Genomic DNA, 204,995 nt, shown 5'->3' on the forward strand with positions numbered 1-204,995 from the left:
CTGATTTATAACCAAGGAGCTCTGCTTAAGAAAGCAGGGGAGTGATCCTGTCAGAAGGCGCATCGTCCAAGCTGGAATGATGAGAAACTTCATTCCTGATGCCGAATGACATCAGGACGTGTGCTGTTTGTGGAGTGTCATGCCCAGCTAAGGCCACCCTACCCCCAAGATGAGATGCTCTTATCTTACAAACAGGCACCAGCATTGCTAGGCCAAGGAGATGATTCAAAAGGGGTTCTCAAGTTTGATTTCTCTGAAAGCATTCCCGCACGCGCCGTGTTATCGCTGACCTTTTTTCTGTTTCTCTTCCATTTCTTCCCATTCCAATCGAATTACCCAGAATAGCATGAGCTTGTGTCTGTTTATTCTCTTCCGTCTAAATCCCATCTTCTAACCCTGTACATCCCTGCTCTCAACAGCACAGCTTAGTCTGATTAGGGATCAAGAGAAAATTTATAATGACTTGTGAAACCCAGATCGGACTCAGTTCTCTATATTACCCACCATCAAAGCCACTAGGAATCTCTGCTTTAAAGTCTCACTGCGTAGTGTCTATAAAAGTTCTCCCAATTATGTTTTTTTCCTGGAAGAAACACGTGAGCTCTTGATTTGAAAAGGGGACAAGTTCTGTGAGCATGATTTTTTCCTTAACGTGTTACCCTGGAGGAAATGGCAGTGTCTGCCTCCAACCAGAGGACAAGAGCCGTACTTAGCTGGTAGGGAGAGAGTTGGCGACTGTTGACCAAGGCCACGGCTGCCAGAACTCTCTTTCTTTCTTCCCCTGTCTCTCTCCCACCCTCTCCTTCTCCCCTCTTTTTCTCTCAGAAAAACCAATGCCTGTGATAGAAGAAAGTTCTACCAGGGTCCTAGAAAGAGTAATTGATGCTAATTAAGGATTTCTTTAGCCATGTATTTCTTTACACTTTTCAGAGATGATCTGATTTTTGTCCTTTTGAGAATGACCCTCATATACACAATTTGGGTGGACTCTAGGATGTGGTCCTCCTCCACGGTTGTGATTTTGAATTTCCCTGGGGAGCCCAAGTGGACCCTGCTCCACATACTGATTGGGTCAGAATCTCTGGGAGTAGAACTTGGACATCAAGTGTTTCAAAAACCACTGCTTCGTGGTGGTGCAAATCAGAGCTCGCGACTGTTTGGGGATCCCACTATGTAGTACCCTAGAATACAGCAGAGCTCTCCTGCAACCAGCAGGGTGTGCAGGGACCAAGGATGCGTGGCCGTGTAAGTCCACCCAGGAGCTGGCGAACACCTCCACCACCAGGCGGCCTTCCTCGGAGAGGAGAGCGCTGTGTGGGGAGGCAGGAGGCCAGGAGGGTGGCCAAAGGCAGGAGAGCCTGGATGGCGTCTCCTGCAGGCTCCCGTAACCTGGCACTCGGTTCCCTGGCTCAGGGTCCATTCTCCAAGGTCAGTGCTGGAGCATTCCAGCAGGGGATGGAGAGGCAAGCTATAGGCTCTCTCAGAGAGCACAGGGAGCAGAGAGAGGGGAAAGAGCCATTTGTCCCACAGCCAGACAAGAAGGGGGTTCCCCAGCTGCCCCCAACACCTGCTCCTCCCTCACTGGCCCTGGATGAGCAGGTCTTCCTGGGACCAAGTTCTCAAATGCACAGCTAGACGGCAAGTCTTTATTTTCAATTTCCTCTCTTCAAGTAACTGCTGTGGTTTATGGCTCTTAGGGACACTGATGCTGAGGGTAACGGGCATGGTTTAGGAGAGAGGGGTGCTGGGTGCAGGCCCAGCCCCCATGGATGGCCAGCAGGACACCCTGTTGGACTCACATGTGTGGCTGAGGGCTGCACCTCCAGCAGCAGGTGTCTTCCCACGGCCAGGAGTGTGTCTTTCCCCCACTAGGAGAACCAACGCTGGGAGTCTGGGCCTGTTCCATTTGTGGACATTGGGAGGGAAAGGGGGCAATCTTGGACTTTCTGATCTGGAAAAAAACTAGAGGCAAGTTTGCTGTGTTAGAATCACAGCTGGTTTCCAAAAGCAATGGTTAAGGAGAGGCCTTGAATAGCTCACCAACGGGCTCCAGGGGTGCAGGAGCAGACTCTCTGGCTAACGTGGACTACTATAGTTTAAATATGATTTGTCTCCTTTGAAAACTCGAGCTGAAGTGTAATCCCTTTGTGAAGTTTTAGGAAGGTAGAAACTGAACCTGACTCTGGTATTTTGAGGTGGTGCCCTTGGGAGGTGACGGGGATTGGAGGAGGTCCTCATGGCCGGGCTCTCCTGCTTGAATCCTGGCAATTTGTAAGAAGATGGAGAGACCAGGGCACACATACATTCTTCCTGTGATGCAGCATCCCTGGGCCACCCGGTGAGCCTTCTCACCTCTGTTGGCTTCTTCCACTCCAGAGATCCTGCAGAATTTCATTTCCATGTATGGTAAACTGGCAGTTTCAAAGAGAACTGCTGTACACTTGAAGGAGTTGGTATTTATCCAGCATCTCACTAGTGACAGGTCCCCAGGGCCCCTGAGAAGTGCCCTCCCCTCTTCATCAGAGAGGATTAGGTGTGAAGAAAGCCTGATGCCTGCCAGGGAAGCATGGGGCCACTGAGCAGGCCGTGAGCATGTGCCAAGCTATCCTAGTAACCTGAGACTGTGCTTGAATGTGCTGAACTGGATACTGGAATGTAAGCACGCGGGGCCTGGGAAGACTGCCAGAATCCAGGGGCCGGCAGTGTGGGCTTGGCATGCCGGCACCTAGATGCCTGTGCTGTGACTTTCTGTAACATGCACGTGCCCGTGGCTTCCTGAGAGCCTGTCACCAGACTGAAGATCAGCTGTGCGGTGGAATGGGCTCTGTGTGTCCTGCTTTAGGAGAAAGGACTCCCCAGAGAAGAAAATGGGCAAACAGGCCTTGCCCCAGGGAGCATGGCTTCCAAAGGAGGGTCTTTCCGTCAACAACGGGAGGTCTGGGAACACGAGTCTGAAGGGGTGGCAGCAGCCCTCTGGATGACTGTGATCCAGGATGTGCCTACTGGGAACAGAGGACATGTGCAGAGGGATGAGGCAGGAGGGTTTTCCCTTTCTATCTGCTGTGGCAGTGGACAGCCCAAGGAATGCGACCCACTGTGGAGTCGACTACACTCATACAGATATGGCACGTGCTGAGTGCCAGCTTCATCTGGTGACATGTTGGGACACAGAGATACCAGAGCCGATGGTTGTTATTGCTCAAGAGCAGTGTCCCTGGCCCAGTTCCTGCCTCCAGCTGAGCTCTGGCTGTCTGCCTTTAGCCTGGGTCCGTGGCAACTACCTACCCTCTACACAGTAAAGGGACTGGAGCAGTTTCCAGAAAAAGGCAATGAGATACATGAGCCTGTTCCTTATCGGTGTTAAAATCCTGGTGGACACAGTCCAGTGTGTGGACTATGAGGGCTACGTTGGCATGTGTGGGCAGAGGGCCAGCACATGCTGGGCAAGAGGCCAAATGCACCCACCTGGAGAAAGGGAAATAGGCTTGCAGCGGACTGCTCACGGACCCTTGCTAGTGGCCTGGTTCCACCATCTCAGAGGTCCTTAGGGGCAAACACTCAATCCCAATAGGACTTGAGTCTAACTTGCTCCCTTGAACTTTTGTTTGAGGTTCTCATGCATAATAAGTGTCAGGAGGAACTGGGGACACTTTTGATCTGGGAATAAATCCTCCGTGGGAAGTACATGTATATGCGTACACGGTTTCCAAGGAACATACAAGGGCCACGCGAAGCCATATGTCAATGCTGGCCTCTCCCTGTCTGCAGAACCTCCGCAGCCTCCCAAAAGAGCCTCCATCCTCATGAGCAGAGATGAGTCATAGGAGGGGTTCTTGGAGGGAGGGAACAGCTGGATCTTACTTTCTCTTCTCCTTTCAGTAATAGAGAGCTCAAACCTGCACTGTGGTGAGCCCCAGGTGGCCTCCTCTGGCACTGCCCAGACTCAGCTCTAACCAACAGGGATAAGTGCACTAAATTTGTGTGTTAACTTTGTCTCCTATTTTGTATGTTCTGATGCTTTGACGTGTGGGGCATGACTAAGCCCTGAGGAACTACCCCTCCCTGGGGTGGCCAATTCCTAGAGGTCGTAAACCGCTTTCTCTCAAACCAAGCTTGCTTTTCAAATGCCGACTAACCAATCCAGAACCACAGTCCAGCCATTTTCTCTAATTTTTAAAAATTATTTTATTTTATTTGTTCTAATTAGTTGTACATGACAGTAGAATGCAGTTATACATTTTGATAGCTCATACATAAATGGAGTGTGATCTCTCATCTTTCTGACTATACATATTGCAGGATCACATAGGTCATGCAGTCATATGAAGTGCTCTACCCTGGGCCATTCTCTATCTTCCCTAATCACTCCAGGGCCACTTACCCTCATTAACGAGGGACAGCCCATGTCCAGGACCTGCTGAAATGATCCATACTAGCCAAGCCCAAGCCTTCTTACTTGGCCTCACCTGTCCTTTCTGGCTCTTGCCTATGATTGTCCCCTCTCCCTCTGCTTCCTGACCAACTCTGGTGCTGCCTTGTTGGCCCCTGTGGCATGATATGACCCCTCTTCTTGGGAACTGTGAGAAACAAATTATCTTTTCATTGGCTGTTGTCTCCTGACCTGTTGGCCTTAACATACCTCAACTATCCTATTGATATATTTTAAAACAATTTTCAGAGACATGCCGTTCTTGTGGTCCTGATGGACAAATACAGACCAAATGCCAAGTAGACACAAGGTGAATTATAAGACTATTTGCCTAGTTTGTCCAGTGGATAGACAGCATCCTTGGGAGAAAGTCAGTGGAGTCACGCAGTTCTTCAGCCCCTCGTCAAGGACTTGGTTGGAGCTGATGGCAGACTGAATAATGCTGATATTAGAAAGCAGAATCCAAATTCAAAAGATGTGAATAGGCTGCAGTCATGAATTGAAGCTCAGATGAAATATAGTGGGGGATAAATATAGAGTATCTCACCCAGAGTCCAAAAGTCAATTGCACTGGAGCAAGATGGGAAACCACATCTGGTTTTCTCGTAGCCTGTGTGTAAAGGTGGTATGGGTCATCAGGCTCTGTGGGACTCAGCAGTGTAGACTAGCAGTTGAGAAGTGCCATCTAGTCCCAGGCTGCAAAGGAGAAAAATTACACTCAGAAAAAGAAGACAATTGTCTCAAGTGCCATATAGCTGCAGACCTGGCTTCAATGTTGGACTCCATTTCAACAGGCTTTTTGAAAGAGAATATCCAGAGGAGGCTGGCCAGCATGCTGAAGGCTCTAGATGCAGAATGATAAAATAAACAGACTAAAAACGATTGTGGACATTAATGAATTGGGATAAAATTATCCCAAGCAAATGATTTTTAAAATAAAATAAAATGAACAAAACTTCTGGTTAAATACAACAGATTAAATATGAACATATATATGTATTTTTATATATAAATATATATATGAAAGTCAACAGAAGACAAATTCAAGGAAATGTCCCTCAAAGTAGAATAACTTCCAAGAAGGATAAAAAGATGGAAACTGGGAGAGAAAATCAAGAAAAACTGGAGAACTTGTCCAGGAACATCAATATTTAAATAACAAAAAGGGGAAGAGAAAAACAAAGGGAAGAAACTCAATAAAGAAATAATTGAATAAAACTTCCCTGAAAGAAAGAACTTGAGGTTTCAGATTGTAAGTTCATTCTAAATGTCTGGAATAAGGGATGAGAAAAAGCTCACACCAAGACTTATCTTTTATTTCAAAATACTGGTCACAAAGAAGATCCTAAAAAGACAAAAGGTAATGTGAGAAGGGTCAAAAACCAGGATGTCTTAGGGTTTTGTCGGAAGTTTCCAACAATGTAAGAATGCCATCAAAATTTGGAGTGGGAAAAAATTCAACCCAGAATTTTATATCCAGATGAACTATCACTCAAGGTCAAGGATTAAAAATTAAGATATTTTCAGGTATTTAAGATATCTATGTATTTATTCCCTCATAAATGTGCTTCACCAAAACAAGGAAATAAATTGAGGTAGAGAAAGGCAGGCTATTAAGAACGCTGAGTCTCCAATCAAGATAGACTCAAAGAGAAGCTCCAAGGTTGAGGTAAAAGCAATTCTTTGTGTAATAACCATGAACTAGTGTTGAGAGCTATTGGTCCAGTATCAAGTAAATCAGAAAGTTTCAGGACACATTGATAGAATGATAAAATAAGAGAATATCTGGCGTACCTGACTGTATCGAGAGGACACTGATACAAATGCCAGGGAAATAAAACATTTAACATTTCGCTCTAGAAAACATTGTGCATGGATTGGGCTGTGAACAACACTTATATGGTAACAATAAAAAAAACTGAAAAACAATCTAGACGAAAGTATGATACACTGTCCTAAGAGGATGGGGAAGTGTAGGGTGGAAGGTATAGTAAGAAAGAGCTCTTTCCCCCATAGTGGGAATGAATGGTGCATAAAATTGAAAAAACAAAACCAATAGCATAACCGTGTTATTTAGAAATGTGGAAATAAACACAAAATGTAACCATTGCAGGGTTGGAAATGAGTGGCCATGGGAAACAAGACATGGATGTAAGAGGTTAGGGAGCTGTTGCTTTCATAAAAAGCCTTGTACAACTATTTATTTAAAAGCATCTTTTAAAAAAACATGCATGTATATCTTTGAAAATTATATGGCCTAAACTACATTTTGTACTAGCCAATGTGAGTTGTGCTCCAAGAAGGGAGGGAAAGAAAACACTTGCATCACTTTATGTTCTGAGTCCTCCCTCTGCTGCCATCTCCTCTCCCCCCATGCCACCTCCTTTTCCATTCATCTGCCTTATTTTTCTCCCTTTTATCTCCATTGTTCTTTCTCAGCTTCCTTTTCTGCTTTTCTCTCTCCCTAGCTGAAATATTTTTGTTGTTCTTACTTATTATGGTCATTGGCTATAATATTTCCTGTTCTTAGTTCTTCCTATTAAAAGCATTCATGGAATGTTCTTTCTCTGCCCCAACCAAAGCAAGTTAGGCAATAGAATCGGTTCTAAGTTGCTTCCTACCATGGCGGAAGAAGTTTCTTGCAAGGGCCTGCTCAGGCTTGGGAGAGACATCGGAGGTCACTGGGTTGAGCAGGTCAGTCACCCAGTGTGAGAGACTCCCATGAGGTGCTTCTTCCACTGTGGAGTCCCAGGTTCTGGTAAATGATGTCAGTGGGGGGAGTTCCTCAATCATCACCCAGGTCTAGAGACTCGGAGGTGACCAGAGCTTCTGCCTCTTCTTCCATCATGGTTCAGAGGACACCTAACACCTTCACATGCCTGCAAACCCAGATCACAGTTGGGTTGAGTGATTTCTTCTCAGGACTGAATACAGCCCTTTCCTGCCCATTTCTAGACCTTTCATCACCCTAGTCAACCTCTGACTTTTGACTAAAGCCTCTGATCAGCCGCACCTAGAACTGAACACTCTACATCAAGTGTAATATCATCAAAGCAGAGTTCAGGGGATTCATAACCTCCATTTTTCAGCTCATCATGCTTCTATGAATGCAACCTAAGTGTTAAAATTGTTGTCTCCTCAACTCTTGCTGACTTACATCAACCTCAAAGTCATCAAACATGTGAGCCTTTTTCTTGTGTGTCCCTGAGAAGCCTAGTGGCCTACGTCTCGTATATGGGAAGATGCATTGTTCCAACATTGGTGTCTGTTTTACATTTATCCCACTAAATATCTTCTTAAGAGTTTTGGCCCAAAGTTTCACCCTGTTTTGAGAAGTTCCTTATGATTCACTTGAATGAACTTGTTTGGCTACCAACTACAAATTGCTCACTTTAAAATCATTTCATCATCTAATTTCCAAGCAAAATTTAGAGCAACTCAGCTCCAAGATAGATCTCCTCCGAGGGTACCCTGGTCATTGAGCTTGACGATATAAGGAGCTCTGGGTAGGGTAGGCCCTGCTCTTGGGTCTCTGGCCCATGCACATGTCAGGCAGGCGGCTTGACTGTTTTACTGCCTACAACCCTGAGCCAGCGTCAGAAATCCTGTGCTGTCTCGTATAATTCATCATCCCCACACCTTCTGGGAAATGAATTAAAATGAGCCGAGCCCAGGGAGATGGAGCAGATGGTTGGGCAGATTCCACAAGGGGTGAGGAGCAGGGAACTCCACAAGGCGGAGGCTCTTGCTCCCCCTCTTGGACTCAGCGCCAGCTGTCAGCAGCTGGACCCTGGAGAGACCTACATAGCGATTAGCATCCTATTTGTCAGGGCTGTCAACTCTGAAAAGTAACAGCGATGGCTGAAGAGCATTAGTGCTTCAAAACTCCTCTCCCCTGGAAGCATCCTTGAGGTGGGAAGGCCAGGAAGGAGGGACCTGGTTTCACAGAGAAGGAAACTCAGGTTCAGGGAGGTCCGGTGACTTCCCATGTCCACTGAGCTGGGGGAAGATGGCACTGGGAGTCAGGAGTGGGCTTCCTGGCTTGGAATCTGGGCTTCTTCCCACAAGCACCTCTGAGGACCACTGTCCATGCACTCAACTAGCAAGTGTTGGTTTACCATGTGCTCTGGGGCCCTTGCAGGGCCGGGGTGGGAGGTGGTGGGGTGCACTCGAGGGCGGCATAAATTCAAAGAAAGCAGGAAGCAGCTGAGTACTTGTGCTATGCTCTGACGTGGTCCCTGTGCTCCCGGGTCCCACGTGGGTCACAGGACAGATGCAGGCAGTGTGGAGAGCTCTTGCTTATGCAAAGCACGGTCCCCCGTGCTGAGCGCTCAGATTTGGTTACCTGCATTTTCACGGATACGGCTCCTTTGGCAGTCTAGTCACCCCTCCATCAACGCAGCCACAGCTCCCTAACACCTTCTGGGGGAAACGTCTAGGACAGAGGCTGTGTGTGATCCAAAGGAAGCAAGCCACCTTTCAGACCATCTGACTTTAGGGGTCAGGGTGGCATGGTATGAGCTGAGAGCCACCCAAAGGCCTCTCACCCGCTAGGAAACCTGCCCTCCGAGCTGCACTGTCCTGCACCGTCAAATGTCCCCTTTCTGTTTGAGTCACTTCTTTCGTGATAGACAAAGACTGGAAACAGCCCCGATGCCCATCGACAGGAGAGGGGATGAACAAAGTGTGGCGTTTGCATATAAAGGTACACTAATACTCTGCCAAAGAAAGAAATAAAGGAGGAACTAGTCATAAGCATCAATATGGACAGATCTTATCCTTATGAGGAGTGAAATGAAACTAGAGCAAGGAAGGGAAAGGTGTTCCACAGCCACTGGATTTAAAGTACGAGCATCACCCTCGTGCAGTGCAGTTCAGTGACTCTATGCCTACTTCTGGATTTTGGGCAGAAAACTAGACTGTTTCTCATCTGATCATCAATTACTGATGGTGACCGAGGTTCAGCAGATAGCTTGGGCTGTGTTGGGGTCTCATCCTCTTCTCTTCATCTTCATCCTTCCCCTTCCCTGACTAGCGAAGGGCACACCAGTGTAGGCTTGTGGGAAAATGATCTGTTTTAGGTAAAGTGAGTTTTGAGCAGGGTCTCTCTAAGTTTCTTAGTTCATTTGTGCTACAAAACAGAAATGCCTGAGACTGTGTAACACAGAGACTTACTACTACCCAGTTTGGAGCTGGAAAGTCCACTATCGAGGCACCAGCATCTGGCGTGTTGCTCTTCCTGCGTGCTGACTGGCAGGTGGCAGAAGAGAGAACCACTGGCACTAGCCCCTTCTATGGTGGCGTCTTCTATGGCAACTCTTAGCTCATATCTTACTACCTCTGGTGAGGCCCCGTCTCCCAGCACTGCTGGTTTGGGGACTAAGTTTCCAACACATGAATTAAGGGGGACTACTTCAAGCCACAGCAGTAAGTCAGTGCTTTTTTCTATTGCCTGCATGTCTGCAGTGAGGAGCTCTGGGAATCACATTCTGAGCACACTTCTGGCTGTTTTTAAGATTCCTTTCATTCCTTGGAATGTTGGAATGACAGAAGCATTCTTTTTGAGAGAGGTGGTACAGGGGGCAGTATGTGCTCTACAAACTGCCCAGGGCTTGGTTTTAGCTCTGTCACTTACAGGCTGTGTGAGCTGGGACAAGGCACTTGGTCTGTCTGTGTAAAAGGCTCACAACAGTAGCACCTACCTCACTGGACTGTGGTGCAGCTGTCCTTCCAACCACACCCAGGGAGTCAACCATCTGAAGATCAGAAGTATTTTTTTTAGAAGTCCTGTGTCTCTACTGAACATGTACAGCCTTTTTCTTGCCATGTTCCATAAACAGTACAGTATAACAACCAGTCACCTAGCATTTACGTGGTATTAGGTATTATAGTAATATAGATATGATTTAAAGTTTAAGGGAGAGTGCACATGAGTTCTCTGCAAATACTAAGCCATATTATACAGAGGACTTGAGAATGGAGGATTTTGGTATATGTAGTGATAGCGGGTCCTGGAACCAACTCTGGTGGCTATTAAGGGACAACTGCAGAGGTTAAATGAGCTGACATATCAAAAGCAATTGGAATTGCCGGGCTCATAATGTAGACTATGAAGTGTTTCCTCCTCCTGCTCTCCTTCCTCCCCCTTTCTCCTCCTCCTCTTATTGTTATTGACTCAGCCTGGGTTGCAGCTGCTCTCTGGGTGGAGCTGAGCCTTGGCAAACCCTCCTCATGTTCAAAGGCTGACCCTGAAGCATGGAGGCTGAATTTTTTTGGTGTGTGTGGGGGGTGGTACTTGGGTATTTAACCCAGGGGAGCTCAACCCCTGAGCCACATCCCCAGTCCTTTTTATTTTTTATTTTGAGACAGGGTCTCATTAAATTGCTCAGGACCTCTCTAAGTTGCTGAGGCTGGCCTTGAACTTGCTATCCTCCTGCCTCAGCCTCCTGAGTCACTGAGATTACAGGTGTGAGCCACTGCACCTAGTTCGAGGCTGCATTTTTAGCCAATGAACAGGAAATAATTTAAGAAAATTACCTTCTGTGTGCTATCCTCTGAAGTCCACCCATGGAACTGACCATGCCACTGTGGCTCACTGTTTTGGGGACTTCTCTGATGTCTTTTCCACTTCCACCACCTCTTCTAAATGTTACTGCTCCTGTAGCATCTGCTGAATCCCCTTTTGTACCTCTAATTGCTCATGCTAAGGCTCATAGTTTTTTGTGCCCAATTCCATATCCCAAACTAGATTTCAACCCCTTTCCAACAGCCAGGGTACTCATGGGATCCTGTATTCTCTAGTCCTGGTGCAGCTGATGCTGTATGAACACTGATCTTGTTGCTGAATAGTGTTGAGCTTGATTTTGGGAAGTTGCTTCCGAGTCCCTGAGGCATTCTTCTGAACAATCCAGAGTGGCCAATCTGTGTCCTTTGGGGGTGGGTGTGACTTCAGAAAAATATATAAAACAATTCTATGCCAAATTTGTTGAATGAATTGAGCAATGCCAACTCGATCCTATAAATAAATTTGCAAGACTAGTTTTCCTGTGTGGCTCGTAAACCAGGTCTAGCTGCAATCCTTCTAGAAGCTGTCCAAAAAGTATTTTGAGAGGTTTCTTTTGGCGCTGGAGTCCCAAGGCCAAAGCTGACTTTGCAGCTCGCGCAGCCTGTGCGGGACTGTAATGCTGGGAGTGGCCACAAGAGGGGGGGCGTGTTCCACATCCCGCTAGCCGAGCCTCCGCAGTTGCAAGAACTTTTATAAAGACCGGCGGCTGAAGCAGCTGCAGTTCCCATTCGGTCAGTACCTAGCCGAGCTGCCCGTGCCTCCTCAGAACAGCTCCGGATTGCTGCCCAGGCTGGCAGAGGCGAAGCACCAAGACAGGGAGCCCCAGGTGCAGACCTCCTCTCCGCCACCAGGTCGAGTCTTGCCTTCTGACCTGGTGGTCCTACAGAAGTGACCCTGTGGCGCTTGCCCTGAGACAAGTCACAGAAGTGACCCGGTGGCCTTGCAGCCTCTTTCTATGACTCCATCTGGATTTGGCTGGCTGTGGAGACAAGCTCAGAGGGGCTGCCTGGGTCTCAGTGGGGCATCAGTCAGCTCTCTGACCACCATGGTGAACGCCAGGAACTGAGGAGACAGGCTCTCCACCTCAGCAGGGGCTCAGGTGAGTCTGGACACTAACCTTGACCTGGCGCCTGCCAGACCATGGTGTCCTGAAGGTAGCTGGAGGACAGCAGGGTCTCTCCAGATGAGCTGGATGGAGCAGAGCACTGTGTGTGGAAGTCTTTGGGAGGCAAAGCTGGGATGTGTCTGCTCCAGGTGGGAGGGTCCCAACCAAGAAACCTGCGGCCACCCGCTGGGCCCTTTTCTAGCAACCTGGGCTGGAGAGTAAGGGCCCACGCTGGGGTGTCAGAGGGAAGCTGTTGCCTTAGTAGCAACTCTGCCTGGCTCACGTCCCACTGTGGATCCTATTCAGGGAGCAGATGGGTCAGAGGATAGCCCCTCTCCGTGTGCTCTGTGTTTGTGTGCACGCTTGCCCCTTAATAGGACATATGATACGACAGGTTATTTATAAAACATCTGCACCTATCCAGCTGTGGGTTGTGCTTGGGGTCAAGTGAATACAGTTAAAGGAAGAAAGGGTTTTAAACTTATGTAGCAATTCTTTCTCTGGGGCCACATTCGGGGTGTTTTTTACTTGCTTTTGATGAGTTTAAAGTGAGACAATCCAAAGAAAAGCTGTGGGCCCTGCAGAGTCAGAGGTGGAAGCCACAGAAACTGTCTTCAGAACAACCAGCGAAGCTCCTGCCACCCCTCTTCCTGAACTTAGCAGGAAGAGTTCATTCCGTCCTTCTGATGCCCAAAGAAGGGCTGCGAGAGCCAGGGTCCCATCTCAGTCCCCTGCTATGTTCCTGGCTGGAGGGTGTCGGTTCTCACCCGACTCTGCCACCAACTGCCCTGTGTGACCTCATTCAAGAGCATCATCTCCCAACAGGCTCACAGTTTCCCTGAGTGGCAGCAGGACAGACCTCCCATGTCAGAGGTGATGCATCTGGGATCTGGGGCTGGATGAGGTCAAGTTCTCCAACTAATAGATGAGAAGACTAGCCAGGAGAGGATCCTCTGAACTCCCCTCCCACCCCCGCCCTTTGCCTGCACAGAGGGGTGCAGGTGGCTGAGGGCTTTCTCAGTTCTCAGATGCAGTTTGGAAGCAAACCCTTGGCCTCTAACCTGTGCTTTTAAGTGCCTTGGGTAAAACTGCCTGGAAGTGAATCATCCCCTCCCTATTTACAGGGTGACCTCACTCTGACTTGAAATGCTGAATTTCAGGCTCTGCGGGGTGTTGTTCACAGTCCTTGTGGCTTCTGCATCCTGCACGGGTGTCCTCCTCCCGCTCTGAGTCTCTCTTCTGCGCTGGCCTCCACCTCCTGGGGTGCACCGGCTGATTCTCTGTAACCCCTTTCACTGCCTGGTCTGGTACCCTGAAGGCAGGCGCCATGGATTCCGGACACAGCAACCCTGTGGCTGAACCAGTGCCTTGTGTGGGAAGCCCCTGTCCGTCTAGCCTCTCTTCTACTCTGATACACATTAGTTCTTCCCTCTCTGGTCTTGGTTGGCTTATCTTTAAAATGGGAATGATGGGATTAAAAAGGCATAGTGCTCCCAGGAGGAACTCACAGGGAGACCCTGGAGGGCCAGCGCCCCGCACCCAGTGGGGCGTGTTCTTGCACTAGCAGTTTGAACTATCTCACCTCACCAGTCAATCACCTCCTGCCTGAGAGCACGAACAGCCCAAGGGTGATAAGACTCAAGATCTGAGGGTCCAAATGACCTTCACCCCCCAAGGAAGAAAAAACAACCCCAAAGAAAACTGGGGTGAGCAGACCGGGCATGTTTCATTTCTAAGTAAGGAACAGCTGAGCGTTTCCAAACGCATCTCACTCACATCTGGCCCCAGCCCCTCTCCCAGAAGGATCCCCTGGGCTGCTGTGCTGACCAGCTGAGGGGTGGAGAGGAGGCAGGGAGGGGCCACCCTGCAGATACGGTCCAGATAACGGGCCTGCACTGGCCCAGGAGAGGACCAGGAGAGGAGGACAGTGGAATGAAGCTGGGGCTCTGCACCCCATCTGCAGGGGCAGTATCCTGTCCACTCTGGCTGCGGATGCTGTTGCCTTTGGCAGAACGAGGGTTAGCGAGGCAGAGAAGATGCTGGCTCGACTTGCAGCTTCCCAGGAGCGAGGCCAGAGGGAGGGGTGCCGCACACTGAGCTCGTGAAACAAGGGAGGGTCCCTGTAGCTGAGCAGTGACAGAGCACCCTGGCCCCACCTAGAGGCCTCATTGGGTGGAGTCCTTGGACCGAGGGCCGGGTATTAGGAGGCTAGCAGACTGGACGCCCCCAGGGAAGGCACCGAGAAGCTGGGTGGGAGCTGGCTGGGCAGGAGAGATCCTGGTGGACGACGGACCACCCCCTCTTCTGTCCCTCCCACAGGCTGGAGGGAAGGCTGCAGAGACTGGGCGCGTGTGATTTTGTGTGTGCCTGGGTGTGCACGTGTGTGTGTGCGCCAGTGAGCTTGTGTGCCGGGTGGTGGAGCCTCATTACTTAAGAGATCAGAGCAGAAGCCCCATCCCTCCTGGGTCACCCCAAGGATAGTTGAGCAGTAAGTGGCCAGTTCTGGCCTCTTCACCTCAAAGCCAGAGGTCCCTGGAGACCAAGTTCAAGGGGTGCAAACAGGGCATTGGTGTTTTGCTTGAGGCCTGCGTCCCCCTCGTTATCCCTGATGATGGAGCAATGACAATGCCTCCTTGGCCGCTGCCTCTGAAGAGGAGCCGCCCAGGCTGTGAGCAGTGGGCCTTGCTCCCGCTAGCCCCCGCCAGGCACCTGCGCTGGCCCATAGACTCTGCTCAGCTCCTCTGGCCTCTGGGTTGTTCCTTCCTGGACCTGGGACCTCATGCTCCTTGGGGCTTTCACCTTCTAAAGAATTCGCTTTACAAGACGGGCTGTTTTGTATATTAAATATCTAGAAGTCAAAACGCATCAGCAACGAAGGTCAACATAAACTTATGACTGGCTAAAACTGTGAAGAGAATGAAGAATAATGTGTAAGATCGCTGAGCCTGTATTTGAGAAAAAGAATATGAAGTATTTTATGTAAATAAATACTTTGTAAATTGGCTTTTAAAAAGGATTTTTCCCACAAAGAATGTAAATGCATCGTATAGAAAACTCCGAAAATCTACAAGCAAAAGGAAGTACAAAATCTCCCCAGTCCCTCCCAAAGTCCTGCCCTGCCTGCCTGTTACATTACAAAGTGTACACACTGTTATGCAGATCGACTTGTTCACCACCATTGACACAGGCTTTCCCAAGTCAGTAAGGACATCCCTGAAACACTACAGGATAGACCCAAGCACCAGAGGGTCAGCCTCAGAGACATCAGGGCAGAAGCCCTGGCCTGGCCTTAGGCTGCTCCATTTCTATGCCTCTGGGACCTCCGTTGAGACTGCCTGCCCCCCCAGGCTCCCTGGAAGATGAATCCCTGCTGGGGTTTCCATGGGATTTGGAGTAGTTCTTGCCTTCTCAGTTGTGTTAGCTGCTAGTCTTATACCCTCGATACCCCTGTGTGAGCCCAGGTCTCTCTGACACACCCTGGGTTCCAGAGGTCTCAGAGGCTGCTCACTGGCCACCTTTTGGATAGCTGGGTCAGTTCCCTCAGGCCCCACCCAGCGTGGCCAAGCTTCCCCAGTCCAGGGCTCCAGCCCCACCAAGAGCTGTTGAAAAAGGAAGGGACAGATTCCACGGTCAGAAAGATCCAGCACCTTGGTGTTCCCAAGCACTGAGCATTGAGGGAGTGAGGACCTGGAGGAAGGCACCTGGCTCCTATTGTTAAGGAGAAAGTCCCAGGGTTCTGGTCCAGGCACCTGGGTTTGTCCCTGTTTCTGTTTCCACCTGTGGTTAACTATGTCTCTCTCCCCTGCCCCACCCTGCTCCACCTGTCACCTCTGCTGCAGGACGCGATGGAGAACAAAGCCATGTATCTGCACACCGTGAGTGACAGGGACACTGGCTCCATCTTCGAGGAGCCCTTCGACGGCAGGAGCCTGTCCAAGCTGAACTTGTGTGAGGATGGTAAGTGCTCCTAGCGTCAGCTTGGGGTTGGGGAAGGAGCATAGGGCTGGACACTACAGGTGTCCAATAAATGCTCACTGCATGGCGAATGCATCCCCACTGCAGCATGTGCGGGGGGGAGAGTACGCTTCCAAGAGAATGGAGTGCAGCTGGAGGAGACTTGTGGACGGCCAGCCAGAGCCACCCTTCATGCATGGAGTCCTCCTGAGCCCCCAAGACCGCGCCTTGCTTTGTACGACTGTGACACCTGCCTTTATCCTGGAATTACTCAAAGAAGTGACTCCTCTTCCTCCAATGCCCTCTTTCCTCCCGTGAGGTGCTGATGCAAGAGGGAAGTGGGGTGGCTCAGAGAGGCAGGGGTGGGGACAGTCCCAGCAGGAAGAGAGGACAAGGACACTGGGGCTTCTGACCTGCCACTCTCTCAGCCTGCCCTTGTGAATCGTCCACTCTTGCACAGAGCTTTTCCTCTGGAATGCAGTCCACATATTGTGAGGACCTTCAATGTGTCAGGTGATGTGCTAGGTACCAGGGATGCTCCAAAGAGAAATCAGCTTGTTGCCTGGGCTGGACCAGAACAAAGGTGTTGCTGGATCCGCCTCTGTCCCCACTGCACATCAGGACAGAGGTCTGGTTTAGCCAAAAGGAACTAAGGTGCAGCACTGTGGGGTGATTGGAAGCAATGATCAGCACCAAACTGTGTGCCTGGGGGCCACAGCAGTGGGAGAGACCTGGGGTGGGGATAGTGGGGATATGTCACCAGGACCATCATATCCTCTCCTCCTTACCTCATCCCACCCTTGGCTTTTCTGAAGCCCAGATCAAAAAAGTGTATTTGGACCAGAAGGGCTAAAATGCAACAGGAACCCCAGCTATTGTGCTGGCCAGGCCCCACCCGCTCTGCGCCCTCCTCCGTGCCCTCCTCCTGGGCACCCCTTTCTGTCCCACCCCACGCCATCTACCACACGGCTTTCCCTGCCTCCCTCTTTCCCCTCTTCCTTGGTCTATTCCCTTCTAACACAGAAAGCAGTTTTCGTGTTTTATGTTGACTGTGTGTCCTCTGTTCCGCTGGCAAGAGTGAGGGCTGGGCAGGGGATGTCTGGGGTGTCCCTGCCCAGCAGGCAGCGATGCCCTCTCTGTCTGTCGGAGGCCTGAACTACTGAGCGTGTGGAAGGGGAAATGCACCAACAGGGGTCCTGGAAATCTAAAAGTGGCAGAGCACTCTCCAAACCTGATTTCCAGATTCTCTGGGTCTTTTGCAATCTCTGTCCTTGGCTGGCAGGTGCCAGGTGGTGGGTGGTGGTGTGAGAGGCCAGACAGAGCCGTGTTGGGATTAAACCAGCTCTGAAAACTCCCGGGATTCTGGCTGACTCCTCCCTTTCAGTTCTCAAAGGAAAATGGAGGCCTTGACTTGGGGAAATTCAAGGAGATCTGACTTGTTTCTGAAGAATTTCATTGCTTCTGGATCAACTCTGGAAAGCAGAACAGAGAGGGAGAGGAAGGGGTGGGACCAGGTCAGGGAGAAAAAGGAAGGTGGAAGGAAGGTGGGAGAAGGAAGTGAGGCCTGGGCCAGGGCCATCCCCATGGGCCTTCGGTAAATTAAAACGGTGTCTTTGAGAGGGAGGAGGAGGAGGAGGAGGAGGAGGAGTGGGCACGTTCTTCCTCCTGGTGGAGGCTGGCTTGGCACGGAGGAAGAAGGTTCTCAAAGTGTGGACCCCCCTGTTAGGTGTGACTTAGACAGACTTCGAGGCAGGCAGGACCTTCAAGATGACCGGGTGTAAGTACATCCTGTCGGTAGAGGTTGCTCCTTGGCTTCCTCTCTGACCAACTAGGTTTCCGGGCTCTATCTTGGCCCCTTGGTTCCCGGGACCACTCCCCACACCTCCAACATGTCACCTTCAACATGAATCCACAGGGTCTGTCTGTCCTCCTTGCTCTGGCTCTTTTTGCCATCCTCCTGGGGATGTTTCCCCACCCCATTTTCTACTTGTCAGAACCCACAGTCTCCCACTTCCAGGCCACACCCCACAGATCACAGCCCCCACGCATGTCCCTGCTCAGAACCTCAGAGTTCTAACATCTAAAATGTCTGAAACGCTCTGCTTTCCTGCTGGCAGGTGGGCTTCCCTACTCCAGTGTGGTCCTACTGTAGGGTGGTTAGTTGTTCACCCTCGATAGACTCTGAGGTCCTTGAATCCAGGGGAGGGGATTGACTCTCCTCTGCATTCTCTGCATCCGGAGATCTTCATGACTAACTACATGACTTGTCCAAGGTCACCCAAAAAGTTAATGGCAGGGCTAAAACCTGACTTGGGCTCTTCTTACCTGTAACTCCAGGTTCCTTCCTGGAAGAGGAATTCAAAGGTGTTGGGTTGATGGTCCTGAGGGGTAACTCCCCTCACTGCTGGATTCAGAACCAATGGAGGGGCAGACTTGGAGCCAGGTGGGAATTAAAACACTATCTGCCTCATCCAGTGGCTAAGTTCAGGGGTGCGGTTGGGATCTGCAGCTGGCTAGCACCCCTCTGTCCCCATGAAGTCCTGGGCAGGAGCTCTCTAGAGGACACATTCCCAGCCAGGACCAGCCAGACCCACTGACTCTTACCTGGTCACCCCCTCCTAAAGGGGTACCAGGTGGCTCCCAAGGGAGGAGGCAGCACTTCCTGGAGGGCAGCAGGGCTGAGAAGGTCCTATTTCAGGAGCTTGGGCAGAAACCCAGAGAGAGAGAGAGTGAAAGAAGTTCCCCCAAGCAACCTGGAGTGGGGCAGGAAGCAGGAGAGAAGAGGTGGGGGGCTGCTCCTGCTGAAGGCGGGGCTGGCTTCCTCAGTGCTTGGGAAGGGCCCGCCCCACAGAGTGGCTCCTGCTCCTTCGAGGCTGCAGGCCTCCTCCTCCCCGCTCCTCTCCCCTCCTCTCCCCTCTCCTCCTTTTCCTCCTCTGCTCCCCCTCCCCCTGCCCCTTCCCCTCTTCTCCTCTCTTCTCCCTCCCAGCCTTTACTCCCTCCCTTTTCTTCACTTACCAAGTGAGAAGGGAAGCGGGGTGTTGTGACCTGTCATGGGATGACCTCCATGAGGCCACTATGCCCAGCTCTGGCTCCTCCTTGGAGCCCACTGCTCATGGAAAGGCCTAACGGTCAGGGACAGTCCCTCTTACCTGACAGCTCCCAGGCAACGCCAGAGGGCCACCTGTGATGCCAGCACCACTTGGCAGGGCCAGTCGCAGAGGCTATCTGGAAGGTTCTTCAGCCACAGCATCTCCGAGTGGAGCTGGCTACCTCTCCCTCTGACCCGAAATCTGTCGGTCGTGGGGGCCACAGGCATGGGCGGCAGCGTGGCCTGCTTCCTCTTCCCTCTCTTCCTGCTGCTTCCTCTCCCTCCCCCCACCTTCCCATTCCTGTCCCCCCACCCTGCCCTGTAACACTGGGGACTGGGGACCTCTCGGGTCTGGTGCCAAGAAGCAGAGGAAGCCGAGGCCTGCGAGTGGGTGGTGCCTGGCTGGGCCTGGCTTCTCCCAGGCACTTTCCAAGGGCCAGAGAGAGGTGTTAGTGTCAGAAAAATATTGCAGTCCTGCTCGCCATGGCCTCTGCCCCTCCTCCACCCCTGTGGCGTCATCTGCGGCCGCAGATGGGAAACCGGCGGAGGTAATGAGTTGCACATGCTCCTGGCAGCGGCTGGACGGCTGCAGCCGGGCTGCTTGCTGGGCCCAGGGGCTCCCCGTTCCTGTGTTCCTTCCCCATAAAATTAAACTATTCTCCTAGGGAACCCAGCATCCACCTCCCCATCCATCACATCTCCCTGCCTCATTTGGCATGGCCAAAGGCTGGGGGCTGAGGCACGGGTGGGAGTGGATTTCCGGGGAGGGTCTGCCTGGGGCCTTGAGGGGCCACCGCCCTCAGCAGGTTGGAGAATTGGGCCGTGAAGAAGAGTGGGGTGTTAACTTGCTCGGCACTGCGGCACACTCAGTGGTGCGTTTTGCTAGACATGAGCTGAGAACCAGTCACCCGCAGACGAGGCTGCAGGCGCTGGGCGGCGGGTGGCCAGGGACTTCCTAGCCACCGGTGGGCCCTGCCTCCTGGACAGGAGCAGCTTGGTGAGGAGAGAGGAGCCTGGGCTTCACATGGGGCTCAGTGGCTCAGGAAATTAAGCACGACTTTTGTCCTTTTTCCAATAAACACTAGTGTTTTAGTCAGCTTTTGTGTCACTGTGACCCAAATACTGGACAACAACTTAAAGGAGGCAAAGTTACTGGGGTTCACATTTCAGAGGTCCAGTCCATAGACAGCTGAATCTGTTGTTCTGGGCTGTAGGGAGGCAGAACATCATGGCAGAGGCCCCGTGGAAGAAATCTGCTCCTCTCATGGCAGCCAGGAAACAGAGTGGGTGGCAGGGGTCACAGGGAAGAGGCAGCCTTTCAGGGCACTCCCCCAGTGACCCACTTCTTCCAGCCATGATCCACCTGCCTACAGTTATCACCATACCAGTCCATTCAAACCAGGATGGACTAATTGGTTTGAACTCTCATAATCTAATCATTCGACCTCTGAATATTCTAACATTAGCAGTAGCCTTTGGGGGACACCTCATATCTGAACCATAACAATGAGGTTCTGTAAGAAATACTCTGGGTCACAAGGCCTCCAGTTTCCATGGTGTGGGTATGTCTTTTCTCTGATTGGAGGTCATTTGCTCCCAGAGTCCTTCTTAAGGGATGTACCCTGAAAGTCTGAGGGTTGGATTTCATCTTCCCAAGTGGAAGCTGGGGTCTCCCAGAGGTATCAGGGAAGAGCAGAGGACCCCAAATCTGCCAAGGGCTTCTTCCCACAGATGAATGCAGACAGGAGCCTCCCCTCTCTGCCTCTGTCTGGACATCTAGCCCCTGAACTATGCTGTCTCCTACGTGGTGTTGCTGGGTAGTGAGGGTGGCGGGGCTGGTCTGAGAGGATGCACGGGCTGCCCATTAGCTTGGTGTACCCCGGGGGGCAGCCTTGGAGGAGACCTTAAGTGAGGAAGCGCCCTGGGCCATAGGTGGGCTTCAGGAGATGCCTGTGAAGAGAGGAGGTGGTTTGGGGGCACAATTATTCTTCAGCACATCACCCACTTCTCCCTGAGTCTTGCTCTCATGCTTTCTGGCCTCTATTCCCTTGCTGGTTCATTCATTCATTTCTCCATCTTCATTTTTTTCAATAGAATGTTCCAGGGCCCCTGTCAGTGCCCCACACTGGCTATGTAGTGAGGGATGCAAAGTGGCCCAAGGCAGGCTCCTGATGTCTATCATTTTACCATGTCCTGCTGCAGACCTGCACAAAGTCGGCTTAAGTGCAAGGCTACTGAAAGGTGATCAAATGAGAAGGATTTCAGTGTGGCGCCATGTCCTTGGTGCAAACCCACAGGCAGCCTCACTGGCCTTAGGTGCCTGAATGCTATCAGTCTTGCTGTCTCCATTGCACGGTGATATTGCATGGTGGCAAAAAGCACAGTCCTTGGATTAGGCTAGGCTCTGGCAAGCTGTGAAATTTTGATGATGCTCCCAGCCTCAGCATCCCCTCTTTTATATAGCAGGCTATTAATGCACCAACTCAGGCTTATTGTGAGGACAACATGAATAATTCCACAGTAAGTCTTCCAATCTGGAATACATGCACTGTATCCATGGTAGGTTTTCTCTTCAGCCCATCTCCTTTCACTCCAGGGCCTGCTCTTGGGGCTCTTGATCCTCCACAGTCTCTGTTCTTAGTTCCCAGAACAGTGAGTTTTGTTCCTACCTCACTCCTAGGTTTGTGCTGACCCCAGATTTCAGAAAATAAGCAGCATGATTGATTCCCTCCAAGGCTAAAGCCCTGGCTTCTCGCTGCCTCCTTCCTGAGCCTGTGGCCTCCCCCATCCCATAATACCCCATATTCACAGTTTGCCACCACATGTGCACCTCAGCTCCCCTCTGACTCCTTGATGGCAAATACTGGCTGCCTTTGATTCATCTGAATGTCCCCAAGATCTAGCACTGTGGCCCACTCATGGCAGGCACCTTAGCTTCTTGTGGATGAACACATTTGCCAAATCCATAAGGACCCAGAGGAAGGAAGGTTGAGAGAGGAGAGTTTAAGAGGAAGAAACTCTTAAGATTGGTTCATCCCACACATGGGGTGTCAAGTGCTGCTGGGAGGCAGAAAATAAAGGTTTTGCTTCCCACCCTCAGGGGGCTTTGCCAACAATACAGGCACGGACACTGGCTTGCCATCTGACACATACTCTAATGGAAGTACTGCACGTACAGAGTGCCATTGGAGGGGAACACAAAGCCAAGTGTCTGTCTGGGGATGGGGAAAGGCCTCCAGTGGGGATAGATAGTGGAAGGAAGAAGGAAGGACCAGCAGGAGTGTGCTGGTGCAGGAAAGGGCAGGGCAGGCTTTCCAGGCTTCCAAATGAAGTGGCACAGAGCTCAGGCTGAGGAGGAGCCTCTCCTCCTTGATTCTGTATGCTCAGTCAAGTAGGACACTGAGGGAAGGGGGAGGCACCCGTGTGAAGCAGTGTCCCGGAGAGGGAGAGCGAGAGGGAACAGCTGTGAGGATCCTATTGGGTATGGCATTTAAGTCAGTCCAGTTGGTATGGCGGTATGTTTTCCTGTTTTCCAGCTACTCTCAGTGTCTTAGTCCTTTTTCTTTTGCTATAACATTATACCCAAAACTGGGTAAAGAAGTTCTGGAGGTTGGGAAGTCCAAGGGTATGGAAGCCCAAGGATAGCATCTAGCAAGGGCTTTCATGCTGCATCAGAGCAGGGTGAAAGGTGAAAAAGCAAGTGGGCATATGGGGAATAGAGACAAAGCCTGAGGGGGACTTGCTGTCGTGGGAAAGGACCCATCCCCATGACAAAGGTATTAGCCCTCTTAAAGACCTAATCACCTCCTGCACTCCCACCCCTTCCCAATGGCTGTCAGATTGGCAATTGGTTTTCAACATGAGTTCGGAAGGGGACAAACTGCATTTGAACCATAGCTCTCAGGTATATGAACAGAAGGGCAGAGTTGTGGAGTGTTAGGCCTCACAAGGGCTGTCATACACTGTCATCTGTGGGCGTGAGGAAGTGAGAGGGGCAGGGAAAGTCAGAGCAGGTGGGGAGAGGTCGCAGTGAGTCAGGGAATGGAGGAGTGAGGACCTGGGGGCGTGGGTTGGTGAAGAGGCAGTAAGTAGGACCATGGTTTGTGGGTCCCGGTGAGCTTAGGAAATACCTGAGGGAGCACCAGCAGGACAGGAGAGGGTGCTTGTGAAGAGTGGCATTTGAAACCAGGATTGAGAAGGGTTTCCATGGGGGTCAGAAGCTGCCCTAGAACAGTGGTCTCCAGTAGACACAGTGTGCACCAAGGTGCCATTTTCATTTTCAAGCAGCCCCCTGGAAAGTTCAAAGGCACAAATATAAGTAATGGAAATACAGCAATACATTTTATTTAATTCAGTATCCCCCAAATATTGTCATTTTCATATGGAATGGCTGTAACATTGTTGTGGGGGCATCTTTTGCATTTCGAGCCCAGGTCTCTGGGGCCAGCCTATTTCCAATGCTTGCCGTGAATGGCTAAGGCGTGGGGAGGGGGAAATTGCCAAGAGAGGAAATGAGAAGAGTTTAACTGGAGACTGAGAGAGCCAAGGTGGTGACGGTGACCCCGAGAGGGAGGGATGAGCAGGTCACTCTTAGCAGTGAGAAATGTCCAGTCTTGTGACAAGGAAGTCCAAGCTGGGAGTTTTGGAGAAGAGGGAAAGAGAAAGTTCCAGAAGTAGTGACAAAGTGAAGAGAAATTCCTACTGTGCTCGGCCTGGTTATATGTGAAGGTCAGGAAGGAAAAGTCCTCACCTGGTAGTGGTGGAGGCAAGGGGAACACAGAGGAGAGTAGGGTTCAGAAAAAGGGAGAACAAGAAAGCTCAGAGCAGAGACTGAGGAAATGCGCGATTTCATGGATGCCTGACTGGGAAGTCCAGGAGCCACAGGGGTAAGGTTTCAGAAGCTGGGGCCACAGGAAGATAAACAAAGCTGCTTAGTGATGATAGCGGGTGAGGGGCTTCTGGGAGTCGTGGGGTTTCTGTGTGCGCAATGGAGTCAACGTCTGTGTCCCCCCAAAGTTCACTCATTGAAATCCTATTGGCAAAGTGAAGGTGAGGAGGCGGGGCCTCTGGGAGGTGATGAGGTCATGAGGGTGGAGCCCTGAGAGTGGATCAGAGCCCCAGCGAGCCCCCTTGCTCTCTTTCCACCCTGTGAGGACCCAGTGAGAGGCTGCAGTCTGCAGCCTGGAGGAGGCTCTCCAGAACCTCACCCTGATCTCCAACTTCCAGCCTCCATTGTTTCTGAGTCACCTGCTCTGCACAGGTCATTACAGCAGCCCCGGACTAAGACAGTGGGGCTGAGGACTCAGTGAGCGTGGTGGTCCTGCTGGTTGATCTCAGGGCAGAAACTGAGAGTGGGGTTGGGAGGTCTGCAGGGGAGGAGTCTGGCCAGGACCGCGCAAAGTCCTGAGGCGCCCCTCCCCTGCCCTGCCACAGTGGTGTGTGGGGCAGGGTAAGGGCAGCCTTGTCCTGGAGCCCCAGGAGATGAGCTCATTTTGACTCTGGGGGAGGTGAAGAGGCCACGGAGGCTGTGGGAGGCCAGGAGAGGCTGAAGAAGACTGAGGGAAGGGTGGCTGGGGTCCATTAGAATTGATAGCACAATGGTCCCCTCGACTGAGCAGGCAGGTGCTGTGCTCAGGGTTTTCAATAAACTGCCTCCACTAAACCTCCATATATATTATTATTCTGTTGATGAGAGACGGAGTCTCAGGTAAGGAGGATTGCCGATGGTAGAGCCTGAATCCAGCTCCATGACTGCAGGCTCCCTAAAGCCCAGCCCCCATCCTGGGCCCACTCTGTCTCCTCGGCTCCAGGCCTGGCACAGTCGAAGGGTGAGAGGGCGGAGAGAGGCTGTGGGAGCTGGAGAGGCTCGGTGGTGGTCAGAGAGCAGATTCCTGCTATTGGGTGTCAGAGGTAGAGCCCTTCTGGACCAGGACAAGGCCGGGGTGGGGCCTTGGGAATAAAGGGAGGGCAGGGAGCAGAGGGGCTGAATTATCCCCAGAGGGGCTGCTCAGGGAAAGAGAGAGAAAGGCAAGTGGTTCTTGGCGAACACAGGAGAGGGTCCTGGGAGGCTTCTGAGGAAAGCCCAGGACACTGACTTCAGGTGGGAGGATGCTCTCCCCTCCCACCCCTCCCTCATCTCCAGGGTCTTCTGGATAATTCCACTGAAGGTCTTCGAGATAGAAACACATCTGTGAAGGTGGGCTGGCAGTGTGGGGCTGTCTCCTGCAGATGGGTGGCACCACGCCCAGCCCCAGAGCTGCCTGGGGCCCGTGGTTCCTCAGGACCTTAGTGCCTCATGACCATGGTACCTCTGGACACTGCTGTCCTGAGGCTTGCAGCCACTGCAGCTCCCCCGTGCACCTGCCTTCCTTTCCTGCGCTCAGGCTTGAGATTCAGTTCAAGTCAAGATCACCCAGCGGGTCGCAGTGGGCAAAGCCTTGCTTATACAGTGTGAGGAGAGAAGGGGCTTGTTCCTGGCCTCTCTTCCTGACTCTGTATCCACCCAGGGTGGCCTTGGCCAGCGTGGGGAATATCTGCAAAGGTAGGACATACCAGAGTCCAGAAGAGGGCAAATGGCCACACTCAGCTGGGGAGGGAGGTGAAGAGAACCAATGGGGGAAGGGGGAAACTGAGGACCAGCTTGCCCGATAACTGTCAGACCTCCCGACATGCAGGCAACATCTAGGTTCACACCTGCTCTCCCTGCCTGTTGATTGACAGTAAAATTCTCTGTTTGAAAGGGATGTTGGAATTGGTCCTCAAGTAAAAGTGAGCTTGACCTTGTCCCCTGGCGAGTGGATTTTTTCCTGGCATCTTGCTGTCCCAGTCCTGTTGGAGTCTCAGTATGCTCTGCCAAATGTAGGGGAAAATACCATAGTCCCACCAAAGTTACCAGGATTCCCTGGGCCAGATCTAAAGGTGTGTGCTGAAATGTAAATGTGGCGTCGTAAGTATTTTAAGCATTTCCAGGGCAGCCAGGGTGAGCCCAGAAGGCAGTTGATGGGCAGAAGGCCAGAGAGTCCTTGTCCTGTCCGCCAGTGGACATGAGCAGCGCGCCTGCTGCCCTCCTGGAAGCCGGTGGAGTCTCTGGAGGCTGGCTTTCTGCCCGTGCCCTTTCCCTGCCCTTCTCCACTGTCTCTAGTAAGGGAGGTGTGCTTTGTGGTCAGGAGTAGAAAAACAGCTGTGCATGCTGCTCTGTATCTAGATAAGTTTTCTGAGCTCCCAAGTCTTATTTGAGCTGATGTAGGTCCTCTTTTGGGGACCGGAAATCTCTAGCCCCAAAGGAAACTCAGAAACAGAACAGCCCCTGGAAACAGAGGGAAATAAGTGACGGAGACGGGGAACATTTCTAACTTCTTGACCCCTGTCTTGGGGTGACCGGTAGAGAGCAAACCGGCAACCATGGGGGCCTGCCTCAGGGGTCTCCAAAGTAGCATTCCCTCCAGAACTGAGGAATCCATGGGCTTGGGACTGGTGGCCTGAAGGACAGAGAGCTGCTGTGTCAGGGCTGATCTGGGCAGAAGAGGTGGAGTCTGGGGGCCAGGTAACCACTGCCCCATACCCAAGAAAACTCAAGAAATGGGCGCTGCAAGAATGAACCAACTGTTCTTGCCAGGTTCCTTGCCCCAACTCCTACTGCCACACCATTGTCCTTTCTCTGGGGGTCACATGTCCTCCTTTCTTCAGGGCTAACCCCTCCCCCCTCAGCTCTGCCGCTTGCTGTGGGCAAGTCACCTAACCTCTGAGCTCAGTTTGTTATCTGCAGAAGCAGAGCAATAACACCCTCTCTGCAACTGTCATTGTGTTTAGAACGAAAGTATCTAATGTTTGACCCAGAGTCGGTGGTGGGGAAGTGGCAGCTGTTACCCTGTGCGTCACCCCATCGCAGGCTCCAAAGCTGTTGTGAAATGCAGGGTTTATTGTTATTCCAATATGGTGAGCCCAACAGAGCAGGAGATGACTGCCACTGACAAGATAATGTGTCACTAATAGTTCACGCCACACCATAGAGGTCACATAGGGCAGTACCAGGGCCGGAGGCCGGGAGCCTTTGCAGTGGTTTCTGTGGACTGGAGGAGGCAGTCAGTCAGCTCAGCGCTGGATGGTGAGAATGGTCCCAGGGGGCTTGGGAACACAGAGGCCCTTGCTGTATAGCACCTGGCCCTTCAGTGATGGCGGCAGGTGGATAGTGGCCTGGAAGGTGTGACCTCAGCCATGAAGTGGATGAGGCTGGGCTCTGCATCGCTTGGTTTGCATCTGAAAGGTCTGCTCCTGGGTGAGCCCTTATTATTTCTAACAACTCTCTCTCCAGGTCAGCAAGGCCCCAGATGTCAAAGCATCTAATCCAGAAGCTAGGAAACTTGATTATTACCTATTACAAAAGTCAAAACAGGCTCCCACAGATTAATGCAATGGCTCGTGGACACTAAATTTGTGTCTAGCATATTAGTCTCATTGACTAAGTCAAGAGATGTTGACTGAGCACTTGCTGTATACCAGGACCTATGGAATGATAGAGATCAACCAAACACAGACTTTGCCCTCTTGGAGTGGACCCTTGGAAATCTCCATGTTTGTTAATTGATTAGTGAGTGTTTACCTACACCACCATCGGCTGGATTTCCCAGCAGAAGCTATGAGCTAGTGGCTGGCTCCAGGACTCACCCCGTGAGGGAGGCCCACCTTGTCCACCCACACCTGCTAAGCTCCCCCGTGTGTTTTTTGTGCAGAGGTGGCAGAGCTGCAGGCTTCAGAGACCTGGCTTACTCAGTCCCATGCCGATGGCCTGGGCCAAGATCTCAGCTTTCCGGTCTTGAAAACTGGACACTCACAAGATCCTTCCAACGTCTTTGGTGGTGGGAGTGGGAGAGTGAGATAGATATCCCTTCCTGCCCAAAGAGGAGAGCTGTTCATCAGACCAGCAGAGGAGGAGGTGGGACGAAGGGTACGTGCGCAGTTAGCATCCTAGAAAGAGCAGCAGCGACTTAAACATGGAAGTGCAGAGCCCGACTTCGCCTTGCAGATGTCTTCTGACGAAATTACTGCCTTTGACAAGGGGCCAGTGGAGGAGCTGGGGATCTTTTAGACCAGGGTCCAGGGCCTCTCTGCAGGGGGAGGGACTTACTTACCATCTGAAGTTGGGCAGAGCCTGAACATGCTGCCTTTTGCGTCTCTCTGTGTGGGGAGAATGTTTCTTCTAATCAGTGCACTGCTCGTTTTGAGAAGAACAGTGGCATCTTCCACCAGTCCTACAACCTGCTCGTTCTTCCTGGAGGCACTCCCTGGCTCTCTCCCTTCTGCCCAAGTCTCGGTGACCAGCCAGCTCACCTTGCCTGCCCTCCCCTCCCCTTCCACCTGGCTTTTCTTTCCATCCCTCAGCCTCAGCTGCAAAAGAAAATGCATACCAGCCAGTGGCCCTTCCTCCCTGTGCTCGTTTCCTGTGTAAAATAAGCACAGTCCCTTGGTTGTGTTCAAGAATTTTTATGCAGTTACTTGGGAAATAGGAGTTGGGAAAAATAAACTTTACGGGCAAGTGACAAAATTATAAGACATCCCTGGAAGCACTAGGAGGAACTGTCCTAAGTCATCATGAAATCTGCATGGAATTAGCTTTGACTGTCCCTCCTTCCACCCACTCTCCCTTTCTTAGAAATGGATGGGAAAGACTCACTTGGCCATGCGGAACCACTTCTTCCCCTGTACCTTCTCTGAACTTTCTGCCCTGAGGTCTGGGGTCCAACAGGCCGGAGGTGGTTAGTGCTCGCTACATCCCAGTTGTTGTTCTGGAGGAGGAAAAAAAGTTAAGTCCCATTTATTTTGCATTCTCTCACTTGACAACCAACATAGAATATGTTCCCCCAGGTTGCCAAAATGTGTGGGGATTTCTCCCCGTCAATAACCAACCTGGCAGCTGAGTCCCCAGTGGATGCCTCTAATGCACTGCAGTTCTGACCCTGCCTAGCTGGAGGTGGCATCAGATCCCGCAGGTTGAGGGCTCCATCCCTCAAGACTGCCCCCACTGTGGACATCAATTGTAAGTCCCACCTTGCAGCCCGCACTGACCTATTGGCTGTAACTCAGGGTTCCCACACCCCCTCCTTGGGTTCATTAATTTGTTGGAGTGGCTCATAGAGCTCAGGAAGCACTTCACTTACATTTGCCTGTTTATTATAAAGAATATTAACAAAGCCTACTGATGAAGAGCCAGATGGAAGGGATGCATAGGGCATGGGAGAAGGGGGGAGCTTCTGTGCCCTCTGCTGGAGATGGCTCACCATCTCCAGAAACCTCCACGTGTTCAGCTATCTGCAAGTCCTCTGAACCCAATCCCTTTGGGGTTTCGTGGAAGCTTCATTGTGCAGCCATGATTGAGTAAAGCCCTGGCCACTGGTGATCAACTCAACCTCAGCGGCTCTCCCCTTCCCAGAGGTTGAGGCTGGGCTCCAAGTGCCCACCCTGTGATCATGCCTTGATCTTTCCAGTGACCTCCTTATCCAGGTGCCTTGGGCCACCAGCTGTCTCATTAGCATACAACCCCCACCCATCGTTCCCAGCATTTTTCCCTGACTTTGTAGGGGCATGGGGAGCTTTTCTGCCAGGATACGGGATGAAGACCAAATATGTACATCACACCAGTTGTTCAAGGCCCTCCCAGGCTCGGGTGAGGCTGGTTACCTGGGTCTGCTCTTACTTCTGGTGCTGGCTTTCCTTGGCAGTGTTCCTGTCTCACATCTTTCTTCTTCCCTCTTCTGAGGGAGGCCAGTGGAGGTCCCCATGGAAGCCAGCAAGTGGTGGCAGCTTCATAGAGAGAGGTCATTTGGGGCTGCCTCCTACAAGGGAGACTGTCCAAGGAAACAGTGTGTGAGTAAGCAGCGGGGTGATCAGGCTGCTCCTAGTGAGGTCAGACTTGGGTGGGTTGCATTCTCCTTGGATGGACTGAGCTCTGAGGTCCCTCCCAACAATAAAACCCTGTCTCCACCTGCCATTTATGAACTGCAGGACCAAAGAGAAGGAAAAGAAAACGACAGAGTGTTTTTTGTTAAAACTTAAGTAGGTGATTATTAAATCATTGTCATCCCCCCCCCCGCCTTTTTTTTAATGTTGTTTAGACCTAGTTTCTGTGGAAATAGAGAAACACCCACTTTTATCAGGTCCAATCTGTGAGTATTTTTGAAAATGGAGGAAAACAAATTAAACAGATAACTCCCCTAATGCTCTATGATTATGATGAAGAAATTGAATATTATTTTTCAAGAACTTGAAAGTCATGTTTTGGAGGAATGGTTATGTTGCCAAGGGGGCAGAGCAGAGTGCTTTCTCACAGTCCCCCAGTCACTAGGTGCCAGGGCAGGCCTGGAGTCTGCCTCCGTGGACTGCCAAGCCCACGTCTGCCCCTAGGGGTGCCCTGCAGGGCGGCCTTGACCCTGGGGACCTCTCTCTACTCAACTCGCTGGGACTGAGTGGTTTTTATAGAAAATTTCTTTCATTTCCTTTAATCCCCATTACCAAACACCTCACCAGCCTCAGCCTACAGTATTTTAGCAAAACTCTTTGGGCGTATTCTGGTTCCCATTATTTTGAGGAACCGTTCACAGTTCTAACCTCTGGGAATAATAAAGTAGCTTGATACAATCTCACTTTGAATGTGTCCCATTAAAAAAGAAATCAAGATTTTTTTTCCAATAAATTGAGCTCTTATAACAGTAAGACTTTTCATTCACTTTCCAAGAATGTGTCTTCACATCTCTTTTGATATGACAAATCTTTTATTCCTGAACCAAGGGCCTCTGTGCCCTGGATCAGAGATGTCATCGCTGAGTCAGAATGGGAACGTCTGGGGCTGGGGCTCGGGCCTCAGAATGCCTAAGAAGCTCCACATACGATTTCAATACTCAGCCACAGTGAGGTGTCGCTTCAGTTCCAAGGAACTGTTCATACAGCTTACCTAGGTGGACCCTTAGTGGCAACTAGAAGTCCTGGCTTTGCAAGCTTTGGATTATCTTTTTACAACAAAATTTTGCTTAAAATATTGTTTTTATAGCCAACTAGAATTTGTCAAATTATTTGCATAAGGTGAATGTTAAGAGATGATCTTTGTAGCAATAATACATGTTGTGCACATTTGTTCTTGCAAAGAACTGTATTAGGCTCTGCTATTTGTTGGGCACGGTCCTGGGTGATGGGGAGGCACGGTGCCTCAGAAGACCTTACAGACAGTGGGACGACAGAAATGCATGTGGACAATCACGTCTGAGGAAGATGGTGCTAGAGAAGTGTGCAAGGTTCTGACATGGGATTTTCAGTGATAGTGAACAATCCCTAAGGCACTACCTTTCAGAACAGTCTTAATCTTCAATGTCTAAAAAGTTTGGTTTTGCTTCTTTGTAATTGAGAACTCTGTAGTGTGCATCAACTTTCTTCTTACAACTTGTCATTGAACTGTGGCTTACTTTTACAGAAGTCACCCTTTCCCAGAATGTGACAATAGACACGACCCAGAGGTTATCAAGACAACTTTGAGCCGCATGCTGGTGTGAACATGCTACACTGATCATTAAGTTTTTATCTTAATATAGAATAGTAAGATGTTAGCTTTCCACTTGTAATGAGGAGATCAAGTTTCCTTTTGAAATTAATTTAACTTAAACAACAACAACATTGGGGTGATGTCAAGAAAACAATAGCCCAAGGATGCCCCGCTGTGAGCAGGTGGGACTGGTCTATGCAGCGAGATGCCTGGAGATGGAGGCCATCACTGTCTGCCAGTGCCACAGGCATCGGGAAGCCACACGCTCCACACCAGGATAAACAGCATCTCCAGCCAGGCAATCTGGGCTCGCTCTTCAAGTTGCTTAGCACTTACGTTTTATTTTCTATTTGTTCGCTCAGAATTGCTTGCCTTGCCCTCTCCAGGTCTCTCTCTCTCTTTCTTTCTCTCTCTCTGTCTCTCATTTAGTACTGTAGATGGAACCCAGGGCTTTGTTAGGCAAGTGTTCTCCCCTTCCCCAACCCTCTAGGGAACCCTTCCCTTGGACCCCTAATCTCCAACAGGCCACCCTCACTTCCAGAGGCCACAGTAAGATGGGGAAACCTCTCCCCAGATCCTCCTAGAGCTTGGGAGTATTGTGTTCCGTGGTAGTGGAGGCGTTTCCCGGCCTTCTCCATGGATCTGGTCTGCAGCATGCTGGCGCCTGTGGACAACAATGTTTAATAGCTAGCAGCTCTGCAGAATCTCCCCCAGAACCGTTCTCACATGGAGGAACAAAGTTTTCATTTTAAAGCTACAGTTCGAAAATTTCTAATAACTGTCCATGGGATGATAAGGCGGAAGACAGAAAGGGAGGACTTTAGTCTCCCAAAGGCCGGTCCCTCAATCCTCCTGGCTTGTGGCCTCCTCCGCATGGACCCTGAGCTCCCCCCACAGACCCAAATGCCCATCTCTGCACGTGGTACTTGCTCTACCCGTCTCTGCTGCTTCTTCCCTGGCCACAGGCCTTCCTCCCCTCCCGTGGGAGTTTCCGGAGGACAGCAACCATAGCTGAACCTCTCTTCAGCAAACGCTCGCTGAGTGGCTGCAAGGTGCCAGGCTCTGGCCTAGGAACCGGGAAGGTGGGGTGAAGGACTCTGCTCCTTCAAGAAACCTATTGCCTTCCCCAGTCTGTCCTAAGTGCCTTTCATCTGCTGCCACATAACAAATTACCCCCAAACTAAGCATAAAACAGAAACTTACTCCTCATGCATTTTCTGCAGAATTCATGGGTACACAAGGAAAGGCAAAATCTAGTTGATTTTTTTTTTTCAGGTAAAGTTTTTGCTCAGAATATGCACAGGTATGACACAATCTGAGAGGAAACTCAGAGCAGTGTGGCTGGGTTGTTCCAGCTCAGGGTCTCTCATGAGGTTGAGCCAGGGCACAGTCACATGAAGCCAGCTGGGCTGGAGAATCTGCATCCAAGCTACCAGCGTGGCTGTTGGCTGAAGGCCTCAGTTTCCATCACATGGGCCTCTCCATGGAGTGTTTGTGACATGGCAGCTGGCCTCCCCCCAAATGCATGTCCCAAGAGAGAGAAGAGTGAGCAAGAAGGAAACAGCAGTCTCTTCTGTCTATCTTGAAAGGGGACACATCATCTCATGTGCCTGGAGTCACACAGGGGCAGGGGTTGTGGGGGCCCATCTTGAGGTCTGACTGCCACTGTAGGGCAAGTGATAGCGGACACCGAGTAAATGTCCTGTTTTTACTCTACAATGCTAAGTCAAAGCCTCTACTTTTTAAATAGACCTTAATTTTTATTTGTTATAATTAGTTATACATGACAGAAGAATGCATTTTGACATATCATACATAAATGGAGTATAACTTCTCATTCATCTGCTTGTACATGATGTGGAGTTACACAGTTTATGTAATCATATTTGCATATAGGGTAATAGAGTTCGATTCATTCTACTATCATTCCTGCCCCTGTACCCCTTCCCCCCCTTCACTCCCCTCTGTCTAGTCCAAAGTACCTGCATTCTCCCCCTTCCCCTTACTGTGAATTAGCATCCGCAGATCAGAGAAGACATTTGGCCTTTGGTTCTTTGGGCTTGGCTTATTTTGCTTAGAATAATATTCTCCAGTTCCATCTATTTACTGGAAAATAATTTTATTCTTCTTTAAGGCCGAGTAATAATCCATTATGTATATATACCACAATTTTTTTTTTATCTATTCATCTGTTGAAGGGCACCTAGGTTGGGCCCATAGTTTAGCTATTGTGAGTAGACCTTTTTTTTAGCAGACTTTTATTTTAGGTTTACAGAAAAAAATACATGGAAAGTGAAGTAAATTCCCATATATCCACTACCTGTTCCCCATGTACAGTCTCCCCCATTGCCAACTCCCCCACCAGAGTGGCATATTTGTTATAATTTAAAAACCCCACCAACATATTGGTATCACCCAATATTCCTAGTTTACATTGGGGTTCACTGTTGGTGGTGGACATTCTGTAGGTTTCAAGGGATGTATGATAACATGCTTTAAAGTTGTACATAGACATAATTTATATGTCAATGTGGAGAGGCCGATGCCATTGAAAGAAGAATCCACTCAGAAGGACACACACCAAGGACCATGTGCAGGCACAGAGGAAAAGCCAGGTTTGGGTAGGGGAGATGTGAAGGCAGAGGCCAGTGGCTATGTTGGGGTGTCCTGGGAATGCCAGCAGGGCAGAGTGAACACGTCAGGGTGGGCTAGTGTGAATGGTTCAGGCTAGCTCTGGGCTGTTGTGCTATTCTGGGCAAGCTGACACCTGAGCCTGGGTGATTTAGGGCAGGAGAATATTGGCTTGGTGTGTGGGAGTCTGATGCTCGGATGAGTGGGGATGTAGTTCTTGGACAGGTCTCTAGCCAGTAGTTTGGCCCTGTGATTTCTGGATGCTAAACAGACACTTGGAATCTAGGAAAACATACTAAGAACATGTACAACCCACCGTGACATTGTCACACAGAGGAGTTTCGCTGCCCTGCAAATTCCCGAGGTCTGCCTACTCATCGCCTGTCCCAGCCACTGTACCTGCCAATCTTCCATCATCTCCACACAAAAGCTGTCTAGTTGGAATTACAGAGTGCACAACTTTTTCAGATTGACTTCTTTTACTTAGTAATATGCATTTAAATTTCCTCTGTGTATTCTCATGGCTTATAGCTCATTCATTTTGCTTTTGTTTTAAACAAACAAATAAACAAAAAGCCAGGGCATAATTTTTATTCTGGCTTTGCTGATTGTATCAGTTTTGTGTTTTTAATCCTCCACTAAGCTTAAATAATTTGAATGGTTTACCCAGCTAATATTTTTGCTGGGAAAAAAAAAAAAGGAAAAGAACTCCATAGTGTTTGGGTAAGAATATGATTCGTCTTGCTCTTAATTTCTGTCTTTTCCCCCTTCAATTAGATTCTCTAAGCTTCTTGCCAGAACATGCATGTGAAAAATCACTCTCTGAAACCCTTATTATATTCCACTTAAAATAGATTTTGTTTAACGTACAAAATAATCAAGTCTTGCTGAAGGAACCAAGTTTTCTTGAAGGAAGGTCTGTGTTCTCTGTGTTGGTTGACAAAGGGACCTGTCCCAGGAGGCGGCTCAATATTAATTAGAGACCTCAGGTAGAAGGCAAGGAAACTATTCTCTTTTCATGGGGACAAATAGAGCAAGATCATTGCAATGTGACCCTCTCCTGCAAATGACAAAGTTAGCAATGTCGATGGCTGTATGACTTTCCTCTCTCACCCAAATGGGACTTTGAGGAGAGCTAGAACTACCATTGCAATAATGGTAGTTCTTTCTTTCTCTGATAAGATGGCTAGTGGCTTTCACCCAAAACAAAACACACAAGCAAAAACCATGAATGCTAGCGCCCATGTATTTAGGTGAAAACCAGTCATAGACCCCTGTGTATGGAAAGGCATAGAAAGCCCTAGGAAAGGAGATTTGGAATGAGTTAGAAAGATGTGCTTTGTTCAAGTCTGAGTAGATAATCAAGGGGACTCTTTAAAATCGGTTAGCATTTAAGGATGATGATAATGATATTTGAATTTGTATCTATTGACTGATGTTTTGTGTCTATGTGATGTAATCATTCTGCTTAGCTGTTTTAACAGCAGTATTTGTAAGAAAATGGAGTAAACGAGTGGGAAAATGTTCTTCAAGCAGCAATACCTTTGAAAGTAGAGAGCTGTTTGGATCTTGAGGCATTGTGTTAGCCAGTTTTTCCAAATACCTGAGATAATCCACTTAGAAAGAGAAAAGGTTTATTTTGGTTCACGATATTGAAAGTTCCAACCCAATCGATTGGAGCCTGTGGTGAGGCAGCATGTCATGGCAGGAAGCGTGAGGCAGAGCAAAACAACCCACCTCACCACCAGGGAGCAAAAGGTGGGGAGGAGGCTGGGAAGGAGTCCCACAATTCCCTTCACCTAATGACCTCTCACTAGGTCCCAGCCCTTAAAGGATCCACTTCTTCCTAATAGCACTAACTTGGGGACTGAGCCTTAAGTGCATGGGCCTCTGGGGACATTTAAGATCCCTATGACAGCAAACATCAATAGTCACCACCCTCTCCCTCATGGCAACAAAACCTCCTGAGGCCAAAGGTGTAATACTGATACCTAAAGGGTAAAACAGTTCTTGAAGGACCTCCTTAAAAATAGAACCCTACCAAGGGATTGCAAATATCCTGCCATCTTTCAAGACTCTTCTTTTCTTTCCTTCCTTCCTTCCTTCTGATCTTTTTTCTCTTTCTTTCTTTCCTTTTAACTGGGGTCTTGATACATTGCCCACGCTGGCCTCTTACTTGCAATCCTCTGCCTCAGCCTCCTGAGTAGCTGGGGTATAGGCATGCACTGCTGTGCTTTGCTAAAGATAATACCTCATAATCTGAATTGTATTGATGCTGGGGATCCAGCTCTTTTCTTCCCCCCTAAGAAAGAAGGTCTCACTATATTGCCCAGGCTAGCCCTGATTGCCTGGGCTCAAGCAGTCCACCTGCTTCAGCCCCCCAAGTAGCTGGACTTACAGGCATATATCACCACCTGACTTAAGACATTTTCTAAATATCAACCATTTCTATTCCCACACCTTCCTCACATGCAATGCACCTTGGTTAGCAGCATTCCCAGAGTGGGGACAGTCCTCCACAGGAGTAGGATGGAGAAAGCGCGTGTCCAGTGATTCTTACGAGCACTGTGGGACTCAGGATGGGAGAGCATCCCTTCCTTTCCAGTTTCAGGTGACTTGGCAGGTAGAAGTGAGTCAGTTTCCTGGCTTCTGCATGGGCCATCTGAGAAGCTCACATTGAAGGACAAATACATCTGAAAGATCGCCTGGATCCTAATGAGGGTTTGCCAGTAATTAACAGTTGACATTCTTTTTTAAAATATTTTATTTAGAGACAGGGTCTCACTAAGTTGCTTATGGCCTCGCTAAGTTGCTGAGGTTGACTTTGAACTTGTGATCCTCCTGCCTCAGCCTCTTGAATCTATAGTTGACATACTGTATCTGTAAGTCAAAGACAGGGGTTGGACCCACAGTCCATAGGGTCCACTACAGCAATGATATTCCACTGTTCCATTTGGGGAAGCAGGTGAGTCCTGTGTAATTGTATAGGGTGAGGTTCCTGTGCTTTCCATACAGTAAATCAAATCCAGTGTTGCCAGTTGGTGGTGGTCACATCTGACTTGTCAATGTTATTTAACTCCCCAGTGTTATTGGCTTTTTAAATTAGTTGCCAATAGATGTCTCCTATTTGTTTCTTGCTCATCTTGGAAATTCTGGATCTGGCAACACACAAGTCCTCTTTCCTGTGCAACAACCTTTCCCAGTGTGGGCATGCTTGTTCACAACCCCACCTGGCCTGTTTTTGTCATTCCCATCCCTTCCTGGCCACCGTGGAAGTTTGAGTTTCGAGTCCTGTTTTAATCCTCTCCATATTCCTTGGACCACTCGAGACAGTGATGCTTGATAAAGGGCACATAGTCAAGCCTTTTTCCATGTGTTTCTGCTGCTTGGAATGCTCAAGGGAGGTGTGCTTTGTGAGCACGTGGGCTGTGGACATGCCTGCCTGGTTTGTTCCTGACCGCAGAGGTTGGAGGAGAGCTAGAAGCTGAACATCTTGTGATGGTTCCAGAAAGCTCCCCATTCAGGTGGCTGCAATACAGAGGGGCAGAAAGGGTAGAAGGGATGCTAAATAAACATCTGTGTGCATCGGTGAGAGATGAGATCCACAGAGAAAAACACTTACAGGGTTTTCATGTGCCTTTTCCCCTTCCTTCTCTTACCCTACCGTCCAGGTCCATGCCACAAACGGCGGACGGGTGGCTGCTGTACCCAGCTGGGCTCTCTGTCAGCCCTGAAGCACGCTGTCCTGGGGCTCTACCTGCTGGTCTTCCTGATCCTCGTGGGCATCTTCATCTTAGCAGGTAAGAGCAGCTCTTTTCAATCCTGGACTTCAGGATGAGAGAGACCTGGAGCCTCTGCTCTTCATCCCCACTGTGATGAACCCAGATGAGGTCCTTATCACCCTGGATACAACAGAGGAAGAAACTGGCTGGTCTTTCCATCTGGGTAGGGCCCTTCCATAACATTGCTTGCTTCATGCGAGAGTAACTGGCAGGTGTTACATGAGCTGGGGAACCTGAGTCCGGCAGTGGGGGTCTAGCGGCTCAGTGTGGCTTCTGATGCTTCCTACTTCCTCCAGAGACCCTGCTGTACCCTGGGCCCTCCTAGGCCTCGGAAGTGTGGTTTGCACTGAGGAGGCTGAGCGTCGTCTTAGCTCCTCATCCTGGAATGCCATGGAAATAGTCACGAGCCCCTTGGCTGTTGAGGCTAATCAGGGTCTTGGTACACACGTGTTCTTTGCAATTACTGGGGGTGGGCTGAGTTGGTCCCAATTCAGCCAGGCTCTCCTCCTCAATTTCTATTTGCAAGATGGGCAGGTGATGGGCTGGGGTTTGGAGCCATTCTCTAGCCAGGGAGAAGCAGGGCTCATGGACTTAGGAAGGGATCAAATGGTGGTGGTCGTGGTGGTGGTGGTGAGGGTCTGTTGATCTTGTGCTTTGAGCGCCAGGTTCATCACCTACAGGATGTCCCACCATGATGGAGATAGTAAAGCAGAGGCTGCGGTGGTCTCCTTTGTTTCCCTTCCGGAGAAGGGCATTTCAATTCCCATCTTTCTCACTGGAGAAGCTTGATGAAGTGGAGCCAGTTTGTTTCAATCCAGCGTGTCTCAATGGCTGAGCCAGGCTCTGTGCTAGGATTGGGATATAACTAAATAAGACCCAGGGGCTTCTCTCAAGGAACTTCAAATCTGGAGGCCGAGGCAGGGGCAGATAGAGCCCTCTCTCAAGGTGGAACACAACAAGCCCTTTAGGGCACAAATAGTCTCATGGTGAAGCCCAGGAGGCATGCATTCTGGGAGGGAGGCTGTTGCATGGAGGAGGGCGGGGTTGGTCTGAGTGAGGCTGCTGGCCAGGAAGAGCTGACTTGCAGGGCCGAGGGTGGGGTCCTTGAGTTAACTCTAGGGCAGGAATCTGGAGGTCCAACCCTTCTAGGTCTCTGTTTTCTGGAAAACCAAGGTAAATGCCCAGGATCTCTCTGGTCTTGACGCACTCCCCATCAAGTGGGACTACTCGCTTGGGCACGATAATGGGATGCCCAGTGCTACCTGGGCCTTCAGGTCTCCATACTCAGGGTATCAGGAGTGATGTCTGTCCCACCAGCCAGTGACCTGGGGGGCAGCCAACAGCAACAAGAGAAATTCATGACTCATCCCAGGGACCAAAGAATGGTGTCCAGCAAGATCTATCATAGGCCAAGCCAGCCAGTGGTTGATTTGAACATGTTCTTGGGCTGCTCAGTAAGAGTTTGCAATCTGGGTTTTGTGGGTTTGGCTGCCAGGACCATAACAAATTTCTGGAATGTTTGGAGAGCATTTCAACCTAGCAGGAAAGCCAGACTGTGGTATTAGAACTTCCCTGTGGACCAGGAACTTTAGGTGACATAAGAGGGTCTAGAGGAAAGGCATGATGCTGGTGGGGCCTGGGATGGGTGTCTGGAGGCCTGGAGGGCCCACAGGGAATCTTCTCCTGGGGGAAAAACACTTGTAGGCGTATTGAAGTCCTGCCATGTGGAAAGGGTGGACATGTTCTGTATGACCCAAGGGAAGAACTAGGACCAGTGGGTGGGTATCATGATCAGGCAGATTTCCATTCACAATAGAGGAGAGTTTGCTAATTGGTTGTGCTGTCCAGCTTGACGCAGGAAGGCTTTTCCCTGGCTTGGAGGTCGAATGGGATTTATGATGACATCTCGAAAGCTTTGGAAAGGAGGGTGGAACAGGACCTCACAACCCCATGAAAATGTTGCCACGCTTCCTTGTTATTCCAGGTGGAAACCTGGGAGGATTTTATGATCGTTATAATCACCTTTAAACCTGAAGATTGGGGCTCCACATTGCCTGTGTGGAATGAGAATGCTGAGTGGATTGGAGCTGATCTGAGGAGATAGTGTCATACTTTATCTCTTGGCTCTGGGAGAGGGCCACTGTTACCTTCCCAGGTTCCTGTCTGAAAAATCATGTTGACCTCTGAGAGAGACTTGGTGAAGGTGCCAACAAAGAGTGGAATCCATGGCTGCCTCTGCCAGGGGAAGGGAACGCGGTGGACAAGTCAGTGTTCCTTTGGGAGGCTCTGCCTGATCTAGGGAGGTTTCTTCACATACCCCACTGAAGGCCTTCCGTTATACACCCTTTCCAGCAAATGCTAATATGGCAGAGGGAGATCCATGGGTCAATGTGAACCAGAGCTTGCTTGGTCTCCTGTTGGGTTCCTGCTATGGGAGCTTCCACTTCTTGGAGAGGTCCTTGCCCAGGACATCTGTTTGAACCACTCTTAAACTTCAAAACCTCCTTATCAACATGAATCTCATACCCTCCAACTGGATGACAGAATTAGCCCCTGTCACAAGTGCCATGTTGGAATACCTAGCTGGCAATATCTCACTGGAGTGCAAATACTTTCTATTTCCAGTATTACAAAACCATAATCTCATTATGCCAAAATATTACCCTTATAAACTCCTCATGGACTTCTCACAAGTCATGGCCTTGCCCAAATATTCAAAATAAAAGGCAAATACTGTAACTTGTGTTTATGCAACAGAGAGATTAATCCGTTCAGAACCTTATTATTCTCCCAGTTGGATCTTGGGCTTTGTATCCAACAACCCACTCCTGAGCAGCAACTCCCCTCCGATATTCCCAGGAGCTATACCCTCTGATATTCCCGGGTTCCATTACCTCAACTCACAGCCTTCCAGGATCTCTGAGGATGCTACTGTAGTTGATTTCTTCTACCTCCAAATTCCTTTTTTTGTTTTTTTTTTAAACTCTTTGCAACACATTTTGTCAAACACCTGGGCTGGTAGTTTCCAGTTGTGTTATTGTTGTGTTGCACAGTCACTGTAGACAATGCAGACCATTGGGTTTAAGTTCATCAACAAGAGAATTAAGATCAGCCAATCAGGTGGTCAGGAGGTTCCCAATCAGCACTTCAGGCAAGATATTCTCAGTGATAGAGTTAAGGAGTTAGGAGATTCCATCTCACCCGCAACCATTCTGGGACACCTCTGGGGTGACTAACTCTGGTCATCTGGAGTCACCACTTCCTCCTCTTTACTGTGACAACTCCATTGACAAATCTGAGAAGCAGAAAGGAAGGTGCAAACACCTGGGGAGCTGATGTGGGGGGTGTTACAGCATCACAGCAGCAGAGAGAGACTGGGCCAGGGAGAGCTCTGGTGAGCAGGGCTCCTCACCCCAGAAGCTGACTTTCCTAACAGCAAGAGCCAGTCACGTTATCTTCCTTTGTAAATGCTTGACTTCTGCCTGTGTCCTTGGTGGGTAAAGGGCCGAGGGACAAGCCCTGGGAATAATAAGTCATGAGATATGATAGATGTGCTGGGTGGGTTTAAAGTGATAAACACACACACACACTCAATATGATGTTGCTTGTGCTATGTGCTAAATTATGTCAAGGAGAGCCTGATTCCTGAGGATTGGTGGGTGGGGAAGGCCTCAGCCTGGGGAAGACCTGTCCAGATATTTGAACTAAGCGACCTGCTTCTTTCAAGCAGGTGGGTCCCTGGATTCCACAGACCGAGAACCGTGTGCTCTGAGCCCATGTTATTTATATGGTAGATTCTGACTCTAACATGCATCTTAGGAATAAGAGCATGGTGCCACCAGCCTATTGGGACACTCTGATCAGAAACAACCCCATGGGAGTTCACCCTTTCTTATCCTAAGGATGCCGCTGGGGAATGTTGTTCATGACATCCCAGAATGTTGACTTTGGAGGACCCACGAGGAATTATTTTGTCTCAGTTGCAGAAGGAGGAATGCATTCTTTGAGCAATTAGGTTGTTTTCACCTTGAGGAGGCTGCAACTCTGAGGTCATTAAAATCACTTCCAAGGGGGCAATTAACACAAAGGAGGCAGCTGCCATCTCATCGTAACATGGGGATTCAAAGATAGTTAACGCGATAACCAGCAGGCAGATGGGAGGTCCACCCTAGCAAGCTCACTGGACTTAGGGAATGCATTTTTGAGAAAGGCTCATTCCTGGCTCTGTCAGTGTTTCGCTGCTTGTCCCCCCTTGTCCTCATCTGCTTCTGCCTTAGTGTATCTTATGCATCCTTATGAGCTGCCGTGATCCCCTTTGGAACAATGAAGGCTGTAGTACAGTTTTGTCTTATTAAAAAAATCCTCCCTGTTCTATTTGATTGCTCAAGTGCATGGTGTTTTTAAATATGTGAATGGATGAATAAACGAGTGACAGAGAGAAGGAAGCTTGGGAAAATACCTGTGATTATTTCAATTTAACTCAGCATCTGAAGGACATGAACATTGTGTCACCACGCTAGGACTTTAGGTTAGGAGAAGTAGATGTGCCATTAATTTAATGAACACACTTACCATAGCGTACGCCAGTCTGGCTCCAAAACTCAGATGTGTAACAGTGGAAAGTACTTCTTGGTCCTCCCTGTCTCCATGTTCCTTCTGAGTGCTGTGGTGGCATTGAATCCTGGCTCCTCTGTTACCAGCTGTGTGATCTTGGTCAAGTTACCCGACCTTTCTGAACCTGAGTTCCCCCATCTGAAGATGGAAGGAACAGGTTCCTCTCTGCCTCACTGGGTTGTTCTGAGGGTTAAAAAGTTAGTATGTCTAAAGCAACTAGGGCAGAGGCTGCACACAGGAGCGCGGAGGAAGCCGGAGTGAGTGAGTTCTGTCACTACTGCGGCTGTGCTTCGTGTTGGTATGGATGCTCTTTCTTTTTCTTGGTTTTCTCTGCAGCCAGTTAAACCTGATAACCTAAACTGACATTCAATCCCAGTTCATCTGCTAATACTTTGTAATCTTGGGAACACCACTTTCCCATCTAATTCATTCATAAAATAAGCAGGGTGACCTTGATCTAGACACATTGTATATCTCAACCAGTACACACATGGAATCAAAACCCAGATAATACTTACAAGTGTGAGGACCACTGATGGTTTTCTATGCTATTCTATTTTTTTAAGATGGTCCCAACCCATCCATTTATTTCCTAATCCAAAATGGATCAAAATCGTAGTCTGCAAAACAATAGGCTAAATGATAGTTCTACTTTTCTCTGTGTCTTTCAAAAATTCTATGAGAATAGCTTTATACTCTTCAGATTGTGGCTTTGAGGTCAAACATACTGGTTCAAACCCAGGCTGTGTTTCAGAAGTCTCCGTCATTTTGGGGCAAGTGAGGTAGCCTCTAAGACCCCGGTTTCCTCCTCTAGAACATGGATGAACTCCAGAGCATTGCAGCGAAGACTAAATTGATTAAACACGAAGACTCTAAGTCCTTGGCACACAAAAAGAGTTCAACAAGTATTAGTTATTGTTATTAACACATTCAGAGGGCTTTTGCTTCCAGAACAGCAGAGGAGTAGGAAACACAACTGGACACCACTCCTGGTGCAGTCTGACCAAGGCAGAGGGCAGAGGGCAGAGAGGGCTGTGGCCAAGTGGGACCTGGTCTCTGTCTGTCGCTGCAGCCTAGATTTGCCCGAGCCCTTCCAGAGATGACACACAGTACCACAGGTCACCACATCCATATTCTGCTGGAATCCTATGCAGCCCTTAAAGGTCATGTCCGCTCCCCTCCTGCCCCAGCCCCAGGTCTCTTTCCGAGGACACCGTGCCCAGTGGGCTGCCCATTCCAGGCCAGTGCAGCCGGCTTTGCTGGTTTTGTTGTTGCTTCAACTTAAACGCAGATGCTGTCAGTACTCCCAGGGAAATGTCATCACGCTGCTTCCTGCCAAGTGTTGCAGGCTCTTGGATCAGTTTGACTCTGGAGGCTGACATCTGTCATTTAGTTTTCCCTTTCAGCCTGGTGCCATCAGTCAGAGCCCCAACCCAATCCCCGTTCCTCGTCCGCTGCCACGTGTCCAGGTCCCAGGAGGACGTGACCAAGGGCTCACTAGTGCATGCTGCACTTGACCCCTGAGAGGACAAAGTCCTATGAGGCAAGGTGGGGCCACCTCTAGGATCCCTACAACCTTTTCCTCAAACTGAGACTCCCTTGCCTGCATCCCCCTGGCTCTGTGGGCTCCCTCCGCTGCCAGAGCTTCTAGCAGAAGGTACCCCAGTCTCACCTTAGGCCCTGGGGTGTGGAGGAGAAGGGCCAGGAGGACTTCGCTACCTTGGCTTTCCCACAAAAGATTCCTCCACCGGGTTGATGCCCCTGACCTCCCTCATGGTGAGAAAAGCAGAAGGCAGAGGCAGCCGACACTGCTGTGACTGTGGCCATCGAGCCCTCCTGTCTGCAGCCAAATCGGTACTTACAGTCACTAGAGAGGAGAGGGCAAGGGACATCCTGCTAGACAAAGGGCAACTCTGACCACCAGGTTTATAAATAAAGTTTTATTTGAACCCAGCCACACTCATTGAATTACATAGTGTCTACAGCTGCTTTCATGCCACTGTGTTTCTTAGTCATGACAGAGACAACGAGGCCCGCAGAGCCTACGATAGCTACTACCTGGTCCTTTCTAGAAAAAGGTGGCCAACCCTGTGCTAGGCTCAGCCAATCACTGGTTTTGAGCTTCAGAGTTTTCAAAGACTTTTACATACATTCTGTCTTTACTGCTTATACTAATCTAAGAAATTCAGAAAATTGTTCATTTTCTAGAGGAGGAAACAGACTCCGAGGAGCTGCTGACTCATGCCGGGCTCCCACAACTGTGGTTCGGGCTTGGAATCACACGAATGTGGGTCTTCTCTTACCCGAGTCTCCAGGTCAGAGGCAGAACCTATGACCCAGAGTTGAAGTGCGTGGGCGCCAGCGTCAGACTACCAGGGTACACACCTTGACTTTGTCACTGACTGTGTGACCTCAGGCAAATTGTTCTAGCTATCTGATCCTTAACGTCCTTATCTACAAAGTGGAAGGGATTGCTTACCCACTCACAGGGTCAGGCAGGATGTCACTGACACCCATATAAATTACCTGGAATATGCTTGGCGTACATTGGTGTCTATCAGGTGAGGACAGCCAGGGACAATCCAGCCCTCACTTCACCTTGCTCCACAGGAAGTGTCCAGGGAGATTTGTCAGGTACTCTGATTTCTGTCCCAGGAGCCATGACAGGAGGACACTTCAGAGGCCCTGCACAGCATACAGGCCTGGAGAGAACAAGGAACCCTCCTATCTGAGCAAAAGGAAAAGGGCAGGACCTGGAGGAGCCCCTTTCTCCTTTCCCCAGCTTTGCCCTCTTTCTTCACGGCTCAGCTTCTGCACTTCTAACACCCCTTTCCTTCTACTGTCTTCTGCTGAGCATGCCCAGGGCTGTGAGCAGATTTTGCCCACAACTGGTGGTTCTGAGATAGAAGCAGAGCAACTCACATGTCCTTGTTTTCCACCCTTTTGGAGAGAAGGAGTAATAAAGTCCTGGAATTTCTGTGACAATCCTGCAGGCATCAGGCCTTGGCTGACTCCACCCAAGGGCACGGAGCCCTCTCCCATCAAATTCAAAACATTACTGACAGAGCGCCAATGATGTGCTTGGCGCTATGTGAGACACAAGGAGGTCTGAAGAGGAATAAGGAGAGGCTCTAGCCATAGAGAGCAGGCCAACTGGTAGAGCAGATAGGCATGGAATAAACAAGAACAGCACGGAACGCACATTTAGAACCAGGAAAACCCGAGTTCAGATCTCAGCTCAGTCGTCTGTGAGCTGTGATCTGGGGAAATTTAAGACTGTTAAAATGGGCTAAGCATAATCTCTTAGCAGTACTGAGATTCAGTGAGATGACAGAAGGCGCCTTCGCACGCCACCCACTTTCAACAAAGGGTTAATAAATGCTTCCCTGTAAACCTCAAATCCGAGGTCCTCAGGCCTCCTGAGAAGTTCCCACCTGACTCACTGGGTGGTCTTGGTTGCGCCGCCCATCTCACCTGATGTCTCAGAGTGAGCAGGAGCTCACCTTGTGCTGTGCCCTCTGCTCCGTCTCCAGCTGGTCTCTTCCCACTGAGCATCATCAAGTACCATCAGATTCCTTCCGTCTTCCCCTCCAAACTTTGCCCTGGATCCCAAACAAACATGTTCTGCTACCTCCTGTGACATCCCCACTTGGTTATTAAATGAGATCTCAAACTCAGCAGAACTGTTGATTTTCCCTCCCAAACCTGTTTCTCCTCCATCTCTGTGAGGTCAACCCAGTTGTACGAGCCTTAAACCAAGCCAGGCTCCTGGATTTACCTCACCTTCTTCCATGTTCACTGCACCAGCAAGCCTGATGGCCCTTGTTATCTCTTGCCTGGGATCCTTTAGTCTTCTCCCATGTAGGCTCCCCAGAATTAGCCAAAAAAGATATAGGATACCCGGTTTCATGAATTTCAGGTAAACAAATAATAACTTTTTAGTATAAATATTTGTCTGGAATATTTGGTGGGAGGACCCAAGAAAGAGGAGAGGGAGGCCAAGGGTTTCTCACATAACCCACAGTCTCAGACCTGAAGGGCTGCTTTTGTTATTGGTGTTGGTGATGATGGTGGTGGTGGTGGCAGTGCTGGCATTGTTGTTGAAAAAAGTGGTATCATGGTGGTGGTGATGGTGTTTTTGTTGTTGGTGGCAGTGATGTTTGTGGTGTTGGATTGGTGTTGGTGATATTGGTAGTGTTGGTGTTTTTGTTGGTGGTGGTAGTGATGTTTGTGGTGTTGGCTTGGTGTTGGTGATATTGGTAGAGTTGGTGATGATGATGGTGGTGGTGGCGGTGATGTTTGTGGTGTTGGCTTGGTGTTGGTGATATTGGTAGAGTTGGTGATGATGGTGGTGGTGGTGGCAGTGATGTTTGTGGTGTTGGATTGGTGTTGGTGACATTGGTAGTGTTGGTGATGATGGTGGTGGTGGTGGTGATGTTTGTGGTGTTGGCTTGGTGTTGGTGATATTGGTAGTGTTGGTGATGATGGTGATGGTGGCGGTGATGTTTGTGGTGTTGGATTGGTATTGGTGATATTGGTAGAGTTGGTGATGATGGTGGTGGTGGTGGCAGTGATGTCTGTGGTGTTGGATTGGTGTTGGTGATATTGGTAGTGTTGGTGATGATGGTGGTGGTGGTGGTGATGTTTGTGGTGTTGGATTGGTGTTGGTGATATTGGTAGTGGTGGTGATGATGGTAGTGGCGGTGGCAGTGATGTTTGTGGTGTTGGATTGGTGTTGGTGATATTGGTAGTGTTGGTGATGATGGTGGTGGTGGTGGCGGTGATGTTTGTGGTGTTGGATTGGTGTTGGTGTTGGTGTTGGTAGAGTGGATGATGGTGTTGTTGCTTGTGATGTTGGTGTTGTTAATGGCATTGTTGTCAATGGTAATGTTGGTGATGCTGGTATTGAAGTGGGTGCTAATTGTGGTGGTGGTATTTGTGTGGATGTTGGTGGTAGTGGTGGTGGTGTTTGTGTTGGTGGTAGTGGTAATGTTGTTATTGTTTGTAGTGGTGATGACCTTGTTGTTGGTAGTGGATGGTGGTGGTAGTATTGGTGGTGATGGTGACTTTGGTAGTAGTAGTGGGCAGTAACCCTTCCTAGTCTCTCTCTGGTTCCAGAAGAGACTGGTGGCCCATAGCTGTGGCCTCCAGGCAAATGGCATGTTTGGTTTTATAAGGACAATGTCCAGATTCATCCTATACCTTCCATCTCTGAGAAGCCCTTGAGACAGGAAGCCTAAATCTTCCTTTGCCCCAGCTGCTCTTCCAGTGGGCCGGCCAGCAGGGCCTTTCTCTTCACTTCTTTAGGAGAGCCCACAATCCCTGAGATCCTCTTGGGAGCAATCTGAGGGATGAGGGAAGCGGGGCTAGGGTGGCCCTTGCCACACTGCCATCTCGCCTTGCTGGTGTGGCCCACTTCCACAGGCCTCTCCTCAGGAAACCTAGGAAGAGAGCCAGGCCCAGGCTCCCCTCCAGCTCTGAGGGGAGGACACGGGAGGCCCGCTTCAGCAGCCTCTTGCCTGTTTCTCCTCCTGTGAAAGCGCCACTCCAGACTGCACAGTCACCTAGCGGGGCCACCAGGAGCACTTCCCCCGTGACAGGGATCCCCACATTGAGAGGGGTCTTCGGAGCCCCCCTAGCCACTGGATGAAGATGGGGGCATTGAGGAAGGGGTCCAAAGTGGGTTCCAGGAGGCGAGGGTGCCGCCTCTGGGGCGGAGGGCGATGTGGGGCGTCCTGCTGGGAAGTGCTGTTTTCCTGCCTGCTGTTGTCAAAAACAGTGAGATCTGGCAAAACCTCTGCGAAACCTTTCCAGCATAGTGTCTGCCAGAGTTTTTTAAAAACTGCATCTTTCCTGGAGGGCTTGAGGAAAAGCATTCTTACATACCCATCAGCACCTGCCCCTGACCACCCGCCATGGCTGGTGAGCGAGGACCCACAGGAGGTTTCCTGTGGGAAGTCAGTGTGCTTTCAGGATCCATGAAAGCAGTTTATTCCTTTGCTCTGAAATCCCAGTCTACTTGTCTCAGGAAACGATGGCAAAGAAGGCCAATGGCATATGTACAGAGCTCTTTGGAACATTATTTATAATCACCGAAAACTGGAAAAACCCTAAATGTTCAGCCTTTGGGGATTTTAAAAACGAAATTATGGTAACTTAATACAAAGGAATATTACACAGCCCTTTCAAATGATTAGTAGAAGCTTCACGGGAGAGTATTTACGAGTTCGAGTTAAGGGCAAGAGAGACCCCTTGTGAATACACACCACGAAGCCATTATGCAGATACAAAAGGCCCAAGTGTGGAAGAGAACTCAGAGACGAGAAAACAACTGCAGCCAGCTGGGTGGGAGGCTTCTGGGATACATTTTTCTCTTTCAGTTTCCTCTAATGTTGTCGGTGCTGTTAATAAAACTGCCCTTTTAAAAAGCCACAGGATTCCTTCTCTAACCCAGAGGAGCTTCCACCGCCTGGGGGAGGGAGCCTGGCAGCCTCCACATTGGCAGGAGGGTCTCTTCTAGCCCCTGTCCAGGTGCTGCCCCGACCTGGCTAAAGGTCTTTGCCGGCAGAGGCTCCTGGGAAGAGCCACAGCCTGCTCGCAGGCAAGGGAGAGGCCGAAGTATAAACAGAATCTGAGCTGGGAGTTAAAGTTAGTCCTGGCCTCAACTTTATACGCGGGACGGAGGCCAGGGTGGAGAAGCATCCTGCCTGGGACGGCAGCGTGGGGCTGGCTCCAGGCTCCAGGAACCCAGCAGCTCGCCTCTTCCTCGGGAGTCCCAGCTGTCACATAAACCCAGACACAGGCTTCCTGGGGCCTCCCTGGATGCTCAAAGTCTATTGCTCTGCTAATTTTTAAAAAATAACTTCTGTCTTCTTTGGAAGTAGGAGCATGATTCAAGGTTCCACATCTCCCCCTCCTCCCATGAGCCCCCAACCTCCTCCCACCGAGAGGCATGCCTCAGTGATTCCGTCTTGGAGGGTCCCAACATGAACCTGCTGCCACGCCCAGCCACCTCCTGCATCTTCTGACCTCTTTCTGTGCAGGTAGCACCTTCTAAAGAGCTCCTTGTGAAGGCTCAGGGGCTTCCTGTTCACCGGGCCCCAGCCTAGACTCACTGCCCCATCCTGCCTCCTTCGCTCCTCATCTCCACTAAGGGCACAGCCATCTACAATCGACTAAATTTCTATTGTTGGGCTCTAAGTTTTCCAACTCAGCACCTGAGGGACAGGATAGAGCCCGGGGTCAATGAATGCAGTTCTCCAGCTGACCCAGCCCAGGAGGGAGGCGGGGTGCCCTCCAGCCAAGGCTTCCGGGCAGGGAAGAGCAAAGGGCTCCTGTCACATGCCCGCTGTACCTCTGAGCTCTGGACTCTGGAGACCCCATGCAAGGCAGCCATTCTTGACTCCTGGGGAGCCTCCCTGCTGCTGCTGGCCCCCAAGTACCTTTCCTTTCCCACCCTGCCTCTTCCTCTTAGCCTTTGGCCCCCGACGTCAGCCTTGAGCCATCTAGTCACCCTGGATTCCACTGTTGAGAGACAATGAGGTGAAGAAGATCACCTCATTGCTAGGTTCTGCTTCGGGGTCAGGCATCTAAGTACATCCAACTTAGTCCTGCAAATGTGACCTGCTGCAACCTGACTGAGACGTGTATCTAAGCTCCTGTGCACTACTTATGCTACTGCGTTAAAAGGGTCCCTGTCCCCTTTCTTTCTGTTTATGGCTTATTACAGGATCCCCATCTGTTATTTTAGCCTGGCCTGCATCTCGTTCCAAAAGAAGTCAGTGTGTGTCATGCCTGAAAAAGGGTGAAGGGAGAGGAAAAAAAACATTCTACTCTTCAGTGTTTTGCTGCATAAATAATGCACAAAAATCGTTGCTCGTGTGGTCAGTTATTTCCTTAGAATAGATTCCTAATGGTGACATTGCTGGGTCCAAGTGGACTTGTGTGTTTAAGGTTTTATGGAAAGCTTGTGCCAGTTTACGTGGAACAGCAGAGTTTTTTTATTTTGTCTGAACAGGTGCAAATGGTTTGTTACTCTTGGGCCCATAAGAAAGGTCTTGTTCTCCGTGGGATGTAGGGTGGGTAGCTCTGTTTCTCAGGGGCATGGGAAAGATGCTTCTTGTGGCTGCAACGCATGTCCTTAGGCGGTGGCAGCAAAAGCCAAGAGGGCACCGTCCACTACCTTTGCAAGGACTCGACCCACAGAGCTCCTCTCTCTACCCAACACTGTGCTCCAAATGAGAGCTGATCAGGAAATGACTCCCCAGGCACGTCGGCACCCCAGGGCTGTTATGATAGTGTCCTGGACTGGGTGCTTTAACAAAAATTCATTTTCTCACGGCTCCAAGGCCAAAAGTTCAAGACCAAGGTGCTGGCAAGGCCTCCTTCCCTCCGGAGGCTCCGGGAAGAATCTTTTGCATCTTCCAGTTTCAGGTGGGACTAACTGTCCCTGGCACGTCTTGACTTAGCAGCCTTGTCATCGTCTCGGCTTGCATCTTCCTGTGGCCCTCCCCCCTCGTCTGTGTCTCTGTGTCCCCTTGCCCTCTTCCTGTAAGGACACTGGCATATTGGATTTAGGGTCTGCCCTGATGCAGGATGATCTCATCTTAACTTGATCACATCCACAAAGACCCTATTTGCAAGTAAGGTCATAGCATTCATGGTTCTGGGTGGACATGGCTCCTTACCATGTGGATGTGGTCAAATTCATGACTGCACCAAGGGGGACAGGTCTCCAGGCTCTGTCCCTGGGCCCCAGCGCTGCCACTGGCCGTGCAATGTTGGGCAGGAGGCCTTTGCCCTGAGAACCTCAGAGACCTGCCTGTTAGACACGTGAGTGGTCACTAGCAGTCGGTCAGCAAGAGAACTTGTTTCCACTTTGGGGCTCCTTAGAGGTTCTATCAGGGACTCCAGCTAGAGAGATTTTTGTCAGGCCTTCAAAGTCTCATTGGCTCTGAAATATTCGAGGTCCTTGGAAGGAACCACGCTCATTTTCCCACAGTGTTCCCCCTGCGGACATTCGGTACCTCTTGTCCTGCACTGTTTGGAGGCCAGTTGTTCTACAACTGACCCCATAAGCTGGAACTCCATGAAGGTCTCTGTACCCGCCACGTGAGGTCTGGGAGTTACGCGGATGTGGCTTCTGATCCCCTTCTTCTATTTTACTGTGACTTTGGGCAAATGACTGAACCTCTTTGAGCTTCAGTTTCCTCATCCATAAAGTGGGGATCCTAATGCCGACCTTCGAGTCATGTGGCAATCCCTGAGTGAGACGATGTATTCAAGTGCCGGCCATCCCTCTCGGGAAGGAGTGAGTCCCAATATAGTAATTGGTGATTACTGGCAAGGTGTTCATAAAAAACTGCTTACTTCGTAGTAATCTATTTTATTTTCTCATAGAGCTGAGCACCCAATAGACATTTTATCATGTCTTATTTGGATTGACTGAATGGGCACAGACAAAGTCTGTTAACACATATTCAAGGGGAAACATGGTCACTGGGTCCTGGGCATTGCTGAGAATGGACAAGGTCAGCATTACTCCTGAGACCAAGCATCTGGCCTAGAGTCCCTGCCCCGGTCCCCAGCACATTAGAGGGCCCTCTCTGGTTTTTATCTGGCCAAAGCCCAACCCACCAGGTGAGGAGTTTCTGGGCTAGACCATGCCTGCCTGGAGCCCAGGTCCCGTCCTTCTACGCACGCACCAGGGACCTGGGACTGTGCACTTTCCTCCCCTGGAGGTCAGCTTCCTTTCAGGGCTTCTGGTCTGCTGAGAGTGGACTACATTGCTGGCTAAGGGTGGTGAGGGGGAGGCTTCTTGGTGTTGGGGGCATAGAATTTGGGTGTGCAGGCTGGGGTGTCCCCAGGCATGAGTGCAGGCCCCCTGTGTGGCAGGTCTGCACAGGGGTGGGGCAGGTTCTCCTCGCAAGGCAGGGCCTGGACCGGTTTCTGAGTAGAAGTCCATGTTCCTGGCCCCTAGGAGGTCTGGCTCTCCTGCAAGCCCAGACTCGGTGATTCGATGGCAATGACTACGTTGGTGTCATTGCCTCAGACCCTGGGGCTGTTCTCCAGTTGGCAGTGAGAATGTGCTAAGCCCTTTCCTCTCCTTGGTGGCTTTGGACCTCCGCTGGCCGCAGACTCTTCTCCACAGTGGCGGGTGAGTGACGCTTGCTGCCCTGGCTGCATCGGGTCTGTCGGCTCAGTCCCCACCAGGAGGAATTATGATGTTTCCAGCACATTTACCAGCGCGCAGTGTCTCTGCTCAGGGCCTGCGGAACCTGCCAAAGACCAGCCTGCCCTCTCCTGTGGGTGCCTCCTACGCCCCTCCTCCTACAGCCCCCAGGTCCTCTTCAGGAGCCAGACTCAGTCCCCACTGCTTTCCACATGCAGACAGTCTGTAGGGGGACCCAAACCCAAAACATCGTCAGGGTTCTTCAGCCTGGCTCCAGTTGCCATGGTCATAAGAGTTTCCACTGGGAAAATCCTTTCCTCGACACGGGGTTATGGTGGAAGGTGGTCAGGTGGAGGTGAAGGACGTGCTACTGCTAATCCCTACTCCTCTTGCCGTCCTTAATGAAGCTGTTTGGCAACAATGGCCTGATTTCCAAGCTGCCCAATTTATAGCACCACAGACACCCCGACCTTCCACATATGACCGCTGCCAACCAACACCAACACTACTGCTATGTTACCGTAGTAACTCTGTTTCACATCAAATAAGTCATTTGGCCCTCCCAATACCATGAGCTCAATGTCATTATCCCCATTTACAGATGAAAACACTGAGGTCCAATGAGGTTACTAGTTCTCATAGGACAAAATATGTAGGTGCTTATTAAATTTAAATGGTAGTTAGGACTGGGGCTCACTGTTTTCCTAGTCAAGGGCTTGTCCCACAAACCTTTGCCCCACATGATTTCTACCTGCCCCTGGAGACGGAATGCAGGTCAACTGAACGTGGAGCCTGGGCCAGGCACACGGTCCCAAGGGGCCAGGGCCTCTGGTCTTCCAGCTTTCACTGTGCTGCCCACTGCCCACTGGTTTCTTGGCAGGAAGTAGATAGGGAAACTGAGGCACCCAGAAGTGAGGGACACAGAGGGTGATTTTCTACGTGGAAGGTCAGTCCCAAGCCAATTCATAGTTCGGCCCTTGTGGGTTCGGCCGACTGGGTTTTTATGAGGTCTGCTTTCACGGCAGGGGCTGCATGCACAGATGTGTAAAAAAGGCTGAGGTACCACAGCACAGATTACAGAGCGAAATGCATGAACTCTGAAGGACGGATTTTTTAAATTTCCTTGATAAAACGGATTTATGGAAAAGTTCCCATTCCCTCCTGTAGCCCATTGCTTTCAATTTAACTGGGCTTTTGGGGCTGGAATAATTTTTTCCCCCTTTCGGTCTTGGAATGCATCCCACAGCTGGAGCCGCCTGCTCTCAGCTGTTTGTTTTTCTTCCTCGGAGAGGGACTTGGGAATGTACCCACCAGGCCCCATGGGAATGGCCAGTCTGGGGCGCTCTCAGATCCCCAGCCACACAGACCCCTAACGTGTGGGGCCCAGGCTGTGCCCTTCGTCCCCGTGGGCAGAGGCCGCCCCCAGCCCAGACCTGCCCACAGAGCAGGTCCCCTCCACCTTTTTATTTAACGGAAAGGAAGATGAGGGGAAGGAGAAGGAAGACTCCCCCCGCGGGCCCTAGTCCAGGTCCCGAGACTTCGATTGTGAAAGCTGAGCTGGGGTTCCTCCGGTCCCTCCCATTGGAGCGGCCATCATGGAGACCTGGGTGGGACTGGGCTGTCTGAGTAATTGCCTGCCTGGAGGCTCCTGGCTTGCTTGGATCCAGACAGACCCTCCCCTAAGTCGCCACCATCCCCCCTGGGGTGAAGCTGGAGACCCAGCCCAGGCTTAGTCCATCTTCCCACCCTCACCCCACCCACACTGTTCCTCTCTTAAATTGCCCTTTGGAATGGTTTTATTGTGTTAAAATGCACAACATAAAATTTACCACTTAAACCATTGTTAGCTTACAGTTCGGTAGCACTGAGCGCATTCACATACTCCTGTGACCCTTGTCGTCCCCAAGGTGAAACTCATACCCCTTAAGCACGAATTCCCCATTTCCCCCTTCTTCAGCCCCTGGCAACCCCCTTTCAACTTTCTGTCTCTTTGAGAAATTTGACTATTTTAGGTCCCTGACATAAGTGGGGTCACACCGTTTTTGTGCTTTTGCAATTGGTTGATTTCATTTGGAATTACATCTTCAAGGTCTGTCAATGTTGTAGCATGTGCGGGAATGTCCATCCCTTTATAGACCACATTCTGCAAGTTGACACATCATCGGTGGACACTTGGGTTGCATCTGCCTCCTGGTCATTGTGAGTAATGAATACCGCTGTGAACATGGTGGAACAATTATCTGTTCGAGTTTCTGCTAATAATTCTTCCTGGCATATTCCTAAAAGTGGAATTGCTACTCCTGTGGATTTTCAAAGTAGTTTGCCCTTGAAAGTCCAATAGGACTTTTTGGCCACTAGCACCTTTGTCCGCTGGGATAGACAGAAGAGGTTGAAGGAGGATAGAGAAGAAAACCAAGAGCTATGAGGATAATGAACTTCAATCATCCTACGGGATCTCAGCCCAGCTTGGCCACCAAATGGGGCAGGAAGGGTTGTTAATAGAAATGCAGATTCCACCCCATTCCTGAGTCAGAAAGTTGGACATTCTACTCACGGGCTGAAGATGACAAAAAGGGGTCTTAATCAGCATCTCTCTGGCCTTCTGCACACATGGGGGTATCAATAATGACCATTAGCCACCATGCCCATTCTTCTGGTTGGACCCTTACATACATAAGGCAGTTAGCCACACCTGACTGGCTTGTCTGTGATGGTCTGTATTAGTGCGTGAGAGCTGCTACAACAGACTGGGTGGTTTAAACAACATTTATATCTCACCGTTCTGGAGGCTGGAAGTCCAAGATCAAGGTGTCGCCAGGGTTGACATCTTCTGAGGTCTCTCTCCTTGGCCTACAGATGACCACCTTCTCCCTGGTTGTCCCTCCCTACACATAGGCCCAGGTTCCTGGTGTTTCTTCCTCTTCTTATAAAGACATGAGTCAGATTGGATTAGGGCACACTCTCACGGCCTCATTTTACTTTAGTCGCTCTTTAAAGATCTTCTCTCCAAATATGTTTGCACTTTGAGGTGTCGGGTTGGGGATTTCAACATATGAATTTTAGGGAGGCACCATGAAGCCCGTGACATGCTCCTGTTCTCCTTCAGTCAATGAGTGATTATTTCAGATTTTTTATATTGCCCAAACAGAACAATGTCATCAGAAAACTGAGGATTTAAATTGTTTCTTATAATTCCACTGCTCTTAGGGCAGTTACTTTCAATAATGCCAGTTTTCTTTGAGTCCTTATGTTTGTGCGTGCGCGCATTTGCTTCCTATTAAAGCATACGCATTTCCTGTGTTGTTACATAACAGGCCTCGTGGTTGTCATTTTGAGGTCTTCAGCAAGTCCATCCAATCGATATGCCATGATTTAATTGCTCATTCATGACTTCCCCAGGTTTTCATGCTACAAATAAGAGCGAAACGAATTTCTTTTCGCTATAGCATTTCCTTTCTTTTGAATTATTCCTTAGGATAAATTCCCAGGAGTGGGATTATTTTACAGAGGATGCAAGCATTGTTATGGTTCTTGATACATTCTGCCAGAGTGCTTTCCAAAAGAATTTTGCGCAGTCATCAGCAATGCATAAACACACTAATTTCCCCCGTAGTCTCTCCAGCATGATGTAGCATTGTCCCAGGATTTTTCAAGGGAATTCCTTTCTTTTTTCTTTCCTTTCTTTTAAAAAATTTTTTGGCATTTTTTTTTTTTTTTGATAGCTGATGATCTCACAGAATTTTTCATCCATTTGATTATTAATTGCCTTATCTCATAAGGGGACTCGCTGGTGAAGCCTTTTGCTTCTGTACTGTGGAAGGTCCCAGCAGATATCTGTTAAGCGTCTACTACATGTTTACCACCATGGGGTGCTGTGGGACGAACAGGAGGCCTAGGGACTCGTTCTTATCCTGCGGAAAGCTCTCATCAACACTCACGTCGTGTTTATTTGTTGCTGATCCCTTTGTACCCGATCCGCTGTTTTGCACGTGGTGTGTGCTGAAGGAATTTTTGTTCTGTGTCGTTCAATCCCTGATGGCATGTTTATCTTCTCTGCGGTTCACAGGGATCTGCATAGAATTCAAAGGAATGCAGAATCAAAATCCAATCTGAGCCTGAAACCCAGAGAGAGGTCAGATCCAGCAATTTGATAGGACGAGCATGAGTAGTGCATGACAGTGATGCAGAAGACGAGGCTCTCCTACCGCTTCATTTTTAATTTTTAGTTTGTGCACGATAATTGGACATTTTTATGGGGTACGGTGTGAAATTTCACTTCGTGTTTGACAACTATTAAAGCAAGGTTTGGGATTTGAGGTTGGCCCTATGCTGCATATGAGTAAATGTGGTGTGAGTAAATGGCTGCCTTCCAAAAACCATAGCAACCAGAGTTACATCCATAGTGATGTAGTGTGTAGACTAAGGGAGCCGATGGTCCTGTTTGGCTTCATGAGGGCTAGACAACTTCTTAGTGTTTGACTTTTTTGTTTTCTTTTCAATTTTTTTAAATTTGAAAAATATTTGAACCTATACAGAAGGTTGGAAACTCTGATGAGCCCCCATATACCCTTTACTTAGGTCCATCAGCTGGGAACATTTTGCTACGTTTGTGCTCTTTCTCCTCTCTCTCTTTTTCTCTCTCTCCTGATTGTTCTAACTTTTTTTTTTTTTTTTTTTAATTTTTGTGAACTCATTTGAGAAAAAGGCACAAACCTCACTCCTAAATACTTTGATATGTATTTATAGGAACAGAGATGTTCCTTATAGTCCTACTATACAACTACTGAATTTAGGAAATTTAACATCCATACAATATGAGTATAAACATATAGTCCATATTTAACTGTCTCCATGTGCTCCAATAATGGCCTTTAGAGTGTTATTTTTACCCTGATACAGGATTCAGCCCAGAATCACACATACCATCTTCTCCTCCCCTTCCTCTCCCTCCTCCCCCTCCCCCTCCCCTTCCTCCTCCTTCTTCTATTTGTCATTTTATTTCTGCTTTCGTTGGCACATTATAGTTAAACAGAATAATTCGGGTCATTTTGACATAATCATACTCTTTGGTTTTCTTTTTTCTAGAATGGTTCCTAGCCTTTCTCTGCATTTCATGACACTGATATTTTTAAGAATACAGGCCATTCAGTTGGTATACTGTCCATCAAATTGAGTTTGAGTGATTGTTTCCCCATGACTGATTGATGTAGGTTACACATTCTTGGCAGTAACTATAAGTCCTGCTTAAGAAGTAAAATCATGTCAATTTGTTTCTTTATTGCTGATGGTAAATGGCATTCTCCAGATTTATCTACTGAGAGGCATCTTTTATTCTCTTCATAGTTTAGAAGTGATCTGTGGGAAACACTCTGATTCTGCACAGCTGAACTTCTTCCCAACAATCCTTCACTCAGTGAGTTTAGCATCTACAGATAATTCTTGCCTTAATTAGTTACAGCTTGAGTAACCAAAATGCTTAGGATCAGAGGTATTTTAGATTTCAGATTTTCCTGAATTTTGGAATATTTGCCTACACATAATCAGATATCTTGGGGATGACACCCAAGTCTAAATACAAAATTCATTTGCTTCAAATACTCCTTATACACACAGTCCGAAGGTAATTTCATGCAGTATTTACACTGCACCTGTGCTTTGACTGTGACCTGTCACGTGATGTTGGGGGTCAAACTTTCCACTTGTAGCTTCAGATTGGTGCTCAGAAACCTTCAGATTTGGAAGCATTTTGGAACGCAGTGGGTGCAGGTTACCTAGGGAAGAAAGGGGAAGCTTCTCACTCTGATCTGCACAGAAACAGAATGGATGCAGAGATGCCACCAGATGCAGAGGAGATGGAGTTCTTGATAAATGACTTTTATATTCTTGGTAAGGCAGGTATGGAGTTGCTTAGCAGAATGAGACAGTGAGGCAGGCTTGGGCATTAGGGAGCATGAAGGTTTGGATAGCTGTGATATTCCAAGTGAGCTGGTCCTGCCTTTCTAATCTAACTATGTCTAAGGATCCATCTAATTCTATGGAATTCTATAATCCATTTCCTCTATATAGCCTTGGGCACTTCACAGAAAGCTGCCAGTTTTTGAAAAATTGTAAAGAAGAGATGTAGTGTTTTTTTATTACAAGATGTTAAATGTTGTCATCAAAATTCTTCTCTTTTGTAGAAAAGACTCTGGATCCATCTAATGCCATATTGTGATTGATGATTATCACTGGAACAATTTCAGATGACTCTTTTGCAATACTAAATGTTTTTATAATACTGAAGATATCCAACCAACTTAATAATGCAAAATACTCTGGGGACCAATCAATCCTTCACAGTAACTCTTACTCTTAGCATTAATAAGTTTTTAATTGAAAAAACTCTGCCTGTTTGGGGAGAAATGCCTTTGCATTATTGTCAGAGATGATTCACATGGATGGATGGATGGATGTGTGGATGGATGGGAGGGTGGATGGGTGTGTGGATGAGTGGATGGATGGTTGGGTGGGGCGATGGATGAGTGGGTGGATACCCAATTCTGGTTTCCTAAACAGCAGTGAGGTATAGTAGAAAGAATATAAACTAGGTTTCAAGAAATACGAGTACTAGCCCCAGTTCTGCCACCAATGATATAGTGACCTGGGACATTTTATCATTTTTTCCAGTCTGCTTCCTCATCTAAAAGTGAGAAGTAAGTGATTACCGAGGTCACTTTCAGCTCCAGTGTCTATGATCTTCCTGTTCTGTGACACTTCTCTTTGGAGAACAGTGATAGGAGAAATTTGAGGCTCCAAACCCCATGTTCTGAGAGAAGAGACCCAATAAATGCCTAGAGTCTGGCCCAGATTCCTTACATGCTTATTCGTGAGAATAATTTCCAACCTCCTTAAAATACTTTATGACAGGCTCAATGAGTAGAGGAAGACAGATCTGAGAAAATCAGCCAACGTGCTCCAACCAAAGGCCGCGTGGAGCCCCTGGGGGAGCAACGTTGTGCTGTTTGAAAACAAGCACTTATGGAACAAATTGTCCAGAAAGATAGAAACAGAAACACGCTGGCCGCCCTCACTGATTTCAGATTCCAGCCTCATGGGACTGCGGCCAGGAGGCAGCCTGGAGAAACACAGGAGGGGCCTCTACCCGCCTCGGTGGGCTCCTGTGAGAGGGTGAGATTGTGCTGGGGGGAGCAGAATTGAGACACAGAATCTGGGCTTAAATTTTACATTTGACATTCACAAGGGGTGTTATCTTGAATGAGCCCCTGGATCTCTCTGAGCTTCACGCGTGACCTGGGTATGTGAACAATGATCTCAGAGGATCACATGAGATAAAAGACTTGCAGCCCCACCTACCGCCTGGAACCAGGCAGACATCATTCATACGATCTTCTTTTCTTCTTCTGTTCAGTCAGGTGGATGAACTGTTGGATTCTTGTCCCATTAGTACCTCTACTGTGCTGCCTGACCTGGACCAAGAGGGTTCTTCTGTCCAGGACTCCATGTTCTTACCTGTGAAATAGGGAGGGACATCCAGGTGGTCACAGGGGCTCCTCAGGCCTGGCATTGCCATTACATGGCCCGATTCCTGTGAGCCCAGCAGGGTGCAGTTGTGAGTTGAATGGGCGGCGTGTCGGTCAGCTTTTTCATCACCATGACCAAAAGACCCAATAAGAACAGTGTTAGAGGAGGAAAAGCTTATTTGGTGCGCATGGTTTCAGAGGTCTCAGTCCATAGATGGCTGACTCCATTCCTCTGTGCATCAGGTGAGGCAGAACATCAGGGCAGAAGGGTGTGATGAAGGAAAGCAGCTCGGGACATGGGATGAGGAAGTAGAGAGAGACTCCCCTCACCACTTACGAGATGTAAACCCCAAAGGCATGGCCGTGTTGCCCACCTCCTCTAGTCACACCCTACCTGCCTAGAGTTACTACCCAGTTAATCCCTATCAGGGCATTAATGTGTTAACTAGGTTAAGGGTCTCACAACCAATCATTTCACCTTGGAACTTCCTTGCATTGTCTCATGCATGAGCTCTTGGGACACCTCATATCTAAACCATAACAGGCAGGGACAGAGGCCCTGTTGGGAGACATGGGAACACATTTGTTGGCCTGGGATTGAAAGCATGATGCTGAATGGAGAGAAGAGCTATTCATGACACAGATCCCAGCTCTGACATGGTCACCTGCATGAGGGTCCCTAGGGCCATGTGGATCTTCTCCCCTATGTCTGGTCTCACCTGTCCTTTTGAGGGGCAGGGAGAAGGGATAGGGTATCTGAGGCAATGAAGCACAAAAAGTCTTTGTTCCACCACATGTAATTTAATTTTCCCAATGATTTGGATATCTTATCTGCACATCCCAAATGCTAGGCTTCCCACAACATCTATCTCTAAGAATGCTATAAAAATTAATAGAGCTGAGTGTGTCCAATATTCCATATACTTTAAAGCATCCAGCATGGTGCCTGGCAATCAGTAAGTGCTGAAGTAACGAAAGTGTTCCCTCCAGTAATTATTCCAAACCCAATCATCACATAAACAGAAAGAATATCTCTGCAGTAAGTGTTGAAACAATCCCATGGTTTTTTTCTTAACAAGGTTTAAAGTACTTGTTTGTGTCCTAAAAACATGTGCTTGGTCAATTTGCTAGGTCAGTGATGAAATGAGATTCCAGAAAAGAGTAACTGTTTCATGATGGGCAAGTGCTCCATGTATGTAAAAGGCTGTGTATTAAGAAAGTCCAGCAAGTTAGGTTGTGTTTTTGTTTTTGTTTTTGTTTTTCTTTCCTTTTCCTTTTCAAATAGAATGAAAACTTCTGGAGATAATATCAGCTCCGCGCTCTAATAGAGCAACACTCACACCCATTTTTCTTGACATTAATTCATCACAGGTGGAGGCTTTATTTTATTGCTATCAGTGTGGATCTTGCTTAAATGCAAAGTTGAGTGTCTGGGAAAATCCTTGGGCTGCTGCTGCAGGTCAAGTTCCTCTTCTCCGGTGGGACTCTACTTTCCATGTGGGCTTGAGAGCACTCTCGATGTGCTAGGAGAGGTTTGCATTTCTTTATGGTTTTAGTGCTCAGTGAGAAGGTCGTTGAGGGTCTCTTTCTAGAAACAGCTTCAAGAAAGCACCAATAGCTCCCAAGACGGTGTGAAGAAGAGATTAAAAACATTTGTGGAGAAAGACGCTGTGAGATTCACCTTCTTAAACATTTTATGTGGACAGCTCATTTGTGTTAAGTATATTCACACTGTTGTGGCCCACTAGAAGATCTTAAGTTTCTAGACTGTGAATAATCAGATTTCTGCGAGCATTGTCCATGGCAGCCCCGCCCCGTGATTTGAAGACATGCTTGGTCCTGGAAGCACCACATGGTCTGGCTCCATGGGATTCAGAATGGTCACTTCCTAGGCTCTGGTGAGTTGGCTGGGTCCATTGGCCTGATGGCTTGCAAACTGGCACACACCTTTACTGTGCACCCCAACATTTTTCCAGTCTAGTATGAGTCATCCTTAACCACTTATTTGGGGCAGAATTTTGTCTCCCCAAAATTTATATGTTGAACTCCTAATTCCCAGTTGCATGGTCTCACCAGAACCATGATCTAGTCACCCATTTCTCCTCTTCAAGTTCTTGTTCCTTTCCAGCACATTATTCACACTACTGAAAGAAGCATCTATGAAAATGCAGAAAGAACCCCCGTCCTTGCTGCGTACCATGAACGTCTACTAATTGTGCTAATAGTATTCAACTTCTTTATATCATCTCAATGTTGGATTTTGCTTTTGCCCAATGAACATTTTGAAACAAAATAATGGGTAGGTTCTTTCTTTGGTGCAAATTCCCCCCAAAAACTACACTGATGAGAGAGTTTGTGTCTTGAACTTCTCCATATTCACCACCTGCCAGACCCAGACCTCACATACACGGATCAAATGACTTAGTGCATGCAAGTGATACCGCCGTTTACCGATGACAAGTTCTGCTCCTTCTAATGTTGAAGATTGAACACTAGAGAAGCACGCCAAGGCAAGCATATTAAGCAGGTTTTATTTAAAGGTAATAATACAGACTTCTCCCGGCCGGAAGAAGGGGGCCATGGCTGATGTTCTAAAGTCCCAAGAAGTGAGTGCACCCCACATCTTTTATAGGTTAAAGTCTCTTTTGTTCTCCAGTTCTTTCCCCCCTTATCTCTCCTTCCTGCCTACGTGACTAGGCCTGGTTTTGCATAAAGTGCGAAGCCATGGGCAGGGGGAGGGCCAAGGGGATTCAGGCAGATAAGGGCCCAGGGGGCATTAATTAGCAGCTCCTGGCTTGCAGTCCTTGATAAAGGCAGGTGAATTTGGTAATCAATGGGCTCTGGAGATCCTTGCCATTCCATTCTTCCAGGAACAATCTCCAACTTCCAGAGGCAGATGGCTTCATGGCTTCATTTCCTCGATTTGACCCGATCCCCTATTTCTACACTAACTACCTGTCCTTAATTCTGGCTTCACAAGGACTAATGAATATCCCAAGTTCATACTATCTGTGGTCTCTTGGGACAATGGGGACTCAAGATGTGAAGAAGCCAAGAGTAAAAAGGAAGATAGATAACACCGACCAGTTTCTGTAGTGAGAGGTAGGGCTGCCTCTTGTCTCAGCCTGGGGTGTCTGTGCAAATCAGAACTGGGACCAGGGGTGATGGTCGTAGGTAGCTGTGGTAGGTGCCTGAGCCAGGTAGCTGAGTGTGAAAAGAGATGGTGAGGAGCAGGATGGAGGGATCCTGGGACTGAAATTGGGAAGGAGGGAAGGCAAGGACATGCCCTTGAGTTGGTCTCCGCTGGGCAACTGGGGCTCCATCCCCTGCCAGCAAGGGAACCATTGCAAGAGCCTCCATCTGTCTTCCTGGGAGAGGCTGTCCTCCAGCTTCTGCCTCCATTGGTCAGGGTTTCCCTAAGGGTGAAGGTCACATATGTGTGAGTCTCAAGTCATTCCTGTGACTCACGTGCAGAAAGTAAGAGATGGCAGTGTGGCTGAGCTGATGCTGCCAGGTTACTCCTACTAGGATGTGGTCACTACAGCCACAGATGGAGCAAGGGGTGGCTGAGAGGACCCCAGGCACAGCCCAAGACCTGCCAACACATCTCCAGTCCATCCGTCCCTTTCTAGGAGGAGACGAGGGTCCTGCTGAGATCCGTGACACTCTGCATTTTCACTCACTTATGTGTTTGACAATTCTTTACTGAGACCCGAGGTTGTGTGTCAGGCACTAGTTAGTCTAAACAGAGAGCTCTGAATTGCATTCGGGAACTCACAGAGAATCAGTTGCTTTCGATCGGATGCATGCATCTTCTGAAATCCTGGGTTTCCGGCGTTGTTGGTCGTGGTGTGAGACCCTAGAGCTGCCCTAAAGGGATAACTCGGGGATAACCCTAAAGGGATAACTTCCCTGGGGATAACTCAGATCCCATTTTCACAGTAATCAGCAGTAGGTTATCAGAGACTCTGTGTGCTTAGACCACCAGTGGGGGACCTCAGTGCCAAGTCACAGAGTGTCCAGCCCCACCCCAGGAACAGTAATAAACACACTGGTTGAGTTTTCTTCCTTTGAAGTCTGACAGGCCATCCTCACACGGGTATCTGTGACTGCCAGCATGTGTGTCGTGCCTTCTCCAGTTCATAGCTCATGTTCACCATTGTGCCAGGGACAGCGTCTATTTGTAGATGTTGGCTGTCTGGTATGTGGCCAACCCACCAATTGGGAATCTTCCAGTGGGAAAGGTGCCCTCCTTCTTTGCTCATTTGTTGAACCTGAACTTGGCCATCTTTGCTTGCTCACTTGGAGTCCCACCAGTCTCTGAGTGGACAGAGGCCAGCACAGGCAGGACATTGTGCCTACACAGACTACCTGTGGTCATCCAGCCACCCCTGCATCAAAATGCATGGGCCAGCTGTGCAAAGACAGAGCCTGTCTGGCCTCTTTGCCAAAGAGGCTGCTGAGGCTCTGAGCTGTAGCAGAAGCTCCACACTCCATCCTACTTCCTGCTGGCTGGTGGGGCCCAGGCAGGAAGAAGAATTTTAGTCTCTAGCTTGTAAATATTTACCCTGCGTATCCTGCTGAGCAAGAAACAGGGCTTGTGGTACTTCAAATAACAATAATAGGCTCACCCCCAAATTACTGATCTGCTGCCTTCCTCCCTGGGTCCTAATGATGGCAGAGCTACTGCTGAGCACAGACCACCCACTGAGACCCTCATTCTCTTCTCCTAGAAAGCCCCTTGGTAGTCATTTCTCCATCACCACAGAGCAGTCAGGTTTGGGGTGCTGTGACTTCTTCTCCTTTAATGACACCAGCCTCCTGCCCAGGCCTGCTTCTGATGCCAAGGAAATGTCTAAGTCCTAGACTCTGTATTGGATCCCTAGGGGGTTGTACACACTCCCGTGGTTCACATATTCTGCCTGATCAAAAGATGGCTTTCCAAGGTGCAGACAGACTGGCAGAAGGGTCGGCCCCACCCTGCGGGCAGGAGACCTCCATGAGGTGCCCCCTGGGCCCTGTCCAGCTTCATCAGGGCTTGCAGAGCAGCCATGGGGAGGTCTCTGCAGCTCTAGTGAACCGGACACGTCTCCATTTTACACAAGGACAGGTTGACTGAGGCCGGGAGGGTGTACGTGGCCCTCCTCAGGCTCCTGGCCCCAGTGGTTCACACCTCTGCTCCCCTCCGGAAGTTGAACTAAAGAGTTGTCACTGCAAGGCACGCTTCCAGGGAAAGTGAATGCATGACCCCACCACAGCCAGGTGACCACAGGAGTCGCGTGCTGGAGAAGTCATCTGGGGCCAGGATTCCGTTCTCAAATCAGTGTGTCCACACCATGTCCACCCACACGGGACACGTGTTGTGGCAGGGTGGGTGGAGAACAGAAAGCCTGCTCTCCTCTGTCAGTCTCTGCGCAGGACGCCCGGGGCACAGGGACACAGGGCAGCATGTCACGAGTAGGAAGGAGGTACTGGGTTGTGCACATGCTGGTTCTGAGCTGGGATTGGGAGTGGCCAAGAGAAGCAGAGCCAGCTCCCTGGTAGAAACCACGGGACTGGTCGGGTTGAAGACCGCCTTTGCCCAGAGAACAGGCCATGAGGTGGGCAACTCCCTTCCCTCCTGCTGTGTCCCCAGCCCCCTCCGGCCCCTTCCTCCTCCTGCAGGTCCACCTGGTCCTCTGAGCCTTGGAGGCCCCAGGCCCTGCCCAGCTGCCAGCTCCTCTCAGCACCTGCAGCCCTGGGTCCTCCTCCCTGTCAGCAGCCTGCACTGAGTCTGTCCATAGGGGCACAGCTGACAATCGGCTCCCCCTGCCCCGAGAGCTCATGTGGGTCCTTCATTGTTCTTGAACCCACACAACCGATGTTCCCATGAACTCAATGAAAGAAAGGAAACTCCTTCCACAATCCCACAACCTCCAACAGAGCAAGCCGGTTCTCCTTTCATTTCTTTCTCTAGCTCCATCCATCATGTGGCCAGTCTCTGCAGTTTGATTCTGGGGTTTTCCCCACCTGATGTTATCATTAGTTCACAAGCATTTCCCCCTGCTGCCTGCCTTTTGTATCATCATGATTTTGATGGCTGCATAAGAGTTTCTCAAGGGAACTCTGAGAAAAGTTTTTCCTCAACTTCACTCAGCAATCAATAGAGCAGACTCATGTGACCACGATGCTGTTGGGCCCTCCACACACATACCACACGGCTGTCAGTTCTGCAGTGGACAGCAGTGATGTGTCCTCTAGTTCAAGTCTACACCATCGCCTGGAGCTCGAGTCAGACCTCGCAGGTGGAGGGCTCAGGAGTCCTCCGGACTGCCCCTGCATCCTTTGTCAGCCGCAGGGTCCCCGTTGGTTTCACCTGTTTCTGACTAATCAGCCCTAAGTCAGGGTTCCCACGAACCCCCTCCTTGGATGCAAAGAATTTGCTGGAGTTAGTCACAGAACTAGAGAAACACGTAAGTTTACTGATTTATTATGCAGAGTATTACCAAATATGGAGAGGGAGGATGCATGGGGTGAAGCAGGTGGCAGGTGGCTCAGAGCTCACCTCTAGGGTCCTCCACATGCTCACCTCTGCAGAGGTACTCCGAATCTGGTCTTTCAGGGTTCTAATGGAGGCTTCATTATGCAGGTATGATCAATAAGTCATTGACTTATTGCCAATCAATTTAACCTCCAGTTGATCACCAAGGGGGAGTTTGGGAGCTGGAGCTAAAAGTCCCAAACCTCTAATCCTGTCTTGGTCTTTCCAGTGTCCAAGCCCTGCTCCTGAAGCAGTCCAGGGCCTGCCAGCACCAGTTCTCTCATTAGCATACAAGAAGTTTATCACCTTGGAGACTGCAAGGATTTCACAGTTAAATGCCAGGAAACCGAGGGAAGATCAAATATATATTTCACAACACCACAAGGACACATTGTAATTTGCCCATTCTTTTGCTGGTGAATCTCTTTTTCAGTCACGGTAAATAAATGCACGAAGATTTCCCCATCTTTTGAAAATTTTCCCTAACCATAAATTCCCAGAAGTTGGATTAGTAGGTCAAAAGGTGTGGACATTTTTATGACTCTTAAAAATTCCAGCAAAATGTTTCCCCAAAGTTATACTAATTTATATTTACATTATGGACTTTAAAATGTTCCCCACACTCAGGAATCTGCCCTGTTCTGACCGCATCTCACTGCCTACCATCTTGGAAGAATGGAGTGCATCTGCTGGTGGAATGATCATTCTCTGTACCCTGAGAGGACAGCAGAAACCCATGCCCCTGTGGGTCTGGCTAACTGGGGATGTCAAGGACTCTGTTATGACTCAAAGTTTGTGCCCCTACCCAGTCGAATTCAAATGTTGAAGCTCTAACCCTCAACTTGATATATTTGGAGTCAGAACCTTTAAGGAGATATTTAAGGTTAAATGATATAATAAGGGTGGGCCTGGACTCATAGGACCAGTGTCCTTTTAAAAAGTGGAAGAGACACCAAGAGAAAGGCCATGTGGGGGCACAGCAAGACAATGTCCTTCTGCAAGAGGAGAGGCCTCGGAGAAACCAACCCTGGCGGCACCCTTGATCTTAGACGTCCAGACACCAGTTTAGACTGCCCATTCTGGAGTCTTCTGTTACACAGCCAGAGCTGACTTCTACGGTCCCATGGGATTCTCCTAGTCACAGTGCAGTCTGGGCTCCGGAGTGACAGTGACTAGTTTTCCAACTTCATAATTTGCAAGGCTCATTGCACAACAAAAATGCAGGGTCCTTTCCCAAAAAGCAAGAAAAAGCTGCCCTTGTGTTGCCATGCTCTCTCGACGGTCACGGGGTTTTATTTGCTGTTCCTCTTGTACTCCCACAGACACAGCAGACGTGTGGGCTAGTGCAGAGTCTCGTGGGACCTGGGGCCGGCCTGTGACTTCTCATGTGACTGTCTCAGTGGAGGCAGAGTCAAGGGGGCAGGTGGAGGTGGGAAGAAGAGACCCCATCCTGAGGGTGAGAGGTCAGAGGTCTGCACAGGAGCTGAGGTTCCATTATCCCCCCGGGAAAACACAAAGATCAATTTATGACAAGTTCCAGGAAGGGGGCTGCAGAGGGCTGAACCGCAGGCTTGGGCCCTACCACCATGCTGGACACTCACTAGGAGTGCTGGCCTGGGTTTTCTCCTACCTCTTGGGTCAGGAGGGTCTTAATTGAAATGTTCATCACTTTAGGTGCTAAAGTTCTATTGATAACTTCTTTGTTACGAAGTCTGAAAGAATAGCATGTTCTGCTTTTAAGCGAATTTTCCATTCAGGTCTCACGGATCCAGGCCTCAGGTAATTCAACCCAGTTTCGCAGATCACCTGAAAGCAGGCCCCTGTGGTTCCTTGACCCTCCTGTTGATGGGCTGGCTTTGCAGCTGCATTTTGGCCCATCTTGTCCTTAGTATGATGCTCTATGAATTCTGCTACCCACCTTACTTCCTTCTGTGTCACTGGCCTGAAGATGAAGTAGGATTGGCCCCGAGGCCTTGGAAGAAGTGTGGGCTCAGAGCCACTTCCTACTGGTGGGATGGCCTTGGACTGGTGACTCAATTGCCCAAGTGTGGGTCATTGTCTGTAAAATGGTGACACTCTCTGCCCAGGGTTGGGAGGCCCACTGGAGGATCACAGGGTGTCTGGCAGGTGCACTTGAGCAGCGTTACCCGAGAGAAAGGGGCGGTCTGGCTACTGCTGTGAGCAAGGGAGGAAAGCCGGCCGCAAGGCCATTGGAGCCCAGCAGCTGAGCTCCCCACGCTTTGCTGCCTTCTGGAGCTGCTTCCTCTGCAAAGGGGTGTGATGATTTCTACTTCCTGAGGTTGCTAGGCAGGATAGAGGAAGTAACTTCTTTTAAGAGACTAGAACTCAGTTTGGCATATGGTAGGTGTTTAATAGCATCTCCTTTCCCACTTCCCCTGCTGGAGTTCAGCGTGCATGTGACTGACTACCCCAGCTGCAGGTTTGAAGGATAGAGCATAGCATATGGGACAGATGGCCTGAATCCATCCTTACTTTACACTCTAGGCAACCTCTTGATGTTTTGGGCCTCCATTTTCTTGTCCTTAAATGAGATTGATTCCTCTCCCTCTCTCCCTTCCAAAGGTAGTTAGGTTGAAAATTTAATGAAGCAATGAATGTGGAGTTCTATACAACGATCCAGGGTTATTAACATCAATGCCCAAGGTTAAGTGACTAAACATCAAAGAGAACGCCTGGCCTCTTTCCTCCCCACCACACACAGATGTGCCTAGCTGGAATGATAAGTGTACCTGGTGTGCTTGGGGAAAACGGCTGACTGGTCAGCTCACATCTGGAGCAGCCCCACGGTCTGCAGATGACTGCTTTTCATGAGCACAAAGGACAATTGTGAAGGGGTGGGGGACAGCAGACTGGGGGCTGGGGCAGGGACGGGAAGGCGAGGCAAGCCAGCAGGAAGGCTGCAGGAGACATGCACGCTCAGTCCACCTAGCCCAGGCCCCAGCCTGAGGTGGGCATGAATGCACTGATCACACATCGTTGGATTCCAGCAATCAATACAGATCCAGAATCTGAAATTGAATCTCTGTGTGATTCCCACTGAGCAGCCAGAGTCCAGCCTGGCGGACAATGGGGGAGCTCACCACCTTCAAAACATATTCCACATTTGTGTCTCTGACCGTTACCAAGTTTCTCTAGCCAAGTACCGAAAAGTCATTCAGGCTGGAGGACTGAACTTCCAGGGCCCTAAGTCAGCCTCCCCTGTCTCTCCTGGCCATGGCTTAGTGAGTTACTTAAGCTCTGCATGCTTCAACGTCCTGGCTGGGAATAGAGGATGCTAAATATACTCAGAAGGTTCATACTTATCTCATAGGGTTGTTGGGCGATGTGGTGTGTTAACGTAGAAAGCCCTGAGAACAGTGCTTGGCACACAGTAAATGATCCAGAAATGCCAGCTAGTATTATAGTCTATGATTTATTTTCCTATTTGTGAAAGTATAAAAGTTGAAGAATAATTAAAGCACATTAAAACTAGATACTCCAGGCACAGAGATAAATGAACTGTTTGCATAAACATGAATTAAAAGAGTCACACTCAAGTAAGAATTGTTCTCTGTTGAGGACAGCAAACATCTGGAAGGAATTACGGGGGGAAGAGGGTGGGTGGTGGTGGAGTGTGAGCAGAGAACACTCGGTGACTGTTGGAAGGAGATAATTCACTCCGGAGTGCGCCGATGATCCCAAAGGAAGGAGGCCACGCCAGGCTTAGACAGCGTGAGCGGATGCCCAAAGGATATTTACCTCCTAGATGCCGTTCCCACTAGCCAGCATCATTACTAGGAGTGAAGGCATCGCCTGGAAGAGTCCGCTCTAAAGTGCAACTGTGCTTACCTACATGTATGATTAACAAACGGTGTGACTCTACTTCATGTACAACCGAGAAATAAAAAGTTGTACCCCATTTGTGTATGATGAATCACAAAATAAAAAAGGGGAAAAATAAAAATAAAATGCAATTGTACTAAAAACAGGTACCACTTTATATCTATAAAATGAACAACTTGAAAATTGTAATATACCATGCCGTGAGGTTGACACACTTAAAAATCTAAAATGTACATATAAATTAGTATAATTTGGGGGAAGTAATTTGGCTGTGATTTTTTAAGAGTCATAAAAATGACCATGTCTTTTGACCTACTAATCCAACTTCTGGGAATTTATTGCTAGGAAAATTTTTTTTAAAAAAGGGGAAACATTTCAGCATTTATTTATCATGATTGAAAAAAAGATTCCACAGAAAGAAAATGGGCAAATTATAGTGTGTTCCCTTTAGGGACTCTTATGCAGCCATCAAAATCATGATGATACAGAAGGCAGGCAGCAGGGGGAAAATGCTTGTGAACTAATGATAACATTAGGTGGGAAAAACCCCAGAATCAAACTGCAGAGACTGGCCACATGATGGATGGAGCTAGAGAAAGAAATGAAAGGAGAACCGGCTTGCTCTGTTGGAGGTTGTGGGATTGTGGAAGGAGTTTCCTTTCTTTCATTGAGTTCATGGGAACATCGGTTGTGTGGGTTCAAGAACAATGAAGGACCCACATGAGCTCTCGGGGCAGGGGGAGCCGATTGTCAGCTGTGCCCCTATGGACAGACTCAGTGCAGGCTGCTGACAGGGAGGAGGACCCAGGGCTGCAGGTGCTGAGAGGAGCTGGCAGCTGGGCAGGGCCTGGGGCCTCCAAGGCTCAGAGGACCAGGTGGACCTGCAGGAGGAGGAAGGGGCCGGAGGGGGCTGGGGACACAGCAGGAGGGAAGGGAGTTGCCCACCTCATGGCCTGTTCTCTGGGCAAAGGCGGCCTTCAACCCGACCAGTCCCGTGGTTTCTACCAGGGAGCTGGCTCTGCTTCTCTTGGCCACTCCCATTCCCAGCTCAGAACCAGCATGTGCACAACCCAGCACCTCCTTCCTACTCGTGACATGCTGCCCTGTGTCCCTGTGCCCCGGGCGTCCTGCGCAGAGACTGACAGAGGAGAGCAGGCTTTCTGTTCTCCACCCACCCTGCCACAACACGTGTCCCGTGTGGATGGACACGGTGTGGACACACTGATTTGAGAACGGAATCCTGGCCCCAGATGATTTCTCCAGCACGCGACTCCTGTGGTCACCTGGCTGTGGTGGGGTCATGCATTCACTTTCCCTGGAAGCGTGCCTTGCAGTGACAACTCTTTAGTTCAACTTCCGGAGGGGAGCAGAGGTGCGAACCACTGGGGCCAGGAGCCTGAGGAGGGCCACGTACACCCTCCCGGCCTCAGTCAACCTGTCCTTGTGTAAAATGGAGATGTGTCCGGTTCACTAGAGCTGTGCCCTGATGAGGCTGGACAGGGCCCAGGGGGCACCTCATGGAGGTCTCCTGCCCGCAGGGTGGGGCCGACCCTTCTGCCGGTCTGCCTGCACCTTGAAAAACCACCTTTTGATCAGGCAGCACCTTCCACGGGATGTCAACAAACTGAAGTGTGTATAGAAGGGGTGGCCAAGATGTTCAGCGGCTAGAACCTAGACTTGAGAGAATACATGAGGGAACTGCAGACTTTTAACCAGAAAAGTTATCATATAGCAAGGATACAAGTGTCTTTGAAATTCTGAAGAGCTGTTTACAATTTTTTTTCCCTAGCTCTATAGTCCACCAAGGGGCAGGATCAGTGGATGGAAACACTAGGGAAGCAAATTTCAAGTCTGGACAAAATGCAAAATGTTCCAACAGAACTCGCTGAAAGTGAGCGATGAGCACAAGCAAAGGCTGGATGATCGCTTGACTGTGTGACCTCTTTGGGTTGAAGGGCTGGGCTGGGAGGAAGTTGAGATGGACTCCAACTCCTCCAGCTTTCTGTGCCTCCAAACTTACTCTGAAGTGATGTACCTCCTCCAGTGTGGCCACCACAAATGTCATGTGCTTCCAGAAGCATCGCTGAAGGATTGCTGCAGCAGCCTTCCCATGGCCCAAGAATCCTCATGCATATTTCCCCCTTCCCAGCGTGAAGTTCTGGAAGTGAATGTACTTGTCTGAATTTTTCATTGTTTGAACAAGCCTCGTACCAAGTTCAGGGTTCTCTTGTTTCCAAGATTTACAAGGCGGGGTTCTCCTTGCGCCTCATCTTCTCCCACCTCCTCCTGGGTCTGTCCCCTGCTACTGCTCTTCTTTCCTCCTGTGCAGAGCAGAGTGGGAAACGATCATCTCTAGACACCCAGCACCAGGGCAGCAGCACACCTGGCTCAGTGTAGCCCATGAAATCCCAGGAAACACAGAGACGCCGGGGTCTAGCCATAAGGCCCTTCTTTCAGTATCACCAAAGAGCCGTCTATAACCAAGAAAAGGGACCCCAAGGAAAGGATGAAGAGTCCCTGGGATGGCTCGTTTGCTAAGGAGGGAAAGGGGAGACCTAGAAGAAGGACAGGAGGAGGCAGAGGAGGGAGGGCATAGAGATCTAAGAGCAGTTTTCACTGGCCCAGAGGGTCCCTTGCTACAGCAAGGGACCTTGAACTAAGGAGGCCATAAAATAAACACTGTCCCTGTTGTCAGATGGTGTTCCTTTAGGCAGTGCTGGAGGCGACTTGCGGGGAAAGCTCAGGCTCCAGAGAGGACCCTCTGGGTTAGGGTTTGCTTTGCTTCCATGGGCAGCCTCCGCAGGTCTCACTGTGAAAGAGAGAACAAGGGCACTGGCTCGGTCCACTTGGGCTGCCGTAATAAATAGCCTTAGACTAGGTAATTTATAAACAACAGAAATGTGTTGCTCACCTTCTGGAGCCTGGGAAGTACAAGATTAAGGCACCAATAGATTCAGGGACACCAGGTGAGGGCCTGTTTCACCAGGTGTCCTACGTGATCCCTCCCATGTGTCCTACATGGCAGAAGGGACAAACCATTCCCTTGCACCTCTTTTACAAGGTCATAATCTCTTTCCCAGGGCTCGAGTTGCCTTTTCAATACTATCACCTCTTAATATCGCTCTTAATACTATCACTTGGCAATTAAGAACTCCCAAATGATTTTTGCAGGTTTTTGCCCCCTAAAATTGAGGGGATCACAACACCCAATATATTAAATCAAACTGCACGAATCTACTCATACGCACCGCTCTTCAATGTACAAGGGCAGTTTCATGTGGATCGACCTGAGGCAGGATGTTTAATTTAGCTCAGGGTGGCAGTTCGCCTGCGTCTTCAGGATCTTTTAAGTTGCAGCACCCAGGTCACATCCCAGGCCAATTAAACCGCAATTTCTGCAACTGGAACACCTACCTAGGTGATTCTACAGTGAGAACTGGTTTGGGGACCACTGGGCTTAGTGAGCACAGTGCTCTGCTTTTCATTCCCCTCTTAATGAGCACACACTGCATGCCCAGCTTGCTTCTTGATACCGGGACCTTCCTCTCCGGCAGCTCACCTCTCCTCTCCTCTCCTCTCCTCCGCAGTGTCCAGGCCCCGCAGCTCCCCAGACGACCTGAAGGCGCTGACTCGGAATGTGAACCGGCTGAATGAGAGCTTCCGGGACTTGCAGCTGCGGCTGCTGCAGGCTCCGTTGCAGGCGGACTTGACAGAGCAGGTGTGGAAGGTGCAGGACGCGCTGCAGAACCAGTCGGACTCGCTGCTGGCGCTGGCGGGGGCGGTGCAGCGGCTGGAGGGCGCGCTGTGGGGCCTGCACGCGCAGGCGGCGCAGACCGAGCAGGCGGTGGCCCTGCTGCGCGACCGCACGGGCCAGCAGAGCGACGCTGCTCAGCTGGAGCTGTACCAGCTGCAGGTGGAGAGCAACCGCAGCCAGCTGCTGCTGCGGCGCCACGCGGGCCTGCTGGACGGGCTGGCCCGCAGGGTGGGCGTCCTGGGAGAAGAGCTGGCCGACGTGGGCGGCGCGCTGCGTGGCCTCAACCACAGCCTGTCCTACGATGTGGCCCTCCACCGCACGCGGCTGCAGGACCTGCAGGTGCTGGTGAGCAATGCCAGCGAGGACACGCGCCGCATGCGGCTGGTGCACATGGACCTGGAGCTGCAGCTCAAACAGGAGCTGGCCACCCTCAACACGGTGACCGAGGACCTGCGCCTCAAGGACTGGGAGCACTCCATCGCGCTAAGAAACATCTCCCTCGCCAAAGGTACCCTCCAACCCCATCCCAGTCCCCAGAGCCTCCTGGGGCCCCCTCCTCTCAGGCCTCCCTCCCGCATGCCCCTCCCCAAGGGCCCCAAGTGCACTTGTCAGTCCAAGCTGTTAAGTCTTGCCCTACAGGACTCTGGAATTTTCCCTGGGAATGATCTATCTATGCCCACTTCCAAGGCCTGCCCAGGTCTTGCTCCTGGGTAAACCTCCCTAGGACAGAATGAACTCAACTTCCACATCTGTAGGCAGGAGAATGGCCAAGAGGGGACTCATCGGGGTCTGGGTAGCTGGAGCTTGGATGTGCTGGCTGTAGCTGCAGGTCTTGGGGCTGCCGGAGAAGGGGATCTGGCTACAACCTCCTGGGGAGGGGAGAAGGCACCTCCAGGTTCAAGTGTGGTAATGGTGAAGCTCCAAAGAGTGGAGAATTCCAAAACTGAGCCTAACTTTCTAGGCTTAGGAAGGTGTGTTCATACAGGTAAAAGAACATTTCATTTAACCATTAGTCAGTTCCATTTGTAACTCAAATGCAATAGCAAACATGTGTGGGAGCTCCGTGGTCCTCCTGCTCTGGGACCCAGAGCCCAGAGACCCAACTTCTGGCAAAGCAGCCTTTCCTTGACCCTCCCCTCTCCAGTTCCTTCCTGAAGCACATGCTGTCAGAGGTGCCCTTCAGGCCGCGTTGCCCAGTGCTCACATCCCACAGCTCCCCAAGAGCTGTCAGAGTCATTAAACTACCCTTAGCCTGCCAGTCAGCACCTGCAATGCCTTACTGACTACCTGCTGTAGGTTGGGTACTGAGCCAAGTGCACCTCATTGGGCATCTTTCAAAATCAGCACCTGTCTGAAGAAGCAGTGTGGTCCCCACTGGATTGCTGAGGCAGCTCACACGGCTTGTCTGGGTTACAGGGCAGGGAAGGGATGGAGAGGGATTTGGACCGGGCCTTCTGACTCTGGCACCAGTGTGCTCTCTGTCACGTCCCCCTCTGTCCTGCCTGCCTTCCACCTCCGTACGGGGAGCACAAACAGCCATCTGCAGGCATCCAGGCATCTCACTTGAACCCACCTCCTCCAAGACCTGCTCGTGAGCTCTCCAGCGCACTGAAACCCCCTCCTTTGAGCTTCCACACTCATAACAGCGAGATTTTGTCCTGGTGCCTTCCATTTGTATAGTCCTTTGCTCTGATGTGCATGTTTTAGTTTCAAAATGGTTCCTTGGGACAAGACGAGCTGTGAAGTTGATTTAAGGTGGGTGTCTTGATTGAAGGAGGGGGAAGATTTGGGCTGAAAACAACTGAGGCTCAGGGAGAAGTGGCTGATTACTCAGGGCCATGTGGCTGGTAGTGATACAGCCCCAGATTTTTTTTTCAGTTCAGCAACTTTAAGATATTATTTACATGCCACAGAATTCAGTTCTTGTAAGTAACTGTGCAATTCAATGACCAGATCAAGGGTTTTAATCCCAGCACCCAGAATTCATTCTACTGCCCTCAGTCCCTGGTCTGCCTCTGTGTCACCAGCCCTAACAGTGCATACGCAGAAGTGGGACTCAGTGAACACTGTGGAACAGCTGTTGGATCTCGCTCGATACCCGGCAGTCAGAGGCTTCCCCTGCTCAATTTGTTATCTGTTCCTGGTCACTTTGAGCTCAGGGGTCAAAGGAGGGTGAGTCATAGACTTTCCTCTTTCAAACTCATGCCCTGCCTTTCTGATCTTCTCTTTTTCTTGACCTCCCTTGTCTGTAGAAGTCCTCGTAGGCACTTCCTAATAAGAATAGCCACACCACCTCTGACCTGTGATGAGCGGGGCACTTCACAGACATTCATTCCCCTAATAGATGCTCAAGACCCCTAAGCCTCACATCCTGCAAGAAGTCTTATCTTTCACGCTTTGTAGATGAGAAACCCAAGTAACATTCCCATTGATTCTTATGCAGTTGGCAAGTGGCAAAGCCAAGGTCTAAACGTGGTTCTTCCAGGCTCAGAAACAAGATGGTCACTGACATCCTCTCCACAGCTGCAAGCAACAATGGTGGTGGGAGCTGAGGCTGCTCTCTGGGGCCTTTTACAAGGGCACTAATGTCACTCAGAGAGACTCCACCTCATGACCCAGTCTCTCCTGAGGCCACCACCTTGGTGATTAGGGTTCAGCACATGGATTGGGGACCACAGCCCTGGAACGCCTGACTCTTTACCCCTGGACACCCCTGGGCCCCTCCAGCTCTCCGGGTCACCCTTCATTGGCTCTCTCCTCCCTCTCTCACATCCCTCTCTCACTATTGCCAGGTACCCGGTTGCTATTTGGTATATCTGCATGTAACAACCTTTCAACTTTTCTGAGATAGAATTCTACTCTGGCTTTTGGATGGTGAATGTTGTACCACCCAAGTTTCTGGACATTTCCATACTCCAGTCTGGAGTGACCTCAGTTCCTCCCTAAACACACATACAAACACTCACATGCACATGTGCACACAAACCTGACACATGCACCTACACACAGGTACATACATGGACACAAGTGCATGCCTATAGACGTACACACAGTAACATGCATGTGCATGCACACCCTACATATTCCTACCTTTCGCCCTTCTCTGGCTCAGATTCCACAAACGACTCAACTGTGTATTTTTTTCACATATGAGCTTATTTACATTATTCTTGAGTTTGGCCCAAATGTTTTTCATCCTGTCTCTTGGTGATGCAGTTTTCTATGAGTTTGGTCTGCAGTTTGTCTTTTGTGGACATTCACAGTGGGGCTTTATGTTTTCTGCTTTGCTTTTGCAGCATGATCAGGTCTGTTGAAATCTGTGTGTGGATTTCAAAGGATCGGAGAATTTAAGATTATCAGAGAGAGGAGGCATCAAGGAGGAAGAAAGATAACCAGATGGGGAGACCTGCTGGGAGGGGAGGGCTGGGCACAGCCCGGAGGCAGGCTTCCCAGTCACATTCAGATGGTTTACTAGAATGACAGTTTTTAAAATCACAGTACTTCCCAGTGGAAACAGACTTCAGAAATCATCTAGTCCTGTTTTGCTATTGAGGACTCTGAGGCCCCTTGAGGAAAAATGATTTGCCCAAGTCAAATGCCAAGCCTGTGGCCTAGCCTGGGCTAAAAATGACATCTCTTGATTCACAAAAACAAGTTTTCCAAGCAGATTTATCTGGGAGCCTTCTTTTTCAAGAACAAGCACTATCTAGGAGAGTACCCCATTCTTAAGGGGATGTGCAATGGAACCGAGGCTCTGACGCTGGGACGTGGGCTTCTAGTGAATAGGGATCTGTTGGAGGTGTTGGCATCTCTGTGAATGGAGCCACATGCGAAATAGTGGTGCCACTCTTTGGAGGCTGGGGACGTGTGGACCAGGAAGACACCCTGAGCAGGGTGTGTGGCCCTGAATCCTCTCACCTGCTACATCTGACTCTGCTGCCATGGGGGCGGGGCGCACTGTGGAAATGACAGTTGCACCCAGCTGGGCCCTACCTCCTTTGCCCTTGAGACTCAGAAGACCACGGCCAGGGCTGTCTCTGCACCTTTTGGAGCTCAAGTCTCCCTGGCTCTGAAATAGGACTGACAGACCCTGTGCTACTCCCTTCTCAGGGGTGTGGAGAGAAGCCCTGGAGCTGGAAATAGAGCAATCAGTGGAAAGGCTCCACCCCCCATCGGGGTGGGTTCAGTGAGGTTCTGGGGTCTGGTGTCCATCACTGTACTGCTGGCTTCAGCCCAGGTGGTCAGCTGGCCCCATCATTTGTTCTGGGCAGGTCCCAGGTCCAGCATTCACAGGTCCCCCCACCCCGTCCCTCATTCCAAGATCCAGGAAGTAGAGAAGGGTTTGCTTCCTCCTCCATTGCCTGGCCCCCAGGACAACTCTGGTGTGGCTCCCAAAGGCTCAGTCACTGGCCCTCATCTGGTGGGAAGATGTGCCCATGTAGCATCTCCCACCAGCTGAGCAGGGGCAGGACTGGTGGAAAGAACCTGAGCGGGACCAAGATCGCTCCTCCTGCCCCAGCCCCCTCCTCACTGCAGCCTGCCTGGCTGAAGGAGGAGACAAGACATGGACGTGTGAGCAGTTGAGAAGTGACAAAGCTCACGTAGGCCCCCCTGGGAGCAACTGGTCCACCAGGGCTTCCTAGCGCCCGGAAGTACGGTCATTCTTAGAATCTCAGCCAGGGCTGTGTGAGGTGCGCAGCCACAGGAGGGGGCCCTGGCCTACACATAGCCTGTCCATGTTGGGGACCACAGTCTGAGGTGGGTGATGCTGCCAGGGTCTCAGGGACACTCCAACAAGGGCACCACACAGCCCTTTCCTAAGTGTCTCCCTGCCCACAGGGCCTTGGGAGTCAGAGCAGTAGGCATGACCTCAGGGCTCAAGGGGACTGAACTCTAAGGAAGGAGAGGATTTAGCCAATTTCTAGGGACATTATGAGGAGCAGGGTTTGCTGAGGAGGAGGAGAGTGTGTGTTTGAAACATTACCTGCCAGCCTGCCCAGAAGACTCAAACGCCAGCCACGTGCCAGCTCTCCAGCCACGTGCCAGCTCTCCAGCCACATGCGGGATCTCCCACGGGGCTGCAGCCAGGTCCTGCCAGGGGCTCCCACGGCCTCTGAGTTCACTTGTCTGTTTTCGTGATTTGGAGAAATTAATCAGACAGCCATGCTCGCAGCAGCTGGAGAGAGAGAACAGAGACCGGGGAGTCTTTAAAAAGGCGGGAGAGAGGCTGAGAGGACGAATGAAGGAGTACAATCGTAGGGACGGGACTGTCCTCCAGGACAGGCCTTGAATGACAGGGCTCTGGCCTCCTGTGGGCTCTTCTGAGTTGGCCCGGCCAGTGTAACCCAAGGATATGACCAAAGTTTGGAAACGAGTGCCAGCCTTCACTGTCCCCCAGCTTCTTAGAGTTCACCTCTGCCAAGGCCCCCACTAGTCCTACCTGAGTTTCCATCTGTGTCCATCTACATTCCTGTTGGGCACTTTGGGATCTACCTCCCCCTGGATGAGCTGCCCAAGGTTGTCAGGGTGATTTCAGGTGCACTTCAGAATGGCCCCGTGCAGTGATCTTACCATGGAAGCATCACGAAGGGTCAGGTGTGGATGGTCAGGGCCAGCCTTGCCCTTCAAGCTTATGAAGCCTTCAACATCCATGGTGTCATTGAATCCTCACTCCCTGCCACATCTGCATGAGAAAGAGATTCTAGCCCTCCTTTAATAGAACTGGGACCTGGGCCCAGGATGCTCTGTTTCCATATTCAACTCCCCTTTTCCTAATTACCTCCACCCCTGGTGTCAACCCTCTGGGTTGTTTTACTGGGCAGTATCCTTTCTCCCTTAGCCAGGGACAGTCCTGGAAAAATCCATGCCCTGTGTCTATGTTAGTCAGCTTTCTGTCACTGTGACAAAATGCCTGAAATAATCAGTTTATAAAGAGAAAAGGGTTTCTGTTTACAGCTTTGGAGCTTTCAGTCTATGGTCAATTGGCCCAGTTGGTTTTGGGTGGGTGCAGGAATGCACAGGAGAGGAAGCCACTCACCTCATGGCAGCCAGGAAGCCAAGAGAGAGAAGAAGGCCAGGGTCCCAGTATCTCCTTCAAGCCATACTCCCATGACACCACTTCCTCCAATTAGGCCCCATGTCTTAAAGGATCCACCTCCCAATAATGTCTTAGGCTGGGGACCAAGCCTTTAACACATGGGCCTCCAGGCCACATTTTAGACCAAACTATAGCAAGGTCACACCTGCACCAGCTCAATTCCTGAAGTCCTGGGTTCCTGATGGGAAGAGTGGAGGAGCAGAGAAGACTGAGAGGGGGTGAGGTGTATGGGGTCTGGTCCAACCTCAGAGATCCAGCAGGTTTCCTTCTCTCAGTTCCCTCTGCCTCAACCTGAGGGGAGATTGCCACATGGAGTCCAGAGCTCATTTGCCTCTTAACTTTTCCCTTCTTTGGCTGTCTGATCTTAAACCTGCTCCAGATTGATTCTGCAGCTCTATCCTGTGCTCTTGAAACTGGAATCGATATGGTCAGTATTAAGAGGATGGTGGCTCAAACCCCAGCCTTCCTCAGACGCTTTGTGCAACTCATGATTTAAAAAAAAAAAAAAATGTTGATTCCTTTTTCCCCTGTGCGTGTGCCATTGAACTATCAAACAGCTGTCGACTTTGGTTAGGGTCTGAGGACAGTGCCAACTTTTGGAATGTATCAGTACATCTCGATCTTGGCGGCCTGGTTGTTTTGTATGTATTAACACTCTCTGATCTCATATACTCATTAATTCATCAGATGTTTGTTGTGCAAGAATGACCACCACACTGCAAGGGTACGTGCTGTGGTTTCCTAGGGCTGCCGTAACGCCCTGCAACTGGGTGCCTTAGAATAACAGAAGCTTATTCTCTTACAGCTCTGGAGGCTGGGCTGTACCCCCTCTGAGCGCTCTAAGGGTGGGTCCCCCCTGCCTCTTCCAATGTCCTGGCAGTGGGGGATCCTGGTTCCTTGACCGGCAGACATATTCCTCCAGTCCTGCTTCTTATCACATGGTGTTCTCATGTCTCTGTGTCTGTTTCCTTCTCTTATGAGGACACTAGCAATTGGATTAGGTCCCATTCCCCTTCAGTCTGACCTCATCTAGCTAATCATGTCTGCAAAGCCCCTATTTCCCGACAAGATTAAAGAAGTTTGGGGTGGACATGGATTTGGAGGGGCATTATTCAACCCAGTTCAATAGGGCCTGGGAGTTTTTCTTGAGAGCCTGCAGGCTGGGCTTTCCCAGCAGGGGTGAGGACGTGAAGGATGGAGTCCTGCCTCAGGGGGCTGGACTGTGCCCACAGGACAAGGCCATGTGAGGAACGTGTCAAATGGCACCAGGTGCTGCTCCACTTCCGGCAGGAATGATGAGTGAGAGATAGCTTCACCAGGAAGGTGGCAGCAAGCAGCCTCCTGGGCTGGTGGCTCTCGGAGGTCAATAAGCTGGCCTGGAAATGGCAGGTGCAGCCGGGGGTGGTAGGAAGGTTCTGGGAAGGAGAGGCGTCTGGCCCCGTGGGTGTGGCAGAATGGACGGTTGCCCTACAGACCTGGATTGAAAGCATAGCTCCTTCACTGGCCAGCTGGCTGTGTGGCCTCAGACAAGCAACTTCAACATGAAGCAAGTTGTGGGGACCAAAGCCAATCACGTAGGCCAGGATCCCTGCCATGCTGGAGCCCCGCCCGGGAGGCAGCCCACTCTGGAGTGTTTAGAAGCCCAGCTTCCACCTGAGTGCCCAGCCAGAAACCTGAGCCTGCCTGCCGCCCTCCCGCCCCAGTACCTGCACCAGCCAGGGTCTGTCTACCTTCTAAACAGGGTCCCTCTGATGCCACTTCCCTGACCCAGGCTCCAGCCCACCAGGGTGGATTGCAGCCTTTGCATCCGCCTCCCTCCCATCCCTCCCCACGACAGCCTGAACCTTCCTCCTGTGCAGATCTGGTAGGGCTCTGCTCTCAGGCCCCTCCTGGGACTTGTGGTACAACCCGTCAGAATCAAGTCCGCGCTTAGGTCTGACCTCCGAGAAACCCATTTTCCCACCCTGCTGTGTCCCCAGCTGCTCATCCCCCTGTGGCTTACCTGGCACTGTCTTCCCCACCCCCAAAGTCCCAAGCTTTCAATTCTGTGAGTAGTTCAACAAAATTGGCACAGATGCATTAACATAGGTTAGAAATTATAACCAAGAGCTTATACAGCTTTTCTTATCATTAAGAACAAAAATAGATTGTCTTATAAATAGGACATTAGGACAAAATCGTATCTTTTACATGTATGAGCTATAAATAGGTCATATATAGGTCAGTGACCTATAAATAGGTCATTGGGTGAAAATGACGTCTGGGACCCCGGGACAAAATGGGTTAACGCCTACAGGGACGGCCCCCTCTGCCCGGACCTCTCCCTCTGCAGCCGTTAGTCACCCCAGGCCACCGTCACAACACACCACAGACTGGGGGCTCAGACCACAGGCATTGCTTTCTCACAGCTGAGGCTGGCAGTGGGGTGAGGGTGCCAGGGTGGCTGTGTCCAGGGGAGGGCTGTCCTCCTGGTTTGCGGACAGCCTCCTGCTTATTGTAGTCTCCCGGGTGGAGAGAGCGCTTGTCCACCCTGCAGGCCGGGGAGGGTGGGAAGCCTGCTGTGTGCTAGTGAGGGCACTCTCCAGTGTCTCTTCTTATAAAGCCACTAATCTTGTTGTGAGGGCCCCACCCTCATAACCTCACAACCTCGTCTGACCCTAATACCCTCCTAGAGGCCCCTCCTCCTAAAACCACCCCACTGTCAGGAGGACTTCAATGTACAGATCTGCAGGGACCCACCCCTTCGCTGGCTCCTGTGAGATGTCACTGTGGGTGCTGCTTCTTCCAGGGAGCCTTCCCTGATGCCCCCAAGACGGAGATAGGTGGCATGCTGTGTGCTTCCAACATGCAAGGCTGACCTTCTCAGCCTCAGAGGTCCTCACTTCCTCTGCAGACATCCTGGCCCTGTTCCCCTCTGACCTAGGTGCTATTTTCACCTTTCAGGGCCACCTGGACCCAAAGGTGACCAGGGGGATGAAGGAAAGGAAGGCAAGCCTGGCAGCCCCGGACTACCTGGACTCCGAGGTAATGGGGTTGTCTTGGGGGTGCCCACGAGTCCATCCTGCCCTCTCCTCTCTCATTGATGTAGATGTTGAGGCTCCCTGGAAGGGTGCTCTGGGGCTTGGCTTCTAGTGCTCTGTTCTGTCAAGAGATGAGGAGGCTGTTGGTGTAGTCAGAGGATGAAGCGAACCCTCTTCTTAGGAAGTGCCAGGATCTGGAGGGAAAGAGGAGAGGAGAGGCCCATGGCTCCACCCAGGAGTCAGAGGCCATGTGGCCAGGCCTCCAGACCAGGCCTCCCAGTATGCTGCTCCCCCTCCATGTTCCCATCAGGTGCTAGATGCCTCTGCCCCTCCTCACTTCCTGCTGGACCTGCCCAGGTTCTTGGATGAGTCATGAACACCTGCCCTGCCACCTTGCTGAACACAGTGACTGCCCTGCAGACCCCAATATGATGGGGAGGGGACTTTGAGTCCTTCCAGGAAGACTCTTCTTCTTAGATTCATCTTCTCAAAAGTCTAAGAAGTTACTTACTTTCTCCAACTCTGCGTTGGTCAATTCTTGTCCGTATACCACACATTTTTCCAGGAGAGTATAAAGACTTCAAAATGATGGAAGAAAAGGAGATATAGGGGGCAGGGGTCTGGTTATTTATTTTAGGAATTATACCTCTTAAATCTCCAAGTACATTGCCAATGCAGCAGAGGCAGGGTTGGAAGGAGGAAGCCCCAGCCTGGCCTCCATGCTGGCCTCCCCTCTCCGCAGAGCTCTGGAAACAGAACCGAGGGCACCCGGGCTGTCCAGGCTATGCAGGCCACCTTTTCTGCCTAATGAATCATAGGGCGGAGAGCTTCGGGCACATCCTGCACTTAGACTCAGCATTCTGTGGCCATGAGACTCTGGGAACAGAACCGTCGTGTTAGGAGGGGAAAGAAGGAAATTCCATCAGCCCTCTCTGTGGTCCTCCCAGCCCCTGGAGGCCACCCGTCCTCTCCAGCCACTTGACACTAGAGCTGGAGGAGTGATTACTGGGAGACGGCTTTCTTGTGAAACCAGCTAGCTTTCCAGGCCGGGAAGAACAATTAGTCAGTTAATTAAGGGTGCTCTGCTTTGCAGAGATTACTGCAGGCTTAGGTCAGGCCTCGTGGGGGCCCTGGGCTCTCACTTGGTGAGAGCGTTTGTTGATTCTGGCTCTCCATGGTGCAATCAGTGCAGGCAGAGGCCGTAGGGCCTTGTGGCCGGGAGCCCAAGGCCTGACTGGGCAGCAGGCCGTGCATCCCATTCATTGACCTTGCTGATCTCCATCCTTGGCTCCAATGCCTTTCCTATGCCTCCTGTGTTTATGGAAAGGAAGGGATCTTCTGTTCTTTCTTTAAATAGGATGGGGCACGGCTTCATCTTCCTCCTAAAGGCCAACTCCACACCCTCCCTAAAGACCAGTAAGCCCCTTTGATCCAGCATGAGGTGAGGCTCAGCAACCAGGCGCTTTAGATTCAGGAAGAGCAGAGCTCAGATCCTGCCTCCAGCACCCTCTATTTAAAGTCCTTGGGTAGGTAGGTCACTTAATCTGTCAGCGCGTTTTCTCATTTGTAGTACAGGTGAAATAATACCTCCCAATTCGATGTGAGGATTAAATGGGATACTTCATGCCTGACACACAGAAAGTGTTCCAAAACAGTGTTTGCTGCCTCTAAGCCTCCTGCATGCCTACGGTAACAAGGCCTGCTAACCGGGGCTGGCACCGCCAGCACTCACAGCAGAACTGGCCCTTCAGGCGGGAGGACCTCGTGCCTAACTGATAGGAGGGCTCGTGGGGAAGGTCCATGCTAACCTGTTAGACGCTGCTTTTGCAACATCTTTAAGACTCAGGAAATGTCAGCTGTTGAGGATTATGGTTGCATTAGTCTGTTGAACCAGACAGTGACCTCTAAGGGACTTCCAGTTCAGAGTCTGAAGCTTTGCCATTGTCTCTTCTCTCCCCAGGTCTTCCAGGGGAGAGAGGTACCCCAGGACTGCCTGGTCCCAAGGGCGATGATGGGAAGCTGGGGGCCACAGGCCCAATGGGCATGCGTGGGTTCAAAGGTAATAACAAATCTCAGTGTACCCTGGAGCCTCTTTCTCCCCCAGGCCCCAGCCAGCATGGGCAGTTGGAGTGGGTGGACCTGGGGTCTCATCCTGCCTCTGCCCAGCTGAGCACCCTCAGGCAAGTGTCTAGATCTCATTAAGCCTCAGTTTTCATCTGAAAACCAGAAATTCTCATGCGGCCATATCTGTAGGGCATGTGAGCATGGGTGGAAAGGCCGTGACACTTGAAGTCCCTGTGGTGTTGTGAGGGGGCCTTACTGTGGTGCAGCCCAGACATGTGACCAGAGGAGGCCAGCGGGGGCTGCAGGACAGACACAGGCCACAGAGCCGTGGCAGTCCCTCCTGGCCAGTGCTGCCGGCTTCCTCACATTTTGCATGGCTCTGTGTTTCCCAGTATTTTCAACTTAATTCCCTTCTTAGGTTTACATGGCCAGCAGTGTTTCCTCTGCCCAGCCCCCTTGTTCATTTTTAGGGGAACCTGCTTTAGAGTCAGCCCATATCTTTCCATTTCCCTTTAAGATTGTCAGACCTCTTGTCATGGCTGCAAAGATGAGGATGTCCCTTGCTCTCTTCCCAGGCTTTCTGCTCATCACGCATTGCAATAACTCAGGGAAAAGTATTAGGAATCCTGCCCACCCCCTGTCTGGGATGGTCTCTTCATCTCGGAACACTGGAAAGTCTTCTTCCACTCTCTAGCTTGTGGTGAACCGGGATGAGAGATTTCCTATTTTGTGTAATGCTCAGTTAAAAATTAATTTTAAAACAGATTACAAGAGCAGTATATCCTTGATGGAAAAAAATAGACAAGACAGATGTGCATGAAGGACAAAGTGTGAGAACTGCCCCCTTCCCCGGGGTTCAGCTCTTACTCTTTAGAATGACCACCATGAACTCTTGGGAACACATCCTGCCAGACCTTTCTCTGAGCACTTACACATATATGGTTGCCTTTTTTTTTTTTTTTTTTTACCAAACTTGAACTTTGACTTGCTCTTTTAATCCACAGTATGCTGTGCACTTTGATTGGCAGATATCTTTCTGGAGAGCCTTTGGAATAGGATTCCCTGGGTATTTTCATGCCCTTTGAGTTGTGCCAAGATCTTTCAGCTTCTCTGTAGAGCGAGATGCTAACTGGGAAAAGAACTCTGCTCTTTTAACCATATCCTGGGAAGGGAATTTCAAAATTCCCTGGCAACTCTTCTCATGTTTTAATCTCCCACACCAGAAAATTTGCCTGACACACGAACCGTCTCTGTGTATCTGAAGCCCACCTCTCTATGCGCATAAGAAAAGTTTAGATATGAATGTCTGAACCCTTGGCTGTTGCCCGGGAGTATCTGCTTGGTCTTCTCCCGTGGAGTACAGTGTGTCTTTGAGTTTGTGTGGTGGATGCTGATCTTCTGTGCTGTATCTAGGAGGGAATGAGACACCTCAGCTGGACTCCCTCTTTCCTGGGGCGACCAGAGCAGGCGGCCTAATCAGGGAGCTCCTATCTTCCCTGATGTGCCCTTCTATTGCTGGTGGCTCCTGCCTGAGGGTTTCTCCAGTACTGAGTTAATAACTCTGCAGATAATGTTTTCTTAACAATTAGGATTTGTTTTCATTCCTAATATCAGTCTTCCTCCCATTTCAGGAGACCGAGGCCCGAAAGGAGAGAAAGGAGAGCGAGGAGACCGAGCTGGAGATGCCAGTAAGCAAGTCCTGCGAGGTCACTGGGTGCTGTGCCCACAGGGGTGGAGCCTTGCCCATCCTCGTGAGACTGGGGTCCAGGGACTAGAACCATGTGCTGGGGTGGAGTGTCAAAGAGGCTCCCTCCCTTTGGGGGTGCTCTGCTGGTCCAGCAAGAGATGTTGACAGACTCCAGGGGCACAGGCTGTTTCTGGAGGTGGTAACAACCTGTGCTTGTGTGGATGAATCTGGAGGCTCCCTCCCAGTGGCCTCAGGAGCTGGCTGTGTATAATCTCAGGACCTCAGTATTCTTATCTATAGAATGGGGACAAGAAGAGTCCTCGCCTCCAGGATTGGGGTGAGAGGAGTGGATGCATGTGAAGTGCTTTGCCTGGTTGGACTCAGGATGTGCCATTATCAGCATTCCATTCAATGCACCAGTTCAGACCTCCTTCCTGAAATCATCAACCGTGCCTGCAAAAACTCAGTTACTGACCCTAGGAAAAAGGGGGTGTTGCATAGAAAAGAACACAGAAGCCAGGTAGAGTCTCCTGTTTTCCTCCTTTGCCACTGAGAGGGTGGTGAGGGTGGAGATGCTGCCCTCTGGCAGACCACCCCGTGTGGGAACCGCGTGGAGATGCTCAGGTCTCAATGCAACGGGCACAGGGCGCGACTTATCTGGCTGTGCCGCCCTCTTCCAGGGTGTGCATGTAGGATCTTGGGAAGATTGCCAGAGCAGAGTGAATAGAGTCCCCTAGCCAAGTTTTAAACACAAACAAAACAACCAGCACGTTGTTCTGCTGGCTCCGAAGCACGGCCGCCCCGTGTGAGGGCGTGAGCCCATTATCGCCTCCTTGGGCATCATGTTCCGGGCTTGGCCCTGGGAGGCCTTGGCCTGGGAAGGATGCCCGCATTCTCCGTTCCGTGGACCTAGGGACGAAAACCACTGCAGAGTCACAGGCTGACCCTGACTGAGAGCCTCCCTAAAGGGCTGGGCCCTGAACACTGTCTTGGGGTGCCGGTTTCTCCTGCCCTGTTGGCCAACTGTTTCTGACAGAACATTGCCAAGGTAGCTGAGGAGATCGTGGCATTTAGCTCTGAGAAATAAACAACTCCCGACAGCTTGGGCAGGAAGGGAGGGACTGTGTGGAAAGATGACCTTTGAGAGGGAGATCAGAAATGCTCTCACATTCTGGAGGGGTCTTGTCAGGACCTCTCTGGCAGCTATTTTCAGCTAACTTGAGAGGAGATGGGAGGTCAGAGCCAGCCCAGGCACTGTGGGTGTGAAGGATGCTCTGGTCACTGTCTACCTGGCTTCTGTGGGCCAAGGTGGCTGGACTCAAGGCAGGGCACAGAGTGGAGATATTGTTTTCTGGCATCCCTGGAGCTCTCTGGAGATGGGTGGGAGGCCTGGGGACGGGTCCTGTTCACTTGGCCCTGGGGCCTGCTGACCGCACAGCCAGAGGCTGACGTCAGATCTGGACGCCCCTCTCCAGGGACTGAGGCTTTTTTCCTGCCTTGAAGAGACTACACCCTGACTGGACCCCAGAGCTCAGACACAAAACTCAGAGCCCAGAGCTTGCACCAAGCTCCAAGATTTCCCTTCTAAGTCCCCCAAATGGTCTCTCTTGGGAGGGTAACAGGAAGGTGAGGGCCTCAACAGAGGCAGGTCATTGACAAGAAGCCGTTCACAACACCAGGAGGAACATGGAGACCCACAGGAGTCACTGACAACGAGACTGAAGGCCATCACCTGTCTTCTCCTTGTCAGAGGCTCAGAAAGCAGGCCTGAGTTCCCACATCAGTAGGCAGGGGCAGCTGAGAACTGAACGTTTGGGCTCCAACTTCCTGATTCAGGGATGAGAACATAGGCTGTGGTCCTGGTCAGCTGGGTCCTGGACAGCAGGGTCTTGGAGAGTGGGGGTGAGCTCCAGAAAATTCCTAGTGACTCCCTCCCTCACTACAAGGTCCAGGTGCCCGCAGAAGGACCTCAGGCTGAGGGGAATATTGCCGTGGTAGGTTCAGGCTGAGGCCTGTTCCTGTCCCCTGGCGGGGCTGCCTTCCCACGGCCTCCGCCGCCTACCCTGCCTCAGGCCACGTCAAAGCCAAGCTATATTCAGACTCCTGCTGTTTCCGAGGCGCTCTGGTCCTGTCCCAGCGGCGTTAACTATATCCCTGAGAGCTGGGCTCTAAGGAGAAGCCCAAGGCTCATCTTTCAGAGAAGCGCGGAAATTCTGACACACACGGTGCCCACTTCGGAAGCTCGCTGAGTCATTCCGCGGGCCCTGGGCAGCGGGAAGGATGCTGTGTGCAGTAGACAGACACCTCCTCCAAAAGCCAGCACTGTACAGGAGCCGCCAACCCGGCTGCCTCTGGAGACCCAGCCGAGGCTGGGGAACCTTCAGGGACGCCTCCAGTGACACCTTTAGCGTAAAAACTTTAAGCTCCAGCAGGTGGGGATGTTACTGCACTAAAGGTACAGAAACAGGATGGACACCCCCATGGCCGTGGCCCTTTGAGGAGGACATTACAGAGAAAATCTCTAGGGACCTGTGTTTTGAGTCAATACTGTAATATTTTTCAGAACATAAGTCTTGCCGTTGTTTACCCGTGTTTTGATCTGGAGTCATGGGATTTTAGGGTTTGGATGAGCTTCAGATCGGTTCCTTTCCCTCCAACAGCCCCACCCCTCCAGTTCACTGAACAGAGACCAAGAACAGAGAGGTGGAGGGACACAAGGTCACCACCAAATCAAGTCTAGAATCCAGATTTCTCGAGGCTGCTTGATGATTTTTGTTGTTGTGTTCTGGTTTTTTGTTGTTGTTGTTGTTTGTTTTATCAGGCAAGGGTGATACTTCAGTCATTGCATTAGATGTTTGGCTTTTGGAAGTTTGGCCAGGGGAAAAAAGTTCCACATTTGCATCTCAAGAGAGAAGGACATTTGTTTTATTCTCGTATATGGTCTGTTGGAAGGAAAAATAAACAGTGTTTTCGTAGCGAAGGAGTCGGTAAAAGATTCAATTTTGTTTAAGTCCCAGGGCATGAATTTAAAGCAGGATATAAGTTCAGGTTGTTTAAAAAACTTTTCTCCATTTGAGTTCACATGGAAAAAAATAGGCAGCATGACACGGGGTGAATTCTAAGCCAGTGTTTGTTGACAGTTATCACTGGAAGCTCAGAAAATCTTAAAGATGTTGTATACTTTCCATATTTAGGAAAATTTGGAGGCAGGATCCCAGTGGCAACCAGCATGCAGTGTCATTCAAAATACATGATCAGGGGAGGGGTTTCTGAACAGTTTCCCCTTAGCTGTTGTTTCTATCTCTGTTTTAGAATATAAGAGACAAAGAGAGTCTTGGAGTCTAGGAACTCCCTTCCTCCCATCTCCATGTCCTGGGGGAGTCCTTTAGGATGATGTCTCTGTGACAGTTGGCCTTATCAAAGGCCTGGAGAGACGGAGCTATTGCATCCTTTATGAAAAAGTAATATTTCTTTATTAAACACACATACAATCTTTTTTTGATTTTTTTTTTTTTTTTTTTTTTTAGTTGTTGATGGACCTTTATTTTCTTTCTTTCTTTATATGCGGTGCTGAGAATCGAACCCAGTGCCTCACACATGCTAGGCAAGCGCTCTACCACTGAGCCACAACCCCAGCCCACACATATCCTATCTTCATTTCTTATATAACATGAACATCCAAGCAGCAATATGATTTAAGAGTAAATCAGTCTTTTAAGAAAACTGAACTGCAGCTGGGCATGGTGGCTCATGTCTATAATCCCAGTGACTCAGGAGGCTGAGGCAGGAGAATCACAAGTTCAAGGCCAGCCTCTGCAATTTAGCAAGGCCCTAAGCAACTTAGTGAGACCCTGTCTCAAAAGTGGGGGAAGGCAGTTGGCACTGGGGATGCGGCTCAATGGTTAAGTGCCCCTGGGTTCAATCCCTGGTACCAAAAAGAAAAAAAAGAAAAAAGAAACATAAACCTGCTCCCATACTACTCATATGTGTGTGCCTTGTCGGGTGAGAAGCAGGTTCTGCACACTTTAGATCACTTAGCTCTCAGGGATATAATCCTCAGGAGGCATGTTATGCGCACCATAGGGAGAAAAGGCTGAGGGTAGAGAGGATAAGGGATCTTCTGGGGGTCCCCAGAGTTCACACGGGACAGAGCTAGGACACCAGTCGAGTCTGTCTGGCCTGGAATCCACACGCTTACCCCTCTGCTACCCTCTTTACTTACCTTTTGTTCAGCCAGGGGTCCTCATGGGTCTCTCTGTCTGTCCCGAGTGGTTTAGAATGAAGGTGCTAATTTCCCCTTAGCTGTTCTCTTACTTTACTTTCCAGGTTGTCTTCTCTGTGTTGAGTTTGCTCTTCTTTAGTCTCGGCCGCCCTGCCCTGTGGCTCTGAGCTGGCCCAAGCAGACTCCTACAGAGTGGGCTCTGCCTCTGCCAGCAAAGCCTTCCACCCCATCAGCCTTTCACTAGCTTCCTGGTTGTGTAGCAATGGATGATGAGGCACCTGCGCATAGCTGGCAGTGTGTATTTGCTGGTGCCTTTGTTCAGTTTTATCATTCATTCATTCATTCCCCTTGTCCTTATAGTATCTGGTAAATGCTCAGTAGATGCACAAAAGTACACATGGAAATGTGAAAGGGTTTTTCAAATGATTCCTTCCCAAAGTTTATGTCTGTCTAGTAACTGAAAATGGGAAGGGACAAAAAATTCACCCAGGAAAATTGTCCTGAGGCAAAAACTGAAACAGAATGGGAGACACCAGAGAGAAAAAGAAGCACAAGGAAGCGGCCAATGTGGGATTGCCCGAAATGAGATGAAACTGGGGAAAGCAGGGGCAGAGCTAGTGGTGGAAAGGAGCAGAGGTCGGAGAGATTGCATGGGGTGCCCTCTTACTTCTGTCATAAAGATGGATGTGTGGATGAAAGCAGGAATCTGGGGAAGAGAGCCTTGGTTCATTCATTTCTTTGGCAAACTTTTGTGAGCAGATGCTATGTACCAGGGCCTCGCTAAGGGCTGGGCAACTCAAGTCTAGCCGTGAGAAAGACTCTTTGCAATTGCAGTGCAGGGTGGGGAGGGTGATGGTAGAGGAAGCGACAGTCAGGGAGGGGTCTTTGGCTCAAGGCCTGAGGAGAAGGTTTGTGTCCAATAGGCTGCTGGAAGGTAAAGGCATCCCAGGTGCAGAGACTGTGAGGGAAACAGGAAGTGTTCTCTGAGAGGCCCGCATGGTTTGGAATGGCAGGAGTTTGGAATGTAAGAACAAGACCTGGGGCGAAAGGCATGAGTGAATCCCTGTGGGCCTGACAGGGGTCAGGGGGCTGAGCATGGCCTTGTGGGTCCTGGGAGGCCACCAGCAGGCTGAACACAGGCAGGTGGCTGTGAGGACCTTACAAGCACCTCGTCATCCCTGGTGGCCCTCCATACCCACCAAGGCCTGGCACGGTAGGCAGGCCCTTCCTCCTGGGGACAGCCCCTACTCCAGTCCAGGTTGCTCTTCTGCTCCAGCTCCTCCTCCCGCTTCAGCAAGTTCTGTTTGTCAGAACCATATCTCCAGAAAACGAGAGGCAACTCCACGGGGCTCTGCAGGAGCCGCTTGCCCCGTGGAGTCGCTCGGGGGAAAATGCCCAAGCTCCTTCACGCGGTGCTCTGCCTGCGGTTCTTCCCACCGCCACTCTGCGCCCGTGGGAAGTCCTGTGATTCAGTTCCACTCTGTCTACCTGGAGTTAGCACAGATCCTGTGGGTTGGGTGCTCAACCCCACAGGGCTGCCTCCACTTGCCAGTCCAAGCCTCCAGAACCACTGGCCAGCCAGCTGCAAATTAGGGGTTCCCACAATCCCCTCCTTGGGTACCATCACTTGCTAGAATGGCTCACAGAGCTCAGGGACAGAGAGAGGTTTACTGGGTTCTTACAAGGGCTGCAACTCAGGAGGAGCCGCAGGGAAGCAGCATATAGGATGAGGTGAGGTGGGTCACCACCAGTCCCGCTCCCCCACGCGTCGGGCCACCCGGAAGCTCTGAGAACCCTGACCGTTGGGCTTTTATGGAGGCTTCGTTACACCGGCAAGACTGATTACATCACCTTCTCCCCTTCCTGGAGGTTAGGGGACAGGGCAGGGCAGAGGAGTGGCTGGAAGTGCCAACCTGCTCATTGGTCGGTTCCACTGGCAAGCAGCACCCCCACTTCCTTAGGAGCTTTCCAGAGTCACCTCATCAACAGCACAGATGTGGTTGAAAGGGGCTTTTATGAATACCAGAGATGCCCCCGTGCTGTTCCAGGAGCCAGGGACAAAAGACAAATACCACGAAAGGCGTTTCTGTCTCACCACTGACACCTCAGTTTTAGGGGCATTTCTCATGATCACAATAGGACAGTAGCAAGCTGAGCTCCAAGTCCTTTTCTGACCCACTGGCGGGTGTCCCTGAGGCCAGTCCCTTAACCTCTCTGACCACAGTTTCATCCCCCCGCCTTATTCTGTGCTGTGGTGGGACCTGGCCTTTCAGATCTTCTAGATTACCAGGATCCTATCTTAACCCTCCCCAAACTAATTCAGTTGCTCTTCCTGAAAGCTTCTGGTCACCCCTTCCAGGAGAGCTTCCGATTGCTGTGCGCAGAAAACAGTTCCGTTCCGATGAATCCCTGGTGTTCTTTGATTTGGTGGCTTCCTGTGAACTCAGGAGGGCTTGGAAGCATTGAAGGTCTAACTCTGTTAAGAGGCCAGGTGGACAAATGAGGGAGTGTGGGAGAAGCTTCCCAAGAGGCAGAAATTGCTGAACTAGTCAAATTACTCTCCTTTTTTCCCCTCCCAGTACTAGGGATTGAACTCACGCATGCTCGGCGAGCCCTCTACCCCGGAGCTACAGCCCCAGTCCTCCATTCATCTCTTACAAATGATATGTTCAGCATCTCTGGCCAGAGGAAGAGAGACCAGGGCTGGGGCCTGTGCCCAGGGGAGGGACCAGTGCTAAAGCCAGGAGGAATGAAGCCCTGCTTGGGAACGAGCAGTGTCCAGAGGTCATTAACCCATCCACTAATATTTGTCTTCTAAATATATGCTAAGTGAAAACAGGAACCAAAGGCCGAAGTCAAGAAGAATTGCTAGTTGGAAAATAAATAAATAAACAAGCCTGTGTTTGGAGCCTATGTTCCCAGTTCGCTGCCAGGTGTAGACGGGGGACCTGGGAGGGTTCGCATGGAGACTTTGTGCTTGCTACTCTCTCCAGCCCCTGTTCTTTCTAGGGGGGTGAGCAAGACCAGCCTGCCCACACTCTGCTCTTCTCTGCAGCCCTTCCTTCCATTGGGGCCCTGCAGGCAGCTCCCCAGGTTGGGCCTGCCCACTTCCTCAGCAAACAGGCAGTGGTTTCTGGGGCCTGCCCCCCAGAAAACTCTATTAGTAATACAAACTTCCAGCCGAAGGTGAGCACAGAATTTTCTATAAAAACAGTGCCTTGAAACCCCCAAAGAACTGAGCTTTGGGTCTTTCATGTGGGTTTTATACCAAGTGAGAGTTAAGTTGAAACAAAGTTGAGACATACATTAAAACTAGGAATGGTTGAGCTGTTTATTTGGAAAACATTTCAAATAAACTTGGGAGTTGTTCTGTTTGCCCACCACCCTGAGCTTTCTCCCGTGGTGATGTTGGGAGGTAAGGCATGTGTGGGCTGCCAATGAACCTGTGTGTCCCTTAACTTCACAGCCTCATGTCCCTGCCTGTCCTTAGACACAGAAAACACCCTTGGAGGGTATTTGGGACCAACTTTAGTGGACTTCCCTACCCCAGAGCTGGATTTCAGTCTGTTTTCTTCAGGGAGCTGTTTGTAGAATTTAGATGGAAGAAAGAGAAGTGAGAGAGAGGAAGCCATAGCCTCCTGGGGAGGTCTCGCGGGCGCTGTGGTAGGAGAGCTGGGAGGGATTCGCGGCTTCCTCGCTGACTCAGGAGCTGGGAGGGTCGCTTGCCGCAATGCCCCAAACCCACCACAGGCCTCCCTCAGGATCGCATGGAGCTCAACGTGGCCAAGACCCAACCGTCAGTCACTGAGCAACTCTTGGTCTCGTGTCATGTCTCCTGTGACAGAGCAGGAAGCCACTGAGAGGTTAGATCCGGCCCAGGGTCATGGAGTTGGAAAGCTCCCAGCCTGGCTCTCCCTTGGTCTCTGCCTTTGAAACTCGGCAGTATGGGCTGGGGAGCATCCTAACAGGGGGGTCCTGGAACCCAGAGAGTAGAACTGAGACGGGCAGGTCAGTGGGAGCCAGAGCAGAGGAAAGTAAGAGCCCTCCCAGGAGAGGCCACTAGGCCTGGGCGTGGGGCCTGGAGGTTGGAGCAGCGTGCCCATGAAGTCTTCGCCAGGGAGCAGGGAGGCCTCCCGGTTGCCAGCTAGGACAGTTCCAGGCCTGCATAGGGAAGTGGGGCATCACTTCTCTCTGGGCTCTCCGGCGTTTCTTTTCAGTCCTAAATGCCTGTTGACTCTCTGACTCCTCACTGCCCTTTGAGAGGCGCAGTAAGAAAGGTAAGAGAAGGGCTCGCCAGTCTGCCCAGGCCCCTGCAGAAAATTCCTGCAAATCCAGCTCCCAGCTGGCCTTCTGGGCCTGTGTTCCCCTCCCACTGCCATGGGGGTGCCAGTCCTGGGCTGGCAGGGAAATCTACTCATTCATTCTGAGCACCTGCTATCAGAGAGCCACGCTCCCAGTCTCCAGAGAGCACGCCCCAGAGCTGGGAGATGGGCAGGAGGCAACAGAGGTGCCTGAGGAGATATCTCTGTTGCTCCTACCCAGCCAAGTCCCGAGCACCCCGTGTGACTCCAGAGACACAGCACGGTGGAGAGCCAGGTGTGGTCACATTATCATGTGACTTGGAGAAAGTCAATTACCTTCTCTGAGCCTCAGCTTCCGCTGCTGTACAATAGGACAGTGGCAACAGACCACTATGGAGGAAGGCTGCACAAATCTGTTGAGACTTCCGATAAAGACAGTCTGAAGGGCCGCCAGTCCCACGTTAAGTTCCGAGCAGATTACTCTGGAGGAACAGCGTTTTCTAAAGCACACCCACAGGCCAGGACACAGTTGGAAAGCCATGCCCTCCGGGAGAGCAGACAGGATGAGCTGTGCCTTCTTTTGCTTTGGGGATGGCTCCTGTCCTCCCATATGGATCACATTTCCTGTTGAGAAGTGTCACCCCAGCCTGGGGAAGGTGGGGCTGCAGGCCCTCCTGCTGCAGGCCTGCTGGGGGCATGGGGAGTTCTTCCTTTACCAAGGAATGAAAGTTCAGCTTCCTTAATGGGCAGATGGTCCCGATTATCCCTGGAGCCCTGCTCTGCAGCTGCAGAGACGCAGGGCCTCTTTTCCCAGCCCCATGTTTATTTCTGTTCTCCACAAACTCCCTTCTTTCCTCTTGTTTTGCTTTGGCAGGGGACTGCAAGGCAGGAAAAGCAAACATCCAGGGGCCTGGCTAGTCCACGCAAGTTGGGCTACTCCTCCTCTCCTTCCTCTAGATGCCCAGTTCCCTGGGCTCCGGGGCCCTCCTCATGCGCAGCCAGGCAGGTTCTGGGGCCTTTCGTGAACCTTACGTCTTAGAGTCCTGCAGGGCAGGGCGGTGTGTGACCCACTACATAGCAGTGTAATATTCCTACAGGCAGGGAGCACAGGCAAGGAAAGCTGTCCCAGAGCAGGTGACACCTACGTGCCTTACAGGACCAGACAACTAGTGAGCTGTGTAGCCCCAGCTCAACCCCAGATTTACCCTCTCTGACAGTGCCCTGGCTGTGCACAAAGTCTGCCCACAAAACACATCCCAAACTGTTCAAAGCTGTCTGCTGCACTTCCCAGGTGAACCCTATGTGCAGTCAGGCTGAGAACCACACCTCCAAGACTCACTCCCTTAAGCCCAACGACAGGAAATGCTTCACACCCCACAGGGCTTTTGAGAGACAGATATAAAGTGCTTTGCATTTGCTGAGGGTTCTTTCAATATTTGCCTGAAGTGTTCAGCTGAGAGTTGGCCTCTGCTCTTCAGTCTGACTCTACCCTGTAGCAGCTGTGTGACCCAGAGCAAATCACTTGACTCTTCTGGGCCTGTTTCCTCTTTGGTTAAAAGAGAGCTCTAATAACTTATTAATAAGTTATTATTTGAGAAGCTGTTGAGAAGACTAGTGAGAAAACGCACGTGTGGAGCTCTCCACAGGGCCTGCCATGCCGGGGAATGGCAGGCAGACATCAGTTCCCTTCACCCTTCAAGCTTGACTTGCAGCCTCTCCCGAGAGTGTTTGCCACCTGGCTTTACTGTACTTGGCCTCGGGGGTGACTCTGAGCCAGGTGTGGACAGGTTCTGCGGACAGCAGGGCGTTCCAAGGCTACCCTGACCGGGTCCGAGAGATGTTAGTCCCGAATCTGCTGAGGGGCTCAGCAGAGAGGCCGCTTGCTCGGTTGTCCTAGAAGAGGAAGATATCTTACATCTCGCTCCGCAATCACAACTGCAAAACCCAAAGCATGGAGTGTCAATAAGGTGAGAAATAATCGGATAAAAAACCCCAGACACATCCAGAGATGCCAGTGCCCAGTAAATGAAACCAGATGCTCAGTTTAAATATCCTGGAATGAATCCCCCAGAGATACCACGAGTCGCCTTCCATTCCCAGCGCAGGATGAGCAGCTGTGCCGGGCACACAGGGAGGGAGGCCCCCTGTTGGAAGTGGGGGGGAGGCTCAAGGTCAACCCCAGACGGCTTCGCTCTGGCTCAGGGATTCGGAGCAGGGAGTCTGGAGTGAGACCCAGCCTCCTTTGTTTGGACCCCCACTTTTCTGCTTTTCCTATGCACGTATTTCACAAAGCAGCGAGAGCAAAGAAGCATTTGCCTGGGAGGAGAGTCCGCACACATCAAGAGATTTATAAGATCTGTGCCGGGAGCCCAAGAGTGGCCTCGGCCCGCGTGTGGAATTCGGGGACCGTTCCAGAGCTGCCTTGCTTAACGAATTGCATCCAGTTTGCATTAGTGTGCAGAAAGTTGCTGACAGCAGGAGCCAGGCTTCTGCTGGATGCCCTTGTCCCCCTTCCCAAGGACGCTAAGAAGCCAGGAGCTGTGTGCCTTGGGGAGCAGAGAGGAAGTGAGGCGGAGACTAATCCAATCCAGGAATGGGCCCCTGGTTCCTGTTCCTAATGGGGCACAGTCGCTCCTGTCCAGATCTGATCCCTATCCCTCCTCCGGCCGTGTCCAGGCTGTCCTGGGCCGTGTGGGGAGACTGCTCACCGCTAACCCGTGCGCTGCTGGGTGGACAGCTGGAGCCGGGGTGGGAGCTCGCAGTGACAGGGCCCACCATGTGCAAGACTCAGAGCGCGTGTTCCTGCCACCTCTCCACACTTGCCGAGAGGTTTGGTGTCCAGAGATGGCTTTGGCCAGGTGGAGCTGGTATTCCAGCCCTCCTAAGCCCAGAAGCAGCCTCCCTCCACCTGCCCAGGGTTTCTCCCCACAGGGGTCACCGCCACTGTCAGACTCCATGAACTCACTGACCCCCGGGCCGCAGAGGCAGCCTGCCAGTCAGCCCTTGGGTGTGTGGCATTCATGGGTGCTCTCTGCGGGCTGTTCTAATAGCAAGGACTGGGTGTCTTCAAGAATAGGGCCTGGGAGGACTCGGGAGCCCGGATCCATCATACAGGTGGGCCTTGCTGAGCCTGGAATGAGATGGTCCTTCAGAATCCAAGGTCATCTGAGCAGCCACCACCCTGGGAGATCAGCCTGTCACTCCAGGGTCTCATCTCAGACATAGCCTGTGGACTCTGCATCCCTGCCCATTAGCATTTAATCAGCAGCAACAATTGCTGAAGGGAAAAGAATCCAGTGCGAACTGACCTCTACCTCAGTTTACACAGAGGTGATGACAAACCAGGGAGACCAGTAGAGTGGGAAGTGAAAAGTGACAAAAACAGCAAGGGGATCGTCCCACAGGAAGCCACCTGGTGTGGCTACTGGCGTTTCCCTAGCTGTGGTCCTGCCGTCCACAGAGCCTGGGACTGGGGCCTTGGGCTCGCACGCTGACTGGAAACAACAGTAGGTCTTCGGGCAGCCTTGACCTCTCGGGCAGGCACTGTAAGTGGGCTGGGATGATCCTAAGATGGGCCTTTTTTTTTTTTTTTTAATTTATTTTTTTGCGGTACTGGGGATCGAACTCAGGGTCTTGTGCTTGTGAAGCAAGCACTCTACCAGCTGAGCTATCTCTCCAGCCCTCTAAGATGGGCCTTGAACTGTTAGGGAAAGGTCAGTGTCTCGCTCAAGTCTTTATAGACCCAGGCTGAGGCCCAGGTGAGAGGAGGACGTGGAGCTGACTGGATTGGGGCCAGGAGAGAATTTTGTCATTGATTCCTCGAGTCATGGCAGCGAAGGAATGAGGACGAGACAGCGTCTCCATGTCTCCAGGACTCCAAAGAACGTGCTAGACCGACCCTGTCCCTCTCCCTCCTGGGCTCTCTGCTCTCCTCACCACCCCACTCTACGGGCCTGCAGGGCTTCCCAGGGTAGTCTGGGATTCCCCCAGCATTTTGTGTTCAAGGGAAAGACAGGGTCATAGGCCCTGTGTTCCTTTCAGTCAGGCGCTGAAAGTTAAGCAGAACCAGGGAGGGAATCGGGGATGCCTGAGTCAGCTCTTGAAATTGCCTTGTGTGCTCGGCTCTTGTGCTCTTGTGTGAAAGGATTTCGAGCAAGACACGAGACTTAGGATAGCAAAGCTTATTAGAAGAGGAAAAGGACGCTCTCAAGGGAGAGAGTAGATCCTCTCAGAGAGGAGAGGGACAACTCGCTTCTTTGAGTTCCAGCTTTCATTGGGGGCAGAAGTGAGATAGTCAGAAACTTCCACCAAGTGTCCCATCTCAGCTCTGGATTGACAGACTGCATGAGCCAACAACCTGAAGACAACTCTTGGTCTTCTTGGCCTGGCTGACAGCTCCTGATTGGAACTGATTTTGCAGAATTTATGGTCGGAGGGCTCCGGTCTTATCCATCCTGCTTTCAGATCTGGGAATCTCTGGTTCCATGTATAGAATCTTGTAGTCAGCCTGTTCTCCACTATGACTAAAAGACCTGACAATAACAATTTTCAGGAGGAAAAGTTTATTTGGGGGCTCACGGTTTCAGAGGTCTTGGTCCGTAAACAGCTGGCTCCATTCCTTGGAGTTCCAGGTAAGGTGGAACATCATGGCAGAGAGTGTGGTAGAGAGAAGCAGCTCACATGATGATCAAGAAGCAGAGAGAGAGAGACTCCACTCACCAGATACAAAATATCTACCCCACTGGCACACCCCCAACACCCACCTCCTCCAGCCACACCCTATCCACCTTCAGTTACCACCCAGTTAATCCCATCAGGGGGATAATTCACTGATTGGGTTAAGACTCTCACAACCCAATCGCTTCTCTTCTGAACCTTCTTGGCATTGTCTCACAGTGAGCTTTTGGGGGACACCTCACATCCAGACCATAACAGATCTTGCTTAAGATGTCTTCACAGTGAGGTCCTTCGAGCAAACATACCCTCGCCCTTTTGGTTCTTACCCTGAATTTATCTACCTTCCTCCTGTTGTAGGAGGAATGGTTATAGGGTTAAGATCAGGCAAGGGTCCTGAAATAGCCATCTTGTCAGACCTTGCGGCACCACTGCAGCAGGGCTGCTGAGGAACTGGTTTGCTCTCCACTAAGTACTTTCTTAAACTCCTGACCCACTACTCATGTCTAACCGCTCCCTCGCCCAGAGGCATCCGGAGGGCATTCCAATGGAGCCCGTTAACAAAGGCTGACGTCCATCCGCCCAGCTGCCCCATCCCACCTCATCATCAAACACGCTCTGAGTGCTTTCAACTAACCAGGTGTCTTGCCAAGCACTGAGGGCTGTGGACAAGGAAGACATGACCTCCCTTCCCAAGGGAAGACCAGCTATGCGTGTGGACCCCAGCAGGTGCACAGCGTCCCTGGGCCTCCCTCCAACAGAGCCCTCTCCACTCCTGGCCTCTTGGGGGAACCACACACCCGCTTCTCTTGGCATGATGGCTTCGGCTGAGAGTGGCTGGCATCAAAGGAGTCAGTGGTCTGGGAAGGGAGGGCTCTGGCCTCCCGGTAACAGCTGGTCACTTTCTGTCTCTCAACCTTCATTTCTTCTCTAAATGAGACGTTTGGCCTGGAAGTCCTTGAATTCTCTGGCAGTTTTGACATTTTGTGGTCATCTCCTTCTGTGAGTCCAGGAAAAAGATAATACTGATTTGTCCTTATGTCCTTAGTGCCCAGTGCAACCCTGGATGGTGGTAGGGAGTCTGAAAGTGCATCTGCATGGGTAAAAACATGAACAATGGGAAAAAACAAACAAACAAGCATCTACTTCAATAAACTGTAGATAAAAGGGTTAGATAGATGAGGTACCGTTAGTGCCTAATCTGTGTATAGGAATAGAATCACCCTGGGCTTTCTTCAAAAGCCAAGCCTGCTTTATCCTTCCCCAATCTGGAATTATCAACGTGTTCATATTGAAATGCAAACTCAGAGGTAACCATGCTTCCCTGTCACCACGGTCCGCCCGTGAGACTCAGGAGGAGCCATGGGTTTTTATGAATTTTGCACAGAAGCATTACTGCTCCAGGGTTGAAAAATCGTTTTTCATGTAACTTCTCCACCAGAGCTGTAAATCAAATCAAAGTCATGAATCTCAGTCGAAGTTGAGAAGCAAATGAGTGACCCCTGCTCAGAGATCCCAGGAAGGGTGAAGGACTGTGGGAGAGAAGGGAGGGTATGGATGGAGAACTGGCCCAAGGGTCAAGGGTCAAATTCAGGCCCCAACTCTTCTACTCACTGTGGGGTGACCTTGGGTAAGACTTGTCACCTCTGGGTTGCCTTGTGTGTCACAGGAAGACTTCAGACTACGTCATCTCCAAGCCTCTGCCAGTTGGCAAATTCTATGCTTCTTCGTCATCTGTGATGATTGGAAAAGCCCAAAGATTGTGTCACAATTAACTAAAATAGCTCCACACACTCCGCAATGGGACAGCTGTAGCCTACAACTAAGTTAATGCAAGTCGTTTCCAGAGGTGTCCTCAGAAGGCAAGACCCTCCTGGTTCTTCTCCATGACTTGCCTCCGTGTGTCTCATCCTCACCCTCTTTGCTGGATAACCAAGTCAGGATGTGGGAAACCGGGGCCCTGTGGCAGGAAGGTGGATGTAGGCCGTGGGGCTGGCCCCAGGAGAAGCCTGGGTAATGGCAGGGTTGGTTCAGCAGGCTGAGGATAGGAGGCCAGTTTCATGGGCTGGGGCTGCAGCCAGGCAGAAAGCCTCAAGCGGAGGTTAGAACCACTGATACCCTAAGAACACGTGGGGCAGGGATTGATGACTCCTTTGATTCTCAGAGACAGGAGCCTGCGCCCTGTCCTGGGGTCCCCTCATCAGTTTCCTCCTCTGGGTCACACAGCAAGACCAAGCAATGATGATTCTGGGCTGAGCCTGGGACTGACAGCACTTTTCTCTGATGTGGGGCCTATGGTCCCCAACCCCCCAGGGCAGTAGAGACAAGAGGAACAGAGACCCAGCCCTGTGGACATCCGTTTCTCTGCCAAGGATAGGGCCCGGGGCAGGATGGATATTACTAGGGAAAGATCTTTTTGACTTGTGTGCTGGGGTTGGGGCAAACTGTCAAGTTGAAACAGCCTCCGTTGTCCTCCATGTTTTGGGTAAGGAATAGTTACTCGTATTTCCTCAATGCTTGGGTTTTCCAGTCCAGAGATGGAACGCTGATGATACCATTCCTGCACAGAGCTGGGCAGGGACCAGCCTTGTGGTCAGTACTTGCAAGCTGCAGACACATGGACAGGCAGGCCCCAGTCTGGGGTAAGGACCCAGATCAAAAGGAATCCTGTTATGTTCTGATTTGGATTCATGGCCCTCAGATACCCACATGGAATGGTGGAACAGGGCTGTCCTTGGGGTTGCTGATTCTTATTTTGTTCAGGAAGGACTTTCTAGGGCTCACCTAGGTGGGATGCAAAGGAGGCAGGTATTAAGAAAGGAGACTGTCATCTCCAAACCTGGGATTCCGTTGCTCATCATGGACACTCTTTCTCTTTGCCCTCTAACTAGATCATTCCTTCCTGCTATGGGCCTAGAAGTGCCTGAGTTTCCCACAGTTGTGAATCCCTGCCTTCTGTTCTTATCCACTGTCATGTGCAAACACAGGAATCTCCCTGACCCCAAGTAGCCCACCTGCCCTGCAGGGACGAGGGTTGGGCATCTGAGGTGAGGAAGATACTCCCTGGACTAACAAGTGTCCTGGGAGGGTCACAACCAGGCTAAGGCCCTCTCAGGCACCATGTCTGAGTGAGTAGGAGTTGACGCATCAAGTTGACACATCAAATGCGAGGGCATTTCCGGGCAGTGTTTGGTTGCTCAGTGGGAAAGCTTTGCCCTGGGGCAGAAACTGCTGGGAAAAGGCGAGTAGAAACCTTCTGCCCACAGACACCCAAACCTCTTAGCAAGTCATGACACACTCCTCAGGCTAGTGCTGGGGTCCCTGTTGGAGTGTGCTTGGTGACTCCCCAAGGGCACTGCTGGGAGGTGGCCTCACTGCTCAGGCCTCGGAAAGGTGCCACCTGCCTGCAGGCTGCCTCCCTGCAAGGCTGTCCTTATTCAAGGACCAGCCCCTTGGACTGTCCAAGTCCTTGAATTGGGGCAGTCTGGGTTATAAACAAATCAAATAGCAGCCTATAGTTTCCCAGGGAGGTAGTGACAGAGCTGAGATTCTGTTAGAGGAAGAAAGACACAAAAAACTGAATATTCTATAAGATAAAGCCAGAACAAAATTTGCCATCTGGTTTGGATGAGTCCAGGGGAGGAGATGCACCCTTCTGGGGCATGAAGCGTTTGTTGACCCAATGGGCAGGTGGTAGTGGAGTCTGGGGACCTGGGGTTAAGCCATGAGGAACAGGCTCCAAGACTTTCTGAAGAGACACTGGGGTCTGGGTGCTCTATAGTGTACCCCCATGGGCACTCTTCCTCTCTCAGTCCCCGAGGTCATGTGATGCTAGTTAGGAGAGGTTTACCTACTAGGGACCCTAACTTTTCTTGGTGCATGAGGAGCATGGGCCTGGGGCCAGAGGCATCCTTGACTGTTCTGTGCATTCCGTAATTATGGTTACCACATGTTTCCAATTTTTTGAAGTTTTCCTATTTCCAAATGTTCGTTTGCCCCTTCCATATACATTGAAACCTCCAGGGAATTTCAATATTTCACCCTTCAAATGACATTTTCCAGGCTTCCTCCACCAGCCATGAAAGCATTTGAGAGATCACATCCCTGTTTCCTCATTTGGAATGGACAGTGATGGTACCAGTGCCTGAGCTCTGGACCCAGAACCTGGAATCCTCTCATGAAAAGCAGCCAGTGAGGGCACAGAAGGGGCTGTGCTGTGAGAGGGTGTTGGAGCTGTGAGGTGCTCTCAGGGTGGACTCCCATCGAAGCTGTAGATTCTGGGGAGCTGTGTCCATTAGATGGCGCCTCCCCACCTGGGTTGTGTTATCGAGAGAATTCATCCATTCCTGCATGTCTCCATTTTACACAGATTGGCATCCTGTGCACTGGGCACTGTGTCAGGCCACGTGATCCTTGGGATGATCCCAGTGACCTAAGAGAGTAAAAGGCAATTTCAGTATAAAGGAATATTATAGCCAGAGAAGGGGCCCTGGCCAGGCGTGGTGATGAGGGAAGGCTCTCTGGGAGAAGGAACATCTGACCTGAGATCTAAAGGAGAAGAAAAATTCAGACCAGACAGTGCAGAGGGGGTTTTCTGAGGTGAGGGTGTCCGAGTCCCTCCTCCCCTCCCCTCACTCTCCACTGCCTTCCTCGTTCACACTTCCACGATGGTGCCTCCCTCTCTCCCTGCCTTTCTGTGCCCATCTGTCACTACTTGTGAACTAGTGATTTTACTAGTCTCCCACACTGGAGCATCAGCTCCATGAGGTGGGTCCTTTCTCATGGATATACCCCCTGCTGTCTAACAGACGCTTCATCCCTTATTTGTCTAAGAGAGGAAGGGAATGGAGTGAGATCAGGCTGGCCAGGCCAGAGAGGCTGTCAGGGACATCTAAATGTCAGCCCTCCTACCTGTGTCACGTTAAGCCTCTTCCTGTTACCGTGACTCTGACCTGACACCCCGAATACTGCCTGACCTGTGCCAGGATTCCCGCACACTGACCTCCCCCTGAGTGGCACGGCACCCTGCCACGTGACATGCTGCTGACAGAAGTGAGGCGGGTCTGTTAGAAATGAGGACAAGCACCTCCCCTGAGCCTACCCCGGGTCAAGCCCCCTAGAAGGGCCAGCCCCTTGGCTGCTGCTGGCTCCCAGTTAGCCTCATTACCGCCTCTGGGGAGTTTGGTCAGACCTGGCCTCTGGATCCGAGTTCCCCTCTGCGTTTCCTTCTCCAGGATTCCTGTGTTCCCTGCTGCTCCTCGACCTCCCCTTTGCCAGCCTGCAGAGCTGTTTTCCATAACTGCCAGGATAGATCTTCACCCAGCAGGGATGAAGGTTGCCTAGCAAGTGTGCTGAGGGAAGCTTTGCAAAGTGACCCACTGTGGCCTGCTGGCATCCTGGGGCGCTGTGGCTCCTGTGGTGTCCTTTGCTCCCTGTGTGGAGGATTCTGGATTTCCCCAGTTCAGGCAGCGCATAACAGCACCTGGGCGGTCTGAGTCCTCTCCGTCTCTTGTGGCGCACGGGAGATTCGTCAATTCCGCTCCCTCCTTCAGGGGCCGCTGAAGGTCTTTGCCAAGTCTCAGGCATTAGAACAGGGGATGTCGTTAGCCCCCTGGCTGAAAGGGGGAAAGGAGAAAGCAGCTCAGGGGAGCAGCACCTGCCAGGAGCAGTACTTGATCAGGGTGACTGTGTTCTCCAGCAGTTCATGTGAGTCTTTGCCTTGTGTCCCCCACTGGTCACTGTGTCACAGTCCCCCCGCCACACACACACATTCCATGAGGCTTTGACCTGTAAATCATGCATGTTGAAGGAACCTTTCCCACCATCTAATCCTGTCCCCCTTGAATGCTAGTACACAAATGATGGGTACCTCGGAACACGGGGACACGTGGGAACAATACCGATCCCTGACCTCTGCCACCAAGCTTCTGATTAGCGGGCCTGAATTGACTCAGGAACCTGCATTTTAACAGATATTCCTAATGATTTTGATGTGCAGCCAGACTCAACTCGCTGACCACCCCGATATCTTATCAAGCGAAGAAGTTCAGGTCCTCATGAAGAGCAGGCCAAGCAGCAGGAAGTTGGGAGACACGTCAGGAGACCTGAGCTGTGATCCCAGCTCTGGCACTAACCGTGGTCACCCTGAGACTCTGACCTCTGGCTAAGCAGTAGCTGCGAGATGATGGGAAGGCTTCTTCTGGTTGCTGATATGTTCTTTAAGTCTCCAAAATACCCCCTTTGGAGAACTAATGCAAGGCTTTGTAATGTAGAAAAATGGATCTCGACTGGTTCTGCCATTCAGCAAACACTGACCACTCATCTCCCCCAGCCGGGCTCTCTGCTGAACAGTGACTCTAGAGAGGAAGGTGATGGTCAAACCGAGGAGCAAACCAGCCTGTAAAGCCTGCCCCACGCAGGCACTCTGCCTGGCTGACACCATTTCAGTCCTCTGCACAACACTCCTGAGAAGCAGGTGTTGTCCCCTCTCACAGTGCGAGGAAATGTCCTCCGAGAGGCTTGAGACTTCTGTAAGGTCACAGGGTAGAAAAAAGGGAGCAGCCACAGTGAATCAGGCACCATTCTGAGCTCTTTGTGCATCTCATCTTATTCCACTGATTCCGTGACACACATTTTAGCATCTCCGAAGTCGGGAAGCATCCAGCAATTGATGTCATTTGCCACTGTAACTGACAGACGTTCCCTTCTTAGTGGCATTTTAAGTAGGGATGTGCTTCATAATAAGGGACATCTTAGATTTAGCAGACCACTCGCTGTCTCTCACAGAGCATAAGGGACAGAGTCAGAATCGACATCCAGGTCTCTCTGGCTTCGAGCACTTTCATGCCTACAGACTTAACTGTCCCTGGGTTTCCTCTGTTCCTCCTACATCCCCCTCCCTGACAAGTGTGGCAGCTGGTCACCAGGCCTCAAAAGGTGGAGAGGAATCCAGCAGTCTCACTCCTTGGTATTTACCCAAATGAGTTTAAAATTCACGTTGACCCACGCATGGAGGTTTATAGCAGCTTCATTCATAGACACCCAGACAGAAACGCCAAGACCCCCTTTTGTGGGTGAAAGGGTAAACAAATTGCAGCATATCCAAACAACATCATCCCAAACTGAAAAGAACAGAACTAGCAAGCTGTGAGAAGACACGAAGGAAAAAATATGCCTCGCTCAGGGAAAGAAGCTGATCTGAAAAGGCCGCCCGCTGTGCCATTCCAGCTGGAATCGAGAACCCAGAGGCAACCACGGAGGCGGGAGAAGCTCAGGGGCTGCAGGGTGGAGGGTCTCAGGCAGCGGGTGAGTGTGGTGACAGTGGGTACACATTATACGTTTGTTCAAACCCGTAGAACGCGCAAAACTAAGAGTGAACCCAAGGGAAGTTCTGGACTTTGGGTAATGACAGGTGTCAGTCAATGAGGGTTTATCGTTTGTCCCACTCTGGTGGGGGATGTTGCTCTCTTTACCCTCCAGTCAACAGTGCACCTGAAAGTCTTTTTTAAAAAAATGGAAGAAATGGAAGCTGGGAAACAGGCTGATGACGGGGAGCAGTGACACCCGGATTCTGTGGCTGCAGCCCCAGCCTGCTCTTCCCTCCCGCCTGGAGGGAGGGGCGTCAGGAGGTGCAGCAGGGGGTCCAGGCCCAGGGGTGACACGCGGCTTCCTTCTGGCAGGTGGTGTGGATGTCACGATGATCCGCCTGGTGAACGGCTCGGGCCTGCACGAGGGCCGTGTGGAGGTGTACCACGACCGGCGCTGGGGCACCGTGTGTGATGACGGCTGGGACAAGAAGGATGGGGACGTGGTGTGCCGCATGCTGGGCTTCCGCGGTGCCGAGGAGGTGTACCGGACGGCTCGCTTTGGGCAAGGTGAGGCCCGCAGAGGTAAAAGACTGGGAGGGGGCCCGCCGGTCCTAGCCCTGGCCTCCTGTCCCCTCTCTGAAACCCGGCCCCCTGGACTGCCATTCTGCCATCCCCCGCACGCAGTCAACACGTGGGCTTGTCTCCTAGGTCCCCTCCGGGCCCTGTTCTCCATCCTGTGTCTCAGGCGCACTGGACAGTCCCTCGGATCTTTGCAGCTTGCTCTCTTACCTCTGCCACACTCTTGTGCTTACTTGACACCTATATGTCCCTCACGGGTGGTGTTCTAAACACGTTACAGCTGTTCACTCACTGAGTCCTTACAGCACTATGGAGTAGTTGTAGATTTCACCCCCCTTTCCAAATGGGAAACTGAGGCACAGATAGGGCGGGTAACTTGCCCAAGGTCACACGGCTAGCAAATGGCAGAACCTGTCATCAGACCCAGGCAGGGATCTCAGGAGTCCATGCCCACACCCTCTCTGCTGGGCTGTCTCTGTCTCTCTGATCCTTTTCTTCTCCAGATGAGCGCCCCAGATGTTCCATCTTGCCCACATATGACAAGATTTAGAAAGCCTTTGCCATTCCAGTTGCTTCCCTTTGGACTTGCTCGAGCACATTGCCTCCCCACAGATGGGACAAGAGGCTTGGGGGGAAGGGCCCAGACCCTAACCCTGGGCAGTGGTGTTGACCCTCGCCTCCTGTTGGCTGCACCCCAGCTCTAGTCTCCAGCCACCCCACCATGCCTGTCTCTGACTCTGCACTTTTCTGCCAGGGCAGCTGTGGCAAACACCATAGCCTGGGTGGTTTGAGCATTGAGAATTTACTTCCTCACAATTCTGGAGGGGAAGTCCAAGATCAAGGTGTTGGCAGGGTGGGTTCCCTTCCTTCTGGAGCCTCTTTCTCCGCCTGAGGATGGCGTCTTCTCTTGGTGTCGTTATGTAGGCTTCCTTCTGCACATATCTGTGTCCTAATCTCTTCTTCTAGGGACACCTATCAGATTAGGGCCCATTATAATGACCTCATTTTACTTAATTATTTTCAATGTCTTCTCCAAATGCAGTCACATTCTGCATAAGGTGTCAGTACTTGGTCGTGTGAATTTTGGAGGGAGACAAATCAGCTGAAAGCCCTCAGCGTGCTTACTACAGCCACCGTCTTAATCCATTTGGGCTGCCATAGCAAAATATCAGAAACTGAGTAGCTCATAAATAACAGAAATCTGCTGGGCAGGGTGGTGCATGCCTGTAATCTCAGCACCTTGGGAAGCTAAGACTGGAGGATTCCAAGTTCAAGGCTAGCCTGGGCAAGTTAGCAATCCCGTTTCAAGTACAATGGAAAGAGCTGGGAACATAGCATAGTGGTAGAGCACCCCTGGGCTCAATCCTCAGTGCACAAAACAAAACAAACAACCCAGCAGTTTATCTCTCCCAGTTCTGGAGTCTGCAAAGCCCAGGATCAAGGGGCCAGTAGATCCAGTCTCTGGTGATGAGCCTCTTCCTGGCTCACAGACAGCTCTTGCTTTGTCCCCAGTGATGGAAGGAGCAAGGAGTCTTTTTGAGGACACTAATCCCATCCATCAGGACTCCACCCTCATGACCTAATCTCCTCCCAAAGCCCCCATAATACCCTCATCTAAGCCCCCTCACCTTGAGACTTAGATTTTTAATATGTGAATTTGGTGGGGACACAAGCATTCAATCTGCTGCGACCACCACCCACTCTGATGTGGAGATCTACACATGGATGACACCCGCCAATGCCCACAGCACCCACCTCCACCCACATCCCTACGCACACATTCACACTCATGTGCGCTCTCTTCTGCCAGACCTTGAACGTGGAGGAACCTGGGTTGACTCGAAACCAAAGTCACGGTTCCAAGGAAGCCTGCGCTCCCCACTCCTGTTTAATAGTGAGCTGACCCTTGCTGTGTGGTCTTGGGCCTGCTGTTTCTGCACTCTGGGTCTTGGTGTTCTTGTCTTTAAGTAAAGGGCTTGCTGGCTCTGTGATGAGCTGTCCATCCTGGGCCCTGGGTGCTCGGACCCTGCTGCTCACCCCTTAGGAGCATCAGCGCTCTGCTGAGGGGTAGTATTTGGCCTGGTCTTCCCACACTCAGATGCCAGGTCCTCTGGAGATCTGTGGATAGCAGTGACCCCCCATGGCAGCTCTTGGTCAGTGGAGTTGAGCTGAACATGTGTGTTATCTTTCCCAAGGCAGCAGCTGTCCAGCATCACCCCAACCCCATGCTAAATGGCTACAGGGACTCTGTTCCGCATGAGGGAGAGGGTGGCCTGTCTTCTCTAGATGGGGAATGGAGTCTGGCCCTGGAAACCTCCATCCTCAACCCCATGATGCAATTCTTGTTTGGAAGCTCATGTTTGGATGCCATGTTCATCAGCTGAACTTGGGGATACCTGCTGAGACAGCTGGCAGGAAACATCTGGGCAACTGCACACGTCCTGGCCTCTCCACCTAAGGGCCAGGGCACATGGGGACTTCAAAGGCTTACAGTGCCATGAAGGGTAGCCCACAGAGACAGCACCTTCCTCCCCACACAGCTTTGGGCTGAATCCCCAAAGGGGAGTTCTTCAAGGAAAACTGCCACGTCATTTCCCTGAGGAAGAAGAGGGAGAGTCCATCCAGTGAGGACTCCTTCCTAATAAGTGGAAGCAAAGCCTTTTTGTAAAAGAAAACCATAACCTCTTTTCAAAAAGCCCAAATAGGCACTCTGAAGGTTGTGGCAGTCTTGGCGTTACAGCAGGTGGGTGTGAAGGTAGCCCAGCCCCAGCACATGGCTCCCAGCCTGGCCAGCCATCCTGTGGACTGTGGCCTCCTCTCCTGATTTTTGTGTGACACAACACCTAGGAGGAAGCCCTAAGCTCTCAGCCCATGCCTTTGAGCAGCCCAAGGAGTCCCTGGGTGCACCAGCTCTGGACCACCGCTCCCCACCAGTCCGCTCTCTTGTCTCTCGTGCTACTCAGGCCCTGGGAAAGTAGGTGGCCAGTGCCACTAAAGGGCACACAGAGGGAAATGGAAGCCTGAGAAGGGAAGGGGCTTGCCTTGGATTCTGCACGCTGTCTCTGGGGGCCATTCCCATGCCTGGGGTCAGCATCAACCCCCAGACGCCCACACGTACCTCCAAGACACCTGCTGTAACGTCAAGCATTTCCTTCCTGCCAACTCCTCCGCTCTCTCATTGGCCCCAGCACCGCCTTCTCAGTCAGGCCCATCCAAGACAGAAACCCGGGCGCCTCCTCCCTGTCTCCTACTCCCTATCTGCTCAGTCCCCGACTCCTGCAGATTCAGCCACTGTCCACCCTTCTGGTCTCTCTTGAATCTGTCCTCCCTGCCCTCCCCTTAGGACCTCAGGCAGGGTAGAGCTCTGATGAGGAGCTCCCACTCTGGAGCCAAACCCCCAAATTGGAATCCTGTCTCTGCTACGTTCTAGGTGGCGACCTTGAGCAGATTGCTTAACCTCTGGGCTTCAGTTCTCCTTTTTAAGGGTGATAGCAGATGTTAAATGCGATCATGTGCCATCAGGCAGTTAAAGTGGTGTCACATCATCGCACAGGTCTCTCTGCTGTGCGATAAGTGGAGGGGGCTGTCAGTCAACCAGGCTTTGGTAGCAGCTCCAATCCTCCATGGGCTATGACCCCACGGCTGCGTCGCCACCAGCTGCAGCTGGCTCCTGGTGCCTACCTCCTTGTGGCTGCCTGAGACCGTTCTTAAAGGAGCACCTGCACATGTCAACTCTTTCCTGGATCCTCAGTGGGTCTTACTGGTCTTGGGGTCAGCTGGGTTTCCTTCGCTTAGCACCCAAAACTCTCCTTTACCTGCCCCTGCCCACCGCTGTCCTCTCCTGGCAGGTGTCCGCTTGTGCTCTCAGAGCCATTGCATGCCACCCTGTCTTCTCACTTGCTGTTCCTCTGCGAGGCCTTTCCCTCCTTCCTCAGTTTGGAAGTCAGCTCAGTTATCGCCTCCTGAGAGAAGCTCTTCTGGCTCCTTCCATCCTTCATCTCAAGATGAAGACATGCCTGTCCAAGTCCTGTGGCAATTTTGTGCATGTCTCTATTGCTGCCTCACACTCCCCTGGCCTTGGAGAGACAGGGGAACATCTTGACGGCTTCACCTTTATAGTTCAAAACCCAGAATCAGGACATACTAGGTACTGGATGAATGTAGGAGGGAAGAAAGGAGAGAGGGGAGGAGGGAGAAGGGAAGAAAGGAAAGATGGAAGGAAGGAAGCCATTGAGGGAGGGAGGGAGGGAGGGAGGGAGGGAGGAAGGAAGGAAGGAGAGAGGGAGGGAGGAAGGAGGGAGACAGGCAGGGAGGGAGGTCTTTCAGCGGCCTAACTGAGCCCTCCCCAGTGACACGCAACACCTCCAGTCCCTGGCAGGTCTCCCTGTGGTCCGGCCCATTCATTTTTTCCTGGATAGGGTTTGGTAATCAAATTATCTGTTTCCCGGGAGAAGAGCAAGGAAAGACTCAAAAGAGAGAGACTTTTAAATTTGCCCCGAGGCAGTGGAGGGCGAGTGGCTGGAGCAGGTCTGGGGAGGTGGGTGGGGTGAGTGAGCACAGCTGGGGGAGCCCAGAGCAGCAGGGAGCATGGCCCAAGACAGACGCAGAGAGGAGGCAAGCAGGGCGCCAGGCACAGCGTGGCAGGTGGCCGCAGGCAGATGACACTGGTGTGCTCACTCCCAATTCTATCATTATTACCATTGTGGCCCCTTTTTTTCCCCCTAAAATAAGGCGCAAATACTGGGATATTGCTTATTATAAAAATCAGCCCACATTTTCTGTACAGGGTTGAATAGTAAATTTTTTAAGCTTTGTGGGCTAGATGATTTCTGCCACAACTACCCAGGTCAGCAGTGGAGAACTGAAGAAAACGACTGTGTACCATAAGTAACCAAATGGGCAGGGCCATGTCCCAATAAAACTTTATTTACAAAAGTAGGTGTTGGGTCACATTTGGCCCATGGTTTGCCACCCCTGGCTAAGAGCTGTGGACTAGGGACTGTCCTATGATGCCTTATTGCCTCATTCTCTGATCTGTGAAGTGGGAGGCACGGTCCGCCTTACTCACTGGCGAGGAGTTGATCACGCAGCTGGAGGAGTGGGTCAGTCGAAGTGCAGACCTGGCCTAGCAGGGCCTCTCAGACTCCACAGTGCACGTGAACCCCGGGGAGGTTTCCTGACGAGCTCCAGGTGATGCTCACAGTCCAGGTCTGGGGCCACACCTTGAGCGCTCGTGTCACTTCTAAAGCTAAGGTGAGGATAGGCAGCTAGAACCCCCAGAGCACTCATTTCGGTGACAGCATGAGGGATCAAGATGGTTTGCCACTTCCTTCACCCTTCAGTGAGGTCCCGCGTGGCCGTCAAAACCAAAGATGTTCAGGGCTGCTCATTTAATGACCCTATTCCCATTTTATGGCCTTTCCATGTCTGGACATTGGCCAGGACTCCCTGGCTGCACACCAACTAGGGATTGGAGTTTTGAGATTCTATACGCACATCCGGGCAGGGTAACCTTGGGCCTGTTCTTTGTTAGTCTCCTTTATTTGCTTCTTTATTTGCTTTGGGTGTGACTAATCCCAGAGAGCTCTTGGGTCTGTGGCCTTTTTCTGGGTAGTTTGTAAACTGATGTGTTTTCCCGGAGATGTTTAATCTGTGAGCTGTAGCTGGGCCTCAAAGGGCCTATTGTGCAAGAGCCACAGCCCTGCAGGCCAGGGAGACTCTGGGGAAGAGTCGAGGTCCAAGGAGACGGCGGAGGAGGCCTCTCCCCGCTGATCTGCTGCTGACTCCCTGCACAGCGATCCCCAGGATGGCAGAGGCTGACAAGCTCTACATGACCAAAATATGTCTACACCACTCAGTTCCCATGGTGGATAGCAGTGCTGTGGTTTAGATGTTCCCTTGACATTCTTTATAAGGGGATTTCACTGAGCAGTTCAGTGACAGTTTTATTCTGACAGTTCACTAAAAAGGAGAGGGGCTTCCTGGCTGCTGAATGAAGTGGGGGATTGACACATGAGGATGGGGTACAGGACTAATCCCAAGTTACCTTCTTATGATGCCTCTGGGGCTTGAACCTGGGGATGCTCTACCACTGAGCTTCATCCACTGCCCTTTTTATTTTTTATTTTGAGACAGGGTCTTGCTAAGTTGCTGAGGCTGGCCTTGACCTGAGAGCCTCCTGCCTCAGCCTCCGCAGTGGCTGGCATGGCAGGTGTGTCCCACTGCACCCGGCCCTGAGCTGCCTTTACGACAGGCTTCCTTAGATTCCACAGCTCTTTCCAACACAGGAACTATAACCTCGTTGACTTGCTCAGAGCGACACCTCCAGTAGCATCATTAGGGCCTGTTTTATGACGCTTAACCCCGTTGTCACAGACCCAACAGGAGAGGGTGCTGGGGTGACCAATGGCACTGGTTTGGCCAGAACTTGCCAGGTTTTAACACTGGAAGTCCCACATCCTGGAAAGCCCCTCCCAGTTTGGAAACTGACCTGGTCACTCCAGAGGGTGCTGAGACTTGAGTTGAGGCGTGTCCCATGTCAAAGCCCTGCCTCCGCCAGTGCTTCTCAGTGCACACGCGGCGCCTTCGTTAGCATGCAGATCCTGGCTCGGTAGGGCCTGGGCACGACTGAGCTGCTCCGCTTCCACTGAGCTCCAGTCCTGCTGCGGGTCCAGGGCCTCCCTCTGAGCAGCAAGGCTACTGCCACAACAGGAACCCTAGAGCTCAGTCCCACGTCTGGGGCCAGGCAGAGCCATCAGCCCAGAGAGCCCGGAAGGTCTCGTCTGTCAGTGGTGACACATGGTGACCTCTGTATAACTTACTCTGTTCTTCCCTCGACAAGCACTGCTTGTCTACAGCACTGCCCTTCACTCTTGGAAACTCACCCAGCCTTCCTAGTCCAGTCCCTTAAGTTCACTGAGGTGCCACAGCCAAGCATATGCTACTCAGTGCTCAGGTGCAATCCTGGAAGAGCCCACGAAAGCACCAGGCCCTCCACGCACGGACACCTTCAGACCAGCAGGCAGGTCCTCTTAGGAGCTGGGTGGACAGGGCTGGCCGCAGGCAACACCATCAAATAGATTGTCTCACCGACTTGGCTTTGGAGAACTAGTGAAATATCTGGTGAACATGTTAAACTCTGGGATCTGCTGTCCTTCCTGAATCACTGTTTCGGGCTCACAGAATGGGGCCATCTGCCTTAATGCTCACAAGATTGGAAGTGATGTTGGTATTGAGAAACTTGGCTGTGGGGCTCTGGGGCAATCTAGGATCTGTCTGACGTTACCCCCTGATTAGACCCTGCCTCACTATTCCTCAAGAAAGGCTTCAAGATACCATGTCTCACAAGTTACGTGGTGTGTCTTATAGAGCGTGATCCTGGAGGCAGCAGGATGACTTTGAGGTTAGACTGCCACGTATAAGCTGAGTAACTGAGTGATCTTGCATTGATTATTCTCTGAGCCTCAGTTTCCCGCCTATAAAGTGGGTTTATTAATACTTACCTCAAAGCATCATGGTGAGGGCAGAGGAAACTAATATGTGTGAGATGCCTGGCACACCGGAGATACCAGCGTCATCACCTCAGTTACTGTTATTCTCCTCGCAAGAAACTGAGCCTAGAAATAAGCATGAGTTATTGGTGGGATGGAAAGGGCAGAAGGAAGCCCCAGATCTGAGAAGCGCCTACGGGGCCACCAGGGACAGCCTGGTCCAGGGCAGGCAGAATCATGCCCCTATTGCTCCCCCTTCCTGCACCCCTGCTAAGAAGCTGTGCTGACCTGTCTCCACAGGCACTGGGAGGATTTGGATGGATGACGTCGCCTGCAAGGGTACAGAGGACACCATCTTCCGCTGCAGCTTCTCCAAATGGGGGGTGACAAACTGTGGACATGCTGAGGATGCTGGGGTGACATGCAACAGACACTAGCAGTGGGCACAGCCCAGGGTCAGGCCCTGCCACCAAGCCTTGCTCCTGCATTTCTGGGTAGGGACTTGGCTTGGAGCTACCCTGGCCTTGCCTCTGCTCTGCCCAGTCCAGTATCCCCAGCCCCCAGAGCCCTACCCCAGGACCGTGGTGGCTTGCCACTCTCCTTCCTGACATCTGCTCCAGAGTCTCTGTGGGATCTGTCTCTCTCCCACCAGGGTTCCTGCCTGGGGAGCCCGGGTCAGCTGGGTCACCGGTTTGCTCAGCGGTCTGAGCCATCCTCCACAGGGCCTCGTTATCCACGTTCCCTCCAGTCTCTCGGTTACACTTGAACGCTGAGAAGATATCAGGGACGAATATGGCAGTGGAGATGGACAGTATTATATGGACCTTTTACGCTCCAGATAATTCCCAAGCCTCATGTAGGCCAAGAGTTTCGACATCTGCCTCCCCAGCAAAAGGCAATCCCGAATGCCTTGTTTTCCCCGCTTTACTCCGCTCCACACACTACGTGCCAGTTTGGGAAGGAAGGTGGGGGAGAAGCCAGCTGCAGATGCAAGAGGGAAATGCAAAACTCCTGCAGAAGCCCAGCTGGAGCTGGAGAAGGGAGTGAAACTAGCATTCACTGAATGACTGCCGTGGTGTAAACAGAACTTGGGTGCTAAATTCATTTATCCATTTTGCTACATTGGTACAAGGCATGTCAGTCCAGGTAAGGTCCTACCTCCAGGTAGCACTTACCTGGCCCATTCACCTGGCCTTCAAGTCAGAAAACTGAGGGTGACTGAGACCAAGTTCCCCCTGGAAACTTAGTGTGTCTTTGCTAGGCCTGAGCCAGAAGCTTGGGCCAGAGACTTGGGTGCTTAGAAAGTCACACAGGCAAGATCAGATGTGATGGGTTGATTGGGAGGGTGAGTGCCCATATTAACTTGAGTCCACCTCTCGCTCATCAGGCAGTCAGGGTTAAAGACAAGTCGACTGTGTCTCATAACTGTTGGGAGGAGGTGACATTGCACCTTCCAGGCCCCTTCAGGTGTGGTCAGGGGACACAAGTCCTGATGGGTCCTATAGGGTGGAAGGAAGTGAGGGTTCCCTGTAATTTGTAAGGGAATGAGAGAGCAGGGGCCTCTGCTCATCTGCAATCTATATGCCCTCCTAGAGTTAGGGAGGTCATATTCTGAAGTTTACATGGGGAGGAGGTTGGACTGGGCCATGTGCATGTTCTGGTAGCAAGTATGTACAGCTTCACCTCTCTTCAAAGGAATCACAAACTCACAGTCGGGCCTTGGATGCATGATCACCTGTCACATCAGATGAGCAGTATCATGCATTGAGAAAGTGAGGCGTGGGTCCCTTCAAGCATCCATCCAGCAAAGGTCCTGGCTGACGACTAATCCAATATGTGCCCTTGGTCATTCTTTGCTTACAGTATGCTTGTTATTCACTAGTTCCTAATGATCAGACTCTCCTTCTGACCAGTTGCTATGTTTACATAACACGCATGTACTCATGCATCTTTTTCCAGAGCCAATATATGTATGCATATATAAACATAGCACTCTTTACTACATAGCTCAGCACATTGCAAAGTTCGCATTTAAAACAAAATACTAAAGGTGGAAAGATGTCACTTTGAAAAAAATTCACAACGGCGCAGTTCTGGCAAAGAAATTGTTACCCTACCAGTAAAAACTCACACAATTTTTACTTGGTCTTTTCATTTGGGGAAACATAGCCTTGTTTTAAATAAAATAAAAACAATGTTGAAAAGTGTTTGAACTTTAAACATAGAAGTCGACTAGTTTACATACCTACCTAAGAGGTCATGGAATTGACCATGGACCTGTATTTCAGGGACTAAAGGAAATTAGGCCTGGCCTAAAATACATCAAACCTTTTGTAAGAAAGAATTTCAATAAAGTGAAAAACATGTCACCAACATGCTCCAACATGATGTTTCTCATGAAAACCCAGGGAGTGTGGGGAGGGTTGTGAGATTGGATAGCCTGATCATTTTCCAGTGGGGATTGAAAATAAGGGCTGTTTATGAAAAGTTGCTTAACTACTTCTGGAAGACAACTCAATCTAGACCAAGAACCTGATGGAATATGTCTTAGTCTGTTTTCTATTGCTATAACAGGATACCTGACACTAGATAATTTATCATGAGAAGAGACTGATTTGGGCTCATGGTTCTAGAGTCTGGGAACTCTAAGATTAGACAGTCACACTTGGTGAAGGACTTGAACTGCTTCAGCTCAAGGGTTCAAGGATGTGTGCAAGAGACAAGACACAAGAATGGACTTGCTGTATAACAAACCAGCCTGGCAATTGCTGAGCCTGTCCTGTAAGAGAGAGAACGTGTGGGAGAAAGGCATTCATTCATCCATTTGTGAGGACTCCGACCCTATGACTCAAATTCTGCGAACACTGCACTTTGAGGAATTAAAGTTCCAACATGTGCGCTTTAGGGGGACACACGATGTCTCCAGCCTTATTTGGCCAGAGGAAACAGGCCTCAGGGAGCAGAACACCACTCAGGTCATTGCCAGGAGAGAACTACTTTTGAATTCAATAAAGAAGACCACCTGTCTACTGGCATTTTCTCTCACCTCCAGAGTTCCCACAGGGAAGAGTTGTATTCATGCATCAGAAGGTTGAGGAAAGCTAGGTACCAGGTCTGTGAAGTTCCTGGGCTGCTTCATCCAATGAGAGGGCAGGAATGAGCCGTGTGTGTGGGAAGACTCTGGTCACTGTGTAGCCCTGGCCACAGGCTTGGAGCTGACGTCTCTGGGAAAATCTCACATCTTAAGTGTGCTATGGGCCATGACAATTTGCTGGGCCAGCAGGAGGGTTGATTGTTCTGGAAATCGCACAAGAGGTGGCCCCACCAAAGGCCTGGCAGTACAGCCCTCCTTGGTGATTCTGGTTCTGTGCACAGCCCAGGACGAAGGACCTCTTTTCCTCCCTCTTTGTCGCCTGGAAGGCACCATGATTGCTGTCACGCCTGGTGCCTACGAGAACGTGCTCTGCATCCTCTGAATCATCACCAAACAGCCACTTCCAGTGGACAAGGTTTGTATGTGAGGAGTGACAACTTTCTCAACCCCAGGCACCACCGTTACTGTCTTCAGTGACTGGTGACAAGAAGATCAGTTATTCTATTGCTTCCGTAAAGGTCAGGTGTGCGTCACTCACCTCCTGTCCTTAGCATGCCTTCCCTCAACCTTCCATGGACACTCGCCCAGGCCTGCTCCCCTCCTCCCTTCACCCCTGGGAGCTGAGGGAGGCTCTGCCTGTCTGAGCCTGGCCCCTCTTCCCTCTGCACCTGCTGCACCACTGGAGAAGGTTATAGAGCTTTCGGGAAGAATTCCCACTCGGACTGGAGGGAACCTGGGCCGTGCAGGCTCTGGTGACCGTTCTTTCTTAGAAGTTGTACTTCCCAACCCGTGGGCTTCACACATGTGTGACGGATGTTGAGCCCGAGACTTACGGGAACCCCTAGGCACCTTTCTGGAACTTCTGTGTAGTTCTCCTCTCTCAGGTTCTGAGAGATTGTACAAATCGCGGGGCCCTTGCCCTCCCTCGCTCAATCTGCCTTCTTACTCGGTGGATGGCTGGACTTGGGCCCCTTCCAGGGCTGCAGTGAGACAGAAAAGCCAGACCAAGGTAGGACTCCTCTCACGCATTCTTCTTTTCTCAGGGGTCACAATCTTCTGCTCCATTTTGTCCAATGTCTGAAATGATAGGTTTCAAGTAGTTCGTACAATTCGCAATTTCCTGGTTATGTAGAGGGAGGATAATTCTGGGAAATTCTCTCTCATGGCCAGAAGTAGATGTCCTCCCTGTGGCTATTTTCTGGGCCAGGAGAATCATAAGGAAACAACGTTTGTTATTCAGTATAACACAAGGATTTGGCAGAAACTAACTCTGGAATGAGTCCCCAGGTGGGAAGACGTGACTGAACATGAACAGGCTTCCCGCAACGTTCTCTCTTGGTCCCCATCACAGCATCCCCCATCCTCTGCACCCCAGATTCCCTTCAAAGGTCAGCCCCCAGGCTCTTGGCCGGTTCTCCTTAGCGCTGGCGAGTTAAGCTGTGGGAGAGCAATAGGAAGTCATTTGAGAAAAATACAAACAGAAAAATGTTCAAAGAAGAAGTCTCAGACTATTCAGTAACTATTTCTATTATGGCCCCAAAGAGTTGGGAACACTTTCCTGGCCCCGTGCCCGACACACTGGCCTCTCGGCTCCTGCTATGTCCACACATGGGTGCTTTGTCATTTCTCATCCTGTGTTCTCCTCTGCAAATAGAAGGCAGTGAGTTCTCCATCACCCACTCACTGAGATCTGGCCCTGGCTCCCAGGGATGGACCTCATGCTGGTGCAGTGGACAGAGCCAGATCTGTTTCCATTGGCACAATGAATCCTCTTTCTCTCTGATGGAAACCTGTGCCTACCTGCAGGGAACTGTGTGGACGGGGTTCTCACCCTTGGTTCATTTGTATGTTTGCTTCACCTGGATTTACTGAGTGTCTACCGTGGGCAAGGCCCTGTCCTAGGTCCAGGAGATACGGGATGGGCCAAGAGCCTTTCCCCTGTCCTCATGGAGGTGACATTCTAACTCTTAACCTTTTCACAGATTTTCAGTGCAACATTAGCCACCCAAGAGCAATATTATCCAACGACAGGAAGGACACGGTGAAGGCAAGAGTGGCTGCCTACCAAGCTACTTATGCAAAACAACTAACTGTATAAAAAAAAATTAAAATGGCATCCTCATTGCTAGTGAGTTAGCGGTAGCACACGTGGCTCTGTTAATATGAATAACCAACAACAGGAGATGCAGATGGTTCAACAGTGAGAACGTAGTCCCCTCCTCACCAATGGAGGGAGGGCAGAAGCCACGGCCAACGCTCCTCGAGTACTTGCCCTGGGACAGCACCTGGAGCTCAACACAACCCATCTCCCTGAATCTTCACACCCACGAGCTCCGTACTAACCATCTCACATCTCCATGAGAGGAAACTCAAGTACTGAGAGGATCGTGCAGAAATTAAAGTAGAACCTGAATCCAAGAAATCATAAGCACTACTATTATATTAGTTTTGTAACCTAGCAACAAGAGTACAAGAAAACTCGACTCTAAAGAGGATAGAAGCAAATCATAGACCAACTGTATTAGAATAGAAGAATAGAGTAGAATAGCCCTTAAGTCCTGTTCATATGCCCACAGAAATAAACAGCTCTCCATTCAATTACCTGCATCCAAATAACCCAGTGCAGTACCTTTAAAGAGTGAGCACCCAGCGACCCTGACAGAGAGATCGCAGGCTTCCCACGATTCCCAATAGACTCTGAAAATAGACTCCTCCCTGGCCAGTCCTAGAGGATCTGGCTTTGCAAAGTTTTGAAGGAGTCAAGGAAAGGAGGGGTTGGATTTCAAACCAAACCATTTTGGTTTATAGTTTCTTTCCTCTCTAAAATTGTTTGACCTATTTATTTGTTCTCAAATCACAGATTGGCCTGAGGAGGAAGTTTTGTTGACATAGAGGGCCATATAACTTGATGCAAAGAACGTCAGAAGCCTCACCGTACATATCATGGCAAATTGAATAATGTTTCCTGAATCAAAGTCAAAAGCCATTTACGTTTTATACCGAGTGTATTTCCTGAGTCATCTAGTTATAGCCAGACAAATGCCACAATTCTGCCATGTGTTTCTGAGGTGTAGTCATGAACGAACTTGGAAAACCAGACAGTTGAGAAATACATCTTAAAGTCAGTGCTCCGAGGTCCTTCTTGGGTGGCTTAGTATTGGGCAGGAGGGTGCAAAGGTAGGCAGGTATTTCTGCCTTTACCTAGGTGGGGCATCCCACCAGAGGGAGTTGGTTCAGACTGGTATATGAGATTAAGAGGTGATTGGCAGTCGGAAAGTCAGGGGAGGAACTGGGTTTGTTAGAAATCAGGAGACTCCTATGAGGATTCAGTTTTGAGGTGGAACCCAGAAACTTCAAATTCTATAAAATAGACCCAGAGAAAGGCGACTGCATGGTGTGAACTCCCTCCTACTGTTAGCTTCTTATGAAAAATTCCAGTAGTAGAGTCCTCTGATGGCAAGATTCCTCCATCTGTGGGAAAGAAGTTTCAAGTACGCCATTCTGGTGGTTGTTTCATGCACTTAGTTGATCCACCCCACTTGGAGGCTGTGCCTTGATTGAGGGCCATCTCTCGTCAGGTGGCTAGGGCTACTGCCTGAGCACAAGCCTTTGTTGGAATGACATGGCCTTGGCTGCCAATAGAAAAATCTAGAACCATTTATTTCCCACTCATGTCAGAAAATGTAAAATCAGTTTTTATTAAAAATTACACATATTGATGTTCCCTTATTTTACTAAAATGATGAACCTAATCATAAGATTTAGAAATACCCAGCCAGGTACCTCCTCCTGGAGTGTTGTGATACCCAAACTCTAACCTCGTGCAAAGGTTGGAGTAGACTGCAACATGGTCATTCCTTGTTTCTTTTAGAATCCAAAGCCCTGTTCTGGGTCATCAGACCAGCCTGGCACCCACAGTCCTTTGCCGCCTCCCAGGACCACCTTGAACATCTGCGTCAATTACAAGGTGATTGTCTCTCAGCCCTGACCTCATCCTGAAACTCAGCTTTGTGGTACTGTCTGACACTGAAATGGCACTTGAGTTCTGGGGACTCTCTGGTGGCTCTGCACATAGGCAGACTGGAGGGAGAGTGTGAGCTTGACCCTGTCTGCTGTCTGCTGCTCCAAGCAGGAGGCTTTTCCTCCATGACTTTCCCTGTTTGCTCTGAGATTCCCGTAAGCATGGCCCCAGCGCCAGGGACCTCCTGGCGGCTGAGGTCCCTTCCTGTAGCATCAGCGGGATCCAGGCTGTGGGTTTCCCCACACTTTAGAACCAGCCCCAGACACCAGCGACGTGGGACAGGAGGCAGAGCTGCAGCTCTGCAGACCCCACTCAGTTCTCCTTGAGTGTCCTGGTGCCCTCGGCTGCAGCGGTCACCCCTGCCACCACCATAGCATTCCACTGTTACCATCCTGCACTGTCAGTCACCCAGATAATGATTTTTTCCATTGCATTTCCTCGCAAATAACTGGTGCTACAGTCTCAAATCCACGAAGCCATGCTGGCACTCCCAACTTCAGAAATAGTCACCACATGCCACCATTTCTTATAGGCTGTGTTTAAACACTTAAGGAACCAAACATTGTTAATAAACATCAACAAAAATTTTGGTTCTCCTCTGATTTAAAATACGGGACTGAAATTTAATAAACAACTTGGATGACACTATACCTATGTCATAAGTCCTAAAACATTTTTGTAGGTTAATTTTCCTACAAAAGTAACAGAGTCTACAGAATCCAACTCAGATGAGCTTCCGCAGCCTGAGATTGGTGTTAATGCTCAACAAGCCTCTCACCATCAGAAGGGGGACCAGAGAGGGAGAGGATGGAGTCCTGACTCCTCATCTTGCCATAGGAACACACAGAGCCCCATGGGTAAGGCACCCCTGTCAGCCTTCTGAACACGCCAAACACCCAGGACTCCTTCCATCTGATTAAATGGGCTCTTGCCCTGCTTGTCATCTTCTTCTCACTACCAAACAGCACATAGTGTGCCTACTAGTCAAGGCTTGCATATTAAGAAGCCAAATGATGGTCTGCTTTTAAATTTCCCAATTTGTACAACAGGCAGTAACACATTCAAAGGTTTCGTGAGCCCTTCCCTTATGCCAGGCACTGTGCTAGGTGCTGGAGATACAAGTCACAAAAGATGCCCTCTGTTCCAGCCAGTCAAGTCTGAAATGATGGCAGAAGAGACCCAAATGACTGCAGGCAAGCTTCCCACTACCTGCTCTGATGAGCAGTGGCCAGGCTGGAGGAGCCAGCAGGAGACCAGGGTCACCCGGCATACTACATTGCTCAAAAACACTGATAAAGAGAAAATCAGACAGGCCTCCAGGGGGCTGAGCTTGCTGAGCATGTGTGAGGTCCTGGGTTCGAGCCCCAGTACATGAAAGAGAGGAAGGAAGGAAGGAGAGGAAAGAAGGAGAGGAAGGAAGGAAGGAAGGAAGGGAGGGAGGGAGGGAGGAAGGAAGGAAGGAAGGAAGGAAGGAAGGAAGGAAGGAAGGAAAGGGCCAGAGGTAAACATTAGAGAGAGAGGAACAAAGATAACAATAACAGCAAACGTCTCGTTGGAAAAAACATCGGCTGGAAGAAGTACATCTTTAAATCACTCAAAGGAAAAAAAGGACAATTCCAAGGATTCTCACCCAGTGAATGTATCTTTCAAGCACAAAGGTGAAATGCAGATTATTTTCAGATATAAAAGTGAAAAGAATTCACCAGCTTACCTATGTTATGGGGAATGTTAAAGGAAGTCCTTCATGCCAAAGCAGAACTACAGGAGACAGGAATATGGAGCCACCCAAAGACCAGCAGCCCTGAAACATTACCACATGGGTAAATATAGCCACTATCTTTCTTGGTGTTTAAATTTCTGTGAAAAACTAATCATTCAAAGCAAAAAATGGTAATGATGTCTTATATTGGAAAGAACAAGGAGCAACTGGAACTTTCTCACCCTGCCCATAAGGATGTAAAATGATAATACAACCACTCTGGAAAACAATTTTGCAGTTTTCTTAAAGGCTGCAATGTGTACCTGCCACAGACCCTGCTATTTCTCTGCTAGGTGTTTGCCCAGGAGAAGTGAAAGAACACGTTCACACAAAGACTTACCTTTGTCTGACCAGAACCGGCACAACCAACAGGTCCACCAGCAGATGAATGGCTAGACAGACACTGGTGGAGTCATACGATGGACAGAATTATGGATGAACAAAGCTGAAATCTGGAACTTTTAAAAAGCAATATTAAGGGCTCGGAATGTAGCTCAGTGGTAGAGGGCTTGCCTAGCAGATGGGAAGCCCTAGGCTTAACCCCAGTACAAAACAAAAACCACACACACACACACACACACACCACACACACTTTGAGATAGAAAAAGACAATATTGAGAGATCTGAAGCAAAACTGATCAGGAAGAAAGAAAAAAGACACAAACAAAAAAATATTAGGAATATAAACGAGAACAAAGTAGAGAGGCAGCAGAGAATAGAAAGAAAATAAGAGAATATTGTAAACAGCTTTATGCCTGTGTATTCTGGAAAATTAGGTGGAACTATAAAAAATTATTTTTAAATAACAAAACAGAATCAAGATAAAAAACTTGAATGGTGCAATAACATTTAAAGAAATAGAATCTGTGGTCGAAAATATTCCCACAAAGAAAACGCTCAGATGATTCAAAAGGTAAACCTAACAAACATTCAAAGAGAATTCAGAGAATCTGAATCTTATATGGATAGTTCCAGAGAATAGGAAAGAGAAAACACTCCATTCAATTCATTTCATGAAACTTGACTCACTTTCATAAAAAAAAAAACAAGACAGAAACACAAGAAAAGGGAAACATTATAGGCGAATCTCACCCATCAACAGAGAGGCTAAAACCATCATATTAGCAAATAGAATCCAGCAAAAATATGTTTAAAAAAATCATACATTGTGCCAAGTTGGATTTATCCTAGGAATGCAAACTTAGTGTAACCTTAGAAAGTCTGTTAATGTAATCCATCCATCAACATATTAAAGGAGAAAAAGTTATCTAAATAGATGCAGAAAATTCAACATTCATCAAAATAAAAACACTTTGTTAACTCAGGTGAGGTGAGAACTTTTCATAAAGGTGTCTATGAACAACTTGTAATAAGCAGACTCAAAGGTACATATTAGGAATATAAAGATTATAATAAATGAGATAAAAGTGCCAGCTGTCTCTGCCACCTTTCAGCAATGTGCTAGAGAGCTTGAGATGCACACCAGGTGTTATGGTTTGGGTGTGAGGTGTCCCCCAAAAGCAAGTGTGAGACAATGCAAGAAGGTTCAGAGGAGAAATGATTGGGTTGTGAGTCTTGACCCAGTGAATTAATCCCCTGATGAGATTAACTGGGTGGTGACTGAAGGTGGGTAGGGTGTGGCTGGAGGAGGTGGGTGTTAGGGGCATGCCTGTGGGGTAGATATTTTGTATCTGGCAAGTGGAGTCTCTCTCTGCTTCCTGTTCACCGTGTGAGCTTCCTCCTGCCACACTCTTCCGCCATGATGTCACCTCGAGCCCTGAGGAATGGCGCCTGCTGCCTGTGGATTGAGACCTCTGAAACCATGAGCCCCCACATACTTTTCGTCCTCTACAGTTGTTCTTTTTGGGTTCTTTAGTCACGGCAGTGAAAAAGTTGACTAAAAACAGTAAGAAAAGGCCAAGAAAAAGTTTGAGGACTGGAAAGGAACAAAACTAAGTTGGCAGGTGATGTGCTCGTGCACACAGATGACCCAGGATAATCAGTGGACACGTCATTGGACAAATACGAGAGCTCAGTATGTGCCTGGGCGACCGAGATGTACACAGCAACATCTCCTCACTTTCGGACCGGCTCTGAACTGAAAGTTCAAAAACATTGGAAAATCATATCCACGTGTTGATTTTGAAGCCTCTTGAAAGATATGAATAGCAGCAAAATACTCCCACTGAAATATTCAAACTGATGGACTCATCACCAAGGTCCTTTCTTTGAGTCCACGAAGCCCTGGGCCACTGGGTCCCAGGCCATCTCTCCAGCCACATCTCACCCTGCTGCCCACTCCCTAGCTGCGACATTCCATCCTTCCTGACATGCTTAACATGGGTGCTGTTTGCTGCATGAAGTTCTGTCTTTCACTGCCCCACCCTCACCCCTTACCATTACTGTCCTCTGATTGCAGCCTAAACATCACTGCTCCTGAGGGAGCCTCCCCCATCCCCACCCAAGGTGATGTCCCCTCACTACCAGCTGCCGTGGTACCCTGCCCCTCCCCTTCACGTTACCACTCCTTTACGTCCAGTGTCTGATTTCCTCAATAAACTGTCAGCTCCACGAGGGCAGGAACTGGGTCTTACTCTCCACTGTCATCAGACCTGATAGAGGACCTGATAAACGCTAGTTGCTGTGGTCTGAAAGTCTGTGCTCCCTCCAAATTCATATGTTGAAGTCCTAACCCCCAAGGTGATGGTGTTAGTGATGGTGACGGTGGTCATCGGGAGGTGGTCAGGTCCGGGGTGGAGCCCACGTGAATGGGGTTAGTGTCCTTCTGAAAGAGCCCATGGAGAGCTCCTTCGTCCCTTCTGCCATATCCACAGTGAGAAGATGGCTGCCAGGAAGCAAGACCACACCAGACACCAACCTGCTGGTGCCTTGTCTTGGACTTTCCAGCCTCCCCAACAGTGAGACATAAATTTCTGTTGTTTATAAGCTGCCAGTCCATAATGGTTTGTTCTAGCAGCCCAAATGGACACAGATGCTAGGTATTTAATATTTGACAAAAGAAGATGGGAAGGGAGGAAAAACTCCTTTCCTGTCTGCCGTAGAGAGTGGAAAGAGGACTTCCACGTGGTGGAGTGAGGGGATGGGGGCATGACTTTGCTTTCTGGGGAAACATCCCCATCTGTGGTAGAATATTACTGTTAAAGTCCATTTTGCCCAGAGGCAGCTTCCCAACCACAATGGAATGGGATCTTTCTTGGAAATCACAATATCTAATCAGTTATTCCTGGTGAACTGCACTGCTAGAAAAAATATTAATAGATAAAAAAATGCTAACTCCCCAAACAGAACCTCTCAATGATGGGTAACTACACCTTGGCATCTTTCATGGAGCAGAAACTTCGAGGCCTTTCGGTAAAATAGATAGAGAGCTTATGGAATGTTAAAAGGAAAATTCCTTTGGTCAATTAGATTTAGTAGAGTTTATTTGAACAAAGCAAAACAAAACAAAAGGAAGCAAAGCAAAGCAAAGCTAAACAAAAAAAGGATTTGAGAATCAGGCAGCCTCCAGACCCAGAGCAGATTGTGAGAACTCCAACCAACAGTGCGATCTGACAACATTTATAGGAAATGGAAGTAAGGCACAGAGACAACTTCATTGGTTACAGCTTAATTAGTTAATTGGTTCCAGAGCCTCCTGCAATTAACTAAAGCGCAGCTACTGTGATTAAATTCCATATTGGTTTGGTCTGTTGGGCTTAGTGCAGGAGCCTAGTCCAAAAAGACAGCACCTACAAAACTTTATTTAACTGGAATTTGGGATTAGGAGACCCCGATTCAAGTCTTAATTCCAAAACATCCTGGAGAAACCTTTGGCTTCAGGCTCATCATTGTGAGTGGGAGCATCCAATACACCTCTTGTTATGAAGATTTTTTAAAAAAAAGTTAAATTCAAAGTGCTTTTTACAAACTCTAAAGTGTTATAAAAATAATGTAATTTGTAGAATAACAGGGGAGATTCTGGCCCTCAGTTTATTGGAGAGGTAGTAATTATAACTTAACACGGTAGGGAATTGATGGATGATAAAATGCAGTGTAAATACCTTAATAAATAAACACATTCTAGGTCCAAAATAAATTATTCTTCATTAGCGTACATTGTTACAGTGGCTCTATCAACCCAGATATGCCTAAGTTTGCAAAGAGACACGAGAATGGGAGTTTTAAAAGTCATTCCACGTGATGTGTTTGCCCATGGTCCCTTGGTTCTGGCCCTTTCCTAGGAGGGGAGGCGCTGTGTGGCGTGGGAAACACGCACTTCATGGCCCATTTCCCCGTCTTTTACTGGGTACCAGGCCAAAGAGCTAAAGGGAACTTCCAGGGCAGGAAGGTGGGGTGGGCGGAAGGAAAGCTTTTGGAACAGAGCTTCCCTCCGCTCCGCTGAAGACCGCTGTCGGCTCTCTGGTGACATCTGCAGACAGAGGCTGAAACCTTCAGGGAAAAGCCACAGAATGCCTGAGGCCAATGTCGGTGCAATTTCTAAAGCCAAATAAGGCACTGGGCCATCACCTGGAGGTGCGGTTCAAATGCAGATGCTCACTGAGTAGATCTGGGCCAGGGCCTGGGTTCTGCCCCCTGAGGAGCTCCAAGCGATGCTTTAAGGCTGCTTGTCCACAGCCACGTGTGGAGCAGCAAGGCAGGAAGGGACTTTCAGAGCAGGGACTGTCAGAGGTGGAACTGAACAGGAAGAGGAAACAGGCTCTCTTACAAATGTATCGTGTGTAAGATGTTTCATTCCCTAAACCTGGTTTTCTTGTCTGTAATATCAAACTATGTGAGCTCAGAGAGTCTTTCGAAGACAGCAGAAAAAGCCACATCTGTCACTTTGGCATGAGGATTATTTTGAATTGAAAACAATTAAAAAGAAACAGATATAAGAAAATCTCTCCCCATGTGTCTAAAAGTAGGACAAAACTTTGTCCCTCCTCCCCTCTCATCAGGAAGGACTAAGCTGATCACCAGAGATGGCTGGAGACCTGTAGTAGCCAGGACAGGCCAGGGGAATCTACATGCTGACCCTGACTTACAGGTCTGCCTGCCACAAGTTTCCCACCTATTCGCCTTTGCACACTTTGCGGCCCAGAGACTCAGAGTGGTTCTTTCGCTTGTCATTTGTCTAAAAATGCATCGTTCACTGTTGAAGAGACTAATAGGCAGGGATTGCAAAGGACGTCTCTGAGAGTTATTCTTTCCCTGTTTTTTTTCTCGCATAACTTGAGACACACGGTAATACACTTGTCAATCTGTGTTTTGTTTAAGGGTCCCAGAAAAGAAGTTAGAAGGGTGGAGGGAATATTATCTTTTCCTCCCCTGTACTTCCCAGCTCTGATATTTAACGGTGGGATCCCAGAGCCAGGCTGCTGGACGGAGCAATGCACACCTCATCTCTGCTTCCTCAAGAGGTTAGACTAGACAGAGGCCACCAAAGATCAATCTGATAGCCAAAGCCATGGACGTGAAAATGGCTGTTTTATACAATGGATACGTATTTTTCTTAGTTGTAGATGGACACAGTACCTCTGTTTTGTTTATTTCTTTCTTTCGTGCTACTGAGGATCGAACCCAGTGCCTCACATGTACCAGGCAAGTGCTCTACCTCTGCGCCACAACCCCAGCCCTACAATGGATATTTTTTCCCTGTCTTTGATGTGCTGCTTGGTGGGGAAAGTAACCAGTTTTAGATGTGGTAGAAGATGCTCCTGGTTTCCAAACAAAACTTATATTTTCCAGATGGTAGGCGACCAATCTAGATTGCTTGGGGAGACGGGAAGAGGACTCTCGGTGTTAGAAATAACAGTAAGTTGGGCTGGGGAGATAGCTCAGTTGGTAGAGTGCTTGCCTTGTAAGCACAAGGCCCTGGGTTTGATCCCCAGCACCATTTAAAAAAAAAAGAAAGAAAAGAAATAACAGTAAGTCCTTCTTACTATTATTTCTGGCTGCAGTAACAAAGAAAAGCAAACTCCCCAAACAGACTGCTCCAGCCAGTCATCTACCAGGTGACAGTGGGGACTTCCAATCTGACTTTCACCGATCCTCAGGGTATCTGCTTCCCCAGGTCCTGTGAGGACCCCTTTCCCCATGCCACAATCACGCCTGGTAGCCACACTCTGGGGGAAACAAATAGGACTATTGGTTTTTAATTCAAGGACATTTAAAGACAAATTCGGCGAACCCTCAACTGTATTAGGTATAATTGGTCCAAGCTTTGGAATGAATTACCTTCAAAAAATAGCTGACGCCACACTTTATAATCCAGGGATTTGGAACAGATTACCCCCAAACCACAATTAATTGGCAGAATATGGAAAATAAGCACTGACTCATGGAATTCATTAACATGACCATTTAAAGGAATGGTTAAGCTATATGAACTTAGAGACACAGAAATTGACACTCGTGCGTGTAATCTGGCACAAGGTAGTGGAAAATTCACTGACCTGGGAAGCAGAAGATAACAGCTTCATCCCTGAATCTGCCCCTTACTGGGAGTGTGTCCCTGGGTCTCTCCAGGATTCAACTCTACATTTGTGAGGTGAAGGAATTGTATTGGGTGATCTCTCAGTTCCCTTCCAGCTCCAGGATCTTATTACCTCAAAATGAGTATAGCCTAATGAAATATTTACAACTTCTACAGAAGAAAAATGTTTAGCAAGACCCCCCGTGGACTCTGGGGAGGAAGGCAGCACTGTTTGTTCTGTTGCAGGGGTCCCGGGGGAGCTGCAGACAGCAAGCTGCTTGTCATCGGGGGCCTTGCTTGCATTCAGGGTTTCTTCCTCAGCAAGCAGAGTGGTATCTGGCTCACAGCAGGACCTTGTGCGTGTTGAGTGAAGCAGGGCCTGAGAACAGCATCTTAATTTAGACATCTGAAAGTTCAGGCAAAGCTGAAGAACAGTTTCCTCGACTGGGCTTCCGAGGACAATCCTGTTTCCTCCTTAAGTTCAAATTCCAAACGAGATGACAGCTGACTCCGCTTCCTTACTTCCAGCGTATTCGGAACTGTCTACCCATCCAGGGCCACTGGCAAAGTCAAAGCCTACCGATGACCTCTGTGTTGGTAAACCAAGCAGGCCTCTTCTTTGATGGCTCACCAGCATTTAAGCCTGCTGTCTGCCTTCTGTTTGTGGCGTGCTCGCTGGGGCTTGGTTCCCACCCCATCTTTGAGTTTCCCTCTGCCTCCTCTGGTTGCTTGTCCCCAGCATCTTTTGTAGGCTCCCAGTCCCCCACCATGGACAGCTGGAGCTCCACAGACCCAGCCCTCCAGGCCTGTGGACTGCACTCCGCCACAGGCACCGGCTCCCCAGGAAACGTCCCAGACCAGGCATCTCAGAACCCCAAGCTCATGTCTCCAGGGCCTACGTCATCACCTAGGAAACAGAGGCGTTTCCAATGCAATGGGGCCAGCCCACCATTAAGAAAACAGGCAACCCCATTAACAATTAGATGGAAGACTCGGGCAGGCGCTTCAGCAAAGAAGATTCTCACGTGTAGTGAGCGCATGCAAAGATGCTCAGCAGCATTAAAACTGCTCCACACACCTATCCAAGTGACCAAAATTTAATAAACATCAGCAGAAACTGAAAACCCAACCGTATAAATTTGAGGTGAAGACACAGAGCAACTGGGACCTCAAACTTGCTGGTAGGAATAAAAAGTGACATAGACATTTTGTAAAAGTTGAACTGTTATATTTATCATTAACCATAAACTTTGACAAGCCACCACCTTGATTCTAGCTATTTATCCTACAGGGGGTGAAAATCTGTATTCATATTAAAATTCTGTACATGGGCGGATGCAGTGGTACATACCTGTAATCCCAGTGATTTGGGAGGCTGAGGAGGGAGAATCACAAGTTCAAGGTCAGCCTCAGCAACCTAGCAAGACCCTATCTCAAAATAAAAAATAAAAAGATTAGTTCAGTGGTAGATTATGCCTGTGGAAAAAAAAAAGGCTGCATACAAAAATTTATGGCGACATTATTCAGACATGTTGAAAAGTGGAAGTGACCCACAGCCATGTGAGGCAGTCGTCCTCAGTAGCCGTTCCACTCGGCCTGCGATACAGATGGCTCTCAGATGCACTCTGCTAAGTGAAAGAAGCGAGACCCTGAAGATCAATACCACATTTTTTCACTTATAGGACATTCTTGAAAAGGTAAAATTACAGAGGGTGAGACCGCCACAGCGACTGCCAGTTTTAGGAATAAGGGGAAGATTTGGCTACACCGGAGCGTGGGGCGAGATGAAATCACCATGTGTCCCGACCGTAGTGGTGGTTATGCGAATCTATGCCTTTGCCAAAATTCCTGAACTTTACTACATGTGAATTCTAAAAGTGTAAGTACAATATGTCCCAAGCCAAGTCTGGGATCCCTGTCCCGCCTCCGTTGCCAGGCCACACTGTGGTCCTCCTCCCCCCAGGGCTCTCTGTGAGCCGGGCAGCGGGGCACAGGTCGGGTGCCAAGAGCCCCTGTCGCCCCTCCACCCGGAGTCACTCACCCTCCCCGTAGACCTCCTCAGCCTCGCCACAGACTCTCCTAGAAACCTCCACATCCTCTTAACTTGTCTCCCCAGGTCTGCTCTTGCCTGCCACCAATCAGAGCAGCCAGAAAGAATTTTTTTTAAACGTGCACTTGGTCACTGTTCCCTCGCTGAAAATGTTCAGGTGAGTTCCCACTGGTCTTAAGAGGGAATTCGGATTCTGCACCGTCTGGTCCAGCTACTGCTCTCACCAGCTGCTCCCATGCCCACTGCCGCGGCCCCCACGCTCCGGCTCGCTGGCTCTTGTGTCCTCGGAAGCATCCGATAGACTCCATCCATCCTCACAGGCTCTGACACACTCTCCTCTCAGTACAGCAATTCTCCCCCTCTACCTCCCTGTTACACTAACCACCATCCAGATTTACAAGATTTCAGTTTGAATGTTCCTTCTTGAAGACTTCTGAGATTCCCCCAGACTCAGGTAGTATTATGGTCTGGATCTTCAATGTCCCCCAAAGTCCCCTGTGCTAGCACGAAGTGGTGGTGTGTACCTTTAATCTCAGCAGCTCAGGAGGCTGAGACAGGAGGATTGCAAGTTTGAGACCAGCCTCAGCAACTTAGTGAGGCTGTAAGCCATTTAGTGAGAGTCTATCTCAAAATTTAAAAAATTTAAAAATGGGGCCAGGAAGGGGGCTCAGTGGTAAAAGTGCCTCTGGGTTAGATTCCCAGTACTGGAGGAAAAAAAAAAAAGCCAAAAAACTTGTGCTAAATAAAGGCTTGGTCAGCCTATGGTGCTATTGAGGTGGTATTTAGGATGTGAGCCCTCAGAAGTTAAGTCATTGGGGGCATGCCCTTCAAGGGAGTACTGGGACGCTGGCCCCTTACTCTGTCTCTTCAGTTCCTGGCCACCACAGTGTGAGCTGCTGTGTTCTGCTCCTGCCATGATGTTCTTTCTCATCACAGAACCAATTGACCATAGGTTGAAACCTCTGAAACTGTAAGCCAAAATAAACCTTTCTTCCTTTTAAGTTTATTTTCTCAGGTATTCTGTCACAGTAGCGCACACAGGCAGGAACATTTTAAAAAGGTTTTCATGTTACCCTGGACCTTTTCTTCAGGGCACTTACCACTACTTTAACAAGAATGAAACTTTTCTATCTTCCTTGGATTGTGGTCTCTGGGCTAGTAGCATCCATATCTCCTAGGAACTTCTTGGAAATGTGCTTTTCAGAACCCAACTCAGACTTTCTGAATCAGAAACTCTGGGGAGAGGGCTCTGAAGTCTGCCTTTCAACAAACTCTGAAGGTTTCAGAATCATGGACTGATTTCTCCATATCCATGGTAACGAATAACCCCAAGGACTGCTTGTAAACATGTGTAATTAATCACAAATAATGACTCGATAGCCACACTTCCTTAGCCAGTCAACCACTGCCAGCTGATCAGTGATCAACCAGCACCAATAATAAAAACAAACCCTTCATCTGCATAGGGTGACCTGATTTAAGGCAGCTTTATAAGTTTGGTCTTCACGATTGCCCTGTAAGGTAGTTCTAGCAGTTATTATTCTCTTCATTGTGTAGACAAATTAACTGAGGCATGTGAAGTTTAGAAAACTTACTTAAAATCACACAGTGGGTAAATGACAAAGTTAGAATAAAAACTTTCTGACTTCAAGTCTAATGGTCTGTTCAGTTTACCAGGCTATCAATGTGCATAAGCAATCATTGCCATGGGAGTTAGCGTCATGGATATTACAGTAGCCCGTGCAATCGGGGGGATTCAGAAGCGGCCCCTCCCTTTAGTGGAAACACAAAGCTGCCTCACCCCCACATTCACCCCCGGCCTTTTCTCCTTCACTCTCCACTTCGTGCTAATGAAGGGCAGCCTTGTCCCTGATGCATTGGTCTGACCTGCCCTATGCTGTCATCGTGCCCGTCTACCCATCCCCACCTTCCCCAGCAGAGGCAGAGAGTCTGCATCCAACCCAGAGGGTGTCCCCCATCAGTCTATGGGGTAGGGCCGTGAGCTCTGCAGTGCTCAGCCAGTGCAGCCTGGCCAGCTCAGAAAACGGTTTTTGCTTTTTCAAAGGCCTTATCTTAAATGTAATGTGGTTTTTTTTTGGTAGTATATAGCATTGCATATTTCAACTACAAATATCTAAAAATTCAATAAAATCATCAAGAAGTTTCAAAAGTGCTAAGAAAAGGATTAAGAATGGTGGGAAGGGCTGGTGTGGTGGCACACGCCTGTAATCCCAGGGACTCAGGAGGCAGAAGCAGGAGGACTGCAAATTCAAGGCCAGCCTCAGCAAATTATCAAGGCCCTCAGCATGACTCAAGATAAAAAAATAGAATGGGCTGCAGATGTGGCTCAGTGGTTAAGTGCTTCTGGGTTCAATCCCCAGTACCAAAAGAAAAAGAATTGAGAGAAGGGAAGATATCAAAGCAAACAATTAAAAGAAGAGTGCATCTCGGGTAAGAATTTGAAGTTGGCTTCATTAAGTCATAGTACCAAAGACTCACAAAATAGAGCTAGTAGTATATAAATGTTTAGTTTATATAAAAATGAAAATATAAAAATTTGCACTATATGTAATTAGCTGGCAAACAGAACCTAAGGTGAGGGGCAGTCATAACAATCCAGGAGAGAGGACGGTGGCATGGAAGAAGAGGTGGCATTATCAATGGACAGTGAAGGCTGAATTCCAGGTGCATCAGGGAGGGAGAATGGACTTGAGTTGGTGGGAGGTGGAGGCAGAGGAGAGCCTTCTGGAAGCGTAAACAGAAAGCATCAGAGCAGGAGGGTCCTTGGGATGTGGCCGGTCACAGGAGTGGGGGATGTGCTGAGTCCGCAGTGCTCCTGAGACACCCAGGTAGGGGAGTCAGGGAGACAGCCCAATATTCAAGTCAAGACAGACGTACGTACAAAGGCAGAAGTTGTCACTCACCATGTATCAGATGAGACTAAGGCCATGGGGAGAGATAAGACAGCCATGGGAAATAGTACAGAGTTAAAAAAAAAAAAAAATTGAGACCTGAAGGTAAATATTTGACTTGAAATAATATTTTAGCTTTGTTGAAAAAATCCATGTCTGTAGCTTCAGCTACTCAGGAGGCTGAGTGGGGATGATTGCTTGAATTTGAGACCAGCCTAGGCAACATAGAGAGACCCTGCTTTTTAAAAAATCTAAATTTTTTTTTAAAAAATGGTTTGAATTGAAGAGTACAAAAAATTGCAGATAATTACTCTTTTTGTGTGTATGTGTGTAGTGCTGGCAATTGAACCCAGGGCACTTATCCACTGAGCCAAATCCCCAGCCCTTCTTAATATTTTATTTAAAAACAGGGTCTCACTGAGTTGCTTAGGGCTTCACTAAGTTGCTGAGGCTGGCTTTGAACTCACAATCCTCCTGCCTCAGCCTCCCGAGCCACTGGGATTACAGCCATTAAAAAAATAAATAAAATAAATAAAAAATAAAAAAAACACAACTGTTGGTGCTGAGGAGATAGCTCAGTTGGTAGAGTGCTTGCAAGCACAAGGCCCTGGGTTCAATCCCCAGCACCGCAAAAACAAACAAACAAACAAAAAAACAAAAAAACAAAAAACAATTATTGTGTTAAGGAAACTCTGGCATTAAAATCTACATGTTATGAACAACCTACTTTTGACACGAAATTGACCAGAAGTGCCTCTAAAGTTGATTCCAAGATAATATCTGTAACATTAGAATAATGTATATCAGCATATTCCAAAGTTTTGGTAAGTAATATATTTAGACCTTTATTTCCCAAACTTAAAAACAAAATAAAACAGATGAATGGATAAAGAAAATGTTGTGTATACATGTACATATGATGTAATATTACTCAGCTTTAAAGAAGAATGAAATTATAGCATTTTCTGGTAAATGAATGGAGTTGGAAAATATGCTAAGCAAAATAAGTCAAACCCAAAAAACCAAAGGCCAAATGTCTTCTCTGATATGCCAATGCTTATTCACAATAAGGTGGGGTGGGGGGCATAGGAAAGAATAGAGTTGCTTTAGTTAGGTAGAGGGGAGTGAAGGGAGAGGAAGGGGAATGAGGGTAGGAAGGATAGTAGAGTGAAACAGGCATTATTACCTTGTGTACAATGATTGCATGACCAATGTGATTCTACAACATGTACAATCAGAAAAATAGGAAATTATATTCCATTTATTTATGATTTTTCAAAAAGCATAAGTGCATTCTACTGCCATGCATAACTAATTAGAACAAATTAAAATATTAGAAAAAACAAAATAATATAAAACAAAAACATTCTGCCAACCTTTGCCTCTTGGTTGCAATGTTTAATCCTTTTACATTTAATGTAATTATATATGATGCAGGATTTTCATTTGCCATTTTGCTGCTGTTTTCCATATGTCTTAGTTCATTAGTGCTACTGAAACAAAATACCTGAGACTGTGTAATTTACAAGCAATAAAAGCTCACTTCTTACAGTGCTGGAGTCTGGGAAGGTCAAGATCAAGGCAGTGGCAGATTATATGTCGAGTGAGGTCTGCTCTCTGCTTCCAAGATGGTGTCCTGTCACTGTGTCCCCTGGATGGAGGAGTACTTCATCCTCACAGGGCAGAAGAGATGGAAAGACAAAGAGGGACAAATGATAGGTCCTCATATGGTAGAGGAAATGGAGGGTTGACCTCACCACTGGAGCCCGTTCATAAGGCACCAATTCCACTTATAAAGGTATAGACCTTGGAGCTTAATTGCCACTTTAAAAGGCCCACCTCTTACTGGGCATGGTGGCACAGGCCTGTAATCCCAGTAGCTTGGTAAGCTGAGGCAGGAAGATTGCAGGTTCAAAGCCAGCCTCAGCAACTTAGTGAGACCCTGTCTCAAAAATGAAGTGAAATGGACTGGGGATGTGGCTCAGTAGTTAAGCACACTTAAGTTTAAACCCCAGTCCAAAAAATAAATTAAAATTAAAATTAAAATAAATTTATCAAAGGCCCACCTGTCGATACTGCCACTTGGGGATTTAAGTTTCAACGTGAATTTTAGAGGAGAGACAAAATTCATACCATAGCATGTCTCAAGTATTTTAGCTTTTCTATGCTTCTGTTTGTGCCTTCTTTGTTGTTGATTGGATATTTTCTAGTGTATCATGTTGATTCCCTTTCTCTCCTTTTGCAACATTTAAAAAAATCATCTTCTTAGTGCTTGCCCTGAGAATTACAAATAACAGCTTAATTTATAGTGATTTAGTTTGAATTGGTACCAACTAAATTTCCATAAAATAAAAATTCTGTGCTCCTACGTAACTCCATTCCCTCCTTTGTGTTGTTACCATCATCATACAAATCCTATCCATATACATTGTATGCCCATTGGCACGGATTTATAATTATGCCTTTATGCAGCTGTCTTTTAGATGAGATAGAAAATAAACTTACTAGCAACAGATATATTTATACTGTCTTTCGTTTTACCCATGCACTTACCCTTATTGGTGTTGTTTATTTCTTCATGCAGATTCAAGTTATTGCTTAGTGTCTTTTCATTTCAGTCTGAAAGATACACTTTGGTATTTCTTGAAGGCAGTTTGTTAGTAATGAATTCTGTTTTTGTCTGAAAACATATTGATTTCTTCTTTAGTTTTGAAGGATAGTTTTGATGGATTCAGAATTCTTGTTGAAAAAAGTTTTTTTTTTTGTTTTCTTTCACTATTTTGAATATGTTATTCTTTGTTTTCTGACCTTTCAGGTCTCTGATAAGATATCTTCTGTTAATCTTATTGAGGATCATTTGCAGGTGATCAGATCTTCTTTCCTTGCTCTTAAGATTCTTTGTTTCTATCTTTCAACATGATTTGATTATGACGTGTCTAGGTGTGGATCTCTGAGTTTATCCTACTTGGAGCTCATTAAGCTTTTTGGATATGTTTATTGATATTTTTCATCAACTTTTTCATCCATTGTTTCTTCAAATATTCTTTCTGCTCCTTTCTTCTCTTTCTGGGAATCCCATTATCATATGTTGACATGCTTGCTGGTGTCCACAGGTGCCTGAGACCCTCTTTCTTTTCACACTTTTAAAAATGTTTTCTATCTCTTTATTGATGTTCACTACTGAGACATTGTTCTCATACTTTCCTTCAGTTCTTTAAACATAGTTCCTTTAGAAATAGTTTGAAAATATTTTTTGGGGGGTGCTGGGGATCGAACCCAGGGCCTTGTCTTACAAGGCAAGCACTCTACTGACTGAGCTATCTCTCCAGCCCCAAAGATATTTTTAATTGCTGATTTTAATTCTGTGTCCATAGTGCCAATACCTGACCTTCCTCAGCGATAGTTACTATTGACCACTATTTTTTTCTGAGTCTGGGCTATGCTTTCGTGTTTCTTGTGTGCCTCATATTTTGTTGTTGTTGTTGTTGTTGTTGTTGAAAACTAGGCATTTAAATAACATAATGTGGCCATTCTGGAACTTATATCCTTCTCCCACCACTCCACAGGGGTTTTTTGTTTTTGTTTTGTTTTAATTCTGTGTGTTATTGTTGTTATTGTTACTAGTTTTTAATCTTTTCTGGATGAATTATATAAACTCAGTGGTCACTGGAGTCTTTGCTTGTTTAGCACAGTGGTAAACCAAAGCTTGGAGGAAGATTTCCTTCAGTATCTTCACCCCTAAAGTCTTCCAGCTCCTGCTAAAAGGCTCTGTGCATGCTGGGAAGTGCTAGCAACAATGCCTTACCCTTCACTTCCTGCTTCCAAGAGCCTCACAGTCTTCCTGGGGTGAGAAACTTAGGATCTTCTCAGGGCTTCCTAGGCACGTTCACAGCTCTGCAGGTGTGCAGGACCTTCTGGCGTCCCAGGAATATGCTAGAGCTTTACAAATCTCCCAAGAGTATCTTATTCCTCAGCTCCTTTTAAGTTTTGGGGTCAGTTTCTTGTTTGCTCCAATTGTTAGTTCTACTTCAGCCAGCTGCAATGTTAAATAATTTTCACTGATTGCTTTCAAGAAATGCACGGAGGCAAAGGCTGCTTACACTGAGCAAACTCAGGTTGAGCAAACTCAGGTCGAACAAAGACAAGCCTGAAAGTACATGTTCCAGGGAACGGCCAGTTGGGTCAAATGATGGCAATACTGAGAATGGGGCATCTGGGGACCTCGTGCTTGTTTTCACCTCCAGCAGTTAGTAGGCTGCTGATTTTCATAGCTAGCAAAATTGTGAGGTTGTTGGTTTTCAAGTCTGCCAGGGAACAGAGGAGTGGGGATGGGAACAGAACAAAGCTAAAATGACACCTACATTCAGGTGCTTCTGCTTTTTAAAAAATAAATGCCCCCCAGATTGTTGCTGGCCCTTGTTTAATTTCTAGACTTCTTTGAAAAATTGATTTTGCCAGGAGTGGCAGCACACATTCATAATCCCAGTGACTCAGGAGGCTGAGGCAGGAGGATTGCAAATTCGAGGCCAACCTGGGCAACTGAGTGAGGACTTGTCTCAAAATATATGAAAGGAGTTGGGGATGTAACTCAGTCATAGAGTGCCAACAGGTTCAATCCCCAGGACCACAAAAAGAAAAGAAAAAAAGAATGGTTGATTCTGGCGATTTATGCCAGTAGTCTCATTTATTTTATTGGGGGTGGATTTTCAGAGGTCCCGCCTACATCATGCTGAAAGTAGTACTCTTCAAAACTCATATTTAAACCATACATTCCACAATTACTCCTTCTAGTATCTGCTCTGTTCCTTTCTTTCCTCTCCTTCTGGCGTTCCCTCTCTGTGTCTGTGGATGTACTTTGGTGTCCCATGTTTCTCTGAGACTCTGTTCATCTACTTCAGTTTTTCCTCTCTATTCTTTGTGTCTATCAATCTGTCTTTGAGTTTTCTGATTCTTTCTTCTGCCAGTTCAACTCTGCTCTTCATTCCCTGAGGTGAAATTTTCATTTCAATGATTGTACCATTGAACTGTGGAATTTTCATTTGGTTCCTTCTCTTTAGTCATATTCTTTATTTAATGAAGCACTTCATTATACCTTTCTTAACTTTGCTAGTATACTTTATTTTGGTTCTTTGGACACATTTATAATGACTGCTTTTTTTGGTGGGCGACACTTGAGATTGAACTCAAGGGTTCAATCCCTGGCCCTTTTTATTTTATTTATTATTTTATTTTGAGACACAAAGTCACAAAGTTGCTGAGGCTGCCCTCAAATTTGTGATCCTCCTGCCTCAACCTCCCTAGTCATGGAAATTACAGGTGTGCACCACCATGCCTGGTGGCTACAACAACTGTTTTGACATCTTTGTTAAATCTAACATCTGGGCACTCTTACCCAATTTCTCATTTACTACCTTTTTTCCTCTGTATATGGAAAAACTTCTTATCTAAAGAAACCTTCTTGTTTCTTTGCATGCCTTGTATATTTTTGTTGAAAACTGGATGTTTTAAATAACATATTGCAGGAAGTCTGGGAACTGACACCCCCACCCCCAGCTTGTTATTGTTATTTGCTGATTTCTTTGTTTACTGTCTGGCAGGGCTATTGTAGCAAAGCTCATGTCTCTCTGTGATATGCAGCTTCTGATGCGCTCAGGGGCCACGCCTTGGGCACTTCTGCTGGCCCCTTAGGATGAAGCTCCTTGTGTGTGCAGGGTTCTCTTTGGCCGTCTCTTTCCCTGATTGTACCCGCTGGCCAGGCCCCACTAACTCCGTCTCACAGCTCTGTGGTTCTCCGTGGTGCTCTGGGGCATTAACTACGCCACCCCCCATCCAGTTAAATGTGAGCCCCTTTGCAAGGGTGGATCTTGATGCCAGGGTGTGAGACCCGAGCTGGGGACAGGGCTGCCCTCCTCAGTTTTCTTTTCCCTCCTGCTCTCTGGTACACTAAGACCCCAGGGCTTGGCTTCTGGCTCCCATGAAGTGACCTCCATTGTTTTTAGGCTTTAACTCAGTATTGACTTCACTTTTAGGCTTTAACTCCACCTGCTCAGTATTTGATCCTTCAGGGAAAACTTCAGAAGTTTCTGTTCTCCAGCCTTGCCTCTTCCTCTGAGCAGCAGCTCCTAGTCCATCCATGCCGCGAGCAGCCTGCTTTTCTGAACAGCACCCTGCCTTAGGAGCAGGGGGCTGGGTCCTCTGGGTTTGCCTCTCCCAACTTGGAGCCTCTGCCCTAAAATCAAGCTGTGGTCAGGAGGACTGGAGCCCAGTACTCTCAGGGGATGCGCCTGATGTAGGACAGCCACCCTAGGAAGGGGGGCTGGGTGCAGGAAAAGGACAACAGACCTCAGGCCACACCCGCCTAGAACTGGTCCCTGCAGCATGTAGTCGGGGGCAATGACAGATCTGATGTCCTGCCCTTCCCTGGAAGGTGCCAAGCCCTCAAGTGACACCTGTGTTCTGGGCTTTGCCGCCTGGAGTGGTGTTTCTGTCACAGTTACCTGGGAGTAAGGATGGAGGAAGTCATCACAATTAAAATGCCACATTCTCAGGGCCCTAACCAAGTTTTACTAGATTTCCTTGAATAAATGTTTCTTTATTTGCTATATACCCTTAGGAAAATTTCCAGAGACTCTAAATTCTGGGATTTGAGAGATCATTTTCACCAGCGATGCTTGCTTTGCTGGAGACTTGGGAGTACCTCATGCTGTCATTCAGGAAGCAGAAATCTAAATGTTTGTTATTTTAATCTGTTAAGACGGTGGTAATTTGTTATGTGGGAAAAAAAAAAAAACATTGTGCAGGGGTGTAACTGAGAAACATTGATATGGGCTAAGCAAGCACTGGAATAAATTGAGGTGTAGGTTAAGTTGGAAATGATAACATTTAGTGCTTAATGGAAAATAAACTGGTTGTGTCGAATTTCATGGGGAAATATTTTTAATATGATTTCAGAAGGAAGGGCATGCTAATCTCAGTCAGTAGCCAAAGCACCCACACCCCGTGGTAGTGCATATTAATTACAGGCAAATACATTTTGGAAGGTTAAGTAAACCAGGTTAAGTAAACCAGATTGTACATTTTGGATGAAGCTGAGACTGAATTCCTGCAATATATAAAAATCAAAATACTGAGTGAATGTTTACTTCATCAAAATATTTAATAAACCCTCTTTTAAATAGCCAGCTCTCCTAGTATATTTACATTTCTTGTACTAAGTGATTGTCAAAGAAATTTGGAGAAGAACTGAAAGAATATACACAATGACCTTTAGCTATAAATGGAGACTGAGCACTTTTGAAATCATAATATATTGAATAGGGAAGTGAAATTTATCCAAGAATTTTCAGAAATACAGCTATTTTATACATTAAAGAACACCTATGTTCATTATTAATGTGATTTAGGGCTGAAATTCCAGGACACTTTTCTGTTAGCATAATATATCTCTGAGAAATTCTGAACTTGAAGAACTGAGCAGCTGCACTGGCCTTCATCCAACTCAGGCTAATATCTCTATAATTCCTTATGTGACTAATAAAGTCTCCGGAGCCTTCTTACTGTGATTAAACGCTAGCAGAGGCCCTGCCAGGGCCACTTAGAGAACTGGTACATTAGGTTTCCAGTAACCGAGTGGCCACAGGCAGCCACAGCAAAGATCAGAATCAGGTTCTGTGGAAAGTATGTCGCATTTGAGAAAAGAGGCGGCAGTTACTGCTGGCACTGCAGATTCTCGGTGGAGGCGTCCCCCGCCACCCTGCCTCCGCAGCCTGGAGGTAAACAGAAGGTATCACTGGTGCCTCCTTCCCGTGTTTAATTCCATGTTGCTGCTCAGAGAATTCTGAGAAGCATTTTCCCCCCTCTTCCTTTTTTCCTCTTTACAAGAGGAATCAAGAAATTCACTCTTCCTGCAAATTATTTGGAATATGAGGATCAATGGGGCAAAGCAAAATATTATCAAAACAAATAATGTCCTTTTTTTTAGGTTTTTCTTTAGAATGTAAAGTGTTTAGAAATAAATCATAACTCTGGCAAAGTCTCCTCATCTGAACTTTGGAGTGGGGAGTCAAGGTCAGATTCCATGAAGCCAAAAGGAGATTCAGGTTGATGATATTCCATGCTTCATACAAGGGTTAGAATGGTCCTTTCCCAAAGTTTTCTCCCTGCTTGAGAAGGCCCTCCTGCCATAGAAGTCAGCATATTCTGGGCTTACTCAGTATGAGGGTTTTGGATGCTACTTACAGCTGACCAGTAACAGTGCCTGGGAATCAGAGTTCTGTGTACAGTGTTGGTGATCAATCAGTCTGCAGCAAGGTTAATAACAAAGATACGACTCCTGTATGTTGAAATTTGAGATGCAGCTAAGGTAATACATACAGGGAATGTATAGGTATGAACTTACAAAAGAAAAATGGTTTAAGCTAGGTACAGTGACACATGCCTGCTATTCCCATTACTTGGGAGTCTGAGGCAGGAGCATGACAAATTCAAGGTCAGCCTCAGCAACTTAGTGAGACTGTCTCAAAATTAAAAACAGGACTGGGGGTTCCTTGTCGCTCCGCAAGGCCGGATTCAAGCAGAGGATATCTGTTTCTCGGTGAGGCAGTTTTTGCTGCTTAGCGATCCCCTGCTCTTTACCCCATTTGTCTGCTGTGATCACCTGCAATCTGCCAGCATATCAACGCCTTTTTTGAGAGCAGATTGCTCACTGTCAGGCGTCTATCATCCGCCATTGCCTGCCTCTCACCTGTCCATCGCCTGCCTTACCCCTATCCATCACCCAACGCTCAAGGTTCACCTCCCGATGGTCTGACAGCTGCCAGCAGATTGACCGCAGACCGCCAGTGGAGAACCAGCTGCCTGCTGCTGCCTGGAAGTTCACTGTCACAGTGCCTGCAGGTTTGATTACATGTGGCTGCCGCCATTTTGAGACAACAGCCAGGCCCTGTAGGACGCCTGGCCGGACTGACTGAGTCCCGTCTCCAGGATCCCTCAGCCCAACCGATCACTCCCTGCCTCTGGGGCCCTCACATCAACTGACTGCTCCCTGCCGCCAGGACCCCCAGACCAACTGACTGTGCCCTATCACCGGGACCCCAGACCGACTGATTGCACCTGGCCTCCTGGATCCCACAACCACACCAAACACACCGACCTCCAGGATCACTGCCGGACCAACTGCATCCTGTCTCCAGGACCTCCAGCTGACCACGTCCACCCCTGAGCTGCAGCTCCCCATTTGCCAACACATTTGGAAGCCAGAGCGGCCCTCTTGGATAATCCTGGAAGCCGTAGCTCCAATCTTCGGGTGGGGCAAATCCCATCCTGAGACGCCTGCTGGAGGCTTGAAGCTCATTGTCAGGTACCTCTCATACATCAGGCTACTGAACACTGGGAGGTTTCATTAGTATATGACTATTATACAGTAGATTTTCTTTTTTCTCCTTTTTTTAAAAAAAATTAAGTTTATATTTCTTTACGTTTCTTGCTTTCTTTTCCTGCTGTTTACCTGTTCCCTCAGAGTCGCTTTCTCCCTTATTTACATGATGTTATTGTCCCCATAGGGGCTATTTGGTCTAGGATTGCATAGTGTCTGATTTGGGCACTGCTAATATTGATCTCCCCTTAAAGAAAGGGTTTTGGAAACCTATAGGGCCACTATAAGCCTATGGGGGAAATCCACAATACCCCAGATCTGCACTGCTAGAGGGGAAGATACATGAACAACATGAAAAAACGAGGGAAGAAAATGATCCAAACAAATCTAGATTCTATAGTAATAGAATCCAATGACAGTATGATAGAAGAAATGTCAGAAAAGGACTTCAGATTATACATGATTAAGATGATTTGCAAAGCAAAGGATGAGATAAGAGAGCAAATGCAGGCAATGAATGATAACATCAATAAGCTGAAAGAGCACCTGCAGGAAGCAAAAGATCATTTCAACAAAGAGATAGAGATTCTCAAAAACAAAAAACAAAAAACAAAAAAAAAACAAATGGAAATCCTTGAAATGAAGGAGACAATAAACCAAATAAAGAACTCAATGGAAAACATCACCAACAGACTAGACCACTTGGAAGACAGAACCTCAGACAATGAAGACAAAATATTTAGTCTTGAAAATGAAGTCACCCAAACAGAGAAGATGGTAAGAAATCATGAACAGAATCTCCAAGAACTATGGGACATCATGAAAAGACCAAATTTAAGAATTATTGGGATTGAGGAAGGCACAGAGATACAAACCAAAGGAATGAACAACCTATTTAATGAAATAATATCAGAAAATTTCCCAAACCTGAAGAATGAAATGGAAAATCAAATACAAGAGGCTTACAGAACACCAAATGCACAGAATCACAACAGATCCACACCAAGGCACGTTATAATGAAAATGCCTAACATTCAAAATAAAGATAGGATTTTGAAGGCCACGAGAGAAAAGCATCAGATAACATATAGGGGGAGACCAATACAGATAGCAGCAGACTTCTCAACCCAGACTCTAAAAGCTACAAGGGCCTGGAACAACATATTTCAAGCTCTGAAAGAACATGGTTGCCAACCAAGAATCCTATACCCAGCAAAACTAACCTTCAGATTTGAAGATGAAATAAAATCCTTCCATGATAAACAAAAGTTAAAAGAATTTACAAATAGAAAGCCTGCACTACAGAATGTTCTCAACAAAATATTCCATGAGGAGGAAATGAAAAACAACAATGGAGGTCAGCAAAGGGAGGAACTACCTTAGAGAAAACCCACTCATAGGAGAAACCAAGCCAACTTAAAAACCAAAAATAAGCCAAATGACTGAGAATACAAATCATTTCTCAATAATAACCCTGAACATTAATGGCCTAAACTCATCAATCAAAAGACGTAGACTGGAAGAATGGATTAAAAAGAAAGACCCAACAATATGCTGCCTGCAAGAGACTCATCTCATACAAAAAGACATCCACAGACTAAAGGTGAAAGGATGGGGAAAAAACCTACCACGCACATGGACCCAGTAAAAAAAGCGGGGGTTTCCATCCTTATATCAGATAAAGTGGACTTCCAGCCAAAGTTAGTCAGAAGGGATAAAGAAGGACATTTCATACTGCTTAAGGGAACCATAAATCAGGAAGACATAACGATAGCAAATATTTATGCCCCAAACAATGGTGCATCCCTGTACATCAAACAAATCCTTCTCAATTTCAAGAATCACATAGACCACAACACAATAATTCTGGGTGACTTTAACGCACCGCTGTCACCACTAGATAGATCTTCCAAACAAAAAGCAACCAAAGAAACCATGGAACTCAATAACACAATCAATAACCTAGACTTAATAGACATATATAGAATATTCCATCCATCAACGAGCGGATACACTTTCTTCTCAGCAGCACATGGAACCTTCTCGAAAATAGACCACACATTATGCCACAAAGCAGCCCTTAGGAAATGCAAAAAAATAGAGATACTGCCTTGTGTTCTATCAGATCATAATGGACTGAGAGTAGAAATCAATGACAAAGTAAAAAAAGGAAATTACTCCAACACTTGGAGACTAAATAATATGCTATTGAATGAAACATGGATAACAGAAAACATCAGGGAGGAGATTAAAAAATTCTTAGAGGTCAATAAGAATGATGATACAACATATCAAAATCTCTGGGACACTATGAAAGCGGTACTAAGAGGAAAATTCATTGCATGGAGCGCATTCCAGAAAAGAATGAAAAGTCAACAATTAAATGACCTAACATTACAGCACAAAGCCCTAGAAAAAGAAGAACAGAATAACAGCAAAAGTAGTAGAAGACAGGAAGTAATTAAAATCAGAGCTGAAATCAATGAAATTGAAACAAAAGAAACTATTCAAAAAATTGACATAACAAAAAGTTGGTTCTTTGAAAAAGTAAACAAAATAGATAAACCCTTAGCCACACTAACAAAGAGAAGGAGAGAGAAGACTCAAATTACTAAAATACATGATGCAAAAGGAAATATCACAACAGACACCACTGAGATACAGAACATAATGAGAAGCTACTTTGAAAATCTGTATTCCAACAAAATAGAAAGTACCGAAGACATTGACAAATTTCTAGAGACATATGCTCCTCCCAAACTGAACCAGGAGGACATACACAATTTAAACATATCAATATCAAGCAATGAAATAGAAGAAGCCATTAAAAACCTACCATCCAAGAAAAGCCCAGGACCAGACGGATTCTCAGCCGAGTTCTACAAGACCTTCAAAGAAGAACTCATTCCAATACTTCTCAAAGTATTCCAGGAAATAGAAAAGGAGGGTACCCTACCGAACTCATTCTATGAAGCTAAAATCACCCTCATACCCAAAGCAGGAAAAGACACATCAAGGAAAGAAAATTTTAGACCAATATCCTTGATGAATATAGATGCTAAGATCCTTAACAAAATATTGGCAAACCGTATCCAAAAACGTATTAATAAAATTGTGCACCACGATCAAGTGGGGTTCATTCCTGGAATGCAAGGATGGTTTAACATCCGTAAATCAATAAACGTAATCCATCATGTCAATAGACTTAAAGATAAGAATCATATGGTTATTTCAATTGACGAAGAAAAAGCATTTGACAATATACAACACCCCTTCATGCTCAAAACACTAGAAAAAAGAGGGATAGTAGGAACATACCTGAACATTGTAAAGGCTATTTATGCTAAGCCCATGGTCAACATCATTCTTAATGGAGAAAAACTGAAACCATTCCCTTTAAAAATGGGAACAAGACAGGGATGTCCTCTTTCACCACTTCTATTCAACATTGTCCTCGAAACTCTAGCCAGAGCAATTAGGCAGACCAAAGAAATTAAAGGGATACGAATAGGAAAAGAGGAACTTAAGCTGTCACTATTTGCGGATGACATGATTCTATATTTAGAGGATCCAAAAACCTCCTCCAGAAAACTTCTAGACCTCATCAATGAATTCAGCAAAATAGCAGGCTATAAAATCAACACGCATAAATCTACAGCATTTTTATATGCAAGCGATGAAACAGCTGAAAGGGAAATGAGGAAAACAACTCCATTTGCAATAGCCTCAAAAAAATATAAAATACTTGGGAATCAATCTAACCAAAGAGGTAAAAGATCTCTACAATGAAAACTACAAAACACTGAAGAAAGAAATTAAGGAAGACCTTAGAAGATGGAAAGATCTCCCATGTTCTTGGATAGGCAGAATTAATATTGTCAAAATGGCCATACTACCAAAAGTGCTATACAGATTCAATGCAATTCCAATTAAAATCCCAATGATGTACCTCACAGAAATAGAGCAAGCAATCATGAAATTCATCTGGAAGAATAAGAAACCCAGAATAGCTAAAGCAATCCTTAGCAGGAAGAATGAAACAGGGGGTATCGCAATACCAGAACTTCAACTATACTACAAAGCAATAGGAGCAAAAATGGCATGGTATTGGTACCAAAATAGACAGGTAGATCAATGGTACAGAATAGAGGACACGGACACAAACCCAAAAAAATACAATTTTCTCATACTAGACAAAGGGGCCAAAAATATGCGATGGAGAAAAGATAGCCTCTTCAACAAATGGTGCTGGGAAAACTGGAAATCCATATGCAACAGAATGAAACTAAACCCGTATCTCTCACCCTGCACAAAACTCAAATCACAATGGATCAAGGACCTTGAAATCAGACCAGAGACCCTGCATCTTATAGAAGAAAATGTAGGTCCAAATCTTCAACTTGTTGGCTTAGGATCAGACTTCCTTAACAGGACTCCCATAGCACAAGAAATAAAAGCAAGAATCAATAACTGGAATAGATTCAAACTAAATAGCTTTCTCTCAGCAAAGGAAACTATCAGCAATGCGAAGAAAGAGCCTACGGAGTGGGAGAAAATCTTTGCCTCTCATACTTCAGATACAGCACTAATTTCCACAATATATAAAGAACTCAAAAAACCCTACACCAAGAATACAAATAACCCAATCAACAAATGGGCTAAGGAAATGAACAGACACTTCACAGAAGAAGATGTACAAGCAATCAACAGATATATGAAAAAATGTTCAACATCTCTAGTAATAAGAGAAATGCAAATCAAAACTACACTAAGATTCCATCTCACCCCAATTAGACTGGCGATTATCAAGAACACAAGCAACAATAAGTGTTGGAGAGGATGTGGGGAAAAAGGTACACTCACATTGCTGGTGGGGCTGCAAATTAGTGCAGCCACTCTGGAAAGCAGTGTGGAGATTCCTTTGAAAACTTGGAATGGACCTACCATTTGACCCAGCTATCCCACTCCTCGGCCTATACCCAAAGGACTTAAAATCAGCACACTACAGAGATACAGCCATATCAATGTTCATAGCAGCTCAATTCACAATAGCCAGACTATGGAACCAACCTAGATGCCCTTCAATTGATGAATGGATAAAGGAACTGTGGTATATATATACAATGGAATATTACTCAGCTATAAAGAATAATAAAATTATGGCATTTGCAGGCAAATGGATGAAATTGGAGAATATCATGCTAAGTAAGATAAGCCAATCTCAAAAATCCAGAAGAGGAATGATCTCAGGGTGGGGCTATAGCTCAGTTGGTAGAGTGCTTGCCTTATGAGCATAAGGCCCTGGATTCAATCCCCAGCACTGCCAAAAAAAAAAAAAACACCATCAAGTTTTCCCAAAAGAGGAATGATCTCACTGATAAGCGGATGATGACAAGAATGGAGAAAGGAGGGACTGTATAGAGGGAAAAGAGAGGTGGGAGGGGTGGGGGGGAAGGAAAAAAATAATGGAATGAATCAAACATCATTACTCTATGTAAATTTATGAATATGCAAATGGTATGCTGTTACTCTGTACAAACAGAAACAACATGTATCCCATTTGTTTACAATAAAAATAAATTAAACAAAAACAAAACAGGACTGGGGATGGAGCTCAGTGGTAGAGCACCCCTAGTTCAATCCCTAGTACTGAAAGATCAGTTATCTAAAATCAATTATCTAAAATCTCTGTCTTTGGAAGCTAGTGGGAAGAAAGCAAATTAAAACCCAATCAGCTAGAAGGAAGGACATAATAAAGATAAAACTGTCTTTGTTCACAGATGACATGATTGATAAGAACAAATTTTGAAGGCTGCCACTACCCAACTTCAAGACTTACTGTAAAACTACGGTCATTAAGACGTGTGGTATTGGTGAAAAACAGAGAAACAGATCAAAGGAGTCGAACAAGCACAGAAACAGACCCACATACCTATAGTCAACTGATCTGTGACAAAGGAGCAAATAGAATACAATGGAGGAAAGATGTCTTTTCAACAGACAGTGCTAGAACAACTGGACATCCATATGTAAAAAAAATAAAATCAATCTATATAGATCTTATGCCCTTTACCAAAATTAACTCAGAATGGATCACAGACCTCAATGCACAATGCAAAACTACAAAAGTCCTAGAAGATACCACAGGAGAAAACCCAGATGATCTTGGGCATGGCAATGACTTTGTTGATTCCTAGATTTACACAGAGAAGTCAGAAACTTATATCCACATAGAAGCCTGCGTGGATGTTTACAGCTTCTCTCTCCGTACTTGCCAAAACATGGCAGCAACCCAGGATGCCCTTTAAAGTGTGAATGAATAAACAAACCACAGTCCATCCAGAAAATGGATATTGTTTTTTTAAGTTTTTATTTATTTTTATTTTTACAAACTGCATTTTGATTCATCGTACACAAATGGGATACGATTTTTCATTTCTGTGGTTATGCATGATGTACATTCACACCATGCGTGTAATCATACATGTACACAGGGTCATGATGTCTGTCTCAGTCCACCATCTTTCCTTCCCCCACCCCCCATTTCCCTCTACATAATCCAAAGTTTCCCCATTCTTCTCTTACCCCTCCCCCATTATGTATCATCATCCACTTATCAGAGAAAATATTCGGCCTTTGGTTTTTTGGAATTGGCTTATTTCACTTGGCATGATATTCTCCAACTCCGTCCATTTACCAGCAAATGCCATAATTTTATTCTTCTTTAGGCCAAATAATATTCCATTGTGTGTGTGTGTGTGTGTGTGTGTGTGTGTGTATATATATACATCACAGTTTATATATATATATATATATATATATATATATATATATATATATATATATCACAGTTTCTTTATCCATTCATCCATTGAAGGGCACCTAGGCTGGTTCTACAATCTAGCTATTGTGAATTGAGTTACTGTAAACATTGATGTGGCTGTGTTACTGTAGTATGCTGATTTTAAGTCCTTTGAGTATAAACCAAGGGGTGGGATGGGTGGTCAAATGGTGGGTCCATTTCAAGTTTTCTGAGGAATCTCCATACTACTTTCTAGAGTGGCTGTACGTATTTGCAACTCCACCAGCAATGTATGAGTGTACATTTTTCCCCACATCCTCTCCAACACCTATTATTGCTTTTATTCTTTTTTTTTGGGGGGGGGGGGTGCTGGGGATCAAACCCAGGGCCTTGTGCTTGCAAGGCAAGCACTCTACCGACTGAGCTATCTCCCCAGCCCCTGCTTTTATTCTTGATAATAGTCTTTCTAATTGGAGTGAAATGAAATCATAGGGTGGTTTTGATTTGCAAGTAAATGTATATTATTTAGGAGTAAAAAGAAATGCACTATCAAACCATGAAAAAGACATGGAGGAATCTCACAAGCATATTACTGTGAGAAAGAAGCCAATATGAAAGTCCATACTGGCATGATCCCAGCTATCTGACATTCTAGAAAAGGCAAAACCATGGAGACAGTGAAAAGATCAGTGGTTTCCAGGAGTTAGGAATGAGGGAGGGATGATTAGGTGCAGCACAGAACATTTAGGGCACTGAAAATACTCTGTATGATCCTGTAATGGTATGTGCATGTCAGGGTACATTTGTTCGAGCCCATGGACTGTGTAAGACAGAGAGACCCCTAATGTAAACTACAGCCTCTGGGTGATAACGAGGTGTCAACACAGGTTCATCAGTTGTGACAAACACATCACTCTGCTGGGGGATGTCTATAATGGGGGAGGCTATGTAGGTGTGGGGGCAGAACATAGATGGAAACTACTTTCTGTTCAATCTTTCTGTGAACCCAAACTACTCTAAGAAGAAGTTTCTTTGAAAAAGGACTAATAAAGAAACTTTGTTAAATTGGACTTCATGGAAATTTAGAACTTATGTTCATAAAAATATGTCAGGAAATGTCACAGACTAGGAGAATATATTTGTTGTATATACAAAGGGGTTGTGTATATATGTGTATGTTGTGCACGTAAGACAAACTTATCAATGGTACACACAAATTTTATGCATTTCATTGCATGTGAATTTTGGCTATGTTCCAAAATGATCTTTAAAAAAAAGGAAATTTTCAGCAGATGCAAAAATGCATCCTGTGAGCCATGGTCTAGCCTTAAATTTTAAACTATGCCCCATTAGATTTTCAGGTCTGGACCACGATGCTAACTCAAAGACCTACTCTAGCTTGGCAAATGCTTTTCCTAGCAGAGAGTTGGTGGCTCTCTCCCTGTCTCTGCTACAGGGAACAATGTCTGTTTGGGTCTTTCTATATTGACCATGTTCCAAAACTCTTGGTATCAACCTCCTTTTGTTCTGGTGATGGCCTTAGTCACCTCACAAACCCTGCAGTGATGTCTACCCTGTAAATACTTCTCTGCCAAGTTGTGTCCTTTCCAGCTCATGCCACTGGCCAACGTAAGATCCCTTGATCACTCACGTGGATTATCACAATTTCCCGTCACCTGTTCCCTCCAATAATCCTAAGAAGATTTTCCCATCTAACACGTGGTTCTGATGATGGCAGTCTCCTGATTTATCCTTAGCTTCCTAAGACCTATAAAACAAAACTCACTGGAGAAGTCCATGAGTTGGCGGCCCCCTGCTTCCCCAGTCACTGTGCCCAGCTCTTGACTGTTCTAAGACTGTGCATCCATTCTTACATCTCTACAGGCCGTGTCCTCTGCCTAGTGAGCCCATCCCCTCCCACAATCAGGATGGTAATGACACTTGTTCTCAGCTCCAGGACCCAACTTGATGAAATCTTCCTCCATCCCCAAGCACCGTCCTCCATTAAATACTTACCATGTAGGATTGTGTCTATTTGCTAACTAATGTGTCTGTATGTTCCCTGAAGACAGGGTTTTTAAGAAATCTTTCTTCCCACCCCTGCAAATCTTCTGCACCTAGCTTGGGATCATTTGTTTAATGAATAGTGAATGAATAAGATATGGACCGAGCAAATGAGGTCACCCACTTTTGGGGTTTTCTTGAGCAATTCTTGAGGTGCAATCCCTCCTCCCTTACACGGGGAAGAGTCTCATCAAAGTCCACCTAGTTTGGGTTTGCAATTTAAAAAAATAAAGAACTTCCATTCACTCTAGAAGGCATTTAATAAGCTATAGCTGTAACTCAGGTCTATTCTTTGACACAGGTTTACTGGATTAGTGCTGAGAATCTTAGAGGTACATGAAGGAGCACAGGCACTAGGATTTGGGGAGTCCCTCCCTTCGAATGCCCACCTAGTCTGTAGTAATCTAGTTTTTATTGCTGATTTGGGCAGATTCAAAGTGGCTGTAGTTAGGCTTCCTCCCTGAGGCTTCCAGCGGGCTGTTTTTAGTGTCTAGCCCAGGTCGTGAACACCTGATTCAGCATATAATACTCAAGGTCATAAACATTTGCTTGTGAGCATGCACCCACTTACGTAACCTCTTGGTAATGTGCCTTCTTTGTTTGACCTGCATATAAACAGACCTATGGAAGGACTTGGGGAGTTAAAAGGCATTGACTGGGGGTTAAAGGAAGCTGGAGCTGCAGACTGGGGGCTGCTGCCGCTCTGAATAAAGAATGTCTGCTACACCAAGTGCATCTTGTGTATTCTTCCACTGGCCTGGATCCTGAATCTATTTCCCAGGGTCTCAGCCTCCACCTGACGGCTGATAATGCGACACCACAGACTGGGTAAGTCATAAGGGAAAGAGCCTTCTTTTGGCTCCGCATTCTGGCCCACAGTGGAGGGGCTGCATCTGGAGATGGCCTTCTTCCTGTCAAAGTCTGGTGGCACAGGGCATCACATGGTGAGACACAGTGAGAGTGTGTATGTCCTGGTCTCTCCTTTTTTTTTTTTTTTTTTTGGGTGCTGGGGATCGAACTCATGGCCTTGTGCTTACAAGGCAAGCACTCTACCGACTGAGCTACCTCTTCCTTTTCTATAAAGCTACCAGCCCCAGTCATGGGAGCCCCACATTATCTAACCCTAATCACCTCCCAAAGGCCCTACCCTAAACACTATGGTTGGATTAAGTGTCCATTCCCTAAATGCCTCACAGTGGGAATTAAATTGCACCAGGAATTTTGGTGAGGATACTCGAACCAAAGCTTAGTCCTTCACAGTTATTTCAAAGGACTGGAGTACCTGTTGCTGGAAAAGTGATCTCTTGTCAAGGGAGGTCTGGAGGAAACAAGCACCAGCTTTCATTTATGGCTCTGCTTCATGGGTTCTAGTGTGTGGTTCTGTTGGTACAGGCAGTTAGCTAGAAATGAGCAGGAAGGGGAGGAGCCGGAAGCTCTGGCGTGTGCTCATAATCCCAGTGACACAGGAGGCTGGGGCAGGAGGATGGCAAGTCCAAGTCAGCCTTAGCAATTTAGCAAGTCCCTAAACAACTTAGTAAGACCCTGTCTCAAAATAGAAAATATAAAGGGCTGGGGATGTAGCTTATGGTAAAGTGTCCCTGGGTTCAACCCCCAGTACTGAAAAAAGCAGGTGACTGGCTAGCCGTTCACCCAGGACTCAATACCCATCGGGACACACCCTAAGGACATAAACCCCCCCCTCCCCTTGGGTGGGTAGGGCCGTGGAAGAAATCCATTTCATGAAGGGGAGCAGTATACTCAGACCCTTCCTAGGGTCACACATGCGCTGTAAGCTCCTCCAAGGGTCAGTTGACCATTATGTGACCTCCGCCTGTGGCGCCAGGCCAGAAAAGGCCAAGTGACCCACGCACACAGACACATACCCGCAATGTGAACACGGAGCAGCATATGGCTTCTGCAAAGCAGGCCGCAGTTGCACGAAAAGCCAGGCCCCGAAAGGCACCAGGAAGCTTGCGCTAATCCTACCCCATCCTAATAACAGCCCCGGGCCTAATCATTTCAGTCCCCAGCATGTCTGCCCGCCCCGCCCCTCTCAGGGGTGGATCTCACTTCCTCTCGCCTTGAGATAAACCCACTCTAATTGCTGTCTGCCTCACTGCACTTCCATCTCAGCACAAGGGTGACTGCCTTGACCTTAGGCCTTACACCCAAAGCCCAACGACCCTCCACAGTCGCTTCTGCACCTCTGGACGCAGTACCTGTACGTACAACCCAAATGGCTTCTCCATTTCACCATCTTTCTTGGGAATAGGGTTTGAAGCAAAGGTTTTCATATGTCTTCAGAAGATTTGTTTATTTCTCTTGATACAATATATTCAGTGAATGCTGTTGCCTGGGTGGCACTGTGCTCTGTAAACAGAAGCACTTCCCCTCCCATAAGCCCCTGCCCACCCTATATATGCCAAGTGCGTACTAACTAGTTAAAATGCAAACCACCATAAATTCTTTCCTATTAATCATCATATTGATTCACCCTAAAAAGTTGAGAATCAAGACTTTTTTTTTTTCTGGCTGAGTTAGAAAGCAAAGTACACTGTGGAGCAAAAACAACGTCAGGGTGCTGAGACTGTGGCCAGATGTGAGGGCCAGCCCAGAGTCTTACACAATCGCAGGGGATGGAACTCAGACTCCTCAGGCACAAAGCAGGCGTCTTCCCTCAGGGAGGGTTTGGATTCCCTGTCATGACTTCTCAGTTCGCTGGACCACAATAGAGGCAGGAACTCATCAATTACAGGCATCTCAGACCCCAGCACATTTTCCAAAGCACTTCTTGTTTTTCAAGCCCCATAGTCCCAGAACCAGCTGATTTCCCTTTGGTAGGAAAAGTCAGAAGGCTGCGAGTGGAAACCTTTAACCACTAAGGATGAGCCAAGGCGGTTGGAGCCCAGCCCTCCGGCCGTGTGAAGGTCTTCCTGGCCCTTCTATGCTTTGCTCCAGGTCTGCAGCTGCCTCTCTCCCAGGTGCCTGGTTCCTGATGCACAGCTCCCAAGCTTGGAACTTCCTAGGTGATAGGAACTGTCTGTTCTTCTTTCTCATGGGGTGACCTTTGGTGAGCTACTGCATGACAGCTAGTCACCGGAAAGATCAAGTCATGATTAGAAGCATAGACCCGGCAGCCCCACTCCCCATCTCTGAGGAGGAAGAGAGGGGCTGGCAACTGAGTTAATAATTGGTCATGCCATGTGATTAAGCTTCCACAGAAATCCCTAAAAGATGGGGTTCGGGAAGCATACAGATTGGTGAATACACAAGCCAGGAGGGTGATGTACCCTAACTCCAGGTCCAATGAGCTCTCTAGTCAGTCATTAAACCTGTGGACATAGTTCTAGAAAGTTCTGACTTGTGGCCAAGTTGGACAAAAGTTATGGGTAAACTGGGACCTACTACTTTTGTTTGGTGTCTGATGTGAGGGGCAATCATGGGGGACTGTGCCCTTAACCTGCAGGGTCTGTGCTAATTCTGATAGATGTCAGGATTGAATTGAACTGTGGGACGCTCAGCTGGTGTCAGAGAATTGGCTGGGGTTTCTTCTTTTAAGGACATTAATCCCATTGGACCAGGACTCCACCCTCATGACCTCATTCAAACCTAATTACTTTTCTAAATTCTCATCTCCAAATACCATCACAGTAGGGGTTAGGGATTGAAAATATAAAATTTCTTTTGGAGGGTGGAGGAAATAATTCAGTCCACAGCAGTTAGCAAACACTGGTTTCAGGGACCATAAGATATTACATTTTCAGCTCAGTAACTCTTTCCAGCCCAACTGGCATGGTATCCACCTTTTTTATTTTCCCATTTATTTCTGAGCACTCACCTAGAAATGCAGAAGAGGGACCTCGAACAGACACTGTCGTGGAAGACAAAAGTATAATTCCAATGCTTTGGGTTGTGCGCTGGACCTGGAGAACTGGAAGGTGCTCTTGTAAGGCCCCCAAAAAGGAAACCCCAACTCTGTCCCATGGATGGACGGCAACCCCAATCAACCGCAGGAGGCGTCACTTGATGCAAACCGCAAGAGGTGTTTATTCCAGCGCGCTGGGACCCAACTCCAGGAGTCGAGTCCCTAGCAGAAAATCTTGTAGGTTTATAAAGGCAGAAACCACACATCGGGAGGGGTCACACATGAAAGGGGGAAAAGGGGGAACAAAGGAAATTTCAAAGGGGGTCTGGGTTTGCTGACAACATGTTTCACAATGTTTTACAACAGGCTGTAGATTCTGGTCAATAGTTTCTGGTAATCCTACTGTTTGAGCACTATCTGGCTATCAGGCTCAATTTACTCTTTTACTCTCTGTTTGGGAACAGAGAACAGCTTTAAGGGCTTTGTTCCCATTACTGGGAGGGAAACCTTAGGGAGTTGAGATAAAACAGACAGCTTAAAAAAATGTCCATTCTTTCATTTCCCCATTTTCTTTTCTGGTAAGTTCTAATCATGGAACTTCTGTCTCTATATACTCTTCTCCAAAGCTATTTCCTTGGCGGAGGGACTGGTATTGTTGCCTAAGCATTAGTACCTGTACAGCACTTACTCTTTCCCTGATGAAGGTGACTAGGTGATTTCAGGCAGGCAAGAGCCCAGGGGGCGGGCCATCAATTAGCAGCCCCTTGTTTGCAGTCCTTGATAAACAGTCCTTGATAAAGGCAGGTAAATTTGGTAATCAATGGGCTCCGGAGATCCTTGACATTCCATTCTTCCAGGGGCAGTCTCCAACTTCCAGAGGCAGATGATTTTATGGCCATTTCCTCGATTTGACCCGATCCCCTATTTCTACACTAACTACCTGTTCCCAATTCTGGCTTCATTCCCCCCTCTAATCTCAGGAACTCCACGCTGCTGGGGAAGGAGGTCGATGACCGCTCTAGCTTCTTCGAGCTGGAAGTGGGTGGCGTGGGGCAAGCAGCTTGGAGTTCCTTTTCTAAAAATCGGGTCAACAAGGGGTCCCAGGAAGAAGCCTGGTTGGGGAAGAGCAGGTTGTAAAGTCATCTGGGGGCGGCTGCTTCTATGATAGAAGAACAAAAAGACATGAGTACTGAAATGAGATTAGCACAAAGTAAATGTTGCAGCATCTGAAACATGCCACTGAGTATCATGAAAATGGCAGAAGTTAATCTCTCACCAGGATGTGGAAGAACTGAGAAATTGTTCCCATAACTAGGCCTAGCAAAGGCTGGAGAGAACAAGGCCTTTATTTGGGGACTTTAACATTGTCATAGATGTCCCCAGAAAATATAGTTAAGCTACTTAATGTCATCTGATTTTGTAAAATATCCCTTTATTGGTATAACCTGTGTTTACTAGAGATCTCTATACTTCTGTTACTTAGGAATAGATAATCATACTAGCAAACATAGATTAAGTCTACCTGTGTAGCTTAGGAAGGTCTTAAACTGACTAAAAACTTCTGACTCTGGCAGTTTCTCTTGATAGTTATCAGGCACATTTGCTGAAGAATCTTTCTTTCATTTGTAGCTTCCAGCCTTTATTCTAGTGGGCTAATACAAGTGTACATCTTAAGTTACATTTAATTATTATTTCCTTTAAATGCCCAAGAATGGCTATATTTTGGTTTTAACTGTTTTGCTGGGTATCTAAGATCAAGCTCGTCAAATTGACCTGGTTTCTGTCTTGTTAAAGAGTCAGCTGAGTTCCCACAGGGGTCACTCATACAGAACTTAAGAGCGGCTCCTTAGCTCCACCAGTGACTTTGATTAGGCAGGGTCTCTTGATGAGGTGACTTCCTTTAGAAACATCAAGGGATGTTTCCCCTTTTCCATGACCCTCCTCTGCAGCAGATGCACTGGATAATTTTTCATCCTCTAGTCTCAACAATCTCCTTGATCAGGAGGTTGTGTGACCCAGAGTTGCAACGCTCCTTAGAGAAGTTCTCTTACTCCCTGGGTTCAGGCTAACGTTGAGGGCAAGACCCAAATATGGACTTTTCTTGACCTCTGTATTTAACTCCAATTTCTAAGTTGGATCTTAATTATCCAGCAAGCCAGTCTCACCAGTCATAAATTAAGAGTAATGGGCTTTAACTTTAATGCCCATAACTTTACAGTTATTTACCCTTTTATCTAACTGGAGTCTGCATTAGTACTGGAAGTTACCACTATCTATTCTATAGGTGATGGCTTATTATCACAAGTTACCTAGGTTGTTTATTCTTGGAGCAGCTACTTCTGCAAAACATTAACAGTTTTACAAAATGAAATTAGCAAGAGTAAAAATATATTCAGCTTGTATAATAGCTATCTTGAATTTTGATTGAGAACTACATTCTATCCCCTATTTGAGATCACAGTACTTTTACAACAAGAACCAATCTTTTGACTATAACTTTAAATAAGCTGAAGTCTGGCTTATTTTGGAGTCACTCTAACATGCAGTAAGGTGGGAGGCAGAGCCTTATCTCAGGTAAGGCAGGGCTCTTTACAGATCTTAAGTGTTCTAATTCTGATGTTGATCTTTGCTTCTTCCTTAAATATCATTAAGTAGTTTACATATACTGTTTCCTGAGCCTATATAAACTTTATAATTAACACAATTTAACATAGTATCTAAAACATGAATCAAAGAAAGGCTGAGAGAGCTTTTAACTTTCCTTTTGTGTGATTAAGTGGCAAAATGTTTTCATGTTTCTTTCATATTTCACAACATTAACCTTTAAACAAATCAGACTCTAATGTTTAGAAATACATTTACATTTGAAATTCTTTATCTCAGTGTAAAAAGTAACAAATTTTACACATACCCTATTGATAGCAGGTCCTATAATAGAACATTAAATGATAGAAATAAATCCCCAATAAAATTTACTCTTTATAAATTTAAGATTACCATTACAGACAAGTTTAATCTGGAGGATAGCAGAGCTTAATAAATTCCTTGCTTTAAAAACTTGTGGTCCTGAAAAATATGAACACATTTAATATACAAATAGTGACCATTTCACAAATACCTTGACACTTTTATCTTACCAAATTGAGTTTTTAAAGAAAAATGTAGACTCTGTAACATAATACAATAATCTAACAGTTGTTTAACCATAATTGTATAAACCCCTAATTTTTAAGACTAATTGTTCCAAAGAATAAACTTAATAGACACAAAGTTAAGAGTAAATTAGTGTTTCAAATCCTTGTCATTTTACCATGTCATTCTACCATATAGATTAAACTTTGGTTTATATCAGAACGTTAGTATTTCACCTTAGGAAAAACCTTCAATAGTTTTAGCTGTCTCACATACATATAACCAACTTAGTTACACACAAACTTGTTGAAACTTGCCCTTTACTTACACAGACTTTCTTAGCACTTACTTAGACCCTCATGTATTTCATCACACAAGCACTTTCTTACCCAGAAACATTTCCTTTTTCCTTTTACTAAATATATTTCCATACCCAGAACCTTTTATTTTCTCTTTCCTATTTGTTGACCCCTTTTTGTTCACATTCTGAAACAACTCTTATGAAATTTCTGAATTTAGATAAATTACTCTATTTTAATAAGATTAAATATTCTGTTGTTTATAGTACTCTAATTGAAACACAGTTGAAACTTTTTGGACCCTTTGTATATAGAAGTGCACTTGTTAGGACATAACTCTTAGTAACCTTGTTTTTAGTTTAGTGATGACACAAAGCAAGTTTAAACCCTTTTATTTACCAACCTATGAAAACACCAATAATGTTTAAGTATGATACCCCATGGAATTTAAGGAGTTAAAAGTACTCGATGTTATTTAACAATTAGCATTTTAACTTTGTAAATTAATCAGATGTCTCTACAAACACATTAGAGTAATCCCATACATGTTAACTCTAATTCACTTATTCTGTAAAAAACCAAGATATCAGACAAGTGTCCTGAACAGTATTTGCTGTCTCTTCCCTGTTGAAGAAAAGTCCTAGAAACAATTGATATTAGACATTTTATTAACATCAATATTTTATTAGCTTGACCACCTAGAGACTTGCAAGTTATTTTCAAAGACATTTTACTCTTATTAGTTTACCCAATTTGAACCTTTTTTAAATCACGTGAATTAAAAGTATCTGGATCCATTTTTAAATTTTAATTTTAGGAGCGCTCAGCTTTGATACAGACAAAACATGACATCAGACAGCACAACATACAAATAACACAAAATCAAGCCCTTGTAACTTTATAGGTGAATCTCCATTGCAATGTAACAGATGTTCAAAAACTCTAGTTGAATAAAAAATAGAACTGATCAAAAAATCATGAGCTCAAAAAAACATATAATTAAAAATATAGCATTTACTTTGCTGGAGTTTTAAAGACTCTTTTTACCTTTTCTTTCCCTGGGTTTGAGACCGGTCTCCTACTGAGCCTTTAGGCTTCTTTTATTTATATTTCAATGTAAGCCTTGACTGAGATCTGGAAGGATCTAACAGGTTTTAACAGAAACTCTGTGTCTAAGGCATTTTAGCCACCTCATCCAGACAGGTTGGATGTTAAAATTATGAGACCTTATTTTTCATTACTTTTGAGACTGAAGCTACTTTGCTAAGTTACCCTTCAGGGCTGTTGGGAGGGGAAGTCCAGAGAAGGAACCTTTGGGGTCCACCCGAGAGTAGCCCGGGCCGAGAACCCCCCAGTTGTTCCAACCCTTCCTCCACCTTGTCCGCCACAAACACAACAGAACCAGAACCAGATACAGACGGGCGCCAATCTCTGATCCACCAATTGAACCCCATCAGTGCCCTTACCGACGGAGACCACCAGGCGTCCCTGGCTCTCCTTCCACCCTTAGGGCGTCCCCCAGGGCTGCAACCTGTGGCCCCCCAGGCACGTCTGCCGGCCACTGTTCGGCCACTCTCACGAGTCACCGAACGGCTGCCACCGAAACCGAAAGCGCGCTCACAGAACCAGACCAACTAGCAAAACACAAGACAAAGACAGACAACTTCGGGGTACCCCTTCTTACCTCCAAGGTCGACTCCGCGGATGAGGGGGGGCCATCTTATCCCGGGCGAGCCCCCAAATGTAAGGCCCCCAAAAAGGAAACCCCAACTCTGTCCCATGGATGGACGGCAACCCCAATCAACCGCAGGAGGCGTCACTTGATGCAAACCGCAAGAGGTGTTTATTCCAGCGCGCTGGGACCCAACTCCAGGAGTCGAGTCCCTAGCAGAAAATCTTGTAGGTTTATAAAGGCAGAAACCACACATCGGGAGGGGTCACACATGAAAGGGGGAAAAGGGGGAACAAAGGAAATTTCAAAGGGGGTCTGGGTTTGCTGACAACATGTTTCACAATGTTTTACAACAGGCTGTAGATTCTGGTCAATAGTTTCTGGTAATCCTACTGTTTGAGCACTATCTGGCTATCAGGCTCAATTTACTCTTTTACTCTCTGTTTGGGAACAGAGAACAGCTTTAAGGGCTTTGTTCCCATTACTGGGAGGGAAACCTTAGGGAGTTGAGATAAAACAGACAGCTTAAAAAAATGTCCATTCTTTCATTTCCCCATTTTCTTTTCTGGTAAGTTCTAATCATGGAACTTCTGTCTGCCTCTGGAAGTTGGAGACTGCCCCTGGAAGAATGGAATGTCAAGGATCTCCGGAGCCCATTGATTACCAAATTTACCTGCCTTTATCAAGGACTGTTTATCAAGGACTGCAAACAAGGGGCTGCTAATTGGTGGCCCGCCCCCTGGGCTCTTGCCTGCCTGAAATCACCTAGTCACCTTCATCAGGGAAAGAGTAAGTGCTGTATAGGTACTAATGCTTAGGCAACAATACCAGTCCCTCCGCCAAGGAAATAGCTTTGGAGAAGAGTATATAGAGACAGAAGTTCCATGATTAGAACTTACCAGAAAAGAAAATGGGGAAATGAAAGAATGGACATTTTTTTTAAGCTGTCTGTTTTATCTCAACTCCCTAAGGTTTCCCTCCCAGTAATGGGAACAAAGCCCTTAAAGCTGTTCTCTGTTCCCAAACAGAGAGTAAAAGAATAAATTGAGCCAGATAGCTAGATAGTGCTCAAACAGTAGGATTACCAGAAACTATTGACCAGAATCTACAGCCTGTTGTAAAACATTGTGAAACATTTTGTCAGCATACCCAGACCCCCTTTGAAATTTCCTGGCAGCTTTGTTCCCCCTTTTCCCCCTTTCATGTGTGACCCCTCCCGATGTGTGGTTTCTGCCTTTATAAACCTACAAGATTTTCTGGTAGGGACTCTCGACTCCTGGAGTTGGGTCCCAGCGCGCTGGAATAAACACCTCTTGCGGTTTGCATCAAGTGACGCCTCCTGCGGTTGATTGGGGTTGCCGTCCATCCATGGGACAGAGTTGGGGTTTCCTTTTTGGGGGGCCTTACACTCTAGAGGGCCAAGGAGCAGCCTAGACTGGGAGGAGGACAAGGATACCCAGGAGTGGGTGGTACTGGAACTGAGTACTAAAGGATGAGAGGACAGTCACCCAGTGCAGAAGTGGGTGCAGAGGGCTTTCCTGGCAGAGGGCGCGTATGTGCCTGTGCTGGAGATGTCAGAACATATGAGCCCTCTGGCACTACCGTGAACTCCTCTAGCCAGAGACCAGAGTCCACGCTGGGTGGACCAGGGCTAGAGACACTCAGGGTTAGAACATAAGGGGAGTAGATCTTACCCTGAAGTTTATGAGGAGCCCTGAAGGGTTTCACGCAGGGAGGTGACATGATGAGATTTACAAAAGGCATGTGGACATGGTCTGGAGGGGAGGAGGGGCTGTGGCAGGTGGAGGCTGTTGGAGCCATAAGGGGAGACCTGAGGATTTATGGCCCAAGGCAGAGGGAGGCAGATGGAGAGGAAAGGAGGGATGCAGGAGGAAGAGATGTCAGAATGTGGATGGGGGAGGCGGGAGAGCTTTAGCTCAGGTGCTGGGGATGAAAGTGAAGCCAGAATCAAGGACAGGTAGTTAGTGTAGAAATAGAGGATCGGGTCAATTCGAGAAATGAAGCCATGAAGCCATCTGCCTCTGGAAGTTGGAGACTGCCCCTGGAAGGATGGAATGTCAAGGATCTCCGGAGCCCATTGATTACCAAATTTACCTGCCTTTATCAAGGACTGCAAGCATGGAACTGCTAATTAATGCCCCCTGGGCCCTTACCTGCCTGAATCCCCTTGGCCCTCCCCCTGCCCATGGCTTTTCACTTAATGCAAAACCAGGCCTAGTCACGTAGGCAGGAAGGAGTGATAAGGGGGGAAAGAACTGGAGAACAAAAGAGACTTTACCCCTATAAAAGATGTGGGGTGCGCTCGCTTCTTGGGACTTTAGAACATCAGCCATGGCCCCCTTCTTCCGGCCGGGAGAAGTCTCTATTATTACCTTTAAATAAAACCTGCTTAATATGCTTGCCTTGGCGTGCTTCTCTAGTGTTCAATCTTCAACATTAGAAGGAGCAGAACTCGTCACCAGTAAATGGCGATATCAAAAGGACCAAGACTAGGACAGCACCCAGAGGAGGGGTACCATGAGGCAGCTCAGGAGCCCTTGCCCAGGGACTTAGTGGCACCAGAGGGAATATGTCAAGTCAACTGGTTGGATATACAGATGTAAAAAGATAAAAAATTAAATTTTTATTTTTCATTTCTTTTCTAAATATTCTTGCCATTCTTGTAGTCAATCAGCATCCACATTGCCTTAAAGAGGATTAGAATACAATATAAGTAAAGAAAAGAGAAAACATATTAATGCTCTTTTAAAAAAAAACAAACAACAATTTCAAAATTAAACCCTTGAGCTGGACTTGGTGGTGCACACCTGTAATCCTAGTGATTTGGGAAGTTGAGGCAGGAGGATTGCAAGTTCAAGGCCAGCCTCAACAACTTAATGAGGCCCTTTCCCTGTCTCAAAATAAAAAATGAAAAGGGCTGGGGATGTTGGCTCAGTGGCAAAGTACCCCTGGGTTCAATCCCCAATAACAAAAAAAAGTTAAGCCCTTGAAAATCAAAAAGGCAAGGACCTCAATGGAGCAGAAGTTAGAATTTATATCATAAAAAGGTGATGATGCCAATGATTCTTTGGGCCCAATCAGCCAAGAGTCAAATACAGAGTTAGATACTGGGCGTAGTGGCTCATGCCTGTGATCTTAGCAACTCCAGAGGCTGAGGCAGGAGGATCTTAAGTTCAAGGACACCCTGGGCAATTTAGCAAGACCCTGTCTCAAAATAGAAAACATAAAGGGCAAGGAGTTGTAATCCCTGGGTTCAATCCCCAGTACAAGGAAGGAAGGAAGGAAGGAAGGACGGGAGGGAGGGAGGGAGATCAGTCAGCTCTTTTGCTACCTTAGGCCTTTATATACTGAAAGAAACAACTGAACCAGGTTAGGAGCTGTTTCCCATGACAACAGGGTAGTATGCAAGGTTTTCAGATTAACAGTTACATTTCACAGGTGATAACATTAAACTCGGGAAGGCCAGGTGTTTCTAGCACCGTCTCTGGAAGACCTCGTACAGGCACAAGATGGAGAACAGGATGGCCACGCATCGTGTGCAAGGGCCTCCATTCTCACGCATGCTTCTGGCCTCATCTTACACCTGTGTCAATAATCTCATCTCTCTAGAGTTTCTTTTCACAAGCAATGGTTAATTAAGAAGCTTTTGGGCTCTGGCTTCAGGCAGGATTTTACTAGCCAGTAAGAACAGAACATACGGGGCTTGTAAAAATGTAAGACTTACTAAAACATGTAGGACATTTTAGACATTTAAAGAAAATATGGTGAGTTCTACAATATTATACCTTCATAAAAAATTAGAATGAGACTAGAGGTAAGGCGAGATGAGACATTATCTTCCCCTGTCTGGAAGAGGTGACCCACAAAGGGAAGGCTGGGGGCAGTGCACGAATGTATCAGATGGAAGACATTGTGAGCACATTTGTTAAAGCCAAGTCTAGGCTCAACATGGGTTTGAATCCTGTCTACCAATTGTTAGTTCCATGAATTAGGCAAATCTCTTCTTTGTGCCCCAGTTGGTTTCTTCTTTCAAAAATGAGGTATAATAACCATAATAGTCTTCCTGATCGAGTTGTGAGAATTTAATACATCAATACATATACAACACTTGGAACAATGCCTGACACATAAGAAGTACTATTTGCTGTTATTGTTACTCTGGAGAGCAGCCCATGCCCTCCTCTGAATTACTCTTTGATGTACAGAACAGCAGTTCTCAGCCTGGGCCTATCGCTGAGTCACTCCATTTTGTAAAGTATTAGTTTGCTCTAAGTTACTCCATCTGACCATAGGTGCCAGGGTAGAAAGACTCCATACATTGTTTGTAAAGTAAATAATTACCATCTGCCTGGCACCACCAAGGGCACAAACTGATATCACTTACATGTGCCAACTTATCCAACTAAAGCAAGGAGTAGCTGGACATGTGGACATCCTGTGTCTAAGAATGCCAGACACAGGAGCTTATCAGCCTCACCAGATGAGAGCCCTCACTGGAGACCCATAACAGGAGGAGTCTCCCCCACCAAGACTGAACATGGTGATACTGAGACCAGGGCAAAGGTAGCTGATTACCAAAGAAAAGGAAATGGTAGCTAGCCCTCCCCATAACCGGGGTAGCTAGCCCTCCCCATAACCGGGCTGCAAACAGCCTTTAGGGGAGGGGAAGGATCACACTTTCCAACAAGCAATCACCCCCGCCTTGGCTCTCTCTTCCTGCCCTTTTGGACACTTTTGGTCATATAGGCAGGGTGGGAGGAGGGGGCATGAGAAGAAAGGAAACCTAAAATCTACCAAGGGACAAGAGACCCCACACCCTTGGGCACCAGCTCTGGACCCCTCCTCTCCAGAGGAGTGCCCCCCTCCCCCGTTCTATCCTTTAAATAAAAGGTGTTTTCTTGCCTCAGTGTTTCTTGAGTGCTTAAACTTCAACACCAGAGGAATGAGGACCTGATTCTGATTTTCAAGACTGGTTTCAGTTCCCTGACCTTGTCATCTGGTCCCTCATGATGGGCCTGATGAACTTCAATTTCCCGATGGGGACAGGAAATTATGGTTCTCCTGCCTGTGATGACAGGCATGGCCCACTCCAGGCTGATACTGAAACAGAAACTCTGCTCTTTTTTTTTTTTTAAATGTTTTGTTTTAGCCCTAGGTAGACACAATATCTTTATTTTTATGTGGTGTCAAGGATCGAACCAGGGCCTCATGCACACTAGGCAAGTGCTCTACCACTGAGCCACAACCCCAGCCCCCCTCTGCTTTGACAATTCTGCTGAACTGGTTTGTTAAAATCCTTATCTGACCACCTACAGTGACTCTGCCTTCACATCTCTCTCTGCCTGGGCTCCTGGCACAGCATCCTGAAAACCTTTCTAAACCTTTAACCCCTTCTTAGTCTTTCTCTGGCCTATTTATATATATCATTATTTGAAGGATGTGTGACTGGAGTGTACAGATATTAGAAATTAAGACTGGAGTAAAGGCACTTGTGTTTGCCCAGTTTATGATGACCAGGTGAGCCACCAGTACTCGGTGAATTGTCACTGAGGAAAGTGGTGCAGCCTGTGAATTTATTGTTATTGTTATTGTAGTCGGCTTTTTGGCTGCTGTGACTAAATGATTTGACCAGCACAACTGTAGAAGAGGAAAAGCTTATTTGGGGGCTAACAGTTTCAGAGGTCTCAGTCCACTGACAGCTCCATTCCTTAGGGCTGGAGGTGAGGCAGGACATCATGGTGGAAGAGTGTGGCAGAGGGAAGCAGCTCACAAGATGATCAGAAAGCAGAGCTAGAGACTCTACTCGCCGGGTACAAATATATACCCCAAAGCCAGTCCTCCCATTAATCACTTCCTTCAACCACACCCCACTTACCTCCAGTTACCACTCAGTTAATTCCATCAGGGATTACTTCACTGACTAGGTTAAAGTTATAACCCAATCATTTCTTCCCTGAACCTTCTTGCATTGTCTCACAGTGAGATTTTGGGGGATACCGCACATTCAAACCATAAATTATTCAATAAATTTTGACATTGTGGAAAGACAAAAAGTGTTTTGTCTATGTCAAGTGGCATAGCACACTCACGACAGTAATTGTTGTTTGATTTATTTTTTCTTTTTTGTACTGGGGATTGAATCCAGAGGTGCTTCTCTACTGAACTACATATCCAGCCCTGTTTCACTTTTCATTTAAGACGGGTCTCACTAAGTTGCTTAGGGCCTAAGTTGCTAAGGCTAACTTTGAACTTGCTCTCCTCCTGTCTCAGGCTCCTGAGTTGCTGGGATTACAGGCATGTGCCACTGCCCCAAGTGCCTACTGTTGGATTTAGAAGTAAAAGGACAATTGGGCAGGGGGGGTGGGGGTGAAGGCAAAGTCTTAGGAGAGAGGAGTGATTTGGATGCAGTGTGGGAAGGGCAGAGCTGTGTCCTGAAGCATCACCTTGGGCAGGAGAAAGGACCTTTTTCTCCTGAGGTTGAGAAGATGGGCTAAGGAAGGTAATAGATGCAGGTGGATGTGACTTTGAAGGGTGGAAGCTGAGCAAGAATCTTAGAATGACTTCCATTTTATTTGAAATAGCTGGAGTGGGTGGGAAGAGGAAACAAGCCACCTCTCACTCACTGGGGTACCCTGTGAGTACACTGTGACTCCTGTTGAGTCTCTTTGCTGCCTGTCTTTTCCCAGTCTCCACCCCCAACAGTTGTTTAACAACACAGAACACAAAATAACCAATAAATTTTTCTTGATTAATCTGGCTCAAGATAAATATAAATTAAGAAAAGTAAGCTTCTCTTCCCATTTAAAAAATTGTAAAAAAAAAAAGGGGGGGGGGGAGGTGCTGGAGATGTGGCTTAGTGGTTGAGTGCCCCTGGGTTCAATCTCCAGTACTTCCCCTGCCCCAAAATTGTAATTCATGATTACATATGAAAGTACATGCAAGAGCATCTTTCTTACAGATTCTTACAGACTTACATATAGAATGGTCTATCTCTATAAAACGTGCCTTAAAATGAACTGGAGAAGCTTTCTGAAGATTAGCAGTAAAAAAGAAATCAATGAAATTGATTTCACCAAGAGTTCATTGAGTGTGTGTGCGCTATGCGCATGCGTTTAAATGTACACAAGCACATGAATAAATACATGTCATGTCAAAATAAATACATGTGTGATAAAATCTTAGGAAACAAGCAATCCTATCTTTCTAGACCTGAAGTGAGTTGATTTCCTCCAAACTGAAGCGGTCATGCTCTTTTAAACATCTACACACCCTGCTCCTCTTAGGGAAGTACCCTAGTCTCTTTTGTATTATGGGGTGTGTGTGTGTGTTCCTAGGGCACTTCCCATCCTTCACCCTCATAGATATTAAGCCCTTCCAGAACAGGGACAATTCTGTGACTTAACCACTTTCTGTCTTTGGTAGTGACAACCATAAATTATCTATGCTATGGGCAGGCCATGCACACTTGGCACATAGCAAGTACTAGGTAAGTATTTGTTGATTAAGTGAGTGAATGGTGAACTGAATTTTGTAATTACAAGGGTTAGCAAAACTACTAAATATTTATTTTTATTCTCAGCCCAAATGGCAGTTCCTCTGAGACAAGAGTTGCTGTGGTGTTTCCAGGTCACAGAAACCTGATAAAATTTACGTACTGATCATTACACGTTCTGAACCCAGATCCAAGCGTTTGCAATTGGGGAACAGCTTCCACCTTCCAAACTGCAGACAGTGGCGTCAATCAGCTCGTCCTTTCTGCGTCTCTCTTCCTCCCACTCGCCTTGGAAGCGCACCGGGGGGCGGACGAAGCGGGACGGCGAATCCGGCGCCTTCTGTCCCTCGCGCCCGCCGTAGTTCCCGGCCGCCGCGGGGGCGGCGCGCGGCCTTTTGAAAGTGAAGAGCGGTCGGGACGCAACGGCCGCTGCCGCCTGTGTGGTGGTGCGGGTTTCCGGCTGGGGCCTTTTGAGGACGACACGTACGTTTCTTCTGTCCTTACTCCGCGGCGTCGCTCCGCTTCCAAGTGGGCGCTTTCTTCCTCCCCTCGCTCGAGCGCGGGGCGCGGCGGCGGTTCCCGAGAGGAAGGCCCGGTGCTCGGCGGCGGGGACGCGGCGGGGACGCGCTGCCTCCCGGGCCGGGCTGCCGGCTCTGGGGCCTCCGCCAGCGTCCGGGCCTCGCCCGCTGCCTCTGCGCCTTTTGCGTCTCTTTTCTCACGAGCGCCAGTTTCTCTCCCATTCTTTCGGTTTCCCCTTTTCCGCCGCCATCCGCACCCGGCGTGGCCGGCAGAGTCCCGGGGCCTGGGCCTTCGGACAGCAGGTCCGCCGGTCCGCCTGCCGGCCTGCTAACGTTTGAGTACCGCTCCTTGCACAGCTCTTGGCTTCGAAAACTGTCTCCGGTCCTCCACGGAGCGTGGCGTGCCGCCCGGCCACGGCAGCACCGCTGCTAAGGCGGATCGTCCTCCAGGAAACCCACAGGCTGCGTCCCGTCTTCTAAGAACTGACTTGCCGTCTGCAGAACCTGTGAACAGCCAGCCCAGAGCTGTCGTTAAGACGTGCCTCAGACAACTGCGAGGGGCAGGGGCTCGGTACATGTGCGTGCACACGGCTTAAGCATGCAAGGTGTGGCAGTTCCCTGTGTCTCAAGAAAATGATGAAAAAATTCAGTGGTTTTTAGTTGGCAATGAGTCTTGCCAGGTCACTCTACTGGCCAGGGTTTTCAGCATCCGACTTTGCTAACCTCTTCTTACACGGATGCCCTGGTGGTCTTACCTACTCTCTTGGCCTTAGCGCCACCTCTGTGCTGTTATCTCACAAATTTGTCTTCAGCCATTGGATTCCAGACTTATATCCTAGGTACACAAATATGGCCATATATTTGACATTTCTACCTAGACGTTTAATGTGGCATGGAAAGGTGAATTTCTACTCTCAACAGTGCCCCTGTTTTTCTAGGTGCTCAGTTGAGAAAATGGAGCCATTCTTGACATAGTCCTAACCAGTCTGCTCATCAGGAAATCAGGATATTTTCTGCAAAAGGGATCATCATATATGTGGCCTTCTGTGTCTCTTTTCTTTCACTTAGCATGATATTTTCAAGGTTCATTTATGTTGTCTATATCAGTACCTTATTCCTTTTTTGACTGAATAATATTTCTTTGTGTACATATACCACATTTTGTTTATACATTTATCATCTATGTGGCTATTATGAAGAATGTTGTTTGCATAGACATTTTCCTGGATGGGAGAACTGTTTCCAACTTCTGGGATGTGTGAGAGGAAGACATTCTTTTTACCTTTTTGAACTAAGTGGGTTTTCTTTCATCAAGTGCATATATTATTTTGTGATTAATAACCCCTCCCCCCCAATTACTAATAGTACGAACACAGGTGAGTAACTACCTTTGGCTTTCACTTTTCTCACTATAAATAAAATTGGACAAAATATTTGTCGAGGTCTTTTTCAATTTTCAGAATTTGTGTTCTTATAAAAATGAGTGATGTTACAGGAATTTTTCTGTGTCAACAAGAGTTGTATTCTTTGTAACTGCAGTGTAACATTATTTTTATCATAGGACCTAGAGTGGTTGTTACAATGGAAGGAATTGATGATTTCAAGACACCAAGCAAATTATCTGATAAAAGGAAATCTGGTAAGACAGATGTAATGAGATGTTTCTTCATTGTTGTTACTACTAGAAAGGTCTTAGTGTTGTTTTAGTTTGTTCTTTTACTATCTTTCATGCATGGCTCTAGTGTAAGTCTCTTTTATAATGTTAATCTTAACAAGACTTATTTAATAGGACAGAGTTTGGTTACCTATGGACTAATTAACTCTAACAGCCTGGTGAAGAATCAGTTTAGCTTGAACCATTGAGGAATTGCTTTACATTTCTCCCTTCCTTACATGCTCTTATGAGGAAAAGATATTTTTTAAGGCAATTCAGTGAGAGGAGGAAAATCTTTTCAACAATTGGATCTCTATATCCAAAAAATGAATCTTGACTCTTAATTCACATTATATTAAAAATAGTTAAAATCAGCTTGGCATGGTGGTACACACCTGTGACTCCAGCAACTTGGGAGGCTGAGGCAGGAGGAGTGCTAGTTTGAGGCCAGCCTCAGCAACTTAAGAGTGACCGCCTGTCTCAAAATAAAAAATAAAAAGGACTGGTAAAGTAGCTCAGTGGTAAAGCACCACTGGGTTCAATGTCCAGTACTAACATTTTTTAAAAAATAATAAATAAGACTAAAATCAGCCACAGTGGCACAAGCCTGTAATCCTAGGTGCCCCAGCCCGCAGGACATCAACGGGTACCTGGAGCGGGGTGCTGGGATTGAAAGAGACAAGAGACACGAGAAATGGAGACAAGACAAAAGCCTGATCAAGTCTTGTTTATTAGAGGAATAAACAGTTAATACAAAGTACAGAAACCAATCAGAGTAAAGCGAGCGAAGGCAAGACTAGTCTCGCGCCAGAACTCCAATAAGGAAGTGTAATTGTCCAATCATGAAGCACCACGCAATCTAGTGTGATGCACCCGGTATAGTCTGACAGGTGTATAAACAGGTAATGGCACGCCCCGCCAGCATCTGGCAGGCGCCATCTTAGCTCAGCATGAGGCGTGGCAGGGGGCGTGACCATGAGTCAAAGCGCCTGACCATGAGCCAAGGCGCGTGACCTTGAGGCAAGGCAGGGCGCGTGACCTGCCGGCTCCGGACACCTAGGTAATTGGGAGGCTGAGGCAGGAAGATTTCAAGTTTGAGGACAGCCTTGGTCTTAGCAACACCCTGTCTCAAGTAAAATATGAAAAAGATTGGGGATGGGGCTGGGGTTGTGACTCAGTGGTAGATCACTTGCCTAGCATGTGTGAGTCGCTCAGCATTGCATATAAATAAGTAAATAAAATAAAAGTCCAGCAACAACTAAAATAAGGGGGAAAAATAAAGGGAGTTATAGCTCAGTGGTAGAGTGCCCCTGGATTCAATCTCCAGTACTGAATTAAAAAAAGTTTTAGTGGACACATCCGCCTTGCTCTCAGTATATTATATTTGATGTAACAAACACGCATCAGTTTGAGAAATATTCCTCCTGTTCCCGATTATTATAAATGGAAATTGAATTTTGTCAAGTACTTCTACTGAATCAGTTTTATTTTTTTAATCTGTTAATGTACCAAATTATTTTAATTTTCAAATGTTAAACCAGCATTTTATTCCTGGGGTAAAGCCACTTTGGTCAAGATGTATTTTATCTATTGGTGACTTGATTTGCTGACATTTGCTGTATTCATGCTCACCTCAGCCTCCCAAGTAGTTGGGATTACAGGTGTGTGCCACAACTCCCAGTTTATAGGAAGATTTTAACTGGTTTCACAGTTAATAAATATAGTACTATTCAAGTTATCTGTTTTTTTTTTTTCTTTGTGAACTTTATTAGCATATTTTGAGGAATTTGTCCATTACTTCTAAATATTCAAATTATTGGCATAAAGTTATTTTTGATATACCCTGATTACCCTTCTGTCCTTTTTGGTGTCTGATGCTGGTATTTTATGTGTTTTTTTTTTTTTTTTTTTTTTTTTTAAATCAGTTTGACTTGAGGTTCTTCTGTTTTGGTGAATGTTGCACGTATGTGAAAAGGTCATATTTCATCTGTTGCTGGGTGCAGTGTTGCATACATGTCAATTAGGTTAATCCATTTGACCTGTTTGTTTTATTCAGGTCCTTTGTATCCCTACTGATTTTTTTCTGTATTTTCTCTTAATTACTGAGAGAGGAATGTTAAAGTCTTCAACTACAATTATGGATTTGTCTGGATTTTTCTTCCCTTCAGTTCTGTTACTTTTTGCTTCATGTATTTTGAAGCTTTGTTGTTAAGTACTTAACACATTTAGGATAGTTATTTCTTTTGATGAATTTACCACTTAACTATTACAAAATGCCTTTCTTTATCCTGAGTGATACTTGGTTTTGAAGCCCATTTTATGTGATATTAACAGAGCCATCCAGCTTTATTTTGATTGTTTGAATGGCATGTTTTCCAACCTTTTATTTGTTTTTATATTTAAAAGTGAGTTTACTGTAAATATCATGCAGTTTTGTTTCTATTCATTCTGACAACTTCTGCCTTTAGTTGGATTAGTTCATCATTAGCCACATGTGGCTATTTAAATTTGGATTCAAATTAATCATAATTAAGTAAAATCACCATTTAGTTCCTCATTTGTATTAGCCACACTTCTAGTCTAAGTAACCACATTTGGGTAATGGCTTCTGTACTGAACACATAAATACAGAATATGTTTCTTGTGGCAGAGATGATTGGATAACAATTTAGACCATTTACACTTAATAAATTATGGTGGAATTTAAATTTGCTATTTTGTTATTGCCCCATAGCTCACTGGCTCCCCCCCCCCCCCCCCCCCCCCCCCCCGCTTCATTTTTGGTAGTTTTGTTGCTGTATCTTGAGAGTCTGTTCACCTTTCTTAGACTCAAAGGTGATTTTTCTTATCTGTTGTATTTTTCATTCTTCAAGTTTTCTTTACATCATTAAGCACGTTTTTAAGATTTATATGTTTAAGATTTCTTGTCAGTTAATTCTACCATCCCTGTCATTTGATGGTATGTTTCTGTTGGTTTATTTTTGTCCTGGTGTGGGGCATATTTCCTTGCTTCTTTCATGGTTGGTAATTTTTTTATATTTTACATCATTAAGTGCTGGACTTTGTTATTCTTTCGGAGTGTTTGATTTCATTAAGGTCTAAAGTTAACTTACCTGCATGTTAGTCTATTCCTTTTGGGACTTGCTTTTAAGATTTTTGATAGATTTTTTTATGTTGGGCTAAAAGTTAGCTGTTCTTCCAAGTTGTGACCAGGGTTACCACATTCTGACTGATGGTAAAGTGAACTTATTCCTAGACTTGTGTGATTTCCAGTAATTATTTAGCTTGTTACTTTCCTGGTTTTGGGGATCTTAACCATTGTGTGTGCAGATGAGTACTTAGCCAAGCACTCAGTGGGAGAGCTTTCCAGATCTTCAGAGCACTCGTTTTCCAGCTCCCTCCTCTTCAGTTCTCTGCTCTACAAATTCTAGTCACCTAGCCTCTTTGATCTCTTTCCCCTTAGTTGACAAGACTGCCAACCTGTTTTCCTTTATGTTGCAGCCTGTAAACTGCCTTTATGCAGAAAGTTAGGGCAATGATACAGGGCTCACTTCTTTTGTTTCTCTTCTGTTGGAGAACACAGACCTAATTTGCTTGTTGTTATGTCTAAAAAACCATTATATTGTGCCAGGTGTTCCAGTTGTTCATGGTGAGAGGGTAATTTCAAGCAGTTAATAGTTCATGAGCAGAAGTAGAACTCCTTTATCACATCTTTTTAAAGACTATAATGCTCTGGAATGTATACTATAATTAGGCTTCTGATGATGATCACTTAGGGTTGTATGCTTTTTTTTAGTCTTTTTTTTTTTTTGCAGTCACAAAAACAAAACACATTCTGGGCATGGTGATGCATGCCTGTAATCCCAGCGACTAGGGAGGCTAAGTTCAAGGCCAGCCTGAACAACTCAGATCTCAAAATGAAACATAAAAGGGCTTGGGATTTATAGCTCAGTGGTAGAGCACCCCTGGGTTCAACCCTCAGTGCCAAAAAAAAAAAAAAAAGAAAGAAAGAAAAAAGAAATGCCCAATATTCAAATATTCAAATGTTGTGATGCAAGGGTTCAGGAAACATTTGTAAAAGGGCAGTTGGTACATAGTTTCGACCTAGAAGGCCACACAGGAACTCTGTTGTATGTTCTTTATTTTTTAACAATACTTTAAAAATGTGAAAACAATTCATTCTTAGTCTGTGGGCTATACAGAAACAGGCCATTTACTGACATCTGCTTCAGGGTTAGTGTTGTACAGAATTTTAAAAGTAGGCTTGGTCAAAGGGTGTCCATTTAAGATTAGGGTAGATAACTATAATTGCTCTCCAAAAGGATTATGCCAATTAGTAGTCTTAATGACAGTATTTTTGAAACATTAGGATGCTTTTGTTAGGTATTTTCAAATACTAATTGTTTTTTTTTGTTTCTCTTTCTGACATTTAGTGTTATGTTCAACTCCATGTATAAATATTCCTGCCTCTCCATTTATGCAGAAGCTTGGCTTTGGGACTGGGGTAAATGTTTACCTAATGAAAAGGTGAGTGTAAAATTTCAGGTTAGCCTTTCACATGGAACTCAGAAACAAAGACGGAATATGAAAATTCAAGTATGTGGCTTTGGGGTATGCCTCTTGTCCTGCCCGACTGCTGTATTCCAGTCCCCAGAATGCAATAACTTCCAGCACTCTTGCCTGGTATACTTTTCTTGTAACTTCCTCCTGATGAATTATTGAAGAGGAAGTAGTTTACCTTATAATTTTTCCTTGGCTTCTATAAGAAGGGGAAGTGGCAGAGGAACAGTTTCCTTTGTGGTATTAACATAAGATTCTCAGTAAGTAAACTTCAAAGAGGAAGCCATTAGTTGAAAATGATAGTGACTGATACTTCCTCTATCTGGTGAGTTGCCTTCCCAAAATCTTTCCTTCTAAAAGAAGTCAAAAGGGTTTTCTTTCTTATGGCATTGTTATCAAAAGGAGGAAATATATGATTTTAAAGTAGGAAGATTGTGTTAGAAAAATTGAAGTAATTGAATAAGTATGGTGCTAATTATTAATAATATAGATGTCAACAGTTTGTGTGTGTGTGTGTCTGTGTGTGTTTTACTGGGGATTGAACCCCCACAAGGTGCTCTACCACTGAGGTACCTATATCCCCAGCTTTTTTCTTTTTTTTTTTTTTAATTTTGAGACAGTCACTAAGTTGCCTAGGTAGGCATTGAACTTGTAGTCCTCCTGCCTTAGCCTCCTCAGTTATTGGGATTACAGGCGAGTGCCACTGTACCTGGCAACAGTTTTTTTTTTTTTTTTCCCCAAAATTGTTTCTTTTAGTCATTACTTTTTATCTAGTTTCATATTGAAGTGGCAGATGACTCAGTTAATATGTATTCCTTAATGTATTCTTGGAATCAGCCTGATTAGTCCGGCCTTTCTTAGGCTATCTTAGCATCGTCTACATTTATATTGTTTCCAAACAGAAATGCTTTCTTTAATAAGAGGCTAATGAATTGAGAATATTCTAGCAATTACATACGAGTGGGTATTCCTGAAGCATTTCTTGTTTGGGAATAATTTTCCTCCAGAATTTTGAGACTGTCAGTCACCAACATTGCTTTTTAGTTATAGTGTTGCTGCTGAGAGTTGTGAAGCCTTTCTGATTGCTGATTGCTTTTCATGTTTTATGTCATCTGTCTCTCCTCCTCTCCCAGATCTTTTTGATCTGATGGTTGCCATTATCCTGAAATATGACAATGGCATGTCTTTGTGTGTGCCTCTTGGCATTTGATAGTTCCTGTTCTTAAATTTTTAGAATTAAAAAAAGAATTGTTGATGATTTTCAACCTTTTTTCTCTATTTTTTACTTCAAATCCTATTATTTGGATATTGAACTTACTGGACTCATTTCTAACCTATTTTTTGTGTGGTTGTCTTGTCTTTTGCTGTTTTCTTGGAGATTTCCCAAATTGTGTCTTCCAAGGTTTTGGTTGAATTTTTCAGTTTTTAAATCTTGTTTTTAATTACCTTTCTTAAAAATAATACCCAAGTCTTTTGAGGCTGTAGACGTGTTGTATATCTTGATCTGGATATATCAGTAACAGATGTGTACACATGTAAAAACTCATTGAGCATTTAGTATACCTATGGCTATTAGTTACTACCCTGTTCCTACATGATTCTCATGTTTTCAACTGTTAGTAAACCAAAGGCTGAAGACCCTCTGTTTTACCTCCTCCCCAAGCAGGTCTCTAGAAGTCGGGTTGGGGCCTGCCCAGTGGTACAGACTTGGGACTGGTATATAGGAATCCACCTGCTTTTTACGTATGTTTCAAGCAGTTCACTGGGCCTTTTAGGTCAATTGCTTTCATCTGCTTTTTAGCTTCTGAAATTGTATTGCTCTTGTCTCCTCTACTATTATTTCCATTCTCGTATATGTCTTAAAACAGCTATTTGCTATGATTTTAGAGGATTTGGAAAGGATAAAAGTATATGTATATGTTTGTTGGTACTGGGGATTGAACCACTGAGCCTCATCCCTAGCCTTTTTTATTTTTTATTTTGAGAAAGGGTCTTGCTAAGTTGCTTAGGGCCTCACTAAGTTGCTGAGGCTGGCCTTAAACTTACAATCCTCCTGCCTCATCCTCCAGTCACTGGGATTACAGGCATGTGCTACTATATGTATACATTGAAGCTATAATTTTAATCCAGAAGTCTATATTTCTTAATGTTAAGTCGAGTTTGAATTCCTAAGATATCCAACATATTTTGATTATTAAATAAATTGATTGTTAATATTTGCTAGGAATTTTTGTTCCGTAAGTATATGAGTGAAGTTGGTTGTGATTTTCCTTTTCCTGCACTCCCTTTTTGATTTTTTTTAAAAATGAAAGTTATACTAGACTTAGAGTTCCTTTTATTTTCCATTTTCTGAGGAATAGTTTGTATGAGATTGAACAGCAGATTTCTTGAGAGTTTAGTAAAGTCACTTATAGAATCATCTATGCCTTTTATTTCTTGTAGGAAGATTTTAAACTATTGAGTAAAATTTTTGTATATCTGTAGTCATGTTCCCATTTTTATTTGCAGTATTATTTATGCTTCCTTTTATTTATTTTTCCTTGCATAATCTCATCAGAAATTTGTTTTATTATTTTTATGAACCAATTTTTAGCTTAGCCAAGTATTTTATTCAGATTTTATAAATCAGTTCTTGTTATTCTGTAGATCAGAGTAAGTATGGAAAAGGAAAGGATGGACTTTCTCACTAGATTCTAAACATTCAAGAGCTACGGGGTAACCCTGAAACTTGAAAAATGGCTGTTTTTTTTTTTTTAAACCTTATAATGATATGGAAGAGGTTTCCACTCAAATGCTGCTGTCATTTAAAACTGGAAGTTTAGCTGGGCACAGCAGTGCATGCTGGTAGTCCCAGTGGCTCTGGGGGCCAAGGTAGGAGGATTGCAAGTTCAAAGCCAGCCTCAGTAACTTAGCAAGGCTCTAAGCAACTCAGAGAGACCCTGTCTCTAAATAAAATATTTAAAAAAAGGGCTGGATATGTGGCTCAGTGGTAAAGCATCCTTGGGTTCAATCCCTGGTACCTCAAAAAAAAAAAAAAAAAAAAAAAAATCCTGGAAGTTTAAAAACAATTTAGATGAACTTATAGATAATATGTATTTATGAATTAAGAAATCTTATGGTTCTTTTGGGTACAGGATTTTCAGTTAAGCAAAGTTATGCAATGCAGGGCTCTGCCTGTGAGAGTACAAAGCTAACTGTATCTTTGGTTCAGTCTCTATTCTTTTTTCTCTCTTTTTTGGTACTGGGATGGAACCAGGGCTGCTCTTCCTGAGCTACATCTCAGGCCCTTTTTATTTTTTGACACAGGGTCTTACTAAGTTGCCCAGGCTGGCCTGGAGCTTGGGAGCCACCTCCTCAGCCTCTGAACTGGGATTACAGGTGTGCACCCCCATGCCTGGCTACATCCCTTCCCCTTTGCTGAGGCCGAGAGCCCAGGTCCTCACACATGGTAGGCAAGTGCTGCACTACTGAGCCACCATTGCAGCCCAGTCTGTTGTTTTATGTTCTTATGGTGAAAACTTTTGTCTCGAACCTTTGAAACCCTTTCATTAGCCTTTGTGTCCTTATGCTGCATGTTTTCACTTTCATGATTCTCTTCACTAATAAATGCCTAACTTACCAAGTAAGCCTCTCCCTTTGTTTTGCCTATTTATTTAGCCTTTAACTATTTACACCTTAAATACTCTGAACATGGATGAATCTTTCTAGGAAAATAAAAAATTTATATTTTTCTCATTTTTATGTTTCTTATTCTCTCTTAAGTATGTCTTTGAGCATATGAGACATATAAATTGATCTGTGTAGAAGTACAATATTCGTTGGTGAAGAATAGCATTCTATTCTTTGGGTGATAATATATGGGTCAAGTGTTTTTTTTATCTCTTTAAGTTAAATTTCTTAAGGTTTACTGTTTATTATTTTATTCTGTAACTCAGCTCTGATTCATATAAATGCTTAATAAGTATTTGGTTGTATGGTATGCTAGAAGAGAAAAAATAGAAAATAGTATAGTAGTTTTCAAGTTTAAAATGTGTGTGCGTATATATATATATATACACATTTTATTATTATTATTATTGTTATTATTATTATTATTATTATTATTATTATTATTATTTTGGTATTGGGAATTGAACCCAGGGACACTCTACCACTGAGCCACATCCTCTGCCCTTTCTCTTTTTTATTTGAGACAAGGTTTCACTAAATTGCTTTGGGCCTTGCTAAGTTGCTGAAGCTGGCTTTGAACTTGAGATCCTCCCCAGTTGTGGGATTATAGGCATGTGCCTAGCTTAAAATTTATAATTTTACATAGTTTGTAACAGTCCATCCTTATCCTTCTCTTTTTATTCCATCTCTGCATATAGACATCAGATTTCTCTCATCTTATGTTCCAGTTGCAAAAGACAAGTAGCAGAGGCATTGACAGTCTAAAATACTTTAAGTATTTTTTAAAAACAATTACTGTTAGGTCTCTTTCAAAATTTGAAAGTTCTTGTATGAAAGTGTATTGTTGTCTTTATTCATTTTCATACTATTTTTTTTATTAGTATATACACATATGTGTGTATATATTTATTTACTTACTTATTTTAGATCTCCAAGAGGTTTGTCTCATTCTCCTTGGGCTGTGAAAAAGATTAATCCCATATGTAGTGATGATTATCGGAGTATATATCAAAAGAGACTAACTGATGAGGCTAAGATTTTGAAAAACCTTCATCATCCAAAACATTGTAGGTAAGTTTTAAACTCATTTGTTACCTGTTTGTAAAATAATGTTGTTCTGGTTTCACTAGTAAAAATGAAGAGATTTGGGCTAGAGATTGTTAGGAATCAAATTAATTGGAAAGTCTTAAAAAAAGTTCTTGCCTAGTGCAGTGGCACATACCCTGTGCTACTCTGGAGGCTGAAGTAGGAGGATTGCAAGTTTGAGGTCAGCCTGGGCAACTTAGTGAGAATTTGTCTTAAAATAAAAAGGGTTGGAGATGTAGCTTAGTGGTATAGAACCCCCTGGATTGAAAGAAAGAAAAAAAATCTCATAAAAATACTTTAGATATTGAAGTATAAATTTAAACTTCATGAGGATATAGTCATATGGTGCTGTTCTATTAAAATGATCTTCCTTTAAATAATTTCCTGCTTTCATTTTGCATTCTTAGTACAAAATCATTCTACTTAGGCACAGAGTATAAAAATATTTTAATTTGTGGTACTAGTGGCAAACACTGGAGGCATTTAAAATTTTTTCTACTGAATTAGTTTTGTAAATAATGCCTGTTTGATCCTATGCTCGTTAGTATTAGCCCACATTCATGCTTTCGGTCACAGTGCTGTATAAAAGACATGTCCTGTTTTCTCGAGGTTATCGTGCTTTTACTGAAGCCAATGATGGCAGTCTGTGCCTTGCTATGGAGTATGGAGGTGAAAAGTCTCTAAATGATTTAATAGAAGAGCGAAATAAAGATAGCCAAGATGCTTTTCCAGCACCTATAATTTTAAAAGTTGCTTTGAACATGGCAAGAGGGCTAAAGGTAACTATAACATTGTATTTTATCTAACCCTAACCCTTAAGTTAAAATCTGTATAGAGGTCTTATATTGCAGAGCTTACTGTTTCTTTATTTTGATCAGGAAAGTATTGTTTAGGGACCCCCACATATGCCTGAAATAACTTGAGACCAGGTTGTTTTGCAATAGAGATCATGTTAGACTTAGTTAAATGGATCATTAACATAAATTTAGTAATTATTCCTAGGGGCATAGCCTTACCCATGTTGATGTAAGCAAACCCCCATGGATTATTTTGTGGGGTGTCAAGTTTTGAATATCATGGGTATTATACCTGTAGGTTCAATGAAGGAAACTGTCAGTCTTGTGCAAAGAAATTATTGTGCTTTTGGATAAAAAATTCTGTATACTAATCCACTTACACAGAAGTAACATTGGCTCCAGAAAACTATTGGGTGAATGGAAACTGGATCAGGTAATGATGATAGTGATGCAAAGTTGCATGTTAAAAGTTCAAATGAATTGATTGATGAAACAGATTAGGAAAAAAAGCAATGTTTCTAAATATACATATTCTAATACCTTATAAACTAATTTTAAATAGGATAAATTTAAAGTCTGAATTTAGTAATGATTTTTAATGTGTATAAATAATGGAACTAATAAATCACAGAGTAAATATACTTGGGTCTGTTCATCGTGTGATGGATTGCATTTAAATTAAGCATGTAAATGTTCTTGTGTAAAGAGCACATCTACACCAAGAACCATCTCATTTCTAAGCTGGGCTCATAGAGAAATGCTCAAATACTGAAGAATGAACAAATAACTATTTTGCAGGACATTTTAAAATGTATTACTTGCCAAATACAAAAAGGAGTTAATGTGTAAAACGAAATGTAGTCTTAGATTACATTTCTGCTTCCACTTCTGCTTCTGAATTATGTGGTCCTAAGTCATTTCTTCATTAACTCAATAATTTCAGCTGGACACAGTGGTGCATGCCTGTAGTCCTGGCTAACCAGGAGACTAAGATAGCCTCTGCAACTTAGTGAGAACCTGTCTCAAAACTAAATATTTTTGAAAAGGGTTGGGGATTTAGTTTAGTGGTAGAGCATTCCTAAGTTAATTCCCATTACCGAAAAAACAAACAACAATTTGAGGAAAGATTGTGAAAGATTCCAAAATTATTTCTAAAATAGTAGCCTCAAGTAAAATTGAAATATATTTGGAAAATTGCAGTAGCACCTTCTGATATATAAATTCATAAAATGAGTTTGAAAATACAGTTAACATATATATAATTAGACTTCTATCTTTAAGAAATCTTTTAGATAATATGGGATGTTTCCTTCTCTGGCTCCAAATAATTAGAAATGATGGTCAGATAGGTTTATAGTTTAGGAAGGGAGTTCAAGTCATTAGTTCTATTTAAAGGTTATTTATTTTTTAAAATTTATTTTCTTGTGGTGCTGAGGATTGAACCCATGACCTTGTGAATGCTAGGCAAGTGCTGTACCACCAAACTACATTTCCAGTCCTGAAGTTTATTGGAAGGTTATATATGTCGATTAAGTTGTACTTCTGCTCATATGTGTTAAATTTTTTACAATTTTAGTATCTGCACCAAGAAAAGAAACTGCTTCATGGAGACATAAAGTCTTCAAATGTTGTAATTAAAGGTGATTTTGAAACAATTAAAATCTGTGATGTTGGAGTCTCTCTACACTGGATGAAAATATGACTGGTAAATAATATTATTTAAAATTTTTTGGACAACTTTAAAATTTTTGATTTTATATGTAAAAATATATAGTAAGTTCACATGGTTCAAAGATTTAAACTTTTGAAAATATGTAATTTTTCTATTTTCTAATTCACTTTGACTTAGCCTCCAATTCCTTCCCTTACCACATAAACAGCATTAATTATTGACTTTATTATTAGCTTATGTTTTACTGAAGATAGGTTGGGAAAGATTTCTAATGTGGATTGAGATTTTTAAAACGTAAACATCTGGAAATGAAAAATAAATTTTAATAAGGTTTTTGAAGGGAACTCTCAGCAGTAAAGTGATGATATTTGGGAAACTGCATGAAGAAATTGGAGTGGAACTAGGAAAGAGGGATGTTAATATAAACCAGTCTTCTGCTTTCTGCTTTTTGGCCCAGCTCAACCCATTCTTCCCTCATTATTGTAAATATGATCATTCTCAGAAATTTAAAGATATGTTCTTGGTGAGAATCAAGTGCCAGACTTAAGAGAATGCCTCTTTTATATGAATATTAATTAAAACGATGGTCCATGAATGCTTTTTAGATCATATGTAAACCTTAATTTCTAGCAGAAGTCAAAGTTTACAAATTGAGGGCAAAAGCCAGAATAGAGTGACTATATGATATCTATAATTGATAAAAATAGAATTGTCCTGAACCCCTTATGCTAAATACTACAACAAAATCAAAACTTTGGGAAATAAAGAAATTCTTCAAATGTAATAAAAATGAGATTTTTTTTAGTGTAATATTCTCAAAACTGAAGAGATCAGACAAAAACTAAGATGTAAAAGATCTGAGTAATATGATTGAACTCTCTGCATTAGTGTATTTATTAAAATTGCCAGATGGCACACACCTGTAGTTCTAGCAATGCCTGTATTCCAGTGACTCAGGAGGATGAGGCAAGTTCTAGGGCGGCCTCAGCAACTTGGTGAGAGGCTGTTTTAAAAAGCAGAAAGGACTGGGGTGGAGCTCGGCGGTTGAGCAGCCCCTAGGTTCGTCCCTAGTGCAGCGGTGGGGGGAAATTAATATTTATTAAATTGGCCATGTATTATTAGGTCACAAAAGAAAACTGCAGATTATAAAAGTAGTTTAGTAGTTGACATGTATTGATGTCAGTGCTGTAAATATAGAAATATGTAGCAAAATAAGAAATAAAAACTCCTAATTATTTTATGAATTTAAAACGTGTAAATAATTTTTGGCTGAAAGGAAAAATCAAATTCCACTTAGAAAATACTCAAAAAATAAGAATTACAACAAATCAAAACCTAGTTAAGATACTGTTCAGACATAGCCAGGAAAATACTGTGAAAGAATGAGGAGGAGATGTTTAAAAGTTTTATAAAGCTGGGCACAGTGGTGCTTGCCTGGGGCAGCTCCTGGAGAAGCTGAGGTAGGCAGATTCCCAGTTCAAGGTCACCTGTGCAACAGCTAGACCCTGCCTCAAAATTTTAAAAAGGACTGGAAATGTAACTCAGTGGGGGAGTGCTCCGGGGTTTGATTCCCAGTACTGCCAAAAAGAAGAAAAAGAGAAAAATGGTTTTGTAGAGCTAGAGTTATTAAAGCAGTGATATACATCCAAAATGGGCAGAAATCTAGTCAGGAAATAGTTTCCAGAATTTTGTGACAAAGTTGCCATTTTTGTATTAGGAAGAGGTAGTTTAACCAATAAATGATGTTATCTGGACATTTTAGAAAAAATACAGCTGTTTTCTGTCTTCACATTTTAATCCTCACAATTGAAGATTGGGTAAAAAAAAAAAAACAGTAGGAAAAATTGTAGATAAATATTTCACTGCTGTTGGGTTTGGGGAGGACTTTAAATAGGATACCAAAGCAATAAACTATTAAGGAAAAACCATGATTACTCCTCTAATTTAAAGAAAAAAGTTTCTGTGTGTGGCTATATGGGGAGAACAGGGAGATTAAGACACTACAAACAGAAAATAATGTATAAAAGATTAATATTTCTAATGCATTAAGAATTATTGCTAATCAGTGAGAAATAGATGGAAGTCTTATAAATAGACTTGAGAAATGAAAAAATTAAAATGGCAATTAGGAAACTATATTTGATGGTAGTAATTTTTTAAAAGCAAGATTAAATGACAGTGAGCCTAGTGAATCACTGTTAACATTTATCATACCTATTTAAATTACCTATTAATGTTTCTCTAATTCTGTTAGACTTGTAAGCTCTAAGAACATGGAACCTTGTGGTTGTTTTTTCCGCTGTAGTGTCCTTGACTCCAAGGATAGTGCCTTACTGGTAAATACCCTGTCAAAGGAATAACAATATTGGTCTGATCAGCAGTGTAGGGTAATGTGTCCTCATGCACTGTAGATGCTGCTGCTGGTACATCATTCAGCTCAGGCAAGTTTTGCTGTGGTAAAGTAGACCTCAAAAACCTCTGTGACTTAAAACAACCGAGGTTTATTCCTCAAGCTGCATGCCTCTCAGGGAGATGGCACTTACCCCAGATGGATGTCAGGAAAGTTCTCCCTGAACAAACAATGCGGAAGCTTGGAACTGTGGGATGAGTAGAAACTTTAGTTACATCAGTTTTCAATTTGGACCTTGAGAGCTTGTTTGGAGGTTCTAGTAGGGGAGCCCAGCTGCTCATGTGTATACCCTTGACTGAGAACAATCCTCTTCCACCAGAGTGTACCCAGTACGAGGGAGGAAGGGGTCACCCACCTAACAGACAGATTAACCAAATCAATCTTGGGATCCATGGGTTTTTTTTTTCCTATTTTTGAAAGTAAATTTTACATTAACTCATTTTGTTTTCACTCTATCCATATTTGTGAAGAAAGGGAGTTTATATTAATCAAATATTGAAAAATTCCATTTTTTAAATATACTTTAATATTACCTAGTGAATATTGTCTGTTACTTTGAATTTTTTCTAGTTGTAGAAGTAAAGCTTTTCAATATGAAAAGGAAAATTTACAACATTACAAATAAATCAGAATGTTTGTGGGCCACATGGAATTAATTTAGAAACTACCAAGATATCTAGGAAAACCTCAAATATTTGGAAGTTTAACATCAAAAATTTAAATAACCTACAGGTCAAAGAAAACAATGAGGGCAATTGGAGAGTATTTTGAATTACATAATAAGGAAAGACAACATTAAAATATGTGAGGAAAAAACTAAGAAGGGTCTAAAGGGAAATCTGTAGCTGTTAGTGACTACAGTAAAAAAAAAAAAAGTTCTAAATCAATCACCTGTGTTCACTTGCAAGCCAGAAAAGAGCAAAACAGATCCAAAGTAGGCTAAAGAAGGGGAATAAGAAAGGTATGAGCAGGAATCAGAAGAAAAAACAAACACTAGAAAATATTAATAAAGCCTAAAGCTGGTTCATGGAAAAGATAATAATAGTTATAAATCCTTATAGATTAATCAGGAAAAAAGAGAAACAATGTCAGGAATGAAAAAGAATTACAGCTACAGATTCTACAAACAATTAAAGAATAATAAGACAAAGTTTATGCCACTAAATTTGACAACTTAAAAGAACAATTGCCTTGAAAAAAATATAATTAGAAAAAATTGATACAGGAAGAAAATGGGGAATCCAATAGCCCTATATCTATTAAAGAGACATTCCCACAAAGAAAACTTGAGGTAGGTGTTTCTGCTGATTTCTTTTAAACATCCAAGAAATCTATAAAACGACTAGAAAAAGTGAAGTTGGCTATTATATTTCTGTGTATTAGTAGTAAAGCATCAGTAAATAAAGCATAAGTGAGATAATTAAATAATGTATAACTAAATGGAGAAATATCACGATTGTAGACTGGAACCTCAATACTTTTGAGATATTAATTCTTCCCAAATTGACATAGAGATTCATTCTATTCCCAGTCAGAATTATGGATGTCTTTTTCTTTGAAATTGATGAATCGATTCTAAAATTAAATAGAAATGTGAGTGAACCTGTGTCATTCCTGAGCAGAAGCTTTAAGAGCCAATGTGGACTTGACCCTTTCCCTATTTTCTGACTTAGCAGTTGCGAAAACATCAAAGTGAAACTTCATCCTCAGTCTTATGACAGCAAGTTCACAAAACGAAAAACCTGAAAAACCTGAGGCCCATTAAGGATCCTTGAAGGCCAACAGCTCGCATGTCTCTGAATTCAGAGGAGGCACTAGAGTCTGGCTTTTGAATTCAGTCTGGCTCTAGAGTCTGAAATCTTGTCATCCACAACCTATTTATATTTCTACCACTTTCTAAGAGAATTGTTTCCCTCTGTCCTTGACAACTTACCACTTTGAGTGTTTACCATTCTGATACAGGGAAAGTACTTTATCAACGAAGTTGAATGTATTTTCATGTTTGCTGGGTATTTGATTATCCTGTGAACTCCCCATCCAAACTATTTGCCCATTTTTCTTTGTGTTGCTTAGGAATTTCTAATGCTTGCTCTCATAACTTTTTTACTTGCATTTTGCTTATTTCAGTGACTGATCCTGAGGCCTGTTACATTGGTACTGAGCCTTGGAAGCCCAAGGAAGCTTTGGAGGAAAATGGCATCATTACTGATAAGGCAGACATATTTGCATATGGCCTTACTCTGTGGGAAATGATGACTTTATCTATTCCACACTTTAATTTTTATGATGATGATGATGATGAAGGTAAGTTTTGTTTTATTATTGTTGTTTTTTCAGTTCTAGGGATCCAACCCAGGGCCTTGCACATGCTAGATAAATGCTCTACCACTAAACTACATCCCCAGACTAGTGGTATGAATAGAACATAAATCCCAGTCTCTTCACTTCACATTGAAGATTAGCTTATACAATTATATCTTTACATTAAGATATATTTTTTTAAAAGGCAAGTTGGTTTGACTTAGAAGACAGTTTGTAAGGTACAGAGTACATTAATACTGGTGATTAATTTGGTTAGATATAATGTTATATAAGTGAGAATTAGATTGATGGAAAATAAGTAAATAAATTTAGGTAGGTCTAGAGAAACAAAGTTACCTTAAAAACTCCCCTTGTTTGAGAAAAAAAATATTGAAAATGTGTCATAGGCGGAGTTATGAGTGGGTAGCCTAAAAATCTAAGATAGTAGTAATCTACTCAGTGGCAAGATGAATGAGAGATTGCCTGTGGTACAATGGAAAGCACACTGGTCTTACTCAAGAAGGTAAGCTATTAAGCTTTTCCATGACCTTAAATAGTTAAGCTTATTTCAATCTCTTAATTCCTTTGCGAGTAGATAAAACTTTTGATGAAAGTGACTTCAATGATGAGGCATATTATGCAGCATTGGGAACCAGGCCCACCTATTAATATGGAAGAACTGGATGAATCCTACCAGAAAGTAATTGAACTCTTCTCTGTATGCACTAATGAAGATCCTAAAGATCGTCCTTCTGCTGCACAAATTGTTGAAGCTTTAGAACTAGAAGGCCAGTGATCATATTCATGACTATCTCACAATGATGTATGATTTGTGTATATAACTGTTCTCTTTGTTTGGATACATTGTTACTGCGATAATCTAGTTACTAGACTCTGGAAGAGGCCTCTTGTAGGACATAGTATTATTAACATTTGAATAACTTCTTAAGGCTATTCTTTTATATTTGTATGATAAGCACTTGGTATTATACTGGATTTTCTGTGAAGTTTAAAAAACTAGCTATGCAGGCACTTAGATGTTGCTCATACAGAGTTAAAACACTAGCTATATGTTGTAAACTAATATTAATTTGAATTGAGTGACCATACTTTTATTAGTGATTTTCTTATTTTCTCTTTTTGTGGATTAAATTAGCACTTTATACAGCACAAAAGCCTTCATTTGCTTCTATTTCTTTGGCTGATTGTACTTACTAAATAGTCACTAGAACTTGAAGAAATGACTCAATAGAGTAGCTCGTTGGGTAATTTGACTCTTTGACTTGTCTTGCTGTCTTGTATCTCCCCAATTTTAGTTGTTTGCTTTAATTTACTAAATGTGTTTTCTGTACCAAGACTCATTTTTTAATTTTTATTTATTAATCTGTATTGCTTTCAAAGTAGTGGTATTAAAAATAATAGAACTTAAATAGGACAATACAAAATAAAGGACAGTTTTTGTACCAAATGTCTCAGCATTATCTTTCTTACTTTATACTCAATTGATTTTCATGTTGTCGTTAAACTGCTTGAGTGAATGTGAGAATGCTTCTTTTCCTTTCTCTTTTAAACAACTTTTTTTTTTTAACTTTTATGTGGTGCTGAGGATTGAATCCAGTGCCTCACTGTGCTAGGCAAGTGCTCCACCACCGAGCCACAACTCCAGCCCTTCTTTTCTTGACCTTATTTTGTTAATCTGTAAAACAAAGTTGATTTTTGTTATCACTAGTTTCTATTGGCCACAGCCTTGGAATTTTCAAAATTACTGAATTATAATTGTGAATCTAGGTGTTATACTTGGCTACAATTTTTTAAATTAAAATGACAAGAAAGCAAATTGAGTTGAGAAATCTAAGTATAATTTTGTATCCTGAAACTCAAGAGTCTACTATCATTCTGATTTACATATTATGTCACTCTTAATAGGTCTGCTTAACTAACAAAGTACCCATTCTCCTAGGAGAACTAGCAGTTCCTATTTATAAGCCATAAACCATGAATTGTATTTTTTAAAAATACATAAACCAATACTTTTGAGAAATGTTTGCAGTTCCTGTAGTTGGATATCTAAAAGGGAACAAAAAATCCAGCATGCTTTCCTACCTTTAGTCTGGGTAAGTCTTGGGAATCCTCAACACAAGATTGCAGCAATGTGCTACCAACTTCAAGAAAATGGCCTTTATTCTTATTATGGAACTATGGCTCAGATGTAAACTTATTTTGTTTATGGGCCCTCATTCTCAAGCGCAACCCGTGTTTACATAGCAGGGCTTTTTGCTGAATCACTTAGCAAATTAAAACAGGTGGCTTTCTCACCTCCCACAAAACCTTTGCCTTTACTACCAGTATGAGGCCTCTAGAAGCCTGTTTGCATCTATAAACTAGAATCAGCAGCTGCCTAAAAAAATGTTATTATTCTTTAATGTCTCTTGGTTCCTATTTGACCTATAATTTGTTGATCAGAATAAAAATTAGAATCTTTAAATGATATACTACATATAAAAACTTGGGTTCAGCAAAAAAAAATGTGCTTCCAGCCTTAAATGCTATTTGAAAGGCTAGAAATTCAGTGAGCCAAGTACTTAGGATAAACAAAATAAGCCTCCTGTTTTAGATCTATCATAAGTTACATCATCTGTAACTATCATAAGCTGGGTAGCTTGTAACTAAATACACTTCTTGGGCTTTGAATATAGCTCACTAGTAGAGCACTTGTTTAGTGTGCTTGAGAATCCCTGGGTTAGATTCCTGATGCTGCAAAACAAATTTCAGTTCTGGAAACTGGGAAGTCCCAAGATCAAGGTGGTGTCTTAGTGAGGGTCCATTCCCTCAGATGGCACCACACATGGCTGAAAGGGCTAAGGCAGCTCCCGTGGGCTTCTTTTAAAAGGCACTAATCCCACTCAGGTCTTCATCCTAATGAGTTAATCACCCACAAATGTCCCACCTCTTAACATCACATTGGGGATTAGGATTTCAATATGAATTTTGGGAGGACACATTCAGCAACAGTACCTCCCTTCCAGTAGGAAAAGAAATGAGCAAAAATGTATAAAACAATCTCATGCATAGAAAAACCTCACAAACAAATAGCCAAAGTTGGGTCTTTAAAAATACTAATAAATTGATTATCTGGAAAGGAAAAAAAGACATATAATAAAAAAAAGGAAACTACAAACCCTACAAAGATTCTCATTCATGAACAAATGAAAATCCTAAACAAAATACTGGTCAAATCCAGAAACAAAACATCAAGACCAAGTCGAATGTATCATTGATTTAACATTCAAAAACAGTGCCATTGTATGCCTGTAATCTCAGCGATTTGGAGGATGACAAGTTCAAAGCCAGCCTCAGCAATTTAGCAAGGCCCTAAGCAGCTTTGTGAGACCCTGTATTTAAAAAAAAAAAAAAAAAAAAAAAAAAAAGCAGTTATACATGGTGAAGAAAAATCAATTATCCCAAAGACTTATATAAAGTCCCAGTAATCTCTTGAAGATGTTCTTGGGAACATACAGTGGTGGGATCTTATAAGAAAGGGTTTCCCTATCTACAAAAATGCTATAGTAAAAACAATTAACAGAAACGTTGAAAGCTTTTCCTGTGAGATCTGGGTGAAACAAAGATGCCCACTTCTCTCACTCAACCTTATAATGGACTGGAGGTCTTAGACAATATTGCAAGAACAAAAGATTCTAAAAGAAAGAAATCATTCATAGATGATTTTGAGTTGTATACACAAAAAAAGTTTGAAGATTGCAAGGTCAATGTAGGCAATGTAGAGATGTCAGTCATATCAAGTATGAAGCTTTAAAAATATACTCCTTAAAAGTATCAAATCTAATTGATGTAAGACAAAACTATAAATGATTGTGAACTAAAATGGAGATATGTTTGCAGGCAAAAGATTTTTAAAAATTCATCTTTTTTGGATTATAACCAGTTTAATATGAAAACGTACATCCTGGGTGTGGTGGCACACACTTGTAATCCCAGCTACTTGCAAGGCTGTGGTAGGAGAATCATGACTTAAGAGGCCAGATTGGGCAACAAAGCCTTGTAAATTCCAGCAAGCTGTGACTGGGGTGCTGTTCTTAGTTGTGATACTGGGCCCTGGGGTGATTAAGGCAGGTAGTTAATGGCCCTGAATTTGACAGCCCAATAATTAGGATTCGGTTGGTGGAATGGGCTGGATTCGATGACCAGCACTGAGGGGAAGGAAGAATTGTTTATCTCTGAGAATTTGCTAGTCCTGGGTGGGAAAATCTTACTGAGTAAGGCCCCGAACACAGAAAATAAAAGACAATTAATACAAACAACTTCATGATCTTAGGGAAAGATTTCTTAAGAAAGCATCGATCATCAAAGAAAAGATGGACAAACTGAATAACACTAAAGAACTTCAAGATTAAAGACAGAAAATTAAAAATATAGTTGGGCATGGTGGCACATGCCTGGAATCCCAGCAACTCAGGAGGATGAGGCAGGAGCATCGGAAGTTTGAGGCCAGCCTCAGCAATTTAGCAAGACCCTGTCTCAAAATAAGGGATGTAGCTCCGTGGTAAAGTGCCCTGAGATTAATCTCCAATACAAAAGAAAAGAAAAAAGTCACAAAGTAGAAGAAAATATTTCTAACCCATCAAACTGACAAATATATATCTTGAATATGTAAACAACTAAACATCAATAAGTTAAAGACATGAAACATAAAAGGGCAACAGACCTGAATCATAACCTAAAATTGCACACCAAAAATATAGAAAAATTATGTTCTCAAGATGAAATATATGGCACTAAAAATGAGTTACATGCAACAATATGGATGAATCAAATTATAGAAAGTTCAAAATATACAAAAGGTGTCATGTAAAAAACTAACTACAATTTGAGGAAACTAATAAAGAATTAAGAGGGTAAAAAAATGACTTCTAAGGTGCTGGCAATGTTTTTTTTTTAACGTTGGTAGTTATGAAGGTATTTCCTTTGTGATAACTCTCAGATGTACACTTCAAAATAAATTTTAAAAAACACTCTGATTTGCAGAAAAGTTGCAAGAAATGTTTCCATATAACTCATACCACAATTCCCATATTATTAGCGTTTTATATCACTAGAGTATTTTTACCACAATCAACAAACCAATATCGGTACACAATTAACTAAAGTCCATATTTTATTAAGATTTATTTATTTCACTTAATGAACTTTTTCAATTTCAGCACCCTATTTTGGATACCCCTTTCCATTTAGGAGTCATGACCCCTTGGCTCTGATAGTTTCTCAGACTCTCACTGTTTATAATCACTTTGACAGTTTTAAGGCACACCTCATCTTGAACATTCATGGCCCCAGCTCTAGACTGAACCATTCTCCAAGGACCCCTCTTGTTCTTTTTTGTAGAGAAACCAAGATCTGGATGCTAGAAGTGCTCACTGCTGTAGGGGTCTCATTGCTATGAGGACCTTTCAGTGTACTGTTATACTTTGATTTAAAACAACAAAACTACCAAAACACCAAAAACTATCAACAGCAAATTATGACATGCATTTAGAGTACAAGTGGATATAAAAGACATACCTAAGTGATCAGGTGTGTATTTAATTAATTTGAAGTAATATGTATACTCATACTGGAAGAATTATAGAGAAACAGCTTTTTAGGGTAATATCTATTTTATATTATCCAATTTTTCTTTTTTTTTTCCTCAAAGAGTATCTACTATTCTTAATAAAAAATAAATCAGAGCATTCAATTGAATAAGAGAACAAATGTAATGTTAAGAATTAACTGATTCATCACAAAAGCAATGAGCAAATGAAATAATGTTTAATAAAAAATTTTAATAAAATCTCTAAAAGAATTTTAAAAAATAGCAGTGCAGAAATAACATTGTTTTCACAATTGCACACATTTTAACACTTTCACATTCTTTGTGGAGTCCAGGCTTTAAAATTTGGAACCATGTTAACTTATAGGCAAATAAAGATTGCAGATGAACAGATTCTACAGAGTTACACAAACTGGGAAAAACTATTTCTTCAGATTCTTATGGTTAGATAGTAAGTTCAATGATTTAAAGAATCAAAATAATCTGAATAATTTTTGCTTTTCAGTTACATATTCAAGAATATACTACTGGAAAAATGTGTGCACATTTAAGTGTACAGTATTTCATAATGTCATGTCTCTGGTACACCAGCTCACATATATTTGTAACCATGGTTCTGTTACCACATATTTTGGACTTTTGCCGGATATCTCAGATGAAGACAAGTGAAGCAAACAATGTTTAAAACTGAAGCCAAAATAATCATCTAATCCAAGTAGGCATTCATTTTGTTAATTACTCCAGTCACCAAGAACCAGGTCCCTTAAGTGGTAGTACCAGCATTTTCTTTCTTTTGGTACCAGGGATTGACCCAGGGGCATTAACCATTGAGCCATATCCCCAACCCTTTCTATTTATTTTTTTTTATTTTGAGGCAAGGTTTCATTAAGTCGCTTAGGGCCTCACTAAATTGCTGAGTTTGGCCTCCAACTTGATTCTCCTGGCTCAGCCACCTGAGTTGCTGAGATAATAGGCATACACCACCAGGCCCGCAGTATCTGCATTTTCATTCGACAAAAATTACAATAGTGCAGTTACTATGTATAATTTGATTCAATGTGATGAAAGATATCCATTTGATTTTCAAGATTAAAACATTAAGCTATGGAATTATGTTCTGCATAAAGGAGTACAGGATATCTTACTCATTCCTTACTGTCTTTTCTTACTAAAACTAAAAATATTCAGCTGAGTTGTTACAGATAAATGCTTGTGAAGTGAGAACTCTGAGAAGAACTCAGAAATTCTACCTTATTTAAAAACTGGGTATAGGAAATTGCTTGCCTGAATTTAGATTTGCCTCCTTCCTTCTTGATGGAGTATGAGATAATCCTGGACTAAAAATGCACTACTCTGAAAGATAACTGTTTAAAAGACATCTGTAGAAAACCACCTTATGTGGTCAATGTTCTTATGGAGGCCAGTTATTTCCCAGTTATAAAGTTTCATAATTAAGGACTCACAGTGCTATAAGTATGTTACCCCAAAGATATTTCCTTTCTTTAAATCCCCAGATAATTTTCACCCAAATTTATCCCTGGATTTCCAGCACATAACAAGGAACAAAACTAGGGGAAAGAAAGAGAGAAAGAGAGAGAGAGAGAGAGAGAGAGAGAGAGAGAGAGAGAGAGAGAGAGAGAGAGAGAGAGAGAGAGAGAGAGAGAGAGAGAGGTGTGTGTGTGTGTGTGGTGTGTCTTGGCATTTCTTATTTCAATAGTAGTTTATATTGTATGATAAGGAGTTATGTGAGCTTATCCATGTGTAACTGCTTTTAATAGTTGGCCTTAGCTGTTAAAATTGTACACAAGGAAATTTGGAGTGTTGCAAGTACTTAGTTGCAAATAACTTTCCATCTGGTGTTTGGGTCAGAAAATGCTATTTCATTGGTGCTGAGGAAACAGCCAAACATGAAGCAATTCCTAAAAAAGAAGAAAAGATAATTTAACAATGGAATCAACTTAATATTCTGATTAAACACTATTATAATTTAAGTAAATACTCTTGAGCAAATCAACCTTACTTTTTTTTTTTTTTTTTGCGGTGCTGGGGATCCAACCCAGGGCCTCATGCTTGCAAGGCAAGCACTGTACCGACTGAGCATCTCCCCAGCCCTCAACCTTACTTTTTTGCTGAGAAAATGCCTTAGATTTAGAGACAGTATTTCACAGATGAGAAAATAGGTCCAAAAAAAAAAAAATTCTGAGAAGCAAAGGGAACCACATAACAGCTGACTCTAGGCTGTCCCTAGAAATAAACGACCAATGTGAGATGTTAGTGCTAATTAGAAGCCACATTTAATTAACATAAAAAATAAAATTTTAACAGTAACTATTTTTCTCAACTAAAATATAATTGAGAGCTTTGAGAAGGCAAAAACAAATATGCATATTGAGTATAATTCTCTTTGATCCTGCTCAACTAAGATTAAAAGTAAAAATGATTAAAAGAGTTCAACCACACTGAGGAATGTTCTACAAAATAACTGGCTTATACTCTTCAAATTTTTCAATATCCTAAAAGACAAAGGAGGGCTGAGAAATGTGCAGATAAGACAGATGATGATGAAAGAGATATAATCAAATGCAATGTGATCCTATACAAGGCAAAGTATATGCTGCTGTGAAGGTCATTTAAAACAACCAATTGAACTGAAATATGGACTATCAACTAGATAAAAGCATAATATCAACATTACATCTCCTAGCCAGGTGCAGTGATGAAACCTGTAATTCCAGCTGCTTGGCAGGCTGAGGCAGGAGAATGGCAAGGTACTTACCAAGACCTTGTCTCAAAAATAAAAAGAGCTGAGAAAGTAGCTCAGTGGTAGAATGCTTGCCAAGCACGCGTGAGGCTCTGGGTTTGATTCCCAGCTCCAAACCAAAACAACCAAAGATACATTTGGATAAACAAATGTGGTAAAATGCTAACTTGATGAATCTGGACAATTACATAGGATGGGGGCCAGGCATGGTGGTACATGCCTCTACCAGCAACTCAGGAGGCTGAGGCCAGGGGATTCCAAGTTCCAGACCAGCCTTAGCAATTTAGGGAGACCTTGTCTCAAAACTAAAAAATTAAAAAACTAAAAAGGGTTGGGGGCATAGCTCAGTGGTTAAGTGCTTCTGGGTTCAATCTCTAGTACCAAAATGAAAAAAAAGGTATATAAGGATTCTTTTTACTATTCTTGATAGTTTTATTTCAGAATAAAAAAATTGGATAAAAATAAAGAACTGGGGTAGATCCAAGATGGCGGGCTAGAGGGAGGCTGCGTTCCTTGTCACTCCGTAACTCGGGTTTCAAGCAAAGGATATTTGTTTCTCGGTGAGGCAGTTTTTGCTGCTTATCGATCCCCTGCTGTTTACCCCATTTGTCTACTGTGATCACCTGTAGTCTGCCAGCATATCAATGCCTTTTTTGAGTGCAGATTGCTCACTGTCAGGCACCTATCATCTGCCATTTGCCTGCCTCTTGCCTGTCCATTGCCTGCCTTACACCTATCCATCGCCCAACGCATGAGGTTCATCTCCCGATCCTCCGACAACAGTCAGCAAACTGATCGCCGACTGCCAGTGGAGCACCAGCTGCCTACTGTTGCCTGGAAGTTCACTGTCACAGTACCTGCAGGTCTGATTACAAGTGGCTGCCGCCATTTTGAGACAACAGCCAGGCCCCATAGGACCCTGGCCAGACTGACTGAGCCCCGTCTCCAGGATCCCTCAGCCCGAAGAATCACTCCCTGCCTCTGGGGCCCTCACATCGACTGACTGCTCCCTACCGCCAGGACCCCCAGACCAACTGACTGAGCCCTGTCACGGGGACCCCAGACCAACTGATTGCACCCGGCCTCCAGGATCCCGCAACCACACCAAACACACCAGACATCCAGGACCCCTGCCTGACCAACCGCACCCTGCCTCCAGGACCTCCAGCTGACCACGTCCACACCCTGAGCTGCAGCTCCCCATTTGTCAACATATTTGGAGCCAGAGTGGCCATCTTGGATAATTCTGGAAGCTGTAGCTCCGATCTTTAGGTGGGGCAAATCCCATCCTGAGACGCTGGCTCATTATCAGAAATAAATATTTACTATCCTGAGACTTGAAGCTCATCATCAGAAAAGGTTTTGGAAACCTATAGGGCCACTATAAGCCTATAGGGGGAAATCTGCAATACCCCAGATCTGCACTGCTAGAGGGGAAGATACATGAACAACATGAAAAAACAAGGGAAGAAAATTACCCAAACAAATTCTATATTAGTAGAATCTATATTAATAGAATCCAATGACAGTATGTGAGAAGGAATGTCAGAAAAGGACTTCAGATTATACATGATTAAGATGATTCGTGAAGCAAAGGATGAGATAAGAGAGCAAATGTAGGCAATGAATGATAATTCCAATAAGCTGAAAGAGCACCTGCAGGAAGCAAAAAATCATTTCAACAAAGAAAGAGAGATTCTCAAAAAAAAAAAAAAAAAAAAACCAAACGGAAATCCTTGAAATGAAGGAAACAATAAACCAAATAAAAAACTCAATAGAAAGCATCACCAAAAGACTAGACCACTTGGAAGACAGAACCTCAGACAATGAAGACAAAATATTTAGTCTTGAAAATAAAGTCGCCCAAACAGAGAGGATGGTAAGAAATCATGAACAGAATCTCCAAGAACTATGGGACATCATGAAAAGACCAAATTTAAGAATTATTGAGATTGAGGAAGGCACAGAGATACAAACCAAAGGAATGAACAACCTATTTAATGAAATAATATCAGAAAATTTCCCAAACCTGAAGAATGAAATGGAAAATCAAATACAAGAGGCTTACAGAACACCAAATGCACAGACACAACAGATCCACATCAAGGCACATTATAATGAAAATGCCTAACATTCAAAATAAAAAGGATTTTGAGGGTCGTGAGAGAAAAGCATCAGATTACATATAGGGGGAGACCAATACAAATCGCGGCAGACTTCTCAACCCAGACTCTAAAAGCTAGAAGGGCCTGGAACAACATATTTCAAGCTCTGAAAGAACATGGTTGCCAACCAAGAATACTATACTCAGCAAAACTAACCTTCAGATTTGAAGATGAAATAAAATCCTTCCATGATAAACAAAAGTTAAAAGAATTTACAAATAGAAAGCCTGCACTACAGAATGTTCTCAACAAAATATTCCATGAGGAGGAAATGAAAAGCAACAATGGAGGTCAGCAAAGGGAGGAACTACCTTAGAGAAAACCCACTCAAAGGAGAAACCAAGCCAACTTAAAAACCAAAACTAAGCCAAATGACTGGGAATATAATTATTTCTCAATAATAACCCTGAACATTAATGGCCTAAACTCATCAATCAAAAGACATAGACTGGCAGAATGGATTAAAAAGAAAGACCCAACAATATGCTGCCTGCAAGAGACTCATCTCATAGAAAAAGACATCCACAGACTAAAGGTGAAAGGATGGGGAAAAAACCTACCACGCACATGGACCCAGTAAAAAAGCGGGGGTTTCCATCCTTATATCAGATAAAGTGGACTTCGAGCCAAAGTTAGTCAGAAGGGATAAAGAAGGACATTTCATACTACTTAAGGGAACCATAAATCAGGAAGACATAACGATAGTAAATATTTATGCCCCAAACAATGGTGCATCCCTGTACATCAAACAAATCCTTCTCAATTTCAGGAATCAAATAGACCACAATAATTCTGGGTGACTTTAATGCACTGCTGTCACTACTAGACAGATCATCCAAACAAAACCAACCAAAGAAACCATAGAACTCAATAACACAATCAATAACCTAGACTTAATAGATATAATAGAATATTCCGTCCATCAACGAGCGGATTTACTTTCTTCTCAGCAGCACATGGAACCTTCTCGAAAATAGACCACACATTATGCCACAAAGCAGCCCTTAGGAAATGCAAAAAAATAGAGATACTGCTTTGTGTTCTATCACATCATAATGGACTGAGAGTAGATATCAATGGCGAAATAAAAAACAGAAATTACATGTGGAGACTAAATAATATGCTATTGAATGAAACATGGATAACAGAAAACATCAGGGAGGAGATTAAAAAATTCTTAGAGGTCAATAAGAATGATGATACAACATATCAAAATCTCCGGGACACTATGAAAGCGGTACTAAGAGGAAAATTCATTGCATGGAGCGCATTCCAGAAAAGAATGAAAAGTCAACAACTAAATGACCTAACATTACAGCTCAAAGCCCTAGGAAAAGAAGAACAGAATAACAGCAAAAGTAGTAGAAGACAGGAAATAATTAAAATCAGAGCTGAAATCAATGAAACTGAAACAAAAGAAACAATTCAAAAATTGACAAAAGTTGGTTCTTTGAAAAAGTAAACAAATAGACAAACCCTTAGCCACACAAAGAGAAGGAAAGAGAAAACTCAAATTACTAAAATTCATGATGAAAAAGAAAATATAATGCAGACACCACTGAGATACAGAACATAATGAGAAGCTACTTCGAAAATGTGTATTCCAACAAAATAGAAACTACTGAAGACATTGATTAAATTCTAGAGACATATGCTCCTCCCAAACTGAACCAGGATGACAAATACAATTTAAACATATCAATATCAAGCAATGAAATAGAAGAAGCCATTAAAAACCTACCATCCAAGAAAAGCCCAGGACCAGATGGACTCTCAGCCGAGTTCTACAAGACCTTCAAAGAAGAACTCACTCCAATACTTCTCAAAGTATTCCAGGAAATGGAAAAGGAGGGTACCTACCGAACTCATTCTATGAAGCTAATATCACCCTCATACCCAAAGCAGGAAAAGATACATCAAGGAAAGAAAATTTTAGACCAATATCCTTGATGAATATAGATGCTGAGATCCTTAACAAAATATTGGCAAACCGTATCCAAAAACATATTAATAAAATTGTGCACCAGGATCAAGTGGGGTTCATCCCTGCAATGCAAGGATGGTTTAACATCCATAAATCAATAAACTTAATCCATCATATCAATAGACTTAAGGATAAGAATCACATGGTTATTTCAACTGACGCAGAAAAGCATTCGACAAAATACAACACCCCTTCATGCTCAAAGCACTAGAAAAAAGAGGGATAGTAGGAACATACCTGAACATTGTAAAGGTTATTTATGCTAAGCCCATGGCCAACATCATCTTAATGGAGAAAAACTCAAACCATTCCATTTAAAATGGGAACAAGACAGGGATGTTCTCTTTCACCACTTCTATTCAACACTGTCCTTGAAACTCTAGCCAGAGCAATTAGGCAGACCAAAGAAATTAAGGGATACGAATAGGAAAAGAGGAACTTAAGCTGTCACTACTTGCGGATGACATGATTCTATATTTAGAGGATCCAAAAACCTCCTCCAGAAAACTTCTAGACCTCATCAATGAATTCAGCAAAATAGCAGGCAATAAAATCAACACGCATAAATCTACAGCATTTTTATATGCAAGCGATGAAACAGATGAAAGGGAAATGAGGAAAACAACTCCATTTGCAATAGCCTCAAAAAATATAAAACTTGGGAATCAATCTAACCAAAGAGGTAAAATATCTCTACAATGAAAACTACAAAAAAAGAAGAGAAAGAAACTGAGGAGGGAGGGAATATTGTCAAGTCAACTGGTTGGATATACAGATGTAAAAAGATAAAAAATTAAATTTTTATTTTTCATTTCTTTTCTAAATATTCTTGCCATTCTTGTAGTCAATCAGCATCCACATTGCCTTAAAGAGGATTAGAATCAATATAAGTAAAGAAAAGAGAAAACATATTAATGCTCTTTTAAAAAAAACAAACAACAATTTCAAAATTAAACCCTTGAGCTGGACTTGGTGGTGCACACCTGTAATCCTAGTGATTTGGGAAGTTGAGGCAGGAGGATTGCAAGTTCAAGGCCAGCCTCAACAACTTAATGAGGCCCTTTCCCTGTCTCAAAATAAAAATGAAAAGGGCTGGGGATGTTGGCTCAGTGGCAAAGTACCCCTGGGTTCAATCCCCAATAACAAAAAGTTAAGCCCTTGAAAATCAAAAAGGCAAGGACCTCAATGGAGCAGAAGTTAGAATTTATATCATAAAAGGTGATGATGCCAATGATTCTTTGGGCCCAATCAGCCAAGAGTCAAATACAGAGTTAGATACTGGGCGTAGTGGCTCATGCCTGTGATCTTAGCAACTCCAGAGGCTGAGGCAGGATCTTAAGTTCAAGGACACCCTGGGCAATTTAGCAAGACCCTGTCTCAAAATAGAAACATAAAGGGCAAGGAGTTGTAATCCCTGGGTTCAATCCCCAGTACAAGGAAGGAAGGAAGGAAGGAAGGACGGAGGGAGGGAGGGAGATCAGTCAGCTCTTTTGCTACCTTAGGCCTTTATATACTGAAAGAAACAACTGAACCAGGTTAGGAGCTGTTTCCCATGACAACAGGTAGTATGCAAGGTTTTCAGATTAACAGTTACATTTCACAGGTGATAACATTAAACTCGGGAAGGCCAGGTGTTTCTAGCACCGTCTCTGGAAGACCTCGTACAGGCACAAGATGGAGAACAGGATGGCCACGCATCTGTGCAAGGGCCTCCATTCTCACGCATGCTTCTGGCCTCATCTTACACCTGTGTCAATAATCTCATCTCTCTAGAGTTTCTTTTCACAAGCAATGGTTAATTAAGAAGCTTTTGGGCTCTGGCTTCAGGCAGGATTTTACTAGCCAGTAAAGAACAGAACATACGGGGCTTGTAAAAATGTAAGACTTACTAAAACATGTAGGACATTTTAGACATTAAAGAAAATATGGTGAGTTCTACAATATTATCCTTCATAAAAAATTAGAATGAGACTAGAGGTAAGGCGAGATGAGACATTATCTTCCCCTGTCTGGAAGAGGTGACCCACAAAGGGAAGGCTGGGGGCAGTGCACGAATGTATCAGATGGAAGACATTGTGAGCACATTTGTTAAAGCCAAGTCTAGGCTCAACATGGGTTTGAATCCTGTCTACCAATTGTTAGTTCCATGAATTAGGCAAATCTCTTCTTTGTGCCCCAGTTGGTTTCTTCTTTCAAAAATGAGGTATAATAACCATAATAGTCTTCCTGATCGAGTTGTGAGAATTTAATACATCAATACATATACAAACACTTGGAACAATGCCTGACACATAAGAAGTACTATTTGCTGTTATTGTTACTCTGGAGAGCAGCCCATGCCCTCCTCTGAATTACTCTTTGATGTACAGAACAGCAGTTCTCAGCCTGGGCCTATCGCTGAGTCACTCCATTTTGAAAAGTATTAGTTTGCTCTAAGTTACTCCATCTGACCATAGGTGCCAGGGTAGAAGACTCCATACATTGTTTGTAAAGTAAATAATTACCATCTGCCTGCACCACCAAGGGCACAAACTGATATCACTTACATGTGCCAACTTATCCAACTAAAGCAAGGAGTAGCTGGACATGTGGACATCCTGTGTCTAAGAATGCCAGACACAGGAGCTTATCAGCCTCACCAGATGAAGCCCTCACTGGAGACCCATAACAGGAGGAGTCTCCCCCACCAAGACTGAACATGGTGGTACTGAGACCAGGGCAAAGGTAGCTGATTACCAAAGAAAGGAAATGGTAGCTAGCCCTCCCCATAACCGGGGTAGCTAGCCTCCCATAACCGGGCTGCAAACAGCCTTTAGGGGAGGGGAAGGATCACACT

At 46.5% G+C, this 204,995-nt stretch overlaps 1 protein-coding gene and 1 pseudogene across 2 annotated transcripts; both read left to right on the top strand.

The window, feature by feature from the left end:
• Positions 1-11,686: 11,686 nt before the first annotated feature.
• On the top strand, positions 11,687-118,318 carry SCARA5 (scavenger receptor class A member 5). The gene is made up of 9 exons (XM_079139956.1): positions 11,687-12,093; positions 15,939-16,056; positions 37,970-38,098; positions 74,336-75,010; positions 83,543-83,623; positions 85,580-85,678; positions 87,315-87,371; positions 108,247-108,441; positions 116,244-118,318. Exons 2-9 carry the CDS (start codon positions 15,945-15,947, stop codon positions 116,378-116,380), a joined length of 1,485 nt encoding a protein of 494 aa, XP_078996082.1. The 5' UTR covers positions 11,687-12,093; positions 15,939-15,944; the 3' UTR covers positions 116,381-118,318.
• A 52,939-nt stretch (positions 118,319-171,257) lies between these two features.
• On the top strand, positions 171,258-190,743 carry LOC306662703 (lymphokine-activated killer T-cell-originated protein kinase-like; annotated as a pseudogene). The gene is made up of 8 exons (XR_013766646.1): positions 171,258-171,457; positions 173,054-173,131; positions 177,580-177,673; positions 182,303-182,446; positions 183,071-183,240; positions 184,835-184,963; positions 189,468-189,644; positions 190,237-190,743. The product of XR_013766646.1 is annotated as a lymphokine-activated killer T-cell-originated protein kinase-like (transcript).
• The last annotated feature ends 14,252 nt before the right edge of the window (positions 190,744-204,995 follow it).

This window comes from Sciurus vulgaris (assembly GCF_902686455.1).
Source record: "Sciurus vulgaris genome assembly, chromosome: 5".
NCBI classification, from domain to species: domain Eukaryota; kingdom Metazoa; phylum Chordata; class Mammalia; order Rodentia; family Sciuridae; genus Sciurus; species Sciurus vulgaris.

What these genes read in the sequence shown, in the direction of transcription:
- SCARA5 (XM_079139956.1), top strand. Translation starts at nt 15,945, where the DNA reads ATGGAGAACAAAGCCATGTATCTGCACACCGTGAGTGACAGGGACACT. An exon ending in GCTGAACTTGTGTGAGGATG is followed by an intron (nt 16,057 to 37,969) that starts GTAAGTGCTCCT and finishes CCTACCGTCCAG; the next exon opens with GTCCATGCCACAAACGGCGG. An exon ending in AGACCGAGCTGGAGATGCCA is followed by an intron (nt 87,372 to 108,246) that starts GTAAGCAAGTCC and finishes TCCTTCTGGCAG; the next exon opens with GTGGTGTGGATGTCACGATG.